At 47.3% G+C, this 243,193-nt stretch overlaps 9 protein-coding genes and 1 long non-coding RNA gene across 26 annotated transcripts; 3 read left to right on the forward strand and 7 right to left on the reverse strand.

Annotated features, from left to right (window-relative positions):
* Positions 1–32,329: 32,329 nt before the first annotated feature.
* LOC107314125 lies at positions 32,330–85,549 on the reverse strand. 3 transcript variants are annotated; one of them, XR_001555304.2, is made up of 4 exons: positions 81,861–85,549; positions 38,171–38,305; positions 33,817–33,885; positions 32,330–32,457 (listed from the first exon to the last, which is right to left on the reverse strand). It is a non-coding gene; the product is annotated as an uncharacterized LOC107314125 (long non-coding RNA). The 3 variants fall into 3 exon arrangements; XR_004307111.1 differs by lacking the exons at positions 38,171–38,305; positions 81,861–85,549 and adding exons at positions 44,484–44,728; positions 45,284–45,349; XR_001555303.2 differs by lacking the exon at positions 38,171–38,305 and having other exon boundaries at positions 81,861–83,497.
* Positions 85,550–90,851: 5,302 nt separating this feature from the next.
* On the reverse strand, positions 90,852–116,101 carry ADAM33 (ADAM metallopeptidase domain 33). Of its 2 annotated transcripts, none has more exons than XM_015862996.2 (24): positions 115,991–116,101; positions 112,739–112,821; positions 107,243–107,319; positions 104,832–104,907; positions 104,443–104,519; positions 104,034–104,220; positions 103,684–103,749; positions 103,502–103,573; positions 102,916–103,082; positions 102,745–102,829; positions 101,991–102,133; positions 100,822–100,999; positions 100,404–100,493; positions 99,855–100,050; positions 99,007–99,115; positions 98,318–98,522; positions 97,186–97,263; positions 96,143–96,251; positions 95,771–95,921; positions 95,055–95,145; positions 94,441–94,686; positions 93,916–94,079; positions 93,131–93,148; positions 90,852–92,054 (listed from the first exon to the last, which is right to left on the reverse strand). In XM_015862996.2, exons 2-24 carry the CDS (start codon positions 112,814–112,816, stop codon positions 92,003–92,005), a joined length of 2,715 nt encoding a protein of 904 aa, XP_015718482.1. In that variant the 5' UTR covers positions 112,817–112,821; positions 115,991–116,101; the 3' UTR covers positions 90,852–92,002. The 2 variants fall into 2 exon arrangements, with proteins under 2 accessions (XP_015718482.1, XP_015718481.1); XM_015862995.2 differs by lacking the exon at positions 115,991–116,101 and adding an exon at positions 114,734–114,946.
* A 1,245-nt stretch (positions 116,102–117,346) lies between these two features.
* ALMS1 (ALMS1 centrosome and basal body associated protein) lies at positions 117,347–164,833 on the reverse strand. Of its 11 annotated transcripts, none has more exons than XR_001555298.2 (20): positions 164,716–164,833; positions 162,501–162,635; positions 161,604–161,799; positions 155,349–155,466; positions 152,425–154,549; positions 149,119–149,278; positions 146,297–147,838; positions 145,279–145,409; positions 139,097–140,834; positions 137,703–137,813; positions 136,468–136,635; positions 133,111–134,288; positions 129,674–129,773; positions 128,076–128,255; positions 127,087–127,325; positions 126,294–126,477; positions 126,032–126,095; positions 123,275–123,374; positions 118,315–118,521; positions 117,347–117,453 (listed from the first exon to the last, which is right to left on the reverse strand). XR_001555298.2 is itself a non-coding variant. In XM_015862987.2 (19 exons), the coding sequence occupies exons 1-19, from the start codon at positions 164,806–164,808 to the stop codon at positions 120,911–120,913; spliced, it is 8,607 nt and encodes a 2,868-aa protein (XP_015718473.1). In that variant the 5' UTR covers positions 164,809–164,833; the 3' UTR covers positions 120,467–120,910. The 11 variants fall into 11 exon arrangements, 8 of the variants coding, with proteins under 8 accessions (XP_015718473.1, XP_015718478.1, XP_015718477.1 ...); XR_004306925.1 differs by having other exon boundaries at positions 117,360–117,453; positions 118,119–118,521; XM_015862987.2 differs by lacking the exons at positions 117,347–117,453; positions 118,315–118,521 and adding an exon at positions 120,467–120,955.
* An 18,103-nt stretch (positions 164,834–182,936) lies between these two features.
* On the forward strand, positions 182,937–185,920 carry EGR4 (early growth response 4). The gene is made up of 2 exons (XM_015863043.1): positions 182,937–183,663; positions 183,928–185,920. The coding sequence occupies exons 1-2, from the start codon at positions 183,525–183,527 to the stop codon at positions 185,208–185,210; spliced, it is 1,422 nt and encodes a 473-aa protein (XP_015718529.1). The 5' UTR covers positions 182,937–183,524; the 3' UTR covers positions 185,211–185,920.
* A 2,036-nt stretch (positions 185,921–187,956) lies between these two features.
* Positions 187,957–202,864, forward strand: FBXO41 (F-box protein 41). 2 transcript variants are annotated; one of them, XM_015863001.2, is made up of 13 exons: positions 187,957–188,489; positions 190,829–191,749; positions 194,033–194,261; positions 194,816–194,895; positions 195,002–195,312; positions 195,474–195,715; positions 196,133–196,248; positions 196,443–196,595; positions 197,447–197,542; positions 197,813–197,931; positions 198,162–198,320; positions 198,757–198,872; positions 199,041–202,864. In XM_015863001.2, the coding sequence occupies exons 2-13, from the start codon at positions 191,028–191,030 to the stop codon at positions 199,101–199,103; spliced, it is 2,406 nt and encodes an 801-aa protein (XP_015718487.1). In that variant the 5' UTR covers positions 187,957–188,489; positions 190,829–191,027; the 3' UTR covers positions 199,104–202,864. The 2 variants fall into 2 exon arrangements, 1 of the variants encoding a protein (XP_015718487.1); XR_004306908.1 differs by lacking the exon at positions 187,957–188,489 and having other exon boundaries at positions 191,028–191,749; positions 199,041–200,030; positions 200,146–202,864.
* A 945-nt stretch (positions 202,865–203,809) lies between these two features.
* Positions 203,810–213,451, reverse strand: CCT7 (chaperonin containing TCP1 subunit 7). Of its 2 annotated transcripts, XM_015863003.2 has the most exons (12): positions 213,319–213,451; positions 211,973–212,126; positions 211,746–211,852; positions 211,249–211,374; positions 210,359–210,411; positions 209,711–209,882; positions 208,524–208,688; positions 207,930–208,118; positions 207,283–207,380; positions 206,688–206,820; positions 205,379–205,585; positions 203,810–204,398 (listed from the first exon to the last, which is right to left on the reverse strand). In XM_015863003.2, the coding sequence occupies exons 1-12, from the start codon at positions 213,322–213,324 to the stop codon at positions 204,174–204,176; spliced, it is 1,635 nt and encodes a 544-aa protein (XP_015718489.1). In that variant the 5' UTR covers positions 213,325–213,451; the 3' UTR covers positions 203,810–204,173. The 2 variants fall into 2 exon arrangements, with proteins under 2 accessions (XP_015718489.1, XP_015718488.1); XM_015863002.1 differs by having other exon boundaries at positions 211,746–212,126.
* Positions 213,452–213,587: 136 nt separating this feature from the next.
* Positions 213,588–216,090, forward strand: PRADC1 (protease associated domain containing 1). Its single transcript, XM_015863005.2, has 5 exons — positions 213,588–213,693; positions 214,052–214,152; positions 214,341–214,450; positions 215,110–215,277; positions 215,502–216,090. Exons 1-5 carry the CDS (start codon positions 213,603–213,605, stop codon positions 215,620–215,622), a joined length of 591 nt encoding a protein of 196 aa, XP_015718491.1. The 5' UTR covers positions 213,588–213,602; the 3' UTR covers positions 215,623–216,090.
* Positions 216,091–216,279: 189 nt separating this feature from the next.
* Positions 216,280–224,341, reverse strand: SMYD5 (SMYD family member 5). The gene is made up of 13 exons (XM_015863004.2): positions 224,200–224,341; positions 224,021–224,129; positions 223,152–223,291; positions 222,829–222,950; positions 222,034–222,103; positions 221,456–221,560; positions 220,907–220,969; positions 220,594–220,664; positions 220,320–220,426; positions 219,871–219,927; positions 218,782–218,876; positions 218,466–218,536; positions 216,280–217,709 (listed from the first exon to the last, which is right to left on the reverse strand). The coding sequence occupies exons 1-13, from the start codon at positions 224,293–224,295 to the stop codon at positions 217,571–217,573; spliced, it is 1,245 nt and encodes a 414-aa protein (XP_015718490.1). The 5' UTR covers positions 224,296–224,341; the 3' UTR covers positions 216,280–217,570.
* Positions 224,342–225,640: 1,299 nt separating this feature from the next.
* On the reverse strand, positions 225,641–227,791 carry LOC107314084 (homeobox protein not2-like). Of its 2 annotated transcripts, none has more exons than XM_015862961.2 (3): positions 227,629–227,791; positions 226,441–226,649; positions 225,641–226,219 (listed from the first exon to the last, which is right to left on the reverse strand). In XM_015862961.2, the coding sequence occupies exons 1-3, from the start codon at positions 227,789–227,791 to the stop codon at positions 226,061–226,063; spliced, it is 531 nt and encodes a 176-aa protein (XP_015718447.1). In that variant the 3' UTR covers positions 225,641–226,060. The 2 variants fall into 2 exon arrangements, with proteins under 2 accessions (XP_015718447.1, XP_032300424.1); XM_032444533.1 differs by lacking the exon at positions 227,629–227,791 and adding an exon at positions 226,734–227,206.
* A 7,057-nt stretch (positions 227,792–234,848) lies between these two features.
* On the reverse strand, positions 234,849–237,413 carry LOC107314082 (homeobox protein not2-like). The gene is given in 6 exon segments (XM_015862958.2): positions 234,849–234,974; positions 234,977–235,060; positions 235,413–235,597; positions 236,664–236,838; positions 236,841–237,103; positions 237,404–237,413. Coding segments are annotated over 6 exon segments (741 nt in total). The 3' UTR covers positions 234,849–234,950.
* Between the last annotated feature and the right edge of the window lie 5,780 nt (positions 237,414–243,193).

Here is a 243,193-nt window from a genome sequence, read left to right on the forward strand (position 1 = left end):
CCTAGAGCTGGAGTAGAGAAAGAACTCTCCTCTTTCCTTCCCAGTCCCCATCACACCTGCAGAGTATGTTCTAATTCCTTTTGCCTTCCTTTGCATGGTGGCCAATCTCTGCTTCCAATAAGAGCCTGGAAAAGGGCCATACCCTCTGAAAAATGTGCTCTATTCTCCAGATAAATTGTTCTAACAAAATACACTATTTCTATCTAAAAACTTGGTCTTGCTAAAAAAGGGAGAGTTTTCTGCAAAAACCATGACAATGCTCAGGTTCTCTTACTATCCCTTCTTTGAGAAAATTCATGTTTATCTGTATTTATCTTCTCTATTTATCCTTATTGCAAGGAATGTGAAGGGACCTTGCAGCCTGTGGAATGACTGTTCTAATGATCCTCCTGGACTAGCAATGTATAGCAGAGCTGGCTCTGAAGGTAGACACAGTATGTATAGATGGTCCCTCCACGGTTGTGAATCTTAATGGTACCATAATCAAGATATTCCACAGGGAATCACAGACAGAGCAAATTGAGGGAGATACATCGTGTCTGTCTGAACAATGTGTATATATGTATGTTCTCTTGTCATTAACCTTTCAGAGACTGGTCTTTGACAAATCACAGAACTGCTCAATAATTGAGGCTGGAAAGGATTTCTTGAGAAGACCTGGATGAAAGATAACAGTGGGCTGGGCAGAGTCAAGCCAAGGCAACCACCAGCTCACCTCTACAAACCCTGTTCATTCTACTATTACACTTTGCGTCCCTCTTGATCATTCAGAGGATGCTTCCCAAGCAATGTACCAAATCCATAAACAACTTTCCTAAGCCATGGGCCCTGGGACACAGTCAGGTCCCTTCTCTGAGGGGACAGTGGGTCAAGATCTATCACCCATGGCATGGGGGACGGAATTGCATGATCTTTAAGGTCCCTTCCAACACAAGTCATTCTATGATTATCTATCGTCCAGAAATGGATTCCCCTAAGGGAATGGATTCCCCTTATCTAAGGCTAAGGGACTGTTAATATTTATCCCACAGAGTTAATATTTTGGAATGAACTAGACCCATAATTCTTCCAGAAGCAAAAGATTTTAATTTCATTAGTGCTAACTCCCTGAAAGAAGCATGCCCAGTAGACAAAAGAGGAGCTAAGGATTGAGAATCCAGAAGTCAGATCTCCTGATGACTCACAGGACTCACAACAACATATCAGCGCAAATAAAATGTCACATCATGAAAAATCCTCATTGTCTGCCTGTAAGTCCCATCTGAGCAGTCTCCCTGTCTCATGCCCTGCTAAAGGCCACAGAGCTGTTCAGATTTCCTTGTAGAGTCCCTGTACAATGTGGATTTAAGGAAGGGAGCCAATACTCTCCCAGGCCAGGGCTTGGGAGGTCATCTTTCAGCTCTGACATCATCTGGACTGACATTTCTGAAGAGATGCAGTTAAGAAGCAGTGTTTTAACCAGTTGGGGAAGCAGAGCAGAAGCCTGACATGATTGCAAGGAAGAAACTGCAATCTGTAGTCACTCTTTGTCATCTTCCGTGATAAAGTGGGGAAATTCCATTGGCAGCAAGTGAGTTCCTTGTGTTTGAACATCCAGTTATTATGCCCTCAAAGTACTTATTAGGGACAAGCAGGCTTACATTATTACAGGCAAAAGAGACAGGCATTGCTCACCAACCAATCTCCTAGTGCTTGAGCATGTGTTGTAGCCTTCAAATGACTGCAGAAGGAAGGATGAACCTCTATCTCCTAATCCACCTGCAGTCTCTAAAGCTCTCATTTTGGAAGATGGGCTCTCATGTTGAAACAAGCAAAGCTCTGTCTGTTTTGGATATTCTACTGGGTCATTAAGAGTGAATAGTTGGACACAGACATTGTAGACATGTCTTTCTATAGCCCATCTAAAGTCAAAATGCAACAAACAGTTTTGGGGTCCAAAAGGTGTAATAAATCACCAGCCAAGCAGTTGTTCTCTCCCTTCTCCTAAACACTACCAGTGCATTTACTATGTGCAATGCTTTTTGCACAAGGTTTAATTCTGATCTGCTGTTAACAAGTTTGCTTCTTCTCCCCTTGAAATGGACAGGAGATTTTTCTTTGATGTGACAGAAACCACTGTCAGGCCCTGAAGGACAATTTGCAATTTAATCCCATCAAAAAGCTCATTTATTTCATTCCTGTAGCCCAACCTGTCCTTGCTTACACAGCTGGGGCTCTGGAGAAGACTGCATTTCCATTTCATGAAGAAACTGTCCTAAAATAGCCCAGGGAATGACTAGAGAATGGGGAATTCCCATTTCACCCCAGATGTTTCCCATAATCAGCCCTTGCTCTGGTTGACTGGTTGCATTCTGGTGCCCAGGAGCAGTGCTTGGATGAAAATTGCATTGTTCATCTGAATATTGGCTGCCACAGTGTTTGGACTTGCAGTGTTGAATGCTGTCACAGCATAACCTCCCCCTGGTGCAAGCTCCTGTCCTTGTCTACAGTAAGGACAGCCATGGTCTATCCATCTATCTGAAGACAAAGCTCATCCAAACACTCAGAGCCAGACACAGATTTAGAGCAAAAAATAGTTTTTTTCTCTTTTTTTCAAGAAAGCAAATGGAACCAATCTCTGTTTAATGGTATCCAACTGTGGAAAAGCCACTGTAGTTTGTACTGAGTAGTTCAGCCTTGAAACTGGCCATGGACCCTTCAGCAAACAGGTTTCCCATGAGGGCCAAGAAGTCTGACATGTCTGGGTCTATTGGGATTAACAGGCTGTAGAAAATTTGTGATTGTAAGTGGTTCTGTTCCATCTTGCAAGAAAAAGGCAATGCTGGGACTTTTAGGCAGAAGGAGGTAAATACTTTATTCTACTGTGCTTGAATCATCCTTGTCATTTGCAAATAGATGCAGGATTCCCGAGTTAAAGAAACAGGGGACGGTAACTACTGGAGGTGGAGGGCTGGAGCACCTGTTGACAGATGATGCCTTTCCCCCACCTACTCCTTTTGCTGTGCCTGTGTCTCAGAAAATGCACCTCACACCAACACACAGCCAACAGTTCCAGTTATCCTTTTGTGATACAGACACAAGAGCTCTCATCTCAAATTACTGCTCCCAGGCAGGTACTTACAGACAATGATAAATTACCCCTTAACCTTTTCTCAGTAACACCAGGCAGCATCTGCCTCCCCCTGTTCCTGTCATCCCCATCCCCAAACCTTCAGTTGTTCTGGCTGCTCTTCCCTGAACCACCCACGGTTCATCAGCATCATTTTGGAGCAGAGACAGAGCAAATCGAGGTACCCAGGAAATGCAAAACCACCTGCGTCCACCTAGGTGTTGCTCTGCTCCTTGTTGGCAGAAGACCTTTGGCAATATAATCACATAGCAGTTTGTCGTAAGGCCCTCCACCATTCCACTCCAAATCAGCTCAGTCTCTCCTTTCCAAGTGGGTACAATGACTCATGCTGCTTCTCTCCAAGGGAAATATTAACCTGAATGACCCAATGTTGTGCAAAGTAGCAATGACTTGGGAAAAGGCAGCTCTATCTCATGGCAAGACAGGAGGTCTACAAGATCTCCTTTGGTCCTAATTTCTAAGATATGACAAGACTTCAACCCTTAGACATTATGTAAGTGGAAGGGAGCTCTGTAGGGGTCTCCCCCCCATGATTATGGAGGTTGGAGAAGCTTCAACCAGTTCATATAATCATTAATGTTGGAAAAGACCACTGAGATGACCAAGTCCAACCATCAACCCATCACCACCATGTTTCAGCCCTACCCACTATAGCACAATATAATTTATAACAACCTGCTCTGGCTGCATGATCTCTGCCTTTAGTGTTGGCAAACACAAAATGAGCCCAAAATAATCCCTTCAGCTCTTCTCCTGACATACCTGCTACTTGCTTATCACTACCGGGACTGAGCAGGCAACATCCACTGGTACCTCATCCATCACTTCCAGATGACAGACCATAACGTGTAGGAAGCCTAAATCAGTGGCTGCAGAGAGCAGTGTGCTGTTGAGGATGATGAAGCTGTTTTACTTTTCTATTAAATCTGACAGCTGGAGCAATGCCAGGACAGCATGGTTTCACGATGCCTCTCTAAATTACAGTTGGACTGTGACATACTCAATCAGCGTTAATTCAGTCCCTGAGACACTGAGTGTGAGGAGAAAGGTCCCTTTCAGTCCGCAAATGTATTGATCTGAGTGTGAGGGACCCTTGGTGGGAACCAAAAGAAAGTGCTGGCATTTATGAGAGGGAAAGAGGCTGCATTGTATTTGGTGGCAGGGAGAAGAAGAAAAGGCTGCTTGTCAAATTCAATGAGCAGTTTCATATGTAGAGAACTGTTTATGGCCCTTTCTAATTGCCGTAATATTCCTGCTGCAGCCACAACTCTCTTTCTAGCTGCTTCACTTGCTTTGACAAATCAGCTGCCAGCAGAAGAGAAAACGGTAAAGTAAATAATTTAAGCAATGAAAGGAAGGGTGACCAATCTTGCTGATTTCTCAATCTCCGCTCCCTGCTTGCAGAAAGGCTCCCAAACGAGATGCAAGGACGAGCCATGCCTGATCAAATATTGGCCTACTGACCTCTATCTGTGGTCAATCTGCTACCTACACCTTGAGGCAAAGGCTGCCTCCTTTCTGTGCAACATATCCCATAAATTGTATTTTATCATCCAAAGGAACGGGCAGCAAATGTCCTCATGAGTGCAGCTTGCTATTGAAGCGTGAGGAGCATGTTGCCCTTGCTTAAACTTCAGTGCAAAAAAAACATATTTTGGGACCTGGTTTAAAACCTGCTTTAAAAATCAGGCACAACATCAGATGTGCCTTCCTTTCAGCTCTTCTAGATGTGCATTTTCCCAATGTATTCTTGCTATGATGCATAGGATGTTGTCCCAGGGGTGAAAAACTCATTGCCAGAATTTTCTTCACAGTCCATAAATGTGCTTCTGAAAAGCCTAAGGATTCATTCTACTTGCCTGTGTAAAGCTTTTTATCTCTTTGGAAACCAAGAGACAGAGATGAAGTTATTGAGCGTCACTGTCTTGAACTGGTACGGTCCAGTGGATGGGCATCTATAATAAACATATATGAATGGGGACAACTGATGTGCATGAACCCTTCCACAGGCCAGTAGGCAGCACCAGCTGCTTGGCATCTGCTGAACCATCAGAGCACTGCTGCAAGCAGGAGGGCGACTGTCCTCCAGTATCAGTTTGGCACTGCTTGGCACTTTTCTCACAAAGTACTATTTTCACTCAGTGGTTGGATTCATGGAATATCATAGAATGGTTTGAGCTGGAATGAGCTCTTAAAGGCCATCTGGTCCCACTCCCTGCAATGAACAAGGACACCCACAGGTCCATCAAAGCCCCTTCAGCCTGACCTTGGATGTCTCCAGGGATGGGGCACCCACCACAAATCTGGGCAACTTGTGCCAATGCATCACTGCCCTTATTGTGAAATATTTTTCCTTAGATTGGTTGGATAGCTATAAATAATAATAATAATAATAATAATAATAATAATAATAATAATAATAATAATAATAATAATAATAATAATAATCACCCCTTTCTTGAACATATTTTATTTATCCTCACTGTTTGGAGAGTATTGGATGGCCAAGCATGTCACCACTTTATCCTAGGGAAGAAAACTCCCCAGTACTTAAACCTTTGAAGAAAAATTGCAAGCCCATTTCTTGTTACACAGAAATGCACAAAAGGTTCATTATATTGGTAGTTTGATGGAGAAGAGCTCTCAGGAAGTACATGTAGTGCTTTTCACAATACAGAGCAGAGCGACTGGAGTACCTAGGCAGGAGTACAAATGCCTTTGAACTTGTCTGGTTACTAATGACATACACTTGGCTTATTGTTCTTAACTAGGGCATTGTCTGCAAATTGCTTTTAGTGGTCTTTTGTCATAGGCAGGAAAGATAATCTTCCTTTTCAGCAGCAAAATGTAGAAGTGCTGACATGATTTGATCTCTTTATACCGTGAATCACGAAGGTTTGACTGGACACTTCCTTGCAACACAGAATGGAGGAAGGAGGATTAATTGGAGGGATAGGCCTCAACCAGAGGAACAGGCTGCCCAGGGCAATGGGCACAGGGGCATTACTCTCAGACATAGGGCTTGGGTGCTGCTGTGTAGAGCCAGGGCTTGGACTTGATGGTCATCATGGGTCTCTTCTGATATCTTGAAGCATCCACTGAACTCTATTTTCACAATCAATAGCAGTTCCCTTCTTTCCCCTCCTCTTCCTATTGATGCCAAGGGGAGCAGGTTCAGACAGCGGGTAAGTCTTTCAGGAAATCCTACAAGTCACATAGTTGGTTTCAGACACTCAGTCCTCAAGTTCTCCTCATCAATCATTAAGATTTCATAAAGTCATAGAATAGTTTAGGTTGGAAAGGGTCATAAAGATCGTAGAGTTTCAACCCCCTTCCTGTGGGCTGGTTGCCCCCCACCAGATCAAGTTGCCCAGGGCCACATTCAACATGGCCTTGGGCACCTCCAAGGATGGGGCATCCACAGCTTCCAGGGTCGGTGACACACCTATGAGTTGCTCATACATACAAGTTGCTCAGCTATTTATGAGCTTCTTGCAATTCATTTGGAGTTAGAGACAAAAGCTATGCCCTTACAGCAGTTTAGTTGCTTTAATCTTTGTCCATTCCTATGAGATGTTATCTGAGACATCACCTGTTACCCTCCAGCCATTCATCACAGTGCACTGGAAATTGCTGGATGAAGTCTCCTCATCCATACTTTGGATCATAGAATCATTATGGTTGCAAAGACTACTGAGATCACCTAGGCCAATCATCAGCCCATCCCCACAATGCCAGCTAACCACGTCACTCAATGCAACATCTACTTTCTTCCTGAAAACCTCCAGGGAAGGTGACTCCATCACTTCCCTGGGCAGCCTGTTCCTACATCATGATGAAAGGAGGGACTAGAGGTGGTGGATTCTCAGCTACAGGACCCCAACTTCAGTGACTCCTTCCATCCATGTACATGGGGATCTAACACAAGGCTACCAGAAAGAAAACTGGCTTGGTCTGGTTTCTGGGAAAAGGTCCAAATGAAGGAGGAGAGCAGCCCTTCTTCCCACTCTTCATGCAGCAGCTTGTGAAATTGATTAGCAGACACACACTGAGAAGAAAATAGGAAGATTAAGAAATGGAACCACCATTTTATAATAGAATGGTTGGCTTGATGAGGGGGAAAAGAAAAATTAAAATGATAAGGTCTCTCGACAGCATGCTGTCTCAAGAAAAACATCAGAATAGGGCTAAAAAAATATGGAGAAAGACAGGAATTTAATGTTCTTTTCTCCAATGTAGGGTCAAGGTCAACCGTGTCACAATTTTCTCTGTAAATCCCTGTTCTTAGATGAGCTCTGCCAGGATGACACTGAAGAAGAGATGTCTTCATACCATGAAACTCCAGCCCACCTCAGTTTCAAATGTTTGTATTATTTCAAGGGATCTGAAGTCAATATTTGTAGGGAGTAGGGATCGCCCCCCTCAACCTGAGACACACAGGCTGCAATGGCTTCCACCTGAGATGGTCTCTTCCATTTCACCTGGCAGACATCAGTAGGAAATCAGCACTCGCAGGGGGTGGTTTGGTTTGGCTAATTTTGGTGAGATTAATCACGTCATGGAAGTGCCGTTGACTATAATGGGAGCTGAGGGTGAGTATTGCTAATGGTGACGTTGCTGTGAGTGCCATGCTATGGAAGGTCAAGAGAGGGGCAATCAGCACAAAGCACCTATTTTGCGAATTCTGGCTCCTTGTTTCTCTGTGGATAGAAATAACTGCTGGCATCTATTGGAGGTGATCTTACATGCTATCACCGCCCTCTCCCTTGCACAGAGGTCTGGCAGCTTTGTGGAGAGGTGACATGAATTTCTCCTGCTGGTCATAGAATCATTCAGAATCAGCCTGGGCTGCAAAGGATCACAATGATCACCTGGTTCCAACCCCCTGCTATATGCAGGTTCTCCAACCAGCAGACCAGGCTGCCCAGAGCCACATCCAGCCTGGCCTTGAATGTCTGCAGGGATGGGGCATCCACAGCCTCTTTGGGCAACCTGTTCCAGTGTGTCACCACCCACTGAGTGAGTGATGGCTGTGTTAGGCACAGAAGCAACATGTGCATCTGAATGGCCCCAGCAATCTGCACCATGCAGGAGTTTCCATACAAAGTGAAGCAGTGAAGCTCCTGCAGCTGTCCTGATGCAGCTGAGTTGCAAAACTGACACAGGAAAAGGGAAGACCTACAAATTCCTCTGTCCCTTCTGTGCAGATATTGGTCTGGACTTGAATCCCACAGTCCCTCCTTGCAGCTATGGAATGGGGCGCGTTTCAAAAGAAACAAATAGGGGAAAAAAACATCATCAGATGCAAGGAAGTTAATGCCAGCCCCTTCCTGAAAAAGAGCATTCTGCTGGAGAATGAAGGGAAGGATTGTTTGGGCCCTCCCATCACAAGGCCATGGATGGAGTGTGGCACAAACAATCCTTTTACAACCAGACATGGCCTGACCTGCTCGCCCCTTGCTCTGAGTGCAGGGCTTGACATTTCAAGCCAGCCATGTGAGATGCTACATGAGATCACTCTGTATTTGACCCAAAATGCTTGGTTAGCGGAATACTCACCCATCTACTCCTCGTCATACTGCAGAGCATCAATAGCAGCAAATTAGATGCCAGTCACAGAGGAAAATACTGCTTCTAGAGGAAACTTCCCATTTAGCAGTGCAAACCTCGTCATTAATGTTATCCTTAGCATTATTTTTAATTATTAATTTATCCCTGTGAGGCACAGAGGTCAGGATCAGGGTTCAGCTGTTGTTTGACTTTCCAATACACAGTGATGAGTAACACCCCCTGCCTGGTGAAGCTTACAGCCTTAATCTGCTTTGCTGAAAGTTTCAAAGGGAGTAGGATCTGATCGAGGGGATGAGCATTAATCTCCTTTTCCTTTCTTCCTTACCCTTTGTGGCAATCCTTTCTTCAGCTGTGTGCTCACATTCACAGTGAGAGGTTGGAGCTGCTCTGGCTGTAGAGTAGCTAGTTCTGCAAAGGCCACCTCCAGCTACAGGCTGCCCAGAGTGAGAATAAAACTCAGAGAAGTGAGTTCTTTGGTTTGTTGTTTTCAGTAATTAACCCCATGGCCGACCAGGAGCATAAGGTTGAGGCACTGAAGGGTTGCAGCTACTCCTGCAGAGTTGGGACCTCTTGTACTTTGGTGAAGCATTGAAACAGGCTGCCCAAGGAGGTGGTGGTTTAAACATCCTTGGAAGTTATAAAGAAAAGGGAAGATATCACACTGTATGATGTGGTTTAGTTGCATGGTGGCAACGGGTTTGGATTTGATGGTCTTAGAGGTCTTTGCAGCCTCAGTGATTCTCTGATTCTATACCAGCACCCAATGTCTGATGCATCATTGAGTCTTTGATCACTGGTTCCCTCTCACCTTTAATGTTCCTCTAAGGTGAGCAATTCCCATTACATAAATGGTCAGTGAAGATGAGACAGTCTGTTGGATGATTACTGTCTTGTCTTGAGGGACTGGTATGATTGTCTTCCAGTCTAGCTTGGTAGAGAGAGGATGATGTCATTATTAAGGGTGATACTGGAAAAACTCCCATGAAAGTTCATCCATTCTGGAGTGAAAACATTATGGAGGAAGATATTATAAGATACAACAGTGTTTACAAATAGGATGTCTGTCCTGGTGGAAGGCCTGGTGCTTCTTACTCCAGGTTGGGGTGGAAACCTGAAGTATTAATAACAAATAAATTAGTATTATTAATTTAAATACATACAAGTAAAAATATATTTCTCAATGTATAAGAATAAATATTAATCAATGACAAATAAAACATCAATACACAAGTTTAGAAAAGAAGAAATGCACCACCTCTCTAGGCATCCTGCTCCAGTGGCTCATGTCCAGCTGCCATCCACCAGTACCCCAAGGTCATGGAATCATAGAATCACCAAGGTTGGAAAAGACCTAAAAGATCATCCAGTCCAACCGTTCACCTATTACCAATTGATCCCAGTAACCCACGTCCCTCAACACAACATCCAGTCGTACTTTTTGGTAGGGCTCTGCTCCATTCTTACATCCCCTAGCTTATATCAGTAATGAGGTTTCCATGACCCACATGCAGACCTTGCATTGTTGAACTGCACGAGGTTTTCCTAGACCTACTGTTCAACCTGTCTATGTCTCTCTGGAAAACAGAGTCCGTTCATAGGATCATAGATTCTTTAAGGCTAGAAAAGACCTCTGAGGTCATCCAGTCCAACCACCCACCTACCACCAATATTGCTGCCTAAGCATTGTCCCTAAAATTTCCATGCTTGCCACAGATCTGAACACAAGCATTGAGTCCCACATGCTCAGTGGCTCATGGACACATAACTATGGGATGGATGGAAGAAAGCTGACAGCTGGAGGCCAGCAAAAAGATGCTCTGGAAAACATCTCTGCCTTTGCACTTTGGTGCCGATAAGGCTGTATGGAGCATCCTATCTGCATGATGACACAGAGGGAGAGGGAAGGGAGTAATGAATGAAAGCAGCATTTGGTGAGGCAGCACGTGTGCAAATTTCAGCTTTCTCCTTTTGCCTTTAGGGCTGGTAAGCTGCTCGTTGAACCGGGCTGCTAATTTCCAAATTGATACTTACTCTAATCCCATCCCTGAAGGCGCCATTATGGTGCAGTCAGTAATGGGCTATTATTTGGGCTTGTTGGGGAGGGGGGTTGAGGGGGAGCACAAGAGCAAAAGGAGAAGGGATATTTTCTGAACAACGTGCTGATGTTGGAAAAAATCAGCACTGCAATGCTTGTTCCCCAATTTGCAAAGTGATTAGGCTGCTTTACAGCTGTTTGCTCTCCCTTGGTTTGTCTACATCTTGGAGAGGGGGGGGGGTCTAGGAGCGGGGAGAAGAAATCTTAGAGAATTTTACTGCCTCATAACACTTATCCCAAGGAATCAATATTGATTTTAACATAATGTTTTGTTTTAAGGCTCCTTTTGTTGTTTTGCGTTCACTCTTAATGTTAATAAGGTTTATAAAATCCATGATATTTCCTCGTTTCATGAAATCTTACTGGGATAATTACCTTGCTCTGTTGACAGATAGTTGTGCCTGAATTATACAGAGAACACAAACTGTTGTCAGCTTTACTCCTATCTCTTAAAGAATGCTGTCTTACTTTACCATGTATTAGGTGTATGAATATACAGTGCGAACTAGGAAATATTTGTTATATCCAGTGTGACCTTAGTTACTTTTTCTCCTCATGGGAAAGAAACCCCAAAATATCACCCGATACATACAGGTAGAGTGACCTTTACAGTAAATAGAAAATCAAATAAATGAGAAATAATAATGGCTAAGCCTTCAGGACAGAGCATGCATTACATCTGTGTCTTGCCTACCTGCCTATGTCCAACAGAGTATAGAAATAACAGACAAGCTCTGGTGCTCGCTGGCCATTAGTCAAGCTCATAATTATCTTTTGTTTCTGTCCTTTCTCAGGGTTGATACCTCCAGACAGTCATCCCCATATGAATCAGGCAACAAAAGACATTGCTTATGGGGAACTCTATTGCAAATACAGCACACAGTAAAAAAAAACAGTGCTTCCTTTTCAACTCCTTGAGACCTCACATCCCCTACAAATTATCCCTGTTCTTCTATTGCAGAGTTAATTGAACCCAAAGATTTCTAAACTTCCAGAACCATGCAGAGAGCAAGAAATGCAATAGATGAATCTATCATGGCTTTGGATTCCCCCCAGAAAACCATACTTTGCTTAATCCCTCACAGGATGTTTTATTCTATATCTAAGATTTAGTTGGCTGTTCCTGGCATTTACTTCTCAGTCATTAAACACAGCACACTGTTGGTGAATAGCCATTGCACAAAAACAGTCAGTGTGAGACCAGAACTGAGCACCACATGGTCCAACAGTTTGCAGATCTCACAGGGGCCAAATATTTCCCCTAGATAACAGAAAGAGCCATTCTACAGCCTTGTCTCAAGTCTCAGTCAGGCAGCAGCTACAGGGGAATGAGTTTGTGCAGATGTAATTACCAAACATGCAATGAAATCATAGAATCACTGAGGTTGGAAAAGACCTCTAAGATCAACAAGTCCAACCCCAACCCATCCCCGTCCTTCAGTTCCACATCTCCACAGTTCTTGAACACGTCTAGGAACAGTGATTCCACCACTTCTCTGGGCAGCCTGTGCCATTGCATTACCACTCTTCTCTCTTTCAGAGAAGAAATTTTCTGTAATAACCAACCTGAACATCCCCCAGCACCACTTGAGGCCATCACATCTGGCTCCTCTTCTGCAAATATCAGGTCGCTTGGACTAAACTGGGTTTCAAAAGTGAGCAGAAGATCTGCTGAGTCCTATCTTTTTCTCATTGGAAAGGTCAGTTTGAAGCCAGGACTTGGACTCAATGATTCTTATGAGTCCCTTCCAACTCAGGATTTTCTGATTCCACAATGCTATGATTCCATAATTTAGCTTAATGGTGCTCTGACTAAGAGGGAAAGTACTACAGTTCAACACTGACCTTCAAGTTTCCTAGACATTGCAGGATCCCAGCACGCCAAGGACCTCTGACTCACCTTTCATCAATGAAGCTCCTTGACCTCTGGGATGTGTGGGGAGCAAGATAAGTGTCCTTTCCCAATACAGGTGATTCATTGAAGAGCTCTCCTAGTCATGCCTAGTGAGATGGAAAGAGACAAAGGGTGCATCAAAGCCATTGCGAGTACTTAAACACTGAGTGATTTCTGAACACCTGGACTTTTATTCACAGTGAACTGCAACCAGGACTAGAAATAACTCTAGGATGCTCAGTTGTGTCCACTGGAGCCCATCATTGCTCTCATCTACAAAACCATGGCTGGGAAGGTCAACACATCTTGTGTTAAAGTGACCAGGAGCCACAGACCCAGCCAACCTGCAACTCCATGTTACTGCTGTATTGGTTACCCCTCCACCCAGCTGGGAGATCTGGAGAAGAGTTTCTTTTTGCTGCATTTAAACAGGCGCAGATGGCAAAGCCAGATGCTTGTTCTTTAGTTCCTGTTGGCATCGTAGAGGTGGCTCTCGGTCAATTAACAGTTATTGCTGCATGGCTTCTGATTTCCCCAGGTTGGCACAAGAAACAGCTGTTCCTGGGTTGAGGTGAAGCATCAGAGACCAGATGAGAGCAGGTTTTGGAAGGCAGATCCTGCAAACCACTCTGGGCTTTGGTGAGAGAAGATGACTTCCATTACTGATGCTTTCTGACAGTGATGGTGAGACTGGAGAGAAGGAAAGGGAAGGAAAACATGTTAGAAATCACTGAAGTTATCACTTTATCAATACCTTTCCTTTCATGGCATTGCTCTCTTTGAGAGCACTGATAATATTTGATGGCCCTTTAGAGACAAGATACTTTCCAAATAGTACTGTTCTGATGACAGTTGTAGCAGAGAATGGGAGGGCTACTGAGTTGTTAAATTAACTCACCAGCTTGTGATATGAGCTAAATACCAGAGTGGTGCTTACAGAAGCTGAGAAGGATTAGATCTTCCTCAGGGAAGATGCTGCAGATGTGTCACGGTGCCTACATTTCATTAACCACTCCTTTCAGTCTGATTTCTTTCCTTTATCACATTCAATGACTACTTTTATTTTTTGCTTGAAAGCACAAACTATTTTGCACGTGTTTTGTATAGAATTTGTTCATGGCTGTCTCATGGAACAGAAGCCGGGGGGTGGGAGGAAATCAGCTCAAGCAGTGGTCAAATTTGATAAGGAAAGCTCCGGCGATAGATATTGAAAACAAACTTTGGTATTGGTGTCCAGTAGCAACCCAGCACATGCTGGAAACCCTTTAGCTGAGTGATGTGTTGCTGTGTCATGGAAGCACCTCCTGAGCTTTGAAGAGAAGTGGTTGAGCATAGGTCAGAGACAGCTCCAAACAACCTCCACTAAATGTCACTGCATTCCTGCATGATGGCATTTTAATGAGCACAAACTGTTTGCATTTTGTCAAGATTTCCAAATAAGTGAGGACAATATGACACTGGAAGGAAAAGAATCATGCTTAGGCCATCTCATAATAGCTATAAGTCTTAGTCCTCCCCCCCAAAAAAGTTAATAACTGCAATTAGTAGCTAAAGGAGACAGTTAAGCTCCCATAGCTGTCAGAAAAGTGCACTGTAAACTTCTGGGGAATTTTAAGGAGAGCTGGAAGTCACCACTTGCTGTCATTATATTAAGGAAAAGGTTAACAGAGAGCCACAGACATGGATTTTATTATCCCATCCATTTGCTTTCCCTGTGCTCTGGGAATCTTCCATCATTACAGAGACTACAGTGGAAACCTTGCTGGAGCTTGCCCACAGCAAAAGGGGAGCCGCCTGAAAGAGGCAATGTTAGGATGGGACAGACTTTGTTTAAAGGAGCGATCTCTCTGGATGACCTTAGGGGTTGTTATCTTGCCCACAGCGTAAAGGACAGCACCCACTCCCAACCCAACAGCTGAGAAGAAACATACATTAATAAGCCCAGAACAATTCTCTTCCTCCTTGGCTTTTGTCACCCTGCTGATGAAGGTTACCATTCTAGCTGCTTTCCATAGTATTGGTGAGAGCAGTTTTTCAGTGTTGGTGCCTGGGACAATGGCTTTGTAGCCTTGGAAAGGATGTGCTTGGACGTCTCCCCTTGGGGCAGTAACAGCCACAAAGCTTTACATACCCCTTGGCAATTATAGAATCACCAATACTGGAAAAGACCTACGAGATCATCCAGTCCAACCATCTGCCAATGCTGGCCCAAGCATGGTGAAGACATCATTAAAGGAAACCCTTGTGATCATTTTTGCATCTGAAGGGAGGAAGAGTCTGTGTGGACCTGCTGATGCACATGGCACCCATGGGACATGGTTAGTGGGCATGGTGGTGGTGGTTTGATGGTGGGAGTTGGTGATCTTGCTGATCTTATCCAATCTGAATGTTTCTATGTCTTCATCCTCTGTTTGTGGTGGTCCTTGTAACCTGCCTTCTGGAGTTCCAGATAGCAGCATCAGTTAGGCTGATTCTTTACCTGAAAGAGCCACTAAGGTTTGGTGGTTCACTGTTGAAACAGAGAGCCTAGGAGATCCCTATAAATCTGGACTGGGTGTCCTTCCTACCATGGAAAATAAATGAGGACAACAGCTGACACTGATAGAAGTCCCTCTTTCACAGCAGTATCTACCATTTCACATACATGAGCAGCTCAACCCAATGAGGGCCAACACAGCTGTACAGATTCCAGGCAAAGGTTAATAAGATTTTGGAATCCTACTTGTCTATTTCTCTACTGTGTTATACCCACATAAAGCAAAGTAAAACCAGAGACACTGGAGTATTCTATGCTGTAAAATACCTCCTCCTTCCACAACTACTCTGAAAATATGTTGATCTTGAAGAACAGATCAGGATTTGAACAATAAAGTATTTCTGATTTCACCTATTATAGGACAGTGGGGCTGGTGAGCAGCCACACTACAAAACCATATGCCCATACCTATTCAGTGACACCTGTCAAAAAGTCAAAGTCCTTTGCCCTATGAGGGAACAACTCCTTCATGCACCAAAAGGCATCTGGATTTGATTTTTCCTATCATTTTATATGAGGGAAGAAAACAAGTTGCAAAGCAGTTGAGTGACTTGCCAAAGGTCACGGTGTTCAAATAATAAATGGGACCTTTTAGAGTGGGTTTGATTCCCAGTCCTGTGCACCAGCCTCTTGAAGAACAAACTGCTTTTAAAAAGCACCCAAGGTGAAGCCCAGGCAATATGTCTCTAGAATTTAAATTTAGCTCTAGTACAATGCAAGTAATTATTTTGCTCTGTTGGAAGGTTCTGCTTCCCTGTGTTTTGGGGTGACTTGCTATATGCAGTCATCTGAGGGTTGGGCTTGATGATCCTAATGGTCACTTCCAACATTAATGATTCTATAATTCTATTTCCATACAGAGATGGAGGGAAGTAAGACTGGGGTAAGAACAGGAAATGCTTGTCTAAGAGCAGATACCAACCCACCAACCACTTCTATGGCCAAATTTAACATAAACATGAGTTCAAATCACAGTGAACATCTCTTCTATGGCCAAGAACTGGACCCATCTCTTCTCCCCTTTCGAACAAAATAAACACCAAAAAAATCCCTCTTTTCTCTTGCAGTTGAAAATCTGCCAATTTATAAGTGCTATTATTTCAATTTCTCTCCTCAGCAGTTAGAAAATGCTAATATTTTTGGCTCTGTCCCAGCTGACCTGACCTCTCCGACATCCTATATCACGTGAAAACCCTCCTGTATATCTTTGCTGGTGATAGTGTCATAAAAAGCACGGAATGGGAGGGAGGCAAGGGACTGGGGAGGGAAGAGAAAAGAATGATTAAACAAAGCAATAGCTGGGCACCCACATAAAAATCTATCTAGGTGATGAAGCTGCAGTAAATGTGGCACATCAGAGCTTGTGTATAAATGATCAGAGTAAAATATATTTATATATATATATGAAAGAGTAGTTTAAAAATTACTCTGAGCTCACATTCCCCACCATCACCAAAAGAAAAAGGGGGAAAAAAAAGCCAGAAATGCAGTGTGCTATTGATTTTTTATAAGTCAGGGACGAATTTATTGGAGAGAAAAGTTCATTATTTAGTAATCCCACAGCTCAATCTGCTCTGCTGGCCATTAACCCTCAACAGTTCCCATGATAAACTCCCCATGAACTCTCTCTTTGTTGCCTCAATGAGCTGCAGATGAATTCTGCTGAGTGCTTGTTCAGCTCACCTGGATATTCATCATGCTTTTTGCTGACATGGGGCTCCATTCACTTGCATGCCATAGCAATGTCCATACCCACCTTGGAACCCACATGATGCTTCTACCAAGGAGTCACCCTCCAAGCACTCATCACTTGTATCTGTAGATCCCATCTATGCTAGGATCAGAAGTGTATTAAGAACGACCAACTCTCTTAATTGTCCCTTCATTCTTAAATGAATTGATATCAAAAGTTCACAAAGCATGCATAAGTGGGTAAAAAATGGGCTTTTTCACATGCATCACGACACCATCGGTCATGGCCTTGCATATGTAGAACACCACCACGTACAAATCCGCATAGGCACCAGTTACTTCAAACATGTACACAGATATGACAGTCCATGGTGGGGTCTTGTTTCAGCCCTATGTAACATTTTCTGACCCTATTCTTTATATCAACTCATGTAACATGGGAAATGTTGTGGCACCAGTGTCAGGACAGAATAGGTGAAAATGTCGCTGTTATCTGATGGCATTTAATATCCAGTCTGCACATTAGAAAGCTCTACTCTGGGTAAAGGTCTGCTGGGAATCAGGCAAGAGAAACAGAATTCTAAAAAATAGTGTTGTGGAATTATGAGGGGGAGGAAAATATATTTGCCTTGCATGTGAAATCTATCTTGGTAAGTTATTTGATAGAGTAGATGAATTGCTCATCTGAGGCAGGTTGAAATACAGAGTGTGAAGGAAAGGAATAATTGAAACCAGCCATCATAAACACTGAGGGGAAGGGAAATGGTGCATTCAGGAAAGGTCCTAATCATCCAGTGACCATGAGGTAGGTTACAAAACACAGGGCAGCATCGTGGAAAAGGAGCTATTGCTTCAGTTATCACTTTGCTCCAGTTCTCATCAATCAGTGCTCTTTCAACATCCCTGCCTCTCAGAGTCTCCAGTCTCACCTCATGCTATTGTGATTTGTTTGCTTATTGGAGAACCTCTTGAGTTTCTTTGGCTCTGAGAGGGGGGAATGCAGTACCCGTGAGGAGAGCACATGCAGGTGGACACTCAAATTATCATTAATTATGGAGTTAGAGCTAATCAGCTGAGGTGCAGGGTACATCGGGACAAGAACACACACCATCCAGTTACTCTGCCCCTGCTGACTGGTTGGTAATTTATTAATTTGTGTTGGCTGATTTTGGTTGGAGGCTTTTCAGCAGGATATCAGAGCAACACTCAAACACCAGCGAGGAGCAGGACAGTCAGCAGATGTAGAAAAAAACATGCTTTGAGAGCTTTATAGGAAATTTGCTGTATGGGAAGCTGGCTGGCACTGGACTACTCCATAACCTATCACAGCAACAAGCAGGAAATAATAGCTCGCTGTGACTCATAGTGGGCTCACTGGAAGTGTTTCAGAGCCATGGAGATGTGGCGCTGAGGGACATGGTCATTGGGCATGGTGGGGATGGGTTGGAGTGGGACTTGGTGATCTTAGAGGTCTTTTCCAACCTTAATGACTATATGGGTCTTTGAATCTAGGATGAGCCTTAGCCTCCATTAGCTAACCAAGACTTTCCCAGCCACCACCTGATGGAGTGGGACAGACATAGGCATGCTGCTGACCTTCTCTCTTCCTCCTTCTCCCATGCTCACACAATGGTTTGAATGGACAATGTTATTAATACCTGATGAGTTATAAACCTGTTGTGCACTTCTGACTCATTTCCATACAGATGCACACAAACACCATTACCAACACCCCACTCACAACTACTTTCACCAAAGCTGCCTCCTGAGTTTTCATAGGACAACACTGAGCTGTGACATCACCTGGGATCTGTTAGTGATATATGCTTGTTGATAGGTGTAAAGCCGCTTGAATCCAAGTGGGATGAAAGAGTTTATTACTTGGGCTTACTGAGCTTGCATTCAGCTCACACAGAGTTTCATTAGGAAGTGTTATTCCTCAGTCAGCTCATCTCCATGCACCCATAGTACAAGCCAGCTGAATGGACTGAGAGAGCTTAAAGCCTCATCTTTCACCCTGTCTAATGGCTGGTGAGGAGGGGAAGGGGAAACAACAGAACCAGAGGCAAATGTCACCCAAAAGGGGTGGGAGATGCCACCACAAGAACGCAGATTTAGATTGGATATAAAGATTTTTATGATAAGGGTGGTGAGCACTAGCACAGATTGCCCAGAAAGGTGGTGATGCCCCATCCCTGGAGACACTGAAGGTCACTGGATGGGGCTCAGAGTACCTGATGGAGCTGTGGATATCTATGTTCATTGCAGGGAGTGGGATCAGATGACCTTTAGAGGTCCCTTCCAACTCCAGATTCTATGGGTATATGAAAATATCCTCTGCCCTTTAATAAAGCATCATGTCGCTTGTGAAAACAAGTCACATCCCACAGGGCAATGCATTCACTTCCTAAGCACTTGCCATGAGGTATCTCAGGTTTAAAAAACCTCTCTGGTTTGATTATTTATATATATGTTGGCTAATTCTGAGTTCTGTGCTTGTACACAAAAAGCCTCAAGGAAAAAGTGGGTATGGACAGGTATTTCAGCTGCTCTCTGTGTTTTATGCAGCCAACACGCACAGGGAGGAAAAACACCTCGGTGGAAACGAGCTGACAGAGATCACACCTCCAATGCATGATGTGTCTTGGGATCTTCATGGCTTGTAGAAATGTGCTGTGAGCTGCAGCTGCTGCTTCAGATAAATCTAAGACAAAAGCAGGTAAAACAACGTGAAAAGAAGCTTAAAAATAAATAGGACTGGGGATTTTCCCATAAGATTTATTTATGTAGAACTCTATGGAGGCATTAACTGGATTCTTCAGGGAGCAGTCCTTTGGTCCACCAGCCTTGCTGAAGACATCTGGTCTTTTCCCCATGTTCAAGGGTTGGAGGCATCCTCAAGTCCTGGAGGTAAAGCAGCATCTGGGATGTGGTGTATGCCCACAAATGAAGAGCAATCCCCTGGGTGCCTCTGACATCAGTGGAGCTGCCACCTGAGCAGGACCAGCACCCTGCCCCAGCCTGACAAGTTAACAGAGCTTGGCCAATCTGCACAGACACTTCAGACTTTCAGGACTGTGCGTCGCTTTATCCAGGTCACTTGCTTTTTAGGCTTGGCAGAGGCAGCTTTTCCTCTGCCCACAAGCACCAGCTGTATTTGCAGTCATCTCCGGGGAGGAAAGCAAGAAGTTTTAAATCTCCTTTTTGCTTTCAGGGTCAGCAAAGTAAAACAGGTTCTCAAAAGTGCCCAGGAATTGGGAAAGGGTAAGTAAACCTGCCTTTAAGGGAGACAGCAGTCTGCCCATTTTGGTTCCAAAAGAGAAATTTCTCTACTTTTTAGGTGTTTTTGGACAGAGGGACAAAAGCTCCCAATGGCTGGGAATGTATCCTGAATGTGATAGGGTAAGACACATATTTTTTCCTAAGAAGATAATGAAATCATTGGCCCAGGATCCTTTACTCTCAGCAGTCACAAGCAAGGTATGCACTGTGTGATTCAGCCCCAAGGGCGGGTCTGATCCTCAGCAGAGTTTGCTTTGATTATTGTATGTTTCCCTGAAACTGTGGGTAGTTACATCCAGTGTTATTGAAAGCTACATTGCCCCTTTCCATGACACAACAATGTGCCTGTAGAAGCCTTCACCAGCTCTTCATCTGCCGTCAGTTTTTCAAGAATGAGTAAATCAGCACATCTATGTCTCATAGGAGGAGACTGTCAGCCTTTAAACCTCCCTCAACAGAAGCAAGGGAGCTGAGATTAAATGGCAGGAGAAGTCAAGATTTGTGGCCCTTGCAACATCTATGCTTTATGGTCCACCGAGACAGAGATTCTTCACCATCCCACCTTCTATTAAACTCTTCCATTGACTTTTGTCACATTTTGTCTGGGATTGGTTAAGAATAAACATTTAGATCTCCAACAGCATGCTGAATAACATCTTTTCAAGACCTTCAAGATCATCTGCTCCAACCATCTACTTGCCACCAGTATTTCCCCACTGAACTGTGTCCCTTAGTACATGTAAGGTAGAATAATACAAAGATGGTAATAGATTTTCAAAAGGTTATTTATATAGAAAAACACACCAATATGGATACCTTCAGTCCACTGGGAAACACCGAGGCAATCTCCACCAGGCTGAAAGATCCTTAGATATGCACTGCATATTTGCATCGATTGACTTTGACCAATGGGCTTTGACCAACTGATTTTGGGCTCAAAATTTGTCTCATGGATGTTGTATCAATTGGCTCTTGTAGGTGATCTGAAAAGAGTTTACAGATACATTTGTATGTTTCCTATCATCAATTGGACCATCTGGAGTGTTCTGTGAAAATTCTGTAATGAGATTTCTATTTTTATCGTAGTTTCACTGTTGTCAACAGGCTGGCTACCTGTAAGGGAGTGTTGGAGCAAGAGAATGGACAAAAAAATTCTCTATTTTCACTACATTTTTTCCAAGTTTGGGATTTTTCTAGATATATTTTCCCTTCTTTTTTGACAAATCTGCAGAAAATTTAAAGAAAATGGATTTTTCTGTTTTTTGGCTGAGAGTGGAATTGTAGGGCTGGAGCTGATAAGAACTGTGACTGATGGATTTTACATGGAAAAGGGGAGAGATAAGAGAAACATCCTTCCAGTCCACCCACTGTATGAAGTGAGTAAGGCAGAGTTCCCATGCCTACAAAGCCCCACCACCATCCACGAAGGTCTCTTATTATTTCCTCATTATCTTAAGACAAATTCTAACATCTTTCTTGCATACAAGGCCTCAGTAATTTTGCTTTGGTGATTTTGCCAGCATGCTGATTTTGTAGGATTTGATGGGAGCCCAATGGCACATCTCTAAAGTTCTTCAGGAAATTGCTTCAGGTGGCTGGGAGCTCCCCTTTGAGGGTTTCTATGCCTCCAAGGTCCATAAATACTGCTGAGGTAAGGAGTAATTTGTAGCAGTCACCCATTATAAATGGAGTGGGCTGACAGAAGATGTTGCATGAAGGCAACAGGAGTTGGGCTGGGAAGACAGGGATATGATGAGCGCTTCCATAGATACATGAAAAACTGGTCAGGATAATTCATACCTGTCTCATTTCGGTAAAACATTTGTTTGCTCTGATCTCCAACATTCAGAGATGGAATTCCTGTTCTTACCCTAAAAGAATTTGCTCCAGACCTCCACTATGTCAACTCTAAAGCCCCAGATTAGTGTTTTTCTAAACACTTTGCCAAGAATGTTTCATGCTTCTGTATTATCTGGCTCCCTTTCAGCCAGAAATGCCATGTGAATAGCTCTTCTGATGATGGTGTATGTTATAGGCTTTATTCCTTTTCTTGAATTCAGTAAGGAAGCAAGGAGGAAACGCAGATCAGGGAAGAAAATGAAAGCAACAGAGTATCTCCAAAGCTCAAAACAAATAAAGGAATGTTTGGGTTTGAGTTCTGGGCATCCATTCAGGATGGCTCTAATTTTGTTTAGGCTGGGTGGCCCATTTCTGTGTTTGTTAGGATCACTACGCTAATGAAGGCTTAAAGAGAAATGCCGCGAGAACAAATGCTGGGAAAGTCTTTTATGCATCTAATGACACTTAATTTCCATAGTAAATGCCTAATGTTTAACGAGTATTTTATTCTTTCCCAATTTACATATTTATAGTTAACTTTTGTAGCTGCTCGTGAGTAATTAGCCGTCTGTTTAAAGGGAGCCTGTGAACCATACAACCACACACTCATTCCGCTGATGATAACAACAGAAAAATATATTTGGACTCCACTTTTAGGAAAATATTTGATTTTAGGTAATAGACAGAAAGACAGCAAAGAAGACCAAGGCATTGCGTGATAAATAAAACACAAGGAGGAAAAAAAATGGGACAAGATTAAGGGTATTCTTGTTATTGCCTTGATGAAAACCTAGACCATAACTTTTCTACCTGCCCTTAATGGTTGGAGTGATCAATTAAGAATGAAAATTAAGAGTTTAAAACAGGTATAAATAAGGTGCTTGGCAGAAATATTTGCTGAAACGCTCTCTGAAAGTTACTGCTGATAAACAACATTCAGGGAAAGTCTATGGCTCAGGATGGAACCAAGTTTCTAGGCAGATAGTCATTTGTTGTGCTGGTTCGTAGCATTGCTACCAAACACAATTGGGTGTTTAACCTTTATGTTGAGAGCATAAACTCATTAAGGTCTTCCTTTTCTCAAGAACTGCCTATGGCTGAAGACTGTGGAAAAGTGCAAATACAATTTATGTATACATTAAGTCTAGATGTGCACATATTCCAGGCACCCATCATCCGGCATAAGACCAATGAACCAGGTGTCTCTTAACTCCCACTAATCATCACTGATATCATTTGATGACAGTAACAGAACTTAGCATACAAGGTTGTGTTCCCCAGCAGTCTGAGTCAGTGTTTGTTTGTGCTTTAAACCCATGACATGGGTTGGTGTCATTGCATCCCTCGTGAAATAAATTGGGAGATCAGAGAGATTGGATTGGACACAACCATTCTTAAGGTATTTTGTCCGTGTGTCAGAGGAGAAAGGGCAGGAAAGACTGCACTAACAGTCAATAGATCCCATGAAATATATTTGCTTTTCTTCTGATTTTCCCATTGGCTGTCCCATACAACTGCCATTTCTGCTGTTAACCACAGGATCTCCCTATTAAAGTACTTAAATTACTCTGGCTGTTGGAAATCATTTTGTGCTTCCCAACACTCCTGGCTACTTTTAGCATGACAGCTTTTGTGCACTGGATCTGCTGCAGAGCAGAATTAAGTTAGCAAGAGCTTTTGTGCTCATTCCAGAAGGCTTTGATATTTCCACACGTTGTCCATAGCAATGCTACACTTCCATGTTCCATGGTCCCATCCCATCTTTCCCATGAGCAGAGTACACAAGTGTTCTGTTGTGACCCATCATCTCAACCCTGATCCTTCTGGAGCGGTAGGGACATCACACTGAGGAGGTGGAGGGCAGGACCTCAAAGTGGTAATGATGGATGGGAGGGAAGAAAACCTCGTGAAAGGTCTCCATTCTTCTATGGGTCCTTCATCCAGATTGTAAAATGTCAGGCTCTCATCTCAACTGCTGGACATGGCAGCAAAATAAATCAAAATGCACTGTGCTGCAGTTTCAAACCCTCAGTTACCCCACCCTGGGGCAGTTTAGGCAGTGGTGAGGCTATTGACACTGGAGGTCCACAAAGTGTTGGCATCTCCACATTTCAGCTGCTGGAAATCACAGCAAAAATACGCTCCAGATTCATCTAGCATTTGACCTAAATTCATCTGGCAGGGAGAATCAGCAGGACTTTTTCCAGTGACCTGCAGAACATTTTGTCTACTTCTTTCTGGCTTATGCTCTAAATGACTGAATTTTCAAATAAGACACGTTGAGTCTGCTATCAGGTTGGCTGAAGCAGGAAGGCACAGATTTAAGAGCACTGAGGTAGATGTATAACAGCACAAGGGAGAAGGAAGGGTGGGTGGAAGCAAACGGAATGATCAGGACATCATCTGGTGACTTATTGTCACCACTCATCCTCCCTCTGTGTGGGCACTGACCATATGAGGACATCACCAGAAGCTGTTTTGAAATGAAGGCCATTCAAGATAGATCCATCTTCACATTAAGGTGAGTCTCATAGGGTCACGGGGAAGATCAAACCTCTTTTCCCATGGAGCTCCGTATTGTAGCACAGCTCTGAGGAAGAAAAGGAGCATTTGCTGTGAAGCAGAAGAGCTCTTGGGAGTGACATTATGTCACTCACATTTCTCAAACTTTTTAGTTTGTTGCATTCCAGGGTCTTTATTGGAGGCACGAAGTTGGTGACTTTATAAACATCTAAAAAAGGAGAAGTTGAGGAAAGTACAAATGAGTTTCACCTCGGATCTAATGACTATAATTTTCTCTCATAACTGTAATTTCTGTAATTAATGGCTGCATTCTTCTATTGTTGCAGTATTTGGAGATGACATGAAATGAGCAAGTGTTTTTGTTTCAGTGACAAAAGAAGAAGGTTAGCTGGTTGAATGCTGATAGGAAATGCTTTGTAGGAGGAATAAGCGAGAAAGGACCGATAACAACTATTTTACTGGAAGGGAACTGCAGCAAGAGCAGTGATCTGATAGAATGCTGAAAGTCCCTTTATCCTCCATGGAGCTTGGCAGATTCAGCACCTGGATGGACTCCTTGGGACAACTACATCCATCACAATTTTGGGCATATCATGGGGCTAATTCAAAAGGTCTTTGTTCAAATCTTAGCTCTTCCCAAATCTCACACTTGATCATTTAACCTCTCTCCTTGGACACCATCCCATCAGTTCAGAGAATCCCTTCAGCTTCCTTGAAAGGTCCCCCAGAAAGGCTTGTGTTCTCCCTGAGGTTTGCATTACAGCTTGGCCTATGGGAATCCCAGCATAGATGGGTTTTTGGTTTGTTTGTTAATTTGTTTGTTTTTCTCAAAAGAAACCTCCACCATAGTTTGGTAACGATAGTAAAGCAATAATCATCTCCATCGTGTGTGTCAGCTTCCTGGATTCCTACCCTGTGATGCAGAAGTTACACATCCCATGGCAATCAATGCTTTCTGAATGAAGTTATCTCAGATCAGTTTCTGGTATCTGGTTGTGACCAAACAAAGAGGTATCTTTAGGATGCAGATGGCCTGGATGGCTCTGCTGGCATGAAACCTGCCTTTCTTCCTCACTTGTAGAGATCCGTGGTTACAAAATCTTAACGAGCAATCAGACTTTGCTGCCACACTATTCAAGTGGCTGTTCAGGTGAATGGCTGTACTGAAAAGAGTTACCTTCAGCATTCAGCCAGCTGGAGACTCATTCGATGTTTCCAATCTAAATTAACTTGCCTCTAAAGACCATCTCATGAGTTTGTTTCTGAGGCTGGAGGGCAGGGAGGTAATGAATTCAGACTTCACCTTTAACCTTCCCAGATCTGAAAAATAAAACAAGGAATTCTTGCATACACGATCCCAGCCTGAGGCCATCAGCTCAAGGAAATCCCTCTGGGAAAACAATGCGATTTTCTGCATTTAAAACTCCTCATCTCACTGGGGAAGGTTGAGTTTCACCTTATGACGGTGATTTTTTATCTCCCTTTTTTTTTGCCAAGTGATTTCTCTTTGTACATCCGTGGTTGGACTCAATGATCTTTAAGGTCTTTTCCAACCTGAGTGATTCTATGATTCTATGATCACCCTCCACTCATGCTTTGCCAGTGAGGGAGGATGTTGTTGACAGCATCTCCTTTCCATTCCCATTCTGGGATGAGGGACTCAACTCATTGCTTTTTGTGCCTTCCATAGATGCTGCTTAAAACAGAACACAGTCTTTTACACTGCCAAACCGCACCTATCAGAAAGGTTACAGAAGCCTGTCCAGATAGATGTGCCTTGTTTTTGGCTCGCTCTTCCCCATCTCTTACTGCCATATGTTTGTTAGTTGCAGAACTGGGAAAGAGAAACATTAAGAGAAACTCTTTAACCAAAAGAGGATTTGTTTTCCCAGTGCTCAGAGATGGCACTTGGGCAGTGACTAAGAAATCACATGTAAAGGGTTTTCCCATCTAAAAACGGGTCCGTGGGTATTAGAAATTTAAATCCCTAAATAATAGTAACAGTAATGGAAATTAGTCGTGAATTTTGTTATCTTCTGAAGATGGAGCAGCATTAATTCAGGAAGAGGGCACTGGCTTGCACTAGGGGAAATGTGGAGTGAGATGAGGGCTGTAAATATTCACCACATAGTTGGTTTATCTGTCAGTCTTCTCAACATTAAACAAATTCCTCTCCGTTTTCCAGGGATGATTTTTGCCCTTGGGTTGTTGTGCTTGCAAGTCCAAGCCAGAGAATCATAGACTCATAAAGGCTGGAAAAGATATCTGATATCCCCAAACCCAAACCCAAAAAACCCATCCTTCTATGTACACTGACCACATCCCTCAGTGCCACATCTCCATGATCCTGAAACACCTGCAGGGATGATGACCCCAACACCTCCCTGGGCAGCCTGTGCCATTGCATTACTACTCTTCGGGAGGAATATTCAACCTGAGGGTGAAGAATATACTGAGATCCGTCAGGTACTGCTTCCATTTGGCTTTCTGCTCCCCATTTCTCTTCGATATGACCCCAAGACCATGGCTGTGGTGAAACCTTATCCCACAGATAGATAGAGGTTAAGAGGTCAAATCTCAAACCATTTCCATGGCCACAAGATGACCGCAACTACAGCTTCCCATTGCAGAGAGGGGAGAATTAAAGCATGTGTTAGCTCAAGCTTTAAAAACAATTCCGCCATGATCAAAATGTGCTAAAAAATAAGAAAGACAGGGGAAAAAAAAGCCTTTAATTATGGGTTTGGGTTGCATCAAACCTGAAATAAATCCTTCTGCGTACTTGTTTCGGCTTTTTCTAAAAATAAAGACTAACAGAGGTCGATTTTGAACCATCACTTCAGACCTTAAAAAAAAAATAGAAGTATTTTGTTCTGCAACTGGCAATCAAAAAGCATTTCATCCCATCCAAAAATGAATAATAACAGGAAAAAAATAGACAAACAACCTTCCAAATTCTTTGTTTTGTGATTATGTTTTGCTGAGTCCACTCAGAATGAACAAGCATTTCTGGTCAAGCTGAATAGATGTGATCATTTTCCCAGGGAGATAAAATATTATGCCGAATGTATGCATTTATTTATTATGCGTTTTAGCTGTAAATACAAACGCTGTTTTATGCCCACAAAATGCACAAGCTATCATTTAAAAAAATGTTTATATTAACACTGGAAGCTGGGCGTACTGCCTAGCAGAGAAAATAATGTCAATTACCCACACAAATAGCTTTCCAAATCTCTCAGTGCCTGCTTTCTGCATGAGCAGTTAGATTCATAGAAATTAGAGATGGGAAAAGATCTTATTAACGTATCTCATCTACCTCACTGCTAGTAGAGGTTTGTCCCCCATTGTGCATCTTTTAGGTAGGTTTTCCCATTCTTGATTTAAAATGATGAGGCCTGTAGGGTAACTCTTTATATATGTACATACATATATATATTATATATGTCTGTATCTTCATTAGCAAGCAGAAATGTTGAAATTCTGCAGAGAAAAAGTGAGGTGGTTGTCACCCATATTAACCTGTAGTCAACATAGAGTCATAGAATAGCTTAGGTTGGAGAAGACCTTAAGGACCATCCAGCTCCAACCTCCCTCTGTGGGCTGGTTGCCAGTCACCAGATCAGGTTGCCCAGGATCTCATCCAAGTTGGCCTTGAGTGTCTCCAAGGATGGGAACATGCAAGAGCTAAAAGCAGATGCTCCCCTGTGTTGAGTTTGGAGAAGTAATAGGCCCTGGAGATGATGTTTCTATCCCTGATTGTTGGCCTAGCAGCACTGAATGGACAGATTGAAATAGAAGCTTGATCACACTCCTTCTCTTCAAGCCTTTGCTCCCTCTCCACTGCTCCAGTACTGATAAAACACTTTCATGGTGGGAGCCCCTCCAGGTATCCAGTGGATTGATTTCTGGTATCATTCCCTTGCTGATACTCAGTCTAGAGCAAGGCATCTTGGCTCAGTTTACTTACTCTCACTGCTGTGTCTGTTGCTGGACCATTGCTTTCCACCTTGGACTAACTGCCACATCAGTAGCCCACAAACATGACAGTGCAGGTTGCAACATCTGAGCCCAAAAGAAAGTCCAAGATGATGGTGCAAAACCCAGGGATGTCCTTGTCCAAGCCCAGCTCAATGGGTGCTCAAGCAGAGAAGAAGGAAAGCACAATAAAGCTTTGTTTACCTGCCAGCTCTCTCCAAGATCTCAACAATCAGCTTTTTAATTTGATAGCAGATACATGCCTGTGGCTCATGTCCAGCCAAAACCACTTTGACAGTGAATCTCTGACATATTCTTTCTAAAGGTCACCATAAGTGAGCCGGGCTCCTTCTATCAACTTATCGGTTCTTTACTTAAACCAGCTTAAAGAGAAACTTTCCATGGTGAATTACATCCTAACAGTATGTTATTCTGTGATAAGCACAATCCATGGGGCCCGAAACACTCTCTGCTCCAGAAATCGCTGATAACAGTGTGCCTTTTTCTTTCGTGAGGCACAAAGTTATCTGCTGTCATTGTAATGCACCTTTTCCTCCATCCAGACACTGAGCACATAGGCGACTGCTGGGGCAAACAACATTTCCTCTCCGTGATTTCTAGTTTTGGCCAAAAAAAAAGCTAATTCACTTCTGTTCTTAGGCAGAAAGGCTGCGTATTCTTCACATCCCTCTTGTTAATTCAGTCCTGATGAAGGTGGGCTGTGATAGAACAAGGGAGAACGGTATTAAACTGAGACAGGGAAGGTTTAGGTTGGATCTTAGGAGGAAGTTTTTCACCCAGAGGGTGGTGATGCACTGGAACATGTTGCCCAAGGAGGCTGTGGATGCCCCATCCCTGCAGGCATTCAAGGCCAGGCTGGATGTGGCTCTGGGCAGCCTGGTCTGATGTTTGGTGACCCTGCACATAGCAGGGGGTTGAAACCAGATGATCATTGTGGTCATTTTCAACCCAGGCCATTCTATGATTCTATGATTCTATGCTCTCCTTTGGTTGCACATTCCCCACTCCATGTCCTCCAAATTCAGCACTCGCACTCATTGCTCTGCTGTCCAGCCGAACAGGTGTTGGGTCCATTCAGCACTTAAGAGCTGTAATCTCATGTGGGAATTAAACCTTGCTGGAAGCTGCTCCTCCCAGCTCCTCATTTTTGTGGCTGAAGACATTGCCAAATTTGAACAATTCAATCTGAAATTTTTGACACAGCGGGATCCGTACCAGGCTGTGTGGTCTTGGAAAGCTTTAACCAGAAAGCATATTAGAGAACATTTGTGCTGTTAAAAATAAAATGGTAACAGCAGTGATCCTTCCCGCACAGTGTGGGCAGGGTCCCAGCCTGCTCTTACTGGAAAGGAGGGAACTGGATCGCTCCAGTACGAAGGGTGTGAAAATGTTTTGAAAACTGGATCTGCTCCTCAAAACATGAACTTTTCTTACCTTTCTCTCCCACTTCTGTTCCCCGGGCATGTCAGTGCCAGCCACAAATGACAGAACAGATTTCTGAGCTATAGAAAAGCCCCATAAGCACATTGCTAAGATAAGCACGATGGTGTCTCTTCCACCATCATGCTGTCCTGTCGCTCTCCAAAGGGAAAAGCAACCATCCCAGCCTCCCTTCGCTGCTACATCTGGGTCCACAACCAGCACCCTCATAAGAAATGGAGGTTGATAATGACAACTTCTGACTTCATTTATGTAGATGGACCATGTGCACATGATGATAGTGGGAGCTATTAGTAATAGGTGAACGGCTGGGCTGGATGATCTTTTAGGTCTTATCCAACCTTGGTGATTCTGTGATTCTATGATTCGATGATGTCATGATGCCATTTTCCTTATTGCTAGAAGCACTCCAGGGTACAGCCATGACCACATCTCGTGCTTCAGGCAACCAGTTCTTTCCTCTTCCTAGATATCACACTTCTCACACAAGAGGGGCTTTGTACCTTCAGGTATAAGGGCATCCTGAAGTGCTTGTCCACACAGGAAGCTGTTTCATCCTAGAGATATAAAAACTGACCTGTTGTTCCCAGTCCAGCCTCCAGACAGCTGCAAGCTGGGTTGAGTGCTAGTTTGAAGCCCTTCAATTGCAATGTATATACGGCTGAAAATCAAACTGGGTAAAAGAGGTGTGTTCTGCTCCAGGATGGATCTCAAAAGAAGCAGTGGTATACCTTACAGGGGTGTAAATGGAGTCTTTTGCCAGCCTGCAAAGCCTGAAGCAAGCCTCCACAGAAATGAGAAATAACATGGCTCCAGGGAAGCAGTAACTTGACAGATCCCTCACGAATTCAACTCAAGCTTCCTCCTTCCCTGTCTTTCACAGAATCATAGAATCACAGAAGCATTAAGGTTGGAAAAGACCTCTAAGATCACCAAGTCCAATCCCAACCCACCCCCACCATGCCCACTGACCCAACAACAGCACTGGATTTTTATGAATGCAACAAGGGCAGGATTCTTCCCCTCACTGATCTGGCTGGACATAACTCAATCTACATTCAGTCCATAACACACACAGGTTATTGGAGGTATCAGCTGTTTCTTTCCATATCACCTCTCTCGTTGCCCTTCACACTTCTGTGGACTGCTGCTCCTATGTGGTCCTACATTACTCAGCCATGCACAGCACTACACCAGAAGGTCATAGCTGACCTTCACTCAGGGACATTACAGCTCCTGTCAAGTGAGTCAACCGTTGTTAAAGCTTTTGTTACCAAAATATTGTACAAAAGTGACTGACAGAAAGCTGGAATGCTTCCACTTTTGCAGCATGCTTCATCTCCTGCAGTCAGGGAGCATCCCTGGGGCCAAAGAATGGCTCACTCCCTAGGAACATTAATTCCTTGCCTTTATTGTAGACACTGATCCACCAGAATTTAGACAGTCCACTGGGAGAGTGGTGTGGGATCACCAAGGAACAGAACCTGTCTAGATGAGACAACTGTGGTGTATCCTGCTCCTGTCCTACATGCTGGGCACCACCATTGCCCACTCAGCAGGGATAATGTGTTCCTTTCTCAACGACTTGGCTTTGGCTTCATCATGATCCAGCTCTTTTGGAAATAAAAGACTGAACAGCTCCAGTAGCTCAGTGCCAGAAATGAATATGGCATATATAATCCTAGGACCTCTTCCAATCCCAGGACCTCTTCTATCCCTGGAGGCACTCAAGGTCAGGCTGGACAGGGATCTGAGCACCTGACCGAGCTCCCGTTCATTGCAGGGAGTTGTACCAGATGACCTTTAATTGTCCCTTCCAACTAAAAAGATTCTATGATTCCAGTCTCCTCTTGTCAGTTCTCTGCTAGGAAACCTTGGGAAATCATTCCTTTCCTCTCTTCCTCCCAGCACCTGGCCTGACACAGAAAAACCATGGATGGTTTTTAGGCTTTTCTGTAGATAAAAAAATGTGTCTCAGGGCCCTCAGAAATGCAGATGGACTTAGAGTGATGCCGAGTGATGGGGTGGATGTTGCAACCAGCTGCACTTAATTCAAAGCTGGAATTTCCTTTACATGGTCACTTTTCTCCTGCTGAGTGTCCTGCGTACTCCATGTCTATTTGATGCTTTGGCAAGACTGGAAAAGCAAACACGTCCCTCTTGATGTCATTTTTCCCTAGTGTTTCACTTGTTTAACATTGTTTGTGTTCCTCTCCAATTAATTCTGATCCCTCAGTTGGCTTCCCTTTTTAATTGTCTTCTATCTTTCTGATAACTTATAGCCTTGCTATAGCGACAGTAATTGATCAAGGAACTCAGGGATAGGTGTGTTTTTGAATAATTCATTTTATTGCTGCTCTTCATTTCTTATTCTCCTTCTGTACTGCTTCCCTGATGTAAGCCAGGAGTGAATTTTCTCATTTCCAACACACAACTTGCAGCCAAGTTTCATAGACCTGAAAAGGAAGAAAATTAATAATAATAACAACAAAAACAACCAGAAGTGGTTAAGGATGAAACAGTAGCAGTCTGAAAGCAGATAGGTGATCATTAATACTAGCTAGCACTGAGAGCTGGTGTTATCCCATGGGCTGAACTAGAAGGTTGGTTCAAATGAAGATGCTCCATTGGACTCTGGAAGAGTCTTTATTAAAGCCTTCAAATTTTAGTGGTTTTATCCTTGACCTGCATAGTTGAGTTCAGGTTGATCCCTGAAACAACCATAAGATCTGGCTGGAGAAATTTGGGCCACCAAACAAGCATCTGCTTCAAGGCACTGAATCAGAATCACAAATATAGGGTCTCAGTCTGCAGACTTGACATGAGGTTTCACATAGTGGAAAGGATCTACTGACCTCCAACAACCTCATCCTTCTCCAATGCATCATTATCCTTCAAAACCCCTTCTGAGTATCTGCACTGATCTGCAAACCAGAAGGCCAACCTCCAGCATGGTACCATCAACCCACAAATGGAGTGAGATCCAGAAGACTTCTCTCGTCTAAGTACAATGCAGAATAAACATGTCCACAGCTCCCTCCGCATGCAGTGCCTATAAAAGCTTTTCTGCAGCTGTGTCTGAGCATTGCTGGCCTCCCTTCTCCCTGCTTCTTCCTGAGAATGCTACTAACAGGGTTAATACATGGGTGGAAAAGAGCCTGGAAACATTTCGGAGGATATCGTAGGTACCTCTGTCTTTTATGGCTTCTATTATTATGCCCATTATTCTGTTCAAATGTGGTTATTGGTTCATTAGTATTTAAATCAGCTGATAATACACGGAGAGATATTTCTTCTGACACAGCCTATACTCTCTGTAGTGTGGAAGTTATAATAGTGCCAGCTGATGCCATTTATGTCAAACAAGCTTTGATTTTCAGCCTGCAGTTGTGACAGAGCAGGGCCGTGCAATTTGGGAAGCTTAGCATTTTGCCTCCACAAAGGGAGGATTACGGAGCTTGCAGAGGGTGGCAAAAATGAGACACCCAGCAGTTTGCTTTCTTTATGGCCAACATATCCCCACGGCAGTGTCATGGTAAGGACACGAGGGATGTGTTTTAAGGTGCTTTGATGGCTGTGTAGTCCTGCCTGGAGACGGAATGGAGGCAGGAGAATGGGAGAAGCTTTGGCCCACATGGAAAGATGAGGCATGAGGCAACGTGGGGAGGGCAGAAAGTGGAGAGCAAGAGAAGGATGGGAGCTGGGGAGGGATCAAAGCCAGTGTTGATCTCCCTCCCCATACCCATACCCTGCACTTAGACTTCGGTTTGGGCTGTTTGTAAGGAGAAATCAAAATAGCACAATTACAGCCTTACATTGTCCTTGGAGATCCTGCTGGTGATTTTACTTCCTTTTGTGCAGATTTGGGATCTCTCAGGCTTTTGCTTTGGAAAAAGAAGATAACAATAACAATAATAATAACAATAACAATAACAATAACAATAACAATAATAATAATAATAATAATAATAATATAAATTTAAGCTTAGTGTTCTCTCTACGGCAGGTATATACAGACCTGGCTGGCTTCTTATTTGAGAGCTGAATACATCTGTGTATATTGGAGGCATGTGAATGTACAGATTAGGTGTTTGGCTTTGCATAATTCCATCCCTCTACCTACAGTTTAATGACAGCAGCCTTGTGTGGAAGATTGGGGCTCTGGACCTTGTGTGGGGGGACATCTCTTGCTGAGTGCTTCAACTCCTGATCATATTTGTGGTGCTATTAAAGGAGTTCAGTCTTGCTCTCTTGTCTTTTTCTGGGGGGTTTACCTGGTGTCACATTGGCATTTGACCGAGGAACTCCAAAAACCCTGAGTCTCAACAACCCAAAATGCTAGAAAACACCCCAGAATTATAAACTCCATTTTGTCCTGGGTATTGTAAAGCCCTGTAAGAGCACCAGCTCATTTGTGCCCTCTGAAGCTGGTGGGACTAATTGGACTCATTGGAGCTCATGGGGCAATCAGGAATTGCCTTCAGCAGCCTTGTGTCTGTTGTGAAGACCACTCAAGATGATGAATCGCTTGGACACAAGACCTCAGGCATGCACCTCACTTGGTTGAGAAGCACTGTGTGACAGTGCTAAACAGAGCCTTAATTTCACCCAACTACTACCCCAAATACCATCTCTCATATACCTCACTAAGAGTTGCAGCACCTCTTCCTACACTATGCACAGGGCATGGCATGAAAACTCAACGCCACCTCTGTGCTAGAGGAAGGTATCCTTACTCCCCACTGTCATTCCCCATGGGGTGTGTGTTGGTGGAGGTGTGTGTGTATGATGTGCATTCAAACACCCCAGGGAAGGGGCCAGGATCCCACTTGTTGCAGCTGTGGAACTCCCCATCTGCTTCTCCAGCTAATACATCTGCTTTGGTATTTATGTCACATTCCAGCCATTAGCTGCAAGCACTCTAACAGACTCCCTGAAAGAAGCACACATGTTTCCAGATGCCTCCTCCTCCAGCTGGGGAAAAGAGATGTGTACGTAGAGGTAATAGAAGAAAACTATATTTTCTCCAGTGGTACGGCTCCATGAGGGAAAGCAAAACAGAGCAACAACAAAAAATTCAAGCAAGAAAAGAAACAAACCCTCCAACTCTCAGTGCATTTCTCCATTTCAGAACGCAACACCTCATCTATGCTCATCTATGCTGCATCCCTGCAGGTATTCAAGACCAGGCTTGATGTGGCTCTGGGTAGCCTGGTCTGCTGGTTGGCGACCCTGCACATAGCAGAGGCTTGAAACCAGATGTGGTCCTTTTCAACCCAGGCCACACTATGATTCTATGGTCTATTCTGGGATAGCAAAGGATAACAGTGCGAATGGGCTCTCTCCTCCCAGAAAACACAGACAAAACTATTACTAAGCAAAAGAAAAAGGCCAATTTTTGTTGCTGCCATCAGAGCCTGGAGGCATCGTGAAATTCTCAGCCTTGACAGCAGTGTGCTGTGCCACTGTGGTCACAGAGACGCATGCATGTCCTTGTTTTATTCTTTCAGGGAAGGCACACGTCACAACTAATTACATCTGTGCTGGAAGAGGCAGTCTCCAGTCACCGAGTGTGCTTCTGGAAAGCATTTCCATACTGATGATCATCCTGCTGCCTCTGCAGAGAGGCCAAGAATGGTGCCAAGAGCTGAAACCAGTAGAGTAGCCTATGGATTTGCTGTAGGGAATTACACTGGGTATGTCTGAGCATCTACCACAGGACACTGTTGCTTCTGATGAACCTTCTCAGTAGTTCCTACATGCAGTGAGGGAATTTTTTTTGCACAGATTTCTATTTTCACAGTACCTGGTGCATTCAGGTTGGATATTGAGACCTGGGGAGGTTCAGGTTGGATATTAAGAAAAAGTTCTTCTCCAAGGGGGGGGGGTGGGACCTGGAACCGGCTTCCCAGGGATGTGGTCATGGCACCAGGCTGATGGATTTCCAGAAGCATTTGGACAACACTATCATACATATGGTCTGATTTTGAGGTATTCCTCCATGGAGCCAGGAGGTGGACCCAGTGATCCTTATGGGTCTGTTCCAACCCGGGTTATTCTATGATTCCAATGCCATCCTGCAGGTATTAGATCCCAAGCAATTTTATATCCTGCTAGGGAATACGAGGATCACATCCCTACAAACTGGATGGGCCAGTCCCAAAATTACCATGCTGGATTGAATTGGCACTCCCTTAGAGAGCATCTCCTGCTTCTCCTTGATGTGATTTCAGACCCACCATACAGTCTTTCTGGGACTATACCCTCTCTGCTGAAACTTATCAGCTCTCTGTGACTTTCTCATCCTCCTCCCTGCCAGAGGAGATCAAACCAGGCATGGAGCTAACAGAAACACTGATCAACATAGGGAATGCTGATATAGAAATGCCTCACCAGCTCCCATCACCTACCCATCTTTGGAGCATCCTCCCTGCACTGAGTGAAGGAGCGAATGCATCCCAACCCTGGAGCTACAGAAAGATGGTACCAGCCTTGCACATTCAGCAGCTGTTTTTCCTGAGGCTGGAAGGCAGCTATCAGTCAAAATTAACACTGCATGAATTCCTGAAGTAAGGGTTTTTCACTGATGAAAAGTAACAGGATGGGGAAGAAGAAGGGAAGCAGCGTAGATGGAGAGAACAGACTCGTGCAGGGGGCAAGGAAGAAAGGGGATTTTCACCTCTCAGTGGAAATCTGCAATTTTAATGTTCCATGGTGGCTCTGATGCTGCCCCCTCTTTGCTGGGGCATTGCAAGGGACACACTGTCAGAAGATGATTGTTTCTGTATGTAGGATGAAAGGTAATGAGCTTAAGTTGCTACAGGGGAGGCTCAGGTTGGATATTAGGAAGCATTTCTTCTCTAAAAGAGTGGTCAGGCACTGGAATGGGGTGCCCAGGGAATGGTGGAGTCACTGTCCCTGGAGGTGTCTCAGAACAGTGGAGATGTGGCACTGAGGGACGTGGTCAGTGGGCACAGGGGGATGGATTGTGGTTTGACTTGGGAATCTTAGAGGTCCTTTCCAACATTAGTAATTCTATGATTCATCAAGTGGCCCTAGAAAAAGCAAGCAGGGTCCTGTGGGGAGGTGGTGATGTGAGAAGAATTGGCCTGGTTTCACTCCAATCTCCTGCAAAAACGTTCCTCACCTCCTTGCCATCACCAAAACAAGGGTGTAGTAAGCACACTTAGCTCACTAAGTGCCAAGTGATGGCTGCAGCCATGGTGCTCTGCAGGGACAGTTATCTCTGGTGCATTGGTCTGCCCCCAAAAACCAGAACAACAAAATTCCTCTGTGTTCCATACTTCAGAGTAATGCCTGAATCTGAATCCTTTTCTATCTTTCTTTCTTTTTATCCTTTTTAATCTGGTGATTTTTTTTTTTCCTCTCTGAATACAGTAGAACATGTTCCCCCCTTCACTTCACTGCAGGATCTCAGCCGAGCATTTCAAAGCTCTTTCCTCTCCCTGGACAGAGCCTTAGCAAACAATATCAATGATCTAAGTTCCTCTGCAAAATGAAAGGAGGAACACACTCCCTGGTGCTCTTGTGTACGGTCTGAACGCGATCCCTGCAGAGAGGAGTTTGCAAATGAAATGTGACAAGTATTTCTCACGATTGCATCTCTTCCCTAATCACTTTTGGCTGCGTGAGGTGCAGCCACCCTTCTCCTTCCTGTTAGGATAGATGTGATCCCACTGTCATAGCATCAAATGGGGGTTTGGCATCTTCTCTCAGGTAACAGTGATAGGGAAAGAGGTTATGGCCACAAGTTGGTCAAGTTGGATATTAGGAAGAATTTCTTTTCTGAAACAGTGGTCAGGCATTGGCATTGCTGCCCAGGGAGTGGTGGGGTCACCAGTCCTTCCATTTCCTGAGCTTGGAGTAGGCTAGAAGTATCTGGAGGGCTGAGGTGAAGGTCTGTGAAAATCAGATTTTTCCTGGCAAAATCTGAGTGTGATGGTGCTCAGTTTGTTGGTCCCTGTGCAGGAAACACCACCCAGAAAGGTAAGACATTGCTGGGGGTTGGCTTCCATCATCGCCATATATCCCATCTCTTCCCTTTTCCCATAGGGCTCTTGTGCATGCTGTGATAAGCACATGTCAAATTCGATAACAGCAATTTGGATGAGCAAAATATATGGCTCAGAGGATGCTTTCCCCTCTCACCATGAGACTGGATGTGTGAAGGGACTTTCCTTTTTCCATGTATGGAAGCACTTTGGGTCACATGAAGGGTTGAATCCACAGATGCAGAACATTGAGCACTCCCCAGAGGAGCCCCATAGATGAATCCTTCTCTCCCTGCAACATGAATGATATGAATATGATTCTATGATGAATATGATTCTGTGATTGCATGAAGCAGCACTGCATCATTCAGAATGAAAAGGAAACACACACACACACACAAAACAATTCAGCAACCAGTTTTCAAGCTGGAAATCCATGCATTTTCCTAAGAAAGGCACACAGTCCTCTTAATTCTTTCTAATTCTATTTGCACTGGTTCCTATGCTGTGGGAAATAAGCTGTTCCATTTTAATTGAGAGAATTGCAACAATATCTTGTTTAAATGCATTTGGGGTCCACCCAGAGAAAAATCCAAAGAATAGAACCAAATTAAAGATGCAGTATTACCACTGCCCATCCCTCCAAAAAATGGTTCCAGGATGCACCGTAAGATATTACTTTTTGCTCTCATAGGAAAGGCTTCATTTTGTTACGTCCGCACCTCATTTCACTTGTAGAGCAATTACTGCACCTTGCTAATTTTTTTCTTAGACGGGCAGCACTGGAAAATCAAAAATCAAAACATTCCCTCTGACAAAGTTATTAACATTGAAATGCCGCGATTCTGCTGCAGCAGATTAATTCTAAAAAGCAATCTGAAAAAAAAAAATAGAAGAGAAAAAAAAAAAGAAAATCTTATAAGTGGCTTTTGACCAAATGACTGGAAAATGAGTTCATTGAGAGTTTCACTCAAGCCAAATCTGCATTTTGCAGCATAATAAACTATTTGACCAAACATCATTTCATGGATAGAGTGGCCTCTCTGCTACATATCAATAGGAAGGCTTGAAGAAAGAGCATGCCCAGCTGGGTGCATCGTTAATGGGTCAATTTGTGGCTCATTTTCTGTTATCATACTGTATGGCAGACAAGCTTCTCCATGTTAACTGGGAACCCTGCAGAGACAATGGTTTTCAGTGGGTTTTATTACCTCACGGACATGAACTTGCCTTTACCTCCCGTTGCTCCAGGAAATCTGAACGCACACTGCTTGTTTTTTTGTTCTTCTCAAAGTGTGTAGTGGAGCTTTTAAGGGCGGTCAGCTGCTTTATCCTCATCTGCAACCTCCCTCAGCCTCACACCCAGCCCTACCCATGACCATGACCATGACCATGACCATGACCAACTATGACCATGACCATGACCAACTGTGACCATGTAGCAGCACCCAAGATCCTCTATGAGACTGTCTCCTTCCTGCAAAGAGAGGCTGAAACATTTATGGCCACAAAAAGTTTTCCAGTGAAAGTGAGCTCATGTAAGTCTTGATGGACCTGGGAACTGGGAGCTAATTTACTCATAGAGTCAATGAACTCATTTGCCAACAAGCAGGAGCCTTCGATTGCCTCTGTTCCTACAGAAAGATAAAGTGGATAAAGCAGTAAGTATTTACTCTTTTCTGTCTATATACACAACATATTTCTGTTGTGCTTCTTTTAACAGGGCTCTGTTCTAATTGCATTTGTTACCAGTGTGAAACTTTAAGCTCAGCACCATCCTTATATCAGCACCATGTTTGTGATGTGCTGCATTTCTGGTCTAGTTTCTTAAATAACCCCTTCCTTTCACATGATCTCAGCCAAGGACCAGACAACCCTCCCAAAATGCTTTCATCTGGCGTCCCTTCTGAAGTCTCCCCAGAGCCAAACATGTTCACAGCTCCGCAGGATCCATAGGATCCTGATGACGTTTCATTAATGGAGCTCATCTACCCACGGATCCAATTTTGTCTGCTCATCAGTGCTGTTGGCGTGTCGTGTGAACAGCATATGCCACAGCAGATGGCAGAGACTCAATTCCAGTGAGCAGCACTGGAGTGAAATCTGCTCATCTGCTCTCCCCTGCTTTGGATGGGCCAGGGGTGTTACTGGAAGAGAGGTTTGAGTTGAAAGGAGAAGTGAAGGAAAAATAGCTGAGCTCAGTATCTCCATTGCCTGAACCCTGGCAATTCAGGTCTTTTATATTCCCTTACTCAGACTTATTACTCTACCTGCCAAATTAAAGACTCCCTGACTTTGACTTCTGCTTTAGAGCTGACATTTACCCACAGAAGCTGTGGATGCCCCATTCCTGGGGGTACTCAAGACCAGGTTGGATGGGGCCCTAGGCAGCCTGATCTGGTGCCTGATTGATTTAGTGGTTGGCAACCCTGCCCGCAGCAATGGGTCGAAGCTAAATGTTCTTTGAGGTCTCTTCCAACCCAACACTTTCTATAATCTGATCATTTCAAGAGACATCCCAGCTTCTCTCCCTCTCCTACTTGCTGGCCAGGCTCAGTACCTATGGTTGATGTGGAATTTACTGTTGCTTTACACTGAAGTCCTACCCCAAGCACTGAAGGGAGCATATAAACAAGAGGGGGTATGACTATTTACAAGGGTGAATAGTGATAGGACAAGGGGCAATGGTTTTGAACTGAGACAGGGAAGGTTTAGGTTGGATCTTAGGAGGAAGTTTTTCCCCCAGAGGGTGGTGACGCACTGGAACAGGTTGCCCAAGGAGGCTGTGGATGCCCCATCCCTGCAGGCATTCAAGGCCAGGCTGGATGTGGCTCTGGGCAGCCTGGGCTGCTGGTTGGTGACCCTGTAGATAGCAGGGGGTTGGAACCAGATGATCATTGTGGTCCTTTTCAACCCAGGGTTTTCTGCTTTCCCAAGTGGATGAACTCCATTTGAAATAGACTTCCTTAAGAGAACTCCTCCCATAAGAACTGTCCAACCATGTCTTTATTAACGGGCTTGGTCAAGTTCCTACCCAACCCTCCAAGGATTTCCTGTCCATGTGCCCCACTGCCAACAGCCACACGTAGTACAGCATAAATCAGAAATACAGCCCATTTTCCACCATGTCTGGTGTGTCTACCTGCCACATGATGCTGATAGAGACTAGCTTGTGTCCTGAAAGCACTTGTCATTTGGACCATCCTTATTTTGCTAATTAGTTGGGTCAGTTAACTTGGGAACCCTCCTGAGTTCCCAATTAAAGCCTTAATCTCAGAAACTTTGGCACTGAGCAGAGATAATCCTGATTTTTCCTTCATGAGATTTCCCTCTAATCCCACTTGGCCATTCTTGACCCACACAGCCCCGGAATCTGCACCATTTCCCACACTCTACTTGGTACCCCATACATCAGTTGACATGTCATCCCACTGCAACAGCAAAGCAAAACATATCCCTTGAGTAAGACCAGCAGATAAACTTTTCTCTCCTTCCTGGGATTTGTAGATTAGTTCATTAACATTCTAAGCCAGGCTGGTCAAAGATTTGGATGGTGATCAGACAATGGTTCAACGCATTCAATTTACAATGCAATTACATTTTAATAAGTTGTGACCCTTGAGGCAGGACCTACCACCTGTCAGCTGAGATCCAGCAGGTGACCTCATCTCAACCACTAATAGATGCTCTGCAGCTGAGGAGTCGGCAGTGTAATAAAATATAACCTCTTGTAGTCTTCCAAACAGACCCTTACTGCCTGACCTCAGCAAATAGTGGGAACCAGATGCCTCAATTTCCCTGCAGGTTTAATTGGGGCCTTATTTCTGGCCTTACAGTAGTGCTGTAGAGAATTGGGAAGTCCTTTGGTTCCCTTCCCACTGGCCCAGCAGGGAGTTAAGATACTTCCAAGGAAGGGGAAGGTAAGCAAAAGCCAAGTGTTACATACACACATCTCCCACCATATGGAGTTGGGCTTAGAGCGGCTTCCAAAGCATTTCACCCAACCCTGACTGTAAGTAAAAGACTGGCTGCAACCATTTAATAAGAAAAAAAATAAAGATCCATCCATGACAAATTCCAGAGAGGGTCAAATTCCTTTAAGAGCATGAAATGAGAGGTTTTATGATCATACTGCCTTGTTATACCCGGCACCCTGTACTGTCATGTGCATCTTAAGAACCAATTTACTATGTCTCTCCCTATTTCTCCTGCAATATTAGGAGCAAAACATCTTCTAAATGTCCTTTCACAGCCATAGCAGTTGTGGGGTTTTTTTTCAGTAAACATTTGCTTAGTAGCACTTGGAGACCCTGTCCTTGCTGAAGGGCCAAAGGATCCAAGCATCCACTGAGGACACAAGTGGATTTTGGTGGTACTTTACAGGGAATAAAGACTGAATTGCTAGTTTTCTTTGTGATAGAAGAGGGCAGACAGTCTCCTGAGCCACACTGGCTGCAGGCAAGTGTTGGACAATGATTTTGCTTTATTTTTCTCAAGGGACATCAGTAAAACCTCTGGTTTAAATGAAGAGAGCCAGCTGCTCCTAAAAGACAATCATAACCTGGACAGAAATCTCCCACATTATTTGTCCAAGAATATGATTTTGAGGGAGTATTTTGGGTGGGGTTTTATTGGTTTAGTTTGCTTAAGCATACACATTAAATTTTCTGCTCTTTGAGCCAGGGGAGTTAACACCACTTGGAGGAATAACAACGGGGCTCAATCTGCTCACTGTGCTTCTGGTCATATAATCATAGCATCATTAAGGTCATTAAGTCCAAACATCAACACAACCCCACCATGCCCACTAACTGTGTTTCTTCTAAGTGTGCTGCTTTCCATTGCTGCTATGCATTATTCTTCCCTCAGTGTCTTCAGCTCATAGAGCTGAGCTGATTAGACACTGGAATCTGCTGTCAGAGCATCCCTGCTCTAATCTCTGGCTGTGGATGTGCAGAGGGCTGTTCCAATGGGCTCCAGGGGATTAAGCAGTGGAATGTGACAACAAGGTTTTCCTTTTCCAAACTCTGGAGGAAATGATAGGTCACCTGAAGTCAAACACTGTTATCCCAGGGCACTTCAGTGCAGCAAATTCAGTTCACCTGTGGATAAGCCTCAAAGTCAATGCTTGGGAAAGGACAGAAGCAAAAGCAAGAGACAGCAAGAGCAGCACTGGAGCTCCTTTTCTCCCCATGACCTTTATTTCCATCCTGCAGCCCTTGGCAGCTACTTTTCCTTGATGTGGGGACAGATGCTGTGTAGTGGAAGTGCATTTTTCCTCTTGGAATCTCTTTCACCTGGACAGAGACCTTCAAACAGCCCACAGCCACCTGACTACTCAGATTCAATTCATTTCTCTTTTCTATTCCCTCCCTTTGGCTACATTTTCTTGTTTTATCCCTCTCATCCTTATAGTTGAGTCCCCTTTTTCTTTCTTTTCTGCCTTATTTTCCAATTCACACTTACAAAGCCTTCCTTAGCAGAAAGGAAGGGGAGAGGGAAGACAACCCCATGGATACCATCCCTGTTCTTGATTTTCAGCCCTTCAGAAAAGAAGCAGGGATGGGGGAGAGGGGAAAGAACACACCACATTGAAAGCCCTGGCAATACGTTCCTGCAGCTTTCCTAAATGCCAGGGGAGTGTTATCTGGCCTTGCACACCAGGAATGAGAACTTGTGCCTTGTGAAGTGTAATGAGAACAGCGCCTAATGGAAAAATCATTTTCTCGTGGCATTTAATTAAATATGTAAATTTATGAACGACCCTGAAATCATCAAATGAAAAGGCAGAGCCGCATGAATTTTGATTTGATTTCCTCCATGGGCTTTCCCCTCATTCTCCACTATTCCCTGTATCCTTAACCAAAGAGGTGGCGCATGGGGAGGCAGAGTGACAGCCAGGCTGTCCTTGGGGTGTCCCCAGCAGTGATGCACACACACGGTGTTTTAATTCCCTGCACTTCAGCTGCTGGTCCAAGTGGATGGCAGATGGGGCTGTGCCAGCTCTTTCCATCTTCCTTTTGCATGGAGCATGGAGATTCAAGTGATTCTTGGCATAGGCCTGGAGCTTGGTGATGTGGCAACACTTTCCTGGAGATGTCACCCATCCATAAACTCACGCTTTATGTGGAGGACTGGTACTGCCTTGTGCCATCCATCCATTCCATTTTCAGAACTGGTGTGATCAAAGAGGTGGTTTTGTCAGGCAACCCAGTTGGCCTTGATGGTTGGACCTAATGATCTTGGAGGTCCTTCCCAACCCTAATGACTCTGTGATTCTATGGCTTATTGAATCACAGCTGACCAGACAGAATTCGAAGTTGCTTCAACCTTCCCATTTCCAGCATGGCTTTTGAGTCTGACACATGGACTCCAGGATGTAGGGTGAACAGGTCCTGCTGATCCCAGCAAAGACTTTTTCTCAGAGCAAAACCACAACGAGGCCATGACAATCCATGTTTGTTTCTCACCTGTTATTTGTCAAGCAGCTGCAATTAGAACAACAGGCAACAGTCTTAGACTGCTTTAGCTTTGGGGTAGAATGGGTCTTGAGGTTCAAAATCCTTCTTGATTTGACACCAGTAGAGGAGACATGACGTGAGCACAACTCATGCAGTAAGTGATGCACATCACTGCCCACTTATGGCTCTTTGTGGGAGATGTTTGCCAGCTCCCCAGGTATGCAGCCAACTGTCTGGCTTATTTATACATCTGCCTGAAGTGGGAAGAAGAAAATCTATCATTAGTGTATGGGAGATACGGGACACATTCATCCTGCTGAGATACTGCACTGATACACTTGGAAAACAGCAAGTGGAAAGGATGTCCATCATTTCAGCCTGCCCCTATTGCTGGTTCTCCAAAGAGAACAGGGACAGCTCCAGCTGTGCAAATGAAATTCAATAGACTTAATAACATTTTAGTGCGTGCTCTTAGCATCGAGGGTTGGGTGTTTTTTTTTCCCCCTTCTCAGTTTCCTTTTGATGATTATAAATGGAGGGGATGTCGTTTACTTGTACAGCTGCAAGGCCAGGTCTTCAGAGATGGCAAGGAGGATGAGGGAGATGATTTTATCAAGAACTTGAAAGAAGGCATAAAACATATGCAGGTGTGCTGATTTCCCAGACAGGTCTAATGAGCTAACAATCCAATCTATCAGCCTGTCTCAGTGGTGATAAAAGTCTTCATGGCTCCTGGGATGAAACTGCACTGCCCATCATCCCATCCCCAACACTGAACTGATTGAGTTATTACTGGAGGAGAGAGAAACCTGGTTATGAGCATCTGCCCTGGAGCTGCCAGTGGGAAGTGTGCATCTGAGGCTGTTACTTTCGTGTGGTCTTCCATAGAATCACAGTCATAGAGTCATAGAGGTCATAGAGTCACAGAACAGATGGGTTGGAAGGGACACCATCCATGGCTTTCGGCACCTCCAGTGTTGGGGCACCTGCAACTCTCTGGGTAAAGAATTTTTTCATAGAGTTATGGAACAGTTTGGATTGGAAATGACCTTTAAGATCATCTAATTCCAACCTTTTGCTATAGGCAGGGGTGTCTCTCTCTCAAACTGAGTGTCTCTGCAGTTGTGTAGCTGGAACACTAAGCTAGAAAAATTTTCTCTACCCTTCAGAAAACACTGATCTCCAAGCAAACATTTTCCCCTACGCTGGGCTCTCAGAAAGTACATCATACTCATAGTTACACTCCCCTCCTCCAAATATAATGTCTTCCCTCGGTCAGGACCTCCTGCTGTTTCTGCACTGTTCACTTTCATTCCAGAGCTCTTACTGTTCTGCTTGTTTGGAGAATTGCTGGATGCTGCCATCAGAGAAAGATGACACCCCACATATCCCATGAACTCAGTGGAGAAACACTTTGGAAATGCAAGCAGCCAGCACAGCCTTCAAGGGCCTTTTATAACTTTGCAGCCAGATCTCTGAATATCTCTAAGTTCAGCCCACGGCTCAGTTCACAATGTCAGTGTCTATTCCCCACCTTGTTGCTCTCACATTTGGAAGACCCTTAACAAAATGCTTGGGGGAGCTGGGCCCTTAGAGCATGGGATGTATAGAGGTGGAGTGACTCCAGGTTTACCCCTAGGGTCAGGCTTGTACCTGTTCTCATCCCTGCCTCCCTGGGAGCTTGGGTTCGGTGCTGCACAAATGGCTCCGTATTGGCTGATTCATTGGCCAAATACTTCGGTGACCTACATACCATTGCCTGCACACAAGAAGGCGTACAGACACCTCCCATTTCATTCTGCCTTATTCATTCTTTTCTTTCACTCTCCAAAATTCCATCCTTGTATTTTCCCTCGGTTGTTCTTTAGTTGTTAGAGAAGTGTGAGGTGTAAGAAAGAACTGCTTAATGAGTGACTCTATGTCCCAAAGAGATACTGACAAGACAAAGTGTAGAGCAGAGCAGGAATTGACAGCCCCAGCAGATGCTGGTACTTTGGTACCTACAGCAGGATGCTAAAACCAAGAAGGAGGTCTAAGAGGCACCAACACACCTCAAGAAGAAAACTTTGGAAGAGCAGCCACTGGTAGCTTGGTCAGAGCTGTAGAGGTGCATATCAGGCACAGGCTGGGAAGGATGGGAGATACGAATGAGGAAAGTACATATGCAATGAAGTCCACCTCCCCAGATCTCCTCTGACAGACCTTCATCCATCTTCCTTTGGCCTTCAGAAGGAGTCTGTGCAAGAATGATACAGCTGGGCCAAATCTTTCCCTCTTTCCTCTTTCTTCCAGCCACGTTAGGGCTGGCTTGGAGTTCCAGGCATGATGTGCTGAGCAGCTGAAATCTGGTCCTTTCTTCCTCCTGAAATGGCATTCTCCTGCCTATGTGAAGCTTAGCTTAATGGCTACCAAATGTCCTAAAGGCTCCTCTAAAGATTTTTGGGAGCCTAAACTCCATTAAAACATCAAGGAAATAGAATACTGAACATCACAAATACAGTTTCCTAATTGCAGAAGGTGTCTGCTGCCACTGTCAACCCCTCTGCTTCCAAACCCGTTTTTGAAGCCATCCAACAACATGGGTTTCCTTATTTTGGAGCATGAGAACAAGTGGGATGAAAGTAGGAAAAACATATGTAAGTTTTTCTCCCTCTCCAAAAAAAAACTCTCTCCGCTTCCAGCAAAAAGAAGGTGGCAGAGGGTTTCTAATTCTGAAGCTGTCAGCTCATTTGTTATTGTAGCAGCTGGAGTAAGCCAAAGCGACGATGATCTGGAAAATGGTGTACCTGTGCCAGCAGTTTTTATCTGCTAATAATATTTGTAATTGGGTGACTTCTATTAAGAAGGAGGGGGGATAAATCTTGCCTGGAGATTTTAACTCGGTCAAGTACCGAGCCATTTCTTTCATACTTCTTTAATAATCCAGGACCGGCATCACAGATTTTGCTGTGTCTTCCTTGAGTGGAATTGTCTAATGAAATCAGTGTTTGTCTGTCACTTGGACACACAGGCACTGACTTGCTCTTGCAGTGGCTGTTGTTATTCTCGTTGGTGCTCAGGCAGGACAGAGTCATACAATCAAAGGAGAACTGAGGTTGGAAAAGAGATCTCAGATTCCCAAGTCCAACCCCAAACCATCCCACCATACCCACTGACCATATCCTTCATTGCCACATCTCCATGGTCCAACACTTCAAGGGATGGTGACCCCACCACTTCCCTGGGCAGCTGTGCCAATGTTTGACCACTCTCCAGGAGAATTAATTTTTCCAAATATCCAACCATCCCAAAGGTCACCAAAGGGAAGCCCAACCTCATCCATTGGCAGCAAAATGATTTTGTGGCCTTCTGTACTAATCCAAGTTTCTGGAGATGCTCAGAGGGAAAAGTTTTCTCTCTCTTTTTGTCAGGTTTGCTTTTTGTGGTCTTCTCACAGCCTTGCAAGTGAGCTGTGGCACAGCAAGGTGTGGTGCAGGTGCATGAGATAGAGGAATTCACCCCTCTGTCTTCTAACTCTGCCTTTCAACTGCCTGCACTGGGCAGGTGAGCTCAGCTGAAAGGCCACAGCATCCTCTCTGCACCAAACACCAATGACTGCAGGAGGCCCAGGTTGCCATGCCCTGAGTTGCACTGTGATGGGAACAGGTCCAGCACTGCCCGAGCTGGGTCAGGGAGGAATCAAAGGGAGCTGTGCTAGTGGGGAGGTTGGTAGATACAAAATCCTCTCTTTGAAGAGTATATTTAGGACTCCAAGGATACCTGGTGTGCTGTTTCCTTGGCAACACAGCATCCTCTGCCCCCAAAGCTGAGGACTCACCCCACACACCTTCCTGAGCGCTACACACAAGATGGAAGGGTGACCTTGTCCTTGTCTGACTCATGACAACCAGAGAGGTGCATTCATTGCCCAGACCTCAAACAGCAAATGTTACTGAAAAAAGAGAACGGCCACAGTACAACATAGGGGGTGGCTGCAGATTTTAATGGAGGAAGGAGATGTGGAAATCCCACATCCAAAGGGAGTGGATTTTCACCCTTTCTCTCCACAAATGGGGCATTCACCACAACACTGGGCAACCCATGTCATTGCTCAGGGCTCACCTCCATCCTGACTCAGGTCTACTGCAGGCTGGAAGAGCCAGGCCACTTTACTTGGGCAAGCCCAAACTCTCAGTGACTACACTGTCTTATCAGGCTCAGAGCACAGCAGAGGACTCTGCAACATCCTGAATCTCTTTTTGTTAAAGCTTTTGGGGCTATGTACTTGTTCTCTTCTCCTTAATGTAATTCTTCTTTTGAGGGAGCTGAATAAGGCTAGCAAACAAAAGGATTTCTTCCCAGCAATGAAATCAAGCTGACAGCTGTAGGATGCAGCCTAACCCAGATGATGAAACATCTAAACGGATAAAGGGTTTTGTTCCCTATACATTCCAGCCTGAAACTCAACCGTGTCTCCATCACAGGCAGATGGATGCTGTCAGGCTGTGTGGGATGCTGCTGGGATAGACAGACCATCAGGACTGGAGGGGAGGGGACAGTTTCTCTGCTGATCCCTACCACTGTAGTGTGTCAGATCAGATCTCAGACCAGACGATCTCCTCTGAGCCTGCTCTTCTCCAGTCTGAACAGTCCCAGTTCCCTCAACCTCTTCCCATAGGACTTGTGCTTCAGACCCTTCCCAGCTTTGTTGCCCTTCTTGGACACGACGCAGGGCTTCCATGCCCTTCCCATCCAACAGTTTGCTTAGGGGCTGCTGCAGAGCTAGACACAAGAGGCTGTGGGTGAGACTCACATGGACTAATTAAACACCAGACTTCTTTATCATCGCTTGTCGTTGGCAACGACGGCAGCTGCCTGCAATGGCATGGACTGGGTCAGTCTTAATTAGACACAAGATGAATAGATAACCTCGAGGGCCTTGGTGGATCCAAACAAGGCGAATCCTCCCCATCAAACCAAAGGCTGTCAGCTGAGATGTGCACAAACTGGGGAAGGCAGAAGTGACATCAGAGGAGCAGGGAAGGAAGAAGAATTGCTTGTAAGAATTACGTCTTACAAACTCACTCTCTAAAAATGCAGATTTTGCCTGGGTGAAGCATTGTATATAACTAGAGTATTTTCCACCTGGAAAGAGTATGGTGTACAGCCATCACAGCTATTTTGGAACTGAAGTGTGCAGCCTCTTTACACACACAGGGGGCACATAGAACTCCTTTCTCTCATACTTCACTCAACTTTTCCTATCATGCAGCCTCAGCCATGAGAAGCAATGAATGGCCCCACCATCCTGGGTGTCATAGGGCCAAATGGGAGCTCTGGAATGCTACGTGCTGCATGTAGAGAAGATAACAGGCCAAATGTCATCCCACAGTGCTAGACATGGGGCTGGTACCCACAGCTGATCCATGCTGGCATGCTGGCTAGCTTCTCTGCCTCCCAAACAAGCCTCAAGGACACAAGGAAGAATGGCTCAGCCTGTTCCTTAAGGGTGTTTTGGCAGCTGCTTGTCCTCAGGGCACTAAGGGTCCCTTTCTCCTCACTGGATTGCAATGAGCTCTGACTTCTGGACTGACAGGAAAGAATCATCATTTCTCCTTCAGCCAGAACAGCCCGAAATATCTGTGATGACTTTGCATCGCCCCAGGCTCCCTTGGGAACAGCAGTGAAGTTATTCACCCTGCCATCAGTAAATCTGCTGGCCAGAAGAGATAACACCCTGCAAGCAGTGTCCTCCAGACGCCCAGGGAGGAGAGCAGGAGACAGGATGCTTGTTGTGCTGTTTGATAACCCTGCTGCTGTCCCCACTAGAGCTGCACCAGCCCTCATTCTCCCCGCTGTATTGCTGATGAGTGAAATACCCCAAATGCCATTTTGCACACTGACCTCAAGGCCCTTAATGAACTTTTAGATGTCAAAATCTATTCCCTGAGCCACATTCCACCCAGTCTCTTGCAGCTATGCTTATACTGGTTTCTTATACAGATGAGGCCATGGGAACATCTTTCAGCCTGTTCAGTCCTCTGTGTGTGTGCCCCTGACATGATTTTGGGTTGTTCCAACTGAAAATCTCCCAGTCAAGGCTCTGGTATGACAGAGAAAACATAGAATCATAGAATATCCTGAGTTGGAAGGGATTTGTAAGGATCATTGAGTCCAAGCACCACAGACATCCTTAGTGACATCTCCTTTTCCATATGGAAGCGATGATTTTGATCTCCTTTCTAAAGCCATTTGAGATCCCCAGAATAAGGGATGCTTTATAAGAACAAGACCTTACAACACTTCTGCCTGTCACAGTTGCAAAGCAAAAGTACAGAATTAATAAAGGATTATAGCAAAGCCACAAGCTGGGTGGTCTTAGGAGAACTCTTAGGTCAACGGGGAATGGTATTAAACTGAGTCAGGGGAGGTTTAGGTTGGATCTTAGGAGGAAGTTCTTCACACAGAGTGTGGTGATGCACAGAAACAGGTTGCCCAAGGAGGTTGTGGATGCCCCATTCCTGCAGGCATTCAAGGCCAGGCTGGATGTGGCTGTGGGCAGCCTGGGCTGCTGGTTGGTGTCCCTGCACATAATAGGAAGGCTGGAATTAGATGATTGCTGTGGTCATTTTCAACCCAGGCCATTCTATGAGAACCAGAGATGTGCCCAAAGCACGCCAATTACAGCCCATGTAGTATCCAGTCCTGGTCAATTGATGCATTCAATGGGGAAAAGTATGGTGTGCTTTAAGTCAGATCAGAAGCCCATCTGGCTCAGCTTATTGCCTCCCATGGCTCCAACATGAGATGCTGTTCAGCAAGATATGTGAACCAGACCCTATTGATTAAGGTTTTTTTTTTCCCATACTCCTCCCACACACCCATTTGTTCTGTTGGGGTTGCTGATGGAACTCCCCTGATTACTCCCTCTAGTTTCTGTTCATGCTGTCCATGAAGTGATCTAATCGCTGATGGGCTTGGATGTGCCATAGTCTTGGCACATACCTGGGAAGGAATGTAAGGAATGAGATGAGGCTGAGGTTCTACCCTTCACCCCTTTAAACAAAGCCAGCAACTCACCAAACACTGTGCTCTCTTCATTGTCCAAGAGGCAAAACTATTCCCTGCACAAGCATCTGCAGGCTCCTGCTAGCCAGGACCCAGTTGAGCTGTGACACAGCATTTGAACACAGTATGTTCACTCAAATCAATAGCTATTTCTTTCTTTATGTGACCTCACACCCCAGCCAGGCTCAACTGCTGCTTATGTATGATATACACTTCTTTCCATTTCAAATCACAGCCTTTGTAGGACCCACGGGAGGAGGAAGATGTGAATGCGAGACGGAAAAGTAGGAAACTCTGCAAGTTATTGGCTTCTAATTAGGCCTTCTCCAACCAGAAGACAAAGAGGGGTGGCAATTCCCATGGGCACATCCCCAACCTCCAACACAAAGCTTGGCTTCAAACCAGGCATCTCTCCCATCCATCTTAGTATGCCCCACCAATTCTGAGTGCTATAAAAGCATCAGATGATGGAGAACATCTCATAAACCCAGGAACTCCCATCTTTGTCACCATCATATTCTTGCCATGTTGTCATTATTAATGCTATGAGTGGAAGCAAAACAGTGAAATCCTTCTCCAAGTCTTACTACTACCAAGAAGGGAGCAGCAATTTTTGCACAAGCAATCAGGAGCTATGGAGGTCAGGTGGGAAGTGCTGTATGTAATCAGACTCAGGATCCTTACAGGTTGTCATCCAGCTCTGAGAACATTCAGCTAGATACAGCTGAAAAAGCTGAAAGAGCCTTTCTTCCCTTCATAGACACTGTGTAGGCAAAAAGGACCTTGGGAGCAAAGCCTTCTGGAAACCTTCCTCCATCCCAACACTCCTCCATCCCAACACTCCTGTCTTTACCTTGTAGCACAGGCACCCACAGGGCAATAACAGAGTCTGCTTCTCTACTCTCAGCTCCCAGAGCCAGGGACCCAACTCAAAGCAATTGAGGTATTCAAGTATTTAAGAGATTTTCTGCAAAGATTTTCACTTCAATTGACCTTTAAAAGGCAATCCTGTTGCTTTCATAGTTAAAGCTGACCAGTGGGGGACATTGTTAACATTTATTTTTCTGTTTTTAACTTGTTCCCCATCTTTTTCTTTTTTCTTTTTTCCAAAATTGCCAATTTAAATCTAGCCCCACCTGCATCAATAAGAGAAAAAATGTAGTAACTCGGGTCTTACTTCCTCCATGCATGTGCTCTTGGTCCAGCTTCTCTTCATCCTCTTTGTCTTGTATAACCATGAACACAGACTCCCCAGCCACTGATCCCTTTTCATTGAATAGAATCACAGAATTGGATTACAGTGATCCTTCTATCCTTCATCTTGAGATGAAGCCTCAATGGGGATGAGGGAGGATGCACACCAGCAAAACCAAGGCAAACCATAGGCTTGCCTAGTCTGGTGGCCAACAGCAGATGCCAAAGGAGGAACAGGAAAACCAACCAGCACAAAGTGAAAGTTTCCACATTACTCTTTCTGCTCTTTCTGCAGCTGTGCTTTCATTGAGACTCCTACATCTGATGGCTTTTTTCATGGCCTCCATGGAACACCCTGACATCCACAGCATCCTACAGAAGCCATTGCTTTAGCTACCTGCTGTACAGGGCCAAATAGGTTGCATGTTTAGAGGCTGCCACTTGTTACATCCTGGTTTTCATCCTGTAAAAGACACCGCAGTATTATCCATCTCTGAGTGTATCCTGATTTTATAGACCATCCTCAGCATGTATTTGTGTGAATAGTCGTGCCTAAAAATGGGAGGAAACCACACCTGTCTTATAGCCCTAAAATGCTCTAAAACAGTTGCTCACATCCCACTGCTTTGTTTGCATCATACCTCTTCTAATGAATTAAGGCTTAAAAAGACTAAAAGGGCAGAAGTATTGCCACCAAGTAAATTACCTTATCTTCCCCAGCTGAGAACAGGGTAAAATGGGCACAGAGAACAGGTGAGCTGTGGAAAATCACACAAAAGGTCCATCGATTTCTCTTCTTTCTTCCCCCTCCCTCTTTCCCACCTCTCAGCTGGTGCCAAAAAGCAGATATGAGCTGCTGGGACTTCTAAGAGGATGAGTCACCTTCTTTCAAGCCCCTTTGACTTGACTTAAAAAATAAAAGTCAATGAGAGAAAAGCCTCAGCAAAGTGAAAACTAAAGTCAGTGAAAGAAAAGCCAGCAGAAAGTGAAAGCTGGAAGATCCGCTCACGCGGTGCAGAGGGGGAATTATTCGAGGAAGATCTGTTAATGGGAGCAGGGAAGGGAGATAGGTTTCTATTTTGTGGAGATGGGGTTTGAAATGTGTTTCTGCTCTAACCCTTGGTCAGCCTGGTGGGGTGAGGCATCCCCATAGCACCCTCCAACCCTCTTGCAGCTGAAAGCACAGGGCATGAACCAGGACCATGTACAGCTAGACCCTTCCTGACCAGGATGTGGGTGCTTCATGTGTGAGCAGAGTCAGGGAGAAGGATGGATAACTGGTGTCAGGTATGCAATGGGAAGCAGCCAGCCCAAACAAGGCACCTTTCCAAGTCAGTGAGAGCCCCATGGATGAATGCCATGTGCCTCTGCTGCAAAGGTAAGACAGAGTCGAGGTGGCCAACAAACATTTAAGTCCTTCCATATATCAAGAGGTATATGTCCTATTATCAGTTCTTCATGACTCTCATCTTTCTTGACAGCTGCCTAAAGGAGAGTGCTAGACACCACAGATCCTTGCTAAAAATCACCCACCTTCTGCAGTATCACTGATCTTGGAATCTTACATCCCAAGCTGGAAGGGACCCACAAAGGACCATCGAGTCCAAACAACTGATGGTCAGATCATGGCTCCTCATCCATCTCCCTTGGTTTCCTCATTGCCAGGGTTTGGCCCTACAGGTCTTCCAGGATTTAGTATGACTTTGTTACAGCACTCTGCAAGTCTCTTAATGTATACAAATGCTTGTGTCGTGATACAAACTTGACAGAGCTGTAGATGACCCTGTTCATGACAAGGGATTTGGACTAGATGACCTTTAATAGTTCCTTCTAACTCAAACCATTCTATGATTCCATGAATTTCAGCTATAGGATGCTGTGCCATTTCCACCACCTCCTGAAAGCTGCACCTCATTTGAGTTTACCAGCTGTTCCACAAGCAAACCTGATGTCTTCCCTCCTTAGGCTGGGTGCAGCACCAGGGTTTCTGTACCATGTCCTGCCTATACTATGCTGTAGTTATAGAATAGTTTTAGGATATCCACTCTAAATGAGGATAGGCACAGACATGCCAGCATTTTTGGTTGTGGATTTGGGAGTCTCTAATCCTTCTCCAAGACAGAGCACTGGATTCCCCACATAGGTAAAAGAAGGGGGTGGAATGATCAGATGGCCTCAGGGTCTGATCCCATCTCCTCAGTTAGACATCTAAATAAAATACACTGAATCAGTGCCTTAATCATGGTCTTCCTAGCAGTGCTCATTATCACAGCATCAGAGTATGTCACAACCCATTAATTAACTAATCTTTGCATCCTTTGAGTGCATTATCCCTACTCACAAATGGAGAGTTGAGGTTCAAAAATGCTTAAAATCAGAAGTTTCCAGGAATGCTCGGTGCTCTGTTTCATGCCTGACATAGATCACTTCCCACTGCAGGAAGAGTGCTAAAGGGCTCACAATGGAAGTGATGCCGCATTCTACTCTTTGTGGCACTAATTATTATATTCCCCAGCTCACAGAATCATTAAGGTAGGAGAAGACCTTGAAGATAAGCCAACCCACCCCCACCATGCCCACTGACCACATCCCTCAGTGCCACATCGCCATGGCTCTGGAGCAGACCCAGGGATGGTGACTCCACCACTTCCCTGGGCAGCCTGTTCCAAGGCAACATTATTCTTTTGGAGAAGAAACGTTTCCTAATATCCAACTCAAACCTCTCCTGGTGCAGCTTAAGGCCATTACTTCCCATCTTATTTGTGCCCTTTTGTATGCTTCTTTTTGACCCTTTTTCCATCCACCTCTTTATGCATTAAGGGCCTTAGAAATGCAGTGTCAGGTTCCTGGTTGGTCCAAGTCCATCCATGCTCATGGATGTGACATGTAAGTGACATGCTCATTCCAGCTGAGGAATTCCTCTTCATAGGATGGCTTAGCTTCAGTCCCAATACCTCTCCTCATCCTGTATCTGCCAAAGCCACTGATAAGTCCTATAGAGAATCATTGCCGTTGGCTGGGAAATGAGACCCACAACTTCTGGGTAACAGCAAAGCTGCTCCAAGCTGCCCCACTCATACTCACTACAGACCTGAGTATCACTTCCTCAGGTGAGTTTACACCCCACGAAGGTGGTGTTATCCAATAGCAATCATCAGCTGTATAGCTTCAATTGACTATGAAATGGAGAAATCCCCAAATGGGAGTGCAATCTGCAAAGCACTTTTTGATGGATGTTTAATGTGAATATTGACTATCTGGGCTTTTCTGCCTAATAGGTGGAGTGGATTTATGTGAAGGCTCATTGTTCAGCTTTCAGTGTCATAAAGCAGCTCTGTTTTGATTACGGTGATTTATTCTGCTCCGCTGCTCTGGCTGTAACAGCTTAAAACTGATTCAATTGCCTATTACCTTTCCCCCCCCCCTTCCACCTCCCCAAACAATACAGCTGCATTGGGGACTTCATAGATTTTTCAGAAAAGCACAAAAAATCCATCACAATCATTTTGTTGGCCTGTGAGATTTGGGGACTAATTCCCACTTCAGATCCAATACCTGTGATCAGACAAGTATCTCTTCTTTAAGCTCAGCACAGCCCACCTCAGTACAAATGTCACCAGCAATAGAGCCTTTATCTGCTGCACCTGTGGTCAATTATCCTCTTCATTAGGAAAGAAGTAACACCTTTTCCTACTCTGATTTATCCAGCTCAAACTTCCATACACTGACTCTCGTTATACCAAAGATCCTCTGTCACCAATTTCTGCTCTTCTTGCAGGTGTTCATGGTTTGGCATAAAGCCATTCCCTAATCCTGTCTCTTTTGAGCTAAGTACAGCCATATCCAAAGTAGATCCCCAATCCTTTAGGCAAGTCTTGGCTCTTTGGACCCTCTCCTGTTAACTCGTAATCCCAAATTGGACACACTCTTCCCAAAGCCTTTACAAATGCTACCAAAGCAGAGGTGGTATAACCTCCTTTTTTTTCACAATTCACCTTCCTAAGGGCTCAAGTGCTTTAAATCCTTGAAACATATATGGTTTCTTCAATTTTTTTAAGTCTATTGGAGTGTGGGTCATTGGGGAGCAGTGCATTGTTGATTCAAGAGCACCACTTGTTTACTTAACGAGCCCAACTGCAATGTGGGATATCAGCCTAAGGTTCCTGAAAGCAGGATGCAAACCTACATTCAGCCTGCTTTTGCACATCATCACATACAGACGTGCTTCCCAGGTGGATTCCCCTCTTTAATTCTCAGTCCAGAAACAAACAGAAGTAAATAGATATATAGAATCATATAATGGTTTGAGTTGGAAGGGACCCTTAAAGCCCACCTAATCCAACTCCCTGCAATGAGCATGGACACCTACAGCTCCATCAGTGCTCAGAGCCCTGTCCAACATGACCTTGGGTGTCTCCAGACATGGGGCACCCACCTCCTCTCTGGACAACCTGTGCAATGTTGTCTGCCTGCATCTTCCATTTCCCAAAGCCCCACTTGGTCAGGACCCATTATCTCATCTCTACTGTAGCAGATAAGGGAGTTGGGACCTTCAAAAGCAATCTTCCCAAAGATAGAGCTATATCTCTCCTTAAGTTGCTAGACCTGGGAAAGAGAGTTTCAAAACTTGGCTCTGCCTCAGGCTGCTGATGTGATTTTAAGCAAGTTACATCATGCCAGAGATTTCAAAGAGCTCAGCTCCTGTTAGAAAACTGGGGAAAAAAAAGAGCCAGATTTGTTCCTGACCACAAGGCTGTTGGCAACTCCCACTGTGACATGAGGAGCCAGATCTTCAAAAGAGCTGGTTGAAATCCAGCCTGATTCACCCCAGGGCTTCTCTTTCTTCCTCCAAGAGGAGAATGCTGCCTCAGATCATGGAAGTGTTTTGAGGCCAGACTCACTAATATCCATGGGCAGCCTTTCAGCAGAGGAAGAAAGGGCAGATAAGATTATTTGGCTGGACAGATGGAGTGATTTTCCACTTCTCTTTCACAGTCCACATTGAGATGGCTAAAGAATTTTGCTCTGAGCAAGAAACACTCCTCACTGCTGCAGCATCTTCCCTTATGGAATCTGCAGGAACTTGGCAAAACTGTGACAAGAGCTCTCCTGCTTGCAGTCCCAGTGTCCAGCCCATCATGGCTTCCCCATCCAGTGCATCTGTGCCTTAACAACCCTCAGTGCATCTCTTCAATAAACATCTCCAGTCTCCTTTTCCTATCAGCCAGGTCCATTATGGTGGGACCTGCCAAATGGAGGACCATCTCTTGCTTGTTGCAGACCCACTGTGGGCTGCCATCTCCATGATAAACCATCATTTCAGGTTGGATATTAAGAAAAAATTAGTCTCATTGGAACAGGCTGCCCAGGGAAGTGGTGGAGTCACAATCACTGGAGGTTTTCCAGAGCCATTGAGATGTGGCAATGAGGGACGTGGCTCTGAGCATGGTGGGGATAGGCTGGGGTTTGACTTGGGGATCTTAGAGTTCTTTTACAAGCTTAATGATTCTATGCTCCCCTGGCCATCAGAACAGCATCCTGCAGCATGTTGAAGCTGTTCCTATCACAGAACAGGAAGGGAAGAGAACAGGGCCTGTCGCAAGAGACAAAAAATGATCTCGTAATGTTCCAATTAAACTAAGCTCAGGGTTGATGGAAAACAATCAGAAATCACTCCGTTTCAAGGATACACTTTTGGATTGCGATTTTGCCAGTGAAGAGCTGCTTTAATGAATTCTTAAACAATTTCTGAAGAGCTCAAGAAGTTGATATACGCCTTGTAAACATGGCTTTTTATACACAGAGCAAGTACAGATACTTACAGTTCAGGCTGCCTGACAGTTTGCACTGCAAGAGCTTATTTACAGAAACGAACAACTCTGTAAAGCTGAAACCAGATAGTCTAACATTTTCTAGGCAGGATGCTTTACCTCAGATTGACCTCATCTACAGAAATTGTTTCACTGTTTCCAAGTGCAGGGTTGAGGGGCTATCTACTGGTTTGCCTGTATACATCAGTTTGTGATAAGGAATTATCTTGGCTGGACTCTCTGCATTAGGGACTCATTGGAAAAAGCAGTGTGTGATCAGAAGCCTGAGTTTACAGGCGGTTAGGGTTGATGGTCAGGCCTGATGATCTTAGTGGCCTTATCAGACTTTAATAACTCTGTGATACTGTAACTCTATATATTTTATGCATGGTGTCGGTGGGAATCAGATCACACAGCCCACTTCACAGGTAGCATTTCCCAGCTTCATATTTTACAGCTTTATGTTATTATGGATGGCCCTTTGCTGGAAGCATTCAAGACCAGGCTGGATGGGGCTGTGAACAACCTGGTCTGGTAGGAGATGTCCCTGCCCGTGGCAGGGGGTTGGAACTGGATAATCTCAATGGTTCCTTCCAACCCAAACCATTCTATGATTCACTGGTGGAACAAGCCTTAGTGAGAGGTGGTAGGTGCCCTATGCCTGCCAGTGCTCAAGAGACATTTGGATAATGACCTCAGTAATATGCTTTAACTTTATGTTGGTTCTGAAGTGGTTGAGCAGTTGGACTCAATGATCTCTGTAGGTCCCTTTCAACTGAACCATTTTAATTTGGGGTTGAGCAGTAGAAGGGGAAAGCAGTGGGTATGATATCATAGAGTGATCTGAGATGGAAGAGACCCTTAAAAAGGCCATTTGGTCGCATAAATAGGTACACCCACAGCTCCATCAGTTGCTCAGAGCCCCATCATGCTTGACCTTGGGTGTCTGCAGGAACAGGGCAGCCACCCCCTCTCCTGGCAACCTCTACAGCACCTGTAAGCCCTGATGCTGATGGTATCATGACCTACAGGCACTGCTCTGCTCCTGACCTCTTAACATTACCTTTAAATTCAAAACCTGAGAGCTTTGTCTCGGCAAGCCTAAAGCACCTCGCTACCCTTGGCTCCCTTGCAGCATGCTGCAGGTCATAATTCAGGATGCCAGGTCTCAACCACATGCTGGGTCTTTCACAGTGAGCCAACGCATCCATTGGCAACCTGAGACAAGGAACCTACAGATAGCCGTGCTGGCACTGCTGCTTGTCCCTCCCTGTCGAAGCAGCCTGCCAGCAGCTGATGCCCACGAGGCATTTCTTCTCCCTGCAGTTGGCCACCTCCATTTGTTGTGTCAAATTGTCATCGTGCTGTTTTGATGGTGTTTTGTTTTCCTCGCCTGCCAGGTCCTAAACACCAGCCTAGTTTTGGTTGTTCTGTGCTGCCTGCATTCAAAAGCTTGGATGTGAAAGCCTCTGTTTTGGCTGTTGTTTCTGCTTTTCTGTCCCCACTCTCTGCTTTTTTGACTCATTCTATCTTTCTGCAGTTTTGCCCACCAGCAGAAATACCTATTCTGATGAACGGGGACATAAGATTTACCCAGGTCTACCAAACATCCCTCCCGAGCACTCGATATCTTTCCATGCATGGCATCAATACCATAAGGTGCAAAGTGGAGAGGCAGGAGAGATTTCTAAAGGAAACATAGAATCATTAAGGTTGGAAAAGACCTCTACGATCCCGAAGTCCGACCCCACCATGCCAACTAACCATGATTCCAAGTGCCAAATCTCCACGTTTCTTAAATGCCTTCAGGAAAAAACACTCTCTAATCCATCTATATGAGGGTTTCCAGCTTTCAGCAGCCCGACTTTCCCTACCATGGGCACCTCCCATGTGAAGGCTGAGAGCCAGAATAACTCCTCTCAATGGACAAGAGTCATGAAATAGGGCATTCATAATGGGAACAGAGAGAAAAACTGCTCCTGTCAGAAACAATCCAATTGCCCCTCCTGTCTTCAGCAGCCAGATGCCAAACTAAAGGTCAGCACCCGGAATGAAGCCGCCAGAGATGCTTCACCACAAGGAATCACTCAGCAGTGATAAAGTTCTCAGCGAAGGAAAGCAGAAGACAGGATTGTGCAAGTAGATGTGGGTCGAGCAATGGTGGCCCTGAGACAGGCAAGATGAGGCCACAGCTGTGTCTGGCTACTGGGGAAGGGAGATGGCAATAGTAAGGGAGATGCTCTCTATGCAAGCTCCAAATATCCCCATAAGCTACTGAAGCAATATTAGGAGAATCCTGCAGGGCAGTTGGAACTAGCTAACCTTAAAGTTCCCTTTCTACCCAAGCCATTATATTACTCCAGCCCAAACCATTGTATGACATCACGCTAGCCCTATCCTGTAGGCATTTTCTAGGCATCAGTTTCTGGCCATCCAGTGGACAGTGATAGGCAAGCTGTTTGGTTCAACCTAGAACACTTGTTCTCATCAGAGCAGCCAGCACTGACCCCCTCTTGTGCCCAAAACCTCCAGCCAAGACACCTACAGAGGACTCATTGTTACAGGGCAGCTTTGTTGGCTTGGAGAGATAGCTGAGGATTTTGGATGCTATTCAGAAGAAAGCTCATTCCTGGTAACACACATTACAGCTAATTCAGTGCTGCCTTTTCCAGTGAAGCACTTACAAAAACAGCCGTGACAAAAGATATCCCAACCCAGCCATTTCAAAACCCTGCTCTCTCATTGCCATTAAATGAATGCCTGAGAGGTCTACCTTGTGTAAAGGAAAGAGAACACGGAGACCAGATCCTCAGGTGGTGTAAGAGGGCATCCCTCCAAGGGAATCAAATGGCTCTCACTGATTTTCAGCCCATCCAAATGTCTCTGAAACTCTGCAGTGAAGATTGCATTGCTATTGATCAGATACCAGCTATCACCAACGCAGGGAGAGATTTGTGCTTCTTGGGATGCAATAGAACAGGCTCCCAGACCCCGCTGAGAGAAACGGCAATTTAATAAGAGTTAAAACACGCTGTCCACCGAAAGGAAATGGAATAATCGTGCCCACTGTTGAGAAGCAGGACATGATTCCTACGGAGGAGATGTTGCTTTGTCAGAAGGGGATTAGCAGAGTCTGAATCCCAGTGCTCAGCTTTGGAGGAAGAGCTCCTACCTGTCACAAATCTCCCTGTAGTGGGTACTGAGTCACTTAAAATAACATTCAGGCAGCAGCATCCACACCAATTTGCCTGATAAAGCCTTGATCTGAATCTTAATAGGAGCCGACAATTGTTGTCATCACGAGTTAGCAGCTCTGAGCTGCAGACGAGGACCTGCTGAAAGGACTGAGCTGCACCTCCTGGAGGGCTCCTTAAAGTGTTGGAAATAGGGACGAAAAATCAAGGGTCCCCATTCATCTCTAAGCAGGTAGTGTGTGAAGCTTGCCTATGGGGATGTGACTGGGCAAAGTCAGGAGACCTTCCCAACCACTTCTTTCCAGGACTGGTTTGGCATGGAAATAGTATTAGAGAAGGCTGGTGGCTAAGAGAATGTGAAATCTCTGCACTGGGGTGGTGGATGCAGGTGCAGCCTTCCAGCTCCATCACTGCCCATGGAGACAAAAAGAAAACACAAGGCAATGGGTTCAGCTCCTGCTCTGTAAATGAGCATCTCTCAGCATAATGAGGTATAACACTGATCTATTAGTGTGCTCCTATCACCTCTCTTTCCATCTCACACCTCCCATAACTCCAGGTATTTACTGCAGACGTCCATTTGTCTCAAATCACTCTCCAGGTTGCAGTTCATCTTATTGCAGATAGACATTGGAAAGTAGGTCATATTAACCCGAATGTGGACAAATGGATCCCACCCTAAGTGACAACTTCTGTCATGTGCAATTCGCTCCTTTCTGTCACAAACAGAGTAAGTTTGAGCATTCAGCACAGTGTTATTCTGTAGGATTTGTTTAATTTCTCTTTTTTTTCCTTTGGCTGTCACTGGTTGGGCATTGCCACAGGCTGCACAGGGAGGTGGTAGGCTCACCATCCCTGGAGGTGTTCCACATCCATGCAGATGGCACTTAGGGATATGGTTAGTGGGCATGACAGGATGAGTTGGGCTTAAGCTTGGGGATCTTAGAGGTCTTTTCCAACCTTAACAATCCTGTGATTCTATAGATGCTATAGACAAGGGGCCAACAAAGTGTATTTTCTTATATCCACAGGTCATAGTATGTAGACCACAAAACTGTGCTACTTTTGTAGCTACCATTGCTCCATATGGCTGATAAGTGAGGATAATGTTGGTAAAATCACTTTGGATAAGATGGGACCCTCTGGAAATCACCATCCTATGGGCCTGGCAGTGTCTTATCCAAGACCTGGACCACTTTGGTCTTACCAGTCCTTGCCTGGAAGTCCTATACTGATTTATCCTATACTTACTTATCAAGTAGTGCACCAGGATATAAGGAAAAAGCTGTTTACAATAAGGATGGAGAAGCACTGGCATAGATTGCTCTGAGAGGTGGTGGGTGCTATGGAGAGGGGCCATGCAACTTCCCCAAGTGACAGGCAACCGTATTGTAAAGCAGTCGTACTTCTGTGCTCCGCAGAACAGGCAAAACGAATGGTAAAGATGCAGCAGTATTCCCTTCACTACCTTTAAAAGCATTTGGTGGCAAATATTCCTACCCCATTTGGTCCTCTGTTGGAAGATTAACAGCTTAAGTTTGCATGTGTGCCCCCCTCTGCCTCTCAGCCCTCCTCCTTTTCAGGACAAACACACCAATACATGGTATTGCTGCTTCATTTCCAAGCATTTTCCTGCCTGTGAATGCCAAAAAGTGACCAGCAAATATTTAATAGCATTTGTGGGCAGGTCTTACAACAAACACCTAAACTGTCTTCACACTGTGCTTCAAAAGGCTTTCGGGGGTGGCACAGTGGGCTTTGCAAAGGCTACTTAAAAGCTTAGTGCTTATTACAGTATTACTGCAGTGATGGGTAACACCCACCTTTGCATCACAGGCTGGTCAGAAAACTTTCCAGTTTTGTTTTCTTTGTTCTGTGAATTGCACCCTGGAATCACTGATACTGCACAGGACACAGGCAGTATTGATCTTCAGGCTTTCCTTCCCATCACTTCCCCCAGCACTACTTCAAGTGCTCCTCTAATTACAGAAATAAGCTATTACAGCATGCGTCCTCGCACTGCGCAAACGAGATGCAATAATACTTCAAATCCCTTCTTCCTAAACCAATATATATGAAGTGTGCACAAGCAGCTCTTAAATAAGGATGAACCAAGCAAGCCACATCTGACCCTACACCTCTCCTATATTACCATTCTATTTTAGCAAGATCCAAGCACATGCTTCTTATCAGTCTGCTCTTCCTTGAGGTGCTTGAGGTCTAACTTTCCTCCACAATTAGAAGAGTTTTTGCATGTTAGTCTTCAAGGGGGAAGAAAAGAAAGAACATAATCATGCTGCTCCAGGAACTGGGACTTTCACTTTGAAAAGTGGGTCTTATAAGACTCACTCCATGCTTACCCTTTAGTTCTTGCCTGGCCAAGTTGGATGCTCACACTCAGTGCTTTCTCCCAGTGGCCGTGTCACACTCACTCATTTGTATCTTTCTGTCATTTTTACTTATGCTTCTAAATCAAATTAGGGGTATTGTGTTGGCTTCGATTTAGTTTTCAACCTTTGATAATTGCTTGGCTGCTCTCTGCCCATGTGTTTCAACCCATTTGGATGGACTAATCTAAATTATTGCACCATGAGGGACTCGGTCTATGGGCAGAGAAGACATATTTGTCTAAAAAGCACTGAAATTACACCAAAATTGGCACCTGAGAGAGGGCAGTGAAATCAGTGTGGGGGGTTATCTGTACTTAGAGTAATAAGGAGGTATCAGCCCATGTTTCCATACAAAAGGACATGGACAGAGCTGCCATATACCAAGTCAAGAGGGGAGAAATGAGTTAGGGGGCAGAGAGATACCAAGATCTGAAATGCAATGGGGTCTGGGAGGATGAATCTGGGGACAGAGCAGGGTTAGGGAAAGGCAATCTGTGGGGGCTAGATGTTATATGGTTGTGTGGTGGGGCTGGGAACATGGCTGGGGCCATGGCAGGACCCATGTGATTATAGGGCTTCACGTGGCCATATTAAGTGCTTGAGTTGTCCCCAGTGAGTGAGTGCAGAGGGACCATCTGAAAGGTGCTCTTCAAAAAGCTCTGGTCCAAAATAACCAGCAGCCTGTGGTAGAAGCATGTAGCACCAGCAGCCTTCCCACCAGGGGGCTTATTTGAGCTGTAAATGGGCTTCAGCTGCCCAGATGGCCAGGTGAGCTGCTCCTGTTCTGTTTTGGTAGTTGCATGCAAGGATGTTGAGAAAGATTGCAAGAAAATTGAAAACACAAGATGGAAATGTGTCCTCTTTGGCAGCTTTTTGTATATGCTGTACCATGAAGCTTGTAAAGGCTGGGGAAGACCCAGTTACCCCTGCTATTCTTAAAAGCAATCAGATTTTCTACGCTGCAAAGTTTTGATGGATGGATAGGGTGAGCTAAAATGAATATGGCACATGTTAAGAGGATTCAAAACCCTTGGCTGACGTCAGCTTGTGTCAGGAGGCAGGAAACATTTGCAAGGAAGATATGGTGCCTGAGGGATCATGTCTAACATGACACACGTGGAAACCCCAAACCACACCAAAGAAATCTCCAGAAGAAACAACACCCTCATTTTGCATGCACAGGGATGCCTAGATGATATGGTGAGAAGAACCAAAGCAGTCAGTAAACACACTGACACCATCTGAGGTGTAATCAGTACAGAGACTCATAGGGTGGTGTTGAAAATGGTGTGGGTTTTGGATGTGTAAATTAGGGATTTTGGAGGGAGAGGTCACGGTCCATGTCTGTCTATAGCAGTAGGGTCATCGTGACTGGGACACTGCATCTTGTTCTGGTATTTACCTTGAAAGCAAGAGAGGAATGATTGGAAAGTCTGAGTTAACCTGAGTGGACCCAGGAGTTCAAGTTGTTTTGTTATGAAAAAGGAAGGCCAAGAGGCGGCTGGAGTGCAGTCTGCCATTCCCCTCATTAAGCACAGAAAACTGGCATCCCTTGTCAGTCTGTCAGACAAAGAGATAACGAGGTCCTGAGGACAGATGTTAAGGAGAGAAAAAATCAAACGTGAAATTACGTCCGCTTGTCCTTTTACTTGGAAAGGTAAATAAAAATGGAACCACTTCTCAGTGGCTGTGCTGCCAAATAAGACTTTCCAACCGGTCCTAGGTGAGTTCTGTTCTTTTACCAACTCCTACTGTCATTCCAGTAAATAGGAAGTGGGCAGCTGACCTAATGAGACATATCCAAAGTCTACATATGAGCTGCAGAGCACCTTCCATGACCACTGCAGAACACACAAAAAGAGAGAGCTTCAGAAGTGCCTCCAAGGCAAGAAGATGCTTCAGCTACCTGGCAGCCCTTCTTTCTTTTGCAAGGTGGAAGATGATGGGATAGAAAGCCTTGCAAGACCCTTAAAGCTGCCTGTCCTCAATCCCCTTGTGCTTTCCCAAGAAGGAAGGAGGTCACCAAGATCCACTCTTCCCGACAGCAAGGGGGAACAAGCCAGGAGACTTCACAGGGCTCATTATAGCAAAGGAAAGCCCATTGTGCAGGGAGCAGATGCACAGAAATAACCAGTTGTAGACCTTTGCTCAGATGCTTTCCCATCTGAAAGCATGCCCTCCTGTGTCTGTGCTTAGCTACAATGGCAGTAATAGTGACAAAAAATGTATAGCTGAAAGAGGAAAAGTAAATACAGCCCCCCCTAAAATCAACAAGCCCTTAAATAGGTAATGGTAATTTCCAGATTAGTCTTAAATATTTAATTAGAATGAAGTGAGGAGGGAAAGATAAAACATTGACCTGATGTCCAGAGCAGCCACCTCTGCTGTTCCTGCCCAGTGCTGAGGACAAGAACAGGAAATTGGGAATTCCTAGAGTTCCTAGCCAGGATGTTTTTTACTGAGTTGATCTAAGAAGTAGGACAGGACTTACCTAGAGATGGATAAATGATGCACCAGAGGTGCCAGTCACTTATTGCCCATCCCAAGAGTCTAAGGAGCCATGATGTATGAGTTAGAGTCAGATGAGACAACCTGAAACCCAGGGCCTGGATATGATCTTTGTATCAACCCACAGATGGTGTGAGCCACTGCTCAATTCAAAACTCATCCACAGTCACACGTGGTCCTCACAGCAGCCATCAGTGTTCAGGAAAGGGTCACGATGAAATTTGGCAGCCCTGTGGCCAGCCATGCCCAGCCTACTTGCTATGACCCAAGCAGAGTGGAGTTCCTTCAATACCACTTGCTTTATAAACCGACAAAAAGCAAAGTCCAAGTTCTTCTAGGGGCATTTTTGGAAGACCATCATGAGCTCCCATCAGATCACAGTGGTTTGCCTTCTCATTAACACATCAGGCACCCCCAGAGAGTGTCATAAAAGCAATTTATTTTCTCTTCAAATGAACACAGGTCTGAATACTGGAATGAGATGTGGAGGTTGGGAGGGAGCGAGGGGTGTTGTCTGCAAGCAAATCCCCATTGGCTCTGGCTGTAACGTTGAATTGGGCTGCATCTGTCACATCTGATTAAAGCATGTTGTCCTTTTTTATCTCCCTGATCTAAGCTATGATTCTTCTGTTTTTATGTGACATTTCCTTGGCAATATAACTGCTTAGATTATATATTCAGAATGTTTCCGAAACCATAAAACATCCAGATTGCAAAGAGCACTTATCTGCACAGTTATGTTTTTGTTTGGATTTTCTTTTTTTTATTGTTTTTATTTTTTCTTGGCCCGTTTGTTATGTTTTGCTTTATGGGTTGTTATTTTGTAAAGTCACTTTTTTATTATTATTATTATTTATGTTATTTTACAAGTGTTGATGCTATTTGTAAAGAAGGCATGCGAGGCTTTTAATGTTTTTAACTCAGAACAAAGACACCCGTGCCATACTTGACTGAAAATGGGACTTCTGAGCTTAAAGACCACCGTTTCTCTTCTGTTGAACTAATGTGAAGGCAGGATGAATCCATTAAGCTTTTGGATCAACAAAAGATTAAGAGAAACAAGAATCTCACCCAAAATGGTCATATCTACAGTTCAGTTTTCTGGGAAGTGCCTGGACTGCATCACCACTTGTGCAATCCATGATTGCTGGCAATAGTGACAAAAACAGAAATTGGAAGTTGTTGCTTTTCAAGACATGATGCCTCCAAGACCTGTGAGTTACACAAGAGGTTGAATGGAGTGTCACAAGAATGAATATCCCAGATAATTCTCTCTCCAGTCGTGGGTATCTCTGCAAGTTTGAGTGCAAACATTGACAAACCAGACCCATCCAGAGCTAGAATCAAGCTTACTGAGTCCAGGAACAATTCATGTTGGGTATTTGTACACTACCTGCAAGAACTCAGCCACTGTGCTGATCCATTCAGACACACCTGGTTCCCTGATCATGACCCAGATGCACTATCTATTGAGAAGGCACAAGGAGGAGGCCAAGACTGAGACCTTTCTTACCTATCCCTCCAGCACAAAGAACCTATCCCTAGCTACTTCTACCTGAATAGATAGACTCCAGATTGCAACGGGATCTTAAAAACACTCTAGTCCACAACTTAGGAAACTAAGCTCCTCCAGTGTCATTGTGTTTTCTTACCTGGATGGCTACTTCCAGGCTTCTCTCTTCCTGTAACTTCACACACCCTACCCTACGAGGCCATGCTAGGTTCCTTGGCTAACTGGCCAGCATGGCTGGGATATAACGACTAGATCACTGTGAGCCGTGATCTGGAAAGCCTTTTCGTCCCATTAAAGTGTCTCATCTTTGTGCCCACATAATCCTTCCTCATTTTCACCCGTTATCAGAGGGGTCTGAAAGAATTCTGTTAAAAAACAACCTTGTCTGTGTGTATGTGCTCAGAAGATAAATAGAATCACTGGGACTGATTGACTAATAAACTCCTTTCTAGAGTCTGCTGATTATTCCTATGGAGGCAAAACCATGCTGATGAATTAGCAATGGATTATTAGAGTAGCCTTGTGTCCTGTCTGCAGGGCTAATTTTCCTGCTGAGGTAACGTGTGTTTACTCAGCCAAATATTCTAATGCCTTATCTTTGTCTTCTTGTTTGCAAGAAAATAATTCACATCTTCCTCACTGAACTCTGGTTGTGGACAGGGGAGTGATTGAAGGGCTCTGCTGTTTTGACAGACTGGAAGAAGAGGCTGTGTAAAGAATTGTTTCCCAGCTCAAACACAAGTCATCTATTAAATAAACTGACAAGATAGACAAACCATCTCACACAGAGCTCGAATTCAGGCTTTGGTTATTCTGTTTACCAAGGAGACCTTGAATGTGTAGGTCAGAATTGTCACCTGGAAACCTGATACACTGGTAAGAAAGCACAAAAGCACGAGGGCAGCTAACAGAGGTGCTGAGGTCATTGAGAAACTCATAACACGGCTGAGAGAACAAGGAACCACAGAGCAGGATTTGTATATAGGTGAGCCCTTGGGACCAACAGCATTAACATTATCTTCTGAGAACAGCAGGCTCCTACAAACACTTTGCACTTGTTCTTCAAGGACAATGAAGTTGGTGGCCCACTGGTAGGAAGCCATGTGTGGGCAGGATCAGAACAGCCACGGGCACAGGGAATGAGCTGAAGGTTTAGAATCGTAGAATCATAAAGGTTGGAAAAAACCTCTAAGATCATCAATTCCATCGACTCATCCCCTCCATGCCCATTAACCATGTCACTCGGTGCCACATCTCCATGGTTCTTGGAGACCTCCAGAGATTGTGGCTTGACCACTCTATGGGCAGCCTGTTCCAGTGCCTGACCACTCTTCCTGAATTTTTCCTAATATCCAACCTGAATTATTTGGCAGTGTACGATATCCTGGCAAAATCACAGAAAACAACAGTGCAAAACCCACAGCTGTCAAGTTCCTACTCACACATGGACTTGAAACAGAGTCTGCCCCAGAAAGAGCAGCCCCTTCTCCACTCTTGGGGATGAACAAGCCAGGGGAAATTCAAACAACTTCCACTGGAAAAACCCTTTTTCTGAGCAATGACTGACTCTGAGCTCACTGTACTGGAACTGTCTCATGGATATTGTGCATCATTCATACAGGAGTTTTTTTCCCATCCAACAAGGTTGTAAATCCCTGCTAAACCCTTTCCATTTCTCTTCTTGTGTTTCCAGAGCACACTGAAAGCTTCCAGGCTGCCTCTTAATCTTGTCATCAGTGTTGCATTGCTCCAATGCCATGTGGGAGCACCTGGGCCTAGCATCAGCCAAGCATTACATAGGACAGTGATGGGGCCAGACTCAATGGCTCAAATCAACTATGGCCTGACACATAACTGAATGCCAAATTCCTCCTTGGCATTTTCCTTCAGCCACATCTCTCAGATCTGGAGAAATATCCCCCAAAAGAGCAGAACTAACAAGAAGACAAATGATTGGGGATATGAAGAGCAGAACAGCTGTGTAACAGCAGCATGAATGGCCCATGGGCCACACTCCCATTCTGATTCTGGATCTACATGAACAGCCTGCGTGGTGGGAGCAGGGATTCAGGCTGCCCTAAGCACTGAGCCAGGGGGTGCACCCTGCCCTTGCTAACCCATGAACGCAACAGCATTTCAGCATTTGCATTTAGATGAGAGCAGCTATGAACCAAAATGGCCTTTTGTCACCACACAGCTGCTGCACACAGCTGATGCTTGAAGGAAAAAGTCCCTTCTGGCAGTTTCACATCAGGACCCTGCACAGTCCTTTGGTGTCTTCCTCCATTCATTTGTATACAGGGTGGAAATACCAGTGAGCGGCAAGACTTCCCTGTAGCATCTTCCCATTGGTCTCATCCCATCACTTCCACGCCTACTACCACTACACAAAGCACTGGAGTGAGAAATTCTGCTTACATACACATTAAGAAACCTGAACACGATCTGTGTGCTTGATTCAGCTTCCTAGAAGACACCAAGTAGAGAGCTATCCCTGTTCTCAGAGTACTATATGAGCTGAACCTCTGCTGGAGTGATTTTACCATCCATGGCGAATTCTGATTTATCCTCTGTGATGTCCAGAGGTTTCCAGCAAGATGTAGGATTTGTTATTTGTTTGGTTATCTATCCAGCTACCCACACCCCTACCTATACCTATCTGTACTTCTTTATCTATTTTCTGTCAACGTCTACATCTACATCTATGTCTACATCTATGCCTATGTCTATATCTATGTCTACCTATTTGTCTGTCTGTATCTATTTATCTACCTATCTATCTATTGCGAAATCAACCCTCACCAAAAAATACTGACTCACTGCAATTAAAGTGTCTTCTATTTTTTGCAGGAATACAATGTTTTGGGAGATGCCAATAACATCTAGGTATGTAGGAGCTCACACTGTCCTCTCTTGGAGTGGGAAATGGGGTCAAAGCTGAGCTATTAACACGGGTACTCTATAAGGCCTATGAATTCTGTGGGTTACAAAACCACAATAAAGATCTCATCTGAAAGTTGATGGTTTCAGATAAGTAAGTTCAGCTGAAATCCTTCTAAATACGAACACCTTCCTATTCTGGAAACTGAAATATTCGTAATGGAAGATTTCCTCTCTCTAAGAAGTGTCCCCCCTTGCAGAGGTACCATCTATTTGTTTACCAACCTTATTTTAGAACTAATATTAAACCAGCATTGCTCTCTTGGCAGGAATGTTTTTCCCCCTCAATGGTGAAATTGCATGTGAATTCTGAATTTTCCAGTTAATTGAGCAAGCAAAGCACTGGCAATGTAACAAGCCCCTGTAATGTACATATGCTCTATTCTACTTTTCCTCAGGGGCTCCATATTGATGTAGTCATAGGGAAAAGAGAGGACAAGAAGAGGGAGAAAAGGGAGGGAGGGGAGGGAGGGGAGGGGAGGGGAGGGGAGGGGAGGGGAGGGGGAGGGGAGGGAGGGGAGGGGAGGGAGGGGGAGGTGGGGGGAGGGGAGGGAGGGGAGGGGGAGGGGAGGGGAGGGGAGGGAAGGGAAGGGAAGGGAAGGGAGGGGAGGGGGACAAGGGCGAGGAAGGAAGGGAAGGGGTAGGAAGGAAGGAAGGGAAGGGAAAGGGAAGGGAAGGAAGGGAAGGAAGGGAAGGGAAGGGAAGGAAGGGAAGGAAAGGGAAGGGGAAGGAAAGGGAAGGGAAGGGAAGGGAAGGGAAGGGAAGGGAAGGGAAGGGAAGGGAAGGGAAGGGAAGGGGTACCTCTGAAACCCTTTCCAGCTCATTTTTTCTGCATCTTAAGGTTTATCTCAGGATCCCTCAAAAACAGAGATGCTTCTGTCCATGCGAGTTTTGAGGGGAAAAATCTGGTCAGTGAGGGAACACTTGCTCAAAGGCAAACACCAGGAAAATGGCCATTCTGGGATGGAAACTTCATCTTCCCCATGAAGCTGGATCAGGTTCAAGAGTTCAAGTGCAATCCTGGCATCCCCAGCTAGGGAAGGCATTCATGGCAATCATAGGGCTTGGACTCAAAATGGGATAACCCAGAAACCCCTGCCCAGTGCAAACAATCTTTTAGGCCACCCTACCACAGAGCCAACCCCATTCAAAGCAGGATACAACCCATCAACTCCAAGGCAAAGCATAATTGGGGGACAGCTCCTGGTGTAAAGCCCTGTGGCTCCAACAACACCCAGCAGCAGGAAGCCAGCAGGACAATGCCAACTTCCAGCCAGCAGGAAGCTGGACTCGTACCAAAACACGCATTAAATCCCCATTTGGGAGACAGGGTTTTACTTAACATGTGCTCCTCATTGGCACAGTTTGTTTTCTGTAGAAACAGGATCATCACTGAGAGCAGCAGATGTGTGAGGGCAGCACGCTCAGCGATGGGTCTGCCCCCAGCATTGCTTAAGCCCTTGGATTGAATGTAGCTCCATGTCTTACAGCGGGGTTCATGTTCTCTTCCAGGCTTGTATCTGAATTGCCAGTCAAAACATGAGTGAAGTGTGACTGCGCTCCTGGCATTAGTGCAGGAAATTCCTTCCCTTTCACAAAAAAGATTAATATAATATAATAAATAAATAGCATACATTTCCCTCTGCTTGGAGACAGGGGCTTTGCAGGATGAAAAGTCATCTGCCTTTACCAGGCTTGGGATGTCCTTACAACAGTGAAGGACCCAGCCCCTCCATTTTAATTTGAGTCTTAAGGCCCAAAGTTCTTATATAAATGCCTCTAGGGTTTTCAAAGCATTTCTTTATTTCTTTCCCTATCACCATTAGAAGCCAAAATTTTGGTCATTTCCAGGTCTCCCCAGCTCCATTCCTGCTTCACACTGGAGATGTGGCAAAGCAGCTCCGTTCCATTCCTTCACTACCTTCCTTCTTGGCCAACTCTCCATGGTACATCCTACTGCCTTTCACTCCTAGCTCTGATATTCCCATTATTTTCCCCTCTTCCCATGCAAGGGTTAAGAATAAATCACTTCCAAATCATTCTAGAAACCCTTTCAGGTGGGACCTCCTGCCAATGCCGGAACCTATTTGTATCCCACTGTTCCCAGCCATGTGGCAGGTGATTCTTAGTCACAACGCATTTGCTTTGCTCCTGCAGGACTGTCATCTAGTGTTTACTCCGGGACCACAGGAAAAGAAATTGCTGGTTGAAAACAGGGCTTGTACACAGGAACTACTCATTTACCGTCTTGCACAGGGTGTCATAATTTTATTAAAACTCAGACAGGCCTGACACCTTGGTGACAGAATATAATTTCCCTAACCGAACGCCTTGACACCAAAAATTAGGTTAAATCACATTATTTTAAAGGAGCAGATGGGGAACGCTAAACGTTTAGCCAGGGAAACACTGAGATTGCCATAGTCCATTACTGCCACAGCATGGCAGGGTACCTAATGGCCTCCATTAGCAGAAGCCACAGGTAGAGGTCCATCCCTGAGTGGTCGTGTTCCTTTGCAAAAAATAGCTTTCCTCCCCCCCAACCCCTCTCAAACACAGCAGGCCTGGAGCTGCTGTGGGAGATGGTCAGGTTTATAGTGAGGTTGTAAATATAAGAGAGTAGGGGTTAAAGTGTGACTCAGTGAGCGTCTCTCCACCTACAGCAGCCCTGCAGCAGGAGTCGAGGATGACTGCTTGGCTCCCTACACCTTCAGAAAGCTCCTGTTTGCCATCAGTAAGATCATCAAGGCCAACCTCAACCCATCACCACCATATCCGCCATGCCCACTGACCATGGCCCTATGAAGAAACTGAATATTGGGCTGTTTACAATGGCAGATGAGAAATATGGATTCCATTTTCTCTGCCCTGCCAGCTCTAGCTGGTGAAATAAAACATGGGAGGGATACCGAACCCCCTAAGAAAGAAGGCAATGACTATGACTACACCTCAATGGAAGGGATACCTGCTGGAGGCTTGCTGAGCATTTGGGATCTTTGGGTCTAATCATCTTAAACCACAACAGACTTTTGCAGAAGTAACCCTCAGAATTGCCCTTTCCTGAACTAGAGCCCATCAGTAGAGGTAAAGTTATGTCTTTTCAAAGCTAGTATTTGTCTCAGGGTGAAGGTTTTATACAGGGAAAAGGGAGATGCCAGTCTTGGCTTAGCAGAAGTGTGTGATCATATATCCTGGAGTCCATTGGTAGTGTCATGGACATGTCCCAGCAAAGGTCATACAGACAGAAAGTAAACCAAGCTTCATCCACATCTGGTAATGTCAAAGTACCCAAAGCTTCTGTTTCCTGCAGTGTCTCTGGAGAACTGGGCTCTCCTTGTGCCTGGTGACAGATTTAAAGATATATTCATGCAAACACAAAATTCTACCAGGTCAACAACAAGGCCACATTTCTATTCAGGAAGGTCCTGAGTTACCAGTAATGGGGAAAAAAAAAGTATGACTGGCTTGCCCTGATTTGAGGACCATGAAATGAGCCTTTAGCTGGCAATGGCAGAGAGGCACAGTCCTTGAGGAAGGCGATGGAGGAAGGCTCTCTGCCACCAGACCTACAGGTTTCTTTCTGAAGGCATAGCTGAGCTCCCCGTGTCTGCCTTCAGCACAGCTGCCCAAGCAAGGTCTGACCCAAATTACAGCTTAGCCTGAGAACCGCTGAGCATTAATAACCCAAGAAAGCTGCTGTGTTTGCCAAATCTACTTCATTTCTGCCTCGGAGCTGTCTTGCAATTGGCTCCAGTGATGGACACAGTGAAATCCATGTTGACATGTAACCCATGTCTCCCTCTGTAAAGCTCCCACAAGAAAAGCAAGATGTTGCACAAAGATCTCCCCGGTGCTGCTGGGCCTGAAACACTTCCAGGTGCTGGATGGAGGCATCAAAGCAGTCCACAGTTCCCCAAGTACACTGAAAGCCTGTATAGGAAAGCAAGTCTGCTACAACTCAGACCCGTCCAGTGGCATTTCCCTGAATGCTTTCCAATTGGCAGTTGTGCTTCTTGGATCATAGATTCCATATTCACCTAGTCATGACAACAGATAATGGAGTAAAATGGCTTCTTAGCGTCTTCCTGGACCCCCTCTCATTTCACATCCACAGCACCTCAGGGCTGCCAGCCCCATCCCTGGCCTGAAACACCATCAGCTTGAAGCCTCTGTAAATATGAAATAACCCAGAACACTGTGGGCAGTTTCTAGAAATGCAAACCTGAGTCCAAATTGGTGTAGATTGGACCATTTGTGCACACTCTGAGAGCAGAAATGCAGGGAGCATTTAAGGAACAGTTGGGGAGAAAGCAATCAAGAAGAATGCAACAGAAAAAGAAGGGGAAAAAAAATAAGATAAGTAGTTGTGATAAACACTTGGTGTACTGGAAACAGCAGTGGTTTAACAGGGAAGGGCCCCCCCCCAAGAGAGCAAACAGATGATGTTTTGAGATGGTGGAGGGTGGGAGGAGAGCAGCCTCCAAGGAAAAACACAGCAAAAAGGTCAAGATGGAGAAAGAGCCACAAAACAAGCAGAGAGAGCACAAAGCAATCCTTAATTAGAGGAGGAAAAAGAAATAATGTGCAACAAATTGCAGAGAGTGCTGGCAATTAGCAGCAAGGAATCCATTCCCTTCTGCACACAATAGACTCCAGATAAGAACATCCATTTCAGGATGTTTTGCTCAAGTATGGCTCGGAGCAAGAAGTCATACCCATGTGGGCATGCGTGCTGACACCGTCTATGCAAAAAAAGGAAAGATTTGTCATGAAAGGATGAGGGGAACCCAGACAAGACTGGAAAAATGAGGATATAGAAAAGCGAAAGGATATAAGAAAAGCATTCCTGATTGACAGTGCTCTAAGTCAGCTGAAACATTGGGTGTTTGAGACCAAATAACATCAGGCGCATCCTTCCTGAATGGACACTGCACTGGAGCTCATGGTAGGTGCCCCTAAGCCTGTTTTGGCATCTACAGCAGTGAGCTTCATTGCATTGAGTGATTCAGGATGATGCAGGATTAACTACCCATACTCCCACTGGAATTGATTCTGTAAATAACTTCAGCAAATGCTTTGTGCTAAACAAAAGTACAAACTGAAGGGACCAGTTCTTCACCCCAGTGGCTCTTGAACCAACCCAGCATACTTTTCTTGGATATAGAGCTCTCTCTATGTCTGTGACTCAGTGTGAGCACATTACCTCTGCTCCCCAGTACATCCTAATGCTGCCAAGATCAGCTCCTGATGGGTGGTATCTCTCTGAAGCAAAATAGCTCAATTGGTTTTGATTATGTTGCAAGGCATTGTTTTTTGTTCAAGTTTTCTGGAAGACTCCCAGCTCTATTAGTCATTCTGGCCTTCAATGGAAGGTGGAGATGATGGGATGGGTGTTTCTTCACTTCTTCATTAGAAAAAGGTTCTTCACCAGAGGGTGGTCGGGCATGGAACAGGGCTCCCCAGGGCAGCTGTTATGGCACCAAACTTGCCAAAGTTCAAGGAGCAATTTGGGCAACACTGTCAGAAATATGGATTTAATTTAGTGTGTTCCTGTGTGAAGCCAGGAGTTGGACTCAGTGACCCTTGTGGGTCCCTTCCAACTCAGGATGTTCTACGAGGCTGTGATTCTGTGATCTCCTGCCTAACAAAGGGATTGCCAAGTTACAGCTCTGGATCTAAACGTGGACAGGCAAGTACAGCTCACCCACTGCAGGTGGGATTTAACACATTGATTTCACTGCCCACGTGTAGATGTCTCCATATAGGTGGTCCATACATGCACTACATGCAACTGAGTGCCCACAGCAGAATTAGGACAGCCAGTCACCACTGAAGTGCCACACCACTGGACAGAGAGAGAAGTTTAAATTCAGGGAACAAGGGGCTCTGTAGACCTTCGGTGATTTAATAGGTGACCAAATACTTGTTGAATGTTTATGTACCTACCTATGGTGGCTGAAGGCCCAGCACTACTGGAGATGCCCATGGATGTCCCACCTACCCTCCATCTTCTACTCCAAAATGAGTCACATCTTATGTCCTATTTGATATCCTGGAGCAAAAGCCTTGGAAATCCTAAAGAGCCTGAATGGTGGGGTGTGCCTCTGACTTGGAGGATGGGGCAGAGAGGAATGGGAAGGTGGGAAGATGCAATGATAGAACAGGCTGGGTTGGTGGTACACAATTTACACCTGAGGATGGCAAAGGAATCTGGAGGCACTGATGTGCCATGGGTGTAATGGGGCTCTGGGTCTGAGAGGGAGATAAGAGATGGAGGAGTAGGCAGGCAGTCCTATATCCCAATGCCATCATCTCCAGGGTGGACATCAGTCTGACTTTTTTTTCCCCATAGACAGTCACAGAAAGTTTAATCTGTGAGATGAATGGTTGAAAATAAGGGTTGGGGAGTGAGGGGAAGGAAGGAAAAACAGAGTTTGGAACAGGAACTGGTGGGAGAACAGGCAGAAAAGGATGCCAGAGATGATAGAAAACATCCAAGCTCAGAAATGTGCCACAGGACAGGCTGAAACAATAGGGTTGTTGGGGCAGTTGTAGTTTATAAAGGGTAGGCAGCAAAAGGCTGTGGCTTTTTAACACAACAGAACTGACCTAAGGGGTCTGAACCTCTTCTGAAAATAAGCATAGACATATATACTGTTTGGGTCTTTTTCCTTCCAATTTTAAAGACCTTTTTCATTGGCTTCCAGCAGTGCAAGCACAAGCCAAGTACAACCTTCACTTCTTGCCATGCTGAAGCAAAACAAGCCAAACAAATCAAGAAGTCCCTTTGAAACTCATTGATTTGTGATAAAGCTGAGTAAAATATTTACCATAGGATTCCATCCCAGACAGAGGCAAAGGGAAACATGAGTGGAAAGAAGGGGCGAGGAGGTCTGTTTGGTAGAGCTGAACATGATTTCAGATACAGATATATCAGTGTTTGAAAAATAAACATCTCACTGCAATTTTGTTCTCGAGGGAAAGCTCTCCTATTCCATCTTTCCTTATTCTTGAGCTGGGAATTAATGAAATATCCAAGAAAGCTCCTGCATTTTAAATACAAATCTTAACGCCTTCGTCTTTCCAAAAGAAAAAACACCAACCAACCCTTCCAACAATTAAAATCAAGACAACTCAAGCCAAATTGAAGAGCACATCTTATTTTGTTTCTAAATTTCTTGGCCAAAAAAAAGAAAATCAACTCCTTGCATTTGAAGCTTAATTCTGCCTTTTGTATCAGAGTTATTCTGTGAAGACAAAGTGTTTGGGAACCTGAATTCTGTTAAACCAGCCCCGTGCTATAAGGAAATCATTCCCTCTGCACAGCTAGAGCTGCACGCTGACACTGAGAACATTTCATATATTAGATATTAGAAAATGAACCTCATGTGTGTGTCAGATATCTGGTTAACATGCGCCGTTCTGCCTCTTCTCTTGAATTTTCCAACTCCTCTATCAGAAATGCCATTCACTTCTCAGCTAAATATTTAATTCAGGAGCAAAGGATTCTCTTTTTTGAGGGGGGGGAGGGAGGATAAATGTCTGTCACTACCTCCTATCAGTAGTAATGAAAGTCATATGATGCAGCCTTCAGCATCACAGAGGTGAGCAGATTGTGGCTGTTGTTGATGGGTAACAAATTCTTTTGGGGAAGGAGCTGACACTGTGTTGATGGTGATCACCACCCAACTCCTGGATCCTCCCAGGACAGAGATGTCACTGGGACACACCAGCACCATGTTCCCATTTGCACCATCAGGTTGTATGAGTGCTGGGGCTGGTAGTGCAGAGTGGCTTACTCACCCTCACCCTCAGGACAGTCCTTCTCCAGCTCCAACATTCCTCACTCAGCTCTGGCCCATAAACTCTCATGCAGACAAGCTGGTTGTGACACCCAGCCATTTCATCATGGTTCTGTCCACTGTTTTCCACCACATCCCAGTGATGCCCAAGGAAAAATCAAGCCCCCAAACTTGCCTTACTTCCTAATAAAAAGAAACCCTAAACATGGCTCAAAATCACTGCCAAAGCCCCCAGCTCTGCTTGAAGCACTAAAGCACAAGCCACAGCACCAAGACAGAGCAGCAGACATGGTGCTTCTCATTTCCATTCCAATTTAGTCCAGCATCCTCAAGAAGCAAAGCCACGTGCAGGCACTGATAGTGGATTTCATACAAAGCAATCAGAACGCAATAATATTCTCCCCAGTAAACGTCCCGGCAAAAGCCTGGGAGACGTTGACATTATTTGCATCTTTATTGTTCCTGAGCAATAGAGCAACGATGTTGCCGTGTTTTGACTAAATAGACGAAGAGAGATGTTGTTTTGTTGCTTCTTTGAGTGTGGAAAGATTAAGCCCAATTACACATTCGCTCCATCTCCTCCCATTCACACATACAGATTCCTCTGCTGAAATTGCAGAACCGCCCTGCGAGTTATTTAAGGCAGGCATTAATGGAGAGTGAATATCATGGGCACGAAATGAAGGGGAATGCCACCCACTGAGCTGGATTATGATGATTTCTTATGGTTGGGTCGAGAGTGGAGGTGCTTGGGAAGTACACAGGAAGGTATGGCAAAAACTGGGGCTGGCACCTGGAGGATAAGCCTCCATCAGCAAACTTCCCGTGTTCTATTGCCAAATATGCTGCCTTCCATCCTAGATGGAACCACAGTGCTCTGGGGCAGACCAAACCCCCCTCTGCAATTACAATGAGCCTTACAATGCAAATCCCATCCTTTCTTCCTCCTTTTTCTGCTGTGAGTGTCCTCAGACAACCCAGACCACTGCCAGGGAGAAAATTACAATGTCATTTTGGCTGTCAGGATGCTGGCTTGGCATCAGCAAACGTCCAGAGGAGGAACAAGGAGGGCAAGAGGGAGAAGAGAAAGGCAAGCAAAGGTTTGTGCAGTAAAATGGGCACAGCTGGTGATGCAAAAAAGGAGTGGCAAGGAGCCAGCATGGGTTTTGCTCTCTGGCTTTTCCATCTGGAGATGGGAAAGAAGGAACCATTTCTTGAAGGTCTGGAGGAGGAAAAGTCCAGGTGGGGAGGCTGACCAAAGGCAGCCCATATTGACCAGGGAAAGGCAGCACCTGGACTTTGAAAGCTTCCTAAGAATGCTGTCCATACTTAAATTTAGGCTTGAAAGTTCTGGAAAGTGAAAATGGCAGAGCACTGCCACATTGCATTCCAGTCCTCCGGGCCATTTCCAGTCTTTCAGCCCACTGGGAAAGGGGCTTGGGGGCTTATTGGGCAGGGTGGTGAAGGGTTGCTGAGCATGTCATCCTCTTTATAATGAGAAATAACAGTTGGGTGGTGTTTATGGGGATGGCCTCGGCCTTGGGTCTTCCAAGAGCCTCCATCCATTGGGCTGGCAAGGAGCCTGGAATGGTGATGGCTGGATATAGCCCAGCTGGGATGAGCAAAATAAATCCTCCCATGGCAGAGGGGCAATTATGGGAGAGAGATATGCTACCCTGGAATAACTCACCCTGCAGGGTGGGAGAACTTAAAGAAGAGTGATGAGAAATCCAAGCAAGGAGTAAATGGGAATGGTAGCTGAAGCAGCCTTGGTGTGGCAGCTTTGACCCTCTACACCCCTGTTGCTTTGGGATGTTTTTGTCAGTCTTTTCAGGTGAAGCTCATGGCCAAGGGAAGAGCCTGCATCAGACCTGTGCACAGTTTCAACCGGGTTTTGAAGACAAGTGCAGCAGCAGGGTCTCCCACCATTGCCTTGCCATTGTATTCCATCCAGCAGTGAATTTCTAAGCATCTGTCCCATTTGACCCAGGGCACAGACACATGCTGCTACACAAGAGCTTTTTAAGTCCAAGCATAACAGCTCGTCTTCCCTTGAGAGATGTAAACAGTGGATGCTGCTAACAGCTCTTCCTGTATCTTAGCATTGTTAAGGACTAAAAGATGCCAGCGTTCTTAGGAAGCAAGAAAAACAACTTTATCCCTATAACCATTTCCCCATTAGGGAAACTGATTCACTGGCAGGGGTTTAGTGGGAATGGTGGGGATGGGATGATGACCAGCCCTGATGATCTTAGCAGTCTTTTACAACCTTAATGATTCAATGATTCTATGACTTGACTGGAGTTAGAAAGGCCAGGGGCAGTGCTGGCAGATCATCAATTTATCTACACACACTTGGGACTTGCACAGGTGCAAACTGCATTTGCACATTTCACGTGTTATCCCCAGGGAGCAATCTTGGCACCATACCCAAGGCTAGAATTGAGCCAGATGTGCTTACCCACCTATGACACGAAAGCTTTCAATGTTTTTTCCAACTCCACATGCTTGTTTGGAGACATGCATTTGGATTTGCACCCCTTGAGTTTGGATACCTTCCTCTTGGAAGCATTTCTTATCAGTAACAATGGCAAGGAGACCAGTGATATCTGTGCTGTGGTCCATGCAATCCAGCACGGTCAGACTTCAGCCATTCCCAAAGCAATAACCTTGGTGTGACAGCTCCCATAGGTAGTAACATATAGACATAGACACACCTGCTGGGGGGCTACAGCCCAGAAATGTCCCATATTTTTGTATACTTGTTTCACACAGTCATTGCTGCAGCTTCCTGACAACTAGGACAAACCCACCTTGCTTCAGGTATCTGATTATCAGTACTTCTGCTGAGAAATGTTATATTTAAAGCAACCACAAACCCATGGGTTGGGTGAAGACACTCTAGAAGAAAGCCCACCCCATGCACGAAAGCTTATTTCCTTCTGGTCCCCAGTGAGACACGGTAATAGAAGAACTCAGAGTTCTTACCCAGGGAAGTTGTGGATGTCCCATCTGTGGTGATGTTCAGAGTTGGGTTGGATGCAGTCCTGGGCAGCCTGGTCTGGTGCCTGACTTAGTGGTTGGTAACCCTGCTGATGGCAGGGGGGTTGGACTGGTTGTTCTTTGAGGACAGTTCCAACCCAAGCCCTTCGAAGATTCTATGACCTCATAACCACATCTGTGACTTCCAGACACATTTGCATCTCGGCAGGAACCAATGGGATTTATGTGTATCACGGCCTTCCTTTTCTGGCCAAAGCCAGGGCTTTTACAAAAGATTTTCTTCTAATTGGCTTTCAGCACGATGCCATCCAAAGCCCATTGGGCACTCTGGGGAAAGGACTGTGAAACTCTGGGCTCTTGCTGGATTTGAGCATCCAAGCTTATTGCCCCAGAGGACTGACTCTGCTCAGGTCTCAAAAATCTGACTTAGTTAACACCAGAAAGATCTTTCCTTGCTGAAACATGGCTTACATGGCAGCATTTGTGCTCTTCTCAATGGCATCAAGGATGGCGATTGTGGGGTAGGGGGGCAGGAAAAGCTCTATGATTAAGTGACTGAACTGAAAAAAGGCATTTTTGGACTTATCTGAAAGGTATACATTTCATTACTATTTTTTTTCTCTGTAAAATCATTTGAACAAAATAAGCCCATTTTGTTTACTTGGGAACTTATTTCCATTTAAAATAAACACATTTGTGTTTTAACTTGAAGCGAAGAAAGTGAAATACTGTTTGTAAGGGAGGTATTAAACTGTTTGAAGGGGGTGGAAACAAAGTTAAATTGAAGCTTTTCTTATCAAAATCATCTGGATTGGTTATTTGGACTCAAAGGATGAACCAAGATTGATAGAAAACCCCAGCATGTTGTAGTTGACATGAAAGTATTTCTTTCCAGGTAAAGAAATCCAGGTGAAAATGTTTCTCTGCATCCAGCAATGATTGTTTCAGGAGTAGAATTAGGATTTAAAGCTTGGGCCACACAGATTAATCCATTCCCCCCAAGCCCAGCCAAATCCGCTTTGAGAATGGCCAGGGTGGAAGAGGAGGGGGAAGAGACTGCTGCCTTCGTAGGCTTTGGCATCCACTTAGCTTGAAAATGAGAAAGAAAGCAACGTAAGACCAGGACAATTAGATCCTGGGCAGCACAGACCTTTCCAAAAATGAAAGACAGCAAGGGGAATTAATGGGCATAAATGCAACCCAGTAATTAATTGATAAATGGCATTAGAGACTTTTCTAAAGAGGAAGAGTCCAACGTGACTTATCTTCTCAAAGGCAGAAGACAATTTCTCCCTCCTTTCACCTTGCAGATAAGGACAGAGAGGAGGGATCTTTCCATTCTGAACCTTAAGAGGAATCTGGAAGTTGAAGACAAAGGAGAAAGAGCCCCATGTGATAGAACACAGCGGGCTGTTATTATTGACCGAACTATCGAGGCTGGAGGAGAGCAGTGTGCAATTATTCACCACTGAATAATTCCTCTCTCAAGGCTGGGAGCAAAATGGGAGGGGGAAAAAGCTGCAAAGGCAACAGGGTTATTCCTCATGGAGTTGCAGTGGGGTTGGTTGTGTTATCATAGAAAGGTCTGAGTTGAAAAGGACCACAATGATCATCTGGTTTCAACTCCCTGCTATGTGCAGTGTCGCTAACCACCAGACCAGGCTGCCCAGAGCCACATCCAGCCTGGCCTTGAATGCCTGCAGGGATGGGGCATCCACAGCCTCCTTCAATTGTTCCTCCAGTGAAAATCTTTCTGTACAAACCTTCTCTCCTTCTTCCTCAGGCAATGGGGCAGTGGGGTATTGGGGGCCACTTCTCTTTGCTACAGCTGCAGTTCCCCTGATAGCCCTTGTGCATATAAGATCACAGAATCATAGAATGGCTTGAGTTGGAAGGAACCCTTAAAGGTCATCTGGTCAAACTCCCATGCATTGAACAGGGACACCCATGGCTCCATCAGGTTGCATTGCTCCTTTGACCAAGCTGAAAGGTCTCATCTGTGCTACAAGATCCTCCACCAGCCCCTTCCCATCTAACCTGAAGCATCCACCTCCCCAAGACATCCTGCAAGCAACCACATCACCACAGTTCCCAACAGCACAGCGAGGATATTTTCAGGGCTGAATAAGCCTGAAAACTGAGACACTTCCCTCTTCCCCTGCTAGACACATCATTAACAATATGTTGAATCCCTAGGCGAGATTAGCTGATAGATGGAAACACACCAGTTTCAGTGCCAAAGTGTAGGCGTCTACACTCCTACGGCCACAGTCAAAGTAGACCAAAGACTCTCTTTCAGTTGCCTGAATTTAAACATCTTGTGCCCCAGAGAATGGAAGATGCTCTTTCCATGGGAGTAGGAAGATGATTGGGGAACAGTGCGGCCAGGCCAGACAGGTCATGAAGAAATAGACCAGAGCCAAATTATCCTGAACTGGAGCTGGCACCAGTGCACAGCTCTTCAATTTGCACAAAAGCCCTTGATTTCAGTATTTAAAGAGAGCTCATAAACAATCATAGAATCATAGAACATCCTGAGTTGGAATGGACTCATAAGGATCATGGAGCCCAACTCTAATAAGATGGAGACTGACTTTTAAAATCATAGTGGTAAGACAAAAGGGGGCCATCTTTTCTCTAGATGGGGTCGTGAGATAGCACAGTGCATGCTCCGGTCTTACTCCTACATGGACAATAAGATTCAGCTAGGATGTATTTCTTCTCTTGGGATCAGGAAGACCTGTTTCTCCAGCCCACAAACCATCCTCTGTTCCACTTGGTATAGTGCATTAAAGTCTATAGCTGGAAACCCCTGAAGTATTTATCTGATACCCCTACTCTTTGCAGAGCAGCTCCTCAGTCCCCACACCCACTGGGTGGCAGGCAGACAGAACAGTTCAGCAGCTATTCATTCTTGTCATGAAAATAGGTGCAATCTCCAGCCAACGTGCCAAGCCAATTCAGCTAAAACCTGCACAATTGCCCTGAGCTGAATCAATAGCCCCCAGCTTCATTGCTGGAACAGGTCACCAGCTTATCAAGGGAAAGCTGAAATCATTCATAGGATGCTTGTGGTTTCTCTGTCCTTGTGATGGCTTTCCTGAACTCTGTCCAAAGCAGAGACATGTCATTTAGATTCTATTAAAACAAAGCCTTCCATTAAAGGTGCACGTACACACGCGCAGGGAGAGAAGGAAGGAAGAGAAACGAAGGAGGGAGCTGGGTGTCCTTGAGGTCATGCAATCTAACAAATCACAGCGAAGCCATTAACACCACGAAATGACAGGAGGCAAAACAAGGCAGAATGTTAAGCGCCCAGTGCTACCAAATCCATCAGCTGCCCCCATTATTCTGATGGTGTGTCGGTGCAGTATATAATCATCAAAATTGGTATTCTGCTGCAAATCATCCCTCCTCGGCTTTCAGTCTGGGATGAGTTTTGCTGGTCATCAGGGATCAAGGAGAAAGCATGGAGCTCACTCATCAGAGTCATAAGACTTCAAGTGTGATGTAGTTTTGGAGGCTGGTGGCAGCAAAGCTTGTAGTGTGCTACATTTCCAAGGCTGCAGGGCGTCCTATATGAAACTCAAAATGAAACCTCATTTATGGGTCTTCTTCCTCCTGCATTAAGATCATGGAATCATAGAATCACAGAATCATTCAGGTTGGAAAAGACCTCCAAGATCCCCAACCCCAACCCATCCCACCATGCCCACTGACCACATCCCTCAGTGCCACATCTCCATGGCTTTTAAACACATCCAAGGATGGTGACTCTCCCATTCCCTGGGCAGCTGTGCCAGTGCTTCACCACGCAAACCATCCTGAGTGTCACGGAGCTCTGCAGCACCAGAGGCACCTTGGGGTGGCTGCCAGTAACCCTGTGGTCATTCTCTGTCTCTCAAGTAGAGACCAACATTGCATACTCTACTTTAAACACCTCCAAAGGGAAGGCTGGCAAGACCCAGGTAGCAGAGTCCAGACCAAGTGTGATGCTATCGACATTCCACAAACAAAAGAGTCAGCAGGTATCAAAGCTTCCATCTAAGAGATGAAGGAGAATGAGCAGATAAGCTGATGGACACCCAGAAAAGACAAGTGTGCCACTTTCAGTTGTGTTTTCCCCATCTTCAAATCCAGCCACAAGCAATTCCCAGTGCACTGCAGGACATCTGAATGGGGCAGCATAATCAGCATCATTTGGGCAGCCTGATCCAGTGCCATATTTGGAGGCTGGCAGCCCTGCCTGTGGTGGGGAAGTGGAACTTAATGATCCCTGGGGTCCCTTCCAACCCAACCCATTCTGTGATTCTATGATCAGGATGACTGGGATAACCCAGTGTCAGCTCTGCAAGCTCTGCTGAAGATCCTGACCTCCCGCTGAAAATACAGCAGGGCTCAATTTAGCTGCACTCAAGGGCCCTTTCCCTAACAAGACAGATCAGAAAAGCCATTTCCCATACCAGAAAATGATGGCTTTTTTTTCCTGAAGTTGAGTGGAGGAAATTCTCCAGCCAATTGTTTTGTGGTGTTGGTTTTTTTTTTAAAGCTGTTGTTCAATTCACTCAGTGCCAAGGATTTCAAAGTGTGTCATCACTGATTTTCCTTTGTCATTAACTGCCAGGTTTTGGGGGGTGGCTCATAGCTGAGATGGAGGAAGATGGGAGGCAAAGCTGACTTGATTAACACCGTGTTTTGAAACCTTTCTGCATCTTGTTTAAATTGATTTTCTTCTGCTTCTATTCTAAAAGTGGAAGGGGAAAAAAAAAAAGAGCTCCATCCAAGGGAACATCAAAGGGTACGGAGTTATTTTCACTGCTGGTATAAAAACGAAGAACACGCAAAGACCAAACTGCATGAGCGATGCTAATAATGTGCCCAACAACAGAGCCCCACAGAGATGGACGTTAATACCTTGATTCAGACCTGAGATGCTTGCAATACAAAAGCCTCATGCCTGCAAAATCCTCCTAGGAAAGCCTCTGTGAGGAGACGGTGTGGTGGAAAAAGCATGCCAAGAACGATTTGAAACTCAAAGAATGACTGAAGCTGGTCTTGGAGTCAAAGCTTTTCTCTATGGAAAGAGCTGGGGGAGAAAATCCAACAAAATGAAGCAGGAGGGAGAAAAAAAAAACACTTGAAAAAGGAAGCTGTTATTTTTATGCCCAGGGGAAAATTAAGCTGTTTATCCATTGTGGCTCATTTTGGATTCACTAAGCAAAGCCAGCAGAATGGCTCAGTAGGTTGGACTGATGCCCTGGAGCATCTTGAGGACTACTTGGTGTTCAATCATATCCCAATGTCCAGGTGTCTCCTGGATAACACCTCTACTTGCTGTCCTGCATGTGTCTGACCTGACGCATGGTTATACATATGGCTGAAGACCTTTGGACAGCAGGAGTGGTCTTGATGGGGAGCTTGAGACCCCCCTATGCCAGCACCTCCATGGCAGATGCTGTTACACACCTCCTACAACAGGAAAAAACGATCTTAGCAGAATTTTGCTATAAAACCAGGGGTGTAAATCCACACCTTTCTAAAAATGAGTCCAAAGGCTGCACTGAGTTGATTCTTACTGGGGATGGAGACATGGTTATTCATAAAGTTCATCCTACAGTGCTATGATTTTCTTGTTCCCCCACTGATTGCAGGGATAACTGTCTTCTTGTGGTTAAAGGATATGTTGGCACCAGAAAATTCCTCATCTAGACATATAGAGGTACTTCTTAGACCAGTCTTTTCACATCAGTGTCATCTAAAATGCCCTAAGGACTCCCTTGTCTTTACCCATTCTCTTCTAACCACAGCCAAAAGGTTCAAGAAGGAACCATTCATGGCTGAAGAGATGAAGGTAAGGGTTCAAGAAGGGACTATCCATGTTTGATGTGATGAAAGTAAACGTTCAGGGAGAAACCACCATTAGTTTCAGAGATGAAGATCAAGGTTCCGGAAGGGACCATTCATGGCTGAATAGACGAATATGAAGGTTGAAAAAGTGATCGTCATGGGTTGAAGGGATGGAGCTAAAGGTTCAAGAAGGGACCATGGAAAGATGGAACAGATTCCTTTCCAGCCCAGTCCTGAAAGCTGTGTCTACACTGGTGAACTGAACAGTGGGTTGAACTAAAACTGCTGAACCCCCTGGCACACATTTGCCTTTCACACAGCCCTATATAATCCATGCATGGGTCACAGCCCACAAACTGGCTGATGGGCACTTTGTTCTACAGATAGGAGAAATTTAATAACACAGGTGAAGACAGCTTTGTGCCATTGGCCTCAGGACCTCCATAACACATTTGTTCCATGAGTGCAGACATGACCAAAGCTCTTTGCTCTGCAAAGCTTAGGGATCACGAAGTGCCTCATTCACTGGAGGCAGCTTAGGACAGAAACAGTAAACCTAATAAAGACCAAAACGATCCCTTTAGGAATACAGGACAGTCTTTCTCTATTGCTCCAAACATTGCTCAGGCTTGCACTGCTTCTTCATTTATTTCTCTGAGAAATGACTTGAAACAGACAGGGAAGCTGGTGAGAAGGAGCTGCACCCTGCTCTGACGCTGCTGACACAGAACTGCTCCGTCTCTAAGCTCACTTTGTACTTCATAGTGCTGGGACTTGAAAGACACTTCTTGAAGAAATACTTGGAAATTAGAGAGATAAGGCGTCAGCTTTAGTCAACACTTCAGTGTCAGCACTCAACGGGACCCCAGATTTTAGCATGTGTGTATATTATAAATCTATTTCTCTTTATATATATAGAAACGTTGAGGCAGTGAATTAAAATCAAGCTGTGCTCCACACTTTCATTTGTAATGGGGCCATTCTTGGCTCTAAGGAGGGAGTCATCAGCCCCGTGAATGGCAGGAAGGGATGGAGAGTGCAACAGTCTTCTGCCAAAGACAAATAAAGTGAAAGGAAAGGAATGGTTGCATTTCACAAATAAGGGGAACTGAGGCATGGAGAGAGGCAATAACTTGCACAAAGGCAAGGAGATGATCACCACTAGGGTGGTGGGTAGTTCAGGCACCCTGAATAAGCTGTAGATGCTCCTGCTCATTGCAGGGCAGTTGGACTAGATGGCCTTTAAAGGTCTAATTCAAACCATCCTGTATTTCTACAATACACCACCTCCAGGAGCAGAACACCCCTGAATTTGTTGATGAACTTAATGATCTAGGTGGTCTTTTCTAACCTTAATGATTCTATGATTCCAAATGAGCCCTATCAGATCAGCACAACTTTTATTCCCAGGATCATGACGTGCCTGTCATATCACTTGGATGTTTCATTCCAAGGAGGGCATCATGTCAATAGGAAGATGTTAAAATGTGCACCCATGTGCACATTCCTACACACCCTTTTCAGCCCTGCTTAGAGTGAAAGCATCCAGAAAGCCCATAGGCCCCTATTAATTTCATAGCTCGCCAGATCACAAACTCTCAGTTCTACTGTTTGCAGAGTGCCTGGTGTGTAGAGACCCCAGAAGAATTAACAAGGACGTTAACAAGGATGAGACCCAGCAAGAGGAGAGTAGTTGTGCAGGGGAAGAAGTGGCTTAGCCAAGTTAACCCAGCTCCATAGTGTAATGCATTGGCACAGCTGCCCAGGGAGGTGGTGGGGTCACCATCCTTAGAGGTATCCAAGAGCCATGAAGATGTGGCACTCGGGCAGTAGACACAGTGGGATGGGCTGAGGTTGGGCTTGGGGATCTGAGAGGTTTCTCTATAATTAATGCTTCTATGAATTCTACAATCTCAGTGTAGGAGGAAGAAAGCTCATAAATGAGACCAAAACTGAGGAAAACATTGGAAGGAAGATGCAAAAAAGGTGTTCCCCGAGTCCTCCATCCCTGGACAGTTGAAAAACAGTTTTCTTTTGCTTTTTTTCTTTTGCTTTCTGCTGCCATATTGCAATGAAAATGACGAACTTCATGCTCACCGTGTCAGCAGAGGAAGCTGATGCCCAGACTTCTAAAGGTTCTACGGATCATGGGGCTGGAGGAGAGAACCAGGAAGAAAAGCTGCTCTAAAAGCTCTCATCCCTGGAATATCCCAGTAACATTTAGACTGAAGGCTGAGCACACGGTTTCCTGGTCATCTGCTGCCACCTAGTGTCATCCCAACACCCCAAAACCCTCCTTGGATGCATTAATTCCTCTAAGCAGGACCTAAGTCCATCATCCCTTTGCACTCTCTGTGACCATCTCAAGTCAATCAGAGCTAGCAAACACATTGTCGTGCACCATCCCCAAGTTAAAATCCCCTCATATGGTTCTGCAGCAGTCTGCCTTGAGGAAAAGCCACTGCTGCCTGTTAAGGCATCTCCCAGGGAGACAAATGGTCTTTGAGAAGAGTAAAAACACCATTTGCTGCTGAGCAGAGCCCTGTGCTATCACAGCCTTGTAGGATCCCCGAGATCAGAAACTGAAGGTTCTATCAGTCACTTTCCAGCCCGAATAACTCAAATTTAGGCCCTGAATGTGCATGTCTTGCCTCTACAATGCTGGTGTACTTTGGGCAGCTGTAGAGGTTCAGATCCCCATTGCTCCCCACCTGCAAAAGGAGGAGACGAAGGGAGTGGGATGGCATTAAAAGCAAGACTCCAAGGCAAGGGGTACTGCACCAGTTCAATGCATTCATCCATGTGCTCACCCCAAAGGAAGGCAGTTTTCTGACTGTGCCGTTGACATCCCTCACTTTGTCATTAAGCTAAATGGTCAAGTAATTAAGAAAGTTTAGGCTGTCCCTAAACCATGAGCAAACGTGACACTGGTTGGACACATCCCATAAAGTTTAGTCCTTGGCACAGTGGGATCTAAGCCAGGTCAGTCGATGTGCTGGACCCAACAACCCCAGCTTTAAGCTAATGGAGGGGCTGTAGGAATGGCCGTTTGCAGTGGTATGGTGGGAGTTCTTGATGTCTAGAGGGTTGGGGAACTTCTGAGCAAGAAAACAGTCAGAGGAGCCAGGGGAAAGTACAAAACCATTGCTCCCATTACAGACCCTGACAGAGCCGCGCATCAAGTCATAGGAAAGTGGCACGGAATAGTTCTGTGCAAGTCAAGAGCACCTTTCATTTGAGGATTGTAAAGCCCTTTCAAGACACCAGTTCATTAAACCTCACAACATCCCTGTGAGGTAGGTATTACCCCCCATTGTACAGATGGGAGGAACTGAGGCACAGAGAGACGCAACGGCTTGGCCAAGGCCTTTGGGCAAGCCAACAGCACAGGCAGGAGGTCTTCCTGCTCTTGTTCCTGGCTTGTGGCTCCTTCCCACTTTGGACAGCAGTGATAGCAGCTCACAAACCACTTCTGGGCTTGCCCCATGAACGGGGAAAATATGTTTTTGAAGGGCTCCTGAGCCCCTTGAAAGCACCCTGGTAACCAGCTGTCACCAGCACTGCAGACATTGAACCATATCCCAGATGGCTTCTCCTTCCAGGTGCGGCCCCAGGATTGTCACTGTTTGTTCTTGTGCAATCAGGTAGGGGGGCCAGGAGAAGCCGGAGAACTTGGATCCTTCAGGATATGTCCCAGCACCAGATGGCACCGTCCAAACTGGCGACCATTTTTATCTCATGGCAAATGTCTCCCCGGAGACAATGCCCAGCATTGAACTCTGGTGGCATTGGGTGGTGGGGAATGTCACCATGACTGGAGGAGAAGGAGGAGGTAGCTAGAAGGATATTACACAGCTTTCGCTGTTGTCAGCATCTTCCATCAGCGTTGGATGTTCAGTTGACCCCAGGTCACCCCTAAGCAGCCCATGTGCAATGTCAATAAGAAATCAAAGCTGGGGGGGGATAAACTGGCAAAGAAATGATGCCAAGAGCTGTGGTGGAGTTTTCACCATGGTTACCCCACAGAGCAACCCTCAGTTATACCGTGGTACCAATTTCCCCTCTCCTCCCCCCACCACTCACTGTTTTGTGCTGAGCACTCATTCTTGTCTTATAAAAATAGTCCTCTGGTATCAAAAACAAAACAAAACAAAACAAAAAAAACTAAAAACAAAACCCCAACAAATAAAATGAGAGGAATAAAGACCCCTGTCGCCAGCAGCAGTGCAAATCAGGAGAGCCAGCTCAGGAAGGATGGGCTTAAGGTGTCCTTTGGTTTGTCACTTCTTCAAGGGGAAGGAGGTTGATTGGACTTTGATGGCCGGGACTGGCCTAGAGCAAGTAAAAAGAGAAAGGAAACAAGTCAGAGTGCAGAGAGACCAAACATCCACCATCACCATCACAGCCATCCTTCCACATGTCAGGAAGGAAAGATGAGCTGCTGTCTGTGAGACCAGAGGGGATCCAAGACTGTCCTGGTCATCAAAATCCTCTCTCAAAATACAATCCCAGGCTGTTTTGCTTTGAGGTGCTGGCCTTAGACATAACCTCAACACGTTGACAGGAGACAAAACCATGTGTTGGCACCAGGCAGTAAGCAATGGTAACACCTGGGAGCCCACCTGCTTTGGGAGAAATGTTCCCCAAGGGGTTCTCAGTTTCTCAAGAACAACCAAGGCGTTTTGTGCACTACCAGAGATGTCACCAAGCCAACTATTGTAAGATAGACCCCATAGTCCACCCTGAGAACTCATGACATTTCTCACATCAGCCAACCAGGAAGGATATTTCCCTATCCCTCTCCTAGTAGTACCTAGTAATGAATCAGAACTGGGACATGGTACATCCTGCTTCCCAGCACATCTGTCCCTGCCACTCTATGCTTCCTGAAGCTGGCATTGCATCAGAGTTGTATGGCTGAAAACAGCAAGGGCAAAACTGCTTTTCTTGGAGGGAGCCAGGTCTAGTTGCAGAGATGTGCCAAATCTTTCTCTTTTTGGATCAGAGAACAAGCTTATTTTATCTACTAGGAGAGACAATCTGTAGGGATTGAGTTACACTGAGAATTTTGGGGCATATTCAGCCTCCTTGTGGTGACAACCACAAAGGAACGAGAACCTAAAATAGTTTAAGAAGGTCAAAGCAGTAATTAGACCATCTGGAGATGAGGGTCAACTTTAGTTCAGCATGGTGTCTTCCCTCCATGGCTGGATAAGGCCCTGGCTGGCTACGAGGAGGGGATACAAAAGTTCCCACTGACCCATTTTCATTGAATTTAGCAGTATAGCATGAGTTGAAAGGAACTCATCTATGAGCTTCTGGGAAGGGAAACGTTTAAACTCCAGCTTGATGGGTCAAAACCCAGTGCAGTAGGTCCCCCTTATTCCTGCATGATGTCTGCAACTCACCTTTGAGGTGGCATCGGCCTGTAGGGAGGAAAGATGAAAGACAGCATCATTGTACATTTCTCCCCTGTCCCCCAGCAGCAAACCAGAAGCCCCCATGCTCCAGGATGCAAAGCCACATGCACCGACCAAAATATGGTACTTTCCTTCATCTATCAGGACCCTACAGGACAAAAAACTCAAATCCTGGTCACCATTGGCCAACCTTGACAAAACCCCTTGATGTCCTGCCAAATGGAGGCATGGCCACAGGTTCTGAGTGCCTGTGGGTGCACTGACTAACACACGGGTAGGCTTTTCTCCTGCACTATGGCCATGAGGTTGATGGTAGGGTCAACATTTGGGTAAATTCTTGGGTTGCAGTTGTTCCCCACATGGCAAGATTTGGGGTATCAACTAATTTCCTTCCTATTATTTGCATATTATTATTAGAAGCTGAGCACCAAAGCCATTTTCCAGGTTCTCTCAAACCTGGTGGGCTTCAAATTGCTCTTCAGCCCCAGCAGCAGGCACAGACCCCAGACACACCAGTCATACTGGGGAGGACTATGAGAATCATGGAATCATGGAATCATAGAACAGCTTGTGTTGGAAGGGCCCCACCTGTCATGGGCAGAGTTACCATGAAATGCAGGCCGTGATGTAGATGAGGGAACAAAAAGCAAGCCAGAGCATACCATGTTGATATTTAGGATGTCCCAAAGAAATATGACCCACGAGACTCCTGCTCTGTCTGCCTGCATGGCCCCAGTGTGGTGAGAAGTAGCTCAACTCCTCCCTCAACTTACTTGGATGGCCTCGTAGAATGGCTCACAGCACTTGTACCAAAGGCCTTGAAGTTGGTAGGAGGGACCGTGACCAGCAGGGTCTGTCCATGTGCAGGAGGCAGCTCTTTGGCCAGAAAAGGACATCCAGGCAGTGGCCGACGTGGTGGCTGGTGCTTTGGGCCTACCTGAAATCACAAAATGTGTAAGGAGAGACCAACATCTTTAGGGAAGCCTCCAGTGACGTCTTAGAACCCTTATTCTCCTTTTGAAGAGCTGAGATCATAGAATCACAGAATAGCCCAAGTTGGAAGGGACCCACAAGGATCATCATGTCCAAGTCCTTGTTGCATATTTCAAAGCATACAACAGTACCCAAAGTACCCTAAAATATTCTCAGCATCTACTGAGCTTCCTTCAGCACCGCAACTGATTCATCTCTTAGGATGCCACAACAGCTCCCTTAATTATGTCCACCCCAACAGAGCCACAGGTAGCCAAAAATGGGGAATTCTGGCAGGGGAAGATCAGCCAGCCAACTCAACTCACCACTGGGGTCCTCACAGGGCTGGAGGGAAGAGGTTTCTTAGGAGGAGGCAGTTTTGCTTGAGAGACGACGGTTTTGGTGGGGACCATGGGAGACTTGCTGACTGGAGGAGGAGGCCTGGCAGGTTTGGGGTCTCTTGGACGTGGAGGGATGGAGTGAGGAGGTGGACGAAAGGGATGGACAACATTGACAGGTTGGAAGCCAGGTTGGCGAGCACAAGCCTTGGGGGGAAACGCAGCCCGCGCTGCCTGCAGAGATGAGGAAAGGAAAAACTTAAGTGCATTTTCCTAGGGAAACAGAATCTGTTCTTGGCTTGGGTGATCCCAAGAAATGCAGCTACCACCAGCAGAAGTGTCTGCCTGGAGAACCAGTGTGAAGCCATCACTCTGCTATGGGGATGGGGCCAATTCCCTGCAGAGTATCCTAGAAGTCACTGAGATCTTTTGGGGCACACAGAGCTCAGAAGATCCATTTTTATCAGGGATGAATAATGCTGCCTGAGAGCTCACACCGTAAAGACAAGGAAAAACACCAGCTGGCCCCATTGCTAGAGGGAAATACACACAATATCATGACAAGGAAAGAAAACAGATCTGGATGGTGGGATGTTACTTACTTTGTTATCATGGCTGGAGGTGGAAATGTTCCGTAAGGTGAAAGCAGCTTTGGAATGGCCACTGGTTGCCTTCCGACCAAAGGCTGTGTTCCTGCCCAGGATCACAAACACAAATCACAGAGAGCAAAATAAAGCAACCATCTTTGCATCAGCTGCCTCCCAAAAGGCTGCACATCAGCAAGGTCCTGTCTTTGGGAACAGACAGGGAAATGCCTGGCAGGGCTTGGTGGGCAGGGACAACAAGTCAATCTTGAGTAATGGCATTTATGAAATCACAAGCCATATAAAAAGACACATGCCTGGCTCTGGGTTTTTTTCTCAATGCTTGCAGGGGCTCTGAGGTTTCTATGTGTGCCTGTGCTGGGATTGGAAATAATGAATACCCAAATTCTGTGTTCATTTAGAGCCCTTCCAGCTCTTGCAGCCTGCTAGGAGCAGATGGCAAGAGAGATCCTTGGTACCAGGCTGCCTTCATCATCACTCTCTAGGGTCATCCCCTCCAACAGATCATTCCTCTCATCTGCTTGGGAAAGAGTTCAAAGCCTCAGACTGTCCCCACAAAGAGCTCATCTCAAAGCAGTCCTAGATCTCACTGAAGCTGGTGCTGTGCTTCCTCTCTCACCCATCCTACCAGGCTGGCTGCTTTCAGTTTCAGGTCTAACTGGGTTTCAGGTCTAACTGGGTCCCCAAGAGAGAAGAAATTTCATATCACTCACCTGTACGTCTCCCGGCTCCTCCTCCTCACCTCCTTGATCCACTTATTCAGAAGCGAGTTCTCCCTCCGGTACCAGAAGTAAATGCTCCCCACAAGGGCCGGGAGAAAGAGCAGGAAGATGAGCAGAATTGTTACCAAGATGGCTTCATGATCTGTCAGGGAAAGCACAAAGATTAGTGTGGGGGCAGAAAAGTCATCAGCCTCTGCGTTTGCTTTGGTAGGGGCCAAATCCAGAGCGTGGCTCTGCTTGGTCTTAAGGACACAGCATAGTGGGCATGGTGACAATGGGCTGACGGTTGGACTGGATGATCTCAGTGGCCTTTTCCAATCTCAAGGATCCCATCACCACCCCAGTGCTCCAGCCTGGACTCACTGTCATGCTGCACGGGGCCGCTGTCCACGCTGCCTCCCAAGCCCGGCTTCTCACAGTATGGAGGAGCCCAACCTGCATTGCAGTGGCAGTTCTTGTTGCTGTTGCAAACCTGTGGAGAGAGAAAGAGGGCTGGAGACCAACAGGGATGGATGAAAAAGAAGATCCATAGGATAGGGCTGTAATCAGGTGCCAATGGCAGGAATCTGGGCTGAAGGAGCTTAACCCTGCTACCATTCACCCCTTGGACATCATTTGGATCATGCCAACGTTGCCCTCAAACCTGTGATTGCAATGTACAGACATATTTTCCTGCTGGCAGTACTTTTTCCTCCTCTTTGTTGTATAAACCTTGCAGAGAGGCATCTCCTAACTTCACTTTTCACACCACTTGACTAGTCAAGCACAATGGCCTTAATGCTCTGTGCTAAGCCAGAACTTCGTTCAACATCTTCCCCTTGGGGCATGTCCCCTCAACTCACAGCATTTCTGAAGCAAGGAATCCAAACCAGGACCCTTAACTACGCTGAGCATTGAGTGTTTTACCTATTACCTCTCTCTACATAACCCAGCAGCACTTTGTTCATTGTTCCCTTACCTGACAAAGCCATGGTCTAAGCAGTCCTTGTCTGCAGGTGTCTTTAAACTTTGAACAATAGCGGCTTTCTATTCTATATTTCTTCTATTTTCTATGTTTCTTCTATTTGCTAAACAATTTCCCTGCATTTCTGCAGTCCCAGTTGAGTTTCTGGTCATTGCTTTGCTCTCAGAGGGAACAGACACCTGCTCTGAGCTCTGCACACTCTCCAGTTCAAACCGTACCCTGATCCAAATTTTGCAGATGGTCATTACATCAAGAATGATTTTCTCCCTCTAACTTGGACATAGATAAGCAAAGACCTCAGCTCGGTCTCACCCATAGCTGACATCCAATTTAAGAGTTATGAAAAGCAGATGCCCACTGTGTTGCAAGGCTCATCCCAGCGGGAGATGACTTGGTTTTGCGTAAGGATCTGAGCTGCTGTAGGTCTCAGATGGAAACTCACCCCGTGGCCGTTGCACCTGGAAACGCACTTTTCCAGCTCAAAAAGGGAGGCATTTTGGCACCGGCGGTCTTTGCAAACCTGAGAGAAAGGCAAGAGAAAAGGTTAGGAAAGGCTCAAGAGATGGAACACAGTGATATTTTGGCTTCAAAGACAGGAGTTTTCTGGGAAGACACTGAACACAGACAATGCAAGCTGGTTGTCTCATTGTCCCAAGTGAACGCATTTCACTCCAGCTTTCAGCACAGCCCAGGAATCTCCAACAATTCCCAATCCCATACAGCTCAGTAGAGCCACATTCCACCACTGCCACCTCCCTCCCTGACAGCCCACCAGATGGAGAAGGCACTTCCCATTCAGCCCTAAAGGCTGGCACCAGCCAAAAAAGCCAATGCTGGATTTCAAAAGCAGACATCCTTTCTCATAAAAATGTCAACATTTTGGCCTTCCATCACAAAGTGGGCTGAATATTTCACAAGGAAAATGCCAAACAGTGAAAGCTGTATCACTTCAGCCAGCTCTGTCTGGCATGCATCCCTGCTATCATGCTGTCTACCACGCTTCTGCCCATTCTAAGCTGCACTAACCCTGTGTAAAATACCTGGAGATGCAGGCACTGCAAAACAGACTTGTGCTCAGATACCAGCACATTTCTTTATCTATCCAAACAGGTATTTTGATTCCTAACAGTTTTCCCATTGGAAACCAGTTAGTCATTAAGCCCTCCATTAAGCCCTAGGGTATGAATCTCTTGCTGGTATTGCTCTACTTTTCATTAAACAGGAAAATTAACACGGAGGCCAAAGAGAAGAGGACTTGATGGCCTACAAATAAACATCTGGTGATGTGTGGTCAGAGGTCAGGCTGGACAGGGCTCTGAGCACCTGATGGAGCTGTGGGTGTTCCTGTTCATTACAGGGGAGTTGGAACAGATGAACTTTAAAGGTCTTTTCCAACTCAAGCTGTGATATCACAGTTGAGGTATCATCAGGCCAATGCCTGTAAATGTGGTGGAAACCATTGATGGGGGCCTAGTTATCACATCGAGAATTGTCATTGTCCACAATGGAGATGGGGCAAGAACCAAGGAGTTGACTTCCCCAAGAAGACCCCAACCCTAAGAAGAAGCACTCACCATTCCATCTCCACATTTTGTCCCCGTCATCACCAGCCCAGGGTCGGACAGGTCTTCTTCATCATCCTTGGCAGTGTACATGTAGGTGCCCCGGCACTTCACCTCTCGCCCATTGAAGCGGATGGTAGTGTCAATGGAGACAGTGTTGGTCCCCTGGGGCTTCTTGGCCGAGCTCTGGCACTGGATCTTGCCACACATGGCATCTCTAGGAGCAGGGCAGAGCCAAGATGAAGGCAGGTGAAGGCTGGCTTATCCTTGCTGCCTCATTGCCCCATCCCACTGCCTGCTAGCTCACCTCTCTGAACTTATGGCCATGGGAGGCTATGATAGAAGATGTTCAGAAAGGCTTAGATCAACCATGGAGAGCACAAGAAGATGCTGAAGTGAACAGGCAGAGGGTCCTCTCTAACATCACTGCCTAACTAGGAATACTGGAGAGCAAACATTCCCTAGATAGCCTCTCCTGTAGATACTGTCCTTGATTTTTCCTTTGGGTTGGGCTGGGTGGTGACTCATGGTAAGAGACCTCACAGTAAAGATGGAACTATGCCCAGGAACGACCTGGTGGCTTCCTCTGGCCCAAAACAGTGATGTTGAAGGTGGGACACAGCCCTGCCAGCCCCATTGTAGGGATGGGCAGTGGGACCTACAGGTGATGGAGTACCTGCACACATCAGTGCTTCACCCACCTCTTGTCACACTTCACGTAGCGCCCTTGGCTGTCTTTGCCACAGTTGCCATAGGTGTTGCCAGCCATGTTCACATCCTGGAAACAGGCAGCTGGGGCTGGCCAGGCTCCTGATAGGGGAAAAAAAGGTCCTTTATAATCAGCAGGATGGGAAAAGCAGGGAGAAACACCAACATTGCAACTAATGGACGGATGCTCATGGCGAGAACAGCTTGGAGAAGGCTCCAAGGTGGGTGTTGGATCAAGGACAAGACAAGAAGGATGGAAGTCCCTTTGCTCTAGGGTCTTGCAGAAGATGTTGGTTGTGGGGGAAGGTTTTCTTCCCTTTGTGCCTGCTGCAGCTCTTCTGGCCCTGGGGCTGGCAGTGCACTGTGTGAATGCTGATAGGGAGCTGCACTCTATTAGGATGGATGCTATGGGATAGGAGCAAGGTGTCAAGGATACTGGAATGGGGAGTAGGGTGTGAAGAGGGGTGAGGTGCAGCCCAATGAAGCACAGGGGCCAAACGAGCTGCATGTAATGTATGGGCTATATGCACTATGGGGACCATATTCAGTGGGGTGATGATTGAACTTGATAATCTTAGAGGTCTTTTGCACCTTAATGATTCTATGATGGGCAGGATCAGGCACTTGTGATGTGTAAGAGCAGCATGCTCTGCCCTCCACACCAGCCCCATGGGCACTAACCCAAACCTGGGTAGAAACACAAACACCTACCACTCATTACACCCTACCCCTGTGGGCAGGGGGCTCAAGGACTCCACTGAGACACAACACAGAGACCCAGCAAGGCTCCTGCTCCAATAAAGGGCCACGAGGATGCCTGTGGGATAGGACTGAGGCTCACCTGGTCCCCAGAGCTGGACACACTGTTGGTGGTGGGTCATGCACATGCCGTTGTTGCAGTATGCCTCCCCATAAGCACAGGATGAGCCATCCAGCAGGTACACATTGGCTGGGCAGTAGGGTGAGGCACCCGTGCAGTATTCAGGGAGGTCACAGGATCCTGCTGCTTCCCTGCAGATGGTCCCAGCCACCTTCAGCTGCCACAGAAGGAGAGAGAATCATCAGCACCCAAAAGCAGCAAATGGGATCAGCTCAGATGGATGCTACCTTCTGGCACAGCATGGGGCCATAAAGCAGCTATAACGTCCCCTCTAGGACTGTAAAGTGCTTTGAGTTATAAAGCCAGATTTTGGGGCTAGACTCCAGCCACAAAGCAGAGACTCCCTCTAATGGTTTTTATGCATATCTTATGCATATTTCTGCATAACCCTCATCATTTGATAACCAGGAGGGTTGAACCTGAGGACATGCAGAGTGTGAGTCTTATGGGGACCACGTCTCAATGCTTGGTCCAAGGTGGGCCTCGGGTGGAGGGCAGAGTGGGAATTACCCTGCAGTTCTGGCAGCAGTCACCATGGGCACACTGAGCCCCGATCTTCAGCGTGCAGTTGTGTGCATTGCAGCATGGGTTGGTGCACTCCTGTACACAGAGAAGATGATGATGTAGAATTATAGACAGCAACAATGCTCAATGAGTCCACCCCTTCCCCCTTCCCATCACTGCTCTCATAGAATCATAGAGTGCCTTGGGTTGGAAGGGACCTTAAAGCCCATCCAGATCCCATCAGATCAGGCTGCCCAAAGCCCCATCCAACTTGGTCTTCAACCACCCCCTCAGTCCCTTCTCCATCCCTCACATCACATTTGGGACAGCATCCCAAACCCACACCCTTTGCAAAGACTCCTCTCCATATTGCAACCTCCAGCAAAGCTGAGATACAACCCCCATCCCCACCCCAGCATCATACCTCCACCTCCCCACAGTCACAGTCCTCTCCATCTTCCAGAAAGCCATTGCCACATTTCCGTCCCACCACCAGGTCCTTAGTGTCGGGCAGGTTGAAGAGACACATGCCACCTCCCTTCTGGAAGTAGCTTTCCAGCTGCCTCTTGCTGCAGGAGCTGAAGACACGTGGGAAGGGGTGTCTGCATGGGAGACAGATGGGGAAGGGTGGTTACCAGGGCAAGTGGGTCCAGGAGAAGTTGGAAAACCAGACAGGACTGGGAAGTAAGGACAAGCAGCAGACACCATCGGCCAGATGCATCCACACCACCAACTCTCCCACCCCAACCTGTGCTGATAACCCAGACACTAAACCAGGGCACACCATGCTGAACCCAAATCTTTTGGAGAATGGCTGATATAGACAAAAACCTTTCAAAAACTGAAAGCAAAAGAAAGAAAAAGGAATGGAGACGAAGATTCACAAGGCCTGAACAGCAATAGAGGTGGGAAGTTAGTGCACGTGTGGTCATTTCTTGAGCAGCCCAAGTGTCCTTCCCCATAAGGAGCTTGGCAGAAGGTGGTGATTTCCTACACCAGCTCTGAGAATCACAGAATGAATTGAGCTGGAAGGGACCTTTAAAGGCCATCTAGTCCAATCCCCTTGCAATGAAACTGGGACATCTACAGAACAGTTCTTCTGTTATTTTGCATAAGTTTCTAGTGCTTTGTGGGAGGTGCACTGAGAAGGAGGAAGCAGAGCACAGGATGTAGGCATAGGAGACATGCTCTGCTCATTTCAGGGCTGTTTTCATTTCCTCATATTGCTGACAAACAGTTCTTTGCATATCAGCACGTCTCATTTCTGACACAAAACAAAGATTTGTGGGGGAACTTTGGGGTAAATCTCACGGGCTACAGGAAAAAACCTTTAAGTCCATGTAAGAGTAGCCAGTAAATATACCCATAAGCTGGTACACGAACACACAAACAGGGACAGGCTGCAGACCGTCAAAAAACATCCTTCCTGCCCATGTGGGGAAAAACATTTTAGCACAAACCGCAGGAAGAAATGTGGCAGGAAGGTGCGGTCAGCCCGGAGAGCTCTGCATGTGAGCTGCAGAGTGTAGGAGAACAAATGGCTGACATGTTCCTGCTGTTCCCCCCATCTCCATCCCTGTCCCTGTCACTTACCCAGTGGCCGCTGCCATGACACAGCCTCCTTGTTCCGGGGTGGCCTCCACGCAGCAGCCTTGGCTGTCATGGCTCATGCCAAAGTTGTGGCCAATCTCATGGGCCATGGTGGCTGCTGCTCCAATGGGATGCTCCGAGTGGTCCTGCCAAGGAGAAGGGGCTGCATCAGCTCTGGGGTGCAAAGAGGGGTGGCCCCTACATCAGTGTGGGGTGGCAGCTGTGTCCCAAGTGAAGAGAGTCTATGGGAGAGGTGGGATTTTGTCTCCTAAAAGCCCACCAAGGGACTTTTGGGAAGGTCTTTTACTGGAACAAACCACTGCAAAAAAGGGGCATGGAAGGGCACATCCCAAAAAACAGGAATCTGTGTGCCCACACACCCTGCCCAGGGACCACAGGATCATCAGGGCCACCATCACCCCATTAGGAAAAAAGATCATCTATGGTGGAAATGGCCCTGCCAAACCAGAGGGCACAAGCAGATGGTACTTAAGATGAAGGACAGAAGCAATGAAGGACACCCCAATACTTCTGCTGGGACCATACACAGGGCACAAAAACTTTAAACCTTCCCTTTTTCAGCTTTCTTAGGGCTTGGGAAACATCTGAGAGGGCACCCAGCATCATTGGTTGATCCCAGGACCAAATCCAGGTGGCTGGTCTTCCAAGCCCACAAACAACCCCATTAGGATTGGGTGACAATGGGGTTCTCAGCCCAGGGGAAGGTTGGCAATGGGGACCTTCATGCTTCCCTTACCACGCTGACTCCTCCGGAGTTGTCTGCACTGCACATCCCCTCCAGTGGGGCCATGCCAATGGTCGTCCCCCGGAATGTCTTCCCACTGCTCACCAGAAAGAACAGAAGGGTAATTAGTGAACCCAATCAGCAGTATGGAGACCGGGTGCCCCACCATCCCCAGGTGCTCACGTCAGCAGCTGCGCGTTGTCGTGCTTCTTTCGAGCCCTCAGAGCCTTCTTCCACTGCAGGAAGGCCCAGAGCGTGGCATTGGCATCGCTGGTGACAGTGCACTGGTCCCTCTCTGTCCACACTTCCAGGCCAATCAAGGCCACCTTGATGTTCAGTGACCTGTAGAACTGCAGAGAGGGGACAGGGATAAACATCTGCTGCAGACCTACCATCCCTACCATGATGTTCCAGCCAGTGGGTCTCCGTGCTTTCCTTCTGGTTGGTTGATTTAGGGATACATTTATCCTAAACCCACCAGCACACATGAGCTCTATCACCAACACTTTCAGGGTGACACAATCCCATCCACCATGTGACAGCACTGCCTGCACTTAGGCTTGGAGAACCACAACACTATATCAATGCCAGCTTTGATCCTGGCCTCTGAAAGTCCACCATCACTGGTGCTTGGGAATGCATTTCCCATCCTGTATTTACAACCACCACCTAAACTCCTAGTTCCAGTGGCATGGGGACAGCCCCCTTGAGCTCAGGAACTTCTGACACAGTGGGAGTGACAGAGGTGGTGATAAGGGACCGGCGTTACCTTGTCCACATAGTTGGCAATCTCCACGATTCGCTGCTTGGTGAGGCCCAAGTTGAGGTTCTGGTTCCTGAACTGCAAAGAAAAGAGGATGGGGAAAAGTCAGCAGAGCAAAAGCAGAGATGGACACTGAGTGGGATGCTGGCTTTTCTGCCAGAGCAGATTCCTGCCCCTGCAACACTCACCAGTGTGTGGTCAGCTACGATGAAGAGCTCCATGTACTTCATGGTCCTCCAGGCATCTCTCTTTACCTGCAAGACAGAGGGCAAGGCTTAGAGGAGTGAAGAAGCTAAAGTGCATCACATGTTCCTATATCTGCCCAAGAAGGATGGTCAAGAGGGGAAACTGAGGCACAAGGAAGCACGGACAATTTGCATGGCCATATCATGTCCCATTCTGTCAAAGTCTCAGCCCACATGTCCTAGGGCTTCACTTTGAGGTCTCCTGCCCACCCAAGACACCAGGTAAGGATGCAGACAACCCCACTCCCAGCTCCCTGCCCCACCATAAACAAAGGACCCAGAGCTGGTTGTACCCGATGGTCCACTGTCTGGAAGAGCCGGGTGATGTCACCAATGGTGTTCCCAAAGTCATCGCCGTGGGCACAGGTACCACCAGGGATGTGCAGATGCTCTGCTCGGTGGATGAGGTGGTGGTTCATCCCGGGCGTCCCCACGGGGTGCAGGTAGTAGGTATCATTGCTGCTCACCACAATCAAGCCCCTGGTGATGGAGAACAGACCCAAATATCTCCTGTAGCTCCTTCAGTGCTCACCCAACCCCTGTTGAGATCCCACAGACTTTCCACACCTCAGCTTAAGTACCCAGCTGGGCAGAGAGATGAATGCAGCCCCATGAGCTCATACATCCCTAGTATTAAAACCTCAGGCAGGACATGCATCATTTCCATTCAGAACCCCCCAAATTCTCCCACATGCTCCATACCGCATTCCTGAGCAGGTGCTGAGGACGACCCAGGAGCTCTGATAGCCCCGTACATGCCCATGGTAATGGCAGTGGTCCTGGGGAGAAAGACAACAAAGAACATAGTTAGAAGCCATCACACAGAGCCAGCCAGATATAAATGCCATTTGTTTGTCCCCAAAAAGCCACCCACTTCACATTTCCCAGCAAGCAGCACCCATTTGGACCAGGGAAAAGGAGGGATGGAGCCAGCTCTGGAGGTTCAGCTTGAGCAGGACTCCATGCGCCAAATGGGTGACAAATCAGGGACAGGGAATTGGCATGGGGAAGGGACAGAGATACTCAGAGCTCATCCTTGGGGCACCCCAAAACCACTGTCCCCCTTCTTCTGAGATGAATGATGTGCCCACCGTGTGGTTGGGGGTCACCGTCACAGGCTGCCCATCTGTGGTGTAGTGTGTCTCAGTGTAGCCTGGTGCCAGCAGCCTGCAGAGAGAGCAGAGCAGTGAGGAACCCAAAGGTGCTCCAGGGATGTGCTGACCCTCTGGGGACCCGTGGTCAGTGGGGACACAGCGTCACAGAGGGTCCACAGGGACAGGATGGTTCCTCTGCTGCCTCACCCCAGGAGATGTGAGTGGGGGATCTGAAGTCTCCAGGTCCCCTTCTGTAGCTCACCAGGGTTGGGGTCACCATCAAGGATGGAATGATGACTTCCCCACAAGGATCAAGCCCACCTGATAAGTCTCCCTTTGCCCCCATCGCAGTGAAGCAACAACCTCTAAACCCACCATCAAGCCAAAGCCCTAAAGGGAGAGCATCAGCTTGAAGAAGATGGGGTCAGACCCATCCTTGGGATCCAGACTCATAGCATGGCAGGTTTAGGGTCTCCAGCCCTACTACCTCTATCCATCCACTTCAGCTTACTCATGGCACAATGAGCGTGATGCTCTTGACACAACACCCTACCAACATCACACCAGCATGTCCCAAAAAAGCAGAGCTGTTCATAGAATCATAGAAGGTTGGAAAACACCTTTAATATCAAGTCCGACAGCCCATCCCCAACCATGCCCACATCCCTCAGTGCCACATCTCCATGGTTCCTCAACACCTCCAGGGACAGTGACCCCACCAGCTCCCCAGGCATCCTGTTCCGATGCATTAATTCTCCTTCTGAGAATAAGGTTTTATTTCCTAAGAGCTGATGTTGAGAACTCTCAGACTGTTCTTAGCAAAGCCTGTCCCCACAGCTGCCGGCTGTCTCTCACCCAAGCCAGCGGTGACACAGCCCTGTGCTGACAAATTGCTTCCTGCTGCCGGGCAAGAAGAGCCAGAGCTCAGCCCACATCCCATATGCCTGTGTAAAAGAGGGAAAGCAGCAGAGATGTGTCCTGCCCAGACTCTGGGGTGATGGGCACTGAGTCCACCGGGGGCTCAGCCAGCTGCAGGGCTGGGCTCACCCCTACTGACCCTCTGGTTTTGTTCTATAGAGGGAAACGCTGCCAGCAGACAGCCCAGAACAGCAGCGGGCCTCCCCGCCTCTTGGTTTCTATTTTGTGACTGGTTTGGTTCCAAAAATATTGCTGTGGGCACACTCCTGGCATCCAAATCCACATCCCTGAGAGCAGACGCCTGGCACCACTAACTCCACTACAGCAAAGGATTGTGATGGAAGCTCAGATTGGGTCCTGGAAGGGGTGCAACAGGGATGGGGTCGGGGATGGGCTCGGCTGAGGACCTTCACACAGTGCCTGGGGGCTGAGGGAGGTGGGAGATTTGAGCTTATCCCCAGTTTGGGATATAGCAAGTTCTATCATGGCAGCATCCCACTGGGATGTCCTCTGCAGGGTAGGGCAAGGGAAAAGAAAGCAAGGAGATGGGGCTCCCCCTTCACAAGGGAAGGTCTCATTGGAAGAGACCATGAGGAATGGTTTGGAGGCCAACCACCACTCCCAGCACCACAACAGAGAAGATCTGGGGTATGGCACAGCCTGGATAGCTGAGGTTGCCTGTTGGCCGGCACAAGACAACAGCTCAAACAGCTCATGGCTGAAGTGGCCCCCCCAGCAGATGCAAGTACTAAGCACAGCCAACCTTGAGTGCCATATGAATAGATTTTAGGGCCATAGACGCTCTTGGATACACTAGATGGTCCTGGGTGCTGTTGGTGCCATTGAGTACCTCAAACTGTCTTGGGCACCATGCATGGTCACCCTCAGAGCAATCCAATATATCCAATTCAACACTTCCCTGCAAACACAGCACCATCTCCAGCTGATGAGGTCTTAGCCCTCTCAGTGTCTTCCAGAAGAAGTATGGCCATTAGAAGAAATGAAAACATCTCTGAACCTGACAGGAATCAGGATAGGCTTTGTGTATTAGCATGCAGCCCACACAGCTGGAAGAAAGCAGAAGCAGAACTGGACCTGTAAGGATGGGCTTCCTGCATGACACCATACTCTGCTTGACCACAAGGACACCCAGCACCAGGAGAAACCCCAAAACACAACAGAATAAACACCACAAGGTCTCCAAGGCTCATCTTGAAGCTGCTTGATCCACCAACACCGGACCAACAGGAGAGCAACCCAGGTTTCCAAACGTCCTCCATGTCACTAAGATACCACCAAAGACTCCACAGCACCAGCCCTAAAGCAAGGCTGCAGAACCATCCCATTGGATTTCTCCATCCTTCACCCACACTGTCCTGCACCACGGCATTGTCCAGCCCATTTCTTGTATGATGCAGGCACGAGCCATGGAAAATATTATCCCAGCATCCTGCAGCAGCACCCCTTCCTCAACCAGTCCCCACACTTACTGGTTCCTCTCCAGCACCAGTATGAGCTCTCTGCCCTCAGCCATCACAGCCACCTCTGCCCGCGCCGGCGCTGGCACCTGCAGAGAAAGCAAAGGAGGAATAGGGTTAGGACAGACAGACCCAAGATGCCCCCTGTCTTCCTCTGTGTTACTGTAGGACCTACTGAAAACCATGGAGGGAGCAAAAGAGGTGGGTATAAAGAGGTGCCCAGTGCTGGGCCAGGGGTAGCTGGCATCTTTGTGCCATGACCACAGGAATAAATAGCAACCATCCGGGCAGTGGTAACGGCACTGATAAAAATACCCAGGGACAGCGGGAGGAAGCGATTGACTCAGCTTCCCCAGGATGCTGGTGGCTTTACTCAATCCCTCACTTTGGAGGGAGACTAATGGGAACTGGTTTCCTCACCGTGCACACGCATCCACGCCAACACAATTGGTTTGTGCACAACGGGGTGTGACACAGCCCAAGAGTGAGACCTGGTGCTGATGTCCCCTCCCTGGCTCCAGTGCTGGGAACATGAAAAGTATCCCTGGTGTCACCTGGCAGTGCTCGGTGTCTCTGCATCCAACCACAGGTTGGGTTCCTTTGAGGTTGGGATGTCGGCACCATGGCACAGAGGTGGCAGGAGGTGACGTGGGTGGTAGGGCAGCAGGAGAGCACAAAAAGGCAGGGCTGGGACACAGGTAGAAAGTGGCACCAAGACACATTTCCAGGATGGGGATTGGAGATATCCTGTAAGACCATCCAAACCAGCCCAAGTAACCCACGTGGCTCATACTGGGATGCAACCTCACAACCTTGGGCTGCCACTCCAACTCCAAGATGCACAAGACCAGCAGAACAGAAGGGCCCCTTCCCACCTCCATCCCCTCCCTCTAGGTCCAATCCCCCAACCCAATCCTTCCCCATCCATGATGTGCTGCTGACCCCCCTCCTCCTGCCCAACCACAGCTGTGTTGGGATGGGGTCGGTGGCTGCCACGCTGCAAAGGTTTTCCCAGCTAGGAAGATAAATGGGAGAGGAAGGAGCCATCCCGGCAGCGCTGCGGACTCACTGCTCCAAACATCACGCGTTTTTCACCAGGAATGCGAAGGGGTGGGGGTGATTTTCCCATAAAGGGCTGAACTGAAGCCCAAATCCTCCCTCCTGGCCCTATGGTGGGACGTCACACTTCATGCACCCTGGTGGCCCACAGCCCCAGGGATGTTCTTAGGGACAGCATCACTATGAAGCATTTCAGGATGTGGGGCACACTGGGTTTGTGGTGTGTTTTCTGGGGGGGGAGGGCAGGAGCTCCCCAAATTGAGCTGCTCACATTGCCCGGGGTGGGGGGGGATGGTTTGGGATAAGGATGGGATAAGGATGGGGAGATGTTGGCCCCACAGCACCGTGAGGATGCAGTGATGGAGTGCTGATGGTTGAGCCCCCCCCCCCAGATGCCATCTCCCCAGCTCCAAAAAAGGAGCCCAGACGCAGCCCTTTAAAAACATAATAAACCAACAGAAGCAGAGAGAAAAGGCAAAGCTGAGGTCCCCGCCAACCCCAGCACAGCCACAACAAGGGGCCCTGTGCCACGCGGGAAGAGGAGGAGGAGGAGGAGGAAGCCGGGGCCGAAGGCTCCTCTCCTCCACCGATGGTGGGAACGGGCTGTATTTTTAGAACATGATCTTATACAAACATCTCTCTCTGGCCAAACATGGTCTGCGCATTTTTCTTGCTATTTCCCTGCTTTTCCCCCGCCTCCCCGTATTTCCAGGCTCTTTCTCCCACCCCTGAGCCCTCTCCTCCTCCTCCTCCTCTTCCCCAAGCCTTGGTTTTGAATTCCCCAGCAATTACTCCCTGCTTTGACTCTGGGGCCTTCATGGCAAAACGTTTGTCCCCGAGCTGCTGCCTTAAAGGGACACGTGTTTTAAGGCAGCATTCATGCTTGCAGCCCCTGTGCTACCACTGAAGGCAGGAAAATAGATCACTGCCAATAGGGTCAGCACTCAGACCCTGCAAGGGGCTGTCCCTCCCCGTGCCTCAAGTTTCCCCCACAGAGATGGGGAGAAGGGCATGATCCCGGATAGACCCCTGCAGAAATAAACAGCAGTCCTTAAGGAAAAGGTGGGAAAGGAGTGCAACTCATGCTGGGCAGAATTCAAATAACCCAGCTGTAAGGCCAGGAAAGGTGATGATGTGTTTTGTGTTAATTAAGCACCAGTAATTTTGCCCTGAGCCCAAGCAAAGAGCCGGCTGGCTCCCTAAGAGCTGCTGGATGTGGCTTTGTGCACCAGGAATAGGAATGGATCAGTATCAACCTGGGCTCATCAAGCTCCAACACTAACCCAGTCTGTCCCCATCTCAGTCTCCAGCATCATCCCAAGCTCCAGCTTTATTCCAGTCTCCAGCATCATCCCAAGCTCCAGCACTATCCCAAACTCCAGCACCACCCCCATTCTCCAACACTGTCCCAGATATCCAGCACCATCCTGCCTGACCCAAACACCACCATCCGCCTCCAGGACCCACAGCTCCCCATTGCAGGAGCAGCCAGACCGTGTATTAGTGGCCCTGCTCCAGCACATCCCACATATCCAGTCCCAGTATGAGCTGTGCTGAGAGAGCAGCCAGGATGAACCCGCCCTGGCGAGGAGCCCATGGGGCAGAGCTTGGCTCCAGTTTTCTCTTTCAATCCACTGATCAGAAAAAACCACAGCAATGTGTGCAGAGAAGCTGAGGCCGAGAGGGTTGTGTTGTTATTTGATCTTTGTCTCTCCATGGCTCCAAGTCCCACAAGCCCTGACGTCCTGGGTAAGCCTATGCAAATCTGGATGCAGAGAGGAGGAAGGGAAGATGGGTTCTCATCTCACTGCAGGGATGTGGATGCTCCGCAGAGAATACAGTGATGGGTTTTGCAGCTGAGCTCCCAGCCGGAGCATCACTGCAGAGCCAGGTCTTCCCCAGGCTCAGGCACAGCTGGAGCTGAGCAACAGAGTTTGGGTTTCAAGAGTTCCCCATCACCCAAACATGCAGCAGAGTGCAGCCCAATGCACACCAGCATGGAAATCCAAGGCCTCCAGGGCAATCCTCTGCCTCCAGCTGCTCAATGGAAGAGCATCCTGGGGGCAGCCAGCTCTTGGAGAACCAGGAGAACCCATCCCATGGATATAAGAGGCAGCATTTGGGTTGTTTCAAAGCAAATCCGGCTCAGAAGCTGCATTCTGGCTTGGTCTGCCCTGCCACATGTTGCAAAGGGAAAAGGGTTTCCCTGCAGGAAACAGATTGCAGGAGTGGGTGACAGCACCTGGGCAGGGGTTGGGTGGTCCCACTCCTCCCTTCCTGCTCCTCCCAGAGCTGGTGATGCTTCCCAGGCACATGGGAACAAGTGATTGCAAAGGGAAAAGAGATCAGCAGCCCAGGCAGCACGACCGTCCTGTTGGCCATCGCATTGATGAGGACAGGATCCATCCACCAATTCACTAACAAGGGAGCTGTTTGCAATCAAGGTCCCCATGACCTCCCTCTGGCCTCTCCCAAATCACTTCCACGTGTGCCAGGAGCCACAGAGCCTGTGGGATTTCAGCCCTAACAAACAGGATCCCGCATGCCCAGTGCATTGCAGGGCCATCAAGGCCACCTCATTGAGCCAGGAGGAGCATCACTGGGAAGAGGAGACACCATGGTGTCCCCTGGGTGCTTCCCAGGTTGGGAAAGTGGCATGGGTCACCCTGCAGCATCCTCCCTGCTGCTACCACTATGCATAAACCCACTGCTAAGAGCTTGAACCCCTTGTTTCACAATGGAAACCCTTAATTTGGTGCTGGAACCTATTGCTTCATGCTGGAACACATTGATTTGCACTTGAGCCCATTGTTTCATGCTGGAACCCATTGATTTGCACTTGAGCCCATTGCTTCATGCTGGAACCCAACACTCTGTGCTTGATCCCTATTGCTTTGGGCTTGAACCCTTCGTTCCATGCCAGAACCCAACCTTTTGTGCCAGAACCCAATGTTTTACACCTTCAGGAGGCAGACATGGGTCCAACCACATTGGGATTCATGCTCACAGCCCAGCTGCACTCACAACTCCAAGCTATTTAGCCCACATCTTAACACAGCACATCCCAGCTTGTGGGCACGAGCCCCAAATCCTGATGCCTTAAAACCTCTCATTACTAAGATGCATCTTCTCCTCCTCCCCCTCCTCCTCCTCCCCCAGGGCCTCAGGCCATACAGGAGCATTTGCAGACCCCAAAAGCAGCCGTGTGGGGACAAACAGCTTCTTTGTGCAGCAGGAAGGGCAATAGGGCAGCCACACGTGTCACATCCGCACCAAGCCAACGTGACTATTTCCAGCACCTTTGCTGGAAGGGCAGGAGCAGACAGGGTAGAATGGATTAAAAATAAGCACTCAGTGGTGGTTTGAGGACAAAAGGGCTGGGTTGGAGATGAGAGGTTATAGCAACGCCTCGGGTCTTGATGAGCAAGCAGGATCCTCCTCACCCCTGCCCCGTTCTTTGGTTCCTCCAGCAATTCCCCTATAAACCGCCCCTCTGCTGGCTTGCAGCCCCTCCCCACATCCCTGCTGAACAGCAGCTCCTTGTTTCAGGCTGTCTGGAAGCAGAACAGATGCCAGGAAGCACCAGGTCTTTCCCCACTGCCCCTTCCTCAGCCCCACAGCCAACGGGGATGCATTGAACCCCCACATCCCGCAGCAATCTGGGGCAGCAAGAGCATAAATAAACCACCTGCCTCTCAAATGCCCTCTGAACTAAATATAGACCCAGGATGGCTTCTCATAGACTGGGACCCAACCATGCTGTCCCCAGCAGGATGAGATGCGTGAGGTTGGGCACAGCACAGCTATTCTGGCTGCAGGAGAAATGTGATTCCCAGCAGCAGCTGCTGTGCGAGCGATGCTACCCGGAAAGTGAAAGGCACCAACCAGGAGATCCCATATGGAAACAGCTCAAGTGGTTTCCAAGCTGCATCCTCAGATCCCATCACCATCATAGATGCCACCAGAGGAGGTCATTTCCCATCACTGTGTCCTCAAACTGCAGCAGTTTCCCTCTATCACCTAGTAGGGATTGGAGGTGTGGATGGAGGGGACAATGTGCCAGCCAGCAGTGAGCCTTAGGGAGTAATATCCCACCCAGCACACAGCTATTGGACATCAGGGAGACAGAGACAGGCAGCAGGATCAGCCTGGAGCCCATCAGCAGCACTGCTGTGCTGGGTGGGTGCCAGAGCCCTGGCACAGGGAGCATTGAGATGCCGGGCCTCCTCCTTGGGGACATCCAGAGTCTGCCTGGGTGCTTCAGTCTGTGCCAGCCTGGGATCCAGCTGCCCAATATTTAATTAATCCTCTGTTAAAGCCTCCAATTTCATCGCCGAACTCATGGATGCCATAAATTGGGCGCTCCAACACACGAACCCTGGCATCACACAACCCAACCATGCAGTGGGGAGGGCAGAAGCCATCCGTGTCCTCCATCCATGTCCTTACCGTGTCATCCAGGCTGACGGCTCGTCGGCTGCGACCCCCAAGGAGCCAGTGTGGTGTCACCTCCTCTCCCTGGGACATCGGCCCTGGTTGAAAAGAAGAGATGGTGAGCACCTTGGGGAGCTCCCATGGCCTCGTGTTGCACCAAAGAAGGGTCAGGTTGGATATTAGGAGATATTTCTCCTCCAAAAGAGCAGTCGGGCACTGGAATGGGCTGCCCAGGTGGAGTCACTGTCCCTGGAGGCATCCCATAATTGTGGGGATGTGGCACTGAGAAACATGGTCAGTGGGCACTGTGGAATGGGATGGATCTGGGGAACTCTGAGGTCTTTTCCAACCTTAATGATTCGCCCAGCTATGGGGAGCTCAGAGAGCTGGGGAGCCCCCACAGCACAACCCAGTATCAGAAGCTCCCCCAAAGAAATAGGGCTAGGAGGCTCCTTGGGTTTGCAAGGTTGGCCACCAATACAAAACCACAACTCCAAGGAGCAGCTCTACCCTCCCCAGCCCCAAAAATGCATCAAATCTCCCAAAATCACCATAAAAAAACCCACCCTATCTTGGGCCGTATCCAACACATCCCAGCAGTTGCGATGCCATAACCCTCCCCAATAAAGGGCAAAGGGAGTGGAACGAAGGGGCTGACGGTGTGGTCACTGCATACATTTGCAATCCATTACGTCTGGATTGGGGTTGGGGAAGGATGGTGTTAATGGGGAAGGATGGTGTTAATGAGACAGAAAAAGAGGACAAGAAAAGGAGTTGAGGGTGGGAGCAGCCCCAGCACGGAGCAGCCTGGCGGTATCACCCGGTGGCATTTAATCAGCTCTCATTACACGTAGCGTTTAATCAGATTCCAGGAATAACTGCAGATAAGGCAGTGGCACATTCCCTTGTCCTCTAAGAAAGGGGAGAACGGGGCCTCCAACCGCAGCCATAAGTACATGGAAACTGAGGCACATCGCGCTCCGTGACATTCAGCACCCACCCAACGCAAAGAAACAAGGAAAGAAAACATAACAGCTCTTCTCCCCCCAACAACGGGGGGAGCAGAGAGCAGAGAGCTCTGTTTGTCCATAGATTGTGCTGGGAATGGCAGAGCCCCAAAGAACGAGCAAGGGCCTGAAAATCCAACTCAAACAAACGGGAGCGCAAAGCAAAGCAAAGCAAAGCAAAGCAAAGCAGAGGGGCATCCCCACCCCTTTCTCTTGCTATGTTATTTTCCTGGAAAACACTGCCTGCCCTTTTTTGGGAGCTCTGCTGGTTGGGATGGATTCATCCCTGCAGCGCTCAGTGTTTCAGATGGGGATTTAGGTTGAGTACGATGTGAGTTTCAGGCTCCCATCGCGCACTCGGAACTGCTGGAAGCATGAAGTCCAGCAAAGCACAGAGAACAATAATAAGAGAAGTTTTGCTTTCAGCTCCTTGGAGGGGCTGCAGGCAAAAAGGAGGGTGCAAAACATCAACCCAAAGGGGCTAAAGAAGGTTTATGAAAACGCTGGAAAGCTTCAGGGGGGTAAAACACACCCATATTTCTTCAGTAGTTAAAAAAAGGCCAAGTTTTGCCCCAAGTTTTGTTTTAGGGAGCTGAGATGGCTGCGGGGCCTGAGGGATCCCTGCTGTGGGGTGAAGAGGGTCCTCATGGGGGTCCCATAGGGGGGCCGGGAGCCATTCCTCCTCCTCTCGGGGTTGGGCGGCCGCTCGCAGCTCTCTGCTCCCGATCGGACCATATAGAGGCATCGGCAGCACCCAGCGACCTCTGCAAAGCTGGGGACGGGACAGGGGGTCCCATAGAAATAGGGGCAGCTCGGGGGACCCCCTCACAGCACAGCTGTGGGGCCAGCAGGAGGAACCGTGCCCCGTGCAGCCTCAACACCACCACCAAAGCCCGCACCACCCCAACACAATCTGGGGTCCCCCCCATCCGCACGATGTTACCCCAAAACCGAGGGGTAACACCCCCTCCCCACCACCCCCATAATCCCAAACCCCCCTTACCTCGTGTCCCAGCAGCACCCCCGTGCCCAGGGAGCAGCAGCAGCCCCAGCAGCAAGACTCGGTCCCCAAAAATGACAGCGAAGCCCCTCCGTTTATGGGGCACACGGGGGGCCAACCTTTCCATGCCCGCCATCCCCGGGGCTGTCACAGCCTCAGCTCCCCGCTGCCGGCCCTCCCTTCCCTCTTATGCTCTCGGGTTCCCTCCCCTCCGTCCCGCTTCCCCCTACCAGCCCCATTCACGCTCCCCTCCGTCCTAATGGACGGAGCCCCCTTTTCCCAGGCACCCGGCTGCGTCCTGGGCTGGGCGGCCGCGGGGAGGGGGCTGGCATTGTTCGCCTTTATTTATGGCTGTGTTTCTTGGCTGAGCGTGGCGGACTAATGGAAACCAGACGGGAGGGAAGGCTGCTCACAAGCTCTTCCCCCCCCTCTCAACCTCCCCCCCTCGCTCCCGTTCAACCAGGACGTCCCAGCAGAGCCACAGCAGCAGCTGCCCCTCACCGACCCCATAGAAAAACCAGGAGGAAAGGGGAGAACGCGATAAAATAACCCCTTTTACCACCACCCCCATCCTCACCCCATAGGGGGAGATAGCACAGAGACCCATCTGCAGTCCTCAGTGTGCTTACAGTCCTTATTAAAGACCATTAATACCATGATATATCTTTTTACCCTATGGTTTGCTGGGCTATATGGGGTTGGGGGGGGACACATGGGGACGGATGCAGCCCACGCACCCAAACTGAAGCACTTCCGCTGCTCTGCAATCCGCCTCCATCCCTCCCCTCCTCCCACAAGGGGCTCAGAGCAAGAATTCATTAATAACAACTCAAACTCTAATAATAATATTAATTAAGCCTAATAGCCAATCAAAAGTTTCTTCCTATTCATGGGGACAGCTGCAAGCACACGTGTCCAATAGGTCCCAGGGGCCCCTTCTTGAGGTGGGAGACGAGGGGACAGGGAAATCTATTGGGGTTTCCCAGCACAAATGGGGAACCCAATAGCCCTGTTAGATCCTCCCGTGCTCTGATGTGTGCTGAGGTTCTGCGGTGGGGTGGCCAGATGGGAACATCTGGATGCTGTGAGGCTGCCTCAGCTCAGCAGCACCTTGGAAGCTCCCCAGATGCTCACACGTGGCATTTTGGGGGTGAGGAGGTGCCATTTAGCAAAGCCTTGCACTCATCATAAGCCGTCCCAAGCATCTCTCTGGGCTCAGTCCCATAAAGCCATCCCTAAAGCCTGAAGGGGGTCTCTTACCAAAGGCTTCCCACAGCAGCCCTGCTCACTTCCCAGAGACATGAAGCACATCCAGAGTGATTCACACGTGAAGTATCTGCCCAAAGAAATGCTCTAACATATAGTCATGGTGAAGTCATATCTGTTCAGTGTTTTTCTTCCTCATTCCTCCATTCTTCCAGCAGAAATCTCCCTGCCTCTCATCAGCACCAGAGCCCATCTGCCCTGCACAAGACTTAGGATCATAACGGCCTTGGGTTATCCAGAGCTGCTCATAAAAAGCCTTTTTGTGCACAGGGACAGGCGTCCTTCCCCCTGCACGCAGCCACAATCACTTGATATCCCTGCTGACAAAAGCCTATAGAAGCCAGGGCACCAAGCAGGGCTGCAGCTGGGTCAGGCCAGCAAAGCAGCTGAGGCTGCATGCGGGGATTTCTGTATCCCAGCCTAAGCCAAGAGCAGCACGTGTGGAAGCTCACTCATAGCTGTGGCATTAAGGCAGAGAACACTCCTTGGTGTTCCTTCGTGCCCACCTGGCATTCATTCTTCATAGCCAAAGGAAGCAACCAGCACATTGAGTTGGGCACAGGAGCTGCCCAGGCACTTACATGGTCTTCTACCACTGTTGGATCAATATAAACATCTTTGCTATTGAGCCTGCTAAGGATCCTACTGCAAAGGATAAGGACTGCTGTAATGGAATAAAGCAGCTCTACATCAATCAGAAAACTCTACACCTCAATAGATCTAATAAAGGTCTCCTTCTATCTGATTCCTCGTGTCCAAACCAAAGACCAAATATATAGTTGGAGAAGAAGTCGGAGTCTGTCCATTCCTTTGCATCAAGACGACGAGTTCAAAGTAGCTTTAAAACAGCCATTACAAGACCAGGGTGCAGCTGATGGGCACAGAAATACAATAGGACTGTTGAGGAAGAAAACATCCTTCCCTATTAAGTCCCCTTATAACTGTCCTCATCACCGCAGAATTTGAGTGCCTTCCAGAAGCTTATTAATCAACGCAGCGTTCATTTGTCATGCAGAGGTCATTCACCCTCCCACAGGGTCTAATTTGGCCCAGAGAACTCCGTTTATGTGCTGATGTAGGGAGAAAAATATTAGGAAAAGTCTGACTTTCAAGCCATGATTGTGTGAAAAGAGTCCTCCCTGTTTACCACAGCTCTGTTCCTTAAGATCGCGATGAGCGTGTCCAATGAGTTCATGCTATACGCACGTAGAGCCATCCAGCTGGTGAGTTAATAGATGCTGCATAAAGGAAGCAATACGTTCAAACCTTCTTTATTGCGTTGAAGTTTGGTCCAGACTAACGAACAGGCAGCCAGGATGCACTATTCCTTTTAATTAGGAATCTCATTTCAAGTGAATTATAAGTCCGGATGCTTTAACGGGTAAATGGAAGCAGCCAGCTCACCCGTGTGCAAATCTCTCTTCAGTTTCTTCCTCTTCAAAGTCCATTGCGTTGTCCTACAAGAGATCACACAACCACTATCAAATTGAGCACCAATAGTGTAGACAGGCAGAGAAGGAAACCATCCTCCATGACCCAAATACATGCACCAGGCCATAAGGATGGCGTTTACAACACAAAATGTAGAACTCATGGAAACGAGGACAAGAGGAGAAACTGAAAGTGTTTTGGGAGGGCAAAGAGGCCTCTTGTTTTACAAGTGGCATCTTTCAAAGCACAAGGGTGCTTTCTACAGCCTTTCTCCCACTGTTTCCTTGCCTCTGCCACCTGAGCACACATCCAGCCTTTCTTCCCTAGGTCAATTTGGTGAGGGTACATCCACCAGTGCCAAACATCAGCCATTATGTTAAATCAGTGATGAACACGGTAAGTATGAAGGATGACAGTACGAGATCAAAGCTGCTTTCGGTTTCTGGAGACAACTCAAAAGACAACCATGCTGCTTTTACCTCCCTTTGTGAGATAGCAGTTGTGATAAGGGGACTATTGGTATGACTCAAACGCGTACTTGGCACCAACATAGTAACTGCTGGATGGGGTGGGTATGGCAAATGCTGATCAAAGACCATTTCTGATTAACTCAAAACCAAAGCCTGCACCTCCAAGGTTCTAAAGAACATAGTTCCACCCTCTTGAACTTCTACAGCTTCTCAGAATTTACCCTAAATGTCTTTGTGTAGCAGCAGATTAAGAAGAGATGACTCCACTCTGGAAGCAGCACAAGACAAGCATGATACCCTGAGTTTCTGGAAAGAAGTTTTCCCATTTTGGAACCGATGACTCCAAACTGTCAACAGCTTCTTTCCACAGATCTGTAAACATTGGATGCCTCTCATCCAGCACGAGTTTTATCTGACCTGATGACAACAAGGAGTTGAAAGTGGAACGGACGTGAGTCATCTTTACTAGAACCCATCACCAAGAAGCCATGAGAAGGACAGAGGATGGTGCAGCCCGAGGACTGAGCAGACTCAGCTCTTCAAACCTCATTGTAGACTTCATTTTCTGTCTGTAGAAGTGGCAGCTTCTCCCAAGTTTCACTGGAATTCCAGGTGCTTTCACTTCTGCAAAGCATAGAGCACATTTCCCTTACAGTACTCCAGAAGGAGCATTAACACCGTGCAGCCCAAGACAAGCATAAGAAAATGCAATCTGAAAACTGCTTATATACTGAAGCGTGTCTGAGTAGGAGATTTTAACAGAAGGAACCACCTCTCCCCAAGCAAAAATGGTACAACGGTGGTTCCTCATTATTGACAAATGAGGAAACAGCTCTTTCTCACTGCAGCTGCCATGCTGCAAAACTCTTAACACAGTGTACAGCATGAGGGTGACCATTGGGTTACTTTGGCAGTGGTTTTCTTGTTGTTTGTAAGCTTTTACAATGCAGAAAACACAAGGAGCGCTACTCCAACCTGTTGGAATGGATCACCCTCCACCTTTCTTTGATTTATATTTGATGGTTGACCTCCATGCTTTTGTTGAGGGAGCAACACGCTGGCACTCCACAGACGTATAAATAACTACCAGCTGTGTTATCCAAATGCAAGACGACTTCTTGAGGCAGCAGTAGTGCCCATAGAGTGTTTTCTTCCCCGTCAGCTGAAAGTTTAAAGCGTGTTTAAGAAGCTAAGTGGCTTTAAATGAGCATACAACAGTGAGGCAGCATCTCTGGTGACTATCACAACTGCATTTCTTGTAGCAGGGAAAAAGCCTATTCATATGTAAATCGGGGAATCACAGGACAAGCTTTATACCAGCTATTTTAGCATCTTCTGCTTCAGCAGCTTACAAAGCCAACCCTGGAAAGAGCACACAAAAACAAAGCAGCTTGCATCCAAACTGCATCCAAAGAGAAGGCTGTGGAGGGAGCAAATAGGTTAAAAACCAAAAAGCAGATTTGGAAAACTGGAAAGGTGTAAGGATACAAGTCATTCTCAAAGCTCATTTATCACAGCTACACAACACTATTATTTCCCATACCACATTTTTAACTGCAGGGTTCTAAGACCAGGCCAGTCACACCCTTCCAACTGATTTGCTTTTATGGTGGTTGGGGTTTTTCACATGTTATTCTAAGCACACCCAGACATACTCTCAGACGTTTATTTCCTTCTGTTAGAATAAAACAGCTGCTTTAACAGCCTGTGCTACCACCAGCACAGACCACAGCTTGAAAAATAATGATGCCAAATCTCCGACTGCTGTAATTTAGTGGGGTGTGCTGACCTTCAAGGGAATCGCATTATTTCCCATCATTTTAAGATTTAATTCATTATATCCCTATGTGAACTCCAGGGGTTACTGGCCAAGGCCACTGCTGGATGGCTCAGCCAGGGGTGAAACAAGAAGTTCTGGTGAAACAAGAAGTTCTACATGATTTGTAGGGGACACGATGGGTCAAACCATCTCAGTTGTGTTCACTCTATGCAGAAATTTACTCTTGCAGTTATTCTTCAAACTAAATTGCTGTGAAGATATTTAAGTACATAAAACTGCGTAGCATGAAAATAGGAAACCGCTGTTTGCAGGCACAGGTGAGCAGAAGACACCCCAGGTGCCTTTTCCTGTTTGTACATCGCATTAACTCTTTTGTGATGCAAAATGAAGCGAAACTGAGACTTCAGGCCTACCACCAAGAACCACAACCTTCATTTTTCACCTTCTGCCATTGTGATGCTCACAAAGTGCATAACCAAGTAACCCAGTGTGTGCATATTCACAGGAGGGTAGGGCACAATACCCTCCCCAGGCAAGCCTTCAAAACACCCAACATGATTAAAACAAAAACTTCAGATTAGATTCTCCTGGTTAACACAGCAAGATAGCAAACCAAGCAAAAAGTAAAGTCATGACTCCTTCAGGTACTAAAAACATCCAGCTTAAATAGGTGTCACAGAGATGCACAGTAAGTTCTTGGCTGGGCAGAGCAGGGGTGGCTGCAGCCTGGATTCTATAGTTGTCCTCACAAAGAACATCTAAGGCACACTTCATGATTGCTACAACAGCTGCTACAAATGGTTTCATTGTTTATTTATGGTTTGAGGGTTGGGGTTTCTTTTTCCAGTACAAAAATCTTATAAATAAGTTGGCTACATCGAGATAGGAAATTAAAAAAATAAAAATAAATCCCTGTTAAAAACTGTTTAAAATATATATAAAATCACTATTTCAATCACATAATTATAAATATGTTATCAGCCAAGTGCTTCCCAAAACTATATTTACTTTGGAAGTTCACAACACCACTACACACATGTATTTAAAATCCTGTCATCTGCACTGATCCTTCATATCTTTATAAATATGGCAAGATTGTATTAGTACAAGAAGACATAACTGAATTCCACAAAGCATATGTTGCACAATATTTGCTGCCTTATCTACTTCACATCAACCTCTCTGCAAGTTCGCTAAGCACGGCAGGCCTTTATTTGAAAGAGGAGATCCTTATCAGTTCCATGGTACCTTCCTCCCCAAGACACGGTTGGTGATTTTCTGTAAGACAAGAAGTGGCACAGATCAGTATCAGCCCTCTAAAAATCACAAGCACAAACATAGTGCTGATAAGAGCTCTGAACAGAATGCATCAGCAAGTAATACAGGGCTAAGGAACGACTCTTTGAATGTCTTTGGACAGCTAAAGCATCCTTGCTGTTTCCCACTTAGCAGTATGGAAAACACAGGGTCATCCCTGTGCTGTCTGCTGTGGAAGTGGTCAGAAACAAACCTGAAGTGCTGGGAAGCACCTTGACATTAGCTGATGGATGTAACACCATGGAACAATGCCCTCTAGTGCTGCAAACACCAGAAGTTTATATCTCCTAGAAGAAGTAGACACGCTCATGAAAGAAGATCAGTATATTGAAGATGTCTTAGTTCTCCTTGGTCATAATCACACGAGATGTTAGAGCACTTCAGAGAAGCACTAATGCTGATTGTTCATCCCTGGCAGTACACAGCATACATCTATTAACTAGAGTATACTGTATATATATATATATATTTAAACATATAGAAAGCAAAGCAGTTGATATGGGTCTCAGTGTGGAATCTGTCCCCACAACCACACCACGAAGCCTCTGAGCATTCCTTTCAGCTCTCAATCCGCTCTGCAATCTAAACAGCAAACCCAGCTAGCAATGAGATGCTACCTACCCTCTTTGCTCCACTTCCAGGAAGCAGCTATAAGACAAAGCAGAACCCTAAGGTGGTGCTGACAAGAGGGAAAACGTAGCCAAGGGGATGAAAAACAAACACTCAAAAAATACCACAGTGTAGCAACCAAGTGCAATTCAGTCTTTTAAGTCTAGAAACATAGGCTTATCTTTTGAGGCAGTGACACCTTGTGGTTCCTATCTTGCATTGCCTCTAAAGGAAAAGGCCCATTCACACACAGAGGAAAAAAAAACTCTATCTGCTAAAAGGAAATACTCAATGGAATTGAGAATGGAAAGAGATATGCTGCCTCCAGGGAGCGGTGTGTCCCACATAACAGCAGTTGTTGCTCACACTGGAAACCCAAAGCTTTGTTTTCTCCCTGAGAAACTGCTGTGCACGTTTCCCTTTCAAAGTACTGACAGGTGGCAACTGTACCTCTAAATACTGGTGTAATGATTTCATTGGCAAGTGATTCTTTAGCAAGTATTTGTCCATATCCATACAGATGAGTGTGTGTAGATGTTTAATTCACCTCTTCCTTTCCCAAACATTACACATCCTTAACCTGTGAGCCCTGGATGACCCGCAGGAACAGCATGCACCTGGTACTGCTTGCTAATCCCATCCTCAGAGCCAGCTGGGCTGCAACCCATGGTTTCCTTTGGACTTGATGATCTTCGAGGTCTTTTCCAACCTGGGTAATTCTATGATTCTATGTCTGCTCTTTTATCATCAGTGACGATGCCCCAGAGCCATGTTATATCATGGCCAATATGTAATGAATTTAGGATGTAAGTACACATCATCATTATAACAAAGAGTTCAGCCACAGCTGCTGGGAGGAGAGAGTAAGCACTTGGTAACTGAGCAAAAACTTGTGCAGCAGTCTAAGTTAGCCCCATGTTCCCAGGTGTTTTATTCCTGCTCCCTATATTAACATTTATGGTTAACCTTCTGAGCTGCCAGACCTGGAGTGGCTGTGGCATGAGTATACCGTACCCCCAGTGAAGACATCCAATGGATGGATCCTGGAGCCCTCCCCTCACCTTTGGGCTGCTGTTGATTGTATGGTGAGATTCTACCACAGGAAAACAACCTGCAGGTTAAGTGTTTGTGGTTCAAAGGCAGTCACACCCATACTGAGATAACAGCTCCTTGCCAGCCAGCCACAGCTGATCCCAGGCCCATCAATGCCAGCACAGCAGCACTAAGCTATCAGCCAAACAAATGCTTCATGGTGAAACCCACAGCCCCCAGAGCTAACAAATCACTATCAGTTCTGCCAATTCTTCACTGCAGACAGGTTAAAAATGACAACTCAGGGCTGTATTAAGCACAGCCGCAAAGTTCACTATTAATACTGAAGGCTAAAGCCATCCACAGCAAGAGTGCCCATGAGTTAAACAGCAGCCTTCAACTCAAAGAGCTCTCTGTGAAATACCATTAAACATGCTGCCTTGTTCTGCCATCACAACACTGTACGTGGCCTTTTCTGTGTGCTTCCCACTTGGGCCCATGCCTCCTTGTTATTTCTCCCTACACACACATAGGAGTGTGCAAAAACCACAATGTTAGTATAACACTAATGGCCTCAAGGCAAAAAAAAAAAGCAGTATCCTAACATGTTTGAATATGATACCTGACCAGAACACCTACCATTTTGTACAGCTGTGCCTTCAGGCGGTTTGAGTTGTACTCAGCTTTTCTTTTTTCTTCTTCTCGTTTCTTCTGCACCTCTGGCAGCTGCTCATAGATCCTGGGTGTAAATAGACAGATAGAAACAGTGACTTGGAGGGAATGAACTTAAAAGATAATAAAAAACACCTTCCTCTTATTTTTCCTTCACGTTCTGTTAAAGTCTACATCAGCCACATCAAAGGAAAACTTGTTTAGGGGGTTTACTAACATCATACATATGGAAAATGTGGAATATCCAGCAGTTGGGATACCAGAAATTCCCACATCCCACAACACTCATCTCTTACACGTAGCACCCTCCCTAAAAGCAGTATTTGTAACACTGGAATGACCATACAGCTGATCTGATCACTCAGCTGCAAAAGGTAGTTTCAGTATCAGTGCGGAATAGCCTCATTGCTGTGAGGGTATACAGACTGAATAGCACACTTATCCATTAATAGCAACACGTCAGTGACGAGTGTAACTCGAATTCAGTTGTTCAGGCATCTTATCTGCCTTGTCTAAGTCAATGCTTTATCTTCTCCCCTGCTGAACTACTCCCACAGCAGAGACAAACAGCAAGGGATGCTCTGGAATCAAAATAAAGGTGGCTGGTGCTCCTTGCAGAGTCAGAGTGCTACTCTAGGCTGTTTTTACACACTGTCACCTAAAGAAGGGGCTTAAGAGCTATAATGGAATAGCAGTGCTGACATTGCCTCCCTTAAATCTTCCATTAAGATCACAGGGCTCAGTTCATGTCAGTGGTTGCCAAGGACCATAAAGCTTCAAAGAAAAGATTACAGTCTATACTGGAGGTGGATCTGAACCATGTTCAAAAATTCCAGTCTTATTATACTTAAAGACAGATACTATAACACTCCCCTTACAAAACAGTGACTTGATAATCAGCAAATAGGAGAAGGAAAGAGAAAGACCCTGTTACAACACTGCTAGGGTGTCCTCTGAGAGCCTGCTTCATTCTTACGTCAATACGAGAACAGCTTTCCATAATTACTGCTCACTTGGAGTATTTTAAACACATCTGTGCCTTCAACTCTTATTATCTGAAAGCGCCTTCACACATTCCATTTTGAACACTGCAAATGAAATGAGCCCACCAGCCCGGAGAGAGGAGGGAGGGGTATCTTTGACAGCTGTGTTGGTCCCAACTCCAGCAGAAATATATGTAGTTTTTCAGACTGGCACAAACAGTGATGGAGGCAAACGTGTCAGCTGGCACTGAGCTACTATTTAGGCAGTACGACTTGAGTGTCACTTCCATGTTTCAAAGGACAGAATAGAAGCTATCAGGAAAACAAACTAACAGGAAGGTGTCAGACAACACAGTTAAACACGTAGCATCAAGAAAAGCAAAGAATTGAATCCAAATATTGATCAGAAAACATGAAGTAAATCACATTTGGATGCTTGTTTTCCATCTCTGACATCTTTCTGTAGGGCAGCAGAGGCTGACAGGTCTATGGAAGTACTGCTGGAGGGGGGAAATGGGTATTTGGAGTTTTACTTTACTACTATATCACCCTTCTCTAAAAGCTTTCACCATCCCAGGACACCCCTCAGTGAAAGATCAAGGTTTACCACTCACTGATTCATCCCACCATTGAGATATTTAAAGCAAGAAGCGGACAAGTTTTAGCATTATGGGTCGATTAATTGAAAATAGTTTTCTTTAGCTCTAGCTGATTTACCATAAGAAATTCCATTTATACCCTTGCAGAGAAAAAGCAAAAGCTTCTGTACTCATTACAGGTAGGGATTTCAGAAGAATGGTAAGGAATAAATTACTTCTCAGATCCAACTGAGAGCTGGAGTATGACAGCAGTAAGAACAAATAAGTGCCACCAAGTGTGACTGCCTGAATCAGTCTCCATAGAAATCCTGCTCATTTGGGTATTATGAAATCAAGTGTTTCTGAAAATAGTTGAGTTCAGACACATCGACCACAAGGTTCAAGTGACCTGAATCCGAACCCTTCCATTTCAACTCAAACATGGATGTGTGTTCCTCAGGGAGCTGGCATATTTACCACTTCTGCCACCTCTTTATCAGTGCCCTAAAAATACTGTTAAATGTCAAAGGCCATTCAAATAAAACACCTTTTTCTCCTCCCAGAATATACAAAACAGGGTTTATTTTATATATTGTATATTCCAATGGATAGTTTGGAGAATGACTGTGCCATTTAGGTTGGAATGGACCTCTGGAGGTCATTTAGTCCAACCTCTCTGCTCAAAACAGGACTAATTTCAAGGCTAGATTGAGTTGCTCAGGCCTCATCCTGTCAACCTCTATTTCCAAGGATTGAAATATTCCCATTTCTGTGGATCCCTGGTCCAGCATTTCATCACCCTCTTTGAGAGAAACATATTTCCTCATCTCTCTCCTTAATGGAACACGCTACTACTGCTGCTTACCCCATCATCACATTTAAAACCACACACTCCAGGGTCCAGCACTCTACATTTCATCTCCTTTTGGGATCCAGTACTTGGAAATCTGTAGCGTTTGGACCACAGATACTGCAGCAGGATACATAAATTTCTTTCAAAGCAGTTTAACTTCTAGGTTTCTATAAATAGGTGTTTTCTGACACTGATAAAGTGCCTATTTCTTGCAATGTAAAAGCTGAGTTACCCCCAAACGGTCCCCCCACTCTCTTTTCATCCCCAGATGCAATTCATCTCGCTTTCCTACTCATTTACTCAACCTTACCGTTTAGATCTTTGAACCATTTCACTCTTTGGAATCGCTCTTCTCTTTTCTTTCATCAGATAACCTAAATGGATAAGAAAACAGTGGGTAGGTCTGCTTACCATAAAGAATACTGTTGCATCAACCTTAGCCCTTCATGGACTTCTGGATCTTTATAGACAACATAAACGTAATTTAAAGTTATTAAAAAATACACACATTCCTTAGAATGGGGGAATAAATGTATTTCTATAGAACATCAGGAGAAGAAACACAGAGGTACCTCTATCGTCCAGCAGGTGATTTGCATTCCTGTAACCCTTTCTTTTCTCTAGAGGATTAAAAAGCTCTTCTTGTTCAGACTGCAGTTCACTCTGTATTCTCCTCTCCTCCATTACAAGCTTCAGGTGCTTCACACGTTCACCAGAGCGGAAGATGAAATCAGGGCGATGCAGTGCAAGAGCTTCCTAAGATGAGATGACAAAACAAAATGTGAAGTGGCCAGACAGACTCCCTGCAATTGGAATAATCAAAACAGGAGAACAGGAATAGATGCAATTGAATTTAAAGGAACCTCTAAAGTGCACCTAAATAGAAACTACCCATTTAATTTCACTTGTTACGGATAATTGTTACACAAATATTTATGTATACTAAATATCTGTGGAAAAATACAGATGTATAGTGGTAATATTTTATTTGATCTGCAGCGTACACTATATATGTATATGGATGAATATACATGCATACGCTGCTTGCACTGCATGAGTTAAAGCCCATTTTAACCCTGCACTATGTACATCATACTATTATTTCTGCATGGAAGCAAGAGTGAGTTGACATTACCTCTCCTATATTCTCTCTACATAGCTCTATTCAAACAGATTACTATACTAAATATAGTATATATATAGTAAAGCCAGATTGCCAAGAGCAAATGAGGCTGATGACCTCTCTTTGGTTGGGTTCTAGTAAATACAAAGTAGTGGGGAAAAAGAAGAAAGGAAGGGAATAAAAATGTGCTTCCACAAGATTCAGCATTAGTGCTGACGTCAGAGATCCCAGCATGTCTTTACCTGCAGCGTAAGCTTCACAAATGGCCGGGTGGGCCTGGTCTCAGCATCTCTTTCTGCAGGTTGAGTCACTTTGCTGCACTGCTGCTCTTGAAAGTTCTTCTCTCTTAGAGGCTCTCTCCAGGGCTTTGTGGTGGTGAATGGCTCAAACCAGGATGAACCAGGACCAGGGATGGAATTGGAACAGTTTTCTTTCCTAGATTCAAACTTCAAATCCTCTGCTTGGACAAACCATGAAATCCCTGTTGAAGAGACCACAGAATACAATGAAGATAATTAAACAATACATATGCCCCTCTTCCATCCTCACCTATAGCCCTTCACGCCCAAGGTCTCAGCCAACACAATCCATGCCTAACACTGTAATAAATACTCACTTCAGTTACTGCACTGATTTCAGTGTAACTTGTTAGCAGACACCTTTGGTGGTTTCAAAGAATTCCTTTGCCAGGTGTCAGTAAACCAGCAAGCCTCTAGGCAATGCACAAAATGGCTCCCTACATGCACACTCCTCTCTTTTTAGAAGGAATAGTTATCAGCAATAATATTGTCCAGCTGAAGCACTGTATACAAATTACAGCATCTGGTTACTCAGAACTTAACAGAACCTTTTATACTTTGAAAATCAAAACTAAGCATCTCCCTAATTCCTATCTTATTCATATTTCCTTGCCTTTTTGTCACCTTTGTTGGTAAAGTTACTTCAATCAGCCTGGTTGAAAATGGCATCAAAATAGACTATCAGAAAGCTCACTTGGAATAGCAAGCTTCCCTGTCTAAAATCCACTCATTAAAAACAGAATAAAAACTGACAGATACTAATTTGTGCTCTAGCTAATCCTCCTCACACATCTTGAGGATTGCTGTTAAGACGTAGAGCTTCTCTACTCTGCAGAAAGTATATTTTGGACTGACCTTGTGGTAAATGCAGTCTGCTCCTTTTTCTGTCCTTTTCTCCATGAAAAAATTGCCTGGCTGTCCCTTCTGCTTACCCTTCCTTCCTGCTGCCTGGTGATCTGTGACCGTACCATCTGACTCTCCAAAAATACCATGGACACGATGCCAGGGATCCCGCGGCCGCTGATTTGGCTGGATAGGTCTTGGGGTAGGAAAAGTCACACCGAAGTCTCGAGTGTTTCTCTTCGTTGCACCATTCACAATCTCTAAGTCTCCTGTAGTTTAAAATGAAGCAGTAATATCGATGAGCCAAGGTTAACTGTATGAGTTTCAATAAGGCCAAGTATCAGGTTCTGCATTTGGGTCACAATAACTTCAGGCAACCCTTAAGGCTTGAGGAGGTGTGGCTGGAAAGCTGCCTGATGGAAAGAGACCTTGGTGTACTGATGGACAGTAGGCTGAATATGAGCCAGCAGTGTGTCCAGGTGACCAAGAAGGCCAATGGCATCCTGGCTTGTATCAGGAATGGTATGGTGAGCAGGGCTAGGGAGATCATCCTGCCCCTGTACTTGGCATTGATGAGGCCTCACCTTGAGTTCTCTATTCAGTTTTGGGAACCTCAGTACAGAAAGGACATTAACCACAGAAACGTTATTAAGCACTGGAATGGGCTGCCCAGGGAGGTGGTTGAGTCACCATCCCTGGATTTGTTTAAAAACCATTTGGATGCGGTGCTCAGGGACGTGATTTAGCAGAGGGCTGTTAGTTAAGGTAGCACAGTCAGGTTGTGGTTGGACTTGATGATCTTTGAGGTCTTTTCCAACCTGAGCAATTCTATGATTCTGCTCTAAAGCAGCTACAAGTACTTGAGCAGCAACGCCACAGTGCAGAGGGAGGCCTTCAATTTCCACTTCAAAGCTCAAGTGTTGCCTTCTTTACCTCTTTTCAAAAGGCAAAATCTTCTATATTTACACTTTAAGTTTCGGGCAAATCTACAGCTACTTAAGATTGTTACTATATGTTAGTCCAAGTAAAATTGAAGAGGTGTAAACTTAGTCCCTCAGGCAAAATGCTGAGTGTGTGTGTGTATGTGTGTGTATATAGGGGGGTGGGAGCCAAACTAACTATACTCCCTGCTGGGGACCTCAGCAGAGACCTGAAAAACCAACTTCCAACCTATTGCTGAAAGACACAGTGGCAGGAATAAATACAGCTTTACATTCAGGCCAAGAGAGATGCAGCTTTTTCTGGACCTGAATTCAAACTGCACCAGATCAGGATGAGCTTATATTTTAAATAGGATATAACATCCAAAATATTACTAAGAGGAATATGGAACACTGCAGTTGGGAGCCTTCTGAAATAGCATATGCCCACAAAATACATTCTGTGAGCAACAGATGTCTGGCAGAGAAAACAATATACTTAAAAAAAATACAGTTATTCCACCTTTATAGTTTAATGGATAAGTTCAGGTTAATAAAACATAGCAGTGAGAAAACTGGCCACTAGCAAAGCAGGCCAAGAAAGGGCTCGTTTGAATTAGAACATAACACCTTTCTCTATAGTATTTGAAGTACACTGCACGCTCATCCCAACCATGAGAAACCTACACCAGATGTTGGCAAATGATTTCCAAGGAGATAAGAAGAAGCCAATGCACAAACAATCAGTTTGGAACCCAACAACTCACCTGCTTGGATACCTTTGTTTAACATCCGTGAGCGTCGCTTGTTACTGAGAGCTGAGCTTGGTCCCCAGGAACCACTGCTTGTCAAAGCTGGATCCAATGCCTTCAAGAGGGGAAGAACAAACATGCAGAAGAACACACTCAAACATCTGAAAACATAAATGAAATGAGCTGAATGTGGATTTAAACAGCAAGAATTTGCTGTACCTTGAGACTAGTGTTATTTAAGGTTTAACACAGGCTGATCACTGTCATTTATTGCTGTACCACATAACAGTCAGCCTTCATTTCATCCTCATGCACCGACATACTTCCAGCACCTTGTTCCAGTAAGAAGAGTGCATGGTGCCTGTAGGCAAGACTTTACTCGTGATCACACTCTGTACACTGCTGGGCATCCTCCAGTTCTCTCATCCAAAGCTCAAAGATAAGTGTGGCATATCAAGACAACCCCTTTTTGCTACAGCAAGATCTGCTGGCTGTACTTTCAGGACAGATCACAAAGTGCAAAGTGGGAAGAAGGAGAGAAAAACCATCTGAACTGAATCCTACATTCCTACCCTTAAAGAAGCCTTTAAAGGTTGTGGGACTGCTGCAGGGACAAGCTGTCTTGGAAAAGCAACATGCTGCTTTGCAAATTCACTGCGAACTCCAGTTCTGCAACACTGGAGTGAAAAAGCCAAATCCTTTTGAAGCACGACAAGTTCTCTCACCCTTATAATCCTCAGCACATCCAAGGCAGAGAAAACCAAGCCCAAGGAAAACAAGAGGCATGGGGCTCAGAGTGAGAGCATGGCTTAGGCAAGATGCCACTTTCACGTCTTCAATGTTCATACAAAAGGAGTTTTAAGAGGATGATTTTCACCCAGAGGGTGGTGATGCACTGGAACAGGTTGCCCAAGGAGGCTGTGGATGCCCCATCCTGCAGGCATTCAAGGCCAGGCTGGATGTGGCTCTGGCAGCCTGGGCTCTGGTTGGTGACCCTGCACACAGCAGGGGGTTGGAAACAGATGATCCTTGTGGTCCTTTTCAACCCAGACCATTCTGTGATTCTATGATTCCAGCCATGAAGACGGTAAGCAGCAGGATTTTGATATAATAAATTAACTTCCAGTTGATGATGTTGTAATTTTACAGACATTTCAAACGGATTGCACGATGTAATGCATCTCGTCTCCGAGCTTCTTCGTTTCTATAAAGCACCGAGAACGTTAATGCTTTATTAACAGCAATTAACTGACAGAGTTTCCCCAGGCTTCAAGCCCAGCGGTGCAGCACAGACCAATCCCTGCAACTCTGCTGAATTTCATTTTTAATTATGAAACAGATTTCCCTTCTTTTTTTTTTTTTTCCTTGCTCCTAGCAATTAGTTTCCTATTAGTAACTCATAGCGCCAGCCACAATGGAAATGAGCAGAGGCTTTTTAATTACCTTTTTATTGATCCTCTGCTATCACCACTTGAACGCAATGCACAGTTTCAACGTTTAAAGGAGGTGATTTTTACTCTCACACACGCTGACAAGAGCTGTTTTTTTAGCTTCATAAAACTATCCCAGCTCTGATAGAGCACATCAGACAGACATAGGAGATATGCATCTCCCTTCAGAGAACAGATCTCAATTAGCACTCAAAAGGGGAAGACACTATAAAGTTAAGAATGAGATAACCCATTTACATGCACATGCATATCAGCCTGCAGAAATAAATATAAGCAGCAATTTGGTACTGAATACTGACGTGCATGTTGCTATTTGGACTAGAAAACACAGTGCAGTGCTTTCAAAGCCCTTCAGCAGTTATATAGCACAACCTTTAGCTTTGTACCTGCTACCAGATGGCAGCTCAAAGACTGCTTTAGAAATAAACAGAAACTGGAAGAGAGAAAAACCTTCTGGGATGGGTTCAGCATCTATAAATAAAAAAAGCAAGCTGCAATCGAGTTTGCCAGAAGCAGAGCTGACAATAGGCTCCCCCCCCAAAAAAAATGAGAACTTGTCTGAAATATCTGTACAGTAGTGTCTCTGGGAATAGGGCTCCTGCTATAAATAAATTATCTGAACCACAGATACATGAAACCAAAAATTATCTGGAGTCCTGCAGCCTATCACTGAATCTACCTACGCTTGGATTTTAAAACAAGGTTTGTGTTTTGCCATTGATTTTGTCTCATCCTTACTTGAGGTGGGTCACTTCTCTTTATACACATCAGCAGATCATGGAATCATAGAATGGCCTGGATTGAAAAGGATCACACTGTTCATCTGGTTTCCAACCCCCTGCTAATGTGAAGGGTCACCAACCACCAGACCAGGCTGCCCAGAGCCACATCCAGCCTGGCCTTGAATGCCTCCAAGCATGATAAAAGATATCACTTTCTAAAAGCCATATGGGCTCAATGGAACCTCAAGGTCTGGGAACAACAAGCTTTAATTCTCATTTAAGAATGACTGGAACCTGTCATCTCGTGGGTGATTTTAGCAGCCAAAGACTAGAGGCTGCTTTTATGGTCCAAACAGACGCTGAACAAATAGCCTTAATACGCATAATGCAATAAAATCATCTTTGAAACAATTCCTAGCCATGAAAAATTCTGTTTTCCCTCAGACTTGACAACAGTTTTAGCTGTTGGTGTACAGAAACACTAACTTCTTTCAGTGAAATCTATTACTAACAACAAGGAAGCATGTAAATAAGAGGGGGAACAGCTGTTTACAAGGGTGGATAGTGATAGGACAAGTGGACGGTTGGACTGGATGACTTTAGAGGTCTTTTCTAACCTCGTATGGTAGAATCATAGAATCACCAAGCGACATTTATGGGAAATTTTAAGTNGACAAGGGGGAATGGCTTTAAACTGAGACATGGGAGGTTTATGTTGGATCTCAGGAGAAGTTTTGCAGCCAGAGGGTGGTGACACACTGGAACAGGTTGCCCAAGGAGGTTGTGGATGCTCCATCCCTGCAGGCATTCAAGGAACCTCAGACATTCAAGCAACCCTTGCACATGGCAGGAGGGTTGAAACAAGATGATCATTGTGATCCTTTTCAACCCAGACCATTCTGTGATTCTATGAAGAACCCCTTTCAGGAGACTAGCATTCATTTCCTCTAAGGGGCCATGGAAAAACCCAACCAAAGTCTTCTTCCCTCAGCTCTGAAACAGTTTTATGGCAGAGCTTTTGTCTAGAATGCTCAGGGCGAAGGCTTTAATTTGATATGCTTAAAACTGCCAAACGTTTTAGTGGATAATCTTGGTGATAAGTGGACGGTTGGACTGGATGACCTTAGAGGTCTTTTCTAACCTCGTATGGTAGAATCATAGAATCACCAAGCGACATTTATGGGAAATTTTAAGTGCTTCTCCAAACCACAAACCTTTTTACTGTACAGTTTAATAGCAGTTGTGGGGATGTGTCACAATTGCCTTTTAGTATACATACCTGGGTCTCTTTCTGCTTCCTGTGTCTCTCAGAAGTAACGTTTGGATGTTTTACACCCCTCACTCTGCTGTCTTCCTCATCCCACTTTTCAGAGCGGCTTTTCTGCTGGCGGATGGTACAATAGAGCTGGGAGAGTCTCGGTGACAGCTGCACCCTTCTGTGCCCAAAAGCCCTGACCAGTCTGGCAGTGTCAATGGTGGAAACAGAACTGCTCACCTCAGTCTGAGTCGTAGTTTCTATATCTGTTTGTGTTACTGCATCTGATTCTGAGATGACAGAACTGACAGTGGTGCAGAGATCTTTACTAAGCCTTCTCTCTGAGCAAGTGTCACTAGAAGTGTCCAAATACTGCTGGTGCTCTGAAATTTCATGCATGTGGATGGTAACTTTCTCTTCTGACCTATTTTTCCTAAGCTCAACAAAGCTTCTTTCATGACAGTTGATACGTGGCCTCTCTTTAACACGTGCAGCATGAGGCTCCAAGGTACTTTCAGCCACGCTCTTCTCCAGCAGTCTTCTTTTCTCCTGCTCTTTCACCTCATCTGTTTCTTCAGAAGCATTCCTTTCTGCTTTTGCTGATATCAGTGTATACCTAACGGGGTTCTGAAGGACTCTGGCCAATCGATCGAGGCGCTCAACAAGGGTCAGCTCACCTTTATGCCGGAATTCATGCTGCTGGTACCTCTTCTGGCGCTCCAAAAACTTAACCCAGAGTTCATCTAAGCTACCAGCAGAATGGGTTCTGTGTCTCGGGGGCAGGTCTTTGACCACATTCTCACGAAGGTGACTTGTTTGGCTATAAGCTGCCATTTGTTCTGCTTCTCTTCCACCTGGCTGAAGCAACTCCTCTCTTGGTGCTTCATTATTCAAAGATGTATCAACGTTTAGATCCTCATTCTTGCTATAATCTGCTTCTGCAGTAAGCGGGAAGAACTCACGTTTGTCATCTTTCCTATGGTGTGCAGAGAAAACCCATCTATGTCGATGCGCCTTCTTCCAATTCCGAACAGCAGTGCTGGAAGAAATCCCAGTGTGTCCCACACCAGAAGAGTCCTCTGAGGGCTCACTGTGGGACAAGAGGTATTTCTCACGCATGGATACAGGATGATGGAGGTAGAACTGTGCAGACTTGAAGCCTGAGTGAGTGGTGTTCACCGACTTTAAATGATGACTGCCTTCTAGAAGAGAAGAAAACCCTTTAGTTTTGGTCCTCTACAGGGAAGCATGAAGCAAACAGCAATTCTTAAACAGGGTCATTTTCACCCTAACACTCCCATTCTTAAAACAGAACCAACTTTACTATCATTTGCTAGAAGGAATCCAAAAGAATGTCGTATCCAGCTCAGTCTGAGAGGATGATAAATTTATTTATCCAGATCAAAATTTGGTTAAAGCCATTATTTATATTCATGGAAACTCAAGACAAGCAACCACAACTCAGCGTGCTTCTCAGATAAATACCCAGGATGAACAAGTGCTACCAAATGCCTAAGCGTTATTTCTTAATTCAGAGAAACACAACATACGAGACAACCAATACCATCTCATCCTCTACAGCTCTGGAAACTTCTCTGATAGAATACCAAGACCTAGTTCTGCTTTGCTTTCAAGCTCAGTTAACACATTATAGCTTCAAGTAGTGATGAACTCAGAATATGCTGTTACCTGAAATTACAGAGGATGACATGCAGAAACCCAATTATAAACCCATTTTAAAAGATATACATTAAGCATGCATGCAGTACATACTAGCAGAGAAGCACTCCGAGCCAATTTTAAAGCCATTTGCTATAAACTCTAAAAGCCATATTTTATTAGAAGACATTTCACGTTATGTCCTTAGTACAATGGGAGTTGTATAATGATCTAAAAAGAAAGTAGGAACAATAGTTGCTAGTGCCAGAATAACTTCTCAAGTTCCTCTGCTTCCAGCAATGTTATTTCATGCCATTTTAGCCATGCATGCAGTTTAAAGCTGTGTTATAAAGTACTAACAGCTTTAATTCAAATTGTAAAAGTTAATACAAAATAGAACAGCCCATTTACTAACGGTAACGTCAGTGATTAGGCAATGGTGAGCTGTCAGCAAATGCATGTCAAGCTCCATTACTGGCATAAATCTCACCCAAATTACTTTTTCCCTCACTACCATTTCTAAATCCTCCTCTTCTACCCCCAAACATTTGCTTGTTGTTTTCAGCAATCTTTTCTTGTTTTACTCCTCCTGTGATTGGAGCAAAAACACTGAACTGGAACCCAAGTCGTCTTCTGTTTATTTAGCTTTGCCATGGAGTCAGCAAGAGTCCCATAGCCAAGCTTCATCCTGCCCCACTGAGAAACCTGCCTTACATGGGCAATAGCACGCCAGACCCAACCACATTAACTCTGAAATCAGAGGACTTTGCCTTTGCATACAACACTGTGCACAATGAGCACCTTCCCTTATAATTCATAGCTATATCTAAGGAGGGATAGCAAAAAAATATGTGATTTTCTTTTTATAGCTCCTTCTGTCCAAGAAGGAGACACAATCCACAAATACAACAAAAAACCCCTCAACCCAACTCACACGTGGCAAAACTCAAAAACCACTGGATGAGATTGAGTACAAAAGGAGTGTTCAACAGGATTAACTCTAGTTACTATCGTGAGACACCACATTAAATCATCGTTTAGCTCAGTGTAATTTCATTCTGTCAGTGTTCCAACAACGTGAGATTGCCTTCAAGTAGTCTGCTAAAGTATCAACTCTGACCTTCATCCCTCAGGAGCACCATCCAACAAGGTTAATGGAGGAAAGGAAGAAAGAGATAGTCAAATCCAATTAAAACTGAGTTAAATACAACTGTTACAGAGATACTTGAGGGGTTGGACTCGATCTCTAGAGGTCCCTTCCAACCCCTACAATTCTGTGATTCTGTGTTACATCACTGTCTTGTGATGTCACAGAGTATCTGTGTGATGGAACAAAACTCCTATCCAATACACAGATTCACTCCAAGAGCTTTTATTTACCAAGAAATTTCTCTTGTTTTCTACATGTGCATCTTAGAATAGAGTCACTAAGGTTGGAAAAGACCTAAAAGATCATCCAGTCCAACCATTCACCTATTACCAATAGCTCCCACTAAACCATGTCCCTCAATACAATATCCAGTCGCTCCTTGAACACCCCCAGGGTTGGTGACTCCACCACCTTCCTGGGCAGTCCATTCCAGTGCCTATTTTCCATATTCAGCACTTGAGAGTGCCAGCATAAGACCAAAAATCACAGATCCTAAAACACAGCTTTTTTTGCTCTTATTAATTTCACATGTATGAAAAGGCTAATTTAATTTTACATGTTAGAAAAGCTACCTGGGGCACCTTCCTGTGCTATCGTTTGCTCTTCAGCCCAGGCAAGCTTGGGCTTAGCCCTCTTACAGTAGACTCCTTCCTTATGCTTGATAGCTGTACTGTCTGGAGCGTTATCCTGCATACCAAGCACATTTGCTGGAAGCCCTGAGGGAAGAGCATCATGTGGTCCTGCAGAAAAAAAAAGAGGGCAATAATTAAAAGTAAAAAGAGGAAACAGGAAAAATAGAGACAGAAATTATACAGCAAAATTGTCTGAAAGAAAGCCTGTTACACAAGTATCAGTGCAGCATTTTCGCTGACTGATGTAAATGTGTATTTTCTGAGCCTTGAATAGCAAAGGAGAACAACTACAAGACAAGAGTAGGTCTGCATAACCTCTAAACAAGAACTCAAGACAGCAGCAGCAGAGTTCTCTGAGTACTGCTGTCTCCTAAACGTTAGAAACCTAAAATGGCCCCTAACTGATTTATCATTCTTGTCAACACCACCTGGTTACAAACAGCAGACTTCACTTAATTTCCTTCAGCTGCTACTCAGAGCTGCGAATCCAAGCTGCAGCAGGGAGCTTAAAAACAACTACATATTTATTTTAATTCCACTGTGCATTTTCTAGAACCTTGCACCATCTCATACGCATGCAGGATTTTTATAGCCAGCATCTTACGTTCTACAAAACAACAGACTCGCATCACGTTTCTTTCTCTCCTTTAAACCATGTTGCAAGAGAAACACTGCAAAGAGGTAATGAGCAGAGGCATATAGTCACAAGCACAACCTCTTGCTACAACAGCTAACCTGTACACCTACCATTGCTGCTGCTGCACCAACCTATTTCCCTGAAGGGTGTCTGACAGTAACTAAACAGCTTTGTATGTCAAAAAGCTCTGCCTGAAAACAATGCAGGTCCTGTAAGGCTTAAGCAATGTCATTACATATAGAACAGGACTAAGAAACAAGAGGTAAAGCAGAAATTGATTTATCCCAGCCGATTCTTTTTGTCACTAAATGAAAAGTGCTTCTTACAGGGAGATGTGTGGATGGGGGAAAGAGGCGAGTTGCATTTTAAACCACAATTACAAAGTACGTTGTTTATAGAAGCTGTTTCTACAGTAGAACCTCCTAACACAAAGAACAGAAATTCAGTACTGAGGAAGCGATTACTGGAAATAAACCACAGCCATTGCCTCACGTTTAGGAAACCTAAGGTAAGTAAGTGCTTGAGTGAGAGCTCTCACCGCTGTTTTCTGTTCCAAGAAGAGAAATTTTGGTTCCTGCTTTTAGATAAGGAACATAATACATCTCAGTACTTCCAGAAGGTTTATATGGCAGCAGTAATGGCTGACCTGCTGGGATGGAAAGCAAAGCAATTAACAGAAGTCAGGATTTAATCCTTTAATGCAACTGATGGTGAAACCAGCAAAAAAGGAATGGAATTGTTCACAGCAGTAAATCTGGAGAAACAGCATATTCTTCAGGAAAACAAACTGCAATTGATAAAGACTGACTGCCAATTCGATTGGCAAAGTAGCTTACTTGCAACTCAGATGCCCACATAGCCTCCACTGACCCACACTTAATGCAATCATTTTAAATGAATATGGATATCTGGCTCTCAAGTCAATAAATACAGCATGTCATGAGAACATCAGCAAATGCTTGGACCATAATATTAGCTGACTTCTGACAGAGAAGAAAATGAGTGATGGAATAGCTGACACATTTGTGTATTCTGATGTAATTAAGTAATTAGTTCTCAACTCATTATCTTAAACACCTTGAGTATAGAGAAAGAAATCCTGGATTACAGAGAAAAATATATCTACATGCATCAGTACTACACAACATCAACATGGAAAGAACACTGGAACATCCATATTCAACTCTTTGAAAGGGTAGATAATAGCAGGACAAGGGGAAATGCTTTTAAGTGGAAGGATGGAAGATTTAGGTTGGATATCAGGGGGAAGGTTTTTACTGTGAGAGTGATGAGGTGCTGGAATAGCTGCCCAGAGAGGCTGTGGATGCCCCGTCCATCCCTGGAGGTGTTTAAGGCCAGGTTGGATGGGGCCCTGAGCAGCCTGGGCTGGTATTAAATGTGGAGGTTGGTGGCCCAGCTTGAGGTGCCTTCCAACCTCAGCCATTCTGTGATTCTATGATTCCTCCAGCAACAGACTTTAAAATCCCTGCACATTCTCTTTTGTTCCAATATTTTATTCTAAAGTAGCAGGGCTCACCCTTCCCTCTTTGCTTTCATACATACTTTGATTAGAGAGCAGATCAGTAATCAGACACATCCCTTGGTAATCTGTAAGCACTGAACCGAATCAGTCATCTAACACTATAAAAGCCATATAACTTTCCTGATCCATGCTCATCCACAACAGATTCAGTTCCAGATTAAGTTGAAATGAACCACAATCAAACAGATACAGCCTCCTGCAAACAAGAATGCAAACCTCAAGGCTTTCATAAGAACCTGAAATAGCAATGTTAAAACTATCTCAAGTATGTAACTTCCACAAAATGTTTGGGTTTGTTTGTTTGTATGGTTGGTTTTTAGTACCCATCAATACCTCACAGTTTAACAGATGGAAGATGACATAGGAATACAAGACACTGATTTGCTCACCACCCTGCCTTGGGAAAGAGGAAGTCCTGTTAAGACACGAAGTTGTATTTTGGGGAAATTCTTTTGCTTTCTGGGTTGAAGACTGATGGGCAGAGCTTTCAATGTCTTGTGAATTAACATAGATCTCTGCTGAAAAAGTTGTTTTCCCAGGGCTTTCTGTTGTTATCTGAGTGGTAGCGTCAGAAGTGCTTTTCCTACTCTTTGCAGGATCTGTGCAGTTGCAGATATTCTTCAGGCTATGACCCTCTGAACTCACAGCCTGCGGTTTCTCGCTGCCATGCAAAGGCAGCTCTTGCCCTGCTGTGCTTGGAACAGAGTAAAACACTGAGCAGGGGTCTGCTGAAGGCACTGGGAAAGATGAGCATCTCTGATCTTCTGGAATAAGGTCAGCAGTGGGTAATTTAGGAAGAGCTTCTAATAAAGTTTCTGGTGTTTTTAAAGGCACTGGTTGAGAATTAACTTCAAGTTTATCTCCCAAACTCATCCTGTTTTCAGTATTCAAGTCCCTGTGCAGCTCTGAGTTATTACATTTTGGGGAAAGAGTGATGTGGACACAAGACAGCGCTTTCTTAATGGGTGATGAAGGAGACACAGTGCATAAAATCTCATCTGGAGATGAATGCTGAGATGCACCAATTTGCTCTCCAGAATCTTCTTTTTGAATGAGAGGCACTGCATCAGAAGGACATTTCTCTTCTTCCAGCAGCTTACCGTGGTCCTTTGGCAAATCAGTCTGTATAGCTGGATCAGAACCTTCTAAGCTCTCACGCAATTGGACATGGCTGGTAGGGCTGCTTTTCTCCTTCTGATAAGGGCTTATAGAACGAGGCTCATGAAGCCCCTTCATACTTTGACTAAATCTTCTCTCGCAGTCAAGCCCCAGGAGTCTGGCACTATGCCTGCCCAATTCAGTCACATTTTGAGATGAAGCATCAAGATTTTTTGCACTAAGGGTCTGTCTCTCATCAGCATAGACGGTTACAGACTCCCGATCTGACAAAAAGTCTGTTTCTTGATCAGCTCCAGCTCTGTTACCATCAGAGACATCACAAAACCTGTCTTTGTCAGCAGTAAATGCAATTTCATTAGATCGTGAGCCAGCGAGAGCTGGACTTGAAAGAGGACAGGTCTCAGATCTCTCCCAGTGATGTTTGTCACGGCTCTGTTCCTCAGCAGTAGCTGAATCTATCTCCAAAGGCATTATCCCATCAAGATCATCTCCACTAGAAAAGCCATCGTGTACCACGGAAGATAACGGTGATTGAAAACGCTTTCGGGATGAGAAGGTGATAGATGTAATTTGCTTAGACATCTCTTCAGAGCACTTTGGAAAAGACAGCTTCTTCTGTGCTGGTGAAGGGACTTTTCCTGTTAGTGCACCAGAAGCAGCTGCAGAGCTCATCACACGTGTGTCCTGCTGCTTTTGCAATGGCAGCTGAAGGCCAACACAGTCAGAATGGCTACTTGCAATGGCCTGATGTTGGCTGCAGGCAGGAGGTTCAGCAGTACTTAAGGATTTCAGCTGGGTATTCTTCAGTAGACAACTATCTGAAAGTTCAGCTCTATACAATGGCACAACGCGTTGCAAGCTTGGCATTAAAAGCTCCTTAGTCTTGAAGGCTTGTGTTTGGCTGTCAGAACGAAATCTCTTGTCACTTGAAGCTTTGGAATGCACTTTGTCTGCTTCTTGATTATAGCTATACACAGAAGCAGCCTCTGAACTGTAACTCCGTGTACCCTGAAAAACACAGAAGATCACATATAGGTTACACAGACAACTTTCTGTTCTCACCAAAGTTAGAAACTCAAAATTCAAAGACAGAATAGAGCTACCAGGAATCAAAAGTCTGTATTACAAATGAGCACACATTTCTTCTTGCATTCATTTCTTAATGCAACTAGCATTATGTACTAGCAAATTAGAAAGCAGTCACTTTTGTTTACCACTGAATGATGCTGACAAGTACCTACAGCCTAATTAGCCTAACAGATAAAGAACCTTCTGGTTTTGCAACCTATAAAGCTGAGTTATAGATGTTTTTTATTGTGTCAAAGCATTCTACCTGTGGACCTGCTTCATACACAGCTGGACTCTTAGAATAAGCCCAGTTCATAAAACACCAGGAATAACGACTGCCTTACAAATGTATATTTGTTCACTGTGTTAAAATGGATTTAGAGACACACACGCATATATTTCAATGATCACACTTTTAATTAAAATAACATATCAATTAGCTACACGTTCACAGAAACACCTAAGTTAGAAGAGACTGGAAGTCTCCAGTCCAATCTCCTGCTCTAAATAAGGCTACATTCAGCATTGGAACTGGATGCTGAGGGACTTATCATTCAGATTTAATGGAGCTCTAAGGAGAGAGGTTTTATACACAACTTTACCTGCAGCCTTCACATTCCTGATGGAAGGCAACCCTTCATAACTCCATGGAAAAACCTACATAATGCAGAACCCCACATACTTGCTTCCAGTCACAAGGAACCAAACTGTGATGCTAAATGCTGGCAACCTCCAAGAAATCAGTTTGCAGTTACATGCTAACAAACTCAGGTTTGGAGTAGAGCCCAACTCCATGCAATCAAAGCATTGTGCTGTGACATTTTAAGGTGACAGGAACAGGCCTGGATGTGACATTTTGCTGTGCCCTATCACAATACAAAACTGTGCTTTACGTAAAGGTTTCCTCTCAAATTGTTCAACTCTAGCATTCGTGAACTGGAACTAAAGTGAAAGGAATTCTCTTACATGGGAACATGAGGGAAGAAAAGAAAGGTGCTCTTTAGAAAGCATGAGAATATTTAATTAGAAAAGCTTTACTTCTCCCTAATTGCTATATTTCTCTTTTCCTGTAAAATAAGCATGCCAATTTCCTTTTCAGGCAAGAACTGTAATAGAACTTTCTATTTTTTACCACCACCACTTGCTGCTGACAACTAAAATATGATTTAAAATAATCAGACCCTTTATTTGCCTATATTTATTTGCCTACTATAAGGCAAGTGATGCCTTGTAAAACCTCACCCAGTTTCAGGTGCAAATCGTTTTCATACTCCCATCAGAACAGACACAAACATGCATTACCTGCTCATGGTCACTCAAGAAGCTGAAGCTAATAATTCACTTTTGTTCTAACTTCTTCCTTTGTTTTCTTGCCCACCTTCATTAACCATCTGCAGCACAATCTCCAGTTGTCATTGCTTTATATTCTCCTCTACCTCAAAGCCCACTGCCACCAACATCATCAACAGTCTATTGAATCAAGTAAACCAAACTAAACGTAGGCTACGGTTTCACAGCAGAATCAGATAAAAAACAGAAACAAAAACCACACCCTACTTCTGCTATACTTCTCGCATGGTATTGTCTCTCAGCTACCTGTTAATGAGGCAGACAGTTGTGTTGTATTACTGGTACTGCAGCTAAGGGGAGAATTCCCAGGGTATGCTTCTCAGTTACAGCCTCTGCTCTCAAAGGAACCTGTGCTGCTTTCTGGTACCTCAAAATGAAATCTGATTTCTCTGCATCTTCTTAAAGAAGTATGTTAGCTTATTTGAGTCCCTGTATTTCTTGTAGCTGACAATGAGTAACCATAGAAGCGTGCAAGGACAAAGAGCAGGTCTGTGTCAGGGCAGGAGTTCTCCCTGGACAATCTCTTCCCTAAACCACATTCAACTGCCTGAACGCAGCAACTCCTACTACCAAAAGCAACAGAAGTTGCGATAAACTCATCTTCCCAAGCCTTTCACATGTTTTATTGTGCTCCTTATGTGTCATCTTTCCAAAAAAGATTTGTTTGGCATATGATCCACAAGAGAACACGGTGCAAATTTAGAGCTACAACTCAGTGAACTTCCTGAAAAAAAATGAAATAAAAGTAAGTACAAGGAGTGGAAAAATACAGTATATAGTGGAAGAATACAGTATCCAAAGGGAGAACACTTAGGTAAAATAAGGGAGAGCCACTTGACATCCATATCAATACAGGTAGAGTTAAAGGATTCTTAATTTAGAGGGACAAAAAGAACAGTGTTGGTGTGTTGAAGGCTCACTCATCCAGCAGCATCTCCAATGCCCTCAGTGCAAACCGAGGGCCTCAAACTTACACATAAGGTGCAGGAAGAGGGTTAGACTGGAAGGACAATGCTCCTTTAACAGAATGGAGGTTCCATTTGGCTACAGAAATAGAAATTACTCATCCAACAGTAATCTCTCCATAGGCAGCTCTCTGTGTCCATCACAATACTGTAAAGATAAGCTTATAAAGAGCCATCAGAATATCCTACGTGCCACATCTCCAGACAGTCCAAAATGTAACACTTCTTAGGCCCCTTCGTATATGCAGTGAATGTGATGCTCTCCAAAAGAAGCCCAATGCACTGCACTCTCCCTTTCCTTGAGCAGCCAGTTACAAATCAACACAAAATGGAGTCAGTACAAAGCTTAGGAAAAAGGCTTTATGTCACAAGTTCCATGTTTGCCATCCATCCCTAAGCATCCCTGCCAAGTTTTAGTGGTCAATATACAGGCAGAACAGCATGAGTAGTTCTCACCTAGTGTAAAATGGGAGAGCTATACAATCAATAGGACTCCTCCACAACAGTGTTTGTCAGTTTTACAGGAGAGAAAGCAAAGCAAGCAATTCAGATTTTGAGTTACAGAGTGAGCACTGCTTGCTATCCAAAATGAATCCTTCAAAAGCAAATGTTGTTTTTGTGTTCCTGTTCGGGGGCAGTATTTGGTGCATGTTTAGAGCCTGCCTATGTGCATATGTCCCAATCACCTCTCGGAAACACTCTGCTCAACCAGAACTTGAGAAATCACAGCACTTTCTTTTTAGAGCATCTGTTATTTAACACATCAGAAGTGACAAATAGCTATCGAGCAGACACTCAACTACCCCAAAGTACGAAGGAACAAGGTTTGAAGAACTCCAAGCTGTCCTGCTCTTTCCTTGCGCTTTATTTTTATAGGCAAGCTTCATGAGTTTCCTGCTAGAAACAATAAAACATCATGGTGGTAGATTACATGAATTGTCGCCTGTAGAACTGCAAAGCAGAGCCTAAACTTCCTGAAAGGAACATTCATCGTAAGCCTGTATCAGAAGCACTAAATAAAGATGATGATCTGACAAAGGAATTGTTCACATGAATGCTAGGAACACTTTGCCTTTCAGAGTCTCTAAAGTTTAGGAAAAGGAAAGCATCCTTTTATATTCCTTGTTTTGTTCAAGTCAATGCATTGTGAGCTCCGCTCTAAATTCAGCAGAACAGCTTCCACTCAATTTATAGTAGATTATTTGTTCAGCAATCAAAACTGGCTGCATTTATTCCAGCTAAATAGTTTTCTTTTCAACAATCTATTTTTTGCAGTGACACTGTTATGCTCGGAGGAAAAAATACACTCATATCTAATCTAGCGTAACAAAAAAAGAGCTACCTTCATTCTGCAAATTCAAAACTACTTTGGATTTCAAATTAAAGCCACTGTAAAAACACTTCCAAGATCAAAGCAGAAAGCACTGCAGTCGACCTAAAGTGATTTCTTGAAGGCTTGGTTTGCAAAAAACAACATTCATTTCGTCTTATTCTGAATTTGGATAAAACAACACACAGCCAACATGGAGTCCAATAGGTAGAATTGCCCCAACCTTCTTTTTAATTATCCAGTCTCTCCTCCACTAACTCAGGGTTCTCTATGCTGCATAACATGAATAGATCATCCACCCCCTTTTCATTTTATACAAAGTGTTTTACAGTCAGGGTAGCAAAGCACTGGAACAGATTGCTAAGAGAAAGGCTGGGTGTCCCATCCCTGGAGACATTCAAGGTCAGGCTGGATGGGGCTCTGAGCACCCAATGGAGCTGCAGACATCCTTGCTCCCTGCAGGGGAGTTGGACTAGATGGCTTTTAAAAGCCCCATCCAACTCAAACCATTCTATGATTCTACTTCATACAGGATCCTAAAACACAGATAGGAACTCACTGATCCAAGCCCTAAGAAGAAACAAGTTCACCCACTAAATGGTGCTCTCAATAGTTCGCATTTCACTCCCTACCCATCCACCTTTAAAAACACTCCGAGAATATAATTCATCACTGTAAGCTGAAAGACTTCACCACTTAAATACTCTTCTCCAGAGCAGCTGGTTTCTCTCCCTTCTACCTTGGCTTGTCCAGATTTCTTGGCACTCAGAAGCAGTTCAGCCTTTATTTCCTCTATCCTTTGTCGGTCCTCTTCATTCAAGTCCAACACAGCTTCCTGAGATCGGCTGGCCAGCTTTAGTTTCACCCATGCTACACACAAAAACATCAAAACAGAAAGCAGATTGCTTTTCATCTTATAATTTAAAATTCAAAAGCATGCTATGCGTTTCTAATAGCCATGACAAGGATCAGTAATCAAAGAGCAGTTTCAATATACAAAATACACTACTGGACAGACTAACCAAGAACATGATTTGAAAATGGAACTTTTGAGCATTTATTGGTAAAGATGGGTCAAGGAACCACTGCCTGGTTCTGATATCTTTACAGTCCTTGACTCAAACCAATGCTTTCTCACACAATCACTTCCCAGCCACTTAACTTAGCACGTTTCTAAGAGCTATGTGGACAAAACCACAGTATCAACATTGACAAGAGAAGAAGGTATTCAAATCGGTAAAGTCAAACACTATCCCATTCTATTATCATAGAATCACAGAATGGCCTGGGTTGAAAAGGACCACAAGGATCATCTGGTTTCAACACCCTGCTGTGTGCAGGGTCACCAACCAGCAGACCAGGCTGCCCAGAGCCACATCCAGCCTGGCCTTGAATGCCTGCAGGGATGGGGCATCCACAGCCTCCTTGGGCAACATGTTCCAGTGTGTCACCACCCTCTGGGTGAAAAACTTCTCCTGAGATCCAACCTAAACTGAGACAGGGGAAGTTTAAAACCATTCCCAATTATCCTCCATAGAAAAAGACATTGAGCCTTGTCCCACTAAAGCTTCTTATCAACAACATATCGCAATATAAAGACCTTTCAAGACAGTGGAACAGACTCAGATGGCATCAGAGATTCTCCTATGACCACCATATTCCTTCATTACAAAGGCATTTCAAAGCCATCTCTTAAACGTACATTGAAGGGTTGCCATTCTGATACGTTTGCTAAAACACAGCTGAGCTGTTATTACCTCGTGCTTTCCACTCCTCTTCATTGGCACTCTTCAGAACTGGCACTGCAGGCATCAGAGGTGACCCATTCCTCAGAAGGCTTTTGACACGGGCAGCCAAAGAGTCTGCACTGCTACTGCCATCACTCTCTTGAACACCTCCTGCTTTGCTTCCAGCTACACTTGGTTTTGACAACACACTCTGGAAGCCTCCTGGGGCATCAGTGGTGCTGCCTAAAGTCTCTGAAGGACCCCTCAGAAGGTTTTTGACACGGGCAGCTAGTGAATCCCCACTGCTACTGCCGTCACTGTCCTGCACGCCTCCTGCTTTGCTTCCAGCTGCACTTGTTTTTGACATCATGCTTTGGAAGCCTCCTGAGATATCAGCAGTGTTGCCTAGAGATATCAAAGGATTCCCCAGAAGGTTTTTGACATGGGCAGCTAACGAATCTCCACTGTTACTGCCACTGCTTTCTCGTATGCCTCCTGCCGTGTTTACAGCAACATCAGCTTTAGATAACTTGTTCTGGAAGCTTCCTGGGACATCGATGACACTTTCTCGAGGCTCTGATGGAGAAGGTTCCTCTAACTCTGAAGGTCTTCTGGTGCTGAGTTCACTATTCGCATTGCTTTGAGCAACAGCCACAACAGCAGGTAGGTTTCTGTCTGTAGTTATGCTGCTACAGCCTTCTGGCTCAGACCTTCCTACAGATTTTCCTGTCCTAAACTCTCTGGTCATCTCCATACCTTCACGACTGCACAAGCCGACATCAAAAGAACGTTCCCATTTTAAATCATCTTTGCAAGAATCCATAGGCTTTGTTATTGATCCCTCTTGGATACTTCTTTGGCTCATACTCTCAGCCCGTGACACGACCTTCTGAAACTGAGGGATGCTGTCTTTCACTAACTTGGAATCCCTGGTGTCATCCTCCTTTTCAATCTGCACTGGGGAAGATTGAGTTTCTCTAGAAGATGCATTGGAAAAGACAGGGTCACGCCATCTGCCAGCTATGCTCTCTGCCTCTGCCAGAAGTTTACGGATTTCTTGCAATGCACCAGATCCAAGCAGACAATCACTTTCTTGACCCTTATTTTTCTCACTCTCTGCACTTGAAGTCTGTGACCCTCTCTCCTTTTCATCTGTAACTCCGGCCAAAGAACTGGCAGTCCATCCCCATGAGCTGCCACTCGCATCCTTTGATTCCTTTTTAGCTAGCAGACCCTGAACACTTTTTGCTACAAGCACGGGGCTCTCTCTGTTAGAATGGCAATCAGGTGGAACAGTCTGCAGGTGCTGGCTTGGCTCAGCCAGTTTGGAGACAGCGGAACATTCTGTCTCTCGTTGTGTGGAAAGAGGAGAAGTTACCTCTACTTTGTGGCATGACATAGTGCACTGACTCACGGGTTTTGCTCCAAAAGGTAGTGAGAAGCGGGAAGAGAGTTCTCCAGGTGAAAAAGTATCAGAATCAGTTTCTGAATTCATTGGAATAGAAATACTGGCAGTGGAAGTGTCAGAGTTGAAACTCGTTTGTACAACGTCAACTGCTGCCAGCAATTCACCTACAAAGAAACAGAAGATTCTTGTAAGTTGGAAGCTCTGGGATATAGTCACATCAGTAAAGACTCTGTTTGCTTGAACCAAAGGGCTTGTGGAGGAAAGGAACAATTACAGTTATTGGAACAACACTTCCATGACAACAGTCTACTGAAAGAAAGCTGTTGGACGATGATAAGTACTAAAGACTACAGAACTGGACTTTAATAACTTGCTGTTAAATAAATGGTGACCATAGATACTAAATGTTCTTAGCTGTGACATAATGAAATGAGCTTAAGTGCACACAGTGTTCTTAAATCCATGCAGGCATGCTCACAACAGTGAACAGCCAGCTCCAAACAACCACCTGCTATTTTGCTTGTTTCAAACACTACTTTGTTTCATGTCCCAGTCACTGACATTTTTAAGTGCATTCAGTAGCCCAGACAACTCAGCCCCTGAACCTATTGTCAGGTTGTTTCAGTTGCCAAATCTCTGCTTAAAGAAGGAAACAATAATAACAGAAAATAAGTAAGCCCAACAGGCTTAAGAAAGATGAATTTAATCACTTCTGATCAGAAAGATGGGTCAACACAGGGTATTTGAAAAGTCACTGCTGTTTAAAGGGCTAGACAGGCATTTGTTGTAAAGAGGCTGCAGGTCTTTTATCCCCCACTGAATACAAGATGCAAATGCCAAACAATATGCCAAGGAATACGTACATTTTAAGCACTTGCAATACACATTTTAATGACATAGTACATGGGCATGCCTCAGAAGCACATCTTAACCTTAGCTTTTCTTCATACAGAAACAAGTCAACACTTAAGTTGGCATGGCAAGAGGTCCTGTTAAAAAGTGCAACAGTGGAGCATGTCGCTGCCATTCATAAATTACCTCCATACCACCTGATGATCCTGGTGTATTCAATAAGTGCAAGGGACAGACTCTTTGTTAACAGGTTATAATATTCATAGAGTCATGGAATCACAGAATGGCCTGGGTTGAAAAGGACCACAATGATCATCTGGTTTCAACCCCCTGCTGTGTGCAGGGTCACCAACCAGCAGACCGGGCTGCCCAGAGCCACATCCAGCCTGGCCTTGAATGCCTGCAGGGATGGGGCATCCACAGCCTCCTTGGGCAACCTGCTCCAGTGTGTCACCGCCCTCTGGGTGAAAGGAGAAGGAATGCATAACAAATCATAGGAGAAGAAACAGACTTGACACTGCCAGGCCAAAAACAATCTCAGAGGTATGTGCTCACAAAGATTTGCACATCACAAGGACTCCCTTCCCCGTACCTTGTGGCTGCTGAATGGTCCTTGTCAGCGTGTCAGTGGAATCCTTCAGTGTTCTGAGGTCTGAAGGGGAAAATTCAACTTCCCTAATTGGTCCTCGGGGCACAAAAGGAGTCAGTATAGTTCCAGGCGACTGGTCTATGCCAAGGTTGCGTAGGTATATCTGGCAAAACAAAACACATTCATTGTATTCTTAGAGAATGACAATCAATTCTGAAGTCGTATATGTTTTGCCCATCAACAGAATAGTTGTAAGGGATCTTTGAATACCAAGTCCAACTGCCTGACCACTTCCAGAACAACCAAAATTTAGGGTATATCACTGAGGCCATTATCCAAATGCCTCTCGAGCACTGAGAGAAATCAGGCACCACCAGCCTTTCTAGGAAGCTCGTTCCAGCATCTGACCACCTTCACCTTAAGAAATGTTTCTTAGTATCAAGTATGGATCTCCTTAATCTCAGTGCTGCCCTCTGCTATTCCCGCATGTCCTGTAATTGGTACCCAAAGAGACTGGCACCTTCTTTCACTTCCCCTTCCACGTCCCTCCCCGCAGCACTGCAGACATTCATTTACCAGGCTTTGCCTGTATCCAGCACTGCTCCTTCCCATGCACAGCACACAGCATTTGCCCTCACTGAATTTCATGTTAGAGTATGGGACAACCATCAACAGTCCAGATCCCTTTCCAATGCCTCTTCCACCTCAGGGAGTCAACAGCACCTCTCAGTTTAGTATTGGCAACCAATTCACTGAGGATGCACTTCACTCCAGCATCCAGGATCACTCATAAAAACACTGAATGGGATCAGCCCTAGAACTGAGCCCTTGGGAGCACCACATGCCAGATGCAGCCTAATTCCCTATAACACTTTGAGCTCTGCCATTCAGCCAGTTCATCACCCAGCATAGCATGAACCTGTTCATCTCACAGCTGGACAATTTGTCCAGAAGGATGCTGTGAGGGACAGTATCAAAGGCCTTACTAAAATCCAGAAAGATTACATCTGTCTTCTTTCATCCACCAAGCAAATGACCTTATCATAGAAGGAGATCAAATTACTAAGGCAGGACTTTTCCTTCATGAACCCATGCTGACTATGCCTGATAATAGCTTTGTTCTTTAAATGCCTTTCAATATCCCTCAGGACAATCTTCTCCATAACTTTTCCAGGTAGAGGTTACACAAAGAGGCCTGCAGTTTCCTGGACTTTCTCTCATAACATTGTTGTAGATGGGTACAACACTGGCCAGACTCCATTCAGTGGGGACAGCCCAGACTCTCAAGATCTTTGGTAAATGGTTGAGGGGGTCCAACATTCCCTAAGGCCCTTAGAGCTCTGGGGTGAATCCCATCAGGCCCTCGGGACTTAATAACATTCAGCTGATACAGGCATTTTCTTAAGAGTTTTACTGACCACAACTGGAAAATCCCTACTGCCCCAAACACAGTCCTTCAACTCAGAAGTCAGAGAAGTCCAAAATCTACCTTTACTATTAAAAATGGAGGCCAAGAAGACATTAAATGCCTCCAACTCTTCCTCATTCTCACTCCTCAGGAGAGCATCTTCAATCTGATGTTTCTCTTAGACCTTCTCTTGCCATTATGTACTTTCAAACATCTTCCATACTGTTGTCTGACACCGCTTTGACCAGTGAGGACTCGATCTGGGCTTTGGCTTTTCGTGTTTCCTCCCTGCAGATGCTGCAGCTCTGTACTCTCCTCATGAATCTCCTTAACAAAGGTGGCTCTTGAATGGCAACCAGCACACGCATATCTCTGAACTCCATACAGCAACATTTATAGATCTTAGCCAACCACTTCCTATGATTTTTTTTTTAACTAAAGCCACATATATAAGCTTTCCATATGTGACCTAATCTCTTTTACCTCTTCAGTGGTTTATGAGAACAGAATTCCTCAAAACTAGGGCTGGAGAAAACCGCTCAGTATATTCATTATAAAAAGAAGGTAAAAGACGATCATTACATTTCATCCATGCTACTTAAAAATATCCTTATCACAATATTTCCATTTGCTTCAATGCTTATTTTCTGAGACAACTCAGAGGAGAGCGCTTCTAAAACACAGTTCCAAAGATCTAATGATTACAGGAGTCATCTTGTGAGACGAGCAGCCACTTACTCAGAAGATAATTACATGTTTATCATTAATATCAATCTGCATTTGATTTTCTCCAACACTCAATGGCTATTAATGTAGTTTACATGGCTGCCACAGTCTGCCCTCTGTTCTCATCAAATATCCTGAAATGGGGAAAGGAAGAAGGAAATCTGCACTGGGCACATAAGATAGAAGGGAGATAATGCACACACAGAAGCTTTGAATTCCCTTCAAGAGCAGCATGAAAGAATCAGGAATTTATGTCTTAGGTACTGGAACAAAGTGAACAAGCAAGAGTATTTATAGGAAAAAGGCAATTTAATTTGTCAACGAGCTCTGTGTTGGTTTTGCTATTATTGCAGATCTGTGGGCGTGTGAAGTTCAGCTCCCTCTTGTGCAGCCTAACATTTCCTTAGTCAGCATTTGAGTCTCAGCTTTGTGTTTGGATAATTATATCCCGATCATATGAAAGAAGCTGGAAGATTAGAAATGGCTTCTCGATGCTCTGCTAAAAGAGCTGTAAGCATCTTACTTACAACTCCTCGTATCAAAATGATTTCACTTATCACTAATGCTGTGCCCTGTTCTTTTCTTGGATCCTTTATTTTCCACCACCATTAGCCACCCATCTATATGTTCCTGCATTCTGTTACTATGACACCATCACTCATACCTTGAGGAAAAAGTATATAAAGATATATATATACACACGCACACATTCTCTTTCTTATGCCTGACTCTTTCTTTTTCCATATTCAACATTACCTGGAAGTTATTTTGCTCAACTGAACAACAGTCATGGGTGAGGTTCATCAGTAGCACAAACCAGTATAAAACCCATTTAACTTAGTGATGGAGACCATATAAAAACAGTAGGGGAAAAAGACTGAGATGACTCTGACATTAAAAAATTAGATCCGAAAAAGGATCTTAAGATTTATTAGGCATAGGTGAATTATATCAATTAGTATTTCTGAAAGACTGACCATTGCATTACAGGTTCCCAACATGATTGAGCATCAGAAACTAAATCTAAGAGTGACAGTCTCAACTCAAGACAACACACCCTGCAGCACCAGGATTACCTACTGCCCTGCTTACTCTAAGGTAGCTGAGTGTATTCAGATCTCCTCTTAATCAGACACAAAATAGGACTTACAGGTTCTTCTCAGAAATTAACTTACCGGGATCCTTTCTTCAATATTAAGCTCTTCCTTCTCTGGAGTCTCCAAAACTGTGGTTGCTCTGACAGAGATGATGTTGTCACCTTCTGCACCGGTGAAGAAGTGCCTGGTAACCACTGAAGAACACCCTGGGGAGCCCAAGGCCCCAGAACAAGCAGGAAGATTTGGATTATCTGGGGAAGTATCAGCAAAATTGTCCTTTCTGACATGACCAACATCTAAGTTATGAGACAGTCTTTGATTTTCAAGACCATCACATTTTTTCTGGGTATCAGTTGAAGAGCTTCCATCTTCTTTGATGAGGTGAGAAACTCTTTCACTGGAAACAAAAGCATTTGGATATGAGCTTTGCCCCATACTGTTACCTTCAGCACCTTTATCAACAGACCCAGAAGCAACCTCAGTTGTAAGCTTGTGCATCAAGGAGCCTCCTGAGCTATTTTCAGGCACTCCTGAAACGTTACTTTCTAGAGGCTGCATTGCTTCATTAACAGGTTGAACAACATCAGCCTGGGAGTTGTCCTTTCTTACAACATTCACTGAGTTGTCAGACTGAGATCTAGTAAGAGGGTGGAAACGCTCTGAGCTTTTATTATGAAAATGAATATTTTCCAAGGAATGCTTCTCTCCAGAAGGAACAGCAACGTAATCTTTAGGGTTTCTGCTGCTATTCTGCATTGAAAAAATATTGTTTGCAGAAATGGCAACTGCACTGTAGGCTTTCTTTCTATGTGAAATTACATTCTGGTAACATGAAGCCAGAGCATCAGACGTATTCTCTGGCTGGCTCATATTCCAAGTGTCCACCTTCTCCATGAAATTAAGTGATGGGAGTGACTGAATTCTCCCAGTGTGAGGATATTTTAGCTTTAAGGAGTCAAAGCGTTTGCTGTTTTCTTTTTGGGCACACTGGAGAGAACGTTGCTTCTCAACAGATGTAGGTGTACTGGTAGTTGAGTTCCCACAATTGTCTTCATTTAAGCATAAAGGAGAAGCTTGACCACCTGATTTGACCACATGAGCACCCAGTTCTGCCTTGACATTTTTGTTTAAAAGTACCCCTGGAGTAGACTGATAGTTTGGATGGGAGAAATGTCTAAAGAACGAGCCATCATCTACAATGAAATTAAGTGAAGGGGAAATGCCTGTAACTTTATGTCCCCTCTCTATGGAAACATCTGAAATAGTTAATTCAGCCTTGTGAACTCCAGGCTCTACTTCCACTCGGGCATTCCCACTGCAGGAAGGAGGAGATTCCATGTCAGTCATTACTAGTTGTTTAGGGGCACTATCACCGGTGCTTGGCACAATTGGGCTCAACTCCTGTTCTCTCAAACCTTGCTTCTCCAGGAAAGCTCCCCGGAGTTCATTAGTAACAGCTACAAACTTCATGCTTCCAAAGCCATTCAAATCAACTTGGCACTCCTTGGACTCTCCAGTTATTTCTGAAGTCTTTGCAGAAAACACATCCCGTGCACCTGAATTTTTACAACTGCTTTTCTTCAAATCATCAGATAATGTCTTAGAAGAACCAAGCTCAGGAGCTCCTTCTTTTTCCATCCTCTCTGGATGTCTCAGGCACCCTGCTGACTCACTCCCAGCCATTTTTACCCTTTCCATTTGCATTTCTCTTTCACTTTTTCCTGAATTCTTTGTCAGGGCTGTTTTACAAGAGGAGTTTTCAGAAGATGAGAACTCATCATGCCCCGATAACTCTTTTTCTTTCTCTGAAAGCTCAAAAACTGGAGTCAGCACATTGTTGTCACAAGTGAAACGTTCATCTTCTACAGAAGTACCATAGGTCTGCTTTGCAAGTGCAGCTTCCATCTGGTTCATTGCTTTGTCACCCATCTGGGGAATCAGTGCCTTCTCATTAGTACCAGTCTTGCAGTCTTCACTTGCCTCCTTGTTCGTAAGTAGTTGTTCAGAAAAACGAGAGGCTTGCTGAGACAAATAGTTGGCATCACAAGGTTCTGTCTGCCCAAATGAAAGGGGATGCTGGGACAAGGAACAGCTGCCACTGGGAGCATCAGAGGGCGTTTCAACATCTGTCAGCCAGGCTGCTCCTGGGATGTGCAAAGGATCTGAATGCTGCTCAGAAGCACCAGAAACATCAGGGACTCCTCTATAAGAAAAGGGAACAGTAAGTACACTTCTGATGATGTCTTTTATCCCCCCATTTCAACACTTGTATTTTCTACTTTAGGGTAAGAGGTTAAAAGAGGACTTAATCCAAACACTTAGGGTTTAGTAACACGTGCATAAATGCAACCTCTAAAAAGGGGAAAAAGAATGTCTCAATAATATTAAACAACTCTACTGACTACAAAATAAAGTACATGATATTGTACTTTATATTAAATATTGTACTTTATATTAAATAAATCAAGTATTTTAAATCACACGTTACTCAAATACATCCAAAGCACATACAGAATAAATCATTTAGATCCAACCCCTCTGGCACAGGCAGGGACACCTTCCAGTAGGTGAGGTTGAGCAAAGTCCCAACCAGCCTGGCCTTAAATACTTCCAGATAGAGAGTATAAAATACGTGCATACCTGTAAATGCACTGATTACTATTTGAAATACAACTTGGATCAGACTTTTGTCCTCAGAATTCAATCAATTTTATTTCACAATCTAAAGAGATGTTTGGAAGGGCAGAGTTCTTCATCTGCTCATTTTTTTCAGGTACATTAGAATGAAGAGTTCACGAGGTCTGTTCAAATTCTTCTGTAGGCAAAGTAAAGCAAAGAATTCTAACAAATTCTTCCCTCTACCAAAAGGAAAATATAAAAGAAATCACATCTTTGTCCTATTTCTGTCACTGTCAAATGGTAATTACGAAAGGAAGGACAAATTACGGCCAACCAGGAAAAGAAGTTGCATTCTGCCATGACAACAGGTAACTTCATCCTACCTTAAATGAATGAAATCCCTTTCTGATTGCTGGAAAAGCGTCTCATCCAAAATCCTTTGGCCTGGTGTTGAATACGTCAGCAAAGGAAGACAGGGAGTGAATTGACTGTCCTGAATATCTGTTACAAATAATAACAACACAGTAGTGAGTTTGTAAGGCAATCCCTCTTTAAACTGACATGGCAACTAACACAGCTTTCAAACCCACATGTATGTCAACTACGCAGTGACAAGACCCCACCATTCACTCTGCAGAAGCTTTATTTCCTTATGTATGAAATTCAGTTTTCTAACCTACCCAACTCAGGTTTCTTCTTACCAATCTGAAAGCACTGCATGGTGCTGACATCTCAAACTCACCCTCTTACCCTTCAGTTTATCTTTGTGCCCACCTCTGTCCTCTTCCAGTCATTAGTCAGCACCTCCCCTAGTGATTTCCACACTAGGGCTTCCACCCAGATCACCATTCATTCCATCAACAAAGCACTGATGTCTTCTCCAGTCACCGTAAGTTTTCATTACAGCAAAGGTTGTACAGTTTCCCTTAGAGTTTAAAGATGCAAGTAATAGCAAAATTTAGTCATCACTGTGATATTAGTACCACTGTTTACTAGTGTAGGAGTAAGTTTGAGTTTCTACTGTGCGTTTCTTTGAGCTACTTGGCATATTTAACCTTTTTAATTCCATACTTAGAAAAACAAAAGGAAATGCTTTATACCACAAAAAGAAAACCAGCTACAAGCTCGTATCTGATAGATGGAAATGACTACACACGTTCTGATAAACGTTAAACACTTACTTACAGTACTGCTGTAAGCAAACACACGTTTTTAAGCTAATGAGCAACATGTCATCAAGAGTCTGAATTTCAGGACCATAGTTCTCATTGATTTAAATTAGGTTCTTTAGTTTTCAGGCACCACAAACAAACTATACTCTGCATCACTGACTGAAGTGTAATCACATCAGATTAGAGCCATTACACACAAAGAATCAACTTCAACATTACGTCAGCTTTATCCTGAGGCTTTCCACACAGCCTATTACATCACCTGATGAGTGGTATCCAACCACAAGATGACCTTTCTGATTCACTTGTAACTTAATATTGCCAATTAACATCTTTAATTACTTGAGAATATTACATGGCAGGAGCACAACTATCGGGGTAGAAATCATTCTGCATCACCCAGCAATGCCCTACTTCCCATCCCAGCAGTTGATATAATAATAATAATAATAGATGCTACACAGTTTCAAAGACTCCCTTCTATCCCAGCAGCTGGCTGTACCACATGGCAGGCCTAATGTCTCCTAAAGGAAGCCAAACTTATACCTTAGTATCTATAGTACAGATGGCACAATGCATTACTCACCACTCCACTGCACTTTCATCTTAAGTATTTGCAATACCAAACAGATAGGAAATGTAAGATAAGCAGTCTGCTTTTTCAGGGAACAGAATGATATGCATCTGAATATTAAGAAGTAGTGCTACATCTGAGCAACCCTACAAAAGGAAGTGTTTAGAACAGGCTCTGATGTAGGCTGGTAAGCACCAGTGCAAAACAGGGTGAAAAAATCATAACGTGTATGGTAACGTTATCAAAAGTAGTTAAAACAGAAAGAAAGAACAAAAAGAAGGAGAAGAAAATACTGACAGCACCAGCGTAAGAGAAGCAGGATCCAAGGGCAAAAGGAACAAGGTCAGTGATGCTTCATTTACAACAGCGTCAGGGCTGCAATCAGCAGCGTGGCCACATTTCCAACACTGATCTGTATTTGTGATTTCAGTCACAGTTTGAATCATGGTTTAAAAAGACTGATTTAATCTACTGTGATTTGTAACATTTATTTCAAGCTTAGAGAAAACAGAGGCTTGCTTTCAGTTGCTGATACAGGCTTAGAATCCAATGCATTCTGCACAGTAGATCTCATTCCCAAACGCTAATTGGGAATACACAGTTAACAAGTGTTTGATTAAATACATTGCAATGTTCCCTACATATTTACTCAAGTAATTATTTTTTGTTTCTATTACACTTAAATATCCTGAATCAAAATAAATGCTACGGTTTGTCTATTAAGCAAGTTGGAAGCCAAACTCCCTTAGCTGTATTAAATGCACTTTTTTCCTCCCAAACCTTGTTTTGCATTTAAAACGATATTACCGAACAAAGGAAATAGTAATTGCAGTTATTGAATTCGACTTGTCATCTCACATCATGATACGCTTCATGTTCTCGGAACTGGCAACTTACTTTTATTCATACAATGGAAGAAGCTTTCCTCCATTTGCAGCTTAACTTCTTCGCTTTGAATGAGAAACTGTTTTCAAGCTCAAACTGAGAATCAGCAGTGCTTAAAGAGAAACCTTCTGCACCATACAGCCTGGGGGTGCTGCCTTTGTAAATGAAGAGACAAAAAGATGACAAGGGAGGGAACTGAAAAATAACTGGGGGGAAAAAAGATGTCAACTGCTGTCAAAAAACAGATCCTGCCAAACAATTTATTAATGCATCTACACGCTCTGATAAAATAGATGTGTGTGTACATAAAGTCACAACATTTGGCTGAGAAATCAGTGCTTTGAGGATATACTTGATCCAAATTCAGTATCACTTGTTATTTGCACTATGAAAATCAGCTTTGAACTGATGAGAAATGATACAGCATTCCCCTCACAATGACACATAGAAAATCCTCACTATACAAGTGACTGGCCTCCAGAAATCCATGTTCTTACAAAGCAAGCAGATGAGGCAGATGTTTGCAAAGCAATGGGCAACACAATACACTGTTTAGTGTATTCAAGGAGAGCAACCTATTCACATCTTGTATGTGAGTACAGAAGATCAGAACTTTGGTCATTGGGAGCATTTCAGACAATATATAACAGCAGTCCAACATAAAACCCTGAAGCTATGCAAACTCAGATGACAAATAAGATGCCCCTGAGTGCATCAACATGCTCCTACATTGGTGGCACTGTATGAGAACACAAGGCAGTTTAGATAGAGCATTCATAGCTTCAGCATTTATATTCAACAGCACGAGTATTGATTCAATTCTCTCCTCCTTCCATACTCATCTTCCTTCACAACACCTGAACAGGAGCCTCAGAGTTCCCCAATACCACTTAAAGCAGCAGAACTGCACTACAGCAAGAGAAAGCCCCAATCACTCCACATCAGCCTAATGATGTGTTTCCCTACTATTTTTCCTTTCCCCTCCCTTGAACAGACAGCAAAACTTCAAGCCAAATGTAATGTTAAGAGTTAGAAATGGAGATGGTAGCATTTCAATCCCAACAGCGAGCTGATCTGATTGCACTGATTCACGCAGCTACAGGATGAAGCAGAAAGGGTACAGCAGGAGCAAACGATGCAAAGCAAGGCTCTTCCTTTTCAGAAGCAGCCTTCAGCTGACTAAATATGGCCACAACTGCACCCCCAACCTAGAGCTTCCACTTCAGTCTTGCTTCCCTGATTCCAAAGAGGGCTCTGGCTTTGCCCCATAGCAGAGATGTGCCTTTGGCTGTCAGACCATCCTTTCCCCAGAGCTTCCCCATCACGGGAGCAGTGGTGAGCAGTGACTTGAAGCAGCAGCTGATTGACAAGAAGGGAAGAAAAAGGGAACAGAAAAAAGAAAAAGGAGGAAAAATGAGTAGTTGAGATTCACTGCAGTCACATCCTTGGTGGAAACCCTCTCCTCCAGCCTGACCCCTGCGCAACCTGTAGAACCACCCTCACTGACTCAACAGCTGACATTAAACAGGGGCTTCAAAACAGACATTTAATGCAGTGCAACTCCATCCACGTCAAATGTTTTACCTTCTACAGTTTGTTTTTAACCTTTTCCAATCTTACAGCACACAGAGCCTAATGCTTTCAGTCGCTTTCTTCCTTCTAGAGGGAAAAAAAAGATCGCTGCTATCATATTTTGGATGCTTACGATGATCGAGGGGCTCATTACATTCAGCCATAACCCAGGTTTTGCAGGCAGAGAAGCAGGTGCTTGATGCTTAAAGCAGCGAGTGACGTCAGTACAACACTCTTTAAGGATCTTGTGTCAAAACAGTAATTCTTCCTGCTGTCGCTCTGAAGGTCAAAAGCTTCCTCACAGTTGAATTGAGTGAACGAGCAAAGCTGGGCACGCTACTTTATCTTACAGCCTGCTGACAATTCTGAATGCCAGAGTCAAACTGCCATTTGTGGAAGATAGGAAGATAGGAAAAAGGGAAAGCAAAACAAAAACAGAACCTTCTTGGCTTTGTCAATCTGTTCCACCATGCAGCAGGAGCAATTTCAACACAACCGTCATTCTTATTTTTTTCTTCCTACCACCAAAATGGGGATTCAAAACACTTTCCAAACAAAGGAATAGATTAGCATTATAGCATAGTGATATTCATGCAGAACCCATAAGGCCTGTAGGAGCCACTTAGTAGGCTATTTCTCCCAAGGCAACTCCAAAACCATCCCCTTAAGCAGCTGTGTAACTTCAGAACAAAGAGCAGCATGAGCACAAGCAGGTAGAGGAAGAGCGAACTGCAAGCTGAACTCATCATTAACTGGAAGAAACAGAGGCTTATCTTAAAATATCACAGGCAATCATGCTGTTTGCCTATAATTATTTTGTTTGTTCCTGAAAAGAACAGCCCAATGGTGCAGTGAAACCAGCCTTAGAGACAGCTCTATACAGCAATTTCAGTGACATCCTGAAAAAGTGAGTCACAGATATAACATAATGGGTGTGGTAACACTTGGTCTTGCAATGATCCTCTAAGGGAAATCAATACAAAGAAGAACACTTCAGATTTAGTAACAGTGTCCTTCAGAAATGAGTTTTCAGAAGTATATGCAAGTATGTGCATAAAAGGAGTCTTGATGGGGTGTCCGGCAAGAAAAGAACTAACACTGAATAGCATAACTTTAGGCCTAAATGCAACAGCTCTGTTGCAACCAATGAACAATAAGCGTGGCTGAGGGACTGGTGGGCAAGGGCTTAATATGGTAACTTGGATGTAAGGAAGCAGAAATGCAATCATAGAATTCATAGAATGGCCTGGGTTGAAGAGGACCACAAGGATCATCTGGTTCCAACCCCCTGCTATGTGCAGGGTCACCAACCAGCAGACCAGGCTGCCCAGAGCCACATCCAGCCTGGCCTTGAATGCCTGCAGGGATGGAGCATCCACAGCCTCCTTGGGCAGCCTGTTCCAGTTCGCCATGCTGTATTTAAATGCAGTTTGATCCCAAAATACGGTTTGTCCTCTTGGCTGTCAGGAATGCTGCTGTCACCAGCCTTCCCAGCTCCCTTTCTGCTGAGCTGCTCTCCAGTCACTTCTCTCCCCAATACTTAATAAGTCAATTGCCAGAGCTGAAGGTTGAAGATTAAAAAAAGCTAAATATTAATAAATAAAGGCAATGGAGAAAAATAGATCCAATCAAAGTTGGCTCCACTTCCAGGATTAATTGTTTTTTCTTGCTGGGGACAGATGCATTTGTTATGATTAATAGCAATCAATGGGGGGAAAAAAAATCAACATCTCCTTTCTGCCATTTTGAGGATAATTACAAAATACTACAATAAATCAGTTGTGTTGTGGTATTCTTTGTGTCTTAAGATGCAGAGAGTGATGCTGTGATACTAACAGAAGTCTTATAAGATTTGCCAGTAGCAGAGGATTAAACGTCACAGAAGTAGAATTAAATGGAATATTCTGACTCCACAGGGATGAAAATGAACATAATCCAGAATGGATGAGAGCAAAACCTTAAAACTTTGGTACTCTCAAATCAATCTTTAACTAAATCACAGTGATTAGACGTGAAGGGAAGCAACAGAAAGGCTTATCTTTCCCAGTTAGAACTAGAAAGTGTTTCTGATAGCAACATAAACTGTACCCAAACACAAGTGTTAGTAATTAGGTCCACCAAGAGAACATTAAGTACTATAATAAGTACTATAATAAGTAAAAAAAGTAGTCTGTGGCCACTGAAATATCATCTATCTGAGCACACCTTTCAGAAAGGAGTGTACAGTGTTTTGAATACATGAGGAAGGGGTACAAGCTATCTCAGTCTGAAGATGTGATTTGACAGCAACGTTATATAGAATGCATTTTGTCAACAACAGTTCTCAAAATAAGAAGACAAATCCAGGTTGGAGACTGCTTATAAAGAAGAGTAAAATCCTAATCATTGAGCAGATTTAAATGGAAGTGAGAAGGGAAATGCCACGTTGAACATACCCAGCAGCAAGCCATGCACTGTATCTTCAGGATGCTGCATCCTTGATGTTTCTGCTGAAGGCAACATTCCTTCCTCCAGTGTAGGGAACTCAGACAGGTCATTCCTATCAGAAGCCAGGCCAAGCGTTGTCTCTGAGGCAGCAGTTAAACGGCTGGCATCCACCTCTGCTGGAAGCTGATACCATGAGTCAATTTCCTAAGAATAGACAGGGAGATAAAACGTGCACTGGCATTAGGAAGAAAGTTTTGTAAGATGCACTTGTAAGGAAATAAAACTTAAGCTGCAAAATAGCAAAACTGTTGCTTCTAAGTTACACTTCCTATGCAAATACTCAGTTCCTAGATGTAAAAGAAGTACAATGCACTCATGAACTGCTCAAGTCTGTTGTCAGTTCTTACCACCTACTACTCACCAGCCTTCCATCTCCTGTCAGAAACTGAGCTCTCTCTCTCTCCAAATCCTATAAATGCAGAAAATGTTTCCAAACCAAAATCACAGAATGGTTTGGGTTGGAAGGGACCTCAAGGGTCATCAAGCCCCATAAGTAACCTTTTAAACCCCATAAGTAACCTTCAGCCACAACTCATAGAAGCACAACCCAAATACCTGAAGCTTTTTCCTCATACCCAGTCTAAGTCTCCCCTCTTCGATCTGGAAACCATATCCCTATTTATCAAGGAAGATGTGGATACCCCATCCATAGAGGGGGTCAAAACCAGGCTGGATGTGGCTCTGGGCAGCCCGGGCTGCTGGTTGGTGACCCTGCACATAGCAGGGGGTTGGAACCAGGTGATCATTGTGGTCCTTTTCAACCCAGGCCATTCTATGATCCACAATCTCCTCATTTCCAATGCTGCAACCTTCAGCCACAACTCACAGAAGCACAACCCAAATACCTGATGAGCAGCCGTTCTCTGACGTATTGCTTCTCCCAGGGAGATCCCACTGGTAGCTGAGACCAGGGTCTCACTGCTGCTCTGGCTTAAGGATTCCTCTCTCCAGCTGCGGCGTGGCGGAGTTGTTGCAATAGGCTGAAAGAAAAATGCATGTTTTTAATGCAAAACATAATTTCTGGGTACATATACAGTGTCCAACACTGTCTCAAACGGTTTCTCTGCACACACAACAGTTTGCTCAGGCTCTGTGACAAAGCTGAAGGCAATAATTGCAGCCTGCATCCATACCTTCAGTCACTACAGCACTGCACTCCCTCCTAGTTTTTCTTCTTCACTCTAATCAAGTCATTAAAAGAAGTGGCACTGAAGTGCACACAACAGCAGCTCTGAATTCAAAACAATCCAGCAGCTATTCCATAATTTAATTGAGGTTGAATATTGAAAATTTGATTTCAAATGGCAAATTTTATTAATTCAGATGGAGATTCATAGCATCAGGTAGGGGACCCATACTGCGCCAAACAGAAATAGGTATTGATTTTATTTAGCTATGCTGAGCATAACTAATTAACTGAGTGTTTTAGACAACCGGTCTATTATTTCTGTGCAGCACATTTTGGACTCTCTAATGGGCAAAGAAACTTTGCAAGGCACAGCTTAAAGAATCCTCACAATTAAAAACAGTCTTCACTGATTAAAAAGTAGTACAAACAATAGGTAGCAGCACTGCGTTGCTTACAGTTCCTTCTCATTCTTATAGCTTAACACCTTTCACAAGTTCCATAATGTCTTTGAACAACCATAAACTGGGAAGGTAGGGCCTCCGTTCCTCCTTAGCAAGCAAAAATGGGATGTGTAAGTCTAATATATGTTTCTTTAGGCAGTTCTGAATACACTCAGCAGGCTGTGTGCTGGCAGCACGCTTGGCACAGGTCCATCCAGTACTCCCAGCTCCAAGCTCTGGTTGTCAGAGCAGCAACTACACCACAGGGCTAAACAAACGTGGAGAAGGAAGCAATGGCTACCACAAGACAACCAAACACAGAACCCCAAACAGGGCAAAGTGATCTGATCTATAACGAATACCATGAAGATCAAACTATTTGCTCACTGGTCTGTGACTCTGTGATAAGTTATATGCGATGGTAACTCCAAAAGTTATGTCTGTGAATCAATGTGCAGGTAAGCTTCATTTCTATTTCAATATACATAAGGACATACAGTCAGGCAAGATCTTCTGTTACCTAATAACACACTGTGAACAGATTTTCACCATAGAGCTTCCAAACTGCCTCACCTGAACCCCTTTGCTTACATCTGTTGAAGCTGGACTTGCCTTTACCATATCACACTTCAATAGTTGACTGCTTCCATTCATTTAATTCCTATCAATTGTCCAGGTAAAACTGAATCCTGTAGCAAGCCATGATTCTTCCTGAAGAATGTTTGCATAAAGCAGAGCGACAGCAATCACTGTGAGACCTCAGAGCTCCAAGGTGAAGCTTTGAAGCAAGCTTTTCAGTTCCAGTGAATTGTTTTGAGTTCGAAGGGCTCCTTGAAGGCCACCCAGCCCAATAAACAGCAGCACCCACAGCTCCATCAGTGCTCAGAGCCACATCCAGCCTGGCCTTGATGCCTCTAGGGATGGGGCACTGGGCAACCTGTGCCAGTGTTTCACCACCTCATACCCAGTCTAAGTCTCCCCTCTTCGATCTGGAAACCATCTCCCTATCTATCAAAGAATATGTGGATACCCCATCCATAGAGGGGGTCAAAACCAGGCTGGATGTGACTCTGGGCAGCCTGGTCTGCTGGTTGGTGACCCAGCACATAGCAGGGGGTTGGAACCAGGTGATCATTGTGGTCCTTTTCAACCCAGGTCATTCTATGGTTCTAAGATCCACAGTCTCATCTCCAATGCTCTAAAGCACACAGAGCCCTTATGGGTCACAGAGGGCTCCGAGGGGCCCCTTTATCCCCTAGTGGAGCTAGGAAGGCCCAAAGCAAAAGCAGGCCGATATCTCAACACAAACACACACTTAAAGGATGGAAAGGGCGGGGGGGACACCAGACCAGGCCATCTACAGCCTCTCATTGCCAAGTGAAGAAGGAAAGCGGCCTGTGGGAGCTCAACACCCCCACTCAGCCCTTCCCTGTCACATAACCTCCCCCTAAACCGGCCTAAAGGAACCGCTCAGCAATGACCCAAACTCACAGGAACTCGCTGCTCCTCCTCATCCTCCACCTCCTCTCCCGGCTCCATGGCCGCCTCCATCACCGCCGCCGCCACAGCGCCCGCTCCGCGCATGCGCCGCCGCCTCCCTGTCGCTAAGGACTCGCTGCGGCACCGCGCATGCGTCAACGGTAGAGGGAGAGAGCGGGAAAGTGGGCGGTACCCGGATGTAAGTGGGGCGCTCCACAGTGGGGCTGTGTGAGGCGTTCGATTCAATGAGTTCATACATTTATAAGTGTATAAATAGTTGGAAGAGATCCTTAAATCCAGCTGGCCCCCATTCCCTGCAGTGAACAGGAGCACCCACAGCTCCAAAAGTGCTCACAGCCCCATCCAGTCTGATCGTAATGGCTGCAGGGATGGGGCATTCATCACCTCTATGGACAAGCTGTGCCTCATTGCCCTTCATGTCAAAATCCAGTCCACGTCTTCATCCTTTAATCCAGTCTACGTGTTTCCTCTTAAACATGGAACCTCATTTCCCTCATCACAACATGCCCTGCTCAAGAGTTGGTTCCCTTCATGCTCCTGCAAGGCTCTCAAGTCAAGATGAGTTCCTATGAGCATCAATGGAGGTACAGTTGGACTAGATGGTCTTTTTAGATGGATCTTAGTGGTCTTTTCCGATCTTAGTGGTTCTATGATTCCATGAGAAGGCCCTCAAGTCAAGATAGGGTCCTTACCATGCTTCCAAGACAAGATGGGGTCCTTACCATGCTTCCAAGTCAAGATGGGGTCCTTACCATGCTTCCAAGTCAAGATGGGGTCCTTACCATGCTCCCAAGTCAAGATGGGGTCCTTACCATGCTCCCAAGTCAATATGGGTCCCTACAAGGCCCCCATTAGGTCTGGATGCCATTGAGCTCTTCATGGCTCTCATTTTAAGCTGCCATGAAGGAATCAGCCCCACATTTCACACCGATGCTCCCACCGAGGCATTCAGTACAACTGCTCCCATCTGTAATGATGCTCTGTGTTTTGGCTGCTTATCAGCGAGGATGAGGGAGGAATTTCCCCTTCATTCCCATTCATCCAGCTGTGTTTTCCTTGCTTATCTTTCCTCTAAAGGACAAGGAGCAGGTGAAGCCAGAGCATCATTGATCTGACATAGCACAGTCCTTCCCCTGTAGCTTGAGAGCTATGGAGGAGTGAGAAGTCTCAAGGGTCATTGACTGAAGCTTTGCGATCCGTGCTGTGCAGACAGAGCATGATTTAATCATCCACCAACTTATTGAGCTCCCTCTCAAAAGCAATTACGCTTTTCTGGTGTTGGTAGAAGCAATATATCCAGCTGTCCATATGCATATAAATCTCAGCCATCCACCTCTCTGCGTATTGGACAGTAAATAACTGCACATCTTCATTCTCTGCTAAGCAGAGGGAAGCTGAAACAGGCTGTAGAAATAAAGGAGCTTCCACAACATTCTGCCTCCCGAGTTATTTATTCTCCTCACAGCAGTGATCTGCCACGTATCCAACGTAACATCTCCCAAAGGGCAGCGTGTGTTCATTTCTGTGACTCTGTTGATGCTGCAGTGAGTTGGGTGTTATTTTTCAGCGCCAGATCAATCCGAAGAGTAAAAATACATCAAGGGAAATATTCCTTAAAATAATTAAAATGATGACAAGAGAACATAGCTTTAAATCCAAACCCATCTGCTGGTACAAATGCAATTCATTTTGCTGGCTTCCAGGCCAGCCTTGCTTACAGATATCCCCAGAAGACATCACCTAACAGCATACAGGTAGACTTAAAGTGCTTTATATGAGCATGCATGGAGTGAGGAAGAGGCAGCAATAAGCAATAAGCAATAAATCAGCCTCCATCCTTGCTTTTGCTGGAAAACACAAGGAATAGCCTGTTTGATTTCAGTGCCATCTCCCCTTAATTACGAGGGAGAACAGAATTCAGCCCATACGTTGTGGTGCTAATAACAGTTCCAAATGCCATCGGTGAGGAAGCTTGCCATTTGCTTTCCTCAGCTGCGAATGACTGAAGGGCTCCTCTTGTCACACAATACAGAAACTCTGTCATACCCTTTATTTTTAGCAGAGCAATTCAGAGAGGGGTGGAGGAAGGGTTTTCTGAGTGTTTATCGCCTGCACATCATACAGGAAGCTGTTCACATTCTTTCTTTATTTTCTAACAATATCCAGAGCCTTACTCAGCCTGAGATGTAATATGCTAAAATCCTTCCCAATGAAATGTCACTTGAAATGAAGATCAGGGAGGAATTCAATAACAGCCCATTGCTGTGGAAGATTATCAGAGAGAAACAGGCCCAAATGACACAGCCTGCTTTGGCTTTCCCCAAAACTCCATGAATTCCAAGGGCTTTTAAAGGTGAATTATCACGTATTAGAATATATGAATGGGGAGGCTGTGTTATGTGCCAGGGTTTACTGCACTGAACACACAGGAGCTGAAACACATAGAAGAGAACTGGAGTAGGTCAAAGGGATCCTGAGGAAAGCTGGGGTAGGGTTTTTTATCAATCCAGGCCATTCTATGATTCTATGATTCTATGATTCTATGATGATTCTATGATTCTATGATGATTCTATGATTCTATGACTCTATGATTCTATGATTCTATGAAATAGACTCCAGTTTGAGGGACAGAAAGCTTGAAATTTCTTATCAGTGTTGCATAATATGTTCAATTTATATCGCACATTAGAGGGAAAAACTGCATTGGAAGGCTCTGAACCAGGGTAAAAACCAACCCCAAAGAGGATACTATGAGTAAATAAGGACACTGAAATGTTGAGCCAGAGGACTTATCACCAAGAAAGCTTTATCCTCTGAATGAGGAAGCTTAGTATCCAATAACAAGTATGAAAGGATAAGCTGGGATAAGAAAAGGAGCTTCAGCACCTTCCTCCCAAAGAGTGGGTGATGTTAAGCCCTGATTTTAAGGAAAAGGAGAATAGTTTTATCAGCCTTTTTCCAGTGACCCCAAGCAGGACGGTGCGCTGCTGGTTGTAATCCCAGCTGACAACAGACAGTGCCACTCCTGCAAGTGTCACAGTCACAGTGTGAGGACTTGTGTCTTGACTCACATGTTATGCAATCCTCCTCACCAGGAAGCTAGAAAGAACCTATTAAATCTGCCCACACAGCGTCTCTAATGCCTGAGCTGAAAGCGTTGGGAAATGATGATAGATGCATATAGCCCTTCTCCTGGTTTCAGACAAATAGGGGTTGGGGGGAGGGGGAAGGTTCCTTCAGAAAAGTGTACAACTAATTATGGATTTTCCAGCTGAGATAATGTTTGGAGGTCTGACTTTTTCTTTAATTAAATCAGAGGTTTACACCGGAACGCTTCCATTGCTGGTAGGAATCTGTAGGGAGTAGCCTTGGATTTGGTAAATCAGCTGCTTGAATAAAACCACTTGTCAAACTGAAACGTTACGTTCCTTAAATAATGTGCTAAGTTTAAACAAAAAAAAAAATAAGGTAGAAAAATAAAAAATAAGTGAATTTAGTGGGAACAAAGAGTGACAAACTGACAGTGCTGGAACCTGGAACCTTTCTGTTATGCACAGGATATATATTGCAGGAGCACCTGCAATGCACGTTCTGCCTGTGCCATCCATCAGTGCTTCAGCTCTGGGGGCAGAGGTCCACAGAATCATTTGTACCCCATCACTCATTCACAGCTTTCACTGATTCTGGAGGGACATTCAACTATTCGTAGTATCATAGAATTACCCAGGTTGGAAAAGACCTCGAAGATCATCAAGTCAACTATTGAAATGGAGTATCTCCTATAGGGGAGTTTGAATCATTGCTGCACTCCTCTAGGCTCACCTCTTGCTACTTACCCACATCTACTGCCACCTGAGATGGGGCAGACAACCTGGGATGTCTATGCAGAGGTGGTAAATCTGACACCAGACCTATGGGAGACCTGTGCCCTTATGGAAATGGACACGTGCATCTCAAGTAGCACTTGATGCCTATGTCTGGACAACAGAATTGATCCTCAGATTTTAATTGACCCGTAAGGGGAGCTTAAAAGCCTAATTCAGTTGCAGGTGTTCACATTTCTCCTCCACTCTTCCCTCTCTTCTATTTATGCCTCTCCTGCCCTTCCTTCCCACTGCAAGGATGTCCAGGCTTCATTCAACCCTGAGACCGGGATGCAGGTTGTTGGGATGGATAGGCAGCATGGCACTCACCTCAAGTGATGTTCCTGCAGTACACACTTCTAATCTGAACTCAGGAGTGTCAGCTCCCTTTATAATCTGTGGGGAAAATTCATGCTCTTTTAGGGCATGAGTCAGCTGATCTGTTTTAAGCATCTATTTTGGGATGAGATGAAGCATGCCCTCGAAGTTTCTTTCCTCTATTGACTTTAAAGGGAACCAGGGGTGATTTGCTCAAACAGAAGTACCTGTACTATAAAAGTCTATCTTTGGTCTGATGAATCCTGACACTAAAGAACAAGGGTGACTTCATCCATTAGATACTCATCCTTTTGAATTAATTCACTCAATCTTGAGTTCTGCTACCTGGCTAATAAATACACCATTAGACTCTTGCATTGCTAGCTCCTTGAAGTTCCCTCTCTTCTTAGATCTGTTTCTCCCTCATTTCAAAGCCCTTTTTACTTACCACCGTGCATCCCTCACCTTTCATCAGCATCAGTGCTTTCTGCCAGCGGTGCCAGCTTCATCTGTGCTGCTGCCCAACCTTCATGCTGGCATGCAGTTAAGCACCTTCAAACCCTTTCCCATGCCACTGCCCGCATTTTGCTGCTATTGCTGCAGAAAGCTGCCCAACAGCCTCCTGGGGTGCTGAGCTGACTTCCCGTCATGCTGGCTGACATTGTATCATTGTTTTCTTGCTTTCCTCCATCTGTCTGTTTCCATCTGTTATCTCTTGCCTTACCCTTAGTCCGTAGCCTTTGAGAGGCAGACTGCCTTTTTTATCGCTGTGTTTAGTGCAGCCCATGGTACAGCACTGTCTGTTCTGTAGGCATTTATCACTATTTTAATGATAAATAAAGGCATTTCAATGATAAATATTCAATAAAATAAGAGCAGCCTGCTCCCATCTATGGCCACCCAGCCTTCAGCTCTCAAAAGTAGGAAAAAAGGCCTTAACTTTGTATAAGACTTTACCTCTATTCCCCAAATCCTCTTCTGGGGTAATGGGAAAACCTCCATTTTAACTTTCTGATCGTCCTCAAATTACCTGCAATTATCAAACTATGAAGTAATAACACAGAGCTCTGGTTCAGATTCAGCCTTGGCTAAGAAAAGGCTGTAAGCAGACTGAGCAATTTCAATTTAAGCAAATTAACGATTTAAATTTAGCCTGGCAACGAAAGTCCTACGAATTATAAACCGTCACCCCATGTTAAATGCACAATCATCTTCTTCTCATAGTCAGGTATTATACAAAATCCTTCTCACTTGGTTTCTGACCGGTCTAAAATCATCATTTCAGCATTAGTCATGGCCATGAAATGTCTGGAAACTTACCGTGATTAACATTTTGTTTCTTACTTCATGGAAGGGCTTGGGTTTTTTTAATTGTTATTTTACCATTAAATACAGTACGGTACTATTCTTAGATAGGAACCTTTAACATTAACTGAGTTTTTATACTTAGTAAAACTAAGGGACCTACTTGAGAAACTGCCTTATTTAAATACTCAATTTAATGTTGAGTAGCAGAAGCGGGAGATGATTTGGATCTTAATGACATTAATGAAGTTGATTATTTTAGGAATGCACGCTGCCGCACAGGTTATCTATTTTAGAATGTAACAGCATCATAAATTAGACGTAGCAATTAAAGGAAAATGTAGCAAATAAATAAAAGAATCCCTGACCTCAGGAAGGAGCTGCCTCTGCATTTCCCATCATGGGAGCAGCCATAAGCTTTCCATGGTCACCCTTCCAAATTCTTCTTCTGTCATGAGTTGGGTCATCCGTTCAATGCAGGACACAGACGCTGAGCTCCCCACTGTGCAAAAGCCTTCCTTGAAGACGTGCACTTGGCTTTGACACTCTGATAGCTGAAGATCCTGGCCATTCTGTTGTTATACGACATGTAGAGTTCATGTGATGGTGCCATTAACTTGGCACCAGAGCCAACCTTGGTGCAGAAGATGCCCACCAAGTCTCAGCCATCATCAATTCTGAGTCACCTGCACCCGCTGCATCTCGCTGATGGGTTCTGGTTGGGTTACAACATGCTCTTATCAGCTGGTGCTGACAGCCTGCTGCTCATCTGCACCATCAGGAGCACCGCTGGGACTGCAGGCCCAGGGCTAGGGGCAATAAAAGAAATGGGAGATGAATCAAAATGAAAGGTGATCGATAAAAAGTCTAATTGCACTGATAGTCTCATCTGTCAAACTAACAGCTCACCCTTAATGTTTTTTTTTAACAATAATAACTGTTTGTACTTAAATAACATCTCCTAAATGTGGTTTTTCTAAGGTTTCAAAGCCCAGTACAGCCATGTGAAGCAGGTGAGAATTCATGTTGAATATTGCTATCGTCGCTTCTTCATTCTGCAAGCAGAGGAGCTGGCAGAGCTGGCTACATGCTCTCAGCCCCGCAGGCGAAATGATATCTGCTCTGCACAAACTGACTTCCTTGCACAGCTTCTCCGTCTGCAGCACGGCAGGCATGGAGCACAGCCAGGAGGGCTTGGGACACTTCTTGCCAGGATCCTGACCTGCTTGTCCCCCCCCTGTGAGCACAGTCCACTCTGCTTCTAATCCAATGTCATCTGCACGGTGCTGTGGCTTCAGGTAGGATGTTCACAGTTGGCTTTGCCCTGCTCAGAGCTGTTCCAGATGACCACCTACTTTGTCGGTGTTTAAAGACAGTGATGGAGATTGGGAAGAAGTGTTAGTAATGCATTTGTATCCCTGTGTTATAGATAACTATAGAACATGTTACCCAGTGAGGTGGTACATACCTGGTCCCTAGAGACATCTAAGACAGGGCTCTGAGCACCTGATGGTGCTGTGGGTGCCCCTGTTCATTGCAGGGAGTGGAACCAGATGGCCTTTAAAAGGTCCCATCCAACTCAAATGACTCTACGATTCTACGGACTCCTAGTAGTGCTTCAATATCTTAATCATCCTGGTTGGCCCTATGTTGGATTCTTTTTAATGGAGACAAAGCCATGTTCAAAGCCAAGTCCTTCAAATTCTCACTTTCAGACCCTGGCCTTCCTATGAAGTCATAGAAATCATAATAAGTAAAATAACAGAATCATAGAATATCCCAAGTTGGAAAGGACCCATGAGAATCATCGGGTCCAACTCCTGGCTCCATTCAGGACAATTCAAAGTGGTGTTATGTGAGTCAGTCTTTTATTTATTCATTTATTCATTCATAGTTATGATGTTATGTGTGTTATCCCAGCTGTGGTCCAACAAATAAATTGCTCTCCTTGGACTACAAGCATGAGAAACACCACTTTATCTATACTGGTAGTAAACAAGCAGATCAGCTGGACCTTGGGCATGATAAGGATGGGTTCGGGTTGGGCTTGGGGATCTTAGAGGCCTTTTCCAACCTTAACGGTTCTATATTGCAGAGAGTCGTCAGCACCTCATTTATATCCCTGAAATCCCAACACAGAGGATTAAATTTATAGCCCATCCCCACCTATTGACCCGTATGTTCAATGTGAATCACTTTGGCTATGCTCCTTCAATGTCCTCTTATTCTCCCCTGCTCCTTTCAATACAGAAACAAATCTAAAACTGTGATTGACTAAAAATGCACTTTACTCCCTCTCTTGCCTCTTCAGATGTTGCCAGGCTGGCTTTTCACACGCTTGCATTGTCAGAGCCTGTTATAGAGAAGCATGATGCTGACTTCTGTCTGGCAGGTCACTCTCAGTGTGGGAGTTTGTGAATCCACACTTGAAAAGTGTAAGATGTCCGTCCTAATTCCTTGAGACATCTGTGAGCCCGGCTTCCTTGGAAACAAGGCTTAGGTGACTGCATCCTGCCTATGCGTGCATTTCTCTTTTTGTTTATCTTCCTGATTTAAGAGGGATAAAGTAATAACTGGCTGATAGCCATTGGTAAGCTTGCAACCAAATGTTGTGAATTGCCCAGCCACAGGAGGTTTTTTATAGAGTCTGTTAATTAGAGCCTCCTGAAACACCGGGGGATCCAATTATGAGCTACAGCTCTGTAGGACATCAGGCTTCACTGGTTCTGCTGATCACTGCCCACCTCATTCACTTACATGGCTCATCGCTCTTTGTGGGCAAAGCTCACTTTGCATGGAGGCCTCATATTCCCAGTGTTACACTCAAAATAAACCTGAGTTAACCTGAGTTACCTGCCAGGCAAGCTTAAACAATGGTTTGTGCCCACCGTAGTGCTCTTTCTTTGCAGCCACCATGCAGATGTCCACGCTGAATGGAAGACATTGGTCCAGCCTCGCTCATTCAGAGGAGCCTCTGCACTTTTGGATCCAGTTCATGATCTACAAGTAGAATATGAAGTCAAATAGGCAGCCACCCAGCTCCTCATATAGCCCACATGGATCCCATACCAAGCCAGAGCAGAAATTCAGCCCAAGAAACAGCCTGCGGTGGGAAATAAGAAGCTGGAGATCTGGGCTGAAACTAGATGGTCTTTAAGGTCTCTTTCAACCCAAGATCTCTATGATTCTACCACCATCCTGCCACCACCTGCCTGTAATGCAACCATCCTCATCTTCCAGAGCCTTCTTTATTTGTGACTTTACCATCCCACTTCCATCACCTTTCTTGGTTTCTCTCCCCCCTGCACTGCCCTTTTATTTATTACTTGGTTTTCAATTCCCCTCTCCGTGCCCCTGATATCCCAACGCTAAATCCTTGATCCCTCACAGTGATGAACGCTCCCATTTTGCCAACCTGTGAATCATCCTGGCTGGTTCAGCCACACACAAAGCACACGCCGTTATTCTTGGACACCACGTTGTACGAAGGAAACGCGTCCCCTCAGATTGCTTTCCCGGTTGCCGTTTTTGGCTACAGGATCAACCTGAATTTGCATGCAAAAATTGGGTAGCCAATGTGCTGTGGGCGTGTTGCAGTTTGCAGTAATTTTATCAGCACGATTGCTGTATCTTTCCATCTGTGAAGCAGATGGAAATCCACTATACTAAGGTTTTAGAAGCTCGGAATTGGTCTCCTTTGGAAATCCATACAACCCAAGTTGTTGTGAGACAAAGCCTGCTTCACCTGAACCAGAAGACCCAGGAAACCCACCTCCTCCAGATGAGAAGGCAACTGTTTGGGGACTCATTCACAGCTGAAGCAGAGTTGGATCGTAAAGGCTGGAATATATCCATGTTCTTGGCCTTTAGGCAAGGCAACGGCCAGGAGAAAACAGTGCAGACAAGTAGGAGGGGTTGCTCGTGTTTCAACATTTTGCCTATTAGAGCTTTGCAAGACATCACTGATGCTGAATGTTTAACTAAAATGAAGTTTGCTTTGAGGAACAAAGCTAAGGAACCCGTTGTTGTAGATAACATATATGGTCCGTTGCCGGTTCCTTTGGCCCCTGCTCTGTTCATTGAGGCTTTTCCCATTTCCAACGCCCAATTTCAGGTGCTCAGAACTTCTGCCAAAGTGAAATCGTTTGGGCAAGAAATATCTGGGACAAATGTTTCTCTCCAGCTGTAAAGTTTCAGATGAAACAGTTCTGTGGTTTTTGGGAATGAAGGGAAGAAAAGAATATGTTGTTTAGTTGGATTAAAAAGCATTTTGGAATCTTCTCAGACGTGGGATGCTCAGGGAGATCCCTATCCTGCAAAAATCCACCTGAACGTGCTCAGGGAGGTGGATGCCTTCAACAAACCCTTTTGTTTTTCTCCTTGTGTTCAGTCAGATTTATGGCAGCTTTGCAGACAGGATCTGTGACTGTTTTGCCCTGGTTGAGTCTATCTCAGCCCTCCACAGCTCCTGAGTGTGAACAACACGCTCTCTGCTGCCTGCTCCAACTCCTGTGTTAGGAATACAGCAGCTCAGGAGAACCTTCATGGCCAGTTCCAAGAATGATATGGGCAAGAGCTGACATGAAAGCAGGATTCTGCCCACCTCTTCCCAAGGCATCACGATGGGGTGAGGTCTGTGTCTCTCACGTAGGAGGAACAAAGAGGTAGGGAGGGATAGGTGAGGTAGAAAGGAGGCAGGGTTTGCAATTAGAACAATAGAATGGCCTGTGTTGAGAAGGACCACAATGATCACCTGGTTTCAACCTCCCTGCTATGTGCAGGGTCACCAGCCACCAGACCAGGCTGCCCAGAGCCACATCCAGCCTGGTCTAGAATGCCTGCATTCTCTATAACTAGCCTCATTGTAGGACCAGGACCTCATGGTGTGTACCAGCTCCTGTAGCTCTGACACCAGCTGGTGTCATCCTGATGATTTCTGGCATTTCCTACCCGGGGCAAACTATCCTGCAACGCTGTGTGCTGTGCAAGCTGGAGGCAGATGCTGTTTGTGTTGCTGTGGGAAAGCTCCCTGTGAATGGCAGAAAAATTGGAAGCGTTGATTAGAAGCATTTAGCATACGCACTACATAGCTTGCATTCCAAATTATCCTGATCTAACAAGTGCTGGGGGTGATAATGAAGAGCTATATAGACATTCTGGCAAAGAGAGCCGTAGGGTTTTGACCAGGTCTCAGGGCTGAGAGCCTCGGCTTTCGGTCTTCTCTGGGAGAGTAATTCAACCCCAGCCAAGTGTTATGAGTCAGATCTTCTGTCGGTGTCAACCACTTGGCTCCAGCGCCGGGCTTGGCTCTGCAATGGGGATCAAAATGCAATGCCTGTTTTTCATGAAGCTAAACATGACAAAGGGGAAACAAAACCTGATGGTCGAAAATAAAACATTCCATGCTCTGTTCAGGCAGGAGCAGGACAGGAGCAGCATACAGAGAGGGGTTGTGTCATCATTGAGAGCAAGGAGGGAGGGCAGAGCCGTGGTGTCTGATATGGCACATGTTTGGGGCATTGCCTATGGATCACCGCAGGAACATCATGGAAGTGCCAACAAAATGGGGTCCATTTCATGTCCTTGGAAAACAAAGCACGTTTCCTCCTCTGAAACATCCATGCTTCCAGTTTGCTGGGGGCATCTGACCTTTTGCTATCACTGATCGGATCTGAATTCTAAAAGGAGAAGGAAAAACAAAAGAAAATGTCATGTGGAAGTTAAAGTAGAGCGTACCAGTGTGTTCCATGCCAAAGCTGGCTCTGCTTCCAACAAAAGAGTGAGTTGCTGTGATCATATTTGGGCCCCGAGGACAGCTGGGTTATAGTATCAGAGAATCACAGAATATCCCAAGTTGGAAGGGACCCATAAGGGTCATTGAGCCCAACTCACGGCTCCAGACAGGGCAGCCCAAAAATCAGATTGTATGATTGAGAGCATCATCCAAACACTTCTTCTGCCTAGGACAAACTGGAAAGTGAGTGTTCTCTGTGGCTGCATCCTCATCCTTGAGGTTCTCATCAGGAACAGCCTTTTCATGCTGGAAAGGAGTGTTTGCTTTTTGCAGGGATGCATTGGTTTGGGGATGTTTCCTAAGCAGAGATTTAATAGAAATGTCTCTGCTCAGGGACATGGCTTTCTATTTCTATTTGTCTATTGCCCCACAGTTCCTTACAGCAGACTCAGCTCCTTCTTCTGCTTATTTTTAGTCTTGAACTGGAGCAGCAAAGGAGAAGCCAGCAAGAGCTGAGCATGCATCTGTCACCACCTGCTGTCACAGCACCCAGACCTGGGTTTATCCCCTGCCACACTGTGTTATCTCCAGCAATAACATCCCACTTACCTAAAAACATCAAAACAGGAAGTCCACACTACCAGCATGCTGCAGTCTTATCCCTGCCATCGCTGCATCAGCACAAGCTTCTCTTGTCAGGGTTTCTATGGAGACTTGCAGTGTCCTAGCAGGTGCCTGCTCCACACCCATTAATTGTCCACTCTTGTTAATGGTCATCAATGAGCCATAGCAAGATGAATCCTACCCTGTCACACTGCAGTAAGGCAGGATTCCTACTGTTCCATCCATAACTGTGGGCACCAAGCAATGAAATTCTCTACCACTGCCCACTGGTTGGGTTTGTTTAATTCTTAGGGGTCTTTTCCAATAACTTAATGACTCTATGATTCTAAGTCCAAGGCAGGGGATGCTGGGAGGTCACAAGGTGCCCAAGAGGGTGGGTGTCCTTCCTCCTGCACCTCAGCAATGAAATACTTTCCTGCAGCAGCAGCACAGACTCTGTCACTTCAATTGAAGCTAAAGGGCCACAGAGACCCTTTGGCAGTGGCTGCTGATGAGTGCCTGGAGGAGAGTACGTTCATCTGCACTTGTGTTCCCCTGCCGTCTCCTTCCAGGTGCTGGCAATCTGTAGCAATTGGCTTCAAAATGCAGCTTCAGACATATTGAGGAGTAGGCAAAACCAGCTTTCCCCCATGGCATTTTTCCAATGAGGGTTTTGGGGTAAGAAATGCTTTCTAACTTATATATCTGTGAGTAACACTTGTGACAATTGTCTTTGGGATACGCGCTGAGATCACGATGCTGTAACCACAAGCAACACATCAGAACCTGATAGATGGATTTGCCTTCTCCAGCAGCTGATGGTGACAGCACTAAAATTTAGTTGGAAGGAAGGATTGATGGCACAGAAAGGCAGCTTTTGGGGGCTGATGGTTTTATTTTACGGAGAGGAGAGTTCATATATCTTTGTGCTGCTCTGATTAATGATTCTGGGGAGCATCCTGGAAGCATTGCTGCAGAAGAGCAGTGAGCTGGTCAAGGGAGTGAATAACTCTCACTAATGAGAGCACTGGAATAAATTCAGGTACCTCCTGCAATCAGAAGGCATGGTTAGAAAAGCAGAACAGTCTACACGAAGCGTGGCTTTGGCCACTGTTTGTGCACCAGGCTCTCTATATGTCCTTGTCTGTGCCACTTGGTTTGCACCAGTGGTTGCAGAATTAGTGCTGCTGGCATGGAGTCTATCAAGAGTGTCCTCTGCCCATTCCCAGCTCCTATGGGCACTGGGAGATCATGGAATCATAGTCATTAAGGTTGGAAAAGACTTAAGTTCCCCATGCCCAACCCCAATCCATCCCACCATGCCCATTGACCACATCCCTCAGTGCTTCATCTCCATGGTTTATGGACACCTCCAGGGATGCTGACTCTCCCTGGGCAGCCAGGGGAGAAGAACCTTTGTCTAATATCCAATTTGAAATGAAATGATGGTGGCTGGATCTCAAAACCTACTGGATGCCATGGAGAAAGGGATAGGTGGAGCTGAGCCAGTGCAGAAGGCTTTGCTCCTTGCCCCAGGCACAGAAATGTGCTCCATGTGAACCAGACAGCACTGCAGCCAGCAGAGCCGTTCTTATGTGTCCTTCCTTAGAGGGATTTTATTCTAATGGTTTGTTAATGAATGCCTTTATCTGATGGCAAGGCAGCTCTGTTTCAGGATGGTGGCAGCCTTCATGTCATGCTTGGGGCATCTCCGCTGCCTCGCATTGCCCTGGGATGAGAGAAGACAAAAGGCAGCCGGGCTTATCCTAGGTGGGCTGGGAGCCAGGCAGCTTAACAAGGATGGAGCTTAATGCTGCTGCTTCATTTCAGGTTTTGAGATCCTGGTCAAAGCTCTCTGGAATGAGAAGTCACAAAATGAAGCAGTTCAGTGGTTTAAGCAATGCTTTGTTAAACAATATACTGCGTTTTTAGATCTGATGAAAAACCAGCGTGAGAATGAGTGGAGAAAGGCTTATTTGGGGCTCAATGAATCATTTCATTCAGGCTGGAAGGAGGGCTTGCTTCAAGTGCCTGCAGCTTCCCATCAGCGTGCTGCTAAGACAGAATCTTAAAGGAAAATGTGAATTTGGAAAGAAATGGAGAAAATCAACCCCTCCTGCTTTATTGCCAGGAAGGCAGGTGGGCTGCCTGCTCCCAAATTGGAGGGGTTTCACCCCAAAGATGGCTCAACAGCAAGCATGCAGGAGATGCAAGCCAGAAAGGGTAAGGTCAGGAAGAGACAGCGCCATAGCCGAGCACCCAAAGAATATGGTGATATGCAGCAACATAAAACCCAGAGGCAGATAGCCATCCGCCCTGACCTCCCGCCAGGCTCAGCTCTGAAATTCCAGCCAGCAATCCTCACTCGTGCTGGGTAGTGATAAAAAAAGCCCTTTTGGCAGACATTTCTCAGAGCCTCACGCGCTGCCGTAGCCATCAGAAGGAAGGTGCTCGTGGGCAGAAGCCCTCAGAGGTATCCGTGGTGGTGCAGGTGATCTCCTCGACCTCTCCGTGTCACTGAGCCCTGTCACTGAGCATCCTCTCTGCAGAGCTGGGAATGGGTTCGATGCAGAGACAGCAGGGCTGGTCGTGTGCCAGTTGCCATGGAAATGCAGAGCGATGTGTTTGGGAAGTTTCCCTGGAAGGGCACATGTAGCTGGTTGGAGGAGAGATGTGGGGTGAGGAATGGAGATCTGGCAGTGGGGTAGCGACCCGTCAACGTGTCACCCCCAGTGGATGACCCAGGAGGAATCGTTGCTCCATCCATCACAACCTGGGACATCCAGCAAATCACAGCATCACAGCACACCTTGGGTTGGAAGGGACCTTAAAGATCATCCAGTTCCAACCCCTAAATCATAGAACTATGGGTTGGTTGACTTGAAAGGCACCTTCAAGAACACCCAGTTCTAATCCTTAAACCATAGGATCATAGAATCAAAGCACAGCATAGGTTGGAAGGGACCTTAAAGCCCACCCAGTTCCAACCCCTAAATAACAGAGTCCTGGAACCATAGAATTGTGGGCTTGGAAAGCACCTTGAAACCCATCCAGTTCCAACCTCCAAATCATAGAATCATAAAATCATAGAATCATAGCATGGCCTGGATTGGAAGGGATCTTAAAGCTCACCCATTTCCAACCCCCAAATCCTGAGAGCGTGTTCGAAATCAACAGGAAGAGAGGTATATTTACCAAAACCACTCCTCATCTCACAGCACGGAGGGTTCAGAAAGGAATTGGACAGTGGGGAAAAAAACACAAAGGGCTGTTACATATAAGGTATTGGTCTAATGCAGGAGCCATGAATATCTGGGGTGTGGAAGAAGGCACATATGGGTTATCTTTTTCCCTGAATATAATCTATGAGTTCATAGGACGAAGTCTGGCTGTTGCAGTGGCACTGCCATGAACCAGTGCTCAGCCCATCCCCTTGGGAAGATGGATTCCAACCTCAGCTTGAAGGCAAGGCCCTGGCACAGGTTGCCCAGAGCTGTAGGTGCCCCATCCCTGGAGGTGCTCAGGGCCAGGTTGGATGGGGCCCTGGGCAGCCTGATCTAGTGTGGAGTAACCAGCCCACAGCAAGGGCTGGGGCTGGGAGGGCTTTAAGGTCCCTTCCAACGCAACCATTCTATGACTGTGACAGGAGTCATAGGGAAGAGCCCAGATCATGCCCCTAAGGGTGAAAACTGAAGGAGAAATGGGACAAACTCAAGAGTTAGAACTTCATTTCCATGCTGTAGACCCACTGGGAAACATCAGGACCTGAAAACTGGGGCAAGATCTGTGCTCCATTTGTTCCCCCTCAAAGCAGGGAGAGAGCTGGCCCTGGTGCATGGATTTCCTCCCCGTCCTTCTGTGACGACACAGTTCACCATAGGAAGGCTATCCCACATTCTCCGGAGCCAAGTGCCACTCTGTGCACCAAAGCCTGGTGCCAGCAGCCAGCCCCAGGGCCTGGCTGTGCTCCCAGTCACGTTTTCCATGACCTCATGCACTTCATTGGAGCCATCTCTGGCGGTGTCACCTCCCTGCTCGGAGCCCATGAGCCAACACAGCCACAGTCCCCAATGGGAGCTGCCAACAAAGAGAGTCATTTACAGATTTCAGAACTGATTTTCTAACAACAATCGGTTTTTGCTTCTCTCATTCTAAGCAGAATTGGGTAAATAGGGCCATATCCACACCACTCCAGCCACCCCTGTGTGATTAGCAGCAGGTATGGTGGGGATGGGTTGATGGTTGGACTTGATGATCTTAGGGGTCTTGTCCAACCTTAACCATCCTGTGTCTCTGCAGACAACACAGCATCGTTTTCCTGCCTCAAACTGAAACACCACAACTACTTTAGAATATAAAAGTGGAGCATTTTTTTCTATCTCCAGGAGAAAAGGTCCTCAGAAGAGTGACGGCCCTACCCTAAGATCCCGCATCCCCCTGCACAATGCTGACAAACCAGATCCAGCTCAGCACATCCAAATAAAATGAGTGGAAATATGTTTGGTGACCCTGCACATAGCAGGGAGGGTGAAACTAGATGGTCGTTGTGGTCCTTTGCAACCCAGGCCATTCTATGGTTCTATGATTGATTCTACGTGGTGCTGAGGAACATGGTGGGGATGGGTTGGGGTTGTTTTGTTTCCATCCCCAACCTCACAGCCTGTTTTCTGATGCTACCTGAATCACCAGATGGGCTTAATGCTTCTTTGCACCTCTCTGCCATAGATCTCAGTGCATTTTATGGAGCAAAATGTGGGGAAGCACTGCTAGACACATCTGAGAGTGCTTTGACCAAGGTGACGTGGTGATTCATGGCCCAGCCAGGAATAGCACTGCACCCTTATTTGATCCCATGGGTACAGCCATGGGCATCCAGCATCCAAGCCATGCATCTGCAAACACACAGCTGGGAACCAGGGACACGTCCCTTCCTGGCACAGGTTGCCCAGGGAGGTGTTGGGTGCCCCTTGGAGGCATTCAAGATGAGGCTGGATGGGGCTCTGAACACCTGATGGAGCTGTGAGTGCCCCTGTTCATTGCAAGGAGTTGGACCAGATGGCCTTTAAACGTCCCTTCCAACTCACACCATCCCATGGTTCTATAATTCACAACCCCTTTGCAGCTTTCTCCTTCCCACCACATCCTGGATGAAGTGCTCATGGCCAACACTGACCTTCCCATTGGCTGTGAATGCTGTCATACAACTGTTTTCTAGCGGGCTCCAAATCACCTTGAAATAAGCCTTCCCAAACCAACCGTGCTCAATATCAGCTCATCAAGGCTCAATGGCCACTCTTGCAGGGCTGGGCTCTAAATCCAGGTTGCTCTTGGAAAGCTGAAAATGTGGAAAACTGAAAAGTTTGGGAAATTGGAAATCTCCAAATGATGAAGCTGGACAAGCAGGTTTTCTTCAACACAGGTTATGGGATGCTGAGAGCAGCATTGGGAAGAGCCTTCCAAATCAATGCTTGTATCACACATCTACCCTTAGAACATCCCATTGGGTGCATCCATGGGGTCTGTGGGGTCAATCTGCCTTTTCCCAGCCTGAATCCATGCCCGTGGCACTGTGCTGGGTGGGATCCATGTACATGGAGCGGGAGGAGCTGCCCGCAGCCTTTGGCTTCTTGCCCCATCGCAGCCGGGATCTGAGTGCCAAATGCCAGCAGAAAAAGGGAAAACGTTGCAAAAACCAGGAAAGGAAGGAGGGGGGGAGAAATCTCAAACCCGGCACCTTTCACGCTTCTAGAAGGAACAAGAGCAACAAAAGGCATTCACGGGGAAAAAAATAGCAGAAGGCGAATAAGAGCCTGGGGAGATGTAAATCTGGAATAACAGCAGCCCACGTTGGGAGCGGAGCCAGATTCCAACACCCGGGGCTTCATCCGGAGGGAGCTGAGTCCTAATAGTGGGGCTGGGGGGGTTCCCATGGGACACACTGTGTGTGTGTGTGTGTGTGTGTGTGTGATTGCACTCGATGGGGAGCGGGTTTGCATCCAGATAACATGGAAGCGCGTGTGAATGCACACGGATACAGGTACACGCGCATCGGCTCGTATCGCTACGCGCATAAATAGATGCACAAGGATGTACAAGCACACGGAGAGGGCACGGACACACACAAATGGACCGCGGCTCTGCAGCCCCTGCACAGCCCGCAGTGATGGATTGAGATATCGAGATTGATAGTTCAAAAGAGAGAGAGGAGAAAGGAAAAGGGGGGAGGGGAGGGGGGGAAAATAGAGAGAGAAAAAAGAACCGAGAGAAAAAGAGGAGGGAGGGGTGGGGGGAGGGAGGGGGCAGCGCGTCACGGGAGAGATTTCCTTATTGGGACTCCCTAGCCTACATCCTGAGTCCATATACGGGCATTTACGTCACGGCAGCCTCACTGGGGACTCCAGAAATGGCTGCGGCGGAAGGGTCGGAGCAGCCCCGCTGCAGCTATAAAGGGGGTGGCGGGGAGGGAGAGCCGGGTGTCCGCACGGGCTGCGCTGCTCCGCCGGCCCCCTCACACCCCCCGGGCACGGAACCCCCGGCCGAACCCCCAGCACCGCCCCGAGCCCCCCCCGGCACCCTCCTCCTCCTCACCCCTCGGATTGCCCTACGGCATCCCGCAGCGTCTCTCTAGGATTGTTCCCAGCGCTTCGCTGCATCCCCTGGCACCTTCACCGAGCACCCCAAGCACCCCCTGCATCACCTCAAGCATCCCCTGCATTGCTCAGAGCATCGCACAGGGCAACACGGAGCATCGCCCGGATAAACCCAAGCATCCTCCTGGAGCACCCCGAGCATCCTCTGCATAACCCTAAGCATCCTCCAGAGCATCCCGAGCACCATCCGGATAACCCCAAGCATCACCTCGAGTACCGCAGAGCATCCTCTGGATAACCCAAAGCATCCCTGGAGCAACCCCTCCTGGCTCATCCGGTGCTTCCCTCAGCCCATTCCATCTGATCCATCCCTGCATCCCAGGGAGATGCTCAACGTGATGGATTTCTCCTGCTCGGACCCGTTGTATTCCAAGTACGAGGAGAGCTGTGAGATGAAAGCCGGGGACCTGCAGGGTTTGGGGCAGCCTGAGCAGCAACTTCTGGAGGAGGCCGAATTCCTTGGAGGTAAGGGCAGGGCCGGGAGCACCCTGCTGGGACTGCATTCCTCAGCCTGGAACCGTGCACATCCCCCTCCTCTGCCCCCAGCCCCTGGCTGTGGGTCTGGCAGTGCCCAGGGTGGGGGTGGGGGGGTGAAGCCCAGAGCTCCCCCTGCATCCCTGGGTGGGGGGGGGGACACGCAATGATGCACCATCAGACTCCCTCTGTTCCCCCGTGTCTCCCTGCCTGTACCCCTTCATCTCTGTAACGCTGTCCCTTCTGCGTTCCCAGGTGAGCTGCTGGAGTACCCCCCCCTGGGCAGCCAGCTGTCCCCCTCGCTCAGCTACACCGGCAGCTTCTTCATCAAGGCTGTGCCGGAGCACCCCCAGGACCAGGAGTCCCTCTTCAACCTGATGTCAGGGATCTTGGGCATCTCTCCCTTTGCCACCTCCGAGGGTCACCAAAGACACCTGGATGCACTCTATCCCTGTCCCGAGGTGGCACCCAACCAGATGGACCTCTATCCCAGCTGCCAGCCCGAAATGAATGGCTCCATGCAAACCCCCTTCACTGAGCAGAGCTACGGCAGCTTCCCCTCTGCGGACACCGTGCACCCGCTGCAACCTCAGCCCTCCTTGGGAACCACCTCCCAGTGCTTCTTTGAGAGCAAGCTGCTGGACACCAAGCAGGACATCAAGCTGCCCTCCAGCTCCACTGCGCTGGATAAGTTCAAAGCCCCCTGTGCCCAGTGGGAGCCCATCACCCCACATCAACCCTTCCTGCCCACTGGCTTCCATCCCACAGAGACCTTCCCAGTGGGGGAGAGCAGCCAGGCCATGTTCCACCCATTGGGCTCCAAGATGGAAAACGCGCTGACCATCAGCTGCCAGGCAGAGCTTGGAAGCCTCACGGAGGATCCTGCCTGTTTCCCCAGCACCAATTTGGGTTTTGGCTGCGAGCCGGAGAACTTTGCCGACACCAAAATCCATAACCTCCCTGCCCAGCTGATGTCGGAGTTTGACTCTTCCCTGGCACAACCCGAGGTCCTTCCAGGTCTGATGGGTTCCACCGAGATCCTCCATCCCCATCCCTCACCCTCTGTGCCCCCCACGGACTTTTTAGGCCACCCCGTGCCATCCTCTGTCCCCTCCCTGCTGCCCACCCCTCCTACCTTGGCCGAGCCCAAGAAGAAGACGCGCCGCACCAAGTGCTCTTCCAAATGCTTCTGCCCCAAACCCCACGAGAAAGCCTTCGCCTGCCCAGTGGAGAACTGCGTGCGGAGCTTCGCCCGCTCCGATGAGCTCAACCGGCACCTGCGGATCCACACGGGTCACAAACCCTTCCAGTGCCGCATCTGCCTGCGCAACTTCAGCCGCAGCGACCACCTCACCACCCACATCCGCACGCACACGGGGGAGAAACCCTTCTCCTGTGACACCTGCGGGCGGCGCTTCGCCCGTAGCGATGAAAAGAAGAGACACAGCAAAGTCCACCTGAAGCAGAAAGCGCGGACGGAGGAGAAGCTCAAAGGGTTGGGGTTCTTCTCGGTGGGTCTCTCCTTCGGCACGCTGTGAAGACACAATGTTGGCGATGGGAGATGGTGTTTCCCCATACGGGACGTCGAACGTCCCATGGAAGAGCATCCCGTGGTGGGAACATCCCATGGTGGGAGCAACCTGGGGTGGCCCTATACATGGAGCAGCCATGGAGAAGGTGACAGAGATGGTGCTGTAGTGGGAGCACTGGGAGGAGAGGTTCAGGCCAGGGCAGTGCTGGACAGCGACTCACATCATCATGGAATCACAGGATCCTTGTGGTTGGAAAAGACCTCTAAGATCACCAAGTCCATTTGCCACCAAGACTTTCCACCATTACCACTGACATCAACACCTCCAACCAACGGAGCCATCTCCAACCCACAGAGACTGAGTCGTCCCTACAGCTCCTCTTCCAAGGAGGAAAAGAGGGCAAAATATGCTGTACAGAAGGGGATTACCCACAGTTTTTATACCCATGGACACATCAACTGGGGCTGCTTTTACAGCCAGCTGTGCCTCACCCGCACTGCACGTGGCATTCACAGCACACCAAGTGTTTTCCCAATGGAAATCAATGGCAGAGGAGCCGGCGCCGCATGGCTTCGTGATGGAGAGCAGTGGTGCCCCTTCGGAACGGTGATGGTCGTCATTACCATTATAAATATCTTCCTGTTTGTAAAAAGAATCTATCAGGACTACTGCAGAGATGTGTCTATTTTTATAATTAAAGCTTTGTTCCGATCTGAGCTCTCTCTGCCTTTCAAAGCCTGAGCAGCAGCCGACGGCTGTGGGATTTCTGCTGCGTTTTTTGACCTTTAGCTGCCACGTCATGATGGGGGAAAGGGGGGGGGGAAAGTGCCCAAGTAACTGAGCATGGAGGGGAAACCATCAGCAGGGGTGGAAAACCCATCAGAGGGGATGGCCTTCATCCCCCTGTCACAGGGTGGGCGGCTCTGTCCCAAGGCAGAGTGGGGAAGGGGCCCTTTGCAAGGAGGACGCTGTGGTTCTGGGTTGCTCTGCAGGGAGAGATGTGGCTGCGGATGCTGTGCCCTGGGCACCAGCCCAGCGCTGCTCCTGGAGGGATTTGTCCTACTTGGAGCCCCACGGTCGGCTCAGCCTCAGGCTGCCCCAACCTGTGGTCCCTGCAGTATTATGGGGGTGTGCTGTGGGATGGACACAGCATCCTGGGGGGCTCAGTGTAAAAGGATGCGTCCCTCTGGGCACCAGCAAGGCTTGGGTAGAGGGGGATGAGGAGACAGCCCACAAGAAATGGGGGAAATGGGCCTCAGGGATCGAGGTTATTTTTCTCCTCGTTACCATCCCAGAAAACTGGGAATCTCAGCCAAAACTGTGTTATGGACAAACAGAGATTTCCCCCTCCATCCTCTGTATCCCTCAGCCCTCCCAGACATCTGGGCTGCAGCCTCATCCTTCCAGGGATGAGGGACACCATTATCCCATGTTTCTGCCCCACAGAACCCACTGTCCCACATCATGGGGTGGGAAGTGAGGTTGGGATCTTGGACAGAAGGTCCTTTAGGGCTGCATAGAGGTGGGATGGGGGCAGTTGTACCTGGTGCCCTAAGTCCTAAATGTCCCCTTGGACCTATCCTTAATCTTAGCCCTTCATTGGCACCCAGGGGTGCTCATCCCCTCTGGCCTTGTTCCTGCTGGCACCCACTGCAATGCTACACCAGGAGGGGACACACACAATTCCCCTACGCCACTCAGCCATGCATCATGCATGAGGCTTTATTAATACCCCTCCCAAAGTGCATCTATTATTGACGAGAGCCTGAAAGCTCTGCAAGAGCTCTGGGCTCCATAAAGCCTCCAAGCTCTGCTCCGAGTCCAGAGCTGCCAAGGGAGGAGGGAGGAAGGGATGGAGGATGCAGCTGACTGGGGACAGGATGGGGCAGGTTGTACCCCAACCTTTCAGGGTTTCTTGGGGATGGGGATGGCTGCTTGTCCCTCAGAATTGTCTCCCCACACCATCTCCCCAAAGCTGTGTTCACAAGGAAAAGAACACCATGATGGGTGGCTTTGGCACCAAGGGCTAAATTGGGGTGCTTGGGACTGGAGGAGGAATAAGGCAAGGACTGCTGTGGGGTGCTTGGGGATAGATCAGGACCAAGCCGAGGTCCAAAATGGGGTTGGGACTAGATGATCTCTGAGATCTTCCAATGCAAAGCATTGTTTGATACTGGACCATGACCCAGGCCAGGACTCTACTAAGGACCATTCTATGACCAAGGTGGGTGTCTCAGTCTCTGGATCAGGACAAAGCTGGGCACTTGGGGACCAGACCAGCACCAAGTTGGGGAGCTCAGTGTTTGGCAACCAAGCCAGGATGCTCGGGGACCAAGTCAGGCTGTTTGGGGACCAGATTATGACCAAGCTGAGAAGCAGCCTGGATCACTCAGGTTCTGGATGGGGACCAAACCTGAGGACTATCTGGGAGTTTAGGTACCAAACACGGGGGCTTAGGAACCAGAGCAGGTCCAAGTCGAAGACCAAGCTGGGATGCTCAGGGGATGTTTCAGATGAAGCCATGTTCCTTGCACCCATGGATGGGGGATGCAGTGATGCAGATGCAAACGGCCACACACGCCCATGGGATGCTGCGGGAGGGGGGGTGCTGAGGGGCGATCCCAGGCGGGTGCTGCAGAGGGCAGGGAATGGATCTGGGGGGCAGAAGAGCGGAAGAGCGGGCAGAGGGGTTGTGGGTTGGGGAATGCGGGTGCCGCATGGCAGCGAAACCCGGCTGAGAGCCCGCAGTGTTCGTGGGGAGACAGGCAGAGGGAGCTGTGCGGGAGGAAAGCAGCAGCGAGCGGCTCTCCGAGCTGCAAAGGAGGAGGAGGCGGCGGCTGCGGGCGCTCCATCCCTCCATCCTCCCGACCCTCCTTCCTCCATCCCTCATCCCTCCATCCATCCCTCCGTCCTCCTCCCGCTCCCCGTGCGGAGCTCCCCCCCCTTGAGTCCCCGCTCTCTCCTCCCAGCGGGGCCTTCAGCCTCTGCCCTCCTCCTCCTCCTCTTCCTCCCGCCCCTCTCGCCCCCCTACAGATTCTCCCCCCCCCGCTCCCTCTCTTTCCCCGGCCCCATGGAGGTGCTGCTCGCGGGGAGCCGGAGGCCTGTGGCCCCACATCTCTCCTCCCCGACAAAGCCCTGAATCGCTCCGCAGCCGCAGCCTTTGTGCACCGGGGCGGGTGGGCGCTCCCCGAGCCTCCCCCACCACCACCACCCCCTCACTTATCCTCGAGGATAAGGGAAAAGGGAAAGAGATGCTGCCCTCGCCGGAGGAGCCCGGAGAAACAGGTATGGGGCAGAGGATGCTGCGCTGGGAGGGGGTGTTTTGTCCCCAAAGCGGGGGGGGAACGCGATGGGGACAAAGCTGGGAGGAGAGGGGGGACCCGCTGGTGGGATTCGGCCATCCTTGCTCCCACCCTGCCATCACTGCAGCCCTAAGGATCCTAAGGATGGGGACCGGCATCCTCCACCCTCCTTCCACCAAGCAGGTGGAGATGGATGGTCTCTATATTTGATTTCGTTTCGAGGTGGGGAAACGGGGAAAGAAGCCAAAAAAAATAAAAAAAAAAAAATAAGGCTAAACAATGCGAAGAAAGGCTCCATGATGGATCGCAGGTAGCAGCACCCGAGCAGCCCACAGCTGTGGGGTTTTCTGCCATCAATGCTCAGCTTAGGGGGGAGGAGAGGGGGGGAGGGAAGGAGAAGAGGGGGGGGGCTGCGGTCCCATTCAGTCTTTTATCGATCATTATTTTGGGGTGGGAAGAAGGAAGGTTTGTACGGACCCACGGCCATGCCCAGGGCTGGGACCATGCGGCGTTCAGAGCTGGATGGTGGTTCAGGGCTGGAGAACGCAAAGCAAAGCGAGGCGGGTTGGGTACCCCGGGAGACGCGGGCAGCAATCCAGGCCTGGAATATCAGCACTGCACGATGCTGTGGCCCCGGCCCTAAGGCAGAAAAGCGCTTTATCATCCCACAAAAGGCTCCCGATGGAAACCAAGTTCCTGTTGGCTTTGTGCTGGGTGGGCTCCGGCTCGTCCAGGCGGGGTTAACATGCAGAGATGCATTTTGTAACGACCCTAAAATACAAACCAGGCCAGCAGACGGCTGCAGGAGCAGCCAGGCAGCTCCATTCATCCTCCCAGCACATCTCTGGTTTATTATTATTATTATCTTTATTATTATTATTGCATGGATTTCTTTCCCTTCCTGATTTTACCCTATAAGAACAAAAAATGGTTTGGAAGGGTTGTGCTGAGCCATAGATGGCTCTGAGCCACCCTGGGGATGAGCATGGGTGATAGCTCAGTGCTGGATTCCCCCCCTCAAAGCTCCATGGTTTTGGGGTATTGAGGGGTTTTAGGGTGATGGGAATTACCCTTTATGGGATATGGAAGGTGATGTTCCCACCCTGGGTCCCCTCATTGCTCTGGGGTGGGGAACCACTTACAGTATCTCTTTGGGGTAGAAATAAACTGTTTTATTTCAAGCCTGAACTCCACTGCCAGGCCAGTGGTTTCATGCATGGTGATGTCCTGAAATCATTAAACCAAATTCCTTGAGAGAGGAGGAGGTGATAGCCTGGTGCTCCCAGCTCTGTGCTGTGTTGGTGGCTCGGTTTCAGCTGGCTTCTCCCATTTCCCATGGGCTTGGTTTCCCCTTATACCATGGAGGATTTGGGAGCATGGGATAACCCCATGGAGATCATCTCTACAGCACTGCAGCATGGGGGTCCCACAGTTCTGGAGGGGGTTTTGAGAGCCAAAACCTCATGGGGAGCAGGGATCCTTCATATGGGAATGTCCCATCTCCGTATCACATCTCTGGGGAGAGTCTGGGTGTTTATGTCCAGGCAGCAAAGAGGCCAAACCTGATGAGTCTGAGTTATTCTGGGGGGGAAATGGGATGGAGGAGCATCAGCTGTGCCTGTGGCTAAGAAGGAATGGGAGAAGGACAGCCCAGCACCCATGGGGTGATGCCATCACAGCTATGAAATGGTGACATCCCCAAGGCAGTGATGAGACTTAATGGTTGTGGTGAGGGGCTGAAGAAATAACTGTGGGAGACAAATCCTGATGTGAAGCTGCACGGGCTGATGTAAAAGGACTGGGTCACCCTGTGCTGGGAGATGAGACCCATCTGGACACAGGGATGCTCCTTGGACTGGAGATCCCTGGTACCACAGAGGCTTCCTGCAGCATGAAGGACATGAAACACCTCTCAGCAGCAAGCTAAGGGCTGATGGACAGAGATTTCCCATGGGTTGTCCACCTTCCCCATGACTGTGAACCCTCCCGATGGCTGTGAGCTTTCACAAGGGTTGTGCACCTTCCAAAGAGCTTTGGATTTTTCCAAGGGTTGTGCATGTGGATCTTCCCAAGGGTTGTGGGTCTTCCCAAAGGTTGGGGACCTTCCCAGGGTCTGGGAACTTTCCCAAGGGTTGGGGACCTTCCCAAAGGTTGGGGATCTTGCCAAAGGTTATGGCTCTTCCCAAGGGTTGTGGATCTCCCTGGGGTTGTGTATGAGTGGGAGAAACACAGAAGGGATGCAAACAGGGAACTGAGAAGGAACAAGGAAGGACTTTTGGGGACCCATCCTCCCCATGTCACTAACATCCCTCTCCCTTCCAGTGCCCAGCACCACCCGATGCTGACATCCCACAAGACTTGCTGGACTCCCTCTCCTGTCCCAGCACTCCCACCCCACCATGTGGAGCTGTGATCCCACCACCTCACGTTCCCCAACCCATTCTCCATCCCACCTGCCCGTCTGTCCCACGCCATGAGCAGAGCTGCACGGCTTCCCTTCATTGGGGCACGTAGGTGAGGGATGGCCTCGCTGGACCTGCCCTACAGATGTCCGCGGTGCGGGGAGCACAAGCGCTTCCGCAGCCTCTCCTCGCTGCGGGCACACCTGGAGTACAACCACACCTATGAGACCCTCTATGTCCTCTCCAAAACCAACAGCATCTGCGATGCTGCCGTCTTCCCGTTGGCCGCCGATGGGGCCTTGTTGACCCCGGCCACCCGTCGGGATTACTTTGAGAGCACCTCTTTCCAAGGCAAAGAGCAGCGCTTCTCCTGCGACCTCGTCCCCGCTGAGGAGTTGGAGCCGGCTCCATCCTCCTCCCCTTCACCTCGTTATGTCCACGAGATCGAGATCCCATTGACTGAGATCTTCACCCGGGGCAAAGCTGTGGCTCCGGCCCCAACGCCGCCAGCCGCTATGGATGCAGCCTACGAGGAAGGCTTGGCTCGCTTGAAGATCCGCGCCTTCGAGAAGCTGGAGGTGGACAAGAGGCTGGAGAAGCTGACGGAGGAGGTGGAGCAGAAGATCGCCTCGCAGGTGGGACGGCTCCAGGTGGAGTTGGATCGTAAGAGCTCAGAGCTGGAGAAAGCCAAGCAGGAAAGCTTGCGGCTCAGCAGGGAGAAGCAGGAGTTGGAGGACCGTGCATCCGAGCTGTCCCGCCAGGTGGATGTCAGCGTGGAGATGCTGGCCTCACTCAAGCAGGACCTGGTGCAGAAGGAGCAGGAGCTCACCCGCAAGCAGCAGTGAGTGCTTTGTTCCTTCTGTGTGCTGTGGGATGTGGGGAAATGAGTCCTGGTGGAGGGCTGCAAGGAGCCCAATGCTGTCACCAAGCAATGCCCATTAGCACCATCCCTCATTAGGGTTTGCATCTTCTTCCATGTAGGCAGCATCCATGTAGATCTGAGCTCCTCCATGTCCATGACCAAGCTGTCATGGGAGATAGTGTCCAAGAGCCACCAGAGTCCCAGTCCATGGCCAAACTGGGGATGCTCGTGACCATCCCACTGGAGATGCTTGTGGCCAACTGCAGGACATGGTGGTGGCTGTGCTGCTCCAATGGGTGTCCCCAAGATCCAAGCTGGGTCACCCCTTGGCCCCACAGTCATATTTATGGTCATGGTCATAAAGATGAAGGGGACACCATGGCCATGCCTAATTCAGGATTGTTCTGCCAGGAGGAGTCTGGTGTAACCTGAGCAGTAATACCTCAATTTGCTGTTTAAGACTGTGCCATTACCCTCTTCATTTTCATCCCATGTTGCCCATTCTCTTGTCACTCCAGTGCTGCTCCAGAGATTCCTCCAGTCAAGCTTGGGATCCTTTTGCACATCAGTGTCTCTCAACTAAACAGGACCTTGTTATAAAAGAGTTTCTTAGCAAAGCTGGAGGTCGTGGCAGTGTCTATAAAGTCAGTGAGAATCAGGTTAATGGAGGCAGTCACAGTTGTGCCGAACTGGGAGCACTGGTGGGATTCCTCAAGGATCTCAGTGTATTTGCACATTCATTAAGTGATTTTGACTCCAAAATAATGACTGTGGATAGGAAACAGAGCTCTTGTCTGTGGGATTTGTTGGTGTTAGGGATGGTCATGGGGTGCAGAGCAGGATGATGCCAGGTGCTGGATAAGGACAATAACTCTTGGTGAGGAGATTTAGGGGCTGCCATCAGCTGTCCCATGGGTGTTGTCCAGAGACATCTCTGGGGTTCAGATGAGGCTTATTTAGTTCACACACACTGTTGCCCCCTAAGAACCCAATGTATGCACCAAAGCCACCTCCTGGATTTGCATCCCCTTAGAGAAGTCCTCCTGCCCACCCACCATCCCATAGGTCTCCTATGGCCACAAGATCCCCCTGGCTTAAATGAATATTTCCAGGAGGATTTAATCATCTAGGAGGGAGGAAGTTTGTAGCACCCAGCGACATCCCAGAGCTCTTGGTGCTGGCTGGTGACGTCTATTGCTTGCAGCCTGTTTGCACCTCAGCTCTGCTGGCTTTGCTGAGGGTGTTTTTCCACCCGTTCCATGGGAATGAGAGATGCAGAGATAGACATCAGCATCTCCTTACACTGCCGGCCACGTGCCAGCACCCAGTTTGCTTTCCAAAGCTCTGGGGCACCTCGCCAGGAGCCTTCCCAAATTATTGCTGGTGAGCTCACTCTGCAAGCAGCAGGGTTAGGGGCAATTAATTGGTCATTAAGTGGTAGTTAATAATCGATGGCATGAATTGCATCTCTATGGACTGCCTCCTTCTTCCTCTTTGTGCTCTAGTTCAGTGTATGAGTGTGGCTGGGTGTATTTGTGTTTCTCTGGTGCTTCTGCATGTAAGTGTGGCTCTGTATGTGTGGGTGTGCTCAGCAGCTGTGCATCCCTGAGTGTGCAAACGTGCATCTATGGGGCACACGCATTTGCAGGGATGTGGTGGCAGTGTCTGATGCGTGTGTCTATAGGACTGAAGCAGCACCTCAACAAGGCAAACCTCACTTGCCTGGGCCCATCTATTGGCTCAAGGCTTCCAATCTCCTTCTAGTGAACACATTACTGACAGTGCCTACAAGGCTCTGCACCTTCTGGGCTTAACAGGGTATAAAGCTGAGCAGGATTCAGACTGCCCATAAGGTTTTCTCCTTAAGTCTGCCTTCCTCACATGAGGCACAGTACTATTCTCCATCATTATACTACACCATCACCATTACTGCTATGTCACCATCCACGATAGACTGTCACCATCCTTCTTGCTCTGCTCCATTACATGCCTGGCCCCAGTTCTAGCAGCAGGGGCTTGGGCTGTGCTGAGCATCCCAGCAGGGGCACTGGAGATGCTGAAACCTCCAAAATGAGGTGGTCACATCCATCCTGCATGCAAAAGCACCCCCTGATCCCCTGTGTGTCCAAATGAGCCCCAGATCATTGCGAGGTACATGAGCATCCCTGGCCAGATGCTGGGCCAGATGGAGATGCTCAGTGGGTTGAGTGGAAAAAGACCCATTGAGTGGGGATGAGCATCACCCACTGTCCCCTCTTGTAGGGAGGTGCTGCAGATCGACCAGTTCCTGAAGGAGACGGCCGCCCGCGAGGCCAACGCCAAGGTGCGTCTGCAGCACTTCATCGAGGAGCTGCTGGACCGGGCGGACCGGGCTGAGAAGCAGCTCCAGATCATCAGCAGCAGCTGTGGAACGACCCCCAATGGCAGTTTGGGACGCTGCATCACACCGGGTGCTAAGGCTGCCGGCCGACCGATACCCATGCGGGCACAGGCACGACCATGTGGCTTCTCTGGTGGATCTAAAGGGTTCAATGGGGAGGATGGGGGCACCCATGGGGATGGGGGAGATCATTAATGATCTTGGTTGGTGTATGGTTGTTACATGCAGTGAACACGGGCAAGGCATGAAGGATGATGCTGGAGATGCATTTGGGACAGCACAAAACATTGGATAAGAGGCGATGGCCTCCAAGTGCATCAGCAGAGCTTCAGGTTGAGTACTAAGAGTGGTGGGTACTGAAAGAGTGGTGGGTTAGGATTAGGGTTAGGGTTAGAGTTAGGGTTAGGGTTAGGATTAGGGTTAGGGTCAGGGTCAGGGCCAGGCTGCCTATGGAGGTGGGGGAGTCACCATCCCTGGAGGTGTTCCAGAACCATGGAGATGTGGCATTGAGGGACATGGTCAGTGGGCATAATGGGGAGGGGCTGGGGTTGGACTTCATCTTAGAGCTCTTTCCAACCTTAATGACTCCATGAGTCAGTCCGCCTGTGTTTCTCACGTCTGATGGATTTCTCCACGTTAGCTCCTTTCCTCCTCTATCTCTACAGAGAGAGCGGCACCCTGGGCTGGGGGCAGCCATGCATGGCCCCTATGCCATTCCCAACCAGCGCTCCTCCTCCAGCACTGGGTGAGTGCCCCGTATGGGTTTTTAATGGGATAAAGGGCACACGGGAAGGGGTCGTCCACCCTTGGGGATGACAATGAGCACTGATGTTGGATTTCACCAACCCCAGGGCTTCGAGCCGAGCCAAAGCAGTGTCACAGAGCTCGGGCTGCTACGACAGCGACAGCGCAGAGCCATGTCCCACCGATGACACTGCTGATGGGCATCCCTACGCGGCACGGGACGGCGGTCGGGGCTCGGGTCTGCGGCGTCAAGCCATCCAAAACTGGCACCGTCGGCCCTACCGCAACAGCACGGAGGGTGAGGAAGGTGATGTGTCCGACGTGGGATCCCGCACCACTGAGTCGGAGGCTGAGGGCTGGGATCCAGAGGTGCCTGGCATCGCCGCATCCCGGCCCGCTGGCAGCTGTCGGCTGACGGGTGAGAGTGCACTGGGGGGGCTCAAGGATGGGGAGGATGCATGGGGTGTGGGATGTCACTGTGATGAGCGATGGCAGTGAGCGTGGTTTTCGGTCGGCCTTTTCCTCAACTCCACGTGGAGCATCTCTTTGTCGATGGCACTGATGGCCCCTGTCCCACAGCCAGGTCTGAGGGGGCTGTGAGCAAAGGGGGCCGGCTGGAGAGGGGCAGCCCAGGCCACTCCAGTGAGGTGATCAGCCCTGAGATCCTCAAGATGCGGGCAGCGCTCTTCTGCATCTTCACCTACTTGGACACCAAGACCCTGCTGCGGGCGGCCGAGGTGTGCAAGGACTGGAAGTTCGTGGCCCGGCACCCGGCTGTGTGGACACGGGTGCTGCTGGAGAACGCCAGGGTCTCCTCCAAGGTATGGCAACAGGGGTGGCACAGTCTGGGGTGAGACCACAGAGGTTTCCTCCTTCCAGAAGGATGAAGCCATTCTCCTGGCTTGCGTTGTGTGTCCATGTGTGCAGGGTTGCTGGTGTCACCATCAAGGGGACATCGGTGTGTGCATGGATGGGTGCACTCATGAATGAGTGTTTGTGGCTGCAGGCTCACCTGTCTGCACATCTCCACGCTGTGCTCACATCCACCCACAGCTCTACACATGATTTAGTCCATGCATGCCCTTTTGTGTACATTTTCACCAAGTTATGGCAGAAACACCCATGTTTGCATGTGTCCACTGTGGGGTGTGCACAAAGGCCTCCCCTGAGAGCCAAGGGTGGGTGGTATGGGACATCACTAAGGATACCCCCCCATGACGGCCACCCCTGTCCCCCAGTTCCTGGCCATGCTGTCCCAATGGTGCACCCAGATGCACTCCCTCACCCTCCAAAACCTCAAGCCACGCCAGAGGGGGAAGAAGGAGAGCAAGGAGGACTACATGAAGAGCACGCGGTGAGTCCCCGCGGCCCCGGGCACCCCCAGCACCCATTCAGAGCTGATGATGTCCCATGAGCACCAATGTCCCCTCTCCACCGATGGCCATTTGCCACCCAAAGGTTCCCGCTGTGGGTTTTGGGCACCAACACCTGCGGGTCACATCACTCTCCATGGATTTCCAGCACCTGATCCTGCCTCCATCCTCGCAGGGGCTGCCTGGAAGCTGGGTTGGAGTCCCTACTGAAGGCGACGGGCAGCAACCTGCTGATCCTGCGCATCTCACACTGCCCCAACGTGCTGACCGACCGCTCGCTCTGGCTGGCCAGCTGCTACTGCCGGGCCCTGCAGGCTGTCACCTACCGGTAAGGATGGCCCTACATGGATCCCACAGTTCCCCACTGGGAGATGACAGGGAGTATCCCTGCAATGTGCTGGGACCCCTCTGGTGCCCTTTGCTGTCACCTAAGCCATTCTGAGGTTCTATGATGACTCTATGACTCCATCCTGAAAATAAGGAGTGGCTCTGCTATGGAATCACAAAGACCTGACTTGGACACCTTGCCCAATAGCAAGGACACAAGGTCCATGGCAGTGCCCAGGTCCTGGAGGATATCACAGACTGCTCCTCAGGCTTGGCCACTTCTCAAGGTCTTCTGAGTGTGCTCAGGGGGCTGCCTCATGTTGAACCAAGTGAGCTTGGCTGCAGCTCTTGTAACCCCACACTGTGAGACAGCCTGGTGCCACCAGGTTTAACCCAAAGATTCAGCCATTGCCCTTCCAAAGGTGTTAGAGCGAGTCCAAGCTCCTGGCACATCATTAACCTGTGATTCTGATTCATGCTCTAATTAACCCATCACACTCACAAGGGGCTCTTGGCAGGCACCTTCGGTGGAGGTGTGTGAAATGGTCACAGTAACACCCACCACTTATTTTTAGGCTTGTTTTCAGTTTCTAAGTAGGTCATTCCAAGTTAGGAAGTGTGGCCTCAGTCTTCAGGATGGAACAGTAAGGAGAAGCCTTAGTATAGCTCAGTGATCTCACAATAGCTGCCTCTGACATCAATCTTCAGGGCTTCTTTCTTGACACTGCACATCTGTAAGCACAATTCCCAATGGAAATGATTTGTTTTTGTTATAAATAATGACCAAATACAGCTTCTGGGGTAGCATCACTGCCAATTGGACCCACCAGGTGTGCTCTATGTCCATTGCAGGAGCTCTACAGACCCCGTGGGTCATGAAGTCATCTGGGCCCTTGGGGCAGGCTGCAGGGACATCATCTCTCTCCAGGTCGCACCCCTGCATCCCTGGTAAGAGTCACACTGGGGCTGGTGGGGTCTGTGCTGAGCATGGGGGGACCACTGGGCTGGGGAGAAATTGGGTGCCAGATCCACATTGGCTTTGTGGGATCCTTGTGAGTTGAACAACAACCCTGGAGATCAGTCTGGGATATGAGAAGCTCAGTCCTATCCCTTGCTGCAAAGATGGGGAGCTGTTGAGTAAAGACACCTCCTTCCCAAGACAGAAATGTTTTGAGGTGACCGAACATGGAACATCAAACACCTTTTTCCTCTCCCCAGCCAGCAGCCAACACGTTTCAGCAACCGCTGCCTTCAGATGATTGGGAGGTGCTGGCCTCACCTGCGGGCACTGGGCATTGGCGGGGCAGGCTGTGGTGTCCAGGGCCTGGCATCCTTAGGTAGGTGTCTCTCCTCCAATGGAGAAGGGAACCAAAGGGAGAAGGGAACCTTGCTGAGGGCACCTCTGGGAGATGCCCTACAATGATCTCAATAGACAAGTCCACTCTAATGACCATGGGTGGACTTCAATCCTCCTTGCTGCCCCCCATCCCTCCTAGCACCCCACTCCCATCAGCTGTCCCCAGCCCTTTTCCATTGGGTGCTGACAGTGGGCTCTTTGTCCTTCCAGCCCGAAACTGCATGAGGCTGCAGGTCCTGGAGCTGGACCACGTGGCAGAGATCAACCAAGAGGTTGCAGCAGAGATGTGTCGAGAAGGGCTGAAGGGGTTGGAGATGCTGGTGCTGACCTCCACACCCGTCACCCCCAAAGCCCTGCTGCACTTCAACAGTGAGTAGCTGTGCTGGTGGAAGAGGGATGCAGCGTTGCCCACTGACTAAAAGACCATTAGATAAAAAGATCTGGTGGGGCTTTCCAGCCGTACTGGGAGGAACACCCCTTTGACACTGGGAGGTGCTGGGAACTCTGTGGTTGAGGGTTTTTAAGGAGAGATTCAACACCCCTCTCTCGGGGGTGGATCATGAAGAACTGGGAGAACACCCATCTGGGTGGGATAAGGTTTCAAAAGGAAGAAGTGGGACTGATGAAAAGGGATAGGACAACTGGAATCTATCATGGAGGTGGGTCATCCATCAAGAGTGGGTCTACTCTGCCATCAGGTTGAGGTTTCCCCAAATATATAATGATGGGTTGTAGGTTAAATCCCAGATGTTGGGGAAGCTGTGCCCACAGTCATGGCAAATCCAGGTGGTGTCTTTGCTTCCAGGTGTGTGCCGGAACCTGAAGTCCATCGTCGTGCAGGTGGGCATTGTGGACTACTTCAAGGAGCCCCACAGTCCTGAAGCCAAGAAGATGTTTGAAGAAATGGTGAACAAACTCCAGGTAAAGGATGCACTGAGGCAGTCCTCCAAGGAACCAGGTCTGCATAGGATGTAGGTGGTGGGAATGGGACCCATTCCCATAGGCTGCATGCAAGATGTTCTCCCATTGCTGACCCCACATGAATGGTGCTGGCTCCCAAACCAACCCCACTCTCTGCTCCTCTTCCAGGCCCTGAGGAAAAGACCTGGCTTCTCCAAGATCCTACACATCAAGGTGGAAGGAGGCTGCTAGACCTTCAGGGAACCACAAAGCACATTCCCTCTCCTGCCCTGTGGAGCCAGAGGCCCTGCACAACCAAACCCACCACCGCTGCTCCTCCGCTGCCGTTGGAGCTCGGAGATGCCAGCCCCATGCACACAAAACCCCAAACTCTTGCAGGCCTTAGCGAGCAGCCGGCGCTCGCCCCAGGGCCGGCTCATGAACGTGTCACGGGCAAGAAGGTGCTACTTATAGAATCTTTCCAGCTGCCCAAAGGGGCAGGTCCATGCTGTTTCCCAGGAGGGAAGATGGCTTCGAACCCCATGGCTGCTCGTTGCCAAGGATCCTTGTTTGGGGAATGCCTTTTTCTTGGAACTCTCTTTTTTGGGGGGTTGTTTGTTGGCATGGAGGCTGAGGATGGTCCATCCCATCCCATGGGCTCTTTGCAGAGCGCTGTGCTCAGTGCAACACCACTGGAGTGTCCTTGTTCCTTCCATGGGCCGGTGGATGTGGGGTGGGAAGGGCCGTTCCTGCAGGGCTCCCATTCACTTTCATTTCATTTATTTGAGAGAGGAGCTCCCAAATGAGGATAAATGCTGCCCAGAACCAGCAGCCATCACAACACAAGCCCAGATGGCACAGCTGCATCCTGAGGCTGTAGGAGCCAGAGGACATTGGGAACAATAGTTGCTCTCCAGAGGTCTCCATTCTCTCCGCTCAACCCTTCTGCCAAGGCAATAAACCATCACATCCCACATCCTCGTCCACCAGGAAACATGGATCGCTCTCCTGTCCCCATCAACATCCACCACTTGCTCTCTGGAGCAAGTCATTTTATGGAGAGAGGAACTGGTGTGGGATTCACCTTTGTCAGCTCAATGGGCAGCTTGAAGGAGAAACCTTGGCCAAATTATCCTGACATCCAAGGCAGCTGGTTGAAGCACCAGCCCGACTGCCCTGGTAGAGCATGTCCTCAGCTTATTTTATTTCTGTTTTTTCCTTCTGGCTATCTTCTTCCTTTAAGGATGTAACCCCCTTCTCCCCCAAACATTCATCTTTTTTTTTTTTTCCAAAGGAAAAAAGGCTCTTGAAAGGCAACAAACAGGGTAAGGCATCTCCATCCTCTGCCCTGGTGAGAAGATGCCAAAGGTCCCCATGCCATGGGGAACACTTGTCAGAGCACTGCCAGCAGCACGGACATGTCCTTAACCTCAGCTCCCTGCCACCCCACGCCCCAACCAGGTGTGCTCGGAAGCTGGAAGAAGCCAACTGGGAAGAGAAGAACTGGGGAGGATTTTTCTCTTCTCCTGGGACACTGCTGAAGGTTTTGGTGCCTCTTGGCTACAGGGCTGCCCATGGAGCAAGTGTGGCTGGGAGGAGCCAGCTCTTCCCAGAGCATCTCCCTTCTGCTGGGTGATGGGCTGCCATGGAGCATCTATAGACTCATCCAGGTACCACCATCCTCAACCACATCATGAGCATCGGACCTCAGCCTGGAGCTCCCACCATGCTGGGAACCCACAGGAACCCTGAAAACACCCAAATCATTGAGGCTGGTGGTGGGCTGGGGGCAGCTGCTGCCTCTCCAACCCCAGAAGACCATTCCACCCACTCATCCCATCCACGCTGCCCCCACCCCCAAAGCAGGGTAGGGTTGCATGCCTTTTTTTGGCTGTAACCCCTGATTTGAAGCACCTGAAGTCTCCCACTGACAGCAGCCTTCCAGGAGAAGGCTGTTCCCTGTATGCACCAAACTTGGGAACCCAAAAACTGCCTGCAAGAAACTACCACATCCTGGGGACAAGACCCACCAGGGGTTGCCTCCACCCCAGGGAGGCCTGAGCACGCATATTCCACGGGCACAAGAAACAAGGGACGTCCTGACCAGCAAAAAAACACCAACCACCAAAGCTTTGGCCCCATGTGCCACTTTGTCACCATCCCACAAGCGTGGCCCCGGTGGAGGTATCGCCATTGGAAGCGGCGCAGAGACTTTGTGAAATCCCCTTCGAAGAAAACAAAGTAAGTATTTATTTCTATAAAAAACAAAGAAGGAAAAAATGAAAAAAAAAAAAGAAAAAAAATTTTAAAGGAAAATTATATACTCCGCATGTTTATACGCTCTATGCTTAAAGACTATCCCGAGTCTGTAGACTGTTTGCAGCCATGGAGCATCGGAGGGTGACTCGGCCACGTGTTGTGATGTCCCCACCTCCAAGTGCACGAGGGGTTTTGTCACAGCAGGACAACCTCACCCCACCTCGGTGCTGAGATCAGACCAAGCCATCCACCTTTCCTCGGTACCTTCCCAAAAAGCCACGTTTTTACCAAAATCTGAACAAGTTCAACACTCTGAAGATGGAAAATGAGCTTTTTCTCCACTTTTCTCAGTGCCTGGGTTTGGTTGCCTCCCTTCCTCCTCCTCCTCCTCTTTCTCAGCTGGGATGGAGGTGTCTGACATGGTGACAATGGTGGTAACGAGCCTCGTGTCCAGCCCTCAGTGTCCCCTCATTGCCCAGGTTGGTAATGGCAATTAGCTCATTAATGGCTCTGTATTCCTTCCACTCATTGATTCCCTGATGGTTCCCTCCCCATCCCACCAGCGTGGCCCCACTGGGTGCCCATGGCCATGGGTTTCACCACCACATCAGCTCAACCCCATACCAGACCCTAGAGAAGCCCCACTGGGGCTCTGCAATGACAATCGCCAGCAAATCCAGAGGCCCAGGGCAAGAAAAGGCAGTGATCAGCTTTAGCTTGGAGTCCTGGCAGCTTCCCAGAGTTTGGAGGAGCTTGCTTTCTTTTCTTGCCCAAAGTTCTTCCATAGCCAACATTAGCAGCATTCTCCCTCTCCTGAACTTTGGGGCTGGACAGGGGTCTCAAGAGGAACAACACCAGCAAAGTTTGGGGGGCAAATCCATCCCAAATCCATGTTTTTCTGCCTCCCTCATGTGTTGGGTTTTGTGTGCACCCATCAAAGAACTGGCAGCACGGAGCCATAGCTGGGTTGGTTCCATCCAAGGATTTCAACGATCAAGCAAACAAGGCAGGTAGCAAAGGAAAAACATCCCATACGTTGACAGGGCTCACAGGTCGCAAGGCACAGGAATTACGTGGCCAAAAAGGTCTGAATTAGGTTTAAACAAACCAAAAATAGCCACGAGAAATGTTGATGAAGGCTCCTCTCAATGCAGTTCTTTCAGCTCTAAGAGGAGCCAAGATGAAGTTGGCAACGTGGGAGCTTGTGTGTGATCATTTTGGGTTGAAAACCTGCAGGTTCGGGTGGAGTGAAGCATTTGGGAGCCGGTGCCAAATGACAAAATGCTTTAAAAAGAACTAAAGAACGGGGAGCAGGGTGATGTTAGCAGCTGGAAATGGCTTGTTGCAAACCAAAGCGCAGCAGGATGGTAGCATGAAGAGAACAGTGGCAACGAATGACTGCCACAAGGCAGCAAAGAGATGAGAGAACTGCCCAGAAGCAGGAAAATGGGGTTTTCTGATCCAGCCCCAGGCTGGGGCCGGGGACAGGCATGTGCAATGGTAGGAGTGGGTGGGATTGCTCTGGGGAGTGAGGCAGCAACGCACATTGCTTTGAGATAATCAGAGGACACACTCCCAGATAGGTATATCCCCAGAATGGCAATCGTTTCCCTCAAGCATTTCTCCTAGTGGCAACTCAGCCCTGGAGAGCCGTGTCCAAGGCGCTCTGCACAGCGTGTCCCCTCCTGGAAGGTAGCGAGTTGGCCTCTTAAGTTATTTTTTTAACTCTATATAATAAATCTAGGTCTATTTTAGTCTTTCGCAGCGATGTGCCAGTGTCTGGAGAACCAAACGTCCCTATCCCCCATCCCATGGTCACCCTGACCCCAATGCTGGAGGAGGGGACACGAGGGTGACCTTGGGGGCAGCAGGAGGTGACCCCCAAGGAGCTGCTGCAGCAGACCGTGGTTTTAGCACTTTGGTTGGTACTATCACCTGTAGACGCACTTTGATGTTGTTGCTTTGAAACTTTGCCGAGTGTAAACAATGTGTATTTAAAGAATTACAGGAAAAAAAAAAAAGAAGAAAAAAAGAAGGGTGTAAAGAGCTATTTTATCGTTCGGCGTTGAATAAAGGCACTCATGAATGAGGAGGGGGGGTCTTGGTTCACATGGGTGGCACAGTGAGCCACAGATCAGTGCACACCCTGAGCGCTCAGCAACAAACCAGGAAGGCCAAGTCCTCCTCCCAGCTCCCTTTCTGTTGAGGGCACCATCTCTGTTACAGAGCTCATGAAGTGAACTGAAATAGCACTGACCAGCATCAAATAGATGTAAATGGGAAGGTTGTGGGAGGTGGGGATGGTCTCTTCTCCTAATAGGTGGTGGGGTTAAGTTACACAAGGGGACATTCAGGTTGGAATTAGGCACATTTCTTCTTGGAACAAGCACTGGATGCTCAGGGAGTGGGGAAGGGGGTCACTGTCCATAGAGGTTTTCCAGAATCACAAGCATGTGGCACTTGGGGACATGGTCAGAGAGCACAGGTGGATGGACTGGGAATCTCAAGAGGTTTTTTCCAACCTGAATGATTCAGTGACTCTATGAACAAACGTAGAGATGAGCTGTGTTAGAAACACTGTTATGCACTGGGAGTCAGTCCTGCTTCCCAACACCCTGAGTTTTAATTACAGGGTAGAAAACAGTTTGCAAGCTACCCAAACAAGCTCCCACCTCAGAAAAGAACCCAAACCGGCCACCAAAACTCTGCCATAGTTTTATTGAGTTTGAACCTGGGTTCAAAACCCCCAGCAGAAAGACGTATAAATACCAACCAAGCCCAGGCACACCCACCAGTGTTGGAGAGGGCTCTGATCAGCACGAGGTGAGCCTCAGGGCATCAGTGCTGTGCAGGAAGGGCTGGACCACGACACCTCACAGGAGGCTGCCACTGCCAACGCCAAGATTTGACTCTAATTAAACAAGGCCAGAGGTTACCTGCAAGCCCTCAAAATGACCATCTGGTAAACGGCCTCTTAATTAAAACTAGGAACCAACTCTTTCCCAATCTGCACGTTGGAAGCGAGCGCCAAGCCCTGTCAGGACAGTGCCACAGAGCAGAGTTTCAGTGGTTGTGGGGTCTGCCCCGACCCCGACCCCGGCCACCAGGTGGGGCATCTACTGTGGATCGAGGGTTCTTGATTGTTTCATCTACTGACACAATAAGACAGGCGGCCTCGGAGGCAGCCGTCAGCGCGTTGATGCGCACAATGGCCGGCTCCCATACACAGGCCTCAAAGTTATCGGCGATGTCCTCGTTGTTCACATCCACACCGTACCACATGCCTCCCTGTGAGAGAGGAGGGAAGAGGGTCTGGTTACATGGCATAACAGGAGCTGAAGGCAGTGCACTGGGAAGTAAAAGACATGCAAACATTCAAGGAGAGGCAGGGAGAAGAGCTTGAGGTATTCTCCCTGAGTTTTCTTCCTTTATAATAGGGGATGAAGCCTCAGTTGTTAGAAAACAGTGCTTAAAATGGGAAGTTTGCTCCACTTCACCAAGAAGTTGTAGAAGACCTCATGACTGTCTTGCAGCTCACCTGAATCATAGTAATGACCTGGTTTCAACCCCCTGCTGTGGGCAGGGTCACCAACCAGCAGACCAGGCTGCCCAGAGCCACATCCAGCCTGGCCTTGAATGCCTGCAGGGATGGGGCATCCACAGCCTCCTTGGGCAACCTGTTCCAGTGCGTCACCACCCTCTGGGTGGAAAACTTCCTTCTAATGTCCAACCTAAACTCTCCCATCTCAGTTTAAAACCATTCCCCTTGTCCTGTCACTCATAAACAGCCATCCCCCCTCCTGTTGATACACTCCCTTCAAGTACTGGAAGGCCACAATAAGGTCTCCCCAAAGCCCTCTCTTCTCCGACCTAAACAAACTCAGTTCCCTCAACGTTTCTTCATAGAGAAGACCTTCATGAAGAGACAACGATCTCAAGCAATCAGGACCTTCAGTCTGCAGCTCCTCTAGAAAACACATCACAGAGGTAACTTTTATACTAATTACCTCAATGTTTAATATAGAAGCCTCCCTCCTGACAAACGATGCATTTTTAAATAGCAAATCAGAACTCCCAGCTCTAAAAAAGTCATCCGACAGCTGTGATCAAAGGGAAAACATATCACTTCCTTTTATAGAAACCTGCCTCAAGCCTACACTGTATCTGAAAACAAACCACGGCATTTAATGAAGGAGGACAGGAGCCCACCACAAACCCAACCAAAGGACACCAGCTCTGCAGGCTCTCCCTGCCAGCCGTGCACCTACCTGTGCATGCTTGGCTCGCAGCTTGTTCAGTATGTTGGTGGCATCAAAGCCAGCGTTGTCACAGAGCTGGCGGGGAATGATCTCAAGGGCTTTAGCATAAGCACCTATCAGCAGCTGCTGCTTGCCTGGAATGGTCCTGGAATAGTCACGGAGGTATTTGGAGAGCTCCATCTCTATTGCACCGCCACCAGCGACAACAGAGTCGTTCTGGAAGGAAAGAGAACAGGCTGTGCTTACTCTTTGTTGCACAAAAGGGGGAAGAGCAGGAAAACCCCTTTTCCCAAAGGCCTACAGCATGCTGGGGTAATGCACATACATCAGGCCCAGGGGAATCTATACTGCCCAGGCCACCACCACCCCCCTGGGAGCACCTCAGGCAGCCTCTGCCAGCAGCTCCTTCCTGCCACCTGCAAGCCAGGGGGATGGTGTGCAGGGCTGTGCTAGCAAACCTCAGCTACCCTTGTGCAGGACAAGCTCCCCCCCGTTGTGAAACATTCAGAACAGACGAGATTTGCAGCAGCACTCAGCAGCCAAGTTCTGCTAACTATTTTTTTCTCCCTCCCTATCTGCTTCAGTAGAAAGGATCAGGATGTTCTTTCTGAAAGCAAAGCAGCTCCAAAAAATCTTGACATGCTTCTTCCCATCCCCTCAGGGCACTCAGGCTTAAGGGGGAAAAAAAAACCCATCCCCACGCATTACGCACAACCCAGAAATACCCACATGCAGAGAACAGCCATCATGCAGGACCAGCAACTCTGCAAGTACAGTACAGTCACATGGGCCTCAGGCTTCCCTCTTGGTGTCACCTGCCCACCTCCACCTGCCAACACCAGCCCTTCCCAGAAGTCACCAACAGAGGCAACATGCAGCATGAACAGGCACACATGAGACTGAGAAGCTAACAGGCACATTAGATCAGCCCTGCTATTCCCACCCAGCACTCCCAAAAGATCCCAACCCCCTTCTTAGTGAAGGTGTTTATAGAACACACCACAACCCAGCAAGCACAGTTAAGTCACAGCACTTGTAACAGAGGAGACAAAACCAGGCATGCCTGAAAAGCAGCTGGCAATGCAGCTGTGAGAATTCTGCCGTAGCCAAGGAATAGCACTTGAGTTAATCAACTAGACACTGCTTGTCTGCATGCTCCACTCTGCAGGCTGAGAGCATTGGGTTTCTCTCAGAGAGACCTCAGCCAAACGTTGAGGTGTGAAGGCACTGCTGGAAATAGCTGCAGCTGTGCCGGGTGTGATCAACAGCCTCAGTGTCTGCTCAACCCCAGCAGGGAATTGCTTCTGCTGGCCCTTACCTTGATAGCTCTCCTGACTATCATGATGGCATCATGCAGGGACCGTTCTGTCTCTTCCATGAACTGCTCTGCACCTCCACGCAGGATTATCGTGCAAGTCTTTGCCTTTGGGCAGCCCGTGAAGAAGTTATACCTGTCAATGCGTGACACAAGAAAGGGTAAGGAGACTGAAAAGCAGTGCTGCTCCTCAACAGGCTCAGCACCACTGGGACACCACACGGGGACAGAGAAATTATTCCCAACCCAAATGCATGGCTGCAGCTGTCCCACCCCACAGTGACCCCATAAGATCCAAAGCTGAGCAAGTCCATATACAAGACCCCAAAAAGGTGTTGCTTTGGAGTTACGAATGAAAATACCACTAAGCCTTCTACAGGGTTCTTGAGGAATAAAGAAACATAAATGCATCTAAAAGGGGTAAGACCTAAATGAGAGCTCATTCCCCATGCTCATTAAAGGAATTAATCATGCAACCTTTGTTTTCACACCATCACCCAGAGAGATGCTCAAAGCTGCTCACGCTCATACCCCAACTTTCCAAACCAGTATCACCCATGCTCCCACAGGGCTGTGTGTTCCCAGCTGGCACATTTACCTGTCTCCTCCGATCTGAGTCTCCTCAAAGAGCTCACACCGGCCCAGTACATCATCTGACAGGGCATTCACACTGGTCTGAATGGAACCACCACAGGCCTGCAGGGGAAGAAGATAAAGCGTGGCATTACCAGTGCTGACAAATGAGACAAACCTGCCCAGCAGGCTCCCACTTTCTAGTTTCCTCCCATCATATATCTAAGCAGGCTACCAGGAATAGAAATAACCCTCGACAGCAAAAGATGATGATGTTACTAAAAGCTGAGCCACAGGCTCCAGAGTTCAGTAGCTACACAAAGGTGGCTTAAGGAAAACAGGCAAGGAGCAGGGAAAATAAACTTCTACCAACACACAACATACAGACCCTTATACAATTCAGCAGCAGAGGAAAAAAGGCAGCACAGTAGCAATCAGCCTGCAGTTATTTCTTCCACCAAGGAATAGTTTTGTTACTATGTTGCAGTTCTACATCATCATCATTTGGGCAAAAAATACATTAAAAAAAATGAGTGTTATTTTCCTTTTTACATCCTTGTAAGGAACAGTGTGTTCAGCAACTCGTGGCTGTTTTGGTTTGGGAGAGGCCTGACCAGCCTGACAACATTCAAGCTAAATCCAAAGTCTTTATGCCAAAACAAAGCAGCTCACCATCATAGTTCGCTTGAGATCTTCCTCTGGGACACGGCCAGCACAAAACATGTCCCTGTCTGCAAAGTACTGGGTGGCCACATCACCGATGGGCAGCTTGGACAGGACGACTTTGGCTCCAGACTTATGGATTTTGTCTAGTTTGTCATACAGGATGTTCCATTCAGCATCCACGATGGCCTGGTAATCCTAGCAGGCATGAGAAAAACAGGCAATACACATTAATAGGATTTGTAATGGGACTGCAAATGCCACCCCACAGCACCAGCCAAGGGAGAGCTCTGCTAAAGCAAAGGCAGCAGTAATGCTGCTCCACGCAGCCATCCACAGCAGCCAACTGCTTTCTCAAGGAAATTTTAGGTCATTCTATGACAAAGAACTACATCTGTTCAAGTGCTTCCAGCAGCAGAACCAAGGATATAAAGGGGCTGGATGACTTGAGTAAAAGGTAGCAATATTCATACTATTCCCCCAGCATAACACACAAGATAACCTCAGGAGGGAAGATGTGCAGATGGCAATCACAGAGTGCCCAGCTCCTTGACAGCCCAGGAGACAAACAGGAGGGGGACAGGCTCCCATTCCAGCTCTTACCTCCACTGTGTTTACTCGGACTTCAGCGTTGTCCTTTTCAGCTTTGAGCTCCAGCTCCACATTCAGCAAAGCAATCTTGGGAGACTGATACTTCTTGGGCTGCATTTCAAACCCAGCGTAAGAGAATGTCTTCTTAAAGGCAACTCCGGCCACCAGCTGGGAATCCTTGAAGAGAAGGGCTATTTGTCAGGCTCAACATCCCAGGGTTTTCTCAGCAGACTTAATAACTCCCAAAGGAAACCTCCTGCTTGAGAACCCTCCTTTACAAAGCTCCCACCAACAGCTGTCTCCTTTGACTAACCCACTTTTGAAGCAAATAAGCAGCAAATATTTTCTTCTCCCTGTTCACAAAACCAGCTTCTATCATCTCCTTTCTATCCCTCAAGACACCACAGAGAAAGATGCTATTCACAATCTCGAGATCAAGGGATGGAGCAATCTGTTCTCTCTCTGATGTCTTTCCCATTTCTATCCTTTGAAGACGGATACTTCTCATTCACAGCCCTGCACTTCAGGGTTTGTTTTTTTTCCATGTGTGAGTGCCCTGGTTTGCTTTCACAAGCTCTGCAGAAGGACAACACTGCCCAACACTGCCCCCTGAAGTGAAAGAGCAAGAGGCCAAATCTGGATAGGATACAGGGAGGAGAAAGCATCACACACCAGGCTCTCCAACATACTTTGTTGGGTTTTTTTTTTGCAAAGATACAATCACAGAATCCACACAAAATGGCCTGGGTTGAAATGGACCACAATGATCATCCGATTTCAACCCCCTGCTATGGGCAGGGTCACCAACCAGCAGACCAGGCTGCCCAGAGCCACATCCAGCCTGGCCTTGAATGCCTGCAGGAATGGGGCATCCACAGCCTCCTTGGGCAACCTGTTCCAGTGCATCACCACCCTCTGTGTGAAAAACTTCCTCCTAATATCCAACCTAAACCTCCCCCATCTCAGTTTAAAACCATTCCCTCTTGTCCTATTCAGTATCCACCCTCATAAACAGCCATTCTCCCTCCATCTAAATGATGTTTGGATCACTAATTATATCTGCTGTGAAGGCAACGAGGTAGAAGTACTTTGCTTTGGTAGCTCCCCAACAGATGTTGTTATCAGGCTGCATTTATGCCAGGGTCAACTCAAACAAGCTGCAATCACTGCCTCCTACCCAAGGCCCCAGGAGAACTTACTTCCAGAGCACCTCCTTGCACCTTCTTGATTCCAATCATTTTGAGCTGCAGCAAGTCATCCAACATCATGACAGCATCCACAACCATCTTGGAAAAAAACTCCTTGCTCTGGGAGATCAGCTTAGAGCTCAGGGCTGTGGCTGCACACTTCTCCAGCAGGCTCCTCTGCTCGCTGTAATGGGGGAAGAACAAAAAGGTCCGACCTTGAAGTTTTAATGGAGGTGCTAGTTATGGTCTGATCAAGCAGACATAGAGCTTAAAAATTAATAATCATCTCAGTAATGTGATTAGCTTGAACTGCAGCTATTCAACACCTAAATACTGATTTGACTTTCAGGGGAGCACTGAGTGTTTAACACTGCCACTGATTTCAGGAAGAGCCACATCTCCACTATCACTTGAAAAAAGAAATCAGACCACTTATTTCTGTCCTTAGCTTCCCCTATGTGCACATGGAAACACTGGCCTATATCCCTGGCTGCAGTGGAAGCCCAAGGGAGAGCACAGCATCCTTCCCAGAGAGGCAGGAAATTCTGACACCCAACTCCACCACTGGGCAACAACTGCTCATCCCATCCTTGAGATCTCAGCCAGACTGAGAGCAGAAGGCAGAAAAGCACAACCAGGTCAACCTTAAAGGAAACTTACTCTTTATCTTCCTTCTTCACTGACACAGCAATGTCTTTGATCTTGTTTACAGCCTGGCAAAACACAAACCAACAGTTGGATTAATGATTCATGCTTGTCAGCTGATCAGTTCTCCAATTCCTTTTTGTATTTTATGCTTTTTTCCCTCCTTCAACATCACTGCAGTTTCAAGCACTTGAGCTACCCCATCCTTTCCAGTAGGGCAATTTTAAGAGACATGCAGAAGCAGCAGGTAGAGTTCAAGCACATTTACATACAACCTCAGTCACAATCCAAGCACAAATCACTGATTCCGACTGCTGTAACACTTCCCGCTTTAATGATTACATGCTAAATGAATTACAGAATCACAGAATGGCCTGGGCTGAAAAGGCCCACGATAATCATCTGGTTTCAACCCCCTGCTATGGGCAGGGTCATCAACCAGCAGACCAGGCTGCCCAGAGCCACATCCAGCCTGGCCTTGAATGCCTGCAAGGATGGGGCATCCACAGCCTCCTTTGAGCAACCTGTTCCAGTGTGTCACCACCCTCTGGGTGAAAAACTTCCTCCTAAGATCCAACCTAAACCTCCTGTTTATAACCATTCCCCCTTGTCCTATCACTATCCACCCTCATTAACAGCTGTTCCCCCTCCTGTTTACATATTCCCTTCTATTTTCCAAGCTAAACAAGCCCAGTTCCCTCAACTTTTCTTCATAGGAGAGGTGTTCCAGAGTAATTTCCTCCTTCTTACACCATAAAAAAATAACTTTTAACAGACTCTGGTGGGATTTTACTGTGATCCTCATATGTTTAAAAGCCTTCTAACCCAGTGAAAAGGAAAAATGGAATAAAACAGGAAAAAAAAGACCAAGCAGAGCCACCCCATTCTGCACAGTGCTGCCTTACCAACTGTGTGGCTGTGCGGAAGGCACGGATGATGATCTGAGGATGAAGGCCTTCCTCCACGTAGGGCTTCACTTGTTTCAGGAACTCAGCAGCAAGCAGAGTTACGGACGTGGTGCCATCACCAACCTGTATGGACAGAACACTTTAGTCACCTATGTACAGCAGAGGCCTCCAGAGGAAAACAGACTTCCTAACTCTCATTGCTCACAGAACTGTGGCTGATTCCTTCAGTGATTAAGCACAAGCTGGGTTCAGACTGCACTCTGTTTGAAGTTTCCCATCTCCCAGCCACCTCTGTTCATGACATTTTGCATCCATAAAGCCTCCAAACCCTTCTACTAAATCTGGCAGAAAACCCAGCCAAGCGTTTTAAAGTTATCACAAAAAAGATGAAAGCAATGAAGAAACCAGGATAAACAGCAGCACGCCACAACCGAGTTTGACCACTTAACGCAAAGCCAACATGCTGCTGCATCCTGTCCAGGTTACCCTCCTACCTCTGCATCCTGAGATTTAGCAATGTCCACCAACGTCTTCGCAGCCGGATGGACAACATCAAGGAGCTTCAGGATGGTGGCCCCGTCGTTAGAGATGGTGGCTTTGCCTACAAGAAATTCAGAAAAAGAAGCTAAGCCCCAAATAAAGCTCTTACTGCCTTGAAACAACACACATCGAACAGAGCTTTCCCAGTCTTGCTGTAGAGAGGCTGCTGTGCAGTGCTCACCTCTGTCATCCACAATGAGTTTGTCCATGCCCCGTGGTCCCAGGGTGGTGCGTACAGCCTCGGCGATCACCTGGCAGGCATTGATGTTGCTGACGAGCTGAGGAATCCCCTGCGAGGTGTCAGTGCCCTCCTTCAGCAGGATAACCGGTGTTGGCTGAGGAGAGAAACCAGGACAGAGCTGTTAGTCCAATCTCAACACGCAGCCCAGCAAGTTCACACTATTAACAAAGTTCACAAACTAACTGAGCTGAGAATCATAGAACTCACAGCATCATAGAATGGTCTGAGTTGAAAAGGACCACAGTGATCAACTGGTTTCAACCCCCTGCTATGGGCAGGGTCACCAACCAGCAGACCAGGCTGCCCAGAGCCACATCCAGCCTGGCCTTGAATGCCTGCAGGGATGGGGCATCCACAGCCTCCTTGGGCAACCTGTTCCAGTGCATCACCACCCTCTGGGTGAAAAACTTCCTCCTAAGATCCAACCTAAACCTCCCCTGTCTCAGTTTCAAACCATTCCCCCTTGACCTATCACTACAGCTTCCTTCCCTACAGCACAGCCCTATGAAGTCCCGATTTCAGTGCCCAGACTGTTAAGGACAGCCCTGCTCAGCAGAATAACCACAACAGTCTGCATGACCCCAAGGATGCTGAAAAACATGCTCACATTTAGCACATGGAGAACAATATCAAAGTGGTTACAGCTCAAGCATTCAGATAGGGGCTATAAAATACCAAAGGCAAAACCTCCTGTGCTCCAGGAGATGGCCTGCCCTTAAAGTGACCAGACATGCCCTGCAGGCAAAGCTTTATGCCCTAGCACCACCCAGTTTTGTTAGGTACCCTGATTGAAGTAACTGCTTGGAGGCAAAGGGGAATATTACACCATGAGTGCTGCACTGTATGATGTCTACACTGAAAAATGCTGCCAAGGGCCTGGGGGGGAGCAGAAAAGGGAAAAAAGGAAAGGGGGTTATGAGCATCACCGCCACCTACACCCTATAGAGATCTCTTTGAATGGGAACACGCCGTATCCCGCACCCTGCCCGCTCCCCAGCATCGCTATGTGGGCTCAGAGCATCCACAATGACCGACCCACCCCTCTATCCCCGGCCTATGGGTCCCATCTCACACCGCTGGGACCCCCGGGGCCTACTCCCTCACACAGCCCCGTGTAGGCCCCAGGCCCAACCCCGCCGCCATCCCCCCCTCCCGGCCGCCATCCCCCCCTCCCAGCCGCCCCAAACGCCGCTCGGCTCCACCACAACGGCTCCCACAGCCTCACGGAGGCCGAACGAGCCGACACGGAGCGATACAGCACGCGGATGGCGGAGGATTGCGCTCACCATCATGGCGGCGCTCCTCGCTGCCGCTCCCTGCACCGAGCCAGGCCCGCACCCACAATGCACCGCGCCGCCCAGAAGCTTCCCTGAGCCACGGCTTCCGGCCGCGCTCTATGGTGAGGGAGGACAGAGCGGCCGCAGCGAGGCGCCCTTCTTTCCCCCAATGACCATAGAGATGAAGCGACGGGCGCCAACCGCTGCGGCGGAGCGAGATGACAGGAGCGGCGGTCCCGGTGAATGGCAGCAGCGCCAACCAATAGGAAGGCTCGCTCGGAGTAGCTCCTCCAATGAGCGCGGGGTGGGGCGGGGCGCTGAGCGCAGCCATGCTCCGCCGCTCGCTATGGCTCTGGCTCTATCTCTGCTCCTGCCCGGGACGCGGTGAGTGCCGCCCCCCATAGACCCCCACCGACCCCTGTGACCCCACCCGGCTGCTTTGAGCCCCCCATATCCCGGCTATGCCCTATAGCGCTTCCCCTCGGTGCTCCGTGGCCTAATGGGCCCCTTTCTCCCTCAATCTGGGTGTATTTCCCCGACTTGACCCAATTTCCCCTCAATTCACCCCAATCTAGTTGTATTTTACCTCGGAGCACACTGGCCCTTCCATACATCACAATCCGAGTTCATTTTCCTCCTATACACACAAACCTGGCTGCATTTCCCCTCCCTATATAGGCTCAGTTATTCCCCATTTACTTTCCTAATCCTCCCATTTCCTCCCTTCTATTTCTCCCTACAGCTTTACGTATCCATGAGTATCTCTATTTCCAAGTGCTGAGCCCTGGAGACATCCGCTATATCTTCACTGCCACTCCAGCCAAAGACTTCGGTGGGGTGTTTGTAAGTATTAAGAACTCAATTCAGCTTCCCCATCCTTCTGTTCCTCCACTGCACGGCCTTAAAACCTTCTATAAGAATAGATCCAATTGCTTTTCTACAAGCTTTCCCTTTGGCTTGTGCTGGAGGGGATGAGCGGGGTTGGGAACAACCCTGATCCTACTCACTCCCTCCTTGTTTCATGCTTGGAGAACACAAGGTATGACCAGATCCACCTGGTGCCAGCAGATCCCCCCGAGGCCTGTGGAGAGCTGAACAATGGGGTCTTCATCCAGGACCAGATTGCTTTGGTGGAGAGGGGGTACGTGTCTGTTTTCTATTTATCCAGAGTCTGAGGTTCTGAGTGAGGGATGATGCCAGGCAAACAATCCCTATAGTCCCCATAGTCCCTGTCTTGTGCATCATCTACTGGGCAAGCTTTGGTATTAAGGCTGGTAAAGACAAGACATTGAGTTCAACCATCAACCCACCCAACCATCCCCACTGACCACATCCCTCAGAGCCACATCTCTGTGGTTCTGGAACTCCATCTGTGACTCCATCACTCCCTTTGTAGCTGTGCCAGGACCTCACTGCTCCTTTGGATAACATTATTTCCTAACATCCAACCTGACCACCCCCTGCCTCCAACCTCCTTTTAGTGAGTTGAATGGAGCTGCCAACCTGAGTTCAATGGAGCCATAAGGTCTGCCCTGAGCCTCCTCTTCTCCAGCCTGACCCATCTCAATTCCCCCAGCAGCTCCCCATTAAAGCTGTACTCCAGCCCCCTCATTGCCCTTCTATGTACACACTCCAGAGCCTCAATGTCTGTCTTGTTGTGGGCCCAAGACTGGGATACAGACCTACACACACATCCCACCTGCACTTCTCTCTGCCAATGCTGCCTGTCCTGCTGCAGTTGGAGGATGCAGAAGGTTCTATAGGCAGCTGCCAGCCAAAGATTTGTCCTTTCTGTCTCAGGGGCTGCTCGTTCCTGTCAAAGACACGTGTGATCCAGGAGCACGGAGGACGGGCGGTGATCATTGCAGATAATGCTTATGATAACGACAGCTTCTACATCGAGATGATCCAGGATAGCACCAGGCGGACGGCCGACATCCCCGCTCTCTTCCTGCTGGGCAGGGATGGGTAGGTGCCTTGGCCAAGAAACATTTGATCTGCATCTCATGGGAAGGGACAAACCCCATTCCCAACTAATGTGGTGGGTCCCAGTGATCAGTCCATCAGCCTGGGCTTTATGAACCAACTCTTTGGTGGATTCAAGAGCTTTAATCCACATTTTCTAATGGAGGTGGTACCTGTTGGGTCTCAGCTCTCCTTCATACACAAGTCTCATTTCTTTCCTTTGCCAGGTACATGATCCGACGCTCTCTGGAACAGCACGGACTCCCATGGGCCGTCATCTCCATTCCTGTCAACGTCACCAGCATCCCAACGTATGAAATGATGCAGCCTCCTTGGACCTTCTGGTAGAGGTGGGAAGGCTGCAGCACATCGAGGACTTCTTGCTGGATCCCAGGAACCAGGTGTGAGGGAAGGGTCCTGCCCTGCTCCAGAAATCCCACCAGCCTCACCCCAAGGTTTAACAATGGTTCAAGTCTTTATGCTGCCCGCTGGCGTGTAGCTGAACAGCAGAACAACCCAACGTGGTCACCTTGAGCCCAGCACTGAGCAAACTTCGTTGTGACTCTCTGGGAGGGCAGCACAGGCTGGTGCTTCCCTGAGAAACATTTGAATGATGCTGAGATACTGACAGTAATTTGCATTGCTGATATAGAGGGCTGCAGTCCAAAGGGGGAGGGGAGGGAGCGTTTGCTCTGTACTAGCAGGGCTCATCCAACATCTGTATATTTTTGTCTGAGCTAATGAAGTGTGAATGAGTTTTAGAGCGAGTTGCTCTTTTTTTGAGTAGCCTTGTCCCTAACAATGATTTTCCCAATACACTTCCTCCCAATCTACTTGCTTCTTACAACTGGGGCAGGGCACAATTCAGACCCACACAGACCCAGAGCCTGGACCTTAATGGGGCATTTCTACCCTTGTCCTTCCATCCCACCACCAAGACCAGCCCCCATTCCTTCTCTGCAGCCATCACCATCCATTTTAACAGTACAAACAACACAGCCCCAGTTCTCACCAGTCTCGGTTTATTACGAACACTGAAGGGCACGTGGCCCTGGGACACCTGAGGCTGGGGACAAGCAGCGGGGTGCAGGGCTGGCAGTGATGGTCACGTCAGAGGTGCCCATCCACAGCATCACCTTCATTCCCACAATCCAAACACCACGGGCTTGAGGGAAATGTGGCAGAAAAGCAGCTCCCTAAACCCCATGGGGGGAAAAAAAATACCCCAGGTGCTTCCCCAGTCTGTCATTTGGAGCTGTTCTCTCCCTCCAGCTGGGCAATGCACACCCCCAGAGCTGCTCACAACAGTGCTGGGTTGGTGATGCTTGGCTGGCAGTGACAAGTCCATGCTGGGTGCTGTGGACGGACAAACTGCTTCACACGTGGAAGCACGACGGCTGCCACTCACAAATGTCCTTTCAATGCAGCCCAAGGCTGGAAAGTTCACTCTCTGCAAAACCCAAAACAGTTCTTGGGATTTGGAGGTGGTTTTGCTTATGAAATGTTATAGCCTGTGTCAGGTTCGTGCTAGTAACGTGGCACTTCCTCCTCCCCAAACAGCCCCTTGGGGCTTTATATCATATCAAGGATAAAACTGAGGCAGGAGAGAGATCCCTGCAGGGTCAGCCCCTCTCTCCCTGCTGGTCTCTGGCATCTGAGCAACCCCTGAGGCATCTCTGTCCCCCCTGCGATATCGTTCTGACCCTCACTTGCTGCTCACCAAGTCAAGGCATGGAATGGAGTATATATAAGGACCCCAGCTCCTTGGTGTGTAGATAGTGCTAATATAGACATTAAATAGTACCCCTCGTGCACAAACACACGTACACACACGTATTCCCCTCATCCCTGCAGGGTAGGAAAGAACATGCTACTCCGCACCCATGGCCAGCACTGACACAGGAGGAGCCTTGGAGGTGGCCACAATATGACCATCACCACATCCCCTACCCCAGCCCAGGGCCCCTCTCTCCTTCAGCTTCCCCTGCAAGCACCAGCTGGCCCCATAGGGTCTGGGATATGGCAAGGGGGCTGCTGGCTCACAGCCTCACAAGGGAGAAATGGATGGGCTGGTAAACACACACACACACACACACACACACACACAGAGCACAAGGGCAGGTGGAAGCAGGGCCTGCCTCCAGCTCCCCCCACTGCCCCACTCTGCCAGACCTCTGCCAGCACACAGCCTCCCACCCGACCCCACAACACAACCCTGTTTCTAGTATTAAAGCTGCTGCCTCTGGGAGGACCCCACGGTCCCATCCCATCCCTTTACTCTCGCCCAAGGCCAAGATCAAACATCGGTCATCTCATCCTCCAGCTCAGCATCATCTGTCTCCCCTTCAGCCTCCTCCTCTTCATCTGATGTCACATCGGGGTCGTCGGCTTGTGCTAGGCACTTGGGACATGAGCAGGTAAACAAGTAGTTCTCCCTGCAAAGAGGGTCAGGAAAAAGTGTAAGGGAGTTGAGACAGGCACAACTCAGACTTGATGCTCAGGAGAGGTGGAAGTTGTCAGATTAGAGGGGGGAGTGGGGGAGATTCTCCACCCCACAGGTACAACTGGACATCAGCATGGTGACCATTAGCAGAAGGATGGAGAAGGAAAAGGAAGGTGGTGAGGACAGCAACGGTTTGCCAAGTCCAAAGAAGGGACCAAATGAGCTGCAGCCCACGAAGGGAGCACATAAACAGGAGGAGGAATGGCTGGTTATGAGGGTGGACAGTGATAGGACAAGGGGGGATGGTTTGAAACTGAGACAGGGAAGGTTTAGGTTGGATATTAGGAGAAAGTTTTTCACTCAGAGGGTGGTGACACACTGGAACAGGTTGCCCAAGGAGGCTGTGGATGCCCCATCCCTGCAGGCATTCAAGGCCAGGCTGGATGTGGCTCTGGGCAGCCTGGTCTGCTAGTTGGAGACCCTGCACATAGCAGGGGGTTGAAACCAGATGATCATTGTGGTCCTTTTCAACCCAGGCCATTCTATGATTCTATGATAAGAGGACACCAGGGAGCCCTGGGCTTACTCGGAGATAAGTGTGATAATAGCACAGGCGAAGCTGCACATACAGACTGCCACAAGCACACCAGCCAGCTCACAGCCACATGGCAGGGCCCTTAACAGAGAACCCAAGCTGTGACTGGAGGTGTGTGTGATCCCCCCATGTCCATCCAAACAGCTCCTGTACCTGAGTATCTTGTTGCGGCTGTGTCTGCTCCGTTCCCTCTGACAGCAGTCCAAATAACTGATGCAGATTTCCTATAAGCAAAGAGAAAGAGGCCAGACTGAGAGCTTCTTCCTATGAACCCAAAGCAGCAGTTTGTACTGGCCTCCCCCCAAAAGACAAGTGGAAACATAGAGTGTGGCAACTCCCACATAGAATAAGGTATGAATCCACCAGAGCTAGGCAAAAATTAATGCAAGAGGCAGAAGCTACAGGGCTGGGAACGTGCTATGCTAAGGTATGATGTCACCTCAGGTTCACCTGCACCCCTGTGCCTCACCTCTCCTGCTTCAATGTCCTCCAGAGCAGTCAGATGCAAGAGGAAGTTGTTGTCTGGGAAGGATGTCTCAGCGTTGGGGATGCAGCTGTGGTTACCTAAAAGGAAGAGAGAGTAAAGCTGCTAAACGTCACTGGGCAAACTCTGCTTTTTAGCTAGTGGTGGACAGGGGCATGCAGGAGCCAGCAGCTCCAGCTGGGAGGGCGATGGTCTGGATAAGGGTATGGCAGCACAATGCTCAGCCACACCATCTGCAGTAGGAGCAACAGCACTGCACTTTCCACTCACACTGGGGACTACAGAGTCCCAGGTCCCCTGCAGAACAAGGTGCAGGGTCAGAGCTCTCCAAACACAAATAAAACAACACTCAGGGAGACAAAGTTGTCTTGGATCAACCCCTGGGGTGCTCAGCATCATCCCATGCCCTTGTGTGTCCAAAGAAGGGCGCACAGAGTAACACTGCTCCCTCACTTTCCTGCTCTCACAGCAGCCCATGTCCAGACCCCACAGTGCTGAGAACACTTTGGAGTGACAGAAGGCAGCTCTGAGTGCTGGGTCAACCTCTCCCACATTCTAACAGCCCCGATAAGAAAGGCTCCTCCCTTGCCTTAATGGCTCATTCAGCTCCATCACACACAGACAAGGCAGGAGACTGTCTCTTCACTAATTGCACATAAAGTTCCTGGAGCTCACATTACATCTAAGACCATTCAAGCTAGGACTGACCATTCCATGGATAGGCCAGATGCCAGGAAACAATGAGAGAGCAACCAGGCCCCAGGACAGCAGCAATCCCATCCCAATTCACCAATCCCATCATGCCCACTGATGGGAAGCATAAGCCCACTTTGCCAGAGCCTATTAGGAATTGTTCAAGTTGGAAGGGACCCTTAAAGGCCATCTAGTCCAACTCCTTGCAGTGAACAGGAACATCTGCTGCTCCATCATCTAGCCTGACCTTGAATATATCCAAGGACAAGGCATCCACCACCTCCCTGGGTGACCTGTTACAGTGCCTAGAGGTGAGCTTATCTAGAACAGCACAACTCCCACCTCTCTATCAGCTTTCCTCCCAGTCCTTGTGTTACTTACAGCAGCTCTGAAGCATGTAGAGACCTGACCCCTCACAGTTGAGGAACTCTCCAGATTCTGCAATACAGAGAAGGGTTAAAGTGAGGGTTAAAGCTGTGCATGAGTTTTTCTGGCTCTCCCAGGCATTCAGCTCAGTGCATGTACTGAGAGTCACCCATCAGTGCAGAGCACACTCAGACAGCACCGCTCTGGGGTTTGTGTGGAGAACCCTCTGCTGGAGGGTCACTTCCAACACACCTTTCCCTTCCCACTGGGAGGGATGGAGAGCATGAAGATTTGCACTCCTTGTTCAAGCACACACTCCCTGGCCTGTCTCTGTAACTCATCCAAACAAACAAATGCTACAAGTCTTTGAACACTGGCTATAAATGGTATTTTTATGGACAGGATCCCCCTCACATAAGCCTTCCAGCTGCCTGATGCTACCTACAGCCACAGCAGAGCCTTACCCTTCTCAATGTCCTTGTAGAGCTGGTCAATGAAGGCGTCCAGCTCCTCTCGTTGCAGCATGGGGAGATCCAGAGCATCACAAGCATGTACCCACTGGCTCAGGGAGCTATGGGAACGTAAAGGACACCATTACAGCCCCACAGTGCTACCAGTACACAGTGGGAGCTAAGGGTTAAACCCAGGGGCTTCAAGTGGCCAAAGTCTGTCAGAGGGATGCCAAAGGGTTGGATACTGCTGAAATAAAAGACTGCTTCACCCAGAAAGCCCCATTACCTGGTTCCTATGCCTTGGCCATTGGTCCCAACGAGAGCAAAGAGAGATCGAAAGCCTTCTGGTGTGAACCACTGCAGAAGGGAGATCAGAAATCAGCTGAGCTCAGGCCAATCTGCGGCAGAACTCCAGTCTACATGCACCTCAAACCCCACAAGGAGCTTTAGAATCACAAGGTTGGAAAGGACCTATAAGATCATCTTTGGGGGAAGCAAGAAATGGACAGAATCCCAGGAAAGCTCTGGCCTTAGGGGCAGACATAACCCAAAAGGACTGGCACCCAACACAAGGTCCCACTTCTCCTGGTTCAACTCACCCTGCTGAGTTGTTCGTCATAAAGGGCTTCAGTGAAGAGCAAACGCAGCAGCTCCAGCTGGCCCTGGCAGAACACAGCAACACCATCAGGGTGGACAGACACTGCTGGGAGTCAGACCCAGGCTGATAGCCAAGCCCAGCACAGGCCAGAAGGTTCAGAAGTCAAACTCCCAGTCCTTCTCTGCAAGGCTGGGGGCTGTTGCCCTTAAAGCAGTGATAAGACACCCATTTTAGCAGCAAAATCCACCTGCTGAGGTGATACTCCACAGCTAACTAACACCCTGTCCCATTTCCATAGCCGAAGCATCCCCACAACAGGAAGGAACAGCGTGTTCTGCTGTAGGATTGCAGCCCCAAAGCCCTCTCAGCAGCCCACTTCCTCTCTATCAGCTGAGCTGGCCCCAAACAGGGCTCTGTATCCCCCTCTGTGCTTGGGATTTCCACTGTCTCCCATTCCAGCTGGGGATGCTGCACCCACGGGCTCATAGATGCGGGCAAGAAGAGGGCAGGTTCAGGGATTCCCTGCATCCAACGTGTCCAATACTCTTACCTTAAATTTGTCTCCCAGTAGCTTGTGTGCAATCTCCTCCTCTTCGTTTGCTGTCTTACTGCAGAACTGGGAGAAAGCCTTGATCCACCAGTCCTTGTCTTTAGCCTGAAACAGGAATCAACTGTATTGCATCAACTGAACCAAACATGCTGCACCAATACCTCTTTATTCCCCAGCCCTCAGAGAGAGAGAAAGGAGAGGATGAGTCCCACTGAGCTCAGACATATTCAGTCTGCCATCAAGAACCATCAGAAGCAGTTGCACAGTAGTGGCTTATTGGAAGTAAACATTGAGATTGCCAAGGCAAAAAAAAAAACCAACCAGAAATGGAGCCAAAGGAAAGGTTCACTTCTGTCTAATTAATTTGGTATGGAAAAATGATCTGCTTGGCTCAGGGCATAGATGCATCCTCTGCTGCCTGCTGTCTCTATGGCCAGGGATCATGAGATGTTGACATCTATTCAAGCAGGAAATTGCTCTGCCAGACATTGGAGAAGAGATCAGCCCTTGAGAATAACAGCCACAACTGGAAAAGGAAACCACACGCTGGCAGCTGCTGACCCAAACTGCAAACCTACCTGTTTGACAGTGGCGACCATCCGGGCCATCAGCATGATGCTGGAAGTCTCCGGTGGATAATGCATGTTTCTGGAGAATAACAAAGGAAAACATTGATATCAGTGCTGGTATGGAAATAAAAAAGCTGGAAGGAAGCAGGAGCAGCTGCCATCCCTGTGGGCAGGCCTGCACTCATCTGTCACAGCAAATCAGCCAGCCCAGCACCACTGCATGGAAACATAGTGCTGCTGGGGGTAAGAAGCTGAGCACCCACCTGGCTGCTCAGAGCATACAATAATTCCCCACTATTCTGCCAAACTACAGTCCAAAGAACACTAATGGCCCCACACAAAGCCCAAGACTGCAGCAAGAACTGGGCTTTGTGACCAGCTTTGAGGCAGAGATGTCGCTTCTCCCCTTTGTGCCATTTTAGGATTTGCATGCAGGGACAGCAATTCATGTATCTACAAAGGTGCTGCTTGGCAGATCCTAAGTTGGAGATGGCCCAACTCCAAAAGGTTGGAGATGTGCAAACATGACAGAATTGAAGGAGCAAGGGGCATGCAGCTTTAGTGCTCTGTAGCCCTTTACTGGGGGACAAATAGGAACTGCTCAGCCCCAAGTCAAAGCCCCACAACAGCCAACACAAATCCTAGCATGGCTACAGAGCAGAGCAGTATCCCACAGCTTCCACAGCTGTATCACGCAGAGATGCAAAGCAACAATGGCCCTCAGCCCTGGTCCCAAGCCAGTGTCACCCAGCCTGGGAAAGCCTCTACCTCGGCCTGTAAGCAACAGGTGGGTTGATCCCCTACCTCCATGCCTCCTGCAGCTTGTTGAGGGGGTGAGTGGGGTCATCACGGGACGAGCCAAGGCAGAGGACTTGGTGGTACTGCTCCAAAGCAGCCTGCCTGCACTCAGCACTGCAGTACGTCACCTAGAGCAAAAGGCACAGCACTCAGCGTTGGCTATGGCAGCAGGAAAAGGGCTTCTAGACCCAGCCGAGCCCCAGCTCTTTAGCAGAAGGAAAAGGCAGCCATCCATCAGAGGGCAGAAAGTCACACCAAAGGCCTAGCTGGATACTACAAAGGAGTCAGTGACCCCAAGGAGATCACAGTCCTCCCCGACAGCCCCATACCTGGCAGTGAGGACACTGCTGGTGCAGGTCTTTGCGGATGCTGCACTGTTCCGGGTGAGGCAGCACCAGAGAGCTCCTCCCCAGCAGTCGCTGGGCATTCTCCTCTGCTGTCTCCAAAGCCCTCAGGCAGTGATCACAGGCTGCAAGCAGAAAACATAACCCCGTGAGACACGTGTTTAAGGGCCCTATAACACAAGACAAGCATCCCCACACCCCTGTCCTTAAGGGCCATGTGATACAAGCAACAAGTGTCCTCCTTTTGCTGACCTGCAGCAGAGCTCAGCACACAGCACAGTCTAGGTAGGACAAGGCCCAGCTTGTGTCCAACCCCACTTTTGCCTTTCTTCTCTCCAGGTCTATCTCTCTATCCCCTCCTTCTGTCCAAGACCCAAAAGCAAGAAGCACACTGTGCTCGCTCTTCCAGCTGGTTAACAGTGTCCAGAGTAGGGCAATGAAGGCATGAAGGATCTGGAGCACAAGGCTTATGGGGAGCAGCTGAGGGGATATGGGATGGAGAAAAGCTCAGTCTGGAGGGGGCCCAGGGGAGACATAACAGCCTGAATGAGGATGGAGTGAGATATGGGTCATTAAGAGCCACAGGATAAGAGGTGATGGCCTTCAGCTGCACCAGGGGAGGGCCAGGTTGGATATAAGGAATCATTTCTTCTCCATAAGAGCCATCAGGCAGCGGCACAGCTACCCAATGGAGATACTCCAGAACCGTATGGGGTTTAGCACTGAAAGACCTAACGGGCACAGATGTTGGCTTTGGGGACATTGGGAGCTCTTTTCCAACCCTATAGACTGTATGGAAGCAGCATTACTCAGCCCCAACCCAAAACCCCCCCACATCACCCAGCCCAGCTCACCTCGGTAGTTATAAAGCGCGTTCCAAAGGAACTGCGACGACACCACCGGCTTCTCCACGAACACCGCCTCCCCTTTGCGGATGCTCCGGGTGGCGAACAACCCCTTCCCCTACAATGGGACATAAACCCGGCTTTAGGGAGGAGCAGGATGCGGAGCTCCTCACCTTAGCACAGCTCACCTTAGCGCTGCTGATGAACCGAGCTTCGGCCGCAGCCCCAACACCGGGCCGGGCTCCTATCGCCGCTCCATACACGTCCCCCGCCGCGGCGGCCATCTTCGGGCGGCGACTATCCACGCTCTGACCTACGGGGGCGGGGAGCTCTTCTTCCCCTTCCTCCTCCTCCTCCTCCTCCTCCTCCTCCTCCTCCTGTTCTCCCTCCGCTGCCCGCCTGGAAGATGGCCGCCCTCCCCACACAGGGTCCGTTCCCGCCGCCCCTCAGCCCACAGGGCGGGCGGCCATTTTGTCTCCCCCACCCCACCACATCTACAGCCCCTTCCCCAATATAAAAACACCACAAAAAGGCCTCAAATCGGAGCTGTAGCTCTTTCTCAGACAGAATGAGAGCAGCCGGGAGCTCGTTGGTGGCTTTGAGATTGGTTTTATTTTGTTTTAAGCACCGGTCCATGCGAGAACGCATCGTACCCCTGTGCACCTCCTCAGCGCGCCCCAAACTGCCTTTATTTCCCACAAATAATAACGATAATAATTAATAATTTCCCTCCAGCACATTAACACACGCCTTGCTTTTCCCCGGAAACGCTTAAAATCCACGCAAACACCGAGTTTAGCGGTATTCCATCACTCTCTCATTCACGCTTGCTTGCCTTCATCCCAGATCTGCCTTGGGATGTGTATGGCAAAGAGGGATGTTATTAATTAACGTTGGGGTGTTTTGGAGGCACTAGGTGTCACTGCCGGCACGATTTAAGAACAAATCTTGGTGGGGGTTTTATTCCCTGTAAGGTCCTACAGGGAGCGCTGCTCTGCTGGGCCATCCCGTCCATCCTACAGCCGGTCCTTTTTAATCGAAGTTTTCATCACTTTTTCACCTAACAGCAGGAAAACGCATTAAAACCACATCGCATCCCCTTTTTTTGTAAGGTTTGGGTGCAAAGGTGCAGCGTGGAGCATCAGGATGAGCCGCGGCACAAACGCTTCTGCCTGCCATAAAGCCTTGTGGCAATTCTTGTTATAAATATAGGGTGAATTCTGCTGGAAATGGGCAAAATAAATGTATCGTGTTGTACTTAACCAGCAGTCAGGTGCTGGTACAGGCTGCCCAGGGAATGGCATTGGCCCTTGGGATGCTCCAGAGACATGGAGATGTGGCACGTGGGGACAGCCAGGTGATGCTGAGCCCTGCTTCCCTTACCCAATCTCATCTTCCATCTTAAATGTGCTGTTTCTTTCTTTATTAAGAAGCAAAGCAAATAAAGAAGCGACACTTGGCAAGGAGGAAGAAAGCAACATCTAGTTTTTCAGTCAGAGGATGGTGATGCAATGGAACATGTTGCCCAAAGGAGGCTGTGGATGACCCATCCCTGCAGGCATTCAAGGCCAGGCTGGATGGGCAGCCTGGGCTGCTGGTTGGTGACCCTGCACATAGCAGGGGGTTGAAACCAGATGATTATTGTGGGCCTTTTCAACCCAAGCCATTCTATGATTCTATGGGGTCAGAAAGAGACATGCGAGTTATCCTGAGCTCATGGGAGCTGCAGTGTGTGGTTGCAGATGTCCTCGCCAAGCTCTCTAGGTGCTGCTTCCCACTGCACTGCACTGTATAACAAGGAAAGAAGGGAGCAGCTGCTGTCTGGGCCAGGACCAGCACATCTGGATGAGGGCAGGGGGCCGTCTGACGCAGCAGAGGTGTTGGAGAGCTGCTGGTTTATAACAGCCCCGGTCCCTGCACCTCTGAGAGCCCCTTGTTCCCTGTGCACACCGTGGTGAAGTAAGGCAGAAACACACTGAGCTCTCAAAGGCCTCCATCAGGCAGGCATGGCTGCAAAAACAACAGTGGCAGCTGCATCCCATCAGCTGCTCAAAGCTCAACATCCACTGTGTCCTCTTCATGCTCCTTGGCATCCGTGGGGCCAGCAGAGGTGGGTTCTATCACCCCAAACTGTGACAGCTTTGCTTTCTTCTGCTCCATGCTCTGCTTCCTCCACTTGATCCTCCGGTTTTGGAACCAGACTTTCACCTAGCAAGGAAATGGTCTTTAGAAACAGACTGGGAGGAGCAGGAAAGATTCAGATCCTGCATCATGCAAGGCCTCATTCTGCACAAATATAAGAATACCTTAATTTAAGGTATGCATCTGATGCACTCTGCATCAGTTCCTGCTTCACAAAGGAGGAATCCCCACCAGCTGACCCCAGATCCCATCTCATTGCAGCCATGCTCAGCTCCCCCATCCCTTACCTGGGTCTCTGTGAGATGCAACGTTGCAGCCAGGTCCACTCTCTCTGTGCCCACCATGTATTGCTGCTTGAGGAACTCTTGCTCCAGCCTCTCCAGCTGCTCTGGTTTGAAGACTGTGCGGACCCTCTTCATTTTGCAGGGTCCTCTGGATCTCCATGGCACAGCAGGGCCCAGCGGGTCAGCCCCTGTGCAGTGAGACAACTCCAAACCTGCATGTAAGAAGCAGGGATTTAAGGGGTCTGAGTGGTTGAGGCCATTCCTCCAGCCCTATTGAAGTGTTAAGCCCAACTTACATGGGCTCAGGCTGGGGGAGCTCTGCCCATGCTCAGCCTGCACCAGGGAGGAGGATGCTGAAGCTGGTGATGAAGGAGAGCTGTTCCCAAAGGGAAAGGGGATCTTCAGCCCCAGCTCCTTAGGAAAACCATCATCTCCCTTTCCTGGTCCCTCCATAGGTTGAATGGCCCAACCCTTTCCTTTTATGCAGGAGTGACTTTGGAGCTGCTCTTTGCCTCTAGCGCAGCCCTCTATCTAGTTGTGACCTGATGATAACAATAATTAGCTCATTAACAAACAGCTGTCACGGGACCCTGCTGGCCCCAGACTAAGAGCAGCGCTGCTGAGTTGTCACAGACACCGTGACCCACTTCATTGCGTTAATTAAGGTAGAAGTTCTACACGTGCTTAACGATTTGTGGGCTGGAGACCTGACAGCTTAACAATCCTAATTGCAACTATTTTCAGCTCTCAGATCATTTTACCAGTCACACTTCCCTCCCCCCCCAGTTTTGATACTTGGATTCCAGTGAGTGTGATTTCTAACGTGACTTACTTTGTGGATAGAGATAAGGAAATTAACTGTATGTCCCTATCTTTATATCCAATATACTACATATACAGCTGTACGGATGCTGGCTGATAAAGGAAGTAAGGCATTAAATAGCTGTGCTATATATCTTAAAAAGACCAAGAGTAACAATTATCTCTGGTCTCTGAATATTGCAGCTCTCAAACCAGACCAGAGCTCCCCATACAGTCGCCAGCTGTGCTGTGCAGCGGGTTTTACTCCGAATGCTAAAAAGAGACTTAATTTTAATGGGAATAAGCACATTTTTCGGTCAGCCCATCCATTCCAAATTGCGGGGCTCTCCCACCCCCCGCGCAGCCCCGCACCCCGAGCCCGGCGCTCACCTCCTCCCCAACGGCAGCCCCAGCTCCAGGCTCCCGGCCCCGCTATGGGGAAAGGGATATAGGGAAAAGGGATATAGGGCTGCGGGCCGGGGGCTGCGGGGCCGGGCCGCTGGGGTTCGGCGAGGAGAGCGTCGATGTGGAAGGGGGTCTTAGGGGGCTGCATGACCGCCTGGGTGCTGTTGGCCGGCCCGACTGCTTTATATGGGGAGAGTTGCTATGCAAAGAGGGGGCGGGGGGCTGCCCCACACCTGCCGGGCAAGACCTCCCCCAGACCCCTCCTTCCGAAACAAGAGTCCTTGAAAGCCCTCCTTCTGAACGGACAGCCCTCCTTCCCAAACTACACCCCAAGGGACAGCCCTCCCATGGAAATAAGAGCCCCCAAAACACCCCAAATAACACCTCTGGGATCATCCCTCCGACCATAGGCACAACCCTTGGTGCTTTTTCTACCTAAATAACACCCCAAAACGCTCCTCCTTCTGAAATAACACCCCTAGGGACCTTTCCTAGACCAACAGCCCCACAGACCATCAGCTCCTTCCCTGCCATCCCAACACCCCTCCTTCCCCCCGATGTTCCTATGGACAGCCCTCCTACCATACCAACACCTCTGCTGACACCCACACGGACACCCCCATCTTTCCCCATGCCCTCCATGCACAAATATCCCTGCACGTATCTCTGCAAGCACAACGTTCGCACCATGAGCTCACTCCACTATAAGCAAACACAGAGAAATCCCCATAACAGAGCGTTTGAGTTAATAAACACAAAACAAGAATCCCCCCCATGGCTTGATAATCCAGCATTAAGCATCTCTGTGTGCAGGGCGGGCTGTCTGTACCAAACAAACCCTGCTTTAAATCAGGGATCTGTGCCGTTCTCACACACTTTGAAGTCCCTTTTATAGTGAGGCATCTCTACTTGTTAAGCAATTGAAGTTGTGGGACAGTGCCGATATCACTCCCCCCTGGAAAGGCAGCACTCTGCTGTTGGTTGTGGGGCCTTGGGGAGCAGGATGCCTGCAGGACACAAAGGAGTCCCTCAGCTTTGCCTTTCAAACACCTTTTCCTCCTGTTTAGCATCCTGCCTTCCACGGCAGCTTGAAAATAAGTGAATAAATACAGCTGCTGCTTTATTGCTCCTTATCCAAACACACAGCCCCAGCCCTGCCGGCATTTAACTCTGTGCTTAATTGAAATCACACGTTCAAAGCTGAGCAAGCACTGAAGCCTCTCCCCAAAAAGCCCATGGCCAAGAAAATGATGTAAAGGATTCACAGCTCCTGGCTTGGGTTTGGCTTTGGGTTGCAAAGAGGTTGTGTGGGTTAAAACGTGCTTAGGTAGGAGTTTTTTCTTGCCAATTATTTTTTCTCTTTCTAATGTCACCATAACCCAAGTTGTTTCCCATGGGAAGAGATGTGAGGGGTGCTCTGGGTGTTAAGTCTTTATAGGATTACTGGAACATAGAACTGTTCAATCACGGAACCATGGAATCATGGAACTGTAGAGTCACTGTATCATAGAATCATTGAATCAAGGATTCATGGAGTCATTGAACCATGGAATCATGGAATAATAGAATCATGGGATCACGGAATAATAGAATTGTGGAATCATGGAGTCTTTGAATCATAGAATCATAGTGTAACTGAATCATAGAATCATGGAATCATAGAATCATAGTGTAACTGAATCATAGAATCATGGAATCATAGAATCATAGTATAACTGAATCATAGAATCATGGAATCATGGAATAACAGAATAACGGAATCATGGAATCATGGAATCATGGAATCATGAAATCATGGGATCATAGAATCACAGAATCATGAAGTCGTTGAATCAAGGAATCATGGAGTCATTGAATCATTGAATCATGGAATCAAGGAATCATTGAATCACTGAATCATCAAATCATTGAATGACAGAAATATAGAATCATGGAATCATGGAATCACTATATCATTTAATAATAGAAACATAGAATCATGGAATCATGGAATCACTATATCATTTAATAATAAAAACATAGAATCATGGAATCATTGAATCATGGAATAATAGAACCATTGAATCATGGAATCATTCAGTCACTCAATCATAGAATTGTTGAGTCGTTGAATCACTGAACTGTAGAATCACTGAATCATTGAGTCATAGAATCACAGAACCATAGAATCAATGAATCATAGAGTCATTGAATCACAGAAGCACTGAATTGTACAACGATGGATCCGCAGAGTTAAGGAATTGTAGAACCATAGAAACGTACCATCATCGAATCATAGAATGATTGAGTCACAGAATCCTTAAATCATAGAATCATCAAACTGGAGAATGGTAGAAGGGCATGGGTTGGAAGGGAGCTTCGGGATTCACTGTGGGGTGAGCAGGGTGGGCAGAGCAGAGGTGGGAGGAAGGACAGAGGGACGGGTGGCCACCAAAGGTGGTTTCCCATCCTGCATCTCCAGCTTGGCGGCCTGTTGACGCACCCTGTTTCCCATTAGTACTGTGTGCTCAGCTAACGCATTTCAGTTAAAAAGCTGGAAATTTTCACTCTCTGATAATGACTTGGGAAATGTAGCACCCAGCAGCCAGGAGGAGCGGGGCTGCCCGGCGGTGCACGTGAGGTTGAACGGCTCCATCCCATCATCCCACCCCATGTGCTCCATGGGAAGCAGCCTTGTGCAGGCACTGAGAAGGAGAGATGAAAGGATGGATCCTGTTCCTCCCCCAACCACCACCACCCCCTTTTTTTTTTTATGTTTCCAGTTTTGTTTTTCAAGAGTTCAGAAAATAAAAGGGGAGGGGAAAGGGGGGGGGGGAAGTTTCTTTGGGGGGTGGGAGAAAAAAAATCCCAACAACAACAACAAAAAAGCCCCCAGCTCTTTGTAAACATCCCCCCTGAGCAAAGGGAAGGGGGTGAAAAGCATTTCCTGATAACTCCATTAAAGAATGAGGCTGCATTAACATTCCAAGTACCTCGACAAGAGATGAAAGTGGGGAACTTGAGCTCAGCCTCTCCTTGCTCCAGATGTTATTATGGGCTCCCTGAAAGGTTTTTTTATTTCTTTTTTGCCAAGAGACAAAGATGTTGCCTACTTCAAACGGGGCTAATTGATGCTAATGACTATCAGATAGAGTGGGGGCCCTTGTTCCCCCCTGCAAAGGGAAAAGAGAGAGCGCATTTTACAATCCCCTCATAGAAAAATCCCCCCTGCTCTTCAAACCGGGTCGCTGCTTTGGGGATTTGTGTCTCTCTCTGGCTGCTGTTTTCTCTCCCTCCTCAGCTCCCCCCCTTGTCTTTTCGGTCCCCCTTCTCCTGGGCACCCCGTCGCTCTCTCTCACTTGTTTGCCCATGAGAAATTTCACACCTCTCCTCCACCACCCGGCTCTGTCCCCATCCCGCTCCAGCCTTCCCGGTGGGCATAAGATGGAGCGGAAATATCCCCAAACCCACAGCAAGCACACGTGAAAACGTGATGAGAGTTTGGCCCGCATTTGTAATCCGGGCTGTGAGTTGTTCCCAAGTGGGAAAATATCATCTCAGAGCAGAGCATCCCGTCTGCAGGGTCCTATGGGGGAGGAGATGGTGCCATGATGTGTTGGCGCTCATTATGGACATGGTTAGCGGGCATGGTGGGGATGGGATGTTGGCTGGACTTGGTGACCCTTAGGGGTCTTTTCCAACCTTAATGCTTCTATGAGCAGGCACAGTGGGGGATGGTTGCTTGGATGTGTGGTTGATGGTTGGACTGGATGCTCTTCAAGGTTTTCTCCAACATTAATGATTCTATGATTGTTTCCTATGGTTCTATAATTACGATAACTTGCCCAGCACTGTCACCCTAAGGAATCTGAACTCCTGACCTCTTGCCTTTTGCTCTTAAAACCCAGCAAAACTGGCTTAGAAATAGGGTGCTGATGGTCAGATTTACCCTTGTGTAAGGGTATTTTTTGCACTGTTTCTCCTCTGCTCACCCAGGTGGGGATGGATGCAAACAGACGGGCAGTGGGGGATGTCCCTCCATCTTCTGGTTTGCCCCTTCCCAAACCATATCTCACCAAATCCCATGGGGAGAAGGGAACAGGCCTTCACCTTCACCACTAAAAGATGAACATGAGATTCTCTCCCCACTGATTCATAGAATGGCTTTAGTTAGAAGGGACATTGAAGAGCTTCTAATTCCAATCCCCCTCCCGTGGGCAAAGTTCCAAGGAAAAGGTGACACGCTGCAGCCCGCAGAGCAGACATCCCTATCTCCCCCCACCATCTCCATTCTCATCGCCTTCCTCCAGCCCTTGGGATGCTGATCCGAATGCAGGCATGCCACCGAGACCCACCCTGCAAGACGCACAAATGCATTCTGCAAAGGGAGAAAAGGCAGAAGGGCAGCATCCAGCCCTCGGCCCCAGACGGCCAATACACAACCCAGTCCTCCTTCAGACACTGGCCCCGGCTGCATTGTCAGGTTAATTTGGGATAATGGCCTGCAAAGCACCTCAGCCCCATCCAGGTCTCATTAGCACTTGATAATGTCAAGCATCCTGAAGAATTACTTCTCTCCCCGCCGGTCCCCGGGGCACGGAGCCGGGGTGTCCCAGTGCCGGGGACATCGCTGCGTGTCTGGGTCCAACGCCCCAACCTTTAGCTTCCAATTCCGGGCTGGATGCTGCCCCTTGGAGCACCTCCAGCCCTAAAATCCATGGCTTTGAGTCTACGTCACCATCAGGCTGACATGGGGAACCCCAAAATGTTCTCGATATCCCCGTTGGATGCGGTTATTAAGAGCATCTCCAAACCAGGCATTCCAAATTAATTGGGAATTACCAACAAACTGAGGCAGCGCCGACACAGCCCCTGAGTGCTGCTCCCTTCAATTATCTTTCCTCCCCGACATTGTTCTGTCCTAATGAGGAGGCTAATGACCAAAGGATGCTTCATAAGTGGTTCCCAGACTCTCCTTGCCCAGGGCAAACACCGTCCACAATAGGATCACAAATTGTAGGGAGAAGCCCCGGCTGATCACATCAGAAACGGTGCAGGGATTTATCTCTCGGCCTTAACAACAACAGTATGTTCTTAATCGCCACTCCAAAGGGACAGCTAGCAGGGGATCTGCCCGGCCTCATCATTAAAAGCTGGCAGCATCTTTGCTAGCGCTGCCCCTTTGTTCATCTTTCATTATCCCAATGCTTCGGCCCCGTTAATTCCCCTCCATCTTATTAAATCAATAAAGAGGGAGGGGGGGATGGATGGGGCAGCTCAGGGGTCGGGTCCTGCCGGGATCTCGGCGGGGATACGAGGAGTTGGGCTGGTGGGGTGAGGCTGCATATCTATATCTATCATTCTATATCTAGAATAGGGAAACTGAGGCATGAGAGCATGGCAGCCCCGAGATGCTGCTGCCTCCTGGGGTGCTTTATCTGCCTGCTGATCCCACAGCTCCTATAAGATCCCCTTCTGCCCTTTATCACACCCCATCGGGACTGGATGGAGCTGATGCAATCAAGGTTTAAAACCAAATCAGCTGCGTTGGGGTTGTCTGCTGGGAACCCGTTTGCAAAGGGTTGGGATGGTGCCATGCACAGACATGCACACAGAGGTGAGGAAGGATCAGGAGAGCAGAGGGATGAGCACTGTGTTCAATGGGTCGTGCTCAACCCAACCCAATCCATATCCAAAAGGGACCAATGGCACAACCTGAGGATGGAATGGTCCTGGTGCGGGGCTTCTTGCTGCGGGATGAGTCCCCACCTTAGGAATGTAACCCGGGTCACTCTAAGATTCGGTGTCCCAGTGTGAGCTCAGGGTGATCCCACCCCAGAAAGCTGCAGTCGAAGGGACACGGAGCCCGTTCCTCCTTTAATTCCCCGGGCAGGTGGAGCTGCTGGCAGCCCCCGGTGGCTCTATTTGATGTTTCAATCGGGGATGAAAAGGGGGAGGGAGAAGTGGGGGGAAACGCTCCCTGACCATTTAACAAGATTACAAGATGAGACAGAGCTGGGCAATGTGCATAGACGTCCCCAGCGCCGCGGCCCCTCCGAGGCACGCCGTAATCCCATTTAACAACCCCCTCAAAAACAGGGAGAGAGGAGACGGTGGATGAGGAAAGCAGGGCTGCCATCTCGGGAAAGGGACACAAACGTGCCCAAGATATGAGGATTTGTGGGGCTGGCGGCTGTTCCAGCATCTTACAGGCTCCTACAACGCCGTGCAAACACACCGTGTCTGTGCATCGCCCCGTGCTCAGCAGGAGTAATCCCGGCAGGAAGGACACTGAGGGGGTGGGGGTGGTTGTATGGGGATTATCCACCCCATTATCTCTCCTGCTATCTCTGCTCCTCTCCCATCCCACGGCACAGCCACCCATTTGCACCTATTCAGCCCTATTCGCAGTCTGGAGCTGCACATCACTCCCCAATCATCCTTCCATCCCCTCCGTCCATATGCAAACCTGAGCTGCCATGGGCAAATCCAAGGCCCCAAATCCATACACCCAAATCAGTGCAGCCATTTGTCTTGCACAGAGCCCCATCTTGTCCACCACAGCAGTTCTGAGATGGGAGCAGAGCACCCACATGAAGAACAGCCCAGTGCTAAAGTAGGCTGGGGATTAAAGGTGTCCTGAGAACAACGTAACCCCCTCAATCAGCTCAGCCCCCAGCTGAGCGATATCAAAACATCCCCATAAAACCCCCGTTGTCTCAGGGATGATTGCAATAAACCCAGCGGTATGTTGAGATTAGCGGGTTAAACCCGCTGGCACACTGGGCTCTGTCAGACATGGGAAGACATGAGCACAGTTTGGGCTCTTTGAGAGCTGCCGGCTAATCCTGGCCCTAAAAAAAAAGCCAAAACAAAGGGCAGCTTCCATCACATCGTCCCTTTTTCCTTCGTCCTCCCCAGATCATCACCTTCTCCATCCATCCATCATCTCCCCATCCCCTTGCATAACCCTTTCTCCCACCTAAGAAGTAAAAGGGAGACAGACAGCCAGGCCATGGGACAGAGGGACAACACGAAGCCCTGAGTTTTCCTTTAAACCAAGAGTTGCATAAATAATTTATTTTCGCACTGCAAAAATAATCCACTCCCTGTATATATTAGATACCCTCATTGCCAGCTATGATACAGTCACATATAATACACAAAACCCAGCAGCACTGGGGGGTCGGGCAGCTCAGCAGCACTTGGCCACAGTCTGTGCAGAGGAAGGTGAAGCCCCTGAGCCCAGGGTTGAGCTCGTGTCCTCCTGTTGGTCCTCAGCCCCCATAGGGCAGTCCTTGTCCTCATCACCACGGTGGCTTTGGGAGTCAGGGCTCCTCTGTGGGGTGCTCAGGCCCATCTTGGCCAGCTTGGCTTGCTGCTGCTCCAGGCTTTGTTTCCTCCATTTGATCCTTCGGTTTTGGAACCAGACTTTCACCTTTGGAAGAAATGAAGATTGGTTTTGGAACTCATGGAGCTCAAGGTCCCGCAGGACCCTACACTAAGCTCTCATAGCCCACAGCTTCATCATCCCCTGACCACTAAGTGTCCCCCTGCCACTCTCTATCCCTAGCACAGACACAAACAGCCATCCAGGAGCTGACCTCATACAGATAAACTACAACCAAAACCCAAGTTCAAGTTGGATGCAAGCCCAACCCTTCCATACAATACAAGGATAACCACTTTGTGCCTCGGTTTCCCAATGATAACAACATGAAAACCTCCCATCCCTTTCATATAAAGCACCAGCAATCACTTGGAAGCCCCCCACACCTCCCAGATCTCACCTGCTCCTCGGTGAGATGCAATGCAGAGGCAAGCAAGCACCTCTCCGTGCCCACCATGTATTGCTGCCGGGCAAACTCCTTCTCCAGCCGCGCCAGCTGGTCACTGGTGAAGATGGTGCGCACCCGCTTGGCTTTGCCAGCCTTGGTTTTAAAGATGGGGAAGCAGCACTTGGAGAGCAGGAAGCCTGGAGGTGAGAGAGAACAGTGGTCAAGGGGTTGATATAGGGGCACTGTTGGAGTGGAGGGTTCCCATGGAAGAGGCAGAAGGGATCTCTTGGGATGGGGGAGAAGATCTCTTTGGACAGATGGACCCTCTTGGAAAGTGTCACCTTGAAGAGGTGGGGAGGAGGTCCAACATTTGGAGATGTCCCCATAGGAGAGGTGGACAAGGGTCCTCCTGGAGGAGATTCCCTTAGGAAGAGGATCTGCATTGGAGTAGGAGACTAAAGTCCCAAACATGGAGATAGAAGGAGGTCCCCATTCAGAGGCGACCCCATGGGAGAAATGGAATGAGTTCCCCATTTGGAAATTTCCCTATGGGAGAGATGGACAAGGGTCCCTCCTGGACAGGTGGATTAATGCCCACACTTGGAGATGTCCCTAAAGGAGAGATGAAATTAGATCCCTCCCCTAAATAAGTCTATATCAAATCAAAAGTGATTCCTATGAGTGGAAGGAGATCCCCATTCAGAGATGTCCCCATTGGAGAGCTGGAAAAGGGTCCCATTTGGAGAGGTTGGAGCATCCTATTAAGAGCTTCCCATTAGGAGGTGCCTCCGTGGGGTCCCAACTGTAGAGGTGGATGTAAATCCCCAGTTGGAGACGTCACTAAAGGAAGGGTCCTGCTGACAAAAGTGGGGAGAGCTCAGCATTTAGAGGTGACTCTACAGGAGAAGAGTTCCACTTGAGAAGGGCTTTCCGAATTGGAGTAGGGGGGGACAAGGGTACCCTGGGGAAATAGGAAATCCCCATTTGGAGACATCCCTACGGGAGAGGCAGCCAAAAGCCCCACCTGGAGAGATGGATTAAAGTCCCCAGTGGAAAAGGGGCAAAGCAGACAGATCCCTCCTGGAAAGGTGGAAAAACCCCTGGCTGAGGTGTTCCTATGGGAGATGTGGATACGGGTACCCTGGGGGCTGAGGTGGAAGAAGGTCCCCTTTTGGAGATGTCCCCTTTTGGAGATGTCCCCTTTTGGAGACGTCCCCATGGATGAGGTTTTCCCCCGGAGCTCCCCGCAGCCCCCGGCCCTACCTGTGGCTCCGAGGACGAGCAGCCAGGCGGGCGGGGGTCCGCAGCACGCAGCGCAGATGCGGGCCCTGGAGTGCCCCCAATGCGGGCAGCGGATGGGTTCGGTGTAGCGGAGGGGTCGGTGGTAGCGGAAGGGGTCGGTGGTAGCGGGAGGGGTCGGTGGTAGCGGAGGGGGCTGTGTGGCCGCGGTGCCGGGGGGGGCGAGGAGCGTCCAAGCAGCGCATGCGATGGTGAGGCCTGCCGGGCCCGAGCGGGGCGGAGGCGGGCGCATGGCGGGTGGGCCGGGGCTGCCGCCTCCCGCTTTTTATAGGGCCGGGAATGGGAGCGGGGGGAGGATGGGCATGGGATGGCGAACTGGGATGGATGGGGCCACTTGCAGGCGTACGAGAGCCCGCAGGCCCGACGGGCACCCCCTCCCGCATGGACCGCTCCCGGGTGTTGTACTGAAAGGGCGCAAGCCCACCGATTAGGCTGGGTTTAGGCCCCATTTTGTGGCTCTATACAATTCCGGACCATCACCAATGGTGTACCCAGCCTTCAAAACCAGCCCGCCTCTACCTAACAGGCAAAAAGCCTCAAACACACGAAACAAACCACCCACTAAAAAAACAAACACCACTCGACAACCCACACCCGCACCCGTACCAACACAACGAATCTCACACGCAACCAAACCGAGTGGGTTCCCCCTCTCCGACCCCCAGTTTGCTGCACTCGTTTATTGGGGGGGGGCAGAGCTGAACCTGGTGCCATCGACGGCCAAAGGGGATGGTGAGCGGACACGCAGGGATGCGCGACCCGGGATGGCCATTCGCCCACACCCCCCCCCCCCCCACACCCAGATCTCACCCCAGCCCCCCCAGCCCCTCTGTCAGAGCCCTGCTGATGGGATTCAGATGGTCATTAAGGGCTGAGATGCTTAAAACCGAGCGGCTTTTCCTAATGAGCTGGGAAAAGTCACACCTCGGCCCGGCCCGGCAGGGAGCGAGTCCCGGTCAAAGGACAGCACCGGGCTCTGTGCTTTATGGGGGAGGAAATGGGGCGCGGGGGGGTCGGGGGCAGGGGGCCCCACAGGTGCTATTTGAGCCCCCCACCCCCTTTGCTTGGCTTTCCCAATGGAGTTATTTATCCCCCGTGTTGGGCATGGCAATGGGACGGGTGGGTGATGGCTCTGTGTATCTGATAGCAAATAAAGGCCATGCTCCTCAACTTGTCCCACGGGCAGCACCCCACAACCGAGGGGCAAATAAAGGCCCTGGGGGGTCCGAGATGAAAGGGCAGCAGATTTGCCGTTATTAGTTCCTAATGATGGCCTTGAAAGGGCAGAGACAAAGAAGGCAGGAGGCTCCCTCGTGTTTGGATGGGAGGCGCTTTCCTTTTTTATGCCCTTTTTCCTCTCCTTCCTCGTGTGATGGCACTCAGCAAAACACCCCCACGGCCCCAAACTGGACCCCCAACCCCCCCCCTTTTTGTGTTCCTTTTAGGTTGATGGCATCCGGGTTTGGGATGTGGTAGATATGGAAGTAAAAAGTGGGGACGTTGGTTCCCAATGGGATGAAGTGGAGGGGTTGAAATCCCACTGAGTGATGGGGTGGGATGTAGGATTATTGGAGGGGTGACGCTATGGGGTGAGGGCTGATGTGATGCAGTGAGGCTGAGACTTGGGATCACACCTGGATTGCTCCTTGGTAATCCCCAGCCCCAAGGCCCCATTGGCAGAAGAGGAAGCTCCTGAGCTAATTAATAACAATGCTGCTCATTAGGCTCAGGCTTGGCTGTCTGGGTGCAGTGTGGATTGCACGTCTGCATGCCAGCAGTGGGGCTTACAATGTCATGGGGGTCATGCCCCCCCTCCCCATCCTTGTGTCCCATTGCCCACCATCCATCCTTCACTCTGCACACAATAATCCCTTCACATGGTTCCCAATCCACCACCGTACTGGGAACCCATGGACACCCCCATTTTGGAGGGTTTTTGGGGATAAAGAAGCGCTTTGAACCCATTCAGCTGGAATTATTGGGTAAAACAGAGCGTTTGGATGCCCACTGCCATCAAGTGGCGGAGGAGCGTCTGCCCCATTCTGGTGCTTTATGGATTTTTAGAGCTTCTCTTATGGATCTCATGGCTCAGGGTAGGTTAGTGGACATCCCACTTTATGGGCATCCCAATTAGTGGGGTCCTGCTCAGGGAGGCACACTGGTTATGGGCTTTCCAGTTGATGACCATCCCAATTGTCCAGATCCCATTGAGCGGGGCCTCCTGTTGATGAGCATCCCAGTCAGAGCATTGCAGCTGATAGAGATCCCAGTTAACAGCTGCTGTTCCAGTTAACACCAATCCCAGTCTGTAGGATCTCAGTTGAGGATCCCAGTTAGCAGGAATCCCAGTTAATGGGCCGATCAAAGTTAATGGAGATCCCGGCCTGTGGCTTCCTATTTATCGGGATCCCAGTTGGGAAACATCTCAGTTAGAGGGCTCCTGATTTGAAGGATGCTGGTTAGTGGGGCTCCAGTTAATTAGGATCCCAGTTAATGACCATCCCAGTTAGAGGGTAGCCAAGTAATAGGATTCCAGTTAATGAACGCCCCAGTTAATGGGAATCCCAGTTAGTTGGGATCCCAGTTGGCGAATGTCTCAGTTAGAGGGCAGCCAAATAGATGGGGGTCCCAGTTAGTGGGAATTCCAGTTAGGAGGGATCTCAGTTAATGAGTATCTCAGTTAACGAGCATCCTGGTTGGGTTGGCAAAGGTTCCCGTTCGGAGAGATCCCATTCCCTTCAGGTCGCGGCCGTTCCCCCTCTGTCCACCAGAGGCCACTGCCCGACCGCTCAGTAACACGGAGCAATCAATGGGCTGAGACAGAGGGAGGGGACACATTGGGGAGGGGGGACCCCCAACGAGGGGACACATCGGGACTGGGCTGCACTGGGATGGGACACTGTGCTGGAACACACCGGGACGGGACAGGGGATGACCAAAATAGCATTGCTGCCCCACAGATGCTGCCCCACAGTGTTAATAAGGGCACAAACAGGGGCTCTGATCACCAGATGGGGCTGGGCCCTGTCCCCAAACCCCACTCAAAGTGTGAGGCTCCAGCAAAGTCACGTTGGCCAAATGTCCCATGTGTTACCTGTCCCAGCGCTGGTTGAATTTAACCCCACACCAACTGGGACAGCATCTAGGATCCAAAAACAATCAACAATCAACAATCAAGGGACAAGTCAGCCAATGGATGGCACCAGTTTGGGGCTATGAGTCGTAGAATGGCTTGTGTTGGAGGGGACCCCAAAGCTCATCAAGTTCCAGCCCCTCATGGGAGGGTGGCACCAACTTGGGGCTATGAGTCATAGAATGGCTTGAGTTGGAGGGGACCCCAAGGCTCATCAAGTTCCTCATGGGATGGCTGAGATTTGTGTTATGGGAAAGCGGCTTCGCTCTACCATTTGGGGTCCCAAAAGGAGAAAGGATGGGGGGACCCATCCAGGGGGGGAACCCCACCCCATCCATCTATGGGGGGACCCCCACCCCATCCATCCACATGGTTGGGAATGTCAAAAGCAGTGTCATTGCCAAACCCGGAGCCGCCGGTGGAATTGATGGCAGCGGATTGCCTCTTGTGTTTGTCAATGAAGGGCGGCCGAACCCCGGCCCCGTTAATCTCCCTTACAATTGCAGTTTGCTGTGCAAACAGCTTTGGGGGGCAGCGCTGGGGGCTGCATGAGAAACGTGGTATTTGGGGGCATTGTGGGTAAGCCAGCGGGCGGACGGCGGCATCGCTAACGGCGGATTGAAGCGATTGGGAAGCAATTGCCCTTCAATAACCCTAATCCTCGGCCGTGAATGGGGTTTTTAACTCCGGACATTATTCCCTGCATTATGATCTATTGATTGACTTTTAGGAAAGGTAATAAAGGGATGGGATTTGGGCTCATCGCGTGGGCTGAGTCCCGAGAGAAAAGAAGGGGACGTTTCGGGCTCTGTATGTGGGGACCGTTGTGGGATATGGGGCTCAATGTGGGATTTTGGGGTCATCGTATGGGTCAACCTCATGGATTTGGGGTCGGGATATGGCGGAGAAACCCCATTTACTCCAAGCACAGAAGGGATGGGGACACAGCAGCATCTCCACAAAGGTCGATGGGACATCGCCACCATAGAATAACATTATTCCTCCTATTTTCCACCCCGAGATGAACGATAAAGGATCCACCCCATCTCCAGCACCTGATAACGCCTCCAATCCTCCCCACAGCCCTGGGAATGCCAGTCCAGGTGCCTCCCTCCCAACCTTGAATGGCTTTGGGGTCCTTCTTCCCCCTCTCTTCCTTCTTTCCCTCCTTCCCCCCCTTCTTTCCTTTTTTACTTTGAAACTGGAAATGCCCCCGGAGCTACAAACAATGCACAATAAAAGCAAAATCATCTTTTAGTCAAAATAGGCAGACGGCGCTCGCAGCCAACTTTCAAATTAGCATTTTGAGGGCAAATATGCAACCAATTTGAGATAATGAGGGCTGATTATTCAATCCAATGAATGTTAAATAGGCGGCGAAGGCGCCCTCTCCTTATCTCCCCAGCTTTCCATTTCTTTTTATTGTATTTTATTTCCAATCGTTTCACATTTGAACTCTTTATTTGTTTTAACTCCAACCTTCCCTCCTGGCCAACCTCTCTTTCCTCTCCTTCCTCCCCTTCCCCCCCTCTTGGGGGGTAATAGATGCTCTGCAGATGGGTTTTGCTGGAGCCCCAAAGTGGGCACACACTGCAGCCCCCCTGAACTTCACCCCATGCAAACACCAAGTCTTTGCCCCATAGAACTGCAATTGTCTTTGAGCCACATCGATGTAATTTCGTTCCCTCTACATAAATGCAATTCCTTTGCCTCACCTACGCGGGATTCCTTTGCCCTAAGTGCTATTTCTTCGCACCCACGTGAGTGCAATTGCTTTGCCCCCATGGAAATGCCATTGCATCGCCCCACATCAATGCCATCGCTTTGCCCCACGATGAGGGATGTCTCCCCTTGCTCCATGCACCTCCATGTCCCCATTGGGATGAATGACACCTCCATGGGTGTCACCCACCACCCAACGACTTTCCCAGCCCAAAGGATACCATAACGATAATGAACCCAGGGGTAATTAAAAACCCAAACCACCTATAAATGCAAAAGCGGAAGGAAACGGGCAACGCCAGAGGTGGGAACGGAGCAAAGGGAAAGATAATCAGAGGGAAAAGGAGGGGAAAGCAATCAGGGGTGGGGAGCGGGAGGCAGATGCTGTGCAGGGATAAGCGGCGGAGCAGCGCGGGGCAGCAGCGGCTCTGGAGCTATAATTGCATTCTTTGCAGCGCGGTCGCGATAAGAAATTCCCAATGCTGTTTGTTTCCCCCTTGGATGCATATTTATTGGGGATTTGAATAGGGCCAGAAGCTGGAATAGGTGCAAAGGGTTCGCAGCCCTGTGTCCCCATTGGGTCTCCACTGTATTCCCATAGGATCCCTGTTGTGTCCCCATCATATCCCCACTGTGTTCCCACTGTGCCCACACTGTGTCCCCATCGTGTCCCCATCATGTCCCCACTGTGTCCCCATCATCACAACCCCACTTTGTCCCCATTATGTCCCTACTGTGTCCCCATCACGTCCCAATTGTGTCCCTATCATGTCCCTTCCATGTCCCCATCATGTTTCCAGTGTTCTCATTGTGTTCCCACCATGTCAACACCATGTCATGTCTCTATCATGTCCCCACTGTGTCCCCATGTCTCCATCACTCTGTGTCCCCATTATGTCCCTACTGTGTCCCCATCATGTCCCCATTGTGTCCCCATCATTTCCCTTCCATGTCCCCACCATGTCTCTGCAGTGTTCTCATTGTGTTCCCATCATGTCCCCATTGTGTCCCACCATGTCCCCATCATGTCACAATAGTATCCCCACCATGTCCCCACTGTGTTCCCATTACATCCTCATTGTGTCCCTATTGTGTCCCCACCATGTCCCCACTGTTCCCTCCCACGTCTCTACCATATCCCCACAGTATTTCCATCACATCCCTATTGTGTCCCCACCGTATCTTCATCACATCCCCATAATGTCCCTATTGCATCCCTACCGTGTCCCCACTGTGTCACTACTGTGGTCACTCCTATATTCCCATTGTGTCCCTACCATAGCCCCATTATGACCCAACTGTGTCCCCATCGTGTCCCCATTGTGTCCCCACTGTTTTCTCCCTGTGTCCCCACCACAACCCCACCATGTCCCCATCACATCCCAACTGTGTCCCAATTGTGTCCCCACTGTGCCCCCATAGGGTCACTACTGTGTTTCCATTAGATCGCCATTGTGTCCCCACTGTTTTCTCCCTGTGTCCCTACCACATCCCCATCACATCCCAGTTATGTCCCCATTGTGTCCCTATAGTGTCCCTATTGTGTCCCTATCATGTCCCTATTGTGTCCCCATTGTGTCCCTACCATATCCCCATTGCGTCCCCACTGTGTTCCCATCATGTCCCCATTGTGTCCCTA

This window comes from Coturnix japonica, chromosome 4 (genome assembly GCF_001577835.2).
Source record: "Coturnix japonica isolate 7356 chromosome 4, Coturnix japonica 2.1, whole genome shotgun sequence".
NCBI lineage: Eukaryota > Metazoa > Chordata > Aves > Galliformes > Phasianidae > Coturnix > Coturnix japonica.

What these genes read in the sequence shown, in the direction of transcription:
- ADAM33 (XM_015862995.2), bottom strand. Translation starts at nt 114,866, where the DNA reads ATGGCGGGCATGGAAAGGTTGGCCCCCCGTGTGCCCCATAAACGGAGG. An exon ending in GGGTGCTGCTGGGACACGAG is followed by an intron (nt 112,822 to 114,733) that starts GTAAGGGGGGTT and finishes CTTTTCAACCAG; the next exon opens with GGCCGATGTCCCAGGGAGAG. An exon ending in AGCACCTGCTCAGGAATGCG is followed by an intron (nt 104,221 to 104,442) that starts GTATGGAGCATG and finishes CTCCATCACCAG; the next exon opens with GGGCTTGATTGTGGTGAGCA.
- ALMS1 (XM_015862987.2), bottom strand. Translation starts at nt 164,808, where the DNA reads ATGCGCGGAGCGGGCGCTGTGGCGGCGGCGGTGATGGAGGCGGCCATG. An exon ending in CTCTTTCCCAAGGCAGGGTG is followed by an intron (nt 137,814 to 139,096) that starts GTGAGCAAATCA and finishes TTTCCATCCCAG; the next exon opens with CAGGTCAGCCATTACTGCTG. An exon ending in TCTTGGAACAGAAAACAGCG is followed by an intron (nt 136,636 to 137,702) that starts GTGAGAGCTCTC and finishes TTTTTTCTGCAG; the next exon opens with GACCACATGATGCTCTTCCC.
- EGR4 (XM_015863043.1), top strand. Translation starts at nt 183,525, where the DNA reads ATGCTCAACGTGATGGATTTCTCCTGCTCGGACCCGTTGTATTCCAAG. An exon ending in GGAGGCCGAATTCCTTGGAG is followed by an intron (nt 183,664 to 183,927) that starts GTAAGGGCAGGG and finishes CTGCGTTCCCAG; the next exon opens with GTGAGCTGCTGGAGTACCCC.
- FBXO41 (XM_015863001.2), top strand. Translation starts at nt 191,028, where the DNA reads ATGGCCTCGCTGGACCTGCCCTACAGATGTCCGCGGTGCGGGGAGCAC. An exon ending in GAGCTCACCCGCAAGCAGCA is followed by an intron (nt 191,750 to 194,032) that starts GTGAGTGCTTTG and finishes CCCCTCTTGTAG; the next exon opens with GGAGGTGCTGCAGATCGACC. An exon ending in GTCGCACCCCTGCATCCCTG is followed by an intron (nt 197,543 to 197,812) that starts GTAAGAGTCACA and finishes TCCTCTCCCCAG; the next exon opens with CCAGCAGCCAACACGTTTCA.
- CCT7 (XM_015863002.1), bottom strand. An exon ending in CTAAATCTCAGGATGCAGAG is followed by an intron (nt 211,375 to 211,745) that starts GTAGGAGGGTAA and finishes CTGTCCATACAG; the next exon opens with GTTGGTGATGGCACCACGTC. An exon ending in TGCAAGGAGGTGCTCTGGAA is followed by an intron (nt 208,689 to 209,710) that starts GTAAGTTCTCCT and finishes CTTCTCTTCAAG; the next exon opens with GATTCCCAGCTGGTGGCCGG.
- PRADC1 (XM_015863005.2), top strand. Translation starts at nt 213,603, where the DNA reads ATGAGCGCGGGGTGGGGCGGGGCGCTGAGCGCAGCCATGCTCCGCCGC. An exon ending in CTGCTCCTGCCCGGGACGCG is followed by an intron (nt 213,694 to 214,051) that starts GTGAGTGCCGCC and finishes TTCTCCCTACAG; the next exon opens with CTTTACGTATCCATGAGTAT. An exon ending in TTCCTGCTGGGCAGGGATGG is followed by an intron (nt 215,278 to 215,501) that starts GTAGGTGCCTTG and finishes TTCCTTTGCCAG; the next exon opens with GTACATGATCCGACGCTCTC.
- SMYD5 (XM_015863004.2), bottom strand. Translation starts at nt 224,295, where the DNA reads ATGGCCGCCGCGGCGGGGGACGTGTATGGAGCGGCGATAGGAGCCCGG. An exon ending in GGTTCATCAGCAGCGCTAAG is followed by an intron (nt 224,130 to 224,199) that starts GTGAGCTGTGCT and finishes GTCCCATTGTAG; the next exon opens with GGGAAGGGGTTGTTCGCCAC. An exon ending in GGCCAAGGCATAGGAACCAG is followed by an intron (nt 220,427 to 220,593) that starts GTAATGGGGCTT and finishes ACGTTCCCATAG; the next exon opens with CTCCCTGAGCCAGTGGGTAC.
- LOC107314084 (XM_015862961.2), bottom strand. Translation starts at nt 227,791, where the DNA reads ATGCAGCCCCCTAAGACCCCCTTCCACATCGACGCTCTCCTCGCCGAA. An exon ending in GGGCTGCCGTTGGGGAGGAG is followed by an intron (nt 226,650 to 227,628) that starts GTGAGCGCCGGG and finishes TCTTACATGCAG; the next exon opens with GTTTGGAGTTGTCTCACTGC. An exon ending in TGCATCTCACAGAGACCCAG is followed by an intron (nt 226,220 to 226,440) that starts GTAAGGGATGGG and finishes TTTCCTTGCTAG; the next exon opens with GTGAAAGTCTGGTTCCAAAA.